Source organism: Thermobia domestica, chromosome 5 (genome assembly GCF_964235325.1).
Source record: "Thermobia domestica chromosome 5, izTheDome1.hap1.1, whole genome shotgun sequence".
In the NCBI taxonomy this organism is placed as follows: domain Eukaryota; kingdom Metazoa; phylum Arthropoda; class Insecta; order Zygentoma; family Lepismatidae; genus Thermobia; species Thermobia domestica.
In genome coordinates this window covers 130934624-131194709 of record NC_137458.1, presented here as the reverse complement: position 1 = coordinate 131194709, position 260086 = coordinate 130934624, and the positions used below count along the sequence as shown (strand labels likewise).

The 260086-nt window shown below is 35.4% G+C and overlaps 1 protein-coding gene across 1 annotated transcript; it reads right to left on the bottom strand.

Annotated features, from left to right (window-relative positions):
• Positions 1-19262: 19262 nt before the first annotated feature.
• LOC145685242 (uncharacterized) lies at positions 19263-207964 on the bottom strand. Its single transcript, XM_081757604.1, has 3 exons — positions 206764-207964; positions 21514-21664; positions 19263-19288 (listed from the first exon to the last, which is right to left on the bottom strand). The coding sequence occupies exons 1-3, from the start codon at positions 207310-207312 to the stop codon at positions 19263-19265; spliced, it is 726 nt and encodes a 241-aa protein (XP_081613730.1). The 5' UTR covers positions 207313-207964.
• Between the last annotated feature and the right edge of the window lie 52122 nt (positions 207965-260086).

Here is a 260086-nt window from a genome sequence, read left to right as displayed (position 1 = left end):
GCCCTAGCCCCCCCTTGACTACGGGCCTGACACGCCCGAGTTATCGCAATGTCTTGTGCGTCGTGGCCAGTGGACTAATATTAACGTCAACTCTTTTTTACGTTCTATTTGCATGTACATACAGGTGATTTAACCTGAGTGCTTTTAAGAATGAACTCCCAACATTGGCGAATGCACCAACGCAGTTCGTATCTCGAACCTCTTGGTTCGGGGAGTGTTTCTCCATGTTTCAGGGCAGCAACTACGCACGTCGCGTCGAGCTTCAAGTATAACATTGTGTTAAGGGGCATAAGCTATTAGCCGGTGAAGAACGTTTTCTTACGGCTAGCCCCAATCTATAAGTCCCAGGTTCATATACCTAGTGCGATAGTTATAAACGCGCCTTCCAACATTAGCATTCCACTTTGAAAACTATTTAATTTTGCTGAAGACTCATGTTGATCTTTAGGACTGTTTGGAGCAGCAACTAGATTACTACGTGAGATTACCCCGGCGACACTTCCCCCAGTGCTAATCCCCCAAGTGCGTCAATGGTGTGAGAAAAGTATTTATAGTGAAATCTTAATTTTATATTAAAGTGATAAGGGCTACAGTATAGTGAAAAGTAAAGTGTGATTTTAATAAAGCAAATAATTATACATAATCAGTGTTAAGTGTTGTGATCGTTTCTCTTCGTTATTTTTTTTAAATAGTATTGTAATAAATAAGTATAGAGTCACTTAACCCAGTGTGTTTTCGCTGTGTGTGTGCGTTATGGTCTGGATGACCGTCTGATCGTGCGTGAGGTTTTCGAGATGAGACCTCCGAACCTCTCGGCGCCTAATGCTCATCTCATCATCGAGACCGACGAGCAATTTGGGAACAGTTTTGTAATCCCTTCTTGGAGAGGTCCTTCAACGTCCTACCCAGGTAAGTCCAGGTCTCAGGAAAATACTCATTGGCAGGACCACGGAGAACAACGGAGGACGGACTACGACCCGATACCTGGGCGATTACAAATAAATGGTACCCGAACAGTGACCCGATACACTTGACGGTTACAACTTCGTTGAGTTGTCTGAACGATTCTCACAATTATCTTTCGCCTTCCCCTTAAAATGAATATACTGTCCTTGTGGGTTTTCGGTTTATATCCATAGTACTTTGGCAATCTGTAAAGAAATTCCTACTCACTAGCACCACTTGTACGTCTTTAGATCTCTTCCTGCCATCTGGTAGAGTTCGTTTAATTCGTAGATATGAAATAAGCTCGTTAAAGTTTGACGACTGCGAAGACGTACCTGCTTCAGGATCTTGGAAACAGTATTTTGTTGTTAACAGTTTGGTATTTACGTTTGTGTTTGTTCGTTTGTTTCCAATGCAGATAGTGCACCTTCTTGTAGACAAAACTCTGAAGAGATGGTACTTGGAGCGTACACTGTGTCCGGAATTACTGACGAATTGAATGGATATATTCCAGTTTCCTTGACAGCAGAAATAGCGTTCTGAGATGTTGCAGCTTCCATCTAAGCCTCATTGAATAACTGCGAAAAATGAAGTTTTCCTTCCGCTCTGGCAGAATATTGACGCTGGTAGCTGTCAACTGCTTCGGTCCAGTAAATCTCGAGAGCTTTAATCTTCAAATTACCTTTCCATTTAAAGTTCCTGGGCATTGAAACACCAGCCACTTTTACCCTAATTCGTGAAGGGGGATTTAAACAAGCATTGCTAGTCGTGTAATTACGTTATAACTAAGAAACAAATTTTATTCTCCTCCATAAATATCACATGTTCTGACAGTTTGTTGGCAATATCTTATACAAATCAATCAAGGAAAACAATAAATAAATAAATAAATAAATAAATAAAAATAAACAAAATAAATAATAAAATTTAAATTCTCATTACTCCACCTCCATAGTTGTTATTTGTATCTTGAAATATCTTGAAGTTCAATTAATAGGCATGCAAGACCTAATCAAAACGTTTTCGTGAAATTGTATTCTGTAAAGTGCAAACAATTTGCGTTTAGAATTTAACAACATTAATTTTTCTTTTGAGTTTTCCTGGTTTGCGTAAATAAATAATCTCTCAAAACGTTGCATATATTATATAGACCTACATAACAATGGGAAATAAAAATATTGTAGTCACTTCTGCCAATCAATCTCAAACGAAAGTGATCTTGTTTATCCCCGCACCACGGAAAAACGGCTGAATCGTCTGAAATTCTGCATATAATTAATATCTATCTCAAACTGGGTTTTTGTCATGTCACTTTGATTAAAATAGATATTTTAAGGGCGGAAGGGTTCAAAATTTGTATGCCAAAATAGAGAGAGCAACTCACGAGTACCTTACGTTAGGAAAACGAAATTCAGAATATAAACTCCTCATTAGAAATAGTTGGACACGAGTCCCTGCATTTCCAGATATTCCGCTTGTAAGAGAGCAAAGAGGAACAATTTATATAGTTTTTTTTTTTCCACATTCAAATCGACAATGTATGTCTCATTACCTCGGGAAAACGTACGAACCGCTTGAAATGAATTTTCAAACATACTTAGCAGTTATCTCAAATTTTTAAAACATTTTACTTTCACGACAATGCATATCATTAAAATACATATGCATTTATAAAATGTATGCCAAAAATAGAATATTTTACGAGCTCTTTATGTTAGGAAGATAAACTTGGCATATAAATTTATTGTTAAAAACAATTGGACACGTGCGTCAGCCTTTTTAGAGAATTCCAATTCTAAGGGGAAGAACGGACAATTGCTATAATATTTTGATTTGCCACTTTCTATTCATGAAACGACGAAAATGAGGAAGCGGTTAAACCGTTTAAAATGAAGTTTTGAACATAGCACTTTGGATTGAGTATTTAGAAAAAGAATCATTTTATATGCATCCTAAGGGGTGAAGAGGGTTCAAATGTGCCTCTCAAAACCTTCTCATAAACATATTCTTTCGGTACGAAAAACGGCATTTTAGCTGATCTAATATAAGAAAACTAAAGTAATCTTGTATGGGATCGAACCACGGGGAAACGGTCGAACCGCATAAAATTGAATTTTAGAATATAGCTATCAGCCATCTCAGAATTTATCGTACCGCTTCGATTACAGTGCGTATCCTAAGGAAACAAGGAGTGGTCAAAATTTATGCAAAGAAATTAGTACCTCACGAATCGCGAATGTCAAGTCACCTCGAGATAGGTACTAACTACTGTATGCTCCTAATTTTCATATCAAATTGTTCAGCTGTTTTCCCGTGATGTGATCACAAACAACAGACAGTGTTGCTTTCCAAGTAGCTAAAGATCCTCCCCTGAAAGAAAACTTTAGGAGGAAGAAAATACTATTTTATGGGATCTTGAATAAAGAGTTGAGAAAAAGACTCATAAAATGTTTCGTGTGGCGTATTGTGCTGTAGGGGTCACAAACATGGACATTATGCAAAAATTATGAAAAAATGACTGGGAGCTTTCGAAATATGGGTGTGGAGAAGAATGGAGAGAATTACCTGGGTCGAACAAAAAGCGAATGAGAGTCTGTTAGAAATGGTGGGAGAGAAAAGAACAATTTTAAATATTATTAGAAAGAGAAAGAGAAACTGGTTGGGACATTGGTTAAGATGGAACTGTATCATGAGGGAAGTGTTAGAATGTATGGTGGCAGTAAAGGGAGGGAGAGGGCGATGGAGACAACAATTAATACACAATATCAAAATAGAGAAATCGTACGTGAAGACAAAGAAGTTAACGGAGCTGGAGCATGAAAGCTTCTCAGTTCCGCAAGTGACCTGCCAATAATGGCAGAATACCATTTATGATTATTCCCTTAAAACGGATTTTTTAAAAAACGCTGCCCACTAATTTTTAATGTGGAATTTTATATGACGAGTTTCATCTTTCTAACATAACATCAGTGACTCGTGAGATATTTTATTTTTGCCACAAATTTTGAACCTTATCTCTTTCCCTTAGGATACCGTCATCTTAATCAAAGTGATATGATAGGAGTGAAAATCGACTTCGAGGTAAGTACTAATTCAGGTTAAAGACACCAAACCAGCCTATCACCACCAACCAGGGGGCGTGATTTGGGGTGGGCAAGTTTCAGACGCATATACATTTTAATCAGTAGTATAGATAATGATACACTAATGGAAAACGCAAAACTTCATATATATCAGAGAGTCCTGCCCCCGTAAAGAAAAACCTGAAATGACGCTTCTGCCACCAGGGATATAATGGCGCATATACTGGAGTATACGACCTATCTGTGCCATGGCGTGGAAAGTCAGCGCCCGGGGCGAGAGTATTACGACGACGCCCCCGTACATGAATGAGGTCGACAGACCAACCGCAAAGCGTAAAAAAATTTTCAAAGATAAACTCTGCTTTTCGTTGATTTTCAGCACTTTTTATTACTTTTTTCCTTCCATTTTATATATGTGCACATGCATTTTGGTTACATGAGTAACATTAGGTATATAGGAAATGACGCCGATCCTGGGGGGGCGAGGGGGCTCGGGTCCCCCAAAGCTCATGTGGGCCCCACGTATTTTTATGAATATATATTTTTATATGTATTTTTTATTGTTATATGTATTGTTATATATTTTTTTTATGAATGCCCCCCCCCCCCAAGTTACAGAGAAATCGGCGCCCTCGTATATAGGACCAGCTTTTAGTAAGTGTCTAGGAACGCAAAAAGTATAAATCAAACCCTAGTCAAATTAAATATTAGATTGAAAAATACCGTTGTTGATCTAAATATTTCAAGTAATTTTTCCTCTTTTCTCTTTCCTTCTTTTCATCCTTACTCTCCAATTTTGCGTCCCCTTATTTCGGCGCCCGAGGTCGCGCCCCGCTCGCTCTCCCCCAAGGCACGACACTGCGATCTATATCCAGCTAAAATTTGCATATTTTATTGCATACTAACCTTACACTAAAGAAAAAGTGTATACGATGGGCTATAAACATTTTAAGTACGCGCCCCCACTTGGTATATGTTTTATCTTTGGAAACAGTAGAGTGTATTCCTACCAAAATTCTAGCATTACATCCCTGATTCTCACCAATAGTGGTCTTAACGTATCTGCTTTCCAGTCTTTCCCCATGAAGCTTGCTAATATCACTGCGTAAGTTGTCTGTTATTCAAAGTGATTCCTAAATTACTTTCTATACGGACATCAAACGTTATGCACCAAAGTCATGAAAGCTAATTAAGAAGAAAAATATCATACCTGTAAACAAGGGCGCCGATCCTGGAGGGTCAGGGCCCCCAAACCTCATGTGGACCCCCTAGTGTATTTGAATGCAATTTGTCTTAACATCCTCATATAATATACATTCTGCGTGTAAGTGGGTCCCTCAAATTTACAGAGAAATCGGCGCCCTTACTTGTAAAATATTGCAATCTTAATTTTAAACAGTAATTGAAAATTAAATTTTGTATGCGAAAAAATATGTTCTACATAATTTGAACAATTTATAAATTACCAGATTTTTTTTTTAAATGTTTCTTATTTATATAATACCAATAATATGTAAATTAGAAATTGTGTTAAAATTAATTAAGTTTTCTTAGTACTCTACCTATAACAACATCGCACAAAAAAAAAAAAAACCTAAATGGAGAGTATTCTGCGTTAATTTAAGAAGAAAAGACTACAGTTCAGTTGTGATAATTACTGCTTTGGATTTCCCATAATGCTGAAGATTTACTTCTGTTGAAAAACAGACCAAAAGAAGCAAAACGACAAAATACTAATACTTAACCATGTAGGACCACCAACGACGACCATATCTTCATTTGCTATTCAGTTTGTTTTTCGATTAAGATGGCCATTTCTTCCCTTTGTGTTTGTAAATCCTACGGTTACCCACATTGATGATTATTTATTTGCAACCCAAGATCTTACCAACATGGTTGGGGTTGGTTAGTGATGAAGGCATAAATGATTGTATTTCTTGGTGGAGTAAGGAAAACACGGTTACGTATGCAGAATATTAAATAGGTGAGCGGAAATTCCTTATGAAAATGATTTCCAGCCATTCATTGCTTCTTCCCACATTCCCTTTCGTAAAGAAGTATTCAATAGTGAGTAATAATAACACAGAAAGGTATTATGGTGGGGGGACCGCGGTGGCTCAGTGGTAGACCGTTCACTTCTGATGCTGTGATCTGTGGTTCGATCCCAGCTTTCGCCAAGTGGACTTTGTGGAGGACAAACACTGTGTGTCTGAGTTTTCTCGAGATTTTCCCTTATTTCTATTTCCTCAATTTGTTTCATAACCATTCATTTTCATTAATCGTTCCTCATTAAACCTACGGGCATAATCGTGCAACGTAAAACTGAGACATTTCATTCACAGTTCAAGAAATATTATTTCAACTATTGTTTTATGTTTAAAAGGACCTTGAGTATTATTTAGTTTATAAAAAATACGTTATCATTATTATTGTATATTGTCCTAATTTTGTGTGATGAACATGTTCAATTTAAATAAACTTCCAAACGCGGAGCTTAATGGAGGCTATATGGTTAACGTACGCGTCTTCGACACGGAATATTTTAGTTCGGTTCTCAGTGGGAGCTCATGTGGTTCGGTTCCACGTTACGCTGTAGCTCTACGTTAAGCTGCTAATTAGTTGATTGGTTAAACTTTAAAGGGAACTCAGCACCGAGATATTTGTGTCGATCATGATAAGACCAATGTCCGACACAAGTTATACATCAAAAATTCACAATAAAACTTTAAAAAAAGGGTAAACTAAATATGAGAATAAAACAAATTAAGAGAATAAACCGCAAAAATAACAAAAATTAAAATGTAGATCGCGAAAAAGTAAATATATAAATAAAGTATAAAATATATAACAAGACAATGATTTTAAAAAATATCAATAGCAGAAACTCATAACAGGTAAAATCTTAAAAAGAAAATATCTCAGAGCGCGTTAACTATTACAATCATATGAATAACGATGAGAATACTGCCTCATTAATCCCCAAAATCTCATTAAGATTTTTAAGTGCACCTAAACGTTCTTTGAAATCTGAGTATACTGGACATTCTACAAGAACGTCCCGAATACTCAGTGGAACGATACATTCTGCACAATACAGGTAGTTAGTATGAGTGACATGAGAGTGTCCGATACGCAGGCACTTTCGCTGACCTGCTTCCAATTCACTTGATAGCAAGACTTTAAACGTTCGGTTGAAATAACTACGGAGATCTGAGCACGGGAGAAAGTGCTCCAGTGCAACATCTGAAAATGCGATGTTCTTAGTTACTGATAGAGACGCTAAACTCTAATCCAATCCAAATGAGTAACTTGATTATTTACGCCCATTGGTACCCACAATTTTGGAATATGTTACACCTTCGAAGAGGTTATCTAAATCTATTTTCAGATTAACCAAAATCCATTTTAAGTTGGAAAGCATTCCTGGTTAGATTGAACATTGAATTTCTTCATAGCTATACGGTTAGCTTACGTGCCTTTGACGGGAGAGATCATAGTTTGATTATTCGATGGGAGCTAATATGATTCGAATCCCTGTAGGTCCACATCTTATATAGCCTCGTTGCAGAAAAGGAGTCTAAACTCTAATTCGATCAACCAAGCAAAGACATATTTGTGATATTTTAGCTACATTTCTTAGGACTAAGCTAAAATTATGGGCAACAAATCATATATAATTTATTGATTAGTCGACAAAGATTTTTAATTATCTTGTTCACTTCCAAATATACTCTCGAATACACTTCGTTTCTCAAACTGTAATCTGCGAACCACAAATGGTTCTCGAGGTAGTCTTTCTGATATTGGACGAATATTTGTCCAGAACAGAAAAAAAATAAATTGCATACTACACACTACAGTTAAGAATCTCAAACAAGTATGGATTATACAATTTTATAAGGCAAATATTATGCAAATGGCATAGATTTTATATAAAATAGTCAACAATTATTCTTAATAGTCATCAATTATCATTAGACCACCAAACTATGCTACAGTATGCATAAGTATTGGAAATCTTATAGAACGGCTTTGTTCGTCAGTACGTCTGTTGACAGGCATCAGAGCAAAAATCGTAAAATATATCTTTTTGCAATCGATTCAGTGTCCCAGCTATAGATTTCATTTCCTCGTTAACCCTCTATTCAAAAAGGAAAGGTTCAAATTAGCCATTTCCGGTTTCAACATTTACAGCTATTGAAACGAAAACGGTAGTAGATAGCGGGAAGCGTTTTTTTTTTTGCAAACGATTTAGTGTCTCAAGATAACATATCATTACTATCTAGAACACTCTACCGGAAGTTGTTCAAATTTACATTCTACTATTACTTCCTCTTTCAATACTGATCTCCATACAGCAAAAACGGTAAGATATATTTAGATGCGTTTTTTTTTTTTTTTTTTTTTTTGCAATCGATTCAGCGTTCCAGGAATAGGTTCCATTTTCTCCCTTAACTCTCTACTCAAACCGGATGTGGCTAAAATCAACTATTTCCGGTTTCAACATTCACTGCTATAAAACAAAAAAAGTAACAGGTAGCCCGAAGCGATTTTTTGTAAACAATTTACTATCTCAAGACAACATAACATGACTATCTACAACACTCTACCAAAACCAGAAGTGGTTAAAAATTACTACTATTTCCGGTTTTAATACTGATTTTCGTAGAACAAGAACGGTAAGGGTATTCTGCAATCGATTGAGCTTCCATAATATAGGTTCCATCCTTCCTGTAAACCCACTATGCAAGACGAAAGTGATTCAAATCAACCATTTTCGGTTTCAACGTTTATCACCACAGAACAGAAACGATAATAGATAGCGACAAACAGTTTTCTGCAACCACCGACACAGTTTTACACTGTGAAACGAATCTCACTTGTTTTTGCTATTATTATTATTAGTAATAGATATGTTCTTCAATTACGGGAACAGTTCGAGAGGGAGAGGATTCTCAAACGTAAAATCGAAGGCACTTTAATGAACATTACTTTTAGAAGATACGTATATTGATGTACGCAAAAAACAGAAAAAAATGATAAATTTGCTTTCGAAGAGGACAACAATAGGGTGACCCGTATAATATTCTAACAAAAGTAGGATCCACTTAAAGTAAATTTGAGAAACGCTTCACTATACTCATCACTTTTGCTCCATCATAATCTAGACTTACAACTCAAGACCTATATTTGAAGACTTATTCCCCTCTCCTCCCACACTGGCGGCTGGATGCTATTCTTTTCTATACCTACAGTACCATACCAAGAGGAGTTTCTGGATTCAACCCTCCTCTTAAGAAAGATATTTTGAAAAAGTATTTACTACATTCAGATATGCACAAAAATCATGCTAGTGCTAAAAGAAAAGAAAATTGAGTGTTTGAACCCCTTTTGACGAAATTCTGCGTATGCCACTGCCACTGTATGTATTACATACAAGAATAAGTATATATAAAAACTGCAAATGTATCAGCTGATAATCTTTGCTGCATTGTTTATTCCGGACAAGTTTTTTGGGGGACACTGCCCCTCCCCCCGGAGCTCTGATAGTTCCCCCTGGAGGAGACCAAAATAATACGTTTATAATATAATAATAAATAGAATAGTTCCAGCAGTGCCTCCCCTGGAATACTAAGTGTGCCCCCTCGGAACATTCTTTCTGAAAGAACGACTGCTTCGCTGTATTCCTGTACGCACTTACTATTTTATAAAGAAGTTATATGTAGTATGTAATGACATAAAAGTACAAGAAAGATGCAATGATTTAGCTCCTTGCTTAATCGAATGAATTATTTATATACTTCACTAAAAAAAGTAGTGTTTACCTGTATATACTAAGAAAATATAAGCAAAATGTGTGTTTTGACACACTTCTAAGTTTCGGATATTTTAATGCATTGTCATATGCCTAACGTAACGTTTTATTGTATAAATTCTTGATTTTAGGCAACTAGTGTTTCAATGGAGTAAACAAAATGTGTTTTGCATGTGAAACGTCAGACCAATCACCAATTAATTCTTCATAAATTGTGATTGTTTTATTCCATTTGTATGTGCGGCTTAGATAATTACACAATTCGTATACAAGACATGTTGAGGGGAAAATAAAAAATCGGCGGAACAAATGGAAGAAGGAAGGGGAAACAATAGCTAATACAATGAGATGTCTTTTAATGAAGTAAAATGTGAAATGTTTAATGGAAAAGACGATGGACCACACAAGCGTTTATTGCTCACACGGTCGGCATCGAAAGAAATGACAAAACGAGCCAAACGATTGTACTGTGAATATTTCTTTATGCTTTCTTTCAAATAAATTCATTGCAGTATTTAAAAACATTCACACTCTGAAGGGAAGAAGTTTGGGACTAAAAAAAGCAAATGTTAGTTTTGTAGATTGTGAAACTATGATAGACCTCCAAACTTGAAGAATCTAATATTGGAACTTAGGGTTTCAATATAGGAGTAAGACTGTTATATATATATATATATATATATATATATATATATATATATATATATATATATATATATATATATATATATATATATATATCCAGTCTTACTCCTATATTGAAACCCTAAGTTCCAATATTAGATTCTTCAAGTTTGGAGGTCTACCACAGGATCGGATTTAGTGGGGTGCACTGGTGCACGTGCACCCCCTCAGTTGATAAAGCATTGGCTTTGCATTTGGAAAGTCGTGGAACTATATACTGACCATTTTCAAAGTAATTCCTATTCACAGCATAGATGCATATGTGTGTGTGTGTATAATGATGTTCTATTTTGATTTTCAACACATTTGGTTTCAGTCAGTGTTCGAAGTGGAAGAAAAGCAGAGGCAGTATGTTTTATTTCGATTTTGACTTGACATACCGGCTATCTAAATGATGAAATATAGTGAGGGTATGTTGGCTAAAAGATTGCATTTCTATTTACATAATGACTGAAAACCATTGGAGAGCTTCTCTATAATAACGGGGGTGTTGTATGGAGAGACTTTGAGTCCCCGTCAACAATTTTCTGAAAAAAAAATCCCCTTATGTTATATTATAAAGAATTATACACGAAAATGTTCGAAAACCAAATGAGAATATTAACAATTTCCTGCAGAAGAACTCCTGGTTTCTGCACTCGACTGTGAGTATTCCAAATCCCCGGAAGGTCTTCCTCCACAGCAGGCAACCCCTAAATCCGCCCATACTCAAAATACGGCATTTATATACATTAAGTCAAGATGACACACACACACACATAACAAAGAAACAATTCAATATGAAACATCAAAATATAAATTAGGTGAACTTCTTTGAAGACACCTCATTTTAAAAACAAAAGTTAAGGAAGAAGATAGGAAAAATGACAGTGTTGTCAACTTAGAAATTATTTCTACATAAGAAATAAAATCTATTCGTCAATTACTGGTATTCGCGCTAATCGTGGTATTTAGCATCTACTCTCCAGTGACGGTATGTTTTAATCATTGAAAAACCAGAGACAGTATGCCTTTATCACACACACACAAAAAAAAAGGAGGTATGGCATACCACCGCATATCGTTTCACTTCGACCACTGGTTTCAGTGGTTTGATAAGAAGGAGATAGAAACTTTGGATGATGAATTCACGTATACACAATGTTTTTACTTTGTATATAAAGAGAAATGTTATCATTATCTTTACCGTTTTCACTCTGACAGTCGTACGAACGACATAGTCGTTCTCTATAAGAATTCACATTTTCATATAGACCAACGCTCTTCCTAAAACCATGATCGTCTCAGGTTTCCAATTGAGGCCCAACTAGCAAGAAAGCTTTTGGCCAGTTTGCACGTGCTTGGCTTTTGGCTTTCTAAGCTTGCACTTGTAACGCATGTTTTCATACAATCTGTCTTTTGTTGTACTTGCAAGCGATGCTTGAGACCCTTCACAGAGCGTCATAGCATCACTGGCCGTTCCTTGTCTATTGACTTGACTTGACTTGTAAAACGCTTGCGTCAAGCTTGAATGGAACACTGAATGAAAGGTTGCCCCCATGTAACTTCGTTACTGGAATCCAGCTTGTGGCATGCTTGCACGTTTTCCAATCAAGCTGGATGCAAGCTTGTCGACTTGTAATTCAAGTTTACAGCAAGAGTTTGCAAATTGTTTCTGCTACTAGGGGGTACCCAATCTCTCATTTTGTCACCTCCGTGAAGTTGGCCTTCATAGGAGCACGAATGATCTCTTCTAGTGCGATCGTCAGTGCTTCTTAGAACACTAACTCCCAACATTAATGCTTCAATAGTTTGGACGCTAGAACGAAAAAAACTTTTGGGGATTAACTTCATGTTAGTCCCCCACGAAGAACTAACGACAAAAACCTAGTGCAGTCCATAGTGCATCACTACTGCTTCTAGAAAACACTAATAATTTCGTTAGTGCTTCACTATTAGCGTAGATATGGCCAACTATATGTCACGAAACTTCCATAAGATATGCTGTATATATGGGGATTTTTTACTGGATCAAATTAACGATAAATTCAAAAGTGCGCCGATAAATCCAAGGGCGCCGATTTCTCTGTAAATTTGGGAGGCATTCAGATGCAGAAGGTATATATATGAAGATTTTAAGACAAATTGCACTCAAATTATGCCAAATATTGCATATTTACAAATACAATATGGGGCCCACATGGGATTTGGGGGCCCCCTCCGCCCCCCAAGGACCCCACGCATAAGAAGTAAGCACCCTACCACTGTGACACTGTGCCCCGCACCAAACTGTTTACTGCTGCTTGTGGAAACCAAAAACATGATTTTTAAATTTAAAACATAAAAATAAACTAGAATTGAAGTATATACATTGGTACTTCAGAAAAGTGTGAATTCATTTTTCATTTTTAAACATTATAGTATTAAATTAAAGTTTCATATCATGATTTGTCTGCTGTTTATAGTAAGAAGATCTGGTGATTTTTTTCTCTCTCTTAGGAGAGATGGTAAACCTAGGGACATGAAGATCTAGTCGGAATATCTAAGAGAAAGGGACCTTTTGATAGACCTAGAAAAGGTATTAAAATACATATAAATATATAAAACGATAATCATGCCTATTGTTCTGTATGGTTGCGAAACATGGTCGCTTACTCTCAGGGAACAACATAGACTGAAAGTATTTGAGAACAAGATCCTGAGACGAATATTCGGACCCAAGAGAAACGGAATGGGGAATGGCGGAAACTTCACAACGAGGAACTACATAATTTACTCGTATACGGTTTACCCAACATTGTTAGGGTCATCAAGTCTAGGAGGCTCAGGTGGGCAGGTCATGTAGCCAGGATGGAAGAAAGAAGGAACACTTTCAAAATCTTAACTGGAAGACGAACCGGAAAACGATCATTAGGAAGGTCTAGGCGCAGATTGGAGGACAATATTAAGATGTATCTCGCAGAAATAGGAATACAAAGTAGAAACTGGATCCAACCGGCTAAAGATAGAAGTCAGTGGAGAGCTTTTCTGAACGCGGCATTGAATCTTTGGGTTCCATAGGCCATAGAGTTAGTTAGTTAATTAGAAGAATGTGTTAGGATGGTAGAAAGCAGTATCTAGAAGAATATTAATAATAATTCCCACTTAGCACAAAGATGTCCCTTAGACATCAAGAGTCTCATTTTTGTTAGTGAATATTCCGTGAACATCCTTTGGAAACAGGACTTCTGCAAAATTATTGTGGGACATTTCTGTGTTCGTTTGCGGAATAATTACAGAACGATTTTTGTACATTCAAATACTGTCTCATCGTAGGTGCATCCAAGTGAAATCCTGTAGACATATGTGTTATCCTTAAAGTTTCTACCGAGTACCTGAATCTCTCGAAACAGGTATGGAACCTGTGTGGAGATGCAGGTCTTTTTTCTAATAAAAACCTATTTTAAAAAAAGAATTTTCGTCTTTTTTGACTTTTTATGATTTTCTTATTCAAGAATGTCTTATTTGTTTTCCTCTAATGAAAATGAAATGAAATTTTTCGGTTTTACGTCCCACGGGTATGCCAGTTAGGCTAAAGGAGACGATGATGATGAGAAATGAATGAGGTGGAATGAAGAAAGTGGGAGGAAACGGGAGAACCCCAAGAAAACCCACGAGCACGGGGTTTGTCTACCACAAAGCCCACACGGCGCGAGCTGGGATGGAGCCAGGGACCTCAAGCACCGGAGGTGAACGCTCTACCACTGAGCCACCGCGCCCCCTTTTCCTCTAATGAATCTACAATTTACAAAAAAAAAAATGTTTAATAACGTTCACTAGTTATGAGTCATATTCAGCTTGGGGTTGGCTGTCCTTATTGGTTATTTGAACTGGCATTTCATTGATGGCCATAACGTGTAAGTTATGCAACCCAACATGTAATAAGTGTCATATTGGTTACCTAATCTCCTTATCAAGTTTCTGAAAGTTATACTTCTTTCCATACATGTTATACGGGTTTCCTAAATTCAAACTGACAGACAAGAAAAAAAGTATAATAATCCAGGAAACAGAGACGAACCTTCGTTCTCCATTCGGGAAACACTTTATTGTAAGCTTCACATATTCTATTAGAACATAATGTTCGTTCAATTTACAAAGTTAAACCAATAAACGTCAACTTTTTGGTATCGCCTTAGTTTAGCATAGTAAAAATTCATTGTTTACAGAATTTATTATTATTTTTTCTTTAAATCGTGTCAATATATTTGATATAGGAAACCTGAGTATAGGGTTTTCAACCTTCTGTCCTCAAAGTTTAATGAGTTCAGTAAATCCTGTGTATATAAAAAGATACACTTGTTCCTAGTAACCTTCTAAAAAAAAAAATGTGTTTAGCTTCAAAAGAAAGTTGAAGTTTCATCATATATTTTAGATGTTATTCTACTTGTTCTTCTCGGAAAAATGACTAGGTACAGTTCTGTTATTAGCAGTGTTATTCACGTCTACTTTAGTAAAGATGTGATTTTTTAATACTTACAGAGAATTGGAAAATTAATTGACTCAGTTACAAGAAAGTCGTTTGACATTGTAACTGAAACGAACATAAAATAAACTTATTTCGGTGTAATATCAAGTCATTTCACAACAAAATTTTATACAGTTTTCCATTAGTTCATCTCCATCATCCTAAGGCTCGCAGTACGTAAAAGATGCTACAGTTCACATCCTCAAGATATGTTTGGCCATATATTAAACAAACAATGCAAGAGGATGCATAATTCGGTATGTTTTCTTTTTCTAAAAAGAGCCTTTGTCTTCTACATCACAGCTCTTTTTCCGGCATCACCTCTATACATGATTAGGTGCTTTGTCCTCTATACATGATTCTGTACTACACGCAATATGTCGTACTTATATTGTCAAAAAAAGGGGGGCGCGATGGCTCAGCGGTAGAGCATTCACCTCTAGTGCATGGGGTCTATGGTTCGATCCCAGCTCTACCCAGGTGAGCTTTGTGGTGGTCAAACACCGTGTGCGTGGGTTTTCTCGGTGTTCTACCGTTTCCTCCCACTTTCCACTATTTCATTCATTTCTCATCATCACTGACTCCTTTAGTCTAGCCGGCATTATCGTGGGACGTAAAACATAAAGATTTAATTTCATTTCATATATACTGTCAATGTAAATACTAACAATACTAAATACCACATATCGTTAATATAGCCAATGCAATTTAAATACATATCTCATCATTTAAATACATATCTGTTCTAAATGTAAACAATATGCAACCACATCTATGTAAGCCACCAAGCCTATTACACGTGATTCCAGCCTTCTTCTGAATGATTTGATTTTCTGTTCAATTCACCTATATTTAAGCTTCGGTTCCTTCGGCTTCTATAGAAACTTCATGTTCTGAACGCTGATTTGCTAGTGGTGAACCCAGTAGGCAATCAATTTCAAAACGTGGAAACTGAAACAAAATCTTACTAATTCCTTTCCCTTCCCGATTATCTGACATTTTGATTTGATTGAAAGTCTACAAAAGCATACAAGTATTTCAATATGTGATAATGATATTTTGTATTGCTGCTATATACAGAATACAAATCAGCTGATAAGATGATGCCGAAAAAGGAGTTGTGATGTAGGGAACTAAGACTTTCTTAAAGGCCGCCTTATGGATCCTCTTACATTGTTTGCTTAAATATGACCAAACATATCTTGAGTATATAAACTGAAGTATATTTTAAATACAGTGAGTCTTAGGATGCTGGAAATAAGTTAGTGGAAATCTGAATAAATTTTTGCTGTGAAATGACTTGACATTAGACCAAGATAAGTTGTTGTGTTCGTTTCAGTTACAATGTCAAATCGTTTTCTTGCAAAGAGTCAATTTTCCATTTCCTTGCAGGTATTTAAAAAAAAAAAATCACACTCATCTTTTGTAAAGTAGATGCAAATAACACTGCTAATAACAAAATTGTATCTTAGTCATTTTTTCGAGAAGAATAAGTAGAATAACATCTAAATTTGTGATGTAATTAGAAGATATAGCTATTCATCTTACATAATCTGTTAGAGTTCCTAAACAGATTAATACGAATGCAGGAAAACATCTAATAAGACAAAACCAAGGAAAATTCTGACAGAACGGACAACATTCAAGGGACAGAATCATAGATAATTAATAAAAGAGATGATTATTTTTTCCTCAACTTTCATGCATGTAAAATGTTGTGTGATTCTTCACTTTAGTGAAATAACATTTTTTTTTTAATACTGAAAACCCAATAAAACACGTAACACTGTTTTAGTAAGTACCTATATATTTCACATTTTGAACTTTACTAAAAAAAAAAAAAAAAAAAAAAATATTGATCAATATTTCAGAATTAAAATAAGTAAATATTTATACAACACTCAAAAAACTCTATATGCTACCTAGCGTAAGGATGAAAGCCTTCAAAAAAAAAATCAAAACATCACAGTTACTTTTCGTAATGAAAATGAATAATCGTACAGTAATATGTTGAACGTATTTCAAATGTAATATATTTATAATAAATAGAAGTACCCAGAACTTTTTATATGGGTATGTGTGAAAGTAATTAAAGGAAATATACCTTTTTATTATATTGGTTTTATTGGGTTTTCATTATTTAAAAAAGTTATTTCAGCACATTGAAAAATTACAGATAACATTTTAAAATATACGACACTTGAAGGGAAAAATAATCATGCAGGGGGTGCACTGGTACATCCAATATATACTCCTATGATTCTGTTCCTTGTATTTTTTTTCCATCTCGTCAGAATTTTCCTTCGATTTTGTCTCCGCCTTCGTTATTAAGGCCATTATATACATCAGTTCCAATCTGCATAAAAAGAGCTACGAGTCAAGCATTTTGGTGCTGCATTTCCCTAAGAGATCCCTTCCCGCATAAAATTCCCTGTCTCCAAAGATTAAGCAGAACGGGAATTCCCGTTCTGCCTAAAGATAAGATCATTCAAAATATTTTCTATAAAGTGCTGGAGGGCCATTAGGCAGAACGGGAATGAATCGGGAAAAGAAATGTGGAACGTATTGTTATTTCTTCATTAAAGTTGAAATGCTCCTAGGTGGCCGCGGTGGCTCAGTGGTAGAGCATTCACCCCTGGTGCATGGGGTCCTTGGTTCGATCCCAGCTCGCTCCAAGTGAACTTAGTGGTGGATAAACACCGTGTGCGTGAGTTTTCTCGGAGTTCTCCAACTTCCTTCATTCCACCATTCAATTCATTTCTCATCATCATCGTCTCCTTTAGCTTAGCCGGCATAACCATATGACGTAAACTTATAGATTTCATTTCATTTCATTTTGAAATACTCCTAAAAGCCCAAAATGTTTCTTGCCAAAAAAAAGGTCCTGCCCAAAGACCTCGCCCCCCCCCCCTTCAAAAAGCTATTTTTTCGAACCCTTGCATCTTTAGATCTGTGAGATGATATACCGTGAACTTGTTCTGCTTTGAGGGAACTGACAGTGAGTGGGCTTGGATAGAGTTCAGTTGAAATGTTTTGTTTCTGTGGCGATGAACCTTAGAACTCCATAAGTTACAAAATTAGTGTTACGTAAACAATTACTCTATCTGTTCGATAAGGATTTGCGTGTATATATAGCAGAGGTCTGCACGGGTTCGGGCCTACAAAGCACATATCACTTCGGGCCCGGGCCGAGCTCGGGCCATACTTTGTAAATATACAATCATATTTCTCGGGCTTAACTTTGTAAATATACTATACAACAATATTTATTGGACGATTCTTTCTGGAGAACTTTTAAAGCACGACTGCAAAATTAAACCCCTAATTGCTATAAATAAAAATACAATTTTGCGTTAATTATTAAGTTTCTGTAATTAGAGCTTGTTTCGGGCTCAGTTGTTTATCACGCGAGCTCGGGCCGGACTCGGGCCTAAATGCTAAAACATATTTCGGTCTCAAGTTGGGCCTCACATTATAAACTCACAGATCGGGCCAGGCACGGGTAAAAAATTCCGGCCCGTGCAGACCTCTAATATACAGGAGAATCAGGATAATTATTAAGTTTTCGTACTTAAATTATTTTATTGTCTTTTAGATTTATTATGTTTCTTGAGAGCCTCTAAAAGCAGATTTGTTTAATCTTACGCGCTTAAATGTATCAAGTTTATATTAAACAACGCCAAAAAAAGAACAGAAAAAACGGAAAGAAGAACGTCTGCCGCAGAAATATACAAGCATCTACCACAAACACATCCGGCCATCCCCGGCATCTTCTTTTCTGTAGAGTGTTAACATTTTTCACACGTTGAATGCACTACTCTCTCTCTCTTTTCTTGATATCATTCAATGGAGGCTTCAATGTATCACCTCTCAACAGATATACATACAAAGTAAACAGTCACTTCAAACAAGAAAGGAAGATTCACGCAGATTAAAAAAAAAAAAAAAAAAGAAAAGAAAAGAAAGAAAAGGAAAGAAAAGAAATGATGAAAGAATTCCAACACCGGATTTGTTTGTTTTGAAAAAAGAAAACACAAAATTCAAAGTCGCCTGTGTTGTCACTACGTAATGGAAATGTAGTGCGATCACATTGAATATCTTTCATCAAATAAGCTATAGCGACAAAGCCACACACATACACACACACACAAACACCAGCATTCTAGTGAAAATTAATTTGTTTATTCTTGTTCAGATCTGTTTATTTTAAAATTTTAATTGTAAATATTTCTTTTTTTTTTTTATCTTTTTACTTATTCTTCTGAACACATACCGCTATGAAAACAAACAATATAAATATTAATTCATCTAATATTTTATGCAAGGTATCTACTTATACAGTACGTAATATGAATTAAGGTCATAGGATTGACTGGAATATGACTCACATCGAGACTGCACTTATGTCTTTTTTTTTTAAAAAAAAAAAAAGTTTTACGTCTTATGATTATCACCGCAACTAAGGGAGACGATGATGATGAGATGGACGATAATGATGTAATGACAAAATTAGGAGAAAACGGGAGAACCGCAAGAAACCCCATGCACACAATGTTTGTACACTTAAAAACAACACACACACTTGACGGGAGCTGGGATAAAATATAATTAGAAATTATAAGTATTACCTGACTATGTCTTCTTGGTCTATTTTAACCCTTTGACTACCAACGGGATACATGTGTCCCATGCGAATAATTCAAAAATACGTTTGGGAGTTTGTTTTTAAAAAATTCTAAAAAAAAATACGTGTTGTTCTCCCATCGGGTCAGATGTGACCAGGAAACTGTGTTTAGTTTCCAAAACTGTGTACAGATGTCAGGAATATCTCACATTAAAGGAAACATATAAAAGAATTTTCACATTTAAAAAATGGTAGTCAAAGGGTTAAAGAATTCTACTCGGACTAAAAATAATAGCTTACAGCTTTGTAGTGTATAAATGAGTAATTTTAATAATTTCAATGTGATTAATGATTTATTAATAATTTCAAATAAATTGCACTTTTAACACGTTGGCTACCAACGTCCCATATATGGGATACAGCAGATTTTACGAGGGACCGATTCATAGACATAAACCGCCACTATAGACCGGTCATAAGAAAATTACCTTACCCACAGACCATCTGCTAGAACGAGCCCGAGCGTCTCATATATGGGACGCTGGTCCTTGGTGAAAACCAATGCGTCCCAAATATATTTTTTGTGTCGGTAGCGAACGTGTTAAACTTGTCGGTTTTAGACGTCGTAATTATTAATGGAAAAAATAAATACTATATGTTTTTTTCTCAGGTTTTCTTTTCTCATTTATATAGTGCCAACAAATAGGCGTGTCCTCACTACTTCAAGGAGGCCATGTTTCTCGTGCAGATTGAGAATAAGACGATATTAACGTAGATAATAGAATAGAATTATAAAAATACAAACAAGTAAATGTTAACGCAAGTAAATGAATGAATATGTAATAAGACTGTAATGTAGTTCGCGACAGAGGAGCATTACAAATTTCCACTTTAGCTTTTAAAAGTGTCAAAAGTCAGACCCACCCAAATGGAATTTCTGACTACGAATCTGCTTCCCGTAAAATAATAAAGAAAAATATGTTTCGTACAAATGCTTTCTGTAAAACAGAACAACTCATTTAATTCAAAAGAAACGAATATGTTCTCTTACCGTCACTTAACAATAATGTAGTTTTTAAAGAAATCATCTTCTTCAAGTCAATATGATTAACATTATTTATTTTAAACTACCTGAATATATCCATTCTTCGCATGGGGGCTGTACTTGAAAGTCAACGCCTGTGGAAATATCACCATTCGTTTCAGCGACAGAGAAAAGTATGGATTTCACACTAATATCGGTCATTTTGGATTACTTTTATATTTGTCGCTATTCACCCCCCCCCCCCTGGTGACCCCCGGCCCGCAGCCGAATAGGGCAAATTAGGAAGTTAATGTGATCGGAGTTTCACCATTGATCTCAGCGACCGCGAAAACTATGAATTCGACACTAATACCGGTCATTTTCTACTACTTTTACATGTCCCGGTAAACGCCCCCTTTGTTCGAAATTACCAAAAAAAAAAAAAAAAAAACGTTTCGTCTTGATCTGGGGCCTGGACCAAGGTACCCGTGACCAAATTTTGGCAACTCTCGATCCACTCGTCTGGTCCCCAGGCCGCACATAGACAGACAAACACACAAAAAAACTCTATTTTATTTATATTAGATTAGATTATATCATTATTTCATTATTGTAAAAAATATTTACATTTCTTAATGCAATTTTTATACCAACAAAAATGTTAGGGAAACCAATAATTTTATACTCATTGAGTTCCTTAATAGTAAATGAACGAAGTTCTCCATTTTGTCCAAAAAGATATTTTTTAAAGAAAAGTTTTATGGTCTTAGTCGTTTGAAATGAACGAGTTTCAAGAAACTTGTGCTTTCTAAAGTGTCCGTAAATAAGTCTACTGCAAGAAGATTGACTTACCCGTCGGTGGGTGATGCCGTTGCGTTAAGTACTCCTTACGAGCTTTTTCAATGGCTTCGCGTGTTCCATACAACCTCCATTTTTGACTACTCACAGAGTAATCTCTCGTTGGCTGGGCACCCTGGTAACCGCCTTCACTTAACTGAAGATCCTAAATAAAGAAACGAAACAAAAGAATTTTAATACTATAATTGTAATACAGCAAAACTTGAATCATCCAGTTGCGTCTACAAAGGAGTACACGACCAATGTGTATCATCGATACTTGAGATGGTGTAAAAAAAAAAAAAAAGTTGTAACATTTAGAAAGGTTGTAAAATTTAGTAACTAAACACTCGTAAGTTTAAAAGTAATACTGTATAATTTGAGGGTAGAGAAGAAATATAAAAATTTACTAAGAACGGGAAAATGCTGCAGAACTATGAAGAATTCAGAAAACATGAACACTCATTATAAAAACAGTTCCTATGTAATTTAGTTTGTTCACGAGATGGGAAATTTCTCGTCTTGTCTAAATTTTAGTCTCGAAAACGAGACGAGAGTGGAAACGAAAAGAACATCTTTAAATTCGAGACGAGAAATTCCATCATTCTAATCCTGCGGGAAGTGATTAAACATTTCGAAGTGTAGAAAATGTTCCATATAAATAACATGGGAAAGAATTTTCAGTTCCCCATAAAACCACTCTAAAGTTGGAATTTTTATTTTCGGTGATTTACTTGGGTAACCCTAACGAAAACGTACAAGCATATCGAATTTCAAGTTTTTATTCCAATTCCAAGTATCAAAATTATGAGATTATAGGTCTTAAAAAAAAACGTCCATTTAAATAACATGGATAATTTCTTCATCTCCCTTTCAGACCCCTTAAAACTAAAAATATACACTTGTGGCAATTTTTTGTGGATTAGTCCCGAAAAGCTACAATCATGCCAATCTTCAACTTTCCACGCAAACCGCAAGTACCCCTTTATTTTATGTCAGTCAGTTCATGTAGTTTATATATTTAGGATGCTAATAGTGCTTCAGACGAATACTAAACATCTTTGTTGTCTATTGTCTCGGTTCGATTCCCGGTGACAGAATGGAATCTACTGGAAAGTTACTTGAATTAACAAACATGAACTCTGATCTAGAAAGCCTTGAACAACAGCGATGTTAGCCGATTTTGTGACCAGACAATATCCAACGAAATGACATCTGGCCGGCAATAGCCCTTCATGCTCTGCAATTCTAGAAACTTTGTAGTTGAAGTGAATATAAAATCTGGCCAAAGTAAACATTTATTATTACTAATCTTGTTATAGTTTCAGTTCATTGATTGATTGATTGATTTGGGGGTTAATGGGGACGTCAGCTGCGTGGCTATGTGTCCCCGTCACGATATACACGGCTGCAGTTATAGTTTCGGAAATTTATTATTACCTTCATCAGAGATAGTGTGTCTGATGAAGGCAATGGTATAATATATTACCGAAATAGCAACAAAGATTAGGGGCCGTGGTGGCTCAGTGGCAGAGCGTTCACCTCTTGTGCGCGGGGTCCTGGTTCGATCCCAGCTCGCACCAAATTGACTTTCTGGTGGGCAAACATCGTGTGCGTGGGTTTTCTCGGGGTTCTCCCGTTTCCTCCCATTTTATTCATTCCACCATTGCGTTCATTTCTCATCATTATCGTCTCCTTTAGCCTAGCCAGCATAACCGTGGGACGTAAAACTGAAATATTTCATTTCATTTTATTTTATTTTCAGTAACACAGATTAAATGTTTCTTTTGGCCAGTTATTTATGTTATGTGTAGTTCCGAAGCTATAGTAAGGAGTATTCAGAATGTTTATAGTTACCTTATCTCACTCAACACGTCATACACAGTAAACGCTTCCGATTCCGGCCATCGTATCAAAGTAAACGTCTGTCGTTTACCACAATAGACAAACGGAAGATCTTTCTAGTTCTACATGTTATTTACAAATAAAAAAAATCCACAGTTTGTCTTGGGTCAATGATGATGGTGGTGTTTGTTTGCAGTGAGCCTGACAAAGTCAAACACTTGAAGGAAGCCGAGAGACGCCGTGCAGTCTACTGTTTTCGTCCGTGATGGTCAGTAAATATTTAACTTCATTCACTTTTACAAACTAAGAAAAAAAGGACAAACTCTCTCTTTTTCTGTAGATACACCTGGCTGATTATCTCTACAATGCGATAGTTCACTTCCTGAAAGTGAGTTTTTTTCTTTTCATCATCTTGCCAAATAGTTGCTAATTAGCTGAGATCTCTTAATGAACTTCTGTTAGAGCACTGTTAGTAATGCTTATTTTTGAGGTCTCTTTAGAACGAAAAAGCTAGTAAAATATATGAATGTACATCTTTCGGTGATCTTTAGAAGTCATTAGTCCTAAACACTAGACAATAAACCTGCAAAATTGAATTATAAAGCACTGTATAGTTGCTGTACGTTCTTAATTCTAATTCTCAATCTCTACCTTCATCACAACTCGTAATTAGTTTTGGATGTTGCTTTTAAACTATTGGGAGAGAAACTGGCCACCCTGCTGTACTGGCTTAGTATTAGTATTATTGTCCACGAGGCAAGACGAGATAAGAAACAAAGTTCTCTGGTCTCGTCTCCTATTGATTCTCGAAAAAGCATTTCTCGTCTCCTCTTGGAAAATCTCTTTCTCTTTTTGTAAATTTTTGCTTAATAAGTATGCCTTATTTATTTTTCTTTCTTAATTTCATCTGGAAGTTATCAGAATTCTTCTGCGTAACGAGAGATTCATAAAGGGAGTGATATAACAACATTTAAATCACATTTTTTTTTATTGGAGTTGAGTTGAGTTGAATTTCAGTTTAGCGTCCCTTTCAGCAACAAGGCTATGTGAGACGTGGACCTACTGATTAACGTGGAATCCGAACCACATGAGCTCCCGCCGGGAATCGAACCCGGGTCTCCCGCGCCATTTTTTTATTGGAGTATATTGTATAATGACAATGCACATCTTTATACGTTGTTGACTGCTCTTCATCGTATTCGGACTAACACTTTATCATTATTTATAGTTTTATAGTTGTTTTTTTTAAATATACTTATACTGGTACACTGAGAAAAATCCGTTCTCCGGACAGCGGTATGTTGTACAAATATACGGAATCCTCTTGCTTACTACAGAAATCAGTATGGAGCATACGTTATCCATATGCTACATACGCACTGCTCTGAGATGGTACATCATGCCGTTGCAGGATGTCTGACATCTAACAGTTAAGCTGCAGATCCATATCTAATATACATCAATGATGTAAAGGGCATTCATATTTAAATCTACAACAACAACAATACATTGCACAGACACGTCCTGAGACAACCGAAATGGCCACGAGAGTCGTGTAATTGCTCGTGAATGTCTTGTGAACATTTTAGGAAACTCAGAGATGCTGCAATTGCCTGAGAAACGAGACTTCCAGCGGGATTTCTGTGATATGTTTCTAAGCTGTTTGGGGCATAATGACAGGACAACTTTTGGATGTCGAAATGTTGTCTCGTGATAGGCACATTCCATCGAGATCGAAGGAAAATCTTCAAAATATTTCCATTATCGTTAGAAAGTTTTTACTGCGTGGCGTAATGTCCCGTAATATGTATAGGGTCTGTGAAACTTTCCATGAACATGTGCTGTGTGCATAATAGTAATCTATTTCAGTCTGAATTAGTGCTGTTAAAATTACTTCTGTCAGTTTGAACATTCGAATTATTAATTCTTCGAATCAGGGGCGGTAATTAGAGGCAGGAGGGGCAGTTGTCCCCCACTTTTTGAAGTGACCCCCTTAAAGATATATATATATATATATATATATATATATATATATATATATATATATATATATATATATATATATATATATATATATATGAGAGAGAGAGAGTTTCATTTGGATATGTAAAGTTTTTATACGGTATGTATTACTGGTTCATAGACAAAAAATGAGACCATATAATATTTGTCGTTGCGTGAGTATGCATTGGTTATCTGTCTTCCCATGGAGTTAAGAAAGCATCAGGAATTTCGTTTTAATTGCCACGAAAAATAGCCCCAAAATTAACCTATTGGAGCGCAACAATTACAACGTACTTTCATTTCTTCTTACAAGGGTTCGATATCTTAATCAGCCGCTTTGAAACTAATTGAGAGAAAATTTCGCAAAAAAAAAGTCTTACAAGTTATTCTTTAAAATCGACACAAAAATCGACACTTTCTAAAGTGCCAATTCTTTTTTCTAATATTTTAAGGAATATTTATTAAAAAGAGAGTAATAAGGAACAACTTCTATCTTGCCATTGTTTGTCTACAGCATTTATCATATTCCGCAGTTACAAATTCGAAAGAAAAAAAGTTTCTTTTTTTACTAGCAAACACAACAATGCTACCCCTTTTCGTCCCCTTTTCTTTCTTTAACCAGAAAAGAAGAAAAAAAACATTATTGTCGGCACAGTTTAGGCCTATTTTAAATTCTGTATTTTGACTGAAAAAGATAGTATCCCATTAGTTCTACAAACTTTCGTCAAATGAAGTGTTAGAAACATCCCATTAGTTCTACAAACTTTCGTCAAACGAAGTGTTAGAAACAATCAGGAAAACTCAACATTGATATACAAATATTCAGATCATGTCTTGCCCCCCACTTCTAACGTCCAATCGCCGCCACTGCTTCGAGTATTCGTTATTCAACCAACAAATAATTATTCGAATATTGAAAATGAATTTTCGAATAACTGCAGAAATTCGAAACCATGAGAACTGCTATAGCACGGTTAAAATGATTGAGTGCATGTGAAAGACAACTATATTATAGATTATTTTCCGCCTATAGATAACTTCTGAACAGTGTAAAAAGCTGTATTTTATGTTCACAAGGATGGGTTACTAGTGAAGAATCGTTAGAAGTGCTATAGAAACTCGTATAACCACGAAAACCATATGTAGACGCTTATAAATACAACATACAAGCACAGAGTTAATCTAACCGAACCTAATCTACCCTACTAACCTAAGCTAATCTATCCTATTAACCTACAAGTAAGCTAATTTACCCTACTATCCTAGCCTAATCTAACTATACTAACCTAAATTTACCTACTCTTCTAAACCTAACCTAACCAAGCCTACTGAACCAACTCACCCTACTAACCTAAGCTAACGTAGTCTGCCATCGTAGTAAACTTACGTACGCTACTAGCCCAACCTAACCTAAACGTATACTATTGACATGACCTACTCTACTAATCTAACCTAATTATCCTATTACCCTAACCTAAGCTATTATACAATAGTCTATAACCCAATCTACTCTACTGTAGTACTAATGTAGTAACCCATTCTACTCTACTGTATCATACCATGCTGGTGCGTGATTTTTGCATCAATAACACTGCTTAACATGATTTTTACCTCCGGGAAAATAATAGGTGATTCTGAATGATTTTAGTGCCTAGAAAACGAAAATGATAACAATTTTTGCACATCACGTCACAGTTTTGAGATATTGCATGATATATATTTCGCTCATACATGTAATTTATTGAAATGAAGAACGTAAAGTAAACCCAGTTAACTGTCAAGAATCGAAGAGTGAAAGTTTAAAATACTTTGCCATAAGTTCATTAAGTCTTTCAGAGCCCTCTTATCTCTTCTTTCTTTCTTTCAGTCACCTCCCTTACGGGAGATTTATAAAGGAAGTCCCAGCCATTAGGACTTTGTGGACTACGTCACTATATTTGTTTTAATTATAAATTGTTTCAAATAAGTAAATGTACTAAAATGGCACGAGCCAAGATGGCCGAATTTGCCTGTTTTAAATAAAATTGTTTATCACATTATTAATGTAATAATACAGAAAGATAAGCGGCGCATGAACATATTGAAAATGCATATAATATATTAAAATTGTAACAAATAATAAAATTGTCCAAAGTAATGAATTGTAAATAGTAAAAATTGAATAAAAAAAGAGAGCAAAGCTCCCCAATACTTAGTGTTTACAGCGCCATCTCTTATCCTCTCTTATCTCTTTTTTCACATAGATAACAATTATAAGCAGTGTTGCCAATGTCATTAAACGTACTACAAAAAGTCGTTAGAAACTTTAATCATAGTGGAAATAATGCTAGTTTATTCGCTGTACATTTTAAAATTCGCTAAATCCCTAGTTTAACAGTGATAAGCGAAACAAACCTTGCCTCTAAGGTGTTATAAAATCGCTAGAATTAGCGACAAAATCCCTAAATTAGCAACACTAATTGGAAACCCTTTAGGTTATGAACATTTCATTTATTTGGTCACTCGCGCCGCATATCACTGTGTATTTTCGCCCCTATAGCCCGAAACTTCGACAGGGTGCTGAGTTAGCAGCTTGGCGGTCCTTTAAAAGCATCTTGGAAACAGAAAAGAAGAAAATTACGAAAGGTTGGCCAGAAATTTGTTAAAATTCTACAAAAACATGGGTTGCAGTATGTCCTTCAAGTTCACTTCCTCCTTTCACATCTTGACTTTTTATCTGACAATTTAGATGTTAGTGATGAACAAGGGGAAAGGTTTCACCAAGACATTTCCGTGATGGAGAAGAGATACCAAGATCGTAAGGATCCTACAATGGAGGGAGACTATTGTTAATTTCCTTTGCGCTAGAGTAAACAGGATTACAAGAGGCAGTACAAACGCAAGCGTTTGTAAGGAAGGTAAGAGGCAGGGACGTACGCAGGGAGTGGGTCCTGAGGGTCCAGATCCGCTGAAATTTCGACTTTTGTGTAAATTTAGCCTAATTTTAGAGGCAATTTTACGAATTTTAATATAAAATACCATGATATTGAGTTTGGAACCCCCCGAAATAAATGCCTGTGTACGCTACTAGTAAGAGGCATATTTCGTTACAATATAAAATGGTGTAGATATAGCCTGACAAAGAGGGACACTTAATAATGAAATTATCATTAAAAGTTTGAATAGATATTTTCAAGGCCTTCTATAAACATCTTGTCTCCGTGAACCTCAAAGATTTTCAATTCTTCTCTACGTCATTGTTACGAATGATTGCATGCATATCAATTTACATTAGTAAGCTGATTTAGAAAGAGAGTTACATGATTTTATGGGTGTTAAAACCATATAAGCGTGACCATGTAATAATCTGTATCGAAACTTTTTAATCTACGTATAATACAGTAGGCCCCCGATTATCCGACACAGTTTCCGAGCTATTTCTCAGCATCTGTTCAACCGATTTGCTTCAAATTTTGAGGAACATAACTAGATAGCAATATAAGCTTAGTCTCCAAATTTGCTGTGAATTGGTTGAATAGAAGCTGAGAAATATTCCGAAAACTGTTTCTGATAATCGAGGTTGTACTGTTTATAATGCGAATAATAAATCTGCTCATATCTTTTGAACCTGACGTGACAGAGCATTCTTATGGTGATTTTCGAAATCAGCATGACCGTTTCCGTATGAACAACCTATTTTGATCTCGGAGGTATAAAAAAATTTTTTTATTTGTTGAGCAGTGTAATCGTTTTCATGGTACATCAGTTTGCACCCATATTATCAATCTGTATGCAATTATTTGCGCATGCGCTTAAGAAGTAGCAGTACGAAATGTCTTAGAAAATCATTCAAAGCCATAAAAGTGTAAGAAAAAATATATTTTAATTTGGCAACCTGTTCTCAATCTGCACGGCTACTCCTACCCTAAGAAAGAATCTTTAAGGCACTATAAGTTAATTTCTTGATGAAATAATTGCATATAATAGGATAGTAGGTAATAGAAAAGTATGCAGACTAACATCTATTTGCACGTATATTAGCCTATCAATCTGCACGGAATTATTTGGACTTGCGCCAGAATAATGACAATCCAGAACGTCTTAGGGAATTGTTTAAAGCGAGAAAATTGAAAGAAAAATGCGTTCTTAATTTGGTGGGCTATTCTTAATCTGTATCTGATATTTATACATGATATTAGTAAATAAGAAGATGCAACGATTTTTAAGTATCATGAATAGATTTCACATAAAGTTTCATTCGTGAAGTTAAAACATTCTTTTTTTCGCGTCAAAAGTTTTTTTTTTTTTTTTTTTTTTTTTTAAACATGATTTATTGGTAACAGAAGACATTATAATTACGGAATAAAAACATCTTAATCCGTCTTCAAAAGCTGCTTTTCAGGTTGATTATTTACGTAGGAGAGTGTTTCTAATTAACAATTCTTTTAATGCCTACAGCACGTTCATAAAAAGAACAAAAGAACAATTACTCCTTTTTTAAAGGAACTGTCACTATTTACGTTTTTTTGTATACAGCATGAACAGATTACAAAGGATTTATCACCCTCCCGGTAAAGTTGGAACCAACCCTAACGTTTCAAAAGCAATGCTTTTCATGAAACAAATAAACAAATAAAACAGCATATAAAAGAGAGAAGAGCTTTTAATCGCTTGAATATTAATTAGTTGCTTTAATTGCTCATAGATGACTCTGTTGGAGGTTCATTTTCTTTTTTGATGTTATATATGAGTTCACTATCCAGACTCGTTTTTCTTGTTTCCTTTTTTTATTTATTTATTTTTTTTTTTTTAACAATTTGAATATAAGCTTCAGTCGCTCACGTGTCCTGTAGTAGAATCGTGATCTTATTCCTGTTCTTGTTATAACACATGATGAATTATTTTAAAATTATATAGGGTGTCTCATAAAGAGCGCAACTTTTGAATGCATAATAACATACAAATTTAGGGGATTTTAGGGATTTAGGATTTAGGTTAGGTTTCTGGGATCTCGGCATCTGAAGCCATTTAGCCCGTCACGTTTGACGGATGACGTCCCTTGACAAGCACACTATCCGGGGAAGGGGAGGAAGAAAGGATGGGGGAAGGAAGGAAGCTGCCTGGGACCTATAAGTTAGGTACCACCCGGCATTTGCTTGGTGTATACTAAACGCAATGTTAACTTGAGAGCCGAATCACAAGCGCATTAATACATGTTGCCGCGCGAACCTTTTCGCAGGAAAGCCTTTGTGTGTGTGTGTGTGTGTTTTGGTTGGGTTCTCATTCGCCAAGGTTTCAACTGGCGCTGCTCTGAGTCTCAGCTGATATGCGCGGAGCGGTGATTTCTCGTTCTTTTCCTGACGCTACGAAAAATGTTTCTTGGTTTATTTGTTTTTAATAATTCATGAAGACACGACAATAGTAATAAATGTATTGGAAATTCGCACGTGATGTATTTGCAATCCTCACAATTAAAACTCGAGAGCATGAAAACTATTTTGATTATTCATTTCAATTGATTAAGGTAAGAAAGGATAAGAAATGAAGTTACTCTCATATATCTACCTGGAAAAGGTCAATCATAAACAGAAACACACAAGCAGCCACCCTCCCACATAATAAATTAAAAATACGTTTTTTTTTTTTTTTTTTTTCCTCAATGCACAGCAACTCTACGTTCGCAATGAGTAAAGCAGCTGCGAACCGGCAACAATCATATCAACAATTTCTTCAACAGTTTTGTCTGCATATTTTTCTCTTAGTCGAGAGTACACATTGTTGACAATTTACTTTGCTTCACTTTAAAGAGGTTTTCCTTCCTCATGTTTGCGATAATACTGAGAAGATAATTCGGATTCATTCATGATTTCAATTTCGCGCTTAACACTCTCCATGGTTTCAGTTTCACTACATCCACGTACCCACACTAACGCAAGCGCGAAGACATTTGGCAGAGCAGTGTTACTCTCTGCACAAAAATTGCAGAAGTTACATGTGAGTCCCGTTCTTTCTTTTGTTTCATTTTTCAGCAGGCATAGAAGTTTCTTACGGGGTAACAACTCTAATTTATGTATCATATAAAAATATTAAGCCATTTCCTATCCATTGTGGACGATTTCTAACATTGAACAACTAACTAATTTTACTGGTCTTCTGTTTTTGATAAAAGATTTTTCAAGTTTATAATCTTGCAACACTTGCAAGAGACTCGCATCTTAGCTACCGGCTTTTCACTCTTTTCTTTCCTTCTCTCTTTCCGATTCTGAGTCGTGACGTCATTTTCATAACACGTTACTAATAAATCTAGGACCTTTTATTTTAAATATTGTTTCTATATTAACATTTTTATATACTTGAACTCAATTAGCTCTTTGAATTGATCTCCTAAGTAATGTTTTACGTGTGTAACGTGAAGAACTATATAACATGCGCGGAGTCGCCCGAATTGAAGTTGCGTATCTCGGCTATCAAGATAAGGTCGCGGCGAGTATAGATGAGGAAAACCCAGAAAAAACCTCACTCAGGATGGCTGGCCTGAAAAAGTTTTTACGACATTTTTAGTGGGTGTCCACATTGGGAATCGAACCCGGGACTGCTCTCACTAAGGCGAAAGCGTTAGTGACTACGCTACGCGGGGCCACAACATACAAATTTATTGATGAAATTAAGAAAATTTCATATTTACATATTTTTGCAGTGCATGAATTACGTATGAAATACGATATCACGATATGATGTCCTCCACGACTCTGCAGGCATACTTTCGTTCTTTTGATAAATTTTTTACACAACTTTTCAGTATACTTGCAACTCTAGTTCTGAAATTACTCTGAATCTCGGCCTTGTGCTCTGGAAGTTACCTTGGTTTGTTGGCGTACACACTACATTTCAAATACCTCTACAAGAAAGAAATCATATGATATCAACTCACAAGATCTGGGTGACCAATTCACGTGACTGTTGCAAAGATATCACCCGGCCAGAGAACCTCTCTTCATTCCCACCCTGCAGAAAACATGACGGCCATGTGCTATGCGGCGCTCCGTGAGTACTAATTACAGAGATAACAGTTGAAAATCACGTAACATTTAATGCTGCCAATTAGAGCAGAAATGGCGGGCATTTAAAAAGTTAGTTTTTTTTTTTTTTTTTTTTTTTTTTTATAGGACACCCTTTAGATACTTCTGTTGGTTTCCTTTTAAGTTCCATAATAGTTCGTTAATATAGCAATGTAGAATTACGACGGCGAATAATCTGACATTGTTGCATAACGTCTCACAATTATGCAACGAGACTGAGAGAGACGGTGATGACATGGCTCCCAGTATTGTACCAAGAGTGTACAAAATATATGTAAATGACCAGAGACCCGGGCCTCCACTGCGATCAAATTCTCAACTGATCGTCTAAAAAGAATCATACAAGATAAAATCAGGACTTTATTTCCAGAAGGAGATAGAGGACTTCGGTAGGATGAAAGCTAGGAAAACAAATTTTTGAGGTATTCATTTTTATTTATTCAAACTATATAATATGGTATTTTTTTTTTTTTTTGTTTTTTATGCATTTCGAAAGTTCCATTAAGTATAATATAATCTAATAAATGACATGGTTGGTGTCGTAGAACTACGTGTATTCCCGTAACTTTCCTACTGTACTTTCACAGAACTGTATTAGGTGAAGTCAGCAGGGTTCGCATATTATTTTCTAGCCCCGGACCTCCAGATGAGGTAATTCGGCCCTACAAATGGCTCGCAGTAATGGACTAAACGTGTATAAAATATACTCACATGGCGTTTAAAAGTGTTGCAGGAAACGGCATCTAGCTATCTTATTACTGCTTCTGGTCGATGGTGTTCGAAATTGGTTTATTTCTACCACTTCTATTTTGAATATCATTTCCACGAACGAGTCCGATTTCTAACTTTTGACCCTCTATAGGCCTATCTTAGCCAAAATTTATGCTGTTGTTGGGATTTTTTTTTTTTTTTTGGTCTTGGACGGACGGATACACGGACAGACAGGATAAATACGTAAAGGAAATTTGATTCGTAACCAAGTCACTTTAAAAATTATTTGAAATGGTCCAGCTGTTTTCGCATGACAAGGTGACATATAAACTCGAAGATATAAAAATTACTTCTCTTTTCCCTTTAGAAGCGGAATTTTCGAAAACGCTTCAACATGTTTTCAATTAATTTTAATGAAGAGTTCATGTGTCGAGTTTCATCTCCCTAACTCGATGGTCTCTTGAGATAATCTTTTTTTTTTTTTTAACCAAATAATTTGAACCTCATTTGCTCTTCTTAGGACACGCATCATAATGAAACTGGCATAATAAAAACCTGTTTGGACCGTTTTATTTCTAACGATTTAATACCTTTTTGTGATGAGGTAACAGAAAAGGCCGATTTCATTCTCATAAAAATATAGAAATTGCTTTCTTCTACTCTATAAAAGTGGAATTTTCATAAACGCTGGGATATATATTATCTTATATTTAATGGTGAAAAATTTGTGTATTGAGTTTCATCTCTCTAGCATGAGGAGTTCATGAGATACTGCTTTTGGCATAAATTTTGAACCTCTCCTTCCCCCTTAGCATACTATTTTAATCGAAATGACCTGATAAAAACCTAGTATTAGCCAAATATTACGTAATTCATTTCAAACGGTTCCATCGTTTTACCGTAATGATATAACAGACAATATTCATTTAATTTTTAATAGATGTAAACGGCGAACTTACATAGACTTCCTCTTAAAGAAATTTCGAACAGAACATAGCCACTTTATTCATTCATTACTTTAAATCCCATACATCTTAATTAAGCATGACTAATGTAATGACATCTTTAGTTACGCATAATATTGCGGTAGTAAAATTCGATAAATACTGATAGATCGCTTTCGGGTTCGGCATTTTGTTACATCACAGAAGCATGTTCAGTACAGGGACTCCACCTTTCAATATAACGTATGAGTCCACCACCCATATTTGCATAAATAATACACCTCTAATTCATTTAATCTTACAACGTACCGCCCTTTTTTCATACATAGAAAGAGGAAACCAGTTGGTATGTTCGCATTATAGCATCAAACATTATTTATTTGTTTATTTATTTAGGCAACCAATGTTTTACTTTGCAATTAGTTAGTGAATATTAATCGTCAATTGCGAAACTCAAGAATATAGTTTAAGACACGTGAGAAGTTTACCAAAAACAAATTATATTTGTCGTGTTTCGCTAAACGTACAGGTTGGTATTTGACAGCTTCCACAACAGGAAAAGGAAAAGCTACGGCCCATCGCACTAAATTTTCACGCCATTATTTCTTATATTGAATTTTCTCATTTTACAGTTCTTACGGAAACATTTATTTATGAGATGTGAACGTAATTGCTTATTTCTGGAAACGTCGTTGGAAGAAAATATCCCCAAGAGTAAATCAGATATTTTTCTAATTTATTAATGCATTATGCCATATTATGAGGTTATTAATGAAACATTTATGTATGAAATACATACAAAATCGCTTGAATCAGTTTTCAGAACAACATCTAAAAAGAACTCGGCCTGACGAGTAAATTCTTAATTTCTCCTCCCAAATGAAATATTATAGGATTGTTAATGAAATATTAAATTATGAAAAATTAGCAAATCCGCTGAAATCTCGAATTCGATTATCCTTTTCAACCAATTAAAAGAAACAAGAGGTTCTCAGTTTGATCTGTATATATATGTATATTTGCAATTATATCGGGAACCGTTGGTCATAATTTGATGACGTTTTCATGAATGAAAGAAGCTCTTCCCAACGAAGATTCTTATGTATAAAGTGTTAGGTTGCAACAGCTGATGAAAAATCTTATCCTAAAATATGCAGCAACCAAATAATCAATAAAGTAAGGTGGGTTGCATATCACCAAGGCGTTAAGAACAAATAATAGCCAGCTTTCTTCAATTGCTTTAACACTATTATGGATGTTTTAGATTATTGCGATGCCATGACTTCTTTCTCACATGCTGGTTTGCTAAACTTTTGTCACACTTTCATCTACTTTTTCTGTGATTGATCGCCTGCTGCGATAAGCATCTTACACATTGAAAGTGGAAAAATTAAGTAAATTTAAAAGAAACAACCGACTTGAAAAACACACTCAAAAACATAAAATACAAACTTCAAAAAATGAACCAACTTAAAAAAGCACTAACAAGCAGAAAAATAAAGTGCTTAAAAGCAAAAAATAATCAATTACAATTATCTATAAAGAGTTTATGAAGTCGTGCCAAATTAATCATATTAAAATTGGTTTGTTCCGCTTGACACAACTTCAAATTGTTTAAATAGATAACAGTAATACATTATTTTCCTTTTAAGAACATTATTATTATTGTTTTCTAACTTTTAGTGCTTTTGTTAAAACTTGGTCCATATTTTATTAAATTTATTTTATTATTTAATTTATTATATCTTATTTAAAAAGTTTTTATTTTCTACTTTGTAGCACGTTTTCGTTCTTTCCTACCATCACACAAAAGTTTTTTTTTTTAAAAAAAAGAGAAAGGACGACTTTCAAGTGCTAAAGATTGTTGCTTATTCCACGGAATTGTTAATTCGTGGACCAATGTTTGTTCGATTTCTGGTCTCGGTTAGTATGCATAGAAGTAGAGATAAATCATGTGATACCGGAAAATATAGTTGTTTGTTTACAATGAAGGTTGAGAGAGTATTCGTTGTAGTTAGTTAAGTATAGAGACGCAACGAAAGTGAACGAATTCATACCAAACGATATAATGAAAAAAAAAAAATATGCATTCGATTGGATAGGAACCATGTAGGATTAGATGCTTAAACTTCGTAGATTTTGGAGAGATGTCGTTCAAGTAATATTAACTGTTTATAAAATTTATCAAGAGTTGAAAAAATGAAATGAAATCTTTGAGTTTTATGTCCCACGCTTATGCCGGCTAGGCTAAAGGAGAGGGTGATTATGAGAAATGAATGAAATGTTGGAATGAAGAAATTGGGAGGAAACGGGAGAACCACGAGGAAACCCACACACACGGTGTTTGTCCACCATAAATTTCACTTGGCAGGAGCACGGTTTGAGCCCACGACCCCATGCACCAGAGGTGAACGCTCTACCACTGAGCCACCGCGATTGTCAAGAGTTGAGGTTAAGCTTGTGTCCATATGAGAAAATCGGAAATAACTTACATGTAGCTTACTGTATGTAGTACGGTGTCGGAGTGGAAACTCCAAGTTGTGCAATCAGTAGCAAAAATATCTCCTCTCCTGACTGTTATAACTCCATTAGGTCGGATGCAGTACTTTTACTGCTATCAGAAACGCCTAGACGGATGCAACCCATAACCAGCAGATGACATTCCGTAATCTTGCAGAGCACTGAAACAGGCTCTTGTTGTGGATTTTTTGCGTGAAGAATATTCTCCATTTTGAAATTAATCTCTTTTGTTTGGAACGTGTTGTCAATGAGTGTTATATATCAATGACGTTATAATCCATTGTGTGCATAATGTGCTCTTTCACTATATTTTGTGAAAAGAAGGAAGAAAAAACACTGATCACATGTAAGTTAGAAAAAGGTTTAAATTAACAGAAAATATCAAATCTGCAACGAATTGAAGGTAATAAATTTGTAAATGCATGTCTCGATGCATGTACCTATTCCAAAGTTCTCATTCTCATCACTCGAACATCTCTTTCCTTCTCCATAGGAGAACATCCCATCACACAGACTAAGGATTGAAACTGAAATTGAAGCAGTTAAAAATTTCAGACTTGTGAGGATTTGAACTCGGATCTTCCACTTACAAATTCGATATGTTTACCACCTACCCTAATCAATTCCTTGAGTTTTCACAAAAATAATCAAGTAGTTGGAAACCTTTTATGTAAGACTAGTAAAGATATTAAGGCGTGTATGAAGAGACAACTCAGAAACAGTCAAATAGACCTTTCTTAACGAGGAAAATGTCTTGGAACGTTTCTTACGTTGAAGCTGAGGTTTTAATGTTGACTTCTCAGCCTAAGAAGAAGAAAAGATGACAGAAGATATTTTGTAATTATTTAAATTGTATCAAGACTTGTAGAGGGTTTCGAGATATTTTAAAGTAAAATATGCTTAGCAAACATATTACCTTCGTAAATAGCACTTCAATTTGTCACCTTTACGCGAAGGACTTGTAGCCTAGTGGTGTCGTACGAAACTATCAAGAGGCAGATCCGGATTCGAATCCGATCACATTTTTCTTTATCAAATTTTGTTCTTTAGGTAATTGTTATTTTAATGCTATTATTATTATTATTATTATTATTATTATTATTATTATTATTATTATTATTATTATTATTATTATTATTATTATTATTATTATTATTATTATTATTAACGATCATTTCAAATCCCATCAGTTGACAGATTTTGTTTACATTATTTTTGTGACGTAAAATAAAATGTAATTTGTGCGAAAACTTCGTTTATAAGTTGCAAAAGCTATAATCCCCAATTATTCGCCCCAAAGTCAGTCATGTCTGACACAAAATCTATTGTGAAGTAGGAGAGAAGGAAGCAGGTGATCGTAAAACTCAAATTCGAAATTTCAATGGATTTACACATTTCATGGCCTCTACATACCGATAAAGGAATTTTGATTATCTGTTCGTCCGTCCCAATGTAACACGTTCACTCGCCTAAAAGCCATATCGATCAACGAATCAGAACGAAATTTTAAACTTAAGGTTCCCTAGGAGAGCTTCTCAAATTCTTTTCCTACCCCAAAAATAAAAGAAGTTTACCAAAGTATGGAACATTTAAAAAAATATATGATTTTCTCGAAAACGGCTTTAACAATTTTCTTTGCATTTCATATACCAATATTGCATTAACATCTCTATTTTATGGTATAAGTCATTTTTATGGAAGAAATCTGTGAGTGGTAGTTTATTCATAGCGGTGAGTACTTTTTGGACAATTTTCTCGATCAAGATAATTTTGTTTATCTCTCATAAATATATTTCATTAATAATCTGTCAATGTATAACTTATTAGTTCTGAACAAATCCACGAGAAACAAATATACACTGTCAACACAGACAGTGCATGTGAAAGATATTTGACCACACTAGAAGAGCAATGTGGTTCTTTTACAGGGAATTCACTGTAAAGATAGTTTCAGAAGTTCATCCTCGATTTCTTCAAAAGACAGGGTAGCTTTCCCCGTTGGCCCTGTGGAATCTAACCTGCTACCGGCGCTTTAAATGTGTCAAAGATGAGACTTACTGTATATCAAGCAATAGACGACTTCGTCCTATAAGGCTGCACTTTATGACTCTGGAAGGCCGCAGATAGATCTATATGTAAGGCTCCGCAGATCGACCTAAGTTTTAAGTGATACTCGTTTGAAGGTATTTATGGTAAACTAAAATCATTAATAGAGTGAAATCACACATAGAATCTTTACATGCTATGCTGAAGAAGGCACAACAGCAAAGTTTTAATCTTATTAATAACTGTCGTTTTATATTATATGAATGACATAGCATGCCTGGAGTTGGGATAGAAAAGAAACATTTTGTGGCTAGTAAATCCAAAGAAATATGAATTTATTTCTGGTTATTATAACACGTTAGAATTAAATTTTCTTTGATGTATTATTGCCGTGAATTAACGTGAATACATGTTAAAATTCATCACCCGTGTACCCTGTCTTGTACGCCATTCTTCTTATCAGCGATATGTTTTAAACAGTGAAAATTAGTGTTAAGCCCAGATGAAGGAATCTAGATTTGAACAAAAGATTATAGAAATAACCTTGGTCAGAAAAAGGTGAATATATTGCTACCAAGTTTTGTTTAAAATTCTTGTTGGTGGTTGGAAACTAATATACACTAGGATATATCTTCAGGATTCATCATAGAATTAATAGCCATTTTTATACGAGGGTTAAAACAGTGTGAGGGGAGAAGATGATTCTTATCTCTGTCACACACACACACATACACAAATACAAAAAAAAAAATGCTTGGGAGTCACTTAACAACATATTTCGTTGCCGTATTTTCTTTTTCGGTTCTCTTTGGACGGAGAAATATTAGGAACTCTTTATCTTTAGTCAGTGTTTATTTATATGGTTTCAGATATATTTCCTCATTCCATATACCTAGGTAGCTGCTAACACATTGCTTTTGTCCCAAGCTTATTTACATACAGATACGTATTTCTAATGAAAGGAATATGAGAAATAAGTGTGTTCAGCTGTTTGCAGCTCCACCTTCTACCGTCCCTCTGTTTCAAGAGGTAAGGCGAAAGAAAAGAAGAAAGAAGAGAATTGAAGAAAAGTAGATAGAAAGAATCACAAAGTAACCAAAAGAATTCACTTGGGTAGATAGCAATACATGTATCTTTACTGTATTGGTTATTATCAGCTTTGATCCATTATGCAATCGCTTGATATTAGCAGTTACTCAGTTCTCAGTGACTCGAGTACCAGTAGCTGATTGACATGTTATGATGTGGTTCGTGAACAATACATTGTAAGAGCTGACTTTATAAAGGATTTACTTGTTATATTTATAAGTAAATGTGTAAGTAATGAATAGAAAGTTGTTAAAGGATAAGCATATATTCATATTTCAAAACTAGTGGTTACATGAACACAAATTAACTAGACATTGAGTTATTTGTGCAGAGGTTTCCGAATACTGTACCTGCATCTGGAATTACATATCTTGAGCATTTAAAAGAGTGTATTACTTCTGAATTTGATAAATTATTATCCAACAATATTAGTGATGGAATTTGTCCTTTGTGATTGAAAGATGTAATGTGTGCATTGAAAATGGTGAAGAACACTTAGAAGAACACTAGATTTAGGTAACTAACTTCCCAAAGGCGCATCCACAGGGGTCCATCGGGTTCAGAACCCCCTCCTCCCCAAAACAAAACACTTCCTAACTCAACATACACTTTCTCAATAAAACTATACTTGTTCAACAGGGAAGTGATTGATGTAGCAGGAAAATGTTATTTTCCACTTCATCTCTACTCTTTCTGTTCTAAAAAAAAATGTAATTCTATTTTTTTCTGAAAATATAGGTGGAAGTATTTTACAATTACTTATCGCCTTATCGGATGCAGAATAATAGCCGTTCAATACTACATCGACATAGTGGCTTGTAGTATTAGGTCCCTCCCCCAAAGCTCAGATCCCTCCCAACAAAATTTTCTGAGTGCATGCCTGTAACTCCCTAATCTAACTTAAAGCTATGATACAACTTGTAATAATTTCATATTTTAGTAGTTCATAAATAATAATTGATTTCAAATACATTTTAGTCAAGTGACTTATGGCTCATCCTGTATGTTTAACTCCTACCATTCAACCTATGATGAGTTAAGATCGGTTATATTGTGGATGTGCGGTAAGCATATTAGCTTCCATTGTCATTGTTTCTGGCCTTCTAGACTGGAATTCACTGCGCCTTAAGTCAAGTAGCTCCTCTCGTGTCTCATGATCTTGAGTCAACACCAAGCACTATACCTTCGTCGATAATGTTGTACAGCATTGTGTGTGCATTAAAATCACACTTTCAAATATTCGACTGCAAGAAAGACTTCCATTATATGGGACGTTTAAAGCACTAGGGAAACAAGTACAATTTCCAAAGTTGTAAGAAAAAGGGACATAAGGTTTATAATACGCTTAACTACACGTCTTTTTTTTTTTTTTTTTTTTTTTTTTTTTTTTTTTACAATACTGGGCATCAGTGTTTTAAGATCTGAAAGAATTTCATGTAGAGATCTTAAATTTGAAATGTGATCAAAATGGACTTGATTCCCTTGCGTACTGAACGCGCCATAGTCTTAGGACAATATTTCAAAACAGTTCATAGAAGCTTACTTTGTTGTGAAACGATAATTACATTAAGGTAGTCGTCCATTGATAATTATTGTAATTTCAAAGCCCTCAAATTCTCTCTCTCACTCTCTAATCTATACAAACAAAAGTAAAATAGTATCTGTTCATCATAGACAAACCATTTTTTTTTTAAAGTCAGGACTGACCTCAGGCCGAAGCTACTTTTTATTATATCACTTTGGTGATATAATTAGTATAGCTGTGACAATTGCTCACTAAAATGCCCATTGATTTTCAATGGAAAGAGAGAGAGAGCACGCGCGCTCTGGTGATGCAATAACGAAAATTCTTCTCTATGGGAGTTCCTTTACTAATTGTTATTTATCACTTTTTATTTACATTTACTTTTATTTACATTTATTCACATATCTTTAATAATAATAGTAATGTCAGTCAGAAAACTATCAAATGTTGGACGTAATTCAAGAAAAGCTAATTAAATGAGAGCTTGATTAGACTTACAAAGACATATTCTAACCCAACGCTTTCACATAAATTAACATCAATGTGAAAAGCAAACCAAACTTAAACGGAGTTAAGTCCTGTCATGTTATATGGGTCAAACAACATACATTAAAGTTAAACAAACAAAAAGGAAAAAAAGTATTCAGAGAGAGAAAGAGAGAGACTGTCTGTACGGAGGAAGGGAGGAGTAAGAATAGAAAAATGAAATCTTTAAGTTTTATGTCCCACGATTATGCCGGTTAGGCAAAGGATACGGGGATGATGATAAATGACGGAAATGGTAGAATAAAACAAGTGAGAGGAAACGTGAGATCCCCGAGAAAACCCACGAATGCAGTGTTTGTCCACCACAAAGCTCAGTTGGCGCGAACTGAGATCGAACCATGGACCCCATGCACTAGATGTGAACGCTCTACCACTGTGCCACCGGGGCCCCGGAGTAAAAATAGTTACATTTAAAGTGCTTTGCAAAGCAGGTATTATCCATTGGAAAGAGAAAAATAAAAGTGATGAGAATTTGGAAATTTCGAGAAAAATAATACAATTCTCTCTGTAAGATTTCAATCTGGATGAGATTTCGGAGGGAGTACTGGCGAAGAAGAGCGCGGTAATACGTGAAGTAGGGAGAATTATATTTAGACTTAACAAATTATACGTATATAAGTCTCCAACAAACAGCAGGCCTTCTTCCAGAAAATTTTGTCCGAGAAACAAAATCAAAATGTGAGAGGGGCTTCACTGGAACATTATTTCGGTATAGAAATATTTATAACAGGAATTTAGTTTCTCTTAACTCCCGGGGGGGGGGGCGGTTGGCCAAAAGCACCATCAAAAGTATGCCTAAAAGATAAATAAGCGGATAGCGCTCTTGTTTCGTGATCGGGAAGTCTCGGGTTCGAATCGTACTCCAAAGTATCCTAATTACTATTTTGCAAATTTTTCATCAATCCTACTATGAATGGTAGGATAATACCTTTAAAAATAGTTCCTAGTCGATTATCTTCTACAATTCCTTCTCACGTGTCATTGTGAAGGCTCCTGTGAATTTAACGAATCAAGCAGTGCGGGATCTGATTAACTTAGATGGCTGACTGTTGGGGAAAAGTGGGTGGCATTAGAGTTGCCTGATTTCGACATCTTGATCGATTGATATTTTCAAATATCGAAAAATTAATATCAAAGAATATTATTGACCGATATAACGAAATTTTGATATTTTTCAATACTTGTTACTTTCATATTCGATATTTAGAATTTTTGATATATCGAAACTTTTAGATATTTAATATTTGGATGTATCGATCAAGTTTTCATATTTTATCAAAATCAAAATATTTTCAATATTTACGATTTCGAAATCCGGATAGTTTCCAGCCCTAGATGGCGTTGGTAGTATGGCGATCACCCAAAGTAGTGAGGACAATTGGAAATCAGTCATAAAGAAATAAAAGATTTAGGACAAGAAACTCAGCAAAAAACAACGATGAATTCTTATTGTGTTACATGTGACATGATAATGTGACACATCTCCAATTCAAAATCGCAGGCCTTTCACTGTTTGGTACCAAGCAGTTTAACTTATCGTTAATAAATAAGTGAATTGATTAATAAATAATGTTGCAGACGAAACTAAAATTCTCGTCTCGCCGAGAAAATGAGACAAAGAGTCGAGAGTTAGAAGTATCTTTTAAATTCGAGACGATACGAGAAACTTGACAATTCTCGTCTTATTTTCGACACGAGACAAGACATTTTACGAATCTCGTGGGCAACACTAATTCACTCAAGTCTTACGTTAGATATCAAAGCATCTTTTAGTGTTACATAATTCATAGTATAAAAATTATAAATTGATAAAGACAATGAAGAGCATTTATCAACGCTTAAGAGTCTTCATCCCGGCGAAATTAAAATACCGCTAATTTTACAGTAATTATGTGATATCTTCAAATAGATAAAAGATAATCGAAATGTGGAATAAGAGCGCCCTAGATAATATTATTTTACATGAGATACCGTTATCACGACTCACTTATCTGCTTTCGATTTCGAGCCATTTTGAAAATCGGTATTTATTTTCGCGTTTCTAAACAGCTGAAAACGGAAAGCCACTAGGTGACTTGTGATAACGGTACTTCACGCAAAATAATATTGTCTAAGGCGCTCTTATTCCATATTTCAATTATCTTTTATCTATTTGAAGATATCACATAATTACTGTAAAGTTAGCGGTATTTTAATTTCGCCGGGATGAAGACTCTTAAAGATGCGCAACTTATTACACAACTATAATAAGATGGTAAGTCAAAAATTATCCGCAATTTTGACATAACTCTTCTTACATTGTTCATACTGAAATATGTCCGCGTTTATTTTACTGTTATGCTATTGTGGCCATGCTATGAATGTTGGATCCTAATTCCGCCATTTGTCTTCTTCTTGCTGCAGATAGATCATGGCCGCTCCATTAGAAGTTTGCACCAAAGAAGAGCAACGACCAGTGATCTTTTTTTTTTTTTTTTTGGTTGAAAGGTGTATTAGGGACCGAATCCATCAAAGATTTTTGTCATAATACGGGAACAGTGTCTTCCCGCACTGGAGTGCCTACAAATGGATTGAAAAATTCAAAAATGACCTCACATGTGTTACGCACGAGGAAGGAGCCGGACGACCATCTATGGCCACAAATGATGACAACATTGAGCGTGCACGTAATAACATGGTTCTGTTAGACAGACGAATGACTATTGATGAAGTGGCGGCACATCAACTGAAAATTAGTCATGGCTCCTGACACACCTTCCAACCACAGAAACCCGATCACCAGTCGTTGTTCCTCTTTGGTGAAAATTTCTAATGGAGCGGCCATGATCTATCTGCAACAAAAAGTTCAATAGAGGAATTAGGATCAAATTTTCATAACATGACCACAATAGCATAACAATAAAATAAACGAGAACAGAGGTCAAAACAAACAATGTAATAAGAATTATGTCAAAATTGCGTATAGTTTTTGACTTACCCTCGTACATATTGCAATATTAAATGTGGTTTAAATGTTGTTATATCTCTTTTCGTGGACTATTCAAGATGCGGGAGGATTCTGGTAACTTCTAGACGAAACTAGATGGGGAAATCAGGTCATAAAATTTATACATTTATTTTATTTTTTAAAATTTGTATTTGATTTTGTGTCCCTTTTAGCAGTGAGGCTATAGGGGACGTGGACTTACAGCTTAACGTAGGATTCGAACCACATGAGCTCCAACAGGCAATTGAACTTCCACGCCAATGTACCAAACAAAATGACCTCTTCATCATCGCTTCAAAAACGCTTCAGGAACGCTTCAAAAAATATCGAGACGAGACAAGAAAATGTTATGTCTCGTCTCGTCTCGTCTCGTGGGGAATACTATTAGTAAACAATAAACGTTAATTTCAAATAATTCTATATTGACATCTAGGCTTTGAAAGAACCGAATAATACTGCATAATGTGTAACCTTCATTTAAAAACGGTTTTAAAGTTGACAAGCAATATTAAATTAAAAGTTATGATCTTGACTATTAAACAGGATCTGTAATTTATCATTTTAAGAATGTTCTTTGGTGATATATTAAGAGCATTAATACATCGTGTCAATTTACAATCTTAGTAATATTGTGTCATAATTCATGTTGTCAGTAGTGCCTTGCGAAAAAATCAATCTTTAACATTCCTTCACAGTTAATACCTTATAGTAAATGTAAAACATTAACAAATGACACATGTAGGTACATAAGTCTTACCAGATTCCTCTGATATAATTAATATTACAAACTTGCCGTCAATTCAAACATCATCTTATTTCTTTAAAGTAAAAAACAAACAAAATAAAAGGGATTAAAAACTTGTTTATTCTTACAACTAGTTTTGTAGGTTTACTATTTAAAAAAGAAACTAATACATGAACAAATCTGCAAAGGAAAGTCTATCTGCAGTCATGTGGAACTAACTTGTTGTCTGTGTACCAAGAGGCATATCTAATTGTAAAAGTGGTTGTATATATTTGTATATGTAGAGACTGGTAGATTCATTTTGAATATGTTGACAAGTGCGAAAAAAACAAATCTGCGACATGTATTAACGTAGATTGACTTGGTTTTGTTTGCCAACCTATTGCGAAATATTTCTATATTTCTAGTTGCCTATTCCGAAATAAAATGATTGAAATTTTATGTTGTTCTTCAGTTCTGAAGTTTAAAGTCCGTAACAAACCACTAGTTCCACACATTCAGTTCATTATCAAGAATCGAACCTAGAAACCTAGAAGAGAAAGCATACGTATTAGCCATTTGATATCGAAGGAGCACACTCTAAATCAATATAATCTCCAACTGAACCTTGGCACTAAACCGAATATAACTATATCAATCGATATTTAGAGCAGCATATTAATACCAAGTGTGTGCCAAAATCAGCACAATTACTACTGAAAAATTAGGAAGTTGTTGAAATTTTTTGATAGAAGTGGTCTGAAAAGAGTTTGGAGGACATAAGAAATTCAAAGATGGATGATAAAGTGCGAACGGCAGCTCTAGAAGTGGGTTTTTTAAAAAATAAAAGGTGTATATATAGATTTTGAAATGTCTGACAGATAGCAATTGTGCAATTATGGCTCATAACTTCAAAAGAATAGCAAAGCAGTCAGTCAAATTTTAATTGAAGACATTGAAAGTATTTTTGCAAAACTCGTGCCACGATGCTAAGGAATACTAAGCCCATTACGAGAAAATATCTATTCCCTCTCCAAAATATTCGATTAGCGGAGTCATTCTATTTCTTTCCCTTACTTAACCCTTTTTAATTTCTGGTTATTCTCAACATGAAAAACAATGCTAAAAGAACGATTTGTTTTACATTGCTTGTATTCAGCATAACCTCATAAAGAAATTTAAGAGTATTTTGAAGATAAAATTCCAGACTTATACCAGTGTATAGATGCACAAGGGGACTACTTCGAAAACGATTTTATAGCGATTACCGTAAAAGTTCCGAATAGCTTGTAACAGTTTGTAGATGTAAGGGGACTACTTCGAAAACAATAGTAGTGATTAGTGTAAAGTTCCGAATGGATTATTTTTATAGACTCCAGACCATTTAATGAGAAACATCTTTCAATTATGGTAGATTTTTCGTGGTCCTTCTATTTCCTTTCACCTCCTCATTTTAAAAATTCCTTTAATCATCATCCACTTGAATTTATCATACGTCTCATTCAACCACAAAATGTTACAAACAGTGAAGATTTTATTTCGAGTCATGCAAATATTATTCACTTATTCCATCCAATTGGTGTCAGTTTATGACCTTCAATTATTCGTATTTATACTGCAACAGTGTCACGCAGAACAAGAATCTGCCAAGTTTACGACCCGACCACAAACAAATGGATATGCAAAATTGCTGTAAAACTTCACACTAACACGTAAATTGAAACACACAGACACACACATAATATATAAATAAATTTATTACCCCTCTAGTAAATCATATAAATGGTTTAATAGGCTGCACTTAGCTTCAATGCCTCAAAGGCGTTAAGAACACAATTGTTTAAGTAACTGCGATTCACATTCACGCAAAAGAAATGTTTTGTGTCAACAAGGATGAAGATACCTAACGGATAGAATAACATTCTTGCAATAAGAATGCATTAATGTTTTTCCTGTTAAGTCGTGCATACCACCTGTTACCTGAGACATTTGTTTAAGTACAAAGAAAGATTGTTTTTCTGCTTTTATTTTTTAAGACTTTCAAACTATGTTAAACGTAAGAATAGGAAATCTTATATTAGAATTGCTATGTCTTTCTATCGATAGACATTATATAGCTAAAACAGAAAGAAATAGCTTGTTTAAAAAATATATGGGAATACTTATAATGCCCTAAGAAGAGGTTGTGTTACCTTCTTTAATCTTCTATTCAAACTGAAATTGATAGATATATTCTATTTATTATTATTATTATTATTATTATTATTATTATTATTATTATTATTATTATTATTATTATTATTATTATTATTATTATTATTATTATGGCAGTCTTTGTAATGTAAATACTAAACTTGAATTTGAGAATGTGTATAGTTAACATTCATTTGACCGATTTTTCCAATCAGATCTCGCGCTGGAGTGTAACACAAGAACACATAAATACGATTTTCGTCACAATCCCAGTGACTGTAGTATTTGGAAAAAGGAGTTTATCCAAGTTGAAAGTGATAACTTAGTTGAGATCATCAATTTAACAAGAACGTTCCAACAATTTGACAGTTTTGTCCATTGAATCTGAAATTAGTAGAAGTTGGAAGTTACACAAAATTCTAAAAGACTTTGCAGAGGGAAAAAAAATAGTCCTGCGCATACTCAGTTATCTGAAGATAACTTAAGAATCAAGAAATAAAACTGTTACCACACAGATTTGTAAAGTAATTATAACTTAAATTGTAAAGCTAGTTTTCTAATCATTACCTAATTAGTTTTGTTGCTTTTAATACAAATATACTGTATATATATTTTTTTAATTCCCAGGTCTGTAATTTCTATTTTTACAGCCAAGACGGTTTGGGACCTATTAACCCTATGGTGACATGTTGTTTACCACGATGTCATTTCCCACAACTTGATTTTGGTGTTGTTTGCCACGATTTTGTTAATAGTATAATCATTACAGTTTTATCAGATCTCATTATCGTGAAGATTCACAGACACCTTACGTAAAAGATAAGGATTGCCAACAAGGGCGCTGATTTTTCTGTAAATTTGGGGAGGGGGCATTCAGATGCAGAAGGTATATATATGAAGATTTTAAGACAAATTGCACTCAAATTATGGCAAATATTGTATATTCAAATATACAATAGGGGCCCTACATGAACTTTGGGGGGCAGGGCCCCCTCGGCCCCCCAGGATCGGCGCCCTTGATTGCCACTCATATTTTTTATCTCCTTTCTCTCCTTTGAGACGAGAGAAGTCTCATTAACCTTGCTACTGAAAAAAAGCTCAAATATACAATAGGGGCCCCACATGAACTTGGGGGGGGCAGGGCCCCTTCGGCCCCCAGGATCGGCGCCCTTGATTGCCAGGTATATTTTTGATCTCCTTTCTCTACTTTGAGACAAGAGAAGTCTCATTAACCTTGCTACTGAAAAAAAAGCTCCAAACAAACAAACACAAAACATTAATAATATCAGAATAGCTTTATTTTGATTGGTTTTGATTTGACTTTAGCGTCCCTTTCAGCAGCGAGACTATATGAGACATGCATCTATAGCTTAAAGTGGGATCCGAACCACATGAGCTCTCGTCGGGAATCAAACTGGGTTTTATGTACTTAAAAACTGAAATGAAATATTTCAGTTTTACGTCTCATGATTATGCCGTGTATGCTACGGTGATGAGAATCAATTAAAAATGGCGGAATGAAGAAAGTGGGAAGAAATAGGAGGAACCGAAGTACAGGGTATTTGTTCACTACAACGCAAATTTGCTAGATTTCTACTTAGATAGAAAATGGTCTAAAATGTTTAACATGAAATCATAGTCTAGCTTAAAAAAAAAGTACTAAAAAGTAAGGTGAAGGTCAGCATCGTAAGTTTTTGAAGGTTGGTTACAATAAGGTAGGGCAAAATTTCCAGACTAAAAAACCTTGACATCTTATGAAAATTTACAGAATATTCATAGTTATGCGATTGTTCTTTGTTGAAATAATATAATTATCTATTTATTTTAATTTTCTTGTCGGAAAGAAGTATAAAAATGGGAGAAGCATTTCTGGGAATGCATAAACAGTAGAAATCTAGTACACATTTCAGAGATGTTCATATGTAAATTTGGGACTGTTCTGGCTAAACCAGGACGCCTGGGAGTTCTACGTTAGGAATACGTATACTCAATGCATGACACATGATTACATAAATAATTTCCGTTAGGAATACGTATACTCAATGCATGACACATGATTACATAAATAATTTCCTTTTTTAAAAAAATGAAATAATTTGAGTAAATTTTCATGGAAATTTAACGAGATTTATGGAATATAAAACATTTGTGCCACTAGATTAACTACAGATCATGTGATAATCGGTTAGGATTTTTTTTTTTTTTTTTTTACTTTTCTTTAGTTGTTATCAATGTTCTATCATAGCCATATAGTTATTGTTTTAGTTACCAACATAACGGAAATATAAATTGTTCATGTTAAACTGAACTTCAAATTTCACTCCTGGAAAATCTGAATTTCAGAGTTAGGCCATTTGGCACCCAAGCAGTCCATATCATAAAGGGAGAGCTGCCGTTCAATGATAGAATTTGCACCTTTGGTAGCGAAGAGGCGGTATAATCACAGATATGCGTACGATGAACCCAGTTTTCTTCACTAGTTTCACTGATAAGCTTGTGATGCACCTACTTTTATTTCACTATTTCCACTGGTAAGCTTACGATCTGTCCAGTTTTCTTTCACTGTTATCACTGGTAAGCTTGTGGTGTACTCATTTTTCTTTCACTTTTGATATACCCACTTTTCTTTCACTATTTTCACTGGCATGTATATAATGCACTCATATTTATTTCATTATTTTCAGTGGTATACGTCTGATGTATCCACTTTTCTTTCACTATTTTCACTGGTAAGTTCGAGATGTACCCACTTTTCTTTCACTACTTTCACTGGTAAGTTTGAGATGTACCCACTTTTCTTTCACTATTTCCACTAGTAAATTTGCAATGTTATCACTCTTCTTTCACTATTTTCACTCGTAAACTTACGATGTGACCACTTTTCTTTCATTATTTTCACTGGTAAGCTTGTGATGTACCCACTCCACTTTCACTGTTTTCACTGGTAAGCTTATACTGTACCCAGATTTATCTCACTATTTCACTGGTCAGCTTGTAACGTGACCACTTTTCTTTCACTATTTTCACTGATAAGTTTATGATATGTCCAGTTTCCCCCCCTATTTTCACTGCTAAACTTATGTCTGTCACTATTTTCACTGCTAAGTATATGACGTACGCCAATTTTCTGTCACTATTTTCACTGCTAAGTATATGATGTACGCATCTCCCTCTAACTACCTTTACTAGTAAGTGTACTGGTTATGATGTACCCAGCCTTCTTTCAGTATTTTCAATCGAAAGCTTGTGATATACCCAGTCTTATTTCAGCAAGCTAATGATGTGGCAAGTTTTTGTTCAATGTTCTCTTTGATAAGTGTACGACGTACCCCGCCTTATACTATTTCCATTTGGCCAACCCTCTTCCTTATTCTTGGTCCTATAGAACATATACAGTATATAAGTCATTAAATTAAACAGTTAATTTAAGTACATTATTGTAAAATAAAATATTTTACAATAGTATTAAAATATTGTAAAGTCATGAAGAGAGAAAAGCATGCATATAAAAATTGCCGATGAAAACTGAAATGAAATGGGATTTTATATGTGAATTCGAGAAGATAAGAATAAGTACTGTTGAAAGTAATATGTCTATTACAATTAGAAGGAACTAAACGATCACATTTCAAGATAGCACTTTTAGGAAATGACCATGAGTGAATGAATGAATTAATATTGAACCTAAGGGGAAAATCACGCTGCTCTATGATGGAAATGACGATGATGACAAAAGTCGCACAGCAAATAATAAATATTGGGGAGAGAATGCAAGTCCTTAGGGGACTCCAAAAGAAGAAGAAGAAAAAAGAAACAAGAAACCCATAAACAATGTCATGATAGTGATGAACGTGACGACAAGAATCCACCATCTGTGCAGATCTATCCATCCATTCCATCCACAAGCGCTATAGAAGAAGGAATTTTAGGGAGGCTAATATAATCTTTTCTGGATTGCACCGGGAGACGGAAAGTAAGGAAGACGATAATAAGTGTGTTGAGGAACAGAGATGCTGTGGGACGCAAGAAATAGGGAGTACCATGTTGTAACTATGTATGGAAGACGATATTGGGATGTATGGTTTATTAGTTATATTTTTTTCTTATTCCTTTCTTCTTTTGCTTATGTGTTTCTGGTTTCCTCATATTCTTTTTTTAATGTTTAAAAATATCTAATATCCTCTAAAAAGATGCCATAAATACCTCTAATCTTTGCCATAGTCTGTAAAGTTCTTCTTCTAGGGGGTACTTTTCTGCTCTATCACATATGAGTCTACTAATCCCAGCATATAATAAGCACTTATTTTTATGGTGTGTACTTCTCGATACGTGAGGGTTCGTGTCTGCTTTCCCCTTATCTTGCTCTTCCCTGAGTTTCCAAACCTGCTCATGAAGGCCTAGAAGATTAAATTCACTTTGAAAGGTTCTGTACGGCTTGCGGGGAAAATAGATACGTATTAATTTTGTATATTTTCTAAATTGCTGCTTTGAATACATTTGCTTTGTAATTATTAAAACTACATATAGTAAAATTCCAGACATTATGAATAACACTGAATTATCATACTATTAAATCCCCATTATTGAATATAGTATATGTAGGCCTATATACAGAGTGGTACAAAATTAAAACGACAAATATTGGAAGGTGATGTCTGATATCAAAACAAGATAAAAAAAAAAAATGAAACCAACGTGAGATTATGCCTGACACGAAAACAAAACAATTAGTCCCAATCAATATGGGTCCAAATCTGCTTAGTTTAGGCCAGAGGGGAGCAAATCTGAGTTTAATAAAAGCCGGAAACCGATTTCAAGAAAAACAACTAAAAACCGGTATTTCAATTTTTCACCGAAACCGTTTTTCTTTCTCTACAAAAGACTTTTAAATTTATGTTGAAACTAGTGTTGCCCATTAGACAAGACGAAACTGAATATTACTGTCGAGAACAAAGACGAGACCGAAATCTTCCAATAGGAATAGATATTTATAAATTTTCGAGACGAGACTGCACTTTTAGGACACCATTTCCAGACAAGAAAATATCAAATCTTGTCTCGTGGTCGGCAACACTAACTGCAACCAGTGTGATTTCCCCCGAATCTGTTCTTGTTTGTTGTAGTACTCATTCTCAAACAACTTAACGAAGAAGTAAAAATTTTTTGACAGAATGCCCAAACCGTTTTTTCTTTATTATTTAAAAAAACGGTTTTTGAAAGTTTCCAAAAACAGGTTTCTGTGCCCATTACTAATTTAGACGCTAAAGACGCGCGAAAATCTCTCACTCGAGAAAGACAGAGAGAGAGAGAGATGTTTAGCGTGTAGAAACCAGTTGATTAATGGCGGAAAAATGTCAATTAGAGAAACGCAGAACGATATATCAAATTAATGTTAAAAGTGCGGACAGAGAGACACTGCAGAAAGAATTCCCCCAAATGTTGCCTTTCACAGATATGTAACACAAATGTCAATATACATTTATTATATATATATATATATATATAGGGTAAACGGCTCCTGAATGGGACATGTTATCATCTCCATGATCTTCAAATACACTCTCAATAATTAGTAAGGTTTCTAGCTCGGCAAGCCACTATCGCACTTCACATCTCTCAACAACTGTCGTTTCATGGTGAATGAACTTTATTTTTTTTTTCTGAAATCAGCATTGCAACCTTCTGTCTTAAGATAAAAAAAAAATTAAATCTAAATATTTAACAGAATAAGGAAATAAGTAATACGAAATACATCGCACATAATCTTATTACTAACTTGCTAGTAATGATAGGAGACAAGACTTGAAACTTAAGGCTTTTATAAGATTCAGTAGTGGTAGTTAACTCTTGCGAGTGACATTTTTCTGGACTATCTTCTCAAACATGAATCAGTTTTATCAAAAACGACTCAGGTGATTCTGCTTATATTTCATAAATAAATATTTAAATCCTATAACCCAAGAATAATGTGTAAAACAAATTCTTATATAAAAAATATGCAGGAAAGGCAATTTCCTGTTGGGGCTAGATCTTTATTATTATTATTTTCTCTAATACGGCATGAAATTTTATTGATACTTCCTTCATATATATCTTACAAGTCCTTTTGGAAATTTCAGGATAAGCAGTCTTAGACTTAAAACAAAATCCAGTAACAATTACGAAGGAAACACTTTGAACGTCGAATCACAAGACAGGTCGGTAAGTTATTCTTCTCGACAGAGGGAATTTTATATATTCAAGTCTAGAAAAAGAGTTTTCGTACAATAATTTTGTAAGGAAAAATAGGAAAATACAGATATAGATGAGACGCCAATTAACCTCATATCTTCAAGCATACTTTTTTTCAATGATATCAATAGAAAGGGGTTGTTGACTGAAATCAATGAAATCACTCAATGAGTGAGATAAATAATATTTTCCGTTTTCCAAAACAGTTGCATCACAAATTTAATTTCTTGATTGTTGTTTTACACAGAAAACAAGTCTAATCTTGCTACATATGTACCTTGAAGACTCAAGAAATTTCAAGACGATGATTGAGGAGACGAATTTAAATCTGTTGAGGGGAGACCTTTGTCCCTTGCTTCCCTTGTAATGTCATTGAAGAAAATAGAAAACAAAAATCAAACAAAAAAATTACCTAAAAATGCTTATTGGACATTACAAATATCCCGAGTGTGAGCAACATTATAAGTTCAAGTTTAATGAAAATAAAATTTCCGCGAACCTCTCTAATCAATAACTTCCCGTACCTACGACGACCCTTGATTAAAACATGTCGTTCTTGTATAAATGTAAACTTTTAATAAGTTCAAAATTTAAGTTACTAGTTATGGTAGAAAGTGAATTGAAATGAAATTTCTGGTTTTACGTCCCACGATTATGCCTCTTAGGGTGAAGGAAACGCATGATTAATGAAAGTGAATGATTATATAAAAATTGGTGAAACGAGAATGTGGGTGAAAACAGGTTCCCCTGGGGGGGGGCGACTCACGGACACGATGTTGTCTACTGCAAGTGGTCGAGGATAAGTTGCTTAATTGTCTCTGCATCACCCCCTAAAATTTCACTTTAATGATTTTTATTCTAAAATTCTAATTAGATTCCAAAATTTCAATACGCACTTTTGACTTAGCATGTTCTCTTTCCCTTTGGGCACCTGTGCGGGTAGGATTAACCGAGACGTGGTACTATCACAAGCAATCACTGTACATGAAATCTTTAAAAATAAATAAATAAATACATACATACATACTTACATACATAAAAATAAAATAATCAGAAATTTGTTTCTTCTTACACTGTAAACTTTAAGGCCATGGGGTGACTTAGTGGTAGAGCTTTCACCTCTGATACGAGGAGACCTTTGTTTGATTCCAAGCCATGAGTTTGTGATTGACAACAGTACTCGTGGGTTTTATTGAGACTTTTGCTTTTATCTCCCACATTCCCATTCCACTAATCGTTCATCTGTTTCGGCGGGAATTCTTTTCAGACGTTAGAAGAAGAACTCAGCAAATAACAGAAAAAAGGTAGACCTATATGAGAATTAATATAACCTAAAAATATTTATTATTATTATTTAAAGAAAGCTTACACCCCATATTCCTCTTCTTTTTTTTAGGTACTCTGATAGAAACAGTTTTTACACTTTGCCTAAAAACATTTCCTTATGTTACTGCAATGCAGAAGAACATTTTTTTATATGTGCCTTTAGTTGATAAAACATTTTATTTACTCCTGAAACAGAATAAAAGTCAACCAATGCACTTCACTTCGAGTCTACATAGAAGCATACACACACTTTTAACAACAGTAAATAGAAAGAAAGAAGAGCTATAAACCAAAACCATTATAAGAATGAAGAATGACATATTTCCAAAGTAAGACCACCCCTACCCCATTCTTAAACCGGTTCTTTAATTTAATATCTAAGAACTACCGTTGCACTTATGTATTGTATATAGGTGTATACCACATGGATGTTAATAATACGATATAATAATAACAGGTAAATAACATCCAACTTCCGTCTTCACACTAGGAACAAACACACGATAAATGAAAGTTTCGGACGACCCCACGCAGTTAGGTAGCTTACAAAAATACAAAACAATATATATACACAAAGCAATTTCTTTAATAAATATAAGCAAGGAAATACATTTTAAATGTTGATAGTGTTAGTTTATGCAACATAGTAAAACACCATATAGCAACAACGGCACCACCCTTAGCATACCGCCTTTGTATTCTCCCACTTACGTGGGTTAATATTATTCTGTCTTCTTCTCCATATACCTACATATTCTGGCGAGGGTGGTCAGGCTTTAAGATCACAATGTGCTAAAGGGCATATAAACGACAGAATAAAAAATACTTCAAAAGAGATAAGCGATGCATAATGGCCGGGCAAAGAGGCCCAAATAATATTACATACACTGTATATCCTCCCCTTAACGAAGACACGTGTTTCATTTTTACCACCAACAGCGGCTTGGCACGTGGAAAAGGTCACGATAAGTCAAGTTTTATTAGTCAAGTGAAAAAGAAATGGTTTTTAAGCACCGCTTAAAAATAGGAGAAAGAAACAGATATCTCAAATGTGATAGGATGATGATAGGATGAAAATATGATAGGATGAAAATTACATTCTCATTAATTTTTCTGAGATGTGATGATTAAGACTAACATTTCTTAACTTAGAAAACAATTCAACGCTTAACTCTTCTGTTTGTCGACAAAATAAATTAGTCCATTGTATTTGAAAAGAAAGTAAACATGGATATCAATCAGAAGTTCGCATGAATATTGCATGTTTACCGTTTATTTCCGAGAAGTGTGTTTCATTTAGTAGCTTCATCAAATCTAAGAGGCTCAGGTGGGCAGGTCATGCAGCCAGAATGGAGAAAATTAGAAACATTTTCAAAATTTTAACTGAAAACCCAATCGGAAAAAGACAATTAGGAAGACCTAGGCGCTGATGGGAGGACGATATTAAGATGGATCTCGCAGACATGGGAATACAAAGAAGGAATTGGATCCAGTTGGTTGAAGATGGAATCCAATGCAGTATTTTTGTAAATGTAGCAATGAGGCTTCGGATTATATTTGCATAGAGTGAGTTAATTTTTAGTTATTCTACGAGTTAGTTATTTTCATATTTTACTGAAATGAATTTGCGTGGTAGCACGTTCAATTTCTGCATACGGCATTTTTTTTTTTTTTTTTAAAAAAAAAGCAAAACAGCTACATTAATGTTTACAGCAAAACAGTTACATTAAAAGAATTTGCACTAATATAAATAGACTTCGTCAAGCGAAAAATTAACTAATAACAGCGAGTCACAATCATTTTTTTTCTGAATAGCTTCCAGTGGCGTGGCGTGGTTTTCTATACTTACGGTAAGTGGCTATTTAAATTCCATTATTCTTAATATTCTGCATTATTCTTAAATCATTATTGCATGGGAAGCAGCGCTTCCACAGTTTACATGTATAATTTCCTATCTGAAGGGTGGGACACAATTAATGGCTTTTGGTCTAGGCGATGAAATGAAGGCTGTGACGCGACGTTGCCATAAAGTAAAGGAATGTTGTTAAGTAGATGCATTACCATGCGAGTAGGTGACAGATTCATCTATCGTTCTCTCACAGCACCGCATTTGCGAAAGGCGTTTAAATGGAACTCAGAGCGCCGCCTTCCAAAGTTAAAAACGCTGTCTCTCAGTATAGAATAGTATTGCTTAAAGAGCTTTTTAGGTGCAGAAAGGAACGTTAAACCTTGCAAAAAGCATTAGAGACTATTAAGCGAGTTTGGTATCTTAGTCTAGTGGGACTCGTCATCTTCAGGGTCTCGGCAGAAGCACGAGGAGTTGTTGAATTGTCCCTCACGAATTGATTCCAGCTCAAAAATAGGTGTGTGCGTGTGTGTGTGTGTGTCCAAGAAGTTCCTGGAAAACCTGTAAGATCTGCATTTCATAGAGAAAACAATAACGCAAGGCGAATAATAGTTTTTTTTATTTTTTCAAAATCACGGTTACTCATGGGCTATCGTCAAACGGATAGGTGCTGATTGCCACGGGTGCTGACTGCCACAGCCAATTATTGGTGCTGACTGCCACGACTGTAGCTGATTGCAAATATGAAGGTGCTGACTGCCACGAGCCTGGGAGAAACTGTATTTGGAAAGAGAGGAATTAATCCCTCATACTAAACTTATGATTATTAATTAATTTAGTAGAGAATAATTAGGGATTAATTTAGTAATTATCATAGCAAATCTATGTGGCATCCTATAAGTTACAAAGTTACTCACTAAGTGGAACGGCATACGCTTGGATTTTTATAAAGGGATTGTCTTTTCTGTTATATGTACAATTTGCACATTTTATTGTTTATATTAATTGTTTCATTGCATTATTTAATGGATATGAGGGTCTGAAACCAGCTAACAAGGGAAGTTTGGGAAAAGCTCGCCTGCAGAGAAATAAGCATGTCATTTGAAGGACCAATTCATGCTGATTACAACAGGTAATAAAACCCCTGTACGTTGAGAACTGTTCGAGATATTCAGTTTGGAAATTTATATGAGAAAATGAGTGGATGCACGTTTCAATGCGTTAAGTATTCTCTCTCATGGCGAAGCCTAATGGTTTGAATTTGCTATTGCTTGATTACTGGGGTCCATTCACAGACAAATTGTCCATTACAAGTTGCATGACGGATGGCAAAGACCTAATGGTTGGAAAGATACCAAAGAATTGCACACGATTTGTGCAACCATTTGATGTGTTTTGATTCCGATCAATCAAAGATTATGGCAGGAGATTTGTACATAGTATGAAACTTCTTCATCTGGACGCTATATACCAACGAAACAATCAAATAAAGTTCGTGTCTATACGAATCACTTCCGATCACCGCAATACATTGGATTGTTTCAGTTTGCGTTCTACAAGGCAGGTTACGAACAAATTATAGGCCTATAACCTTTGAATCACTTGTCGAATTTGCTTTTTGCTTTGGTTCTGCGAACTGTTCTGTTGACAGATGCAACGCAATTGCACATATAAAATGTTCATGGTCCAAGGGAGTCTTTTGCCTGCGTCATTTCTTCATAAAACAGGAGAACAACAGTGATCAATTTTCATCTCTAACCTATGATTATTGTGAACAATATAATGACTAATTGTATCTATCAAAACCGGTAGTTATTGCGAAACACTTTTTTTTCTGTTACTTTCGATAGCTTTTAATTCGTATGTCAATATTCGTTACTAATTATGTTGTACTTAACGCGTATAAATGCATATATCCTCATTTTCTCATATAAACTTCCAAGTTGAATATCTCGAACCGTTCTCAACCGTACAGGAATTTTATTAGCTTGTTGTAATCAGCATGAATTGGGACTTTAAATGACATGCTTAGTATCTCTGCAGGCGAGTGCTTTATCCTGAACTTCCCTTGTGAGGGACAGCCAGCAGTGCTTTCTTGATGGAACTTTCAAGAGCTGCTCGAAACAATTTGCGCAGCTGTACACAGTTCATGATGACATAGGGAGTTCAAGTGAGAATACATAAATCGTACCAATTTTGTACGCACCGCTCCCTGACAAAACTGAAGTACACCCATGTCCAAAATTATTCTCGCATATCTATAACTGTCTTCTTGTAAGAATATAATTTGATAATTTTGCAGAGTACTTTTAATATTGATATGTGTATAATCAGGAAATGTATATTTGTGGTAAATTTCATACGGAAAGAATTATAAATGCGAAAATCATAATGAGTAAAATAAAATGTAACTAATGGACAAGAAAAATTTATTTTCGTTTTATTGTTCTTATTTACTGCTCTTTTGACATGAAATTTACCACATACTTGTCTTTGCCGATTATACACATACTAACATTATAAGAAATACCGGCCGAATTCGTTATCAAATTATATTACTAGAACAACATATTTATAGTCATGCGACAATAATTTTGGACATGAGTATACATACAGAGACCTGTTTACCTTTGTTAGGTGTTGGTCTGAACAACACGATCCTACGGTTCATCTAGTTTCTTTCATGCTTCTTGGCGTCCGGTAATGTTACGTCTAGCAACTTTCTCTCAGGCTCGTGGCAGTCAGCACGCCATCGTGGCAGTCAGCACCTTGATATTGGTAATCAGCGCCAGTTGTGGCAGTCAGCACCAATAATTGGCTGTGGCAGTCAGCACCCCACCCGTCAAACGCAGGCGTTTCGAACATAATGAGATGCTCTGTGTTTCATGAAATTATGAAGAAATAATTCACTACAAACTCGTTTCGAACAGTCTTACCATCAATGCTAACTTGTACTCCGAGCAGTTGATGTAGATACATCATTGTGTGCAAAAAAAAAAAAAAAAAAAAAAAAAAAAAAAAAAAAAAAAAAAAAGTCCTGTGCTGATGATTTAGAAAGCAACATTCCCCACTTCCTGCAGCAACACAACTCAAAACCTCGCTCCTATCCAATGATCTGGAGTAAACGTCAAGAATTTAAGGGAATTGAACTGATACCACACACACTACGTAGTCTGGGTCTCATGTGCTCACTTCCCACACTCAGAGACAAGAAAGGGTGGAAGCTGCAGTACAGTTCTTCGCCTCGAAGAACAAGCGATAGTGTCAAAGAACAAGCCGGAAAGTGGCTTCATATGGGGCAGTACAACGGCTACTGTTCTCGAGTGCTAAGTAACTTTTAATGTAACTTGATACAAAAGCAAGTAAATTATCGAAATATTATAGAACTTTTGATTGACCACTGTAAGTAATACAATAAAGTGAAATAACAAGAAACTGGGCTCTTCCGAAGAATTTAATTATTATCGTTAACCAAGAATGTGTAAAAATCATGAATATGTGAAAATGTAATGAAAAGAGCTGGATACTTTCTCGAATACCATGACATACTGTATATAGGTATTTACTCGAAGTAGTTTTTACAGTTAAGGAAGTTATTTAGGGTTCTTGGTCTTTAAAAGTGCTCAGATGTACTACGTATACACACATACGCATGTTATCAGTATGCGTAGTATGCTTCACAATATGAACTGAGTATTCTCGACATACAATTATCAATTAAAAGACTCTCTTCTTAAACGCACATGTTCACACAAAAAACACCTGCACAAGTAACGTTGGCAGATTGCTCTGTCATAACATAAGCACCTAGCTAAGCAAGACTCTCATATCCGTTTTGAAATGTAGGCATTTGTGAGATACCTCAACAAGACACACTAAAGAATCAATTGACCGTTTTCAAAGGGCCAAAATAATTTGTAAAAGATGTTGTCTTCTCAAAATAAGGTCAGCACAGGTCAAGGCTCATTGAAGAACGGGTGTGACCTTCACGCCGTTATATTACGTTCCACCTTCAACTAAGAATCCACGGGTGATAATTACTACAAGTGCTAATCTGAAAACAAAGAAGAGAAACGTCTTGTTCATCCTGACATGGAGCTCACACCATTAACATGTTATCACTTGTACTTTCTGTGTTTATATGCAAGTAAGAAGAGAATCTTCAAACGCATTAAAATCACGTAACATATAGAAAGCCAGGCAATAAAGTAGATTAGCTCTTGTTTACGACAGCCGCCTTTTATTTGTTCGTAATGGTTCAGCATTGCTTTGAAGAACAGATAGTGAAAGACTATTAAAAAGAGATTTATTTGGTAATTATTACTCTCTTAATAGCGAATTCAAAATGAGTTCTTCTTGATCGGTTTAGTTTGTCTCAGGAGGATGGTATTCGTAAAGGCTATTGGACTTTCAATGTTGTTAGGTACCCTCGACCTTACTTAATCATTATTCAAGGTATTGTATTTATAACGTCAAGTCGAACGGGATTTTTTTAAAAAAATGTTCACAACATAAAAAAAAACATAACTTAATTCTACTGACACGTTGACCTTGATTATTTAATCGGATTTAAAATGGGAAGAAATATTTAAGCATCCATTTGAACAAAACCCAATTTTGTAGTGAGCATAACATTAAATATAGATATTACAGGGGTATCCAAAAGAGGAGTCATAAGATAAGATGGGACCGCGGAATCTCAGTGGTACAGCGCCCACCTCTGGTGTGTGGAGTCCCTGTTTCTATCCGAACTCTGACCAGGTGGGTTTTATGGTGAACTAAACTCATGTACGTAGCTTGTCCCGTTTTCTCCCACTTTAATCATTCCACAATATTTCGTTCAATATCGTCATCATCGCGTTCCACATTCTCGGAGTATTGTGGGACATTAAACTCAAAAGAAAAAGAAAAGAAGGAAAGAAAGAAAGAAAAGAGAAGGAAAAGAGGTAAAGTGATGAATCATAAAAGTTTTAGGAAGGGAAAGGAAATGAGACGCCTAGCTGTTAACAACTAAACATTTGGGTAAGAGTGTTTAATATATACAAGAATAAAGTTCTTGAAAATGTGAGCTCCTTCGTGGCTAAGCGGTTAGCGTACGCACCTTTGGTGTGGGAGACACGGATTCGATTCCCTGAGGGAGCTTATGTTGTTTGAATTCCACGTTAAGCTGTACGTCCACGTCTCATATAGCCTAACTGCTTCAAGGGATGCTAAACTAAAAAATCAAAAAAATCAAATGAAATGAAATTAAATCAAGAATATATTTTTTTCATGAAGAGTGGATTACGGGGGGGGGGGGGAGACTTGGAGTACATTATGGTCCATGGAGAAATGAGTTCCTGCATACTATGTTATATTGTAATGTCTTATGGGAATGCATGATGTTATTGTATATTTTCAGCACGCAGATACTGGTGTCATGTGTTGAAATTGGGATAAATAGTTCGTAACTCGCTTGTAAGGTATGTTTTATTACTCAATACAAGATGCTCATTACTCTAATCGTCTGTATCTGATAAAGCAGAGAATTAGTATTCTACTTGTACTAGCATGATTTTAAAACCGAAAGAATTAGATTTACTATTTACGGTTTCGAAATTGAACACCCATATTTTTGTTGAAACTCTAGCATAGTCTCACAACGAGAAATTCAGTGGTTTAAAAAAATTTCAATTACCCCGAAAATTGTACCTATTTTCCATGGCAATACAGAAGTATTTTATAATATAAACAAATATGGATGCCTAATATAATTATAAGAAGAATTCGAGGAATCTTCAGCCTTTGCTATTATGTTATGTATTGCTTTGGATTGAGGATTACTAACTACTACCTTTAGGCACCGGTCGTTTCCAAATTAAGAAAATCGATTAAGAGATTTTTTTTATTATTATTATTCCAGACCCTTGTAACTATACTCTGCCATTATGTAAGCCTGCACAACCATGCGTAATGTGGGTTGCATATACGTCAAATGTTCTTAGAAACTGTCAGAAACGTGCATACGTTTTCGCATATATTTCAAGCCTCCCCAAATCCGACACCCCCGCAACCGAAAATTCGAAAAACGGTATCTTATAGAATTAGATCTAATAAAAATCTACCTGTGTACCAAATTTGATGGTTCTATAGGTCACTCCTTTCTATGCGAAAATCTGATAACAGATTACGCACATTACTTTATATATAAGTATAAATTCTACTTATCGGTAGGTCCTGAATAAAGATGCCCGAACTCATGAAATCGCCACTCATGAGTTCGGAAATCATGCTCACCCGACCTTAGCCTCACGAAGTGAGTGTGAAGTTCAGTGAGCGAAAGTTCCAAATCATGATGTGAGTGTAAGGTCAAGTTTATGGGATGTCGGAATGATCGAGTGAGCGTGAGGTCGAGTGAGATCAATCGGAGCGTGAGGTCGAGTGAGCGTAATGTCGAGATGATGCTCTGAGCGTGAGGTCAAGTGAGCGTAATGTCGGATTGACGATATGAGGGTGAGATCGAAATTATGTTGTGAGGTGAAGTTGGATGAGGTTAGTCCAAAGTGATTTTCGGTTTGAATAGAAGATTAAGGGGAATGGGACCTATTCTTGAGATCCTGAATCAATTTAAAAAACAGCTTCTGGTTATATCTTATTGTTTTTGCTTTCATATCTGTGGATAGACACACGGGCATAGCCATTCTATAAGGCTTCCATATAGCATTGTATAGTTAGGAAGTCTAATACGTCTATAGGAGCTATGACATTACGGCACAATAATATTACGAAAATTTCTATAGTCTACAGCTCGAAGTGATTTTGAGTTTAGCGTCCCGTTCTGTAGCGAAGCTATATGAGACGTGGACCTACAGTTTAGAATGGGATCCGAACCACATGAGCTCCCGCCGGGAATCAAACCCGGGTCTCCCATACCAAAGGCGCGTACGCTAACCGCTTAGCCACGAAGGAGCTCAGTCTATTGCTCGAATAACAGTTAATTTCATTTAAGGCTTACAGTGTAATTGGCGAGGAATCATTTGACAGTAGTCCCAGAAGTAATGCTGGATGATATTCTGTAACTGTTGATGGCAGAAAAATGTTTATTGTGTAAGATTAATGTTATCATATTCTTCTATTCCAGGACATGCAAAAATTTGGTAAAGCTGTCTCCTTTTAAATAAGCATCAATCATCGAAGACCTTGATTCCCATTGTGATGGATTTTTACATGGAACAAAAGGAAAACATTAACTTTAAATTAAAAAGAAATGTAGTTTTTTAGTTTTACATTCCACGGTTATAACCTGTAGGAGGTTAAAGGAGATTAAGGTTAATGAAAGTCAGTAAGAATGAACAAAATTGATGGAATGGAAACGGAAGAACCCCGAGAAAACTCACGGAAAAATATTGTTCAGGAAAAAATCACAAAAATAAACACACTGCTGAACAAGATTGCACTTATTTAATATAAAAAACATTTTATTCGCAAGACGTTGACTATGATTGTGTGTCAGAAAAAATCACATGGTCCAAGATCGAACGAGAAACTCCCCTCGCACTTAGAAGTAAACACTTTATCACTGAGCCAACGTGCTCCTATCCTTCAATAGTTGTTAATAACGTCATATCACAAGCTAATACTCACTCCGACTTATGCAATATTCCCATCTATATATGCGTGCATTCTGTTTACTCCTGTTATTATTATTATTATTATTATTATTATTATTATTATTATTATTATTATTATTATTATTATTATTATTATTATTATTATTATTATTATTATTTAATGATTGAATTGGTAAACCTGTTCGTAAATATGTCTAATAATAAAAGCAGCGTTCAAGTAAAAATTGTGTTAGGCAAGATATTGCTGTTCCCAGCCTAATCTTGAACGCACAAATTCATGTACTGGAAAACAGAACATGTCGAGATCGAGAGATAACCCGACCACAGGAAGAAGGATAATAAGAAGGAAACACCCTTTCTAATGTTTTGCCATCCTCTAATAATCATTTTATATTTAAGAACACACAAATTTGACCAAATATTCTATCTGGAAGACTCAGTTATAGATTGCACATTCTCTAATATATGGATATCTTCACACGATTATGATGAAGAGGGCCTTCCTGTAAGAGCTACTCAGTTCGCTGTCTTTGATATTTATAAATGAACATTCGCAAATAATAACACTGTAAGATGGATGTTGAAGTACCTCCCATATTTACATAACTTCAATTGTTGGTATATCTCAAAGGAAAACCTACTTACAGAAAAAAAGAAACAAAGAAAGAAGATATCATTGAACATATTATATTATAATATAGGCCTTGGCACTACACCTTCGAAACGCTATGGACAGCTGTCCCCATAAATCTCGGAAAGTGAACAAATAAGGATGGATGGGAGTCTATAAGAAAATGATAAGAAAAGCATTGTATGAAAATTTGCATGCAATGGAAAGAAGGGTTTCTCTCTCTTTTTATACTTTCTATCCGGCCTTACAGAATCTCTGAAGTAGCAGCATCCATCCACACAAAGAAAATAACTTACGACGACCACAGGCAGCTTGACAGACAGTAAAATGTATTAATCTTCGTTTCAAGACATTAATTCAAACACATATCTGCCAACGTTGAATATGATCGATGAGTTTTGATGGAGATATCTTCACATAAAAGAATCATGGCTATATAATTTTGTGGGCATGGTCGTAAAGATATATGTATGTAATCCTTAATGTGGGCGTAAATATTTTTTATAGAGCAGACATGAGAGAGGGAAAAATTAAAAAAAAAAAAATACTCAAGTGAATATTAAAATTGATATCACATATAGTTTCCTTATGATGAACGTTGATATAAATAATTATTTTCCAAAGATGAGACATACAGCAATCGATTGACCTAATCAAGTTGAACAAAATGGTACAGTCCGCAGCAAAAACCCTGCCACATGAGCATGTAAGTTTATTGTGAAACGACAAAGTCTTTCGCTCCAAAATAAGTGTGCAAGGGAAGACGCCGAGGTTTTTTCTGGCGTGATTCGTTCCACTTAGACGTCATATTGATTCCCTGTGCTTTTAGACATAGTTTCACAATGAACTTACATGCTCATGTTGCAGCTTTTCGACAGTGTAGCGTAACGCTAGGGATTTTGATACGTATACGCGGGACTGTTTTCAGAATATATATATATATATATATATATATATATATATATATATATATATATATATATATATATATATATATATATATATATATATATAGCTTAATACCTACTCCCATATACACTCGTTGTTATTTATATTAAAAAATAGTATACGCTGAACTAAAAGAAACATTACCTAGTTATACACCCCCATTACACCACTGGTTGAAACTGCTCTTGCGCTTTCATTAAGGCGGATTACTAGGTGCTCTCGGTGCTATGCTAAACACTGCTTGAATAGTGTGACGTTGCCAGGTAGTGTCGAGTGTTTACTGATGTCATAATTATAAAGGAAGTAATCATGGAATTCTGCTTGGATATCTACTGGAAAAATTAGCTTTCGACCCTTACCGCAATTCACAGCAAAGTACCGCTTCTCAAACTGCAACGCTAGAATCCAAGAATTTTCTTATTGTGACTACCACGATAAACGTACAAATTTGGCAACCACACATTATGGCGTTCTGCGTTAGTTTCTTCTCAAAATCTATTTCCTTAAACAGTGGTGCCCCCCTTATGTCCATGACGCACCCCCCAACTGTCTGACTTACTCACCTCCTAGCCTGATCGTATAATTATGACAATTCAAATTTAAATATTATGTACAAACACTTTCTCTTTGCCAAATCGCCTGTTTTACTACCCATAATTTTAAGTTCAAATACAAAATTCTTCCTGCGAACGACAAACATCTCTCACAAGTCAGCAAGCAAAATTCAAAGAATACTGGCTAAAATTCAGGCACACTTACAGTATGCCAAAAGTAAATAAAAAGAAAAAAAGAAGAAAAGAAAAGAAAGAAAAAGAAAGAAAGAAAAAAGAAATCCTGAAACAGTTTCAAAATAGCGGCCCAGGATAACGAATATCTTATTTGAGGCTATTGATACGTGGAAGTTGCTGTTACTATAAAACATTTAAAATGCTATTACATAAAAAAAAAACTACTATAACCGACTAATTCAAATATCAATCTGGTCTGATGCAACGAATTTTAACGCATATAAAATATAAATCTAAACAACGCTTTAATCAAAGAGGATTGATGACTTTGCCTCTGGTTAAACATGGACAATAGTAATGACTGGTCAAGGATCTGCAATCTAAACATCACTTTCCATATTCATAGTCCGAAACTGGACAAAACACAACTGAACTTCAAACTAAAGTTGGATGACTAGTTACTTAATAAACAGGGCTTTCGATATCAAAATTAAACTATCAGCTAATTTTAAAAATTTTCGTAAATATCCCCTAATGTAATAAAGTTCAGAAAAAGTGCAGATTGAAGTGGCGTAGACAAGATGATTTTCAGGTAAGGAATGTAGTTAGTAGTTAAGGCTCCTTTAAAATCTTCTGCTATATAAGAAAGCAGGAAAGAAAATTTGTTCGTACTAACACCTATTTTCCTCCGTTTTCCTTAACTTCGGTGCATAACTGTAGGACGTTATGCAAAATGGTCAGTATCGTGGTATAAAGAACAGAAGAAAAAATGCATTGTGTTATCCGTAGGTGTTCTTCCATGAAAATAAAATCTTCTTATCCATTAATTTTTACACCCTCCTCAAACATATTTAAATAGATTTTTAACCCCCCAAGTATTTCAATGACGCAGTTTGCGTCATAGTCCCCCCTTGTGGGCACCCCTGCCTTAAATGTAAATTAATATTTAAATAAAATGTGAAACATAACACGAAAAACGGTCAAACAATATATTTATTTCATAATAAGATCGTTACTTTAAAGTACTTTACACACAAATAAACATTACATAAAACAGCACTTCTAGTAAGATCTAACAGCAAGTGCCATCTTGTGTACTTATTTTAAAATGAATCAAATATTTTCTTTATTTGTTATCTTTTTCGATATCAGAAGATATAATCAAATGAATCAGTGTCTTGTATTGTAGCTGAAACATAAGTCTATCTTATAGTACAATAATTATAATATGTAACGTTTCATTGCGCAATAGTCAAGGGAATGAGCTAAAATATGTACTGATTTCCGGGTATTGATTCACCTTAACAGTTTGCACTACATAAAGACATGTTAATGGATGGAATTTATAAAATTGTCCCATCGATTTTAGCACAGTTATAGCTACATATTACATGAGGAATATTTAGAATTATAGAAGTATTTTCCACTTCTTTATTGTCTTCTTACTTCGAAGGAGAGAAACAAAGTGCCACCTGTATGTTCTCCGTAATTCTAGAAGTCACTAATGCAGTGGTTCCCAACCTTTCTCGACTGTCGAGACACGATAATGAACGCCTATGACATCACGACACAATTCAGTGTTGCTACAGTTCTAGCTTTGGAGTGGGCTGAAAAATAGTACCAAATTGAAACAAAAAAGGGCTGAATTCATTATTTTATATTAGTGTAATACATGGCTCTATAACACGAAACTAAAAGAGGTAAAGTTCTAGAACTCCCCCCTTTCAAGAGTCCAAATCAAGAAAGTGATTTTTTTTTTTTTTTAAGTAACCTTTTAAAAACATACAAATAGGAAAATAGGAGGACCCCGAACAAGCGTGGAAGAAGATGAAACTTATCTCGCACGTAGGATGTATAACAGAGGCCGCAAATTAAAATTTCCACCGTACTGCTTCTTTCTCGACTCCATGTGCGGCGCAGATGCGCTCATCTAGCGTCATTTGGTTCTTGATATAGTTCGAATTACGAATTTTCCACACAAAGTTCTTAGCGTGATGCGATGCAACGTCACAGAATGAATGTTCAACAGCATCTTTTAAGAGTCCAACACACAGTATGAGTAACGTGAGATGCAGGAAATGTCTTATTGACAGTTTTGGAAATGTGACAAGTATTTGTCAAATTGTGCTGAATTGGGTAGGATTGTATCAACTTTTTCACAAAAGGGGCTGAAAATGTCAGCGTGGTACCAACGGGCCGATGAATGACAATAAGGACTGAATTTGGTACAATTGCACCGAGTGTGGCAACACTGACACAATTGTTTGATTTTTGTTAATAATATCTAATTTAAATGATTGCAGTATATGACCATAATTTCCTAAAAAGTAGTGACTATGAACATGAGAGCATTGCTGATGCCGCTAGAGGCGTTGACTGGCTGAGTCTGTCTCAAAGTTGATTTTAACCAATTATTATGAAATGATTCTTGATTTTTAAATTCTAAAATTTCGCGACGCATCCTATGGAATTGAGCAAGACACCGGTCGGGAACCACTGTATTAATGAGAATGGACAATCGCAATGGAATACAAAGGAAAAGGTGACAATCGATTTTCAACAGTCAACTGTCACCGCATTTGTTTTTTCAAACGCAAAAATCCAAGTATGTTACATATATTATTCTTAGAGTATTTAGAGTAAGGTTCAAGGAATAGAATTAGATCAGTTATACCGAGATGACATTAAATCGAAAATGTGAGGTGGATCAAAAGAGCTGCTCCACTACTTCTTGTTTCAGAAGTCAGACTGTCCGATGATTTTATTTCTATTAGAAACACGCTGGACGTACGTATGGGGTGGGAAGCTTCAGACTTGCATGACTACATGCAGGGAAATACGCAGGGGGTGGGTCTTTGGAGGTCCAAATCCTCCCCTGAAATCCCGATTTTTCTGTAAATTTAGTCTAACGTTACATGTTATTTTACAAAGTTTAATATGATTTATCCTCATATTGATTTCGACCTCCTAAGAGTTTTTGACACCCCCTCCCTAAATAAGTCTCTAAGTACATCCCTGACTACATGATTGAGAACTGGATTTAAAGCACATTATAGTGGCACCGATTTCTCTAGACTTTGGATAGGGGCTATTTCGTTATGTTATGCTTTCATATATTGTCTACAAGAAATCAATGAGAATTTTAATACAAATATGGAAGCTCAATCAAATTTTGGGGAGCCCGGGCCCCCTTGGCCCTCCAGGAGAGGCGCTCGTGATTATTATCCTACGAAGTTTCTGAAGTTTACTGTAACTATTAATTTTCAGAAGTAAAAGACACTAACTTGCATCCGGGATTAAAAGCATGTCAATACGATTACAATGTACTTGTACAAATTCATACTGCTAAATCAGTCTCAACCAAACTTTGTTGAAATTTTCTTTTTCTTTTTTCTTTCTTGTAAATGGCAGATGTAGTCATTTCATTTAATGATTTTCGAGAATAGCGTATTTGTAAGTGTACAAACTATTTATTGAGTCATTGTGAAGAAATTATTAGACCCTACTGGTATTTCATTTCTCTCTTGTAGAAATTTGGAACTCAGTACGATAACAGGAAAGACAAGACGACCAATCGGGCTGAAAAGTATAGCGTTCTAAAATAAACAAGAAAGCAGGGAATTCACAGGGGAAAATATGCAGATTGATAGATCTTTAAAGCATGAGAAGAATGAAATTGCTGTATCGGGCGGGGGGCGTCCTAAATCATAGAAAGTGAAGTAGTGTTGCCTTAATTGACTAATTGTGGACCTCAAAATAGACTAGAAATAGATACACATAAAAACCACAAGCTTAATAAAATCACAAGAAATAGACATATGTGTAATACAGTACGTTGATGCAGTGTCCTAACTGAATTTCATTTAGATGTAATTTGTCATTTTTTTGTGACGTGTATTTTGATTTTATGATGTATGCCGACTTTATTTTACAATGTCTGTTATTTATTTTACGATTCTTGTTACCTTCATTGCAGCTTGGTGTCAATCTTCCGTTATTTGTATAGTTATCTGTATAATCGTACTTACACTGTTTTAATATGTACTTTTAAAATATATTCTTACTTTAACAAATACAAATTATTGTGCCATTCCCTATCAGCACTACCAACATAATTTTGCATTAAGCCTAACTTAACTCAAGATTTGCCTACATTTTCTCTGGGAGCTTACATATGAAAGTTCCATTGTCAGAGGTTATAAGGCGAAACTTAATATCACCATAGTTTCATCTGAGCTAAGTGAAGTCTTGTAGATCAGAAACATTAAGTTTAAAAGTTTCGTTTCGCCTTTTCCGTGGCAAAGACATGCGAAGAGAACTTAAGATGAGCGCATCATGATTCATGGAAAAATTGGGCGGCCGTCATCCCTGACAATGAACCGAAGATAACGAAATTGAGCTGTGATATCATAGAATCTACAAGAAAAGATTATTTTAGGACTTCATAGGAAAATTTGAGAGGTCAATGACCGCATTCATGTTTTCTCTCACAGTAGCACGAAAGTCGACGGAGATTCTCTACAGGTGAAGAAGAGTTATTAGTAGTAGTATTGGTGCCACACTATTTATGTTACAAGATATAGTTTCAATTAATAAATGTCAAGTTGAAATCTCATCAGGATGGCACTCCTGTGCCCAATTAGTAATGTAAAATCAAAGACCAAAGATGTTGACAGTATAGTGTCTTCTTCCATTCTGCATAAAAGTTTGTGTCTTTTATAGCTTGTTGTATGTAAACAAGAATAATTTGTTGCCCTATGTTTAGATAATTATCCATTTTGATTCCCTTATGCGTTAAAAAGAAAATAAAAAAGAAATCATGATGGGGGAAGAAGAAATTATCTGTCAGTCCCCATGTACGAGACAGGGCGTGACAGCAGACAGACAAACAGACAAGCAAATGCAGCGACAGGAAATTTTATTAATGGTCCTTTAACAACCCTGTGACTCGACATCTCCTCCTCGAAACTCATGGTAGATTGGAACTTAAAAAAGATGGCGTTTCAAATACGAGTTAGTTATCCTCCCCCTTAGGGTGACCACATTGTTCTGAGCAGCCACAAGTCTCCCTCATTTGACTCGCGGTGAAGACGTAAACATCCATTTAACTATATTCAGGCAGGGTTGAATCCATGCGGGTTGTAATACAGGTTGAGGAACTAATTTGAGAATGCAATTTTGGCATAATTCTGTACAATTAAGTCTGTAAGATTAGATATCTACTTAAGGGGCAGGTCACATGTTACGTAACGCTATTTTTTACCAATTTTTATCCTTCCTTCCCCTTGTCACACTTTGTAACGCAAGGTCGAACACCTACCCCCACGCAACACTTTTTAATTTTTGTTTTTTCACCAATTTTGTTTATCTTAGTTATTATAATAAAAAACTAGTTTACATGGTAGTACTTTTTATTACGAAGTGCTTGTATTCTGAATGTATTTTTAGTGTTCCCACCCTTCTCCAATAAATCAAAGTATTAGAAAATGGTAGTATCGTAATAATATTTTAACCCCATAAGATTGTTTAAATAACTAGTTTTAATTCTTCAAAATTGTATACTTTCGTTTCCCCAAAGAGATCGTACCAATTCTTTTAGGTCACCGATGATTGGCAAGGAGGAACTACTGCCCGAAGATGCATGTGAAACAGGATTTAAAGAACTCACATCAACCTCTTTTTCCGGGATCCAGGATGCTTTGTGAATTTGAGGTTCTCCTGTGTCGACGATGCAAAGAAGTTCTCTTCCTCGTCGACTACATATTCGAAGTGGCTTCACACGTGAAAGAGCAGAGACATATAGTTTATGAACAAGCTTCCAAGCATCTTCTTTGGACTTTGAAATTCAGTTTACCCCTTTTCAAATTCTTGTCCCAAATCAGTGCCAAACTGCGAATAAACTCGATTTTTTCAGAAATATACAAATTCAAAAATGAAAACATTCAGTACGAGATGAATATCCGACGAATTAAGTTTTTAATATCTTATTTTGTTCTGCAAATCGTGGATCGTTCCATTTCGGAAAATATTATTTCACGAAAAAGAGTTTCTCCTGTTTCAGGTTTCACATGCGAAACCCCTTAGAAGAATAGAGTGGGTAATGATTCAAATGAAACATTTTAAATAATATTCTCAGAAATAACGATATGAGTGACAACATGAGGGCATTTTCAAGTGATCGCAGGGATCGACGGGTACCAACTTAAATTTCATTGTATTTATTTCTATGTAAGCAAAAAGTAAATAGTGTATGCATCACCATCAACTTTAATAAAAAAAAATGGATTCAGCAACTATAAAAACATTTGAAGGATTGGTTTGGATAAGGGTTCATGTAGAACTTTGAAATTTTACAGAAGAGTTTTTGCTTTTAATTTTCAAACGACACGAACAGACAAACGTCCTTGGAGATACTAGGTGCTACTAATATTGTAATGTCTATCACACGTTGATATTTTTATGTAATTCTGTTTTATTATTATTATTATTATTATTATTATTATTATTATTATTATTATTATTATTATTATTATTATTTAATTTTTAAGTTACGTCATTAGTATACGACATTAATATTTTGCACCAAAATATTAACTACACAGAATCAAATATATGAAGAAGAAGAGTGTATAGAAGTCAGCTTTATAAAGGAATATTCTGAATTACTGAAGCAAATTAAGAAATGCTATACGTAGAAATGTAGTGCCATGTATACACACATCAAGGCGAAATATTATTTTGAATTCGATCTTTTTTTCATCTCCATTACAGGATTTCTTTTACTCTCATAAAGTGTGGCATCTTCCCATTTTATCGTTTGTTGATGTTTAGCGTCCCTTTTCAGAACCAAGACTATATGAAACACGAGCTTATAGTGTAAAGTGTAATTCAAACCACAGTAGGGAGGTACGGTGGCTCTATAGTAGAGCGCAAACCTTTGGCGAGAGAGGTCGCTGTTTTGATCTCAGACCATGTAAGTTTGTAATGGAAAATATTATGTCTGGGTTTTATCAGGGATTCTCCCGTTTTATTCCTCCCTTTTATTTCACAAATTCTTTTATAATCAGTCAGATTTATTCATAACTGTCTCCTTTAGCCTAGAAAGCATAACAGTGGAACTTAAAATTAGATTTTTTAAAAAACTTCTTCCAACGCACCGTAATTCGTTGAATGTTATCCTTCGGGAAATTCCGAACCCGGGTCTACATGCACTAAATACACGCTCCCTAGCCATTAGACCAGCTGGGAAGGCACTTTCTTATTCGTTTGAGTACATCTAACGCACCTGCATCACACTACAACGGGTGAAGTTGCACGATTAATGATTTTAATTATAAGTCTAGACTTGGTTTAGAACAAGCAATCAACTTCCATCTTACCTACATGTTGTATTGAATTTACAAGAAATACCAGTTCCTTCATAAAAATAAACCATGCGACGATAAAGTGGAAATTCAATTATCAAATGCTACATTAAACTTATCCAGCAGAAACGTTTTTTTTTTTTCGCCTCCTACTTCTCAGAGTCATTCACCGCTCTTACAAACATAATGATAATCCAGACACTTACACCATGGCTTTGTTGTAACCATCAAAAGCAGGAAATATTTGTTACTTACATGTTAAGAAGCCCTGGTGGCTAATTTTATAGCTTCTTATACACCATTTCCTATCATTTATTTTATTTTATTTTTTGTAAAAGTAAAAAAGTGTTGTACGTTTTGCTTCTCTGGCATTCCAGAGTTCAAATTATTGTGTCGTAAATGGTTCTGAATTGTCGTAAACGTCTAGCTGGACAATGTCAGAAGATTCACAGGGTAATGGTCATCTTCAAATTTATTGCTCTGGAGCTCAAGTTTTTTAATTTTTTTTTTTCATCCTGATCTCTTGTCCATTTTCTCATGGAAGGAACCATTTCGCTTCTCTAGATTTACAGATCAATGACACATGAACTTTGATTTCATTTTAAAAAAGTGTCTTTTTCTTTCCTTATTGTTTCTTAAAACGAAAGGAAAATATCGAAGAGTTTTTAATGTCTCTTGCTTTTCATTCCTATTGTTGTTCGTTTATCATTATTAGCGAACAGATTTAAACACACACACACACACACACACACACACACATACATACATACATACATACATACATATATATATACATATACATATACATATATATATATATATATATATATATATATATATATATATATATATATATATATATATATATATATATATATATATATAATATTCAGTTAACGTTCCACTTTTATACCCTTTAGGCTAAAGAAGACAATGATTAAAGCAAGTGAATGATGATGGAAGAATTGGCGAAATGAGATAGTGGAAGGAAACGGAAGTACCCCGAAAAAGCTCACGTACATGATGTATGCGCTCTACCACTGAGCCACAGTAGCCCCTTCCCTGCAAAATTAACTCCCGTTTTCAGAGACTTTAGTAATTTTTCACTTTGAAGGCATTCATTAAATTCTGATATGAGGTAAAAATATTACAGAAAAAAATAACAACGGATTTGACATTGCATAATCATATATTCAGTATGTGCCTTACATAACGAATTATTTAACTTAATTTTAAATATTTTACTCAGCACAAAGTGACGATTCGCCCTACATGTTGTAGTAATCCGTATGGACAAAGCGCATGCCACGTGGGAGCTACTTATCGAAGTGCATTGTTCAAACTGTGAAATTTGGCGCAATAAGAATCATGGTATGGAATTGTTTATCATGGTTTGAACTGGAATCCTTTGTGTTCGTGCTTGGGACAATGAATACCAACACCCATCAAGACCCTTGACAATTCTGAGTTACCTATCCTTTGGATGCTCTTCGGTAGTGTGCCATTTGTGTTTCAGCATGCCAATGCCAACATGTATAATGCTTACGCCATTACAAAGCGGTTTGTGGAGTACTCTACTGATCGGCTCGAAGCCCCGACCTCAATTTTATTTAACACCTTTGGGATTACCTGGAACATTGGTTGAGGACCCGACCACACCGATACAAAACGACAACCTCTTTGCCATTTTGCAGGAAAAATGGAAAACGGTAATTGACAAAATCTACCACAACTTATGTGGAAAGTTTTCGTAGAAGGGTCGAAGTTGTCCCCATGACAAGTGGCGGACACACGGCATATTAACCCCTTATCACCGCAAGATGAACAAATTTTTGTGGTAACCAGTCATTGATAGCAATGTAATGCATAGGGTAATAAAGAAGAGCTTATCTACAGAAGACAGAATTTCGGTAGAATGTAACACCATCTTTGCAGAAGCTGGAGAAGTTATTCAGAATCTGAATCGAAAATTAATAGGATGTTGAAGAACTTCAAGAAAATCTGTGAAGACTATGAAATGAAAGTAAGAAACTACGAAGAAATAAGGAATAGTAATTGATAAATGGGTAGCTGTGTGAAAGAGAGGGAGGTAGTACGATAACTAATACTGGTATTTGTTACTTTTTAATTAATTAAGTATCTATGTAATATTATTATTGAAGTTCTGAATGGCATGACCTGAATATGCGAACGTGAAATAATAATAATAATAATAATAATAATAATAATAATAATAATAATAATAATAATAATAATAATAATAATAATAATAATAATAATAATAATAATAAACTTTGACGGAAAAGATTGCATGCCAATAGTATAAATAATCACAAAATACTAATGATAAGTAAAAGTTTACACAGCAGCAAAAGAAGTAACTAGTAAATTACGCATGCCATTTTTGGGGCCAAAAGTTCAAGCATACATATTGAACAATGATTGTTACAGGCGTCAAAACAATCCTCCTGGAATTTCACAACTATCTTATCAGCATTATATTCTTCACTAATGGAGGTGTCAGCGAAACACTTCAACAGTCTGGCATGTAATAATAGTTGCACAGTATATTGTATACTCACTTAAGGACGCGTGAGTCAAAACAATGATAGCTCTGTATTATAGACATACTTACAGACAGTCAATAATACTTTTATGGTGTATATTGTCTATCACTCATATATGGAAACATCAGCACCACATTATTGTTGTGTTCTTTTTTAAGTTGATACTGAAGTACACAGTCAATGAACCTCCTGGCTAAGGACGCAGAACTTTTGACAACAGCCAAGAGTGGTTTTCTTACTCACTTGGTGGTTGCAATAAAGCCATAGCTAAAACAATTTTCATACTACCAGTAGTCAAACCATATCATCAACACCAAGTCAAAACAAAAAAGAGAAAAGAGCTTCACAAGTTGATTACAGTATGGGGTCAAGCACATTTAACGTAGTCGCCCATTAAACAGAGTTATGAAATAAAGCAAAAGCTTCACAGACCTTAAGTATAGAGTTAGTTTTCCTTAAACACAAGCCTGCCTTTTATTTTCATTCATCTCCTGAGTATCACGACTTTAGGTTTAACCATCATCCCTCGCTTTTTTTTTTTTCTTTCTTCGCAATTTCACTTCTGTCTAAAGAAAGGCGCCCAAGTCTTCATAGTGTTGTTTAAAATGGCCCAGGCGATGACTTGGCAAATATACCGCATCATTATTTACTTTGTTTCCTTTTTTTTCTCTCTTTTCTTCTCAGACATTTTATTTTGTTTAAAATCTTGTAGCTACTACTTTATACTACAAAGCTTGCTTGTAATATTTACAACCACGTTAACACTGATTTGTTATTGTTTGTTGTTTGCTTTTGTGGATATCCAAGTAATTCGGCAAAGCCTTGAAAGACCCCCAAAGTACTTCCTGCTGGCGCAACTTCCCGAATAGAAGAAACAATTCATAATTTTTGGACCTCGTGCCACATACCAAGTGGTTCTTTTACAAGATTCTTTTTTAAAGAATTTAAGAGTTCCTAATGAGGACGAAAACAGGAATTTCCGAACACAGAGTGACGAGCAGGGGCGTACCCACCGGAGTGATCCAGTGGATCCGGACCCCTTCCCCATAAAACTTCCTAACTCAACATACATTTGTACACTTTATCAATAAAGCTATTACTTGTTTAACAGGGAAACGATTGATTTAGAATTAAAATTTGATGTTACATTTCATCTATACTCTTTCTCTTATATCAGTGGTAGAGTGTTCACCTCTGGTGCTTGGGGTCCCGGGTTCGATCCCAGCCCCCGCAAAGTGAACTTTGTGGTGGACAAACACCGTGTGTGTGGGTTTTCTTGGGGTTCTCCCGTTTCCTCCCACTTTCTTCATTGCACCATTTCATTCATTTCTCATAATCACCGTCTCCTTTAGCCTAGCCGGCATAACCGTGGGACGTAAAACTCAAAGATGTCATTTCATTTCATTTCATTTTCTTTCTCTTATAGAAATAATCTAGTTCTATCATTTTTTTTTCTGAAAATGTAGGTGAAAGTACGTATTTTAGAATTACTTATCGTCTTTTCCAGTGTAGAATAATGCCCGTTCAATACTACACAAACATAGTGGTTTGTAATATTGGATCCCCCTTCCAAAGCCTGGACTTCCCCCTCAAAAAATTCTGGGTGCGCTCCTGGTAACAAGCAAAGGTATTCTACGACGTGCCACAACCTTGTACTCAACAACCATTTTGGTATAAATATGCTCTTTTAATGATATTTTTTTTTCTAGTAAAAGGAAGGTTTTGACTAAAATAATAATAGATGATTATCAGCCATCTTTTCATGAGCTTGATCTCAGATCATACGAACTTTGTGGTGGACAGAATATTGTGTTCATAATTTATTTATTTATTTATGTTCTGCCGCTTCTCCCATAATTATCTTTATTCAACCGATTCTTCCATAATCATTAATTTGATTTATCATTTGAATTTTTCAATTCCTTCAAGAAGTTAAGCAAATATTTTAATTTCACCAGTTGTTACCCGCTAGCCTTAGGCCCTCTGTACACTATAGATTAAAATTGTGCTTAGTTAACATCTCTAATACGGAACTTTATTTATTTATTCATTTATTTATTTATTGAGTTTTACCAACACTCTCGTATTTATGCATTTGTTCAAGGACTTCGCTATATAGGCAATCGATAGGACAGGTAGCGTCATCTGTTAGCATGACATTTTACTATTAAAGCTTAGAATGATGCACAAATTGAGTTGTATTCCGTTTATTAATAGGATTGTATTAATCTGCTAGGTGGATTCAAACTACCGTACATTAATCTTATAATATTGTAATTATTTACTTAGGATTTATTTCGTTTTACTGTTATCTAATGTTCTAAATAGTACGTAAATTTCACTTTAACGTTCCCTTAATTATGCCCTTTGGAGCAAGGGAGAAGATGATTAAGGCAAATGCAAGATTTGGTGGAATGACAAAGTAGGAGAAAACGAGAGCACCCCGAGAAACCCTAGGGACACGATGTTGTCCACCACAAACCTACTTTTCGAATCGAACCAGGGAACCCATGCACCAGAAGTATGTGCTCTACCACTAAGCCACCGTATCCCCCCCCCCCCAATAGTACATAAAAGTTAGACTGCAATTATCATGTTAGCTATCTGGAACAAACTAAGATTCTCGACTATTATTATTACTATTACTTAAGTCAAGCTTCAAAAAATTGATTCAAGATCAACCTCACATCAAACTCTCAAACTCGTTTTAACAAAATCATTTTCATGTTTTTTGTTTCTCATTTTTTTATTACTCGTACTTTATTTTCTTTCAAACTGACATAAAAGAAATAAAACATGGTGATCTTATAATGATTAATCTAAGCAATTACTAATAGGTTTAATTACGACTAGAGAAATACAAGAAGAAAAAGGTGTTAGTCATAACTTATGTGAAATATTTGAGACAGCAGATTGTTAGATAATACAAACTAGCCATTCTTAGTAGAATATATAAACCACGATTTGTGTTGCGCGGAAGATGAGACGATTAAATTTTCTCGTCTCGTCTCAATTTTCGAAAAAAAAAAAAACTTTTCTCGCCTTATCTCGAACAAGAATTCTCGCGTCGTTTTGAAAATTCATAAACTTGACTTTTGGAAGTAATCCAGATAGAATTTAGAACTTAGTAATAGCTCATTCAAATTCTAAGCTTATATAAAGATAACTGGTCAATAATTAGCATTAGTTATAAAATATTCAGTACATGTCATCCAGACTTCTATACCCATTGCGTTCCAGGTGTCATTTTCCTATGTGTGTATGCTGTAATACCAAATTTTCGTTCACTGTTAAAAGACTGTCTAGACCGTTATATAGGGCATAGTTATTGTGCACGCGCAAGAAGAGCATTCACATCACTGATTTAAAAAAGAAATGCGTTGTCCTCGAAAAGGGAAATTTTGATGTTCTGAAGGAATTTTATGCTGCTTAAGGTTGGCAACACTGACCGGAGATCAAAAACAAACTTTTTCTTTCTTTTTTTTTCAATCACGAAATACGATGTCGAAGTTGCCAATCGTTTATCGTCAAAACAAACACATCGCTCCCTTAGGTCTGTCACCTACTCAGACAAAACGTTTGTTTCTTCTTTTCTGTAAGTAAAATGCTGTCACCTCAGGAGAAATAATAGAAATAACCCATGTCTTCCATGGACTAAAAAATTTCATCATCTCCAGAATTAATGCGACAATTAATAAAGGACACGTTTTCATGACATCCTCATGGATGTCATTGGTATTTTGCAACGAGTATTTTATGATATCTACCTGGGTGTCACTGAAACGCAAGGAATTCATCAAAGTTTATACCCAAACGATAATAAAAATCCTTCACAGCACAGATTTTAACAAGACAAATTTCCGGAGTATATATGAAGTGCAAAGATACTGATTAAGCTTCTTACAATTATAAACAGTAGCGGTTATTGAGAAAAATCGTTAAAAATTAAAGTTTCACTGGCTGCAAACTATGATAAGAGAGTTCATCTAGCTTCAGAAAGCTCTATATAAGAAATCAGTATATTAAGTAAGCTTTTCCCTACTTAGCTTGTACCGACAAAATTCAAAATTTTATCGGTGTGACGTACCTCAAGAGCCGCCACTACTAGGTATGAGTAATGTAATAAAAATAATAGTAGTAAACAATTAATCAAACATTAGACAAAAAGCGTTAAAGTTAATTAATATAGAAAATAAGTTTTCTTCCTTTCTGATGATTTTCTTAAAAAAAAAAAATGGTTTAAGCAGTTCAATATCTGTATAGTATTGCATAAATAGTTTAAACATAAACCAATAAATCATTTAATGATATATGAAGATAAGGGTTTGACTTCGGACCTTTATTATTTGTTATCTAGTCTATTTACATCAATAAATTAAATATTCAGAGTGTACTATGTATTCAGATGATATTAAATTAATTATTGGCAGGAAATAGAGTTAGGAATTAGATTTCTGAGGGTTCCAGCATCTATGGCCATGTTAAGCCCCTCACGTATGAGGGATGACGTTCCTCTGTGATCACACTATCCGGGGAAAGGTAAGGAAGGAAGCGGCCTGGGATCTAAAAGTTAGGTACTACCCCGGCATTTGCCTGGTGTGAATGAGAAAAACCCAGAAAAAAATCATTCAGGATGGCTGGCCTAACAAAACTTTTTACCCTTTTTTTGGACAGGAAATAGAGTACGATCATAGTGTCTTAGGTTGAAAATTTTACATTTAAACCACATTTTAATTTTTTAAAAAATGAAATGAAATCTTTGAGTTTAACGTGAGACGATTATGCCTGGTAGGCTAAGGGAGACGATGATTAAAGTAAGTGGGTGATTATGGAAGAATTGGTGGAATGAGAAAGTGGGAGGAAACGGGAGTACCCGAGAAAACCAACGAGCACAATGTTGGCCACCACAAACTTACTTCACCGGGAATCGAACCAATGAACCCACGCATCGGCGGTAAACGCTCTACACTGAGCCACCGTGACCCCTATGCTTTAATTGGAATATATTGTGCAATGACTTGTATATCTTTAAAAATACATGTTAATAAATGCTCTTTCTTGGTATTTACGATCCCTTGTCAATTTATAATTTTATATACCACGAACCATGCAATGCTGAAACTGTTTAGAGACGTAAGACTTGGGTGAACCAGTGTTGCCCATGAGACTCGTGATTTTTTTTCCCTCTTATCTCGAATTTAATTAAACACAACCGTCGTCCTGGTACAGACCCTAAGATAATATTTGATGGATCATTAAATTCTTGTATCAAACTGAAATGTTTTATAAACAGTAATTTAAGTTTTTGTGGGGCTAGTCACTAGGCCATTGAGAAGGGAGTCAAATGGTATTAAAGCGCCTGTCAGGCGTTAGTATAAATGTGAGGAGTAATGAAAAACAACTATACTTGATTTTCCTGGAATAAATTGTTTTTGTCATGTTTGTTGATCAACCCTCGCAGTTTGCAAACTTTTTTTTTGTTTTTAAATTAAGCTTAATAAATAAACACAGAAAAGACAACGGGAGAAAAGAAAGAATCATTCGCATTACACAGATAATAAAAGCTTTAATACTCTGTGTAACTGACTTTGATTCGCCCTTGAGGGAGGTGAAGTGCATGAGGACTTTGGGTCTTCTCCAAGTATAATACTTGTTCACAGAAAAGAGCTTTTCGCAGAATATGAACTGATAACGCAGCCTCTGAGTAAGTGTAATTTACACAACTCATGCCAACAGAAAGCGAATGTTGGAAATGGTTAAAAATAAAAGAAAAAATAATAATTTCTAAATTCTTGTCTGTTAGGTGAATAACAATGACTTTTTGAAGGACGGAAATTCACCGCAGACGAGGTGGATTAAGATTTTTTTTTTTTTTTAATCTTGCCTGAATTGCAGTGAAGCCAATGTACTCTTTATAAAATGTTAAAAAGAATTTAAACATTTAGTACCAATGCTAATTGTTTAAATGAAGAGGATGGTTCTTTGATTTTTAATATCAAAAGCCTTGGATATATGAAATCAGTTTTACGCTTGAGTAAAGCAAGATTGTCTAATATATAGGTGTTGAGTTTCTGAAGTTGAACCAAACTTCCAGATAATTTTCACCGTTTACTCTTCCTTTTTAGACATCCAAACTATGCTACACATAAGTATGGGAAGTTTTAATGAACGGCTATGTCCGTCTGTCTACCTGTCCGTTCATCCGATTGTCCGTCGACAGGTGGCAGAGAAAGAACGGTAAGAGATAACGAGAGGCATTGGTCTTCTGCATTAAGAGTCTTCATCCCGGCGAAATTAAAATACAGCTAATTTTACAGAAATTATGTAATATCTTCAAATAGATAAAAGATAATTGAAATATGGAACAAGAGCGCCCTAGACAATATTATTTTGCGTGAGGTACTGTTATCACAAGTCACCTAGCAGCTTTCCGTTTTCAGCTGTTTAGAACGCGAAATAAATGCCGATTTTCAAAATGGATCGAAATCGAAAGCAGATAAGTGAGTCGTGATAACGGTTTCTCATGTAAAATAATATTGTCTTGGGCGCTCTTGTTCCACATTTCGATTATCTTTTATCTATTTGAAGATATCACATAATTACTGTAAAATTAGCGGTATTTTAATTTCGCCGGGATGAAGACTCTTAACTCTCTATTCAAAACGGAAGTTGTAGAAATAAACCATTTCCGGTCTCAACGTTGATTACCATAGAACAAAAACTAATATGTAGATGGCGAGAAGCAGTTTTCTGGAATCAAAATGAAATGAAATCTTTCATTTTGATGATTATACCTGTTAGTCTAAGGGAGACGATGATTAAACCAAGTGAATAATGATGGAAGAGTTGGTGGAATGAGAATATGGGAGGAAACGAGAGCACCCCGAGAAAACCCACGGACAGGATGTTGTCCACCACAAATTTATTTGGCCGGGAATTGAACCAGGGATCCCATGCACCAGAGGTAAGCGCTCCACCACTCAGCCATCGTGCTCCCTTTCTAGAATCGATTCAATGTCTAGATTCCATCTTCGCCCTTGTCTCTCCGCTAAAACCGGAAGTAGTAGAAATTTACGACCTCCAAAGAGCAAAAACTGAAAGAGTTGGTGAGTGATATTGCATTTTTATATGGATTTCTCGACTTTTATTTTCGAAGAAATTGTAAAATATTTCCACCTATATTTTCAGGGGAAAAATGATAGAAATATATATATATATATATATATATATATATATATATATATATATATATATATATATATATATATATATATATATAAGAGAGAGTTGAGTTGATTTTAACGTCTCTTTCAACAGCGAGGCTATATGAGACGGGACCTACCGATTAACATGGAATTCAAACCACATGAGTTCCCGCTTGTAAGAGAAAGAGCACAGATGAAGTGTAAGATCATTTTCATTCTACATCAATCATTTCCCTGCTAAACAAGTATAGTTTTATGGAGAACGTGTACAAATGTATGTTGAGTTAGGAATTTTTGGAGAGGTGCGCCCCGATGAGCCCCAGTGGATGCACGTCTGCACTGATTCAAGTCTGGAACTTTATCTTCAAAATACTCATAAATTTCTTTATGAGGCTATATGCTGAGTACAAGCAATCTTGAACAAGTTGTTCTTTTAGCGTTTTTTTTTTTCTTTTTTTTTTTTTTTTAATGTTGAGAACAGGCAGAATATGGGAACCGAAAGTAGTAATGTAATTCTTCCAATTCCGGTTGCAATAGAGGAATAAATCCAAAGAGGGAAACTTTTTCTTTTTCTTTTTTCTTTCTTCTTTTTCTTTTTTCTTTTCTTTTTTTCTTTTTTTCTTTTTCTTTTTTTTTTTTTTGCAGTACTGAATTCATATTTTTTTAAACCGATTTCTGATATCGATTACCGATTTCTTGACAGTGGCAATCAGTGTTGAACCTGGAAATCATAGGCTTTCACTACTTCTAGCTTAAATAAAGGAACAGAAGTCGAGATGAAAAAACTTATTCGTGGGACGTTGAACCCATATCAAAAACTAATTGTGGACTTGGTGCAACAGTGGTCTAACCAACAGTAATTTAACAACTGAGAAACACAGATTTAAAATTCTTTCATTTGCTTCTGAGAATTATTTTACAGAGCTTATATTTGTCAGCTAGTATAAGGAAACTCTCAGCTTGTTTGCTGCACTGTAGATAATGAAGTGAGGAGAAAATGGGAAAATTTTGTGAAGATATGTGAACTAAAGAAGAATTGAATGCGACTAATTATCTTCTTCTTCGGCACAAGATAGAAAACACCAATGTAAAGCCACTTTCTATCTAAAATAAGTTAAAGTTCATAACGCTTTATTTATATACGGACTTCCAGGTTACTCAGAAACACTAGCCTTCCAAAAATTTCTTATTTCCGTAATAGAGGAAAGAATATCTCTAATTACATAGCATTTGTTCCGGAAATTATTTAATTCAAGCCGAAAATTCAGTTCTTATTCAGTATAAATAAGAAGTTTTTAAACTAACGTATTGTCTAAAGAACTTTGAATTGCACCGGAAACAGCATAAGTTTCCACAGTTGATCAGAATTGTAGTTGTGCTAATGGGGAGTTGAAAATTAGTAGACACAATTCTGCTCATATCTTTCGTTTTCCTTCTCCTTTTCTGTTTTCTTCTTCTTTCTTTTCCCTAAAGAAGGCAACAACTTTCGTTTCATGTGAAGACAGAGATCCTACATATTGTCAGCTGTTTCATTTTCTCCTCTTTCCTTGGTCGATCTATCCTCGATCACTCGTTGAACGATACCAGGAAACACCCTAGTAAAGTGCAGTGCACAGGAGGAGTACGTACTCCACACCTCTGTGACGTTGGAACAGATACTATAACAAAACAGATTTATTCTACGTTGGTGGTCTACCTTCGTAGTGCAACTCTACACAACATTCTAATTATTAACAAAACTTACCAAGTAACTGAACTGACTCATTTTCTTTTAAGCTTCCACCTGGTCGATGTAATCCAGTTTTGATGACTCTCAGGAAACTTCTTCGGGTTTTTATCGATGAATCGTTAATGGCCGGTCGATCTTTCCTAGAAAGACTTTCCCAGATTCTTTTTATTTTTTTTATTACATTTCTACTCTACAAGTTGTCTTAACACTAAATTGATCCGTTATCTTTTAAAACTGTCACTGTCTCTAGTTCATTAGCGAGATAGAAATGACCACACACATTTAGAAGCGTGTCCGAGCATATAAGAAGATACATGATCTTTTTGAACAAAGCTTTGAGTTTTATAAACACTTCACTTCGAGATTTATACGTTGAAAGCTCTGAAATGACCATATGGACATTAATGTTTTGTATTCCTTCTGTTTTTTGACGCTTTAAAAAACTATACATAAGACAAAGAACTAAGTGGTTATATACATATAAATCCAGTGTATTTATAGAGAATAAAATGAGAACGCATTTTTATGAGGTGACAACTCTTTCTCAAGCCTGTCATCAACCCAAAATGAACTGTGTTAACACGGCTACATTTTAAGCTTTCTTCAGATTTTTTTTTAAAGAAAGGATGTAAAAGAAGTGTAGCCACTAAGAAAAATGTCTTACTAAACCAACCCTCAACACGATTGTATTATATAGTCTGTGTATTTCTCAGTTTCTCTCTCTTTTTCTTATGAGACTACTCACTTATGCTTATTACTAATGATTATAAAAGACAAAAGGCAAAGGGTTAAAAAAAATAAACCACACCCCATTTCTTTCTTGTATAACAGTCCCTGTTGTAGTATTAAATGAAGATGTTTTAGAATATTTTATGCAGAATAAATGGTTTCTCCACCACGTCACAATATACATACATTAACATTCTAAAAGAAAGAAATTCCCCCTTTTTCCATTCTCTTCTTCTTTTTTTAAAAAAGAAACAATGTCCATATTAACATTCTAAACATCAATCACATGATTCAAACCCATATAACAATAATAGTCATCTTTTAATAGCCCTACTTTGGTGGTTTTGTTTCTCCCTAAACCATTTAATACTATACTGACCACCCAATTAACAACCAACAACTCATTGGAGGTGGTCACGAAATGAAACCATCTTCTCTCCCTCCCCTCCTTATTTTACAGTTTCCTTTCGTGTTCTTTGGGGTTCCTTAATTCACAGAATGAGTGAGTTAGTTAAATATACGTACTTTCGTTGCTCGCTACGATGAACAACTAAACTTCCTGAGTAAAAATAAATACAATAAGCATAGATAATAATTATGGCCGATATTCCATTTTTTTTTTAAGCAAATTTAGGTTTCTATAACTATTAAATTCAGAAATCTAGTTATTAATGAATTTATTACTTAGTGTGCTCTGTGGTTGGTGGCATGATCTTGTAATATACCTCTAGCTCTCTTGGAAGCCAAAGAGTATGGTGAAGAAGATCCGTGCTTGATGGTCTATTCATCCGCCAACTACACCGGATTTAAGTTTTCGGAACCCAGATTAATACTAGATTTCCTATTTCATAACCTCGGTGTTCCATAAGGGGGTAAAATACAAAAACTAATTCAAATTATTAGTATTATTATACCTCTGTAAAATATAGATTTTTCCTGCTATGCAATGAATAGAAAGGTAGATCACAAACTGATATTATATACATTGACATGAGTAAGGCTTTTGATCCAGTTGATCATGGATTACTCTTAAATAACTGTCAAACATAGGCGAATTCCCTTGAATCTAAAATTTTCTGAAAGTTATTTGACTGGTAGAACATACCATATTAAAATTGGAAATGTCCTGTCAGATTCATCCACTATCACTAACGGATTTCATCAAGGTTCTCCTCTGGGTCCATTACTTTTCTCAATTTTTAATAACTTACCAATAGTTTTAAGTCATTCCAATATTTTACTTTATGCTGATGACATTAAGCTTTCTAGAGAAGTAAACAATATTGAGAACAACGTTAGACCATAAGAAGACTTAAGTAGAAGTATTATGTGGTGCAAAGATGACAGTTTGAATATCAATTGTGTAAAAACTAAGTGTATGACCTACAGTAACAAATAAGACAATACGAAATACAAGGTAATACAATACAGAAAGTTGACACAATGAAGGATTTAGGTGTAACATTTGACAGGTCATTTCGCTTTACTGATCATATACAGAATATATTCAATTAAGCAAGAAAATGATTGGTTACCTGTTTAATCAATGACCTGATATTTGTCTGTCAGATACTTATGTACTCCTATATGAATTACTGGTAAGATCAGAACTAGGCATGAGTGATTTGGAACAGTCTAACAAATAATCTCGTGAGCAAAATTGAAATGGTCCAAAAGTGTTTTCTTAGAATACTTTGTTTTAAGTTAGGACTGGATTATTACTGTAGCACGTATGAATAATGAAAAATATATTTTAAATTGAAACCACTGACTGACAGGAGAAATTTAATTGACTCTGTATTTGTAGAAAAGATACTTGACAACCCACGTAAGTCGGACTATATATATATATATATATATATATATATATATATATATATATATATATATATATATATATATATATATATATATATATATATATATATATATATATATATATTTAAATGTGGATTTTAAAGTTCCAATATGCGGTACAAGGGTAAAAATGTTATTGCAACCACATGATAGGAAATATATTTTAATCTCTAGACTTTTAACAAACTATAATACACGCGTGTCTTAAAATGTGACTTTATTTTAGAATGTTTGATGTAACTTAGTAGTTTTGTTTTTTACTTTTAATTTTTGACGTCTCATTGTTTTAGAAATTGACATAAATTGCACTGTGAGAGTTTATCTTATTATCAATTAAGATATCATAAATTGCACTGTGAGAGTTTATCTTATTATCAATTAATATGTTAAAAAGTTACTCATTATTTCTCTGGTTTACTATATTATAGTGAATGTTGAAGAATATGACAAAATGCTGCATTTCAGTTGTTCTCAGCAAGTAAAATAAAGTTGTTTATTATTATTATTATTATTATTATTATTATTATTATTATTATTATTATTATTATTATTATTATTATTATTATTATTATTATTATTAAAGTTGACTAAAAGCTCCTCTAGAACTCTAACTTGCAAAGTATTCCTGTTGTCGATAAGCTTTCAACAAATACTGTAGGATCTATTATAATTTTGCGTATTGGCGGCCTCAGTGGTTCAGTGTAGAGCACTCACTTCCGATGCGTGGGATCCCTGCCTTGATCCCAAATCTCGCCAAGTAGGCTTTATGGTAGACAAATCCCTATCTTGGCAAAAAAAAAAAAAAAAAAAAAAATCCCTAAACGGAACATGTTACTATCTCGTTTAATCTTCAGATATAATTAGGTAAATTTTCCTTTAAACATGTCACTATCGCAGTTCAGATCTCTCAACAACTAATTGTGACTTCAATGAACTTAATATCACTACTTATGTTCGCGGCCTGTCCGACCCACTAAAAATAATCGCAAACTACCCAGATCTACGAGTACAATGGCTATTTGGATAGCGAGATGCAGTTCTTAAGTATTTCGTAAAGTTGTCAGATAGATGACGCCATAAGCCAACTCCGTTAAAAGTAAAGTCCGAGGCCATAGGGCAACTCCGTTAATAGTAAAGTCCGAGGCCATAAGCCAACTCCGTTAATAGTAAAATCCGAGGCCGTAAGCCAACTCCGTTAATAGTAAAGTCCGAGGTCATAGGCCAACTCCCTTAATAGTAAAGTTCGAGGCCATAAGCCAACTCCGTTAATAGTAAAATCTGAGGTCGTAGGCCAACTCCGTTAATAGTAAAGTCGGGGACCACATGTCAACACCGTTATGAGTAAAAATACGAGAATGGAAAGAAAGGAGTCCAGTTGGAAATACTTGGTATTAAATGTAATATTGTTGATTTTTCAATTACACCAATCATTTGAGCTTCATACTGGGAAGTCACCCTATATTAAATAAGAAAGTAACAATCCAATTTCAGCAGGCCGCTTGAACGGAACCTAAGGATACGTAGAACTGACAGTTGAAATGTGTGCATTCTTATATGAGGGAATTTAGAACACCTTGTGCTGAATACAGTAATGCTGTATTGTTGGTATGATTAAAACCCAAGGGTTTACAACCTACTGAACTGACAACGTTACTTTTTCATTTAGAAAACAGTAGGACACCTTATTAGTGTGAAACCCAAACGACTTATGCAATTGAAAAAAAATCACCATTTTACATTGATAATAACCTTATTTCCAACAACTTTCCTCTCTTTTCATTTTCTTGCATTTTTACTCGTAATGGAGTTGGTCTATGGTTCCGGACTTTCGATATGTCTAGCATTTTTAATCATTGTTTGCATTTTAGGACTTCTTTTATGAGGACTATGGGTCGGTCATTGATCTTTTTGTGACGGGGCAAATACCCTCAGAGTAGACGTTTCCATTAAAGTCCTCAATCAACCAATGAAAATGAATCTGGATTGCCTGTGATGTAAAACAAACCTAATTTGTTTAAGATTGTCAAAGAAAATCTCTAGATGAGATCAGATTATTTTCATTATATAATAATATTAATAATAACACTACAAAATTAGAAGTCTCCATAGACACGTTATATTATTTTAAAAAATAAACGAAATCTTACATTTAATGTCTCATATATAAGAAAGTCCCTGAAATGTAAGCTAACATAAATGTGTATTCGTGACAGTGCTTATGTCTTTCGCCTCCATTTCGCCTCTTTTTACAAATTCCAATTAAACGTATTGTAAAATTTCATTTACTTCCTTTTAACTTACGTATGTCTAAAATTACGGGAATTCCATTTACAAAATACTGTTTGTTTTGTGAATCTAACCTGACATTGCTCCTGGTGTCAGCATGAAATAGAAGGAAAAGTGGAAGACATGTGGATTTTGTGACGAACATGGCGCCGATAAAGTATTTAGTTCTGGATTTTTGCAACAAAGCTGTTTAATCTAGCGTCACTTCACAGGATTTAGTTATGTTCACTCACATAGCTCTTTCCTTGAGTTCTTCCGGCTTGTCAAGCAGTATAATCTTGGTGTGCGTTTGTATACTACGAGATAAAAGCCCAAGAGAGCTGTATTGTCTAATGTATGAATGTGAGTGTGTGTGCGCACACATGCACGCGTGAATTACAACAGCCGAAGGATTCTTTGGATTCTTGCTCCCTTTTACACTCCCAATGGGTACAAAACGGTAGTCGTAGAAGACAGTTTTCTTCACTGATTTGTGTTCGACAGCCTATTGTCCCTCTCAAACAAACTTTTTTTTTTTTGCTTATAATATTCTTTCTTTTTTTTCAGTAGAGCGGTCCCTATTTGACGTGAAATAGGGAAGTTTTGTCCACATCTCTCCCGCCTGCTCTAACCCATATTTTTCTCTACTCTAATTTGTGTGCTTTCATTCAAAACAGGAAGGGACATATTCAACTTTTGTCTACTTGAATACAATAGTTTTTTGCACATCTGGCTGGCCCTCGTTCCCGTGGACAATTCGTGACGTAGCCTATGGGTCACGCAACAGCAGAGTATTGGCTATTCTTCGTGGTTATATTTGTATCGAGCTCGGAGATCAAGTAGTAAAACTACGTTCTATTTTTAAAAGAAAATTTAATTTATTATTATTATTATTATTATTATTATTATTATTATTATTATTATTATTATTATTATTATTATTATTATTATTATTATTATTATTATTACTGTAGTTTGGAACGTTGTGAAAGAAAACGCTATTTCTGGAGTGTGAAAATGAATTAAAAGAAAGGATAGGAATGATGAAAGAAGCATTGAGGAAGAAGAAAAGTATACTAATGTACTAACAAAACGTGTGAAACTCTTATGTCGATGTACAGCCTTGCCCCCCCCCCCCCCTTCTCTGGTAAAATTTGATGTAACGCTGCTGGTAGCAAATCAGTAGTTCTTAATGCGAGCCATCAAAGGCGGCGGCAATAGAGCGTCCGCCACAAAACAAATCAATAGTGCTAACTGTTTCAAAGCTTGACGTGGCACATCATATTTTATGTCATTTAAGAAAAATTAATCTCTACTATAGTTTCAGAAAACACTCGGAATATTTGCCCTCTACCAGAGCAACGACATTGGCGTTGCCCAGAGGAGGCTCGTAGGGGAAATCACACCAAAATAAAAGTTTTTTCGCTTGAAACTAGAAGAAAACTTTCTTAGTGCGCTAATTGTTGTATACAACATTAATACATTAGATAATCTTTATTCCATTCGTTTCAAGAGATAAAACTAACTTTTATCAGTGTTATTTCCCTCACAAGCCGCCTCTGTCCTCCCATACTCTAGCAACTTTATCTAGACCTCCCCCATAGCTATAGGTTAGTGTAACGGGAGACTGGAGGATTTTAGAAGAGCCATAGTTCGGAGTTTAAGGAGCCATAGCTCGGAAACCATAAGCTGTAGAGAGATGATCTTGATGTTGATCAACACCTAAGAGAATAGTAAATATTTTGGTTCCAAATATTAACTGGTGGCCATTGTCTAACTGGCCATTGGTTTGGCCAGTGGCTAGTTGGGTAGTGGCCATCAGTTAATATCGGTACGAAAATGTTTAACATTCTATTAGGGATTGATTGACACCAATATCATCTCTCTATGACTTACCGTTTCCATGATATCATCTCTCTATGATTGACGAAAAGATAGTTCCGATTTCAGAAGATTTAAGGAGCCAAATCTTGGGAACCGTATGTCACACAGAGATCATATTGGAGTTGATCAATATCTAAGAGAATGGTGAACATTTTGGTACCAAATAGTAACCGGTGGCCACTGGTTAACTGTCTATTGGCCAACTGGTCATCGTTCCCCAGATATTGGCAAAACTTTTCGAATATCTAGATATTTAAGAAACAATATCTCGAGAACTATAAGGCTTAGAGATATGATATTTTGTTAATTCTTGCGAGAAAGAGAAGGTGCGGATAAAAAAAAATACTTCTACATCTAGAAACAATGACAATTATTCTTCCTGCTTCATCTCTCCATTCTTTTTTAAGTTCGTTCTGACAATGCTCTTGGAGCATTTTCAACTGGTTTATTTTTCCATTCTTTCGTTACCCTAGTAGTTTACTTAGCCATATAAACTAAAGATAAGACACTAACTCTGTATAAAATGGGCCCCTCTACGAAACATGCGTGAAGAAATGGGTAAGAATAATTAATTACTGTTTTTTTTTTATTATTAAACATATGTAAGAAATTTTCTTGAAAATAGCTCAGATATATTAGTGAGAACCACTTCAAAATATAACGTAATCTAAAAATTAGTTAGAGTTCCGTGCACGAGATGGCGTTAGTGTTACAAATCAGTCGCAGTGGGTCAGCCTAACATCATTTGACAACTGACAGTTGAAACTAATAAATGTGCAAGAAGTGTTGGAATTCTTCGAATCAGACGTAAGGTGCTGCGCCGCAAAGATAACGAACTTTTTTTTTTTTTTTTTTTTTTTTTACAAATTTTGCTACATTTTACAATTTTATTTCAATAAAGACGCAAATGCTGTGCAGGTCGATGAAGAAATTTATACTGATTATGGACGAGATACCTTATTATCAAAAGCAACAGCCTAAAGATGGTTCATTCACTCTCGTACTGGAAATTTTGATGTCCAAAATGCTTCTTGTAGCGGGCGACAAATCACAAAAAAAAAAAAAAAAAAAAAAATGGATGATATTCTGGCAAAAAAAATGAGCAAGACTGACATGTAAAGAGTCACGACATCACCAATTACCTAAACATCCAGCACCAGTGTTAAATCATTCAGAGCAAGTTGGCTGAAAAGTTTTCTTAGCCCTTGGTTGCATGCAACCCACCTTACTTTGATGAATGTTTGGTTGCAGCATATTTTAGAATAATTTTTTCTAGTCGTTCCAGTATTATTAAGTTATGTTTTCAAAAATTTTATACGTAAAAATCATTGTTGGGAATACTTTATTCGATTAGTGAAAACAGTATTTAAATATGACCAACCGTTCTTGATATAATCGTGACCAAACCGACAAACATACCTATAAATCAAATTGAGAACCTCTTTTTTTTTAAGTCGGTTAAAAGGGAAATCTAACAACTAGAAGCCAGATATCCTTTAATCCTTTATTATGATTGAATTATTTACTGAATTTAACCTACGTACTGATTTATCGTCTCCTAATCTCTCCATTTTCAACGAGTGAACGACAGGTGCTCTATGTTGAAGCTTCAGTGAACTCTGTTTATTGAAAAGAAACAACTCTTGATAGTTGAAGAGAGAAAAGCTGCGAATGAAGAAAGTGGAAATTGGGAATCTCAGCAGTAGGCATAATCGTTGAAGAGAAGACAAACTACGAATGAGGAAAGTGGAAACCGAAAGTCTCAACAGTCTGAAAATAGTTAGGCCCAATCTCTTCTCGCATAAATTGTTTCTAAGTAGACTGACTACATAATTCAAAATTAAGGACATTTAAGAGAAATCAGGAAATAAACAAAAGCACTTTGATCTTTCGGGCTTATTAAGAGTTATTCTGGACAGCTAATACTGTTTTCATCCAAGAATGGAACATTTTTGTTCAATGTAAGCAGGGTGGAGGTGGCAGTAAATGTTTCCAGCCAATTATCTCTTGACATTACAAGATATCGTTTATGCTGTGTATGAAATCTTGTAGAAACTTTAAACTGGTAGTTCAAATGAATACACCGTTCTCTCATTTATGAAAATACTACAGAAAACCTCAGTAAACATAAGTAAAACAATAGCAAGTATCCCCCTCCCCCAAAAAAAACTATCGAACGTACCATTTACTTTACATATGCATTCCGTTTGGCTCTTTTAGAGCTTAACACACATTTCGAGTACCGAAGAGACTATGTGCGACGTGAATATACAGCTTAATGTAAAACCCAAACCACATGAGAACAGACCGAGAATAGAGCCCGGGTCTCTCACAACGGGGGCAGCAATGCTAACTATAAACTGAAAGAGCGTTATTATTTACAGTCGATTTCATAGAGCAAATTTCGATAATCATGTCTTTCTCTTGTGTTTACTGGTCTTAACTAAACACCAAAGTTTACTGAAGTTTACTGAACTCACCTGAATTACTTGTAAATTAACGTTACACAGAGTATACACTAGCAGAATGCACGTTCTTCGCGCGGGAAGAATAAGGTTCGTGGAAAATAATTGAATATATATCCGTGTGAAGAGGGATACGGCGGCTCAGTGGTACTGCGTTCACCTCTGGTGCGTGGGATCCCTGGTTCGATCCCAGTTCGCGCCAAATCGACTTCGTGGTATAGAAACACTGTTCTCTTGTTTCCTCATTAAAGTGACCATTCACTCCCTTTTCTCGTCATAAGAGTCACTTCTTGTATATACAATTCGCATCTCTTCGTCAGTCTAAGATACACAGGAATAATTCTACAAGATTATGCACCTAATAATTTCGGAAATTTGAAACAATAATTCAAACCTTTCTTATCCATCTTAAGTGTGCCATCTCTTATCATCTGCAGTGTTAGGTACAAAGAGATTATTAACAATTTTAAGGTTAAAGGAAATAATATTTTCAGAGATCTAGTGAATATCGACAGCAAACTTTCCCCTCTTAGGTGTTGCATTTTGCAGAATCCCCTCTTATCTCCACCCTACGGTATAAGAACAATACAAGTCTCTACACCTAATAGTTTCAAAGATGTAGTGATGAGTGAACGAGAGAGTGCGTAAAGTTTACTGTTATACATAGATTTAACAAGTAACAGTGCCACATGTACAGCACAAGAAGTAGATTGGTTTGTATGGAGTAATATTGAAACCGGAAGTTGTAGTATATTTCTATCACTTCTGGTTTTAGTAGAGATATTAGAGTGGTTACGTAATATATTCTTGGGACGCTTAATTGGTTGCAGAAAAAAATCTTCTCGGCATCTATTACCGTTTCCTCTTTATAGTGAACAATGTTAAAACCGGAAGTGGTTGATTTCTGCCATTACTGTTTTGAATAGAGAGTCAAGGGAGAATATGGTACCATTTCTTAGAATGCTAAATCGATTACAAAACCCCGTTTCCCTCCATTTCTTATTGTTTTTGTTCTGTGTAGACCAGCGGTCCTTAACCTAATTCCTATCACGACCCCCATCTTATAACATCCTCTTGCCAACGATCCTCTTATAATTTGTGGTTTGTAATAAGCTCATGTCGGATTTTTAATATACCTATTGCGAAGATCTCACGATATCCATCTATTTCTACAATAGTAGAATCCATTTCTTGTACATAGTGGATACAGTAACTTCCCTAAAACAGAATGGATTAAAACCAAATTTGGTCAGTTCATTCATATTACAAATGAAATGAAATCTTTGAGTTTTACGTTCCACGATTATGCCGGCTAGGTTAAAGGAGACGGTGATGATGAGAAATGAATGCAATGGTGGAATGTAGAAAGAGGGAGGAAACGGGAGAATCCCAAGAGGACCCATGAATACAGTGTTTGTTCACCACAAAGAGTTCACTCGGCGCGAGCTGGGATCGAACCAGGAACCCCACGTACCACGAACCACTGAGCCACCTTATATTACAATTATCGAATCCGATCCGTCATACTGTTTCAAAATGGACGCCGTTTGAAAATTTTAAAACTTAATAGCTCACTTAATTTTAGGTCATATGATAAAAAATAAAGAAATTTATAATTTTGGTCAAAAAACTTGGACAGTTGTTAAAAAAGTTACTGAGTATTTTTAAATGGCTTGATAATGTGCTTCACGAAGTCTAAGCCGGACACTACCGCACTACTAGTGAAATCACACTGTGCTTAGGTATCTCGTTAGCTTCCAATTTTAATTACATGTAGGTTTCGTTGCATTTGTACAAAGCGTGTCCAAAAAGTTTTGCACAGTGGTCTCTAATTTTTTTATTTGTTGCAGGAGGAGAATGAATTTTTTTGTGAACATACTTGGAACATTTAGCTATAAGTTGGTATATAAAAGTATTTTCATTTATTTACAGATAAGTCATAATAGACCGTGAAGTAGATGTCAGGTTGCGACAACGGTCGGTGATGGAGTTCCTCTTCAAGACCGGCGATGACTCTGCCACATCGATTCACAGGAAGTTGCTCCCTGTTTATGGGGATGACACATAGGATCGCAGCAGTATCCAGCGTTGATGGCAGAGGTTTAAAGAAGGTGATTTCTCTCTACTGGACAATCCACGATGCGGTAGACCATTGACGGTAGTGAGTGGTGTGAATAAGGAGACCATTAATCAAATCATCCAAACTGACAGATGTGTGACGACGCGACAGCTAGCTGAAATGACTGGTTTGTCATTGGGTAGTGTGGTATCAGTGGTACAGTCACTAGGGTATAGGAAAATCTGTGCACCTTGGGTGCCTAGATCATTGACAAGAGAAATTAAAAAGATGAGGAAGGATTTGTGCGAGGGTCTCATGACGACCTTTACTGAAGAGTGGAAACAGTGTTTTGACGGCGTCATTACCCAGGATGAAACATGGTTGTTTTTGTCCGAATCTGAGAGTAAAACACGTCTGAAGGCCCACCTGCGCGGTAAAACATTTGGTAGTGAGAAAGACCTTATTTCCTGTGTCAAGTGATGGTGTAAAAGTCAATCACCAGAATTTTACCAAAGTGCATTTACATCATGGAAAGAACGTTGGACCAGATGCGTCACAGCTGATGGAGGCTACATTGAGTAGGCTCAGTGTATAGCTAAATGTTCCAAGTGCGTTCACAAAAATTTCATTCTCCTCCTGCAACAAATAAAAAAATAGAGACCACTGTGCAAAACTTTTTGAACACCTTTTATATTTTTCTGGTATTTCAATATGCAGTTCTTATTAGTTTTATATCGTATCATCTTTCATTTAAATTGATTTTTAAACAACTCTGCACCAGTTGAAAATGTTTAATAGATCTAATTTTTGAGGTTCTTAACAGTATGTATAAAAATAAAAATATGCCTATCAGAACAAAATTCAAAATTATATTTAAAATATTTTCCGGTATTAGATTCTAACTATATATTTATCTCTTCCACTTATCTTCGCAACTCCCTGAAACCCTCTCGCGACTCCCCTAGGGGTTACGACCCCTAGGTTGAGAAACCCTGGTGTAGATCAATAATGAAACCGGAAGTTATAGTCCATTTCTATCATTTCTGGTTTTAGTGTATACATAATGATGACTTAGGGATGGACATGAAATGTATTCTTAGGGCATTTAATCGATCACAGGAAACCACTTCTCGCTATCTATTACAGTTTTTGCTATATAATGATCAACATTAAAACCGGAAATGGTTGAATTCTATCATTTCCGGTTTAAATATATTTTCCGTCAACAAACTGTATTCTTAAACGAACGAATTTCCTACATCCTGGCCAAAATTGATGATGATCCATCAAGTACTTCTTGATTTATTTATTTATTTATTTATTTTTGTCTCCCGGACTACTGACACACGAACAGACAGAGTAAATGAGAGTTTAGTAAAGGACGCTCCTTAAAAATTGAAAGTTGTTTATGAGTAGTCTGCATATTTTCAAATAACATTTCGTTGTAGGAGCATAACAACACACATATAATCCATACAAAAATAACCCTTCTCAGAAAATGCTCATTCATAAAGAGATGTTCCCGTCTGTTTATCATGCTCAGCATCGCCATATAGTAAGTAATTTATTTTCGCATTGCGTACGCATTCTACTTTTTAAGCCACAAAATACACGTCTTTAATAAAAAAGGAAAAAAAGAAAAAATACAGCTGTTATAATAATAAAGAAATGTTGTCCCAGGTGTTTCTTAATGTAAGGACAATAAACTGCAGAGGGCATGTGAGATAATTGTGAAAACATTGCACACATACTACTAATTTTAAAGTATATATTATGTACTGCTTTTAAAACTACAACTAAATAATATTATTCATAATAATGTAATTATACCTATAAGCTGTAGTGTCTTGTAAATACTTTTTAAAGTATGTTAAATCATCAACGTGTATTCAGCTATTAAGGTTGTGTATAATATCACAAAGGTGTACATATTATTTTGTCATTATTCATATATATATAGGGTGTGTTGTAAGTTGCTTGACATAAATGGAGTTGAAATGCATTATTTATCATGCATGCATGAAATTATTACAAGATGTACTCAAGCTGTATTCAATTTACGTTACTCAAAGAGTTTTCCACAAATTTCAATGCACAAATTACGCCTTTCAGCCACAGGCACTCCCTTTTCATTTAGGTATGCTAGGGATGTCTTGCCAACATGTATGCGTGAATGTCATCCGGAGTGTCACCAATCATCGCAACGACTCAAAAATTATGGATAACAATCACATTAATACTGGCCGTTTTCGATTATTTTTACATGTCTCCTCTTTTTCACTCCCCTAGAAGTGCTAGGTGTATCTTAACCCATACATATTTTTTTTTAAATTATAAGTTATATGTGTAAAAAGTTTGGTTTACATTGCTGCAGGTGTTCTGAGTTACACTGTAACATGCTCACATATGTACGTACCTTTTTATATAGACAAAAGGTCTCCTTTCTGCCTTTAATCAGAAATTCTCTGAACCGAAGGAACATGGATCCGTTTGTTTCTAATGAATTTATATACCATTTTTCATCTTCCTAACTGGATGAGTTCGTGATATACTCAACTTTTCGCATGAACTATGACTCCCTTTAGGATATGGATTTTAATATCATATGATCCTTGAGGATGGCTAAGGTCGATATTACTAATGTATAATATTATTTCAATTAGTTTAGCAGTTATTGAGTGGTGCTACCAGACAGAAACTTACATTCGCTTTTATATAATAGAAGATGTAATGTAGGTGAAAAATAGAAAAAATGCAGAGATCTTATTAAACGCTTGCAGGGACATGAGTTGGGAAGTAAATGCAGAGAATCTAAATACATAGAAGTTTGCCGGGATCGTAATACTGTAAACTATAGATACGTCAAAATATCAAATAATACTTTCGACAAAATAGATACTTTAAAACATTTAGGATCAAAGTTAACTGAACAAAACCATTCAAAGCAGGAAAATCGTGTTATTATTAAGTGCAAAATCTTTTGTCGTCGCGAATTCTGTCTAAGAATTTGAAGCCTAAATCGTATATAAAACGATAGTTATGCCTGTTATGCTGTATGGTTGTGAAACATGGTCACTTACTATCAGGGGTGTAGCCAGCAGGTTTAAGTAGGAGGGGCCCGTCATTTTTGAAGGGGGGCCAGCTACAATGTACAAAACCAAAAAATGAGTTGCATCTAGTGTTTTTGAGGCCTGAAAAACTGGAAAATTTTGGTTTCCTTCCGGAAAACTAAAAACACTGTTTTAGCTTAATAATAATAATAATAATAATAATAATAATAATAATAATAATAATAATAATAATAATAATAATTATTATTATTATTATTATTATTATTATTGTTATTATTATTATTATTATTATTATTATTGTTATTATTATTATTATTATTATTATTATTATTATTATTATTATTATTATTATTATTATTATTATTATTATTATTATTATTATTTAGTGCTTTTTCTCCATAAATTATATTCCAGGTATTTTTTATTGTTTAACCAAAAACTACTGTCCCGGACCAATCATTACACCTTTGTGCATAATTTTTCAATTTAAGCCCTTGTATACAGAACCTATCTATATAGATAAGAAAGTTATATCGCTTTTTCACCCACCACCTTCGAACATGATATCACCTGGGGCTAAGACTACCTGGAAGATCAAAAATAGTCCCCAATGGCATCGACGACCTTCTGCCAGCGTTCTGGGAGGCCATGGATTCCATCGCGGTAGAACTTCGTGGGCCGTGAAGCGAAGAAGGTATCAAGTGCATTTTGTATCTCTACTAGGGATTTGAACTGGCATCCTCTAAGGTGACTGTTCGAGGAATGGAACAGGTGATAATTGTACGGTGCAATGTCCGGGGAGTATGACAGATCCAATAGTGTTTCCTGTCCAAGGCGTAGACTGGTGTCCCGTGCCATCCTTGCCATCTGGAGCTTAGCGTTGTCCTGTAACAGGACATGGATGCTAACCAATGATGACTTCACCGTGGAGTTTCGCGCAGGACCCACTTCTCATCATATGTCAATACCCTGTCGAGAAATGGATCCTTCCTCAGACGAGACAGCAAAGAAACACAGGTGTCTGCTCGCGTTGTCTTCTGGCCGGAATCAAATCATGTGTGACCCATCGACCCAACTTGTTGTGCTTCTCAATTTGATGGAGGTGCTGCTGAATGGTTTCTCCACTCACACTGGATTGTAGTCCCAGTTCCTCACATGTCTGGCGACTGTTAGCCTCAATTGCTGACTGAAGATCATCATTTTGTACATGTGTTGGTCTTCCGGCACGTGGTGCGTCTAGGAGTGTTTCATCACCGTCCTTAAACTAGTTCAACTACCACTGCACTATCCGCGTAGTCACGACACCCTCACCAAAGGCTTGGCATATCTTTCGCCCCACTGCAGCGGCGTTTGACCCCAGTTTGAACTTGTACAGCATAAAGCATACACGCTCTGTGGAGTTCCCATGTTCACTCTGTCCTTATGCAAGTTCACGTTCTAACTGAACTGCCACAACCAGGTAGTATGTTAGATGTACTCACACCAACAACTGACCTTCGCCTTACCTCTATTCGCATTCAACTCACGGTGTGAGGGCCAATTGAATACAGAGTTCCACAAAAATCGACAGGATATTTTTTGTTAACTTTATACATAAGACTGATTTTCTTTGAAATTACACTTATTTCTTTAAGATTTCCTGACAAAAATATTTATTATTCGCGACTAAGAAACAATTATTTTATTAACAGCTATATCTCACTTCCTGTTTTACACCAAGTAGCATTAAAAAGAGCGAATAAAATACTAACTGAAAAACTGAATGAAAACGTTATTTTTCACCAAATTTTCCATGTGATAAAAATGTTTTTTTTTTTTAAAAAAAACACTAGTTATATATAAAAAATATAATGTACTTACTAATTAGTTTAGTGCCATTGTTTAATTGTAGTACCTTGTTAAAACGTTTGACTTCAACCTGTCAAATATGAATCGCAATAAACTGTGTAGTCTGCTGTCATAAGAAAGTATACCGTATAATTTTCCGATCGGTGTAAGGAAGAGATACCATACTATTTTTCGATAGGTATGGTAAAATAATATTTTTCCATACTATTTTACGGTAAATTATTAATTATATGTAAACTTTAAAGCTGGTCATTTGGGGGGGGGGCAGGAAGTCATTTGGGGGGCCTGGCTCCGTTGCCCCCCCCTCTGTGGCTACACCCCTGCTTACTAGTATGAGGGAAAAACATATATTGAAAGTATTTGAGAATTAAATCTTGAAACGAATATTCGGGCCCAAGAGGAACGAGAATAGGGATGGCCAGACGGATCCGGATCTCAGATATCCGGATCCTATAAGATCCGGATCCGGATACTATAAGATCCGGATCTTGGATCCGGATCCGGAATTTTGGATCTTGGATCCGGATCCGAAGTTTCGAATATTGGATCCAGATCCGGATATTCGGTTCCTGGATCCACACCCGAAATTTCGAAGTTCAGATTCGGACTCCTGTTTTGAATATTTTAGGCCTTAGATTGAGACCCAGAACTAAAATATCCATTACTAGGTGAATTTACTAGGTGAATTTTATCTAACTCAGTGGGAAGACAATTCATTTTAAATGACAAAAGATTACATGAAAATCTCATTTTCACATTTTTCGGGGTTAGACCACTGTTGCGCACACCCCATCATTTAGTCTTTAGTACCTGTATATCTTTAAACGTACTACAAGTATGCCATTTTCATCTGAAGTCAGTAGTTGTATAGATCTGCCTTTTGTTATATATTAATCGAGTTAGGATTAAAATTTGATTGTTTGTGAGACCTATGATAATATTTTCAGAATGAGTTATAACGTTGAAAAACTGCATAGTAATGCTGCATATTTTCCTTGTGCCACATTGGAATTTAATGTAGTCTATCTTATACAGTCGGCTCTTATGATTAATTCAATGATCTGAACTCCTGCAGCATTACGCTAAAATCATGGATGTCTTTGAATTTTCGTCATTATTTCTATTTTTTTTATTACGAGCAAAATAAATATCATAAGCGGCATTTTACATAATACATATAGACGCAGATCAGTCAGTTGATTGTTTAAAGTTTATAGCAAAGTTATTACATTTCTAAAACACTGGCGGCCTTAGGACAAAATCCATGGCTTTCCCATAAAATCTTAAATCTTTCTATATAAAAGGGCAAAGTCCTGAGTGAGTGAGTGAGTGACAGATCACCGTACAGGCCAAATCACTTAAGCTACAAACTTGAAATTTGGACAGTTTATAGGCTTTGTGACGTAGGATACCACTAAGGAAGGACTTTGGGAAATTCGACGAGGAAGGGGGGAAATGGGGTGGAAAATATTGATGATTCTTGACGTTAGGTACTTCAAATTTGGTATTTGGGTTTCTCATTGAAAATAATTTGATACTTGTTTAAGTGCTTTTTGATATTTAAATCAGAAGCGGCAGGGAAGATGTAGAAAGTAAAAGAACTGGTGGTAATTGCAATTATTGCAATTAGTATAATAATATACCTATATCTCGGAAACTTAAAGGGTTAGAAACATGGAATTTGGTATTTAGACTTCTCACTTAAAATAATTAGATACGTATTTCAACGTTTTTTTGATGTGTGGCCCAGAAGGGAAGAAAAGGGGAGAAGAAAATTAAGTGGGGATTACAATTATTGTATTAATATGTTCAATCCTTTAAGCTTAGAGACTTGAAATTTGGTATTTGCATTTCTCATTGAAAATAATTTGACATGTGTTTCAATGTTTTTTGATGTTTTAGTAAAAAGGAAAAGAAAAGAGATGGAAAGGAAAGAGGGTGGGGATTGTAATTATTATAATAACATGTCGATATCTGAAACCTCTGAAGGTTAGGAGCATAGAATTTGGTATTTAGACTTTACATTTGAAATAATTAGGTACGTACTTAAGCGTTTTTTGATGTATGTCTTAGAGGGGAAGAAAAGGGGCGGGGAGAAAAGACTTTTATATCTCGGAATCCTGGAATGTTAGAGAAATGAAACTTATTTGAACAAAAATTCGTTATGAAATGAAATCCTTGAGTTTTACGTCCCATGCTTATGCCGGTTAAGCTAAAGTAGACGGTGATTATGAGAAATAAATGAAATGAAGAAAGTGGGAGGAAACGGGAAAACCCCGAGAAAACCCACGAGCATGGTGTTTGTCCACCACAAAGTCCACACGGTGCGAGCTGGGATCGAACCAGGGACCCCAAGCACTGGAGGTGAACGCTCTACCACTGAGCCACCGCGCCCTCTTAGAAATTCGTTATGTTTGCAGGCATATGATATGCGAGGCCGTAGACCGAGAAAATGTGTGGGCTGGGGGGAAAGCCCCATGTACTCGCACTGAAATTCGGTGTCTCGGGATACCGGAATGTTATTACATACAATTTGATATTTGAACTGAGATTCGGTATGATTGTAGGTTTACGAGGTACGAGGTCATAGGCCGATCAAATGAGATATCAGAGGGTCTAAGGGCAAATCCCCAGACATTTCTTTTTAAATTGATTATGATTAGAGGCTTTTGTGCTGCGAGGCCCTAGTAACGGGGGTCTAGTGGCGAAGCTCCCAACTAGCCGAGGTCTATTAAGTATATAAATGTATTTGCGTATGACTGGAAATTGCATGTATGCCTGTGGACAAAATTGCATAAGTAGCCACGAGAAATGACAATCCTTTAGGATAAAAATTTTAAAAAGCTACCAAAATGTACTCTTGAATGAGTTGTATATTATGTTTGCGCAGGGGCGAATCCAGAACGGACTCCTGGAGGGGGCGGATGGATTCTTAGGGGGCGGTTGGGGATGCTAGCAATGAAAAATTACTTAGATGATCTGAAATTGCCACAAATTACTACTAAAGTACACTGTTAATGGTGGCGCTGGGCAGAGGCGAACGACTTTTCACCCTCCCCCTGCATCCGCCTATGTATTTTACATGAATGATATAGCTCCTTATACAACCTATGCAGAGTTAATAGTAGTGGATTACTAATTACAAAGATACGTGTTACTGCTCGAGGCTCCATATGGTATTTTGTATACACATACAGTACATTAATACATTGATTTTGATACATTAATTGCCATTCAGAACTTTATCTCTTCTACAATTCTTAATTCTAACTGGAGTGGTACGGTCACAGAGAAACGTATTTTTAAGCTCAGGCTGCTTAATTTTCTAATTCTTTCTGAGTTATTGTGGTCACTGAATGAGGCCATTTTCTAGTCGTGATGGGCTAGGCCATTGCTAATAGAACAGCCCATAAAATATAGATCAAATCAAATCAAGGAGCAACTTCTTTTTCTTGCTCTTGATGAGCTTTTTTTAAGCTTGGGCTTGAGACTAAGGTTTCATCCCAGCATTTGACTAGTGTTACAGAAAACAAAGGACAAATTTCCATCAGGACGACCGCTTTAAAAAAGATTTACTACCTTTTCGGTCAAGTATTTCCACTAGAATCGAATCTGACAATGAGATTGCTCTCACCTAAGTCGACAGTTTTACTCAATCAAATCTCGAGTAATTGTGATATGTTAAGGCACGAAAACCAAATATCAACAGAATGAAGAGAACGCAAGGCTGTCACACGATCAGATACCAGAAGTGTCTTAAAATCTTATTTTAAGCATAGGAATGAAAATCACTTTGTCAATAATTTAGAAAATTTTGCTGATTCGGAACACCCGAATTTTCTGACACGGAGGTTCGGATCCGGATCCAAGATCCGGTTTCTCGAATACGGATCCAAGATCCGAAATTTCGGATCCGGATCCAGTCTCCGGATCTGGCCATCCCTAAACGAGAATGGCGGAAACTTCATAACGAGGAACTGCATAGTTTATACCGTTTACCAAACATTGTTAGGGTCATGTTTAGGAGGCTCAGGTGGGCAGGGCATGTATCCAGAATGGAAGAGGGTAGGTAGCCAGAATGGAACGCTTTCGAAGTTTTTACCGGAAATCCAATCGGAAAATGTCCATTAGGAAGACAGGCGCAGATGGACAGAAGTCAATGAGAGTTTATGTGAACGCGGCATTGAACCTCCGGGTTGTGTGCGTCTGTCTGGGAGAAAGAGTTTAGAGATTTATTAAATTACCAAATTACCAGCTACATCCTTTTTTTCTCAAAATTTCGTTGGTTAAATAGCTTGTAGGAACGTAAAGAAAGGTAAAATTACCTAAGGGGTCTGAAATTCCGGTTGATTTTTTCTTTTTCTTTCCTTTTATCGCCCCATTAACAATATTTTTTATACATATCTTCGTCTTGTTTTTTTTCTAATAAAAAATAATTAAGCGTATTTTTATCTTTAGAATCTAAAAACATGAAGCAACGTAGACTGAGTAATATTAAATCATCTACGTTTCCGGGGATTCCTGTGGGGCAGGCCTTCTAGGAACTTGACGAATACCGCCATGGTTGTCGTGCGTTTAGTGACTGAAGGAATAACGTTTCATTGACTAAGCAATTCTCTAACCCCGCTTTTCATCATCCCTTCAAAGCTTGAAAAAAAAAAAAAATGCTGCTTGGGGCATGCACGCTCTGAAAAAAAACAAAAAAAAACGGGAGAAATAAGATGATGTCACTCTCTCACTCACTCACCCGTTTTAAATGACCCGCACAGTTTGCAATGAACCATGTGTGTTAAGAAATGAACCATAGAGGCCCTTGCTGTCACTTGTATGTAAAAATCTCAGCTATTTGTGTGAGAAGAAGAGGAAAAATTGTTCAAGTTGACATCTTTTCTTCCTGCTTTTATCCAAGACAAATTCTGTAGAGATTTTTACATAACTGCGCCTTTCATCAGAAATCAAGTTGGTCGCATCCAGAAGTGACGTATTGAATAAAATCTAATGTGCATATAATGAATTAGTAAGACGACGATATATTACTTTATTTTTTTTTATTCATGACGCACTTTTATGTGTCATTAAAGATAATAAATTTAGAATACAAAAGATGATCTTATTTTTCGAATCATCCATCGTTATGTAAAAGTACCACGAAGAAGTACCATATAAATAGTAACATTTACTTAGATATTCTTGCGGCGGTGTACAATTTTAAAGAGGACATTTATTTATTTAACAATCACCAGATATAGCTCAGAGGCCATTTTTTAATACTGGATATCTAACAACATTAACAAGGGATAGGATTTGGAAAAGGTATAGGCAAGGACCTGTTTAGTAGGTACCATCCCGGCATTTGCCTGGTAGGACTGAGGAAAACCCTGGAAAACCCCAGTCAAGATGATTGACAGCGAGAATCGAACCAACGACCTCCCAAATGCGAAACCAACGCTCTATCATTATATATATATATATATATATATATATATATTATAGGGTGATCCAAAATCAAATGCAAAAATCAAAAATCAACTTGTTCAATATAATCCTCCACATGGCTACTTTGTTCCTCTAGTCATAACCTACTTACCTACTAAATTTCAGCCATATTGCCCAATACTTACAGGTCGCTCCATTTTAAACCTTTTTGTTCATATAGTATTACGAATGATCTAATGCTAGAATATTTGGGAGGTATATGCTAGACCGTTTACAAAAATATAGCGTATCTTACCTCCATATATACTCGTTTATTCGTAAATTTAAGGTAAATGTATGCTGCACTATAAAAATATTAGGTGGGTAATGGGTATACTCCCCATTATACTCCTGTATACTACCTTATAGGTATCAATACTACAACGTAATTTAATACAGTCACTGAGCTAATAACTGGATAGATATAAGTTCGTAGCTTTCAATATGATCACCAGATGGCGACAGGAGTAATAATAGTTCATGAAGCTCCACTTGCCAACCGAGCCCCACTCAATGGTATTAATTTTTTTGTCAGTTCTAAAAACTTACCGAGACAAATCTACTTCCAGTAATACATATGCATCATTTTCAAGACATCTCCTGCTTTTTGTCCAAACATTTATCAGGATTAGCACTTTTTGATGACAGAGTATCAAAAGAAACAAAGGAAAAGATGGTTTAAAGCCTGCAGCGGCCAACGTTACCGAACATTCCACGACGAATGAAGCAGACAAAGAAACCCAAAGAACTCAATTTGGAGGATCTAGTAACAGAGTGAACACTGTCAATATGTGATATTCTAATGGAAAAAGGCAAAGAGAAGTCTCAGTCTATTCTCAAACTCCAAAACATTGGCGAGATAATTCTCTTTTCCAGAATTTTGCGAATTATCAAAACAAATGGCTGTGTTGAATGATGTAGCTGAAATATCTATAAGACTCATCCAAAAGTACAACAAAGCCTTGACAAAAGATGAGGAACAGAAGCATTTTATTCTTCGATTGGTTGGAAACCATCATACAAATTTTCCTGCTCCACTGGTGAAAGCGTTTTTGTAAATTGAGAATACAAATAGTGACACTTTTTCTAAAAATTTTGACAACTGAAAAAAATGACAAAATGGAGCGACCTGTAAATATGATTTAACTGTATTCAAATTTTGTTTGTTCATTGTATACATCAGAAGAAATCAAATAAGCCTTGTGGATGCCCGATCACCGTTAGTTTTGTTGGACCACCCTAATATATATATATATATATATATATATATATATATATATATATATATATATATATATATATATTGCTGAAGGGAGCATCTCCTTTGCATACGCCACTGTTTTCCTGTGTAGTTTTACATAATCACGGAAGTACTAAACAATAAATCATAGAACGACTTCTCCTGAAAGAAATCATTACATCATTGGATTTTTTCTTGTCCATATTTACCTATACTACATTCTTGCGTGTATAAATCCCCATGAAAGTTTATAATAAACTCATCAGATACCTATCACAGTCTCGGTTCTGGCTGCTCCCCAAGTTTTTACCTTCTAGATACGCTACTGTCCATCACCTGTATTATTTGTAATATTTATGAACGATCTTCCTGAATAAAAAGAAAAATCCGGTAAACTGTCAATACTGATGATAGCAGGGGCGGATCCAGGGGGGGGCGATCGGGGCGATCACCCCCTCCCAGAAGAGGAAAACTTTCTTATTTTATATATATAACTAAAACCCATTCCAAAGTTTGGTGCCCTTTAAAGTAGCAGTATGACAACCGATCCCCCCCCCCCAGAAGTCTATCCTGGATCCGCCCCTGGATGATAGACTTTTGTATCAAAGCTATAAATCATTGTAAAGAAATTGCAGCTTCAATAAGATATGAGTCAAGTAATGCCAAAATAACTTCCTAGATGTAAACATTAGTAAATATGAACTCAAGATTTACAAAACACTAAGAAGATAGCTATAAATAATTTAAATTAATATACGATTCGAATTTTACATTTGAAACCCAAATTGACATCATAATAAGTAGTATGAACAGAAATCTTTGAATCATTCTAAGAATTAGTAGAGAATTTGGTAAAATAGCTACAATGCAGAATTGTATAAGATCTACTTAGTTTCCTCCAAAACTGAATATGTGAGACGAAAAATAAATGTTTTCTTATCTCATCTTGTCTCTGATCCCGAAAAGCTTCTTCGCCACTCATTTCATCTCGTCTCGGATCCCTAAGAGCTTTTTCGCCACGTGTAGTTTCGTAAATCTATGTACAAAGTTTGTGTCCTGATTTTCCCCTTAATTCCATCGAGAAGTTATCAGAATTTTTCCGCGCAACGAAAAGTCCACGAAAGATGTGATAGAACATTTAAACCACATTTATTATTGAAATATATTGTGTAATGACTGTGTTTATTTAAACGTTGATAAATGTCTTTCATTATATTCGAAGACTAACTTTATTAATTTACAGTTTTACACTATGAATCATGTAATGGTACAATACGAATCAAAAAACCTGCAACATGAAAGTTTAAGTTCATTGTGAAACTACGCCTAACAACATAGGCAACCAACCTAACGTCTTTGTGGCACTCATCACGCCAGGATAACCTTCGGCTTCGTCCCCCTGCACACTTCGTTTGGAGCAAGAAATGCATAGACCACGTGACTACAAACCACAAATTTCTCACAAGATGGAGTAATAGATTGAGGCTCTTCTCATTTCTCTTCTCATTTTACATCCTCAGTTTTAAAGAGAGAGAAAGAGAAAAAGGTCAACGTGATAAAAACTAAATAAAGAGGAATATGCGAAATATAAAGGAAAAGAACACATACGCATATATTGACAAATGACACATGCACTTCAAAGAAGACCACCACAAATTTTGTTATGAACCATATATAATAACTGTGAGAATCAGCAAACCACAAATACATAATTACACACAGTAAGTGTTATATAACACATATTTATTTAAACAAATAAAAATGCTCGCAGAAAGCTGAAAATTTCTTTAAAATCTCAACCATAACTGAAAGAAGAGATTACTTCTCTATTGTTTTTCTTCGTAGCATCCATCTACATGGAGAAATGAGAAAGAGAGAACATCTTAAGAGATTCGCACTATACAACATCGGAAACTGCTAAATGGAAAAAATTACAGTCTTTGGATGGGATTCGAACGCAGAACCGTAGCATTAGAAATCCCACGCTCTACCGATGTAGCTAATCTGACACTAATACCCTGTTCCTCCATAATTACCTATGAAAGATGGAATGGAGTCTGAAGAAAACAGCGTCTAACATGTCCATGACAGACCGCCTATAACCTATGTCTAATTGGTACTTTAAAAAAACTAGCTATACACGTGCATAGAAAAGTAAAATCAAATGAGTAGTTAGTACACATCACTTTGTCTGTCTCACTCTATCTCTGACTACAGAAATCGAGGAAGAAGAAAAAATATAGAGGTGAGAACACAGGAAGAACAAGTAAAAATAAAAGTTGCAGAAAACTGAATATCAAGGAGAGAGAGAGAGAGAGACATAGAGACGGAGAAAAATAGAAGGAACGAACCAAATGATTTAATATACATCCGAAAAGAAGGTTCACAACTGTGCTATACATTTAATGTATTGAATACTCTGTTTCTTCTAAATTGCTTGCTAGATGACAAATATTAATTCGTAAAAACGTAACAAATGCCCGCGTTGTCTTGTTTTCTTACTGTTTCAGTAATAGTAGAAAATGTGGTTTATGCAACATAATAAATTACTAATTTTCCCACAACAACCATGTAGTTGTTGTTGATGATTTTGAGTTTAACGTCCGTTCTGCAGCGAGACTATATGAGACGTGGACCTACTTATTAACTTGAAATCCGAAGCATATGAGCTGCTGCCGGGAATCAAAGCAACCATGTAGTGTTGGTAAGAAATTTCTAAGCAAAAGAAAAAAACTGATCAGCAAAATACATAAAACAATAGTCGTGCAAACCAGGCCCGTAGCCAGCCCAAAAACGTAGGTGGGGCCCGGCGAAATTAGGGGGGCCCGATTCAATCATATGATAGTTCATCACCATATTATAGTTCTTTTGCAAGCCTACTGTAAAACCTTTAGGGGGCCAGCAAAAATTTAGGGGGGGCGGCCCCCTAGACCCCCCTGGATACGGGCCTGGTGCAAACTATTACTTGAAGAGAATTTATTGTAAAATCAATACATCCATGTTTCGGTATATAGTCGTAAAGTGATTAGAAAACTTAATATTAAACAGTCGATCACATCGTTTTACTTATTTGAATTCAATGTCGTATAGGTTCAGTTTTAGCTCTAGATTTCAGCGTTCTCACTTCGATTCTTAACTTATTGGAAATATGCATTAATCGAAATTATTAAAGTATACGAAATTTAACTAGCTAAAAGAAGAGAATAACATAAAAATCCGGATTAAACTATTACAATAAACATGTGTATTTTGTTTAGGGTTTGCAAGTCATAGCTTATAGGAATTATAGAAAAAACGTTCGTTGTGAAAGCACAAGAAAAAAAAAACAACAAACAAACAGAGAATAGACACAAATCTCAGGTGGGTATGAACACGAGGTGGGTATATCTTAATTCTCTAGTACGTTTTGATAAATATTGTCTAGAGTATTTGCACTTTACTTGTTTCTGTTTTGTTGTTTGTCATATAATGTATACGAGTCGCGAATAATAGAATAGAACTGTTTTAGACGAGTTTGAACAAATTTCCCGGACGAGTTATAATCTTATATGTATCTAAATTGCACAAATAAATCAGATTAAATCTTTAAGGTGCTTCGGGAGTTTTGATGGAGGTAAACTGTTGCATAGTTACGAGTTTGTGTTTATGCTCACCACTGGATGGAAGTTATGTTCTTGAAAGATAGTAACTTATACTATATTCTAATGTGTTGGATTTAAAAAAATTGGAAAATATTTTGTTACTAACAGTGAGTGAATATTTTTGCGTGTACCATCAGTTGATTACAGGCACATCTACTTCTTCTGCGCATGCCTTTCATAATACGACGTCATGTATAGCAATATTGTGCATTATCCTATAATTAAAGACGTTCTAGCACTTTTTCTTTGGTCTGTAAGAATGGCGCAATATTATCATTCTGTACGTGAGAGTGTTATCGCTCTTATTGAACATGCAGGATTGAGTGTTCCTGAAGAAGGCACTCGATTACGCGTGTATCGTGCAACAGCGTTCAGGTGGTGGAAAAAATATGAGGAAACTGGAAGTCTAACTCGAAAATCTGGAAGTGACCGGCCATGAGTGTCTTCACTGACACAAGACCAACGATTAGTTGATAAATGCTGTCGACAGCATTTCATGTGTGCCCGACAACTGCAGCAGTCTACCGCCTTTCCAGGTGATGTAACTACAGTCTGACAGCGACTTCAGGCCGCAGGCTTAAGGTCCTTCCAGGCTGCTGTTAAGGAGAGATTGACAGAAGATCACAAACTCGATAGACTGGCGTTTGCAGAGCTAAATATTGCTCGTCACTGGGACACTGTTGTCTTTACAGATGAGAAAATATTTTCCACTGGAAACTTTGGGCCGACAAGTGTGTATCGCCCATCTGTAAGACGGTTTGATCCACAATATATGTCCCGGTCAGCGCGAATGGGTTATGTGACGATTCACTGTTGGGGGTGGATATGCAAGGCTGCAGGTGGAGGTGGTATTAATCGAATTACAGGCCGACTTAATGGTAAAAAATATGTTGATCTTCTCGACTTTATGCTCCCTGAAATAAAAGCACATGTTGGTGACGACATACTCCAGCTACAACAGGACCATAGTTCCGTGCATGATTCAGCTGTGGTTCAATCATGGATCCAGAGGCAACCTGATCTCGAGCTAGTCGAATGGGTACCTTGAGGAGCTGATTTGAATCCCATTGAAAACATGTGGGCTGCTGTTGAAAGAATACTTCGTGAACGTTGGTCGGACAATCCACCGTGAACAGCTGAAACTTTACGGGAGCAAGTTGAAGAAGCTTGGGGACTTTGTTGCACTCCACGTTTCATCGCTAGCCTTGTTAATTCAATGGGTCGGCGATTAGAAGCCGTAAGGGAAGTCAATGGCGAATATACCCGATATTAAATATAATACCCTATACACCCTTCCCAGCCCTTTTCAGGGCTACTTAATTGCAACCAAATATATGAATATGTACTCGTACTTTCCAGGTCCACGTCTCATATAGTCTCGCTGCAGAATGGACGTTAAACTCAAAATCATCAACAACAACTACATGGTTGTTGTGGGAAAATTAGTAATTTATTATGTTGCATAAACCACATTTTTTACTATTACTGAAACAGTAAGAAAACAAGACAACGCGGGCATTTGTTACGTTTTTACAAATTAATATTTGTCATCTAGCAAGCAATTTAGAAGAAACAGAGTATTCAATACATTAAATGTATAGCACAGTTGTGAACCTTCTTTTCGGATGTATATTAAATCATTTGGTTCGTTCCTTCTATTTTTCTCCGTCTCTATGTCTCTCTCTCTCTCTCTCCTTGATATTCAGTTTTCTGCAACTTTTATTTTTACTTGTTCTTCCTGTGTTCTCACCTCTATATTTTTTCTTCTTCCTCGATTTCTGTAGTCAGAGATAGAGTGAGACAGACAAAGTGATGTGTACTAACTACTCATTTGATTTTACTTTTCTATGCACGTGTATAGCTAGTTTTTTTAAAGTACCAATTAGACATAGGTTATAGGCGGTCTGTCATGGACATGTTAGACGCTGTTTTCTTCAGACTCCATTCCATCTTTCATAGGTAATTATGGAGGAACAGGGTATTAGTGTCAGATTAGCTACATCGGTAGAGCGTGGGATTTCTAATGCTACGGTTCTGCGTTCGAATCCCATCCAAAGACTGTAATTTTTTCCATTTAGCAGTTTCCGATGTTGTATAGTGCGAATCTCTTAAGATGTTCTCTCTTTCTCATTTCTCCATGTAGATGGATGCTACGAAGAAAAACAATAGAGAAGTAATCTCTTCTTTCAGTTATGGTTGAGATTTTAAAGAAATTTTCAGCTTTCTGCGAGCATTTTTATTTGTTTAAATAAATATGTGTTATATAACACTTACTGTGTGTAATTATGTATTTGTGGTTTGCTGATTCTCACAGTTATTATATATGGTTCATAACAAAATTTGTGGTGGTCTTCTTTGAAGTGCATGTGTCATTTGTCAATATATGCGTATGTGTTCTTTTCCTTTATATTTCGCATATTCCTCTTTATTTAGTTTTTATCACGTTGACCTTTTTCTCTTTCTCTCTCTTTAAAACTGAGGATGTAAAATGAGAAGAGAAATGAGAAGAGCCTCAATCTATTACTCCATCTTGTGAGAAATTTGTGGTTTGTAGTCACGTGGTCTATGCATTTCTTGCTCCAAACGAAGTGTGCAGGGGGACGAAGCCGAAGGTTATCCTGGCGTGATGAGTGCCACAAAGACGTTAGGTTGGTTGCCTATGTTGTTAGGCGTAGTTTCACAATGAACTTAAACTTTCATGTTGCAGGTTTTTTGATTCGTATTGTACAATACAGAGTAAAAAATGGTTGTGTTAATTCAACACAAATTTGCACAGGGCAGTGGTTCCAGCGTGACTACCACTATCCGGCGTTAATTCTACACAGCCCCCGCGATGTTGGCGTTTAACGCAAGGTGTGTGTTACGTTTTTAACACACAATCGGTATTGAGCGGGTTAAATTCGAATCTGTGTTAGTGTTTTCGGTGTTGATTCGACACCATATCAGGGTAGGAAGTGTGGGAAAAGTGTTGAGTGTTACTTGTGGCGCTGTTGCACCAATACGAAGAAAGTAACAGAGTGTGTAGTGTGTTAATTATTTTGTGTTAATATTACACCATGTAAAGTATCAATATAACACAGTCCCTGTGTTATTTCAACATCATTTCCTTATTATTTCAACACAAAATCTGTGTCAGAATTCAAGGTCAAAGCCGTATAAGTAACACCGTTTTGGTATTACTTCAACACTCCCTGTGTTAAAATTCAAGGTCATACCACGAGATTAACACCGTTTTTGGTGTTAGTTCGACTCCAGTTCTGTGTTAGTACGACACCTATTTCCGTGTTGAAATAACTCCGTGTGTGGTGTTGATGGAACCACTATTCTGTGTAGGAAAAGCTTGTGGCGTGCATGATTACGATTACCGAAGATTCTACTTTTAAAATAAGAATAGTAAACTACAGAACACTTCATTTAGAAAATCTTCATAGACTTTTTGTCGACCTCCCCAACATTTATTGTGAAGTATTTCTTGATGGTTCGAAACACAACCTTCACCAATATCTTGTTCAAGAGTGATAGGAAACTCTTAAAGCGACAGAACTTTCTTGGTTACCTTTATATATCTCACAGGACATAATATGTTTCGTATAGAGAATATTGTGTTTTTTCATATAGATACATAGCGTCTATATTAAACTTTAAGTTTTAATATCTCAAGTTCCGGAAGTCGGAATGTCAAAATTCCTTCAGATTCGTGTTCCTCGTGGTCTAGTTTACAAAATATATAAAAATCAGGTGGGGTCCAGTTTGCTTCCGTGGTCACTTTATATTCGAATATCTCAAGTTCAGAAATTCGAAATGTCAAAATTCCTTCAGATTCGTGTTCCTTGTGGTCTAATTTACAAAATATATAAAAATCAGGTGGGGTCCAGTTTGCTTCCGTGGTCACTTTATATTCGAATATCTCAAGTTCAGAAATTCGAAATGTCGAAATTCCTTCAGATTCGTGTTCCTTGTGGTCTAATTTACAAAATATATAAAAATCAGGTGGGGTCCAGTTTGCTTCCCTGCAGCCTACTTTTCAAACGAAACTGAATTTTCCAGAGGGTACGTTTTGCTTCAAACTGAGTTCTGTCCTGGCTAACAAACTGAAATTTGCTTCTATAAGAGTCTTTAAAGTGATACTTGAAATTGTCGTTCGGCATTCTTGTAGCTTATGAAGGGATGAATAATTCAAGTATTTTCTATGTTTGTCACAACATCTACAAACGAATATTCATTCGTATAGAACCTCCAATGCATTACATTAAAAACACATGAACTGCACAAAGAAAACCATTGTGCATTAGAGCAGATCTCTTATTAGCAAATGGCCCTGCACATGCGCAATGTTCAGATAGCCCACAGCCTGAGCCTAAGCGCGAGCCCAAATTTAACTCAATCGCGATTGAGATTGTCAGAGGTATACGTTGAATATACCAACACTTTATCAAGTAAGTCGTCTTAGATTTTTCTCCAATCCCAAAAAGCGGGTAGTTTTTCGTGATTAAGATTTTTTAAGCGGGGTACGAATATAGAACCTGAAAATCGGATGGCACCCGCTAAAATCGGGTAATATGGCAACACTCAGCTAAACAGAAAATAAGGTATATCCCTATTTAAGATCACTACATATGCAACTCTTGAAATTCAATTTCAAATCTCATCCACTTAGACTGAAATCTTTTATATTATTATTACTCTTTCCCTTTGTTTTTAAAAATAGCACTGCCACTCTTTCTTTTGTTAACAAAAAAGCACCACCTCCCTTTCCTAAAAAAAATAAAAAAGAAAAAAGAAAAGAAAAGAAACGTAAAGAAAGAAAGAAAATCTAGATCGCAATACACAATTTTATTGTTGATTTGTTGCCACTCCGATAAATGTGAATGTTGTGGTTTTGCATGTGTTGACTATCGCAAGTCCCAGATACCTGCAATAGTTTATACGTGAAGGAAACACCGATTATGTTTTGTTTTGTATCTGTTTACTTCCCAATAACGATAGCCGTGCCTCTTTGCGAGAAACTGCAACTTATTTTTTTTTTTTTTTTTTTTATTTTGCCAATTGTAAAAGTATACTCAACAAGAATTTCCCTACACTTAAAGACATTTTAAGAAAAGTACCTTCTTTCCCCTCTGCAAATTTTGAGCATTTTTTCCCTACGCCGAGGGAAATTTCTCTCCATCTGGCAACTGTGAGCCGAAGTGGGGAAAGATTCTTTGCTCTTTTCTCGTTGTTACTTGATATTATTAGTGCTGTCGAATTTTTTTAACATTTGCGGTTTTAGGTTTTTGAGAAAACTAGCTTTCTGAAAACCGAAAACCGCAAATGCGGTTTTCGAAACCGAAACCGAAAAAGCCAAAACCGATTTCGACAGCACTAGTAGTCACGTTGGAATCACTGCCCTGTGTTAAATTTGAGTTGAATTAGCACAACCATTTTTTACTGTGTAAGAAGTCAAGAGTCAAATAATTATCATAACCACCACATGAATGTCAAAATAGTTGCAGACCGGATTATCATTAAGACTCTTCTCTTTACACTTCCACCGTCCATGTTCACCAAAATATTTGCAAAAGTCTACAGTTTTCATTATTATTATTATTATTATTATTATTATTATTATTATTATTATTATTATTATTATTATTATTATTATTATTATTATGCTTCCTCAGTACAATGTTATAGCATAATCAGGGATATAATGGGGGGTATACGGGAGTATACGGCGTATACCCACCTAAAATTTCTATAGTTCAGCGTATACTCACCTTAAATTTACGAAAGAATTGGGGGTGCGTACACGCCAAGTAGTCTTGTGTATACGCTATACTTTTAAAAATGATCAAGCGTATACCTACCATTAATTCTATCGTTACATCACTGAGCATAATATCATCTGCATAGATAGTAAATAACATTAAAATAACATTATCATTTGCGCTGAATAGCATATTATCGTCAGCGTATAGAATGGATTACTGACTAAATAGCTAAATATTTTATTCGGTCTTAGATGTCGGAGCTGAATTCTTGCACTTAATGAGGAACTAAATCCTGAAAGAGACAGGTAAAAACTAATATCTGTCCATTTTAAATAAAATATTCTCCTTACGAAGATGTTTATTATAGCCAATGTATTATTGTACACCTTAAATTCATTTTTATCGCTTAATATTTGCAAAATTATACTCTAACGACTGAATAATTGTTGAAGTTAGCTTCTATGCTGTTGTATGTAAGAGGATACATTAGCATATACAGTGTATATATCTTCTCACAATCAACATGTAAGGTATAAGGATGTGCCTACGTAGTTTATGACCGTACCGCAAAAATTTCATGAGTTAGTATAGCAAGTGGTTTCTCTGTAAGTTGTGTAATCTCTTTTGTTTGTCAGTCATGACGAGCGGCGTACTTTTCTAACCATGTAAAGTACACGTATATCTTCTCTTGTCATGAGTGAAATATGTTACTCACCATCTTTTGCTAAGATACTACGTTAAGGAGAGGGTTTATTGGTTTTATATTGTAAAAAGAGCTCTCTGTTTCAGCTTCCTGTGAAGCTGGAATACATAAACTCTACATAAATAGATCCATCACACCAACATGAATGATTTTCTCGTATAGAAATTTATTTACTGCAGGAATCTTGCGACCCTTCAAAATGCGCATCCTTGTTTAAAAATCGAAAGATTGCTTAGTTAAAAAAAAAATACATTTTTTAAAAAATATATTGCATTGATTATAGACTTGTATGATATTGAAAGCAAATCCAAACTTTTTTTTCAGATTTAAAGGTATCCGTAATGTTATTGTTGATTGCAGTCAAATTTAGATTAACAGATATAGACGTATTATCTTTCTGTAATACTACTGAGTAAGGCTATATAAATCCACTCACTTGCGGAGCTACCACCCACGCGGGAGTATCAAATCTAGTTAAGTTTTAGGCTATTTGAGAAAGCGTTACCCCCTGTAGCGAACGCGGCCAAAGTGGCTATTCAGTAATTTTACTTTCAGCAGATGTGTAAATCATACTGTGAGCCAGTCAGGGTTTCCAGGTCTTTTTGCCAGGTCCAGGTGTGTAATAGCAGAGTTCCAATACTCTGCACAAACCATCTTCCAAGCACCTGTTTCTTGCTGCAATCCCTTTGCCTGGCAACACGTCTTTCCGTTTTTTCCCCCTTCCTTTTGAAGTCTTTTAAACAGCAGGCGGTCTGTTGATCCGACCCGCACCAAATACGCTCGAGCTAACGTTTTCTCAGCGATTTTATTGCTTTCGCGTTTATGATTAGCCATCTACATTTAAATACCTGGCCATGGTCAGTGTATTCCAAGAGTACGCATGAGCAATAAATACGCTTTGTGATGGCCTCAAATAGCCGGGTACTAAATGCTTACAGGGGTAATGCTTTCTCAAATAGCCTAAGACTTATATAGCTGAAGTTTGGGTTTTGTGGCCACAAAAATGTAAGAAAAATGTTATTGATTCGCCAAAGAGGTAGTTGTCCGTACTAAATTAAATTGTAAGATTAAGGACGTCTAGGGAGATTCGTCTAGAACTTCTCATATACAGTATACCGTTACAACTGAACTGGTGTTTCTGTTTTCTTTTATTTTTTCTTTTTTATCTATTAGCCTACCTGGCATAGGACCTTTCGACGGAGAATGCAAATCAATTTTAATATTCTGCTTCTCATGTAGTTTTAAAATATTTGAAACTATTAGGAGTGCCCATGAGAAAAATAATATTTATGCAAAATCTTTAAAAGTAAAGAAATGCGTGAAATATATAATGACCAGTAATGCCTTCTGCCGATTCTCGGGCCAGTTGACATGCCCGATTGTCGCACGAGAAAGGTAAGGTTAATTCAAAAATACTAAGATGTGAAAGATATGCGACCTTGAGACAGGAAAGACGGTTGGGTTGCCTATCTCACATCCATTCGGCTTATTATTTCTAACTTTTGCGTAAATTTAAATCCCCTATGCCCCCTCGAGTCGAAAATCGAAAAGATAGTTTCTATATTACTAGATCTGGTGAAAACCTGTGTACATAGTTTGATGGCTCTAACTTGTAAGTGACTCTTTTCTATGCGAAAATCTGATTATATATACATCATACAAGCAGGCACACAGACACATACAAACACACACACACACACACAAACGCACACACACACAACGTGTATTGAGAGCCTTGTCTGGATTACTGTATTTCACCAACGCCTTCATTACTATACGTACAGTTTCCTACTTCCCTCCCTACTTTTCCTTCTACCATGCATTGTATCGTGTCCTTTCAAATACACTTTTATGCAAATAGTTTTCCCTGTGTTTTTAATTAAGTGCAGATCTTTTCTTTAATATTCCCATTCAGTAGATTTCTTTTTTCTTCTAAAAAAGTTATTTTTCGATTTCCTTAATACCAACATTCGATTAAGTCCCTTAGTTGTCTTTAGTCATTTATTTGAAATGATCAGGTATATATATATATTTATATAAAAGTTCTGAGTGAGTTGGTGAGTGACTCACTGACTGATCAACGCCTAAGTCAAACCGCTTAAGTTAGAAACTTAAAATTCGGACAGGGCATAGGATTTGTGATGTAAAGCCCTTAGGGAAAAGTTTTGGAAATTTGACGGGAAAAGGGAGGAAGAGGGGTGGTAAATATTATCTTAAAATGCCCATATCTTTAAATCTCTAAAGCTTAAAGGAATGAAATTTTGAATTTCTTTCTCATTTAAAATAATTAGACAAATCTTTCAGTGTTTATATATATATATATATATATATATATATATATATATATATATATAACCAAGAAGGGAAGAAAATGGGATAAGAAGGAAAAACGAGTAGGAATTACAATTATTAAATTATTATAGTTAGATGTTCGGAACCTCTCAAGATTAGAGATATAAAATTCGGTATTTAGACTTCCCATTTAAAATAATTAGACATGCATTTTACCATTTTTTAAAATATTTGTTCTAGAAAGGTGGGAAAAAGTGGAAAAAAGGGTGGCAGTTGCAATTCTTATAATAAGATGGGTGTATCTTGAAATCCTTCAAGATTAGAGACATATTAGGGATATGAAACTTGGTATATAAACTCCATATTCAAAGCAAGTAGACATATGGCACAGTATTTCCGGAAATTCTGCCACATTGCTTCTCGAGACTGCTTTTGACGAGAGAAAATAGGCAAATTTTATTTTTTCTCCATACATAAAAGTTACTTGGAGCTAATCAAAGGAAAAGGGAACGTATAAATGATTTGAATTTTTTTTTTTAACACAACACTCGAGTCGACATGGGTTGTTGTCATTTTACTTTCGTTGAAATTCGCATTTTAAGGGAGGATGTGTTTTAAATTTTTCGCAAAGCATAATGCCAAGAACGGAAGCAAAGACTGTAGGCAAAGCAAATTCAGGGATATAGGGGTTGTTTTTAATATGGACTAAACAAGTTTCTTGTAATACGATTTTTTAAATTTTTTTTTATTTATTTAATATACAACACAACAGGCTTAATACCCAATTACAGTGTTGTGTACATACAGCAAACGTTACATATATAAATTTCTTAACTATTACTACAGAAAATTTCTTGTTTCACATATGATCTGAACCTGTTTTGTGAAAGACTAAATACATCCACTTTATCAAGCTTATTTACAATATCATTGTATAATTTACACAGCCTCCACATAGGGAATTTATATAATATATTGCTCCTGGCTTTTGCACAATAAAATGTCCCTGTATTTTCTACTCTGGTTTTGCAAGTGGGAATCCGTAATGATATTTTCGAGACCAACTCCATACAGTCAATCTTATTGTTTAATAACTTGTATAAGAATAACAAGTCCAACATCCATCTTCTTTTTTCTAGAGTTTCAAAATTAAAGTTGTTTACTAGATCATTGTAGGAAAAATATTTGGGATAATAATTAGTTTTTTTGTATGTAAGCATTTTCAAGAATTTTGTTTGGATGTTTTCTATTTCTTGAGAGTATTTTTTATTATTGGGGGTCCATATTGTAGAACAATATTCTAATTTTGATCTAACATATGTAAAATAAAGTGTTGTAAACGTTGTCTCACTGGAGAAATCTTGCCCTATTCTGTAAATTAAACCTAAGTTTCTATATGCGCTGTTTGTTATCATATCTATGTGTTGATTAAAATTTAGTTCAGGATCAAAAATAACGCCTAAATCTTTGACAGTACTTGGTTTAGACAATTTAGTTTTTTTCAGTGTATAGTCAAAAGTGATAGGATTTCTTTTTCTCGTAAAAGACAGAGATTTACACTTGGATACATTTATTACTAATTTGTTGTCATCGCACCATGTTTGGACTCGCTGTAGGTCTTGTTGTAGTTGTGTGCAGTCTTCAGTTGAATTAATTCTAGAATATAATTTGAGATCATCAGCGAATAGGAGAATCTCAGAGTTTTCAATAAAAAGTGGAATTTCATTAATAAGTAGGAGAAATAGCAGAGGACCCAGATGAGATCCTTGAGGAACCCCAGACAGAGTAACAAACTTTTCGGTGACATGCCCCTTGTATAGAATAGATTGTTTCCGGTTACATAAATACGATACAATATATTCTATTGCCGACTTTGAAAAGTTTAGGCTTGTTAATTTCGCCATTAGAACATCATGATCCACGACATCGAATGCCTTACTGAAATCGGTATAAATAACGTCTACCTGGCCGCCTTTGTCTAACTCCGTTGCTATAAAATTTGTTACAACTGCTAGGTTTGTTGCAGTAGACCTATTGTGTAAGAAACCATGTTGATGTATAGATATAATTGGCTTAACGTGATTCAGAATTCGTGTATATAAAATACTCTCAAGAATTTTGGCAAAAGGAGATAATATAGCTATAGGTCTAAAGTTTTGTATTTCGCTTTTATTTCCAGACTTTGGCACTGGACACACTAAACTTTCTTTCCATAAGTCTGGAAAAGTGCCTGTTCTTATGGACATATTGAATATAGTATGGAGCGGATGCTTGAATATATCAATACAGCCTTTGACAACATACGGAGGAATACCATCCGGTCCACATGACGCTTTTGGTTTGAGTGCCTTTATAGCCACTTCAATTTCTCGCAGTTGAATTTCACCAAGTTGAAAGTTGTCCAATAGGCTAATGCATTCCGTCTTGTTAGATATAAAACTGTCTACGTCATATTTTGCTGATACATTGTTATAAACAGATTGAAAGTAATGCGCGAAGGCCTGAGCAATCTCACTGTCCTTATTTAGTTCTTTCCCATTGTAAGTAAAGGAGGCTGATGACATATGCTTGGTTTTGCTTTTGACAAAACTCCAAAGTTGGCCCGGATCATTATGAATAGAAAGTTCAGATTCTAGAATGAATGTTTTATACGCAATTGATATGTCGGTCTTTATCTGTTTACGTAACTCATGAAATTTTTCACGATGATATAGGCTTGCAGTTATTCCACTTTTCCATTTTTTATGATGATATGATTTGGATTTTATTTTTCTAATTATACTATAAGTGAACCAGCTCGGATAATTTCCATTAACATGTTTCTTACGGGGAATACACATACTAAATACATTATTAATCATGTTGTAAAAGTTGGATAGCACATTATTGATATCATTCATTTGCGAAAGACAGGCCCAGTTTATTTTGTGCAGTTCCACGTATAATTTTTTGAAATCAGCCTTCTTAAAGTTGAAACCAGATACTTTAGTTTCTCTGTTTTCTTTCTTTGTAACGTTTAATGGGATAGAGACACTTATTGCGGGATGGTGTCTGTCTTCCTTAGTAACAAGAGGACAGTCTCTTTCAACGAGAACCTTATCAATATTTGATAATACCAAATCTAAAGTTCGGCCGTTACTATTACGAATATTATTAAATGACGCTAAATCATATAAGGACATAAAGTTATATAATTTTTTACAATTTGTTGTTGATAAGAAATCAAAAGCACAACCTGTTATTTCAGGAATATTGAAATCCCCTATGCAGAGAATGTTGCTACCTATTGGGCAATTAGTCTCAATAAATTGATAGAATTGTTCATATATTACTAAACTTGATTCAGGAGGAATGTATACTGCACATATGAATAATTTAAAACCGTGAATTACAAGTTTGACAAGAACACATTCAAAATACAAGTCATACGAATTAACAAGATATATATTATGATTATAGTGTGTTGCTATTATTACACCCCCTCCCTTACATTGATTAAACAGTTCGAGATTTCTATCCTGGCGGAAGACTTTGTATCTATTGTCAAAGAACTCTGTATCGAAATGATTTTCGGTTAAGAAACTTTCAGTGATTATAATAACATCATAATTATTTGAGAGTACATTTGTATAAAATTCTTGAGCTTTGGAACGCAAACCAAAAGTATTTTCATAAAACACCGAAAACATACATATTTGCTTCAGAGACTTAACTTAAATTGAATTTAAAAGTAATATAAAAATATACTTTAAATTTTGTATTAGGCCTATAGTACATATGTCAGCACAAAGTTAAAAAATAAAATAAAATGAATGGTAAAGAACCCCAAAAATGTCAGCACTTGGATGAATTCAAAATAAATTTATCAGATAACTCGCATACAGACAAACAATTATATCCAAAATTGAAGTCCTATTTCAATCCATATCTTAATTATAAAATATCGTCTTTAAAAACCCACAATAAAATCGGTGACATTCTAATTTTTTTTATAAATTGTTACACAACAAACTTGACAGCCTAAGACCTGTTAATGAAATTAAAATTAACGACCTATCATCGAACACAAGAAATATATATATATTTTTCCTAGTGCAAGAAAGCGAGAATCTTCAATGTCCTCCAATAAGGAGAATTTGTTCTTCTTTCAGAATCGTTGTGAAACAAATAGACTCTTAGACTACTGTATTTAAGATAGGATGGGGATTCAAGAACTAAGTTATTATGTAAATGTTTGTAATGACTTAGGACCGTAATATGCCTTTCAGTATAAATAGACCCTACTAAGCCCAGTGAAAAGGATAACGCGAAGATTCTATTTCGTCCGGTAGATGTCAACTGTTGGAAAATGTTTACTGCCATCTAGCGGCGAGACAATTATACATCTTTGTTTCAATATAGGGAATGGGATATGCATGGTCACCATTAAAGTCACCGTTGCCCGTCAAGATGGTTGAAATAATCGCTCTAGCTGTTTATAGCATAATAATAATAATAATAATAATAATAATAATAATCAAAACTTTACATTCCCTCAAGAGTTATATTATGTGGAGTAACATATGAATGTTTGAACTAACTAATATCACAATCTTATGAGGCCCACTTGTATGACCTAATAAATAAATTCACAGTGAATAATGTAAGAAATCTTTTGATTTTTACTTCCGCTGTGTTTTAAAGATCTGACTCTGAATTCCTTTTATATTTACATTTTCAGTTATCTCATGACCGAAATGAAAATCTTACCTTTGTACAAGACCTCCATTATCTTCTTTAATTTTATTTCTAATTTATTCAATTAAGAGGTGATACGTTACTTGTTTTTTCCTCCTCATTAAGATCTCGGAGCCACTAGTCTTTCTCGCGGACTATCAAATTTCAATCCTTTTTGCCCTTTGTGCTATCTCAACACACAAAAACCTAAATTGTAAATGCGTTTTGTTCTGTTTTTTCATTTTTTTAAGAACTTTTTTCTATAGTATAATTAGGAAGATTCTGCATTTAAAGAAAGAAAAATCGAAAGAAAAACATTCTAGTAGGTACCCGCTTGACTATATCGACTAAAGCAACATCTCTGTTCTTATCTTAGAAACATGTCTCATCAGCCATGACCTTCCTTAATGTAACAAGAAATGGGTAACCACACATTTGATAATCAAGATGACAAGAAAGTCAAAGAAAAAGAAAACTTTAAAGGAAAGAGATAAATACGGTAAAATATGCAGAAGAAGATTCCGAGAACAAGCTTAGGACAATAGTAAATAGTAATGCAAATTAACTTTTTTTTTGGGGGGGGAGAGAGGGGTAGAAAAGAAAGAATGTGACATGTAAGTTTGTATCAACTAGTTTTTGTTTCATTTCGTCTGCCTAAACCCTTCTTCCCCTTTTTATTTATTTAATTCTTTTTTTATTGTATTTTTCTTTCTGAAGCCCCATGGCAAGGCTCAAGACAGATAGACGCACTATGGTTGGTGATGATCTGAGGGACGACTGCAGAAAAAAAAAAAAAAAAAAAAAGATGGGAATAACATTTACGACTGCACGTTATACCTGTTTAATTGGCACATAATTTTATGCTTGGTGTTTGAGCAGAAAGCGATATAAGAGCCTAGAGAAAGACCACCCGCAACCATTCAGTAGTTATCACAGGTAACAAGGATTATAAGCAGTTGTCGGTTTCTTTAATGTCTGTTAATTTAGATTTTCCGTTCTTTTTTTATTATTATTCTTTTGCCCTAGCTTCATAATCCTTACGCAAACTAACATGGAAATGTGATTACAGAATGCTTAGAAGTCGGCCGAAAGTGACCATTGATAAGATGAAAATTATTGTAGTGTAGCATGTTGTCATGATCATATAAAACTATTTTATATCTAATTTGACCATGGCCGTGTCCAGTTGCACCAATTCGTCTCGACTTCCCCTACAGGTCGTGGTTGTTCATAAGTGTGATAAATACCAGCGTTCATAAATACACAATAAAGGATGTTGTGTTCCACGATGCATCTTGATTCTGTATAGCTCAATAACCATGTACAGATAAATTAAGGGGCCAGACTACTAAAAATTTTTCAAAGGCTAACAATTTTTCTTTTGCCAGATTTTCGTAAATGAAAAGAGATGATGAAATGTAACTTACCTCAATAATAAATAATAATGTTATTCTGCACCCGAAAATACGAATCGGAAGAAATTTTAGTGTTGCCACCTAGCAATTACAGTGTGACCAGAATTTGAATTACCCAAAAATCTAGGTTATGGCAGCGACTAGAAAAATGAACTCAACGGCGACTGATGACTTATCATGCTGTCCGTTCTTATGCTTATCATGCTTCCTTGTTAACTACTTTTTAAATAATATTTGTATTTATTTTCTAATAAAGAGTACAAAATAAATAATTTTTAATAAACAGTTGAATTAAAATACAAATATTATTTAAAAAGTAATTAACAAGGAACACAGGCAGCATGATAAGTCATCAATTGCCGTTGAGTTAATTTTTCCAGTCGCTGCCATAACCTAGATTTTTGGGTAATTCAAATTCTGGTCACACTGTAATTTCTATGGATGGCAACACTGAAAATTCTTCCAATTCGTATTTTAGGGTGTAGAATAACATTATCTATTACTGAGGTAAGTTACATTTCATTATCTCTTTTCACTTACGAAAAACTGACAAAAGAAAAATTGTTAGCTTTGAAAAATATTTAGTAGTCTGCCCCTTTAAATTCTTCAGTAGTCAGCCATACTCCAATAGTAGGGCATTTAGCACTTAAAAATATATTAAGTAAGCAAATTGTGTCTTCTCAAAGGAATTTAAAAAAAATCTGAAACCACTGCCGGATCCAGAAGGATCATATGGAGGGGACAAATCGCTGTCTGGACTATCATTATATGTATATACACGCAAACTAAAAGGTGAGAGAACACTGATCCCTAAATTCGAGCGCTTAGCACATGAAGGTGATAGCAACTACCGTGTATAGGATACTTGAATGATAGAGAAAGGTCATATGCATATTAGTTTAAAATATTGCTATGACGTCAACTGTCCACCATTAGCATGGAACTCTATTCAACTAGTAGGGGAACATGTGGTCTATATCGTAACTGAACTTAAAAGAAGTAAGGTGGCCCTTTGGGGGGAGGGTTCTCTCCCACCCTTCATGGATCCGCCACTGTCTAAAACAGTGTTTCTGTGGTCAGCTTCAGGAGTTCTGCACTAATGGCAGACGGATTAGTTTTCGGATATGAGAATTGCCACGTACGTGTATGAAGTACATGTTATGTTTTGTTTTTGAAAAATTATTGAATAGTTTATTACTTTTATCTGTAATAAATTGCTTTATATTCAATGTATGAATGTGTAATGGGATACTGAAAATACTGTTTTAAATGTGCAAAGTAAAACGGTGGCCAACAACTGGATTTTTATTTGTAATGTCACACTATAGCTCCTCGAACTCTCATTCCTCTTAATTACGCTCTATGAAGACATAATAAAGTTAAAGGACTGAATACTGGTGCACTTATCGTATACAGAGTGTTTTAAAAAATATCCTCTGTGAAAGTTCTGGCTCCATGACACTACATAAACACAGAATAAAGTCATAATTACATAATTCTTGCATGTTCAATCTTAATTTTCAACTTGTTCCTTTACTCTAGCTCTTAATGTCCAGTTTACTACAAAAATAATCTAAACCAGAAAGGAAATGGCTGCCTACTGCCATAGTGGCCCCGTCTGGGTACCTTAAGGTACGTAGTCTAATACCTTGGAGCAGAACACTAAGGCATTCGCCACCCTCCCCCCCCCCACACGCAAATGAACCCATGGTTTTCCAAGTCACAACCACTGAACAATTTTTACTTTTTCAATAAATAACCATTGGCGAAGCGTAATCCCACAAGTAGGGTAGGTCCGATAAACTAATATTTCCATTTAGCTCCACTACAAATGTTTTGAAGTGCAGTTCATATTTTCTTCTGTCGGGAATTTGCAGGGGGTAATAGGGGAATTTTCTCCTTAATTGCTGTTTTCATTTCCCACAAATTTCAAAATGGAGGGAGAGGAAAAGGAAGTACATTCTTACTGTTAGCTGTCAAATTTCTTGGATGGATGTGGGATTTTCGATTTCTGTCTTTCGGCATCTGTAGCAAAGTTAGCCCGTCACGTTTGAGGGATGACGTCTCTCGGCGAGCACACTATCCGGGGAAAGGGAAGGAAGAAAGCGTCCTGGGACCTGTAGGTTAGGTACCACCCCGACATTTGCCTGGCATGAATGAGAAAAATCCAGAAAAACATCATTTTACATTTTTTCGACCGAGTGCCCCCATCGGGAATCGAACCCGGGACTGCTCGCACCGAAGGAGACAGCGTTAGCGACTGCACATTTCTTGGATAACCGTTTGTTACTTGCAAATCACGTTTTAAAATAAGTACAATACTGTATTTAATTAATGCATCACGTGGTAATGACTTCACTAGAAATGTTAATGCTCAGAAGGAACTTCGTGGCTTCAGGGCTTAAACACTCACCGAAATGTTATCACACTTTTTTTAAAAATCGTTTTACGTAAATATATTGCAGAATTTTCACATTTCCAGGAATAAAGTTAGCAAAGCCCCTCTCGAAACAAGCGAAGTCCACCGAAACAAAATCGTAAATACCTCACTGATTCTATGAAATGGAAAACTGAACTAAAATTACACACAAATATTATTATTTTATCCTGTACGGTAGAGAACAACTCCTGAGAATATATACTTAAATTAAGCAAGTTATCACTAATAGAAACACATAATTGTACACAGAAACTTCTTACTCTATGTTAAAGAAATCATTTAATAACATATTACCATTGAAAGATGCCTTCAACACTAAAACTAAACTCCCAGAGGCGAGCCTTTGCACCGTCCCAAGAATGCGTGCAATCCCCAGCAATAATAGCTTCGCTCCCTGAGCAGCATAGCCCGTAAGCCCGTTTAGAAAGCTGGTGAGGCTCAGACGGAAGGGTCTCCAAGTGTTTCCAACCTACTATTTTTTTACCGAAAGAACCGAAATGTTGAAGTATTGATTTTTTTCTAAGAAATCAAACATGAAGAAAATATAGGGTAGAAAACAGAGTAGGCCCGGGCTCAGAGCCTCATAGTACGCTTCGCCACTGTAAATAACATGCACTGTTGCTGTCAAATATAACTCCACATCTGGCTAACTCATCACTGCATCTTTTAATATAAGGAACACAGTCGATTATTTCAGGAAAATTTTCATAACTTACAAACATCTGGAAAATCTGAATGCCAAGCCTATGTGAATGTTAATGCTGCAATTATGATCAATCATCATGCTCCTGAAAATAGTATAAATCGAAACGATGGAAATTTCAGATGTTAAATTTATAAGTATTATATGTTTCCAAACTTTAAAAAAAAAGATAAAGGAAAAATGAAATTTTGAGTTTTACGTCCCACGGTTATGCCAGTTAGGCTAAAGGAGACGGTGATGATGAGTAATGAATGAAATGGTGGAATGAAGAAAGTGGGAGGAAACGGGAGAACCCCGAGAAAACCCACGCACACGGTGTTTGTCCACCACAAAGTTCACTTGGCGGGAGCAGGGTTTGAACCCGAGACCCCTAGCACCAGAGGTGAGCGCTCTACCACTGAGCCACCGCGGCCCCCAAAAGACAAAGGAATTGGTCGCCGGATTCTAATGGTCATGCCGTATAGATTGTTTGATTGATTGATCAGAGTTTAACATGTTCCTATGCAATAACAAGGCTATACGACAAGGATCCTACAGCTTCATATGTTATTTCTTAATACCTTCAACGGGAATTAATCCTATGCCTACAGATTGAGTTTTTTTTTGTTTTGTTTTGTTTTGTTTTTTGCCTTTTATGCATTACAATGAGTATGTATGCCTATGCAATTATGCATTACAGTGTTATGAAGAAGGAAACCTGCTGTTAACATGGGTTCAAAATCATGACAAGGACTTGAATCCAGTGTAGTTGGTGGGTGTATAAAATATCATACAAGATCAACCATTACAATATAGTCCTTCTCCAGCGTTAGACACTTGAAGATAAAGAGACACAATTGTGCCCTTGTAACGCTGGGGTTCCTGTATTGGAAGCCAAGTTTTGTAATGATAATGCTATTGTCTCGGGCGCTAAGTTTTGCAACGATTGAAAATTACTAATAATTAAAGGAAAGTTTCTGCTCGGGCTGCCAAATAGAATTACTGCGTGATATTACGAATAAGCAGATCTTACGTATTCGGGCGACGATGAATATGAAACGTATTGTTTTCGGAATTCGATTCCTTATCTCTAATTTGCATATTTAATCTGAACTAGAATGAATAATTAAGGCACTCACGGATGAGCCTAATATGCATCAGAAAAAAATGAATACCTGACCTTGTACTTGAAAAGTGAATGGTACAGATGAGCGACAACTCATCTGCCTATTACACAAATGAAATTAAAAAAAAATGAACGAGAGTTTGGAAAATTGAAGTTGACTCCACGGGGCTCGAACTTCAGTTCTCCAAGATAAAAAATACAGTTTTGCTAAGATGGTTTTGAATAAAAAAAATTGATATGTACAACGAAAGATGACCTAATGTCTAATCGATCCTGTTTTCCCCGTAACGATGTCTCCAAGGCGCTAGGAAAACAGGTGCGTAGTTAATAGTTAAGTGATTTAAACATGCGGAGCAAAAATCTCACAAGCTGCAAAGCTGAAAGAAAGATTTTTCGCTAATGGCTTGTTCAGTTGGCTAGACTGACTATCACCTTGTCACCGAAGTGTGTGGAGTTAGCAAAAGTAGTTTAAAAGCAACAAACAAGGAAAGTTTAATTTAAAGTTAAAAAAATGAGTTAATTTAGATAAAAAAAATTCTGATGGTCAATGTAACCGTGCTTCAACTTTTTCTGTTCAGGGTAATTTGAAATAACTTCTAGGTATGCTAATATCAGTTAAAGAAATAGGCATATCTTTGAAATGATAACCACATAAATGCTTTGGTTCTAACGTCAAATAGACTTTTAATAAATTTAACGAGAAATAAGGTGATATCTACAAAAATCAACAAGAAAGTTAATTTGGATTTACAGAAAAAAAATGAATTAATTGACTTTACTGAAAATGAATCAGACTTTTGACTGTTTTGACCAAATAATATGATTTCTCTTAACACATTCTTCACTTACAACATAATATTCAAGTTATTTAATCTTGACTGTAAAATTTAGCAACAATCTATTTCTACTCAACTAAACTGACAATATTCGATTCTTTATAATTACCATGACGTAGTTATACAAACAAAAATTTCTATTAAACTGAATATTAATTAACAAAATGATTTATTGTTCTCCCCCTAGACATAAACGACTATTAAGTAATTCGCCCACAGTTATTACCTCTTTTTATTAATAAAGGAAATGGAAATAAGTTTAAGAATTGAATTGCGGAATGAAAGAATTTATGGTTTAGGTTGCTTGCAAGACTTACTGGAGAAATAGTTTAGAAGCAATAGTATGCTTTTGAGAAAATTTAGTGCACTGTTTCTAATGAACTCTACTGAGTCTTTAATATTAAAAGATTTGCATAAACAAAACATAGCTTTGTACACATACTATATCAGTTGGAAAATAAATTCACAATGAAAATCGTTACACAACACTAATTATACAAATATTCCATATTCAAATACGCTACACAGAAATATATATATAGTACTACCATTATTATAGTTTGGCCAATTGATCAAAATAATTATATTGTCGACACTTTTTGATTTTCTCACTGATTCCTTATTTTGCGAATACACGTTTCTCCATAGCTATGGACCCTATCTGCGTTCGTTGCTCAGATAGGTACCTCCGAAGGGATTTACTCGAGTATCTTAAGTTGTTTACCTTATTTATGAGACTCTAACGATATTACAGGATAAGAATTTACACTTATTTGTCTGAAACTTACTCAACATAGCACGTCTTTGGAAGCTTTATATTGATCGTTTCTTTTAAGAATGAGTATAATAAAAATTGACAAGTTACAATAAAATGGTATTAAGCCTGTTTACCTCTCTGACACATGTTTCCCTAACAACCTATACAAATGTTAAAATTTGAAAAACTAGACTTTGACGCTAAATCATAGTTTACTCAAAGCAGAAATTACATTACATTCACACATCTTAAACGCGATTTATGTTTAAAAGAGAAATAATCCATACTTGATATAAATAAATATTGGATTGCATATAAATGATTATAATGACGGCTTCAAGGATCTAAATATTGACACATGACGATTACAAATAAATGCATGATTGAAGATCAAATCAATGTATACAAATTTCACTAGTAAAATAATCAAAAATTTTATGGTACTTATTCAAGAATGAAATTAATAGTTCCTATATCCGTGAATTAATTTTGGAAATGCAACCAAGGCATTAGGCTATTTGTTTACTTCTTTTAAAAAGAAAGAAAAAAATGCTCTAAATGTTTACGGACAGTTCCGTATGAATAAACAATGTCCCGAAGTTTCTAGGAAAAGGTGAGTATGGAGATCACGAATCACGGAAATATTGGCCACAGTCCTTCTTCAATAAAGAAAATAACAGAATACTTTGTCCTACCTTAATAAGTCCTTCCGCTTATATTTCCACACTTCAGAAGAAAACTGCACTGTACTTAACTGACCGTCACAATGCTTCTTAATGTCCCTTCTCAGACCCCGCTGTCTTCTGGATTCAACTCCCGGAGAAGAGGTCCTCGTTTGTCTGAAGCGTCTGGGTCTTCCAGTGGCAAGGCATCTGTCTCGAGTACCGGGGCTCGAACTCGTGTCTCTGTCCCTTTCAATCTCCATGTTGGAATGCAACGATGCGTCACTTATCAAATCCATCTGCACTTAAATTTCACTCGCACAGTTTATATATCCGCCATCCATCGCACTACTTTTCCTCTCTTTCCACTTAATGCAGGAAGTCAACGTATATAGATCGATCACAGACTCACTTCAAAATCACAAATTACGTAGCGTCACCGTAAGATGATTAGAATAATATCTATGTGTTAATGTTTTAAATATTTACATAAGTAATTTTGTAATGACTATGTTGCTGTGGATAACGCGTGGTCTGAGTAGCTGGCTGCTAGAGGGTCTTTAGCTAGCCATTCTTATGAATATAATCACTTAAGTATATATAGATATATATATAAGTTGACGTATCCTTATGAGTCGCGTGTTGGTGACGTTTTCACGGTGAAGAGTCGATTTAGAGTAACCTCTCTTCCGTGTAGGCGTTCTCCCAGCTTTCTTTCTTTTCTTTTTCTTTCTTTTCTTTCTTTTTTTTTTAAAATATACGCTTCATTCTTCTCTTTGTGAATTTTGAATTTCGGATTCTGATTCGCCGCTTGAAGTTCGTGACACCATTTCCCAAAAATCGGTTGATAGCTTGGTTTTGGGTTCCTAGCGTCTGTTCTGGGCTAGTACGTGATGTTAAAGAGTTTCATAAGCACTTGCGAAGATTGTAGATAAAAAATTTTGGTTCCTGTGTGTCTGTGACGTGATATTTGCGATATCGAGGTACTTAGGTAGTGCGACAATATGGCTGGAGTAACAATAGCGATTTCATTACCATCGACTGGCGAGGTAGAAAGGTGGGTGGTCTATTAGTGCGGTTGACGTCTTATGTTTTTTTTTTTTCTGAAAAGCAGAGAAACTTCTTTACCTGGGACAAATAAAAGAGCTTCGCTTGGCTGCTAAATGAAACAAAATAAAATTTTCCTTGACTTTTTAAAATAAATTGAATTTATATATAAATATGTTTTAATTTGAATATATGAACAATTAATTGAGTGTGTGAGCGTAATTGTCACACCCTCAAGAAAATTATAAGAATATCCAGTGCGCCTCCATTTGGCGTCGAACCTAGTATCACACGTTATCAAGGGATCACACGTATATTACTAATTATAGATGATAATATGGAGTTTGTAGGATTAACAAGGGGGTACCGTGTAGAAAAAGAATAGAGACCCTCTACAATAAAAGTCATATATTTTCTATTATCTACAAAACAACTGTGAAATTAGTTTGTAATCAAAAATGGAAAAATTATACTTCATTAGAAATAATATTTATAGTATTCTGTGGGATATTGCTATGAAAGGACAACTCATGTTTCTTTGAACTACACGTATATGTTAAAAGTTAAACCCTACTTCACTTATCGATTTCCCTCAACCTATACTAAGCGTGCTGAGCTCCAATATTGCAAAATTTCGGATTACTTTTCTGGATAAATTTCAAAAGAAAAAGGAAATTCAAAGTAGTAAGAGAACTATGTGGTTGGTAGTGTGGTTCTATAATCCAGCTCTCTTGGAGCCAAAATAGTGTGGTGAGAAACGACCTAAACTGTGAGCGCTTATTTGATATGATAATCTATGAACCTGACACGTGTACGGATGTAAGCACCAGTCATGGTTTGGGGTCCACATTAATAGTAGGTCCCGTTCTTCGTAAAATCAATGCATTAGAGGGAGAGAGAGAGAGAGAAACATAATACAGCTAAAAGTAGTAAGAATTCTAACTGAAATTAATTCTTATTGGATTCAGTTTATCTGTTCTGAGATCACCCCTAACAAACAGAACGTTACTGCTTTAGTTAATTAAACTACTTTAGCAATACAGAAAACTCAAAAAGGTGATATATTGCAATAAATTCTCATAATTTGTATGTACTCATATTCTATTTAAATAAAAGAAAGCTTTCTTCCTTAGCCCTGTGGTTAGCTGGTGTGTCTTTTTAGTGCACGAGGTTCAGAGTTCAATTCCCGGTGGGAGAGCATCGAACGCACTACTTTGCTTCATATTCCACTTTTGAATTGTAGATGTATTCTACAGCCTCGCCACCGAAAAAAAAATCGTAAATACAAATCAATTGGATAAAAGAAGCATTTTGTCAAAGGATAAATTAAAATTCATATTACTATACATATGCATCCTTACTAAAATGTATGAAAGGTCGTGTGTATAGTATGTGTCTCTGTCTGTCTGTGTATGTGGTTTGTCATTGGATTTTAACACAAAGAGGAGCTACCTAGAGCTACCAAATAGGTCTAATCGCTTACACAAATATATCTTCACCAGATCGAATCGCATACAAAGTCGTTTTTTAAATTTTCGATTCGAAGGGGGATTTGGGAGTAGTCACACGTTTTGGAGGTTCAACAAGTATAGAGTATTCAGAAAGCTCTAAAATTAGACAGCCCACACTACTCTACTGCGTTGTAGTCTGCAGACTGTTCACTGTTCAGTACATGCAAAAAAAAAAAAAAAAAAAAAAAAAAAAAACACTTCTGCAAGTAGAAACATGTTTTTAAAAAATCTTGATTGCATATGATAAAGTAAAGAAGGGTCATGTATCTTGACATGAACACAATAAATTCGCAAATTCTCTTTGTTCTACAGGTAGTTATCGATAGTTATCATTGCATGGTAATTCCTTTAAGAAGCAAGGAGAAAAGAGATTTTTAATGAGCTTTTAAATGAATATTTTGACGTGAGAATAACTTTGAAATTTCACACCCTCAAACAAGCAAATTATAGACCACTTTTTTCTTATCTTCTTCATATCCATACGTTAATTGGATAATCAAACGCAATTATGTAGTTTACTTCATGCACAAACGCCATTTATTGTATTACATGGACGATTAGAGGAAGGATATTTTGTACAGTTTTTTTTTAAAAAAAACACAAAGTATTTCCTTATTCGATTTCCATGGCTTACTTCTTTTTTAAGTCACGTTATGAGGTGTAAATGATAAGGTAATTACAGAACAAAAATGCAAGTGAATTTTAATAGTAAGCGTATTGATTAGGCGTATTTGTATTAGAAATACTTTCATTGGTCAAACAAAAAAAATGTAGTTGCTTCTTGATCAAGGTCAGATAATTTTGCGGTAGTTAACCGTATAGCCTTATTATAATTTACAACTGTTAATTGGGCCTGCAATTAGCTCATAATTATAAGCTTCAAACCTTGCCATTTCTTTTTCTTTTTCTTGACACTTTTCAAACTCGAAGGTATACATTGGAAGATCAAGTTCTAATTGTAAAAATCGTACTTGAAACCTGTTTTTTTCATTACCGAAAAGTTCATTTCGAAATAGTATTTCCGCACTTTTGAGGGGCGTACGATGAAAGATTTATTACTTAGTACTCTAATTGAAATGCAAGATGTGTCTGTTTCTAGTTTCAACTATTTTTAGATTTATTTATTTATTTCATATTTATTGTCTTTGTTAATGACGCACAATATTTCGCGACATAGTGAGACTTACCTTACAGCTTTAGTGATAAGAATGATTGCCCTTGATATCGGATACCAAAGTTCGATTCCCTACTCCGAATAGTGTGATCTAAAATGGAAGCTTTGCTCTTGAGAGATGGAAATTCTAACGTTAAGTCTTCTAACTTTCTTTAAATGAATTTATGGTATTCCTAATACTTCACTTACGTTTTCTAAGTATCTATAGTTATTTATTTATTTATTTATTTATTTATTTACAAGTAGTATTTGAGTCACTGATATAGAAATCAATCAACAACAGGTACACTCTGCTGGTTAACAGTGGGCATATTTTTAATATATCTATAATAGTAGTAATGGCGATACCTGGGCGAAATTTTGTGCCCCTGGGTCTCTGGTCCAGAGGTGCATAGGACAACCCCCTCTAAAGTTGGTGGTACATTGGCCCAGTCATTAAATTTTAGAAATTGCCAATTAAAAAAAATGATATAATAGTATAAGCCCCTAATAAATACCACTATAAATTAGGGTGGTCCAAGGTACCCTTGCCAAAATTAAGGGGGTAGGCCAAGGTATCTCTGCCAAAATTTAGAGGGATAGTCCTATGCACCCCTGGCCAATGGACCCTGGTTCCCTGGTTCAAGCGACCCTGGTTCCTAGACCAGGGACCCAGAGTACATTTCGCTCCAGGTATGGCCATTACTACTATAACCCAGATAGCAGAAACAGCTTGTCACAAGCATGATATAAGCTTGTCGTGACAAGGATATAAGGTTGTTCCAAGCTTGTTATGACAATTCTGTAAGCGTATATCAATGTTGTTTCAAGCGACGAAGTTGACAGGCGACAAGCATATTTTAGGCCTATACTGTAAGATTGTTTCAAGCTTGTCAGCTCAAGCTTATTTCAAACTTGTTACATAAAGCATCCTACAGGCTTGATCTCAAGTCTATTTCAAACTTGGTACTTAATGCTTGCTACAGGCTTGTTACCTCAAGTCTATTTCAAACTTGGTACATAATGCTTGCTACAGGCTTGTCACCTCAAGCTTATTTCAAGCTTTCCATTTCATGCTTGATATGTCTCGTTTATTGCAAGCTTCTCAGTAAAGCTTGATACAAATTTATTTCTGCACGTGAGAAAATGATTCAACTGGTTGGCGTCATGTATATGTTTGATGTGAAGGTTAGTATAATGTTCAATGTGTAAGTTACATAAATGATGGTGTGTATTCTTTTGCCATTTGAGGGTGTTTGGATATTGCCACCACTTTATTGGCATTCTTTTAAATATATAGGTCTATAAGGGAAACCATACCATACTTACTATTAATAGTACACATAGTAGTAAGCTATGGTTTCTGCAAGATTTTTAAATAAACGCCAAACGCTGTTGGTCCTCGTAGCCGAGCATGCTGGCACGACATGCTAGTAATGAGCATCGTCTTTGGCGTGGGTTCAAACCCGGCTTAAAAAAAGTTTTTTTTTTTACTTTTAAAACTTTTTATAACATTTCTTTCGTTAAAATAAGATTGAAAATAATACTCAAAAATGATTTAACGATTATTTTTTTAAATTTTCATAACACTTTTTTCATAAAATAAGTTTGCAGTTTTACTATACAGATCCATAGTAAAAGTAGTAGTAGTAGTAATAGTAATAGTAGTAGTAGTAGTAGGAACGGGTTAGAAGTCCCGCAGGGGTTGGTTGGGTTCTGTTCTTGGCATTAAATAGGCAAATTAAAGACTTGCCCAAATTTTTCTGTACACTTTAAATGACCAACTTAGAACAACTGGCTAGAGTAGGGCGCGAAAATAATACAGGGTAGCGCGCGAATACTAAAACTTTTGGGATCGGCAAAAATGCATGACGCAAGGACAACTCGTAACACCCATGATCATTTGCGTAACTAGAATATTTTGCTAAAAGCATCTTACCTCTTGTCCAATGGTATTCTAGGGGGACAACAATGTTTTATGACAAGGGGTCTGCTTCCTGGCAACCTTTAATTTTACCTATACCCATACTGTTAGTGGAGGTAATGTGATAGTCATTATAATGGCAGATGGCTATTGACAAACCAGTCTAATGACATATCTAGCAATATTAAGGTTAATGGACTAGAGTCTGTCCTTGAACAGCACAATTAAGGCATAGATATAGACTAGATTCAGGGTTTAAAATGGATATGGTGTAGTTTGAAAAGTTACTTCATAAAGGTGCAAGTTGAGGAGGAATAAATACACAAAATGTCCTGTTTTGACTTCTTAAAGAGTAGTGTGTTAGTGGTTTCACCTGTTCTTCTCCATAACCTCAAACGCATAGCATGTAACAGGCCACTACATAATTAAGTATAATGCTTCTCTCATAAAGCATTTACTCTTATCTTACCTTTAATAATAAAATAAATTGTCTTAATCCTCTTCTTCTCCTACAACCGAAGGTTTTAGCTGAAATCTAAGTTTTATCTATCAAACTAAGGTGGTAGGTTTTTGCTCTGAGACATATATATATAATATATAACACTTGTAGAATTGATATCAATTTATTTTTAGAATAAAAGTGCAAATATACATATGTACATATAATCAAAATTCTGTCATCGAAGTTCTTCAGCCTTAACTAATTAACCTTTGTATCTTTTGATTAGAAAAATATCTTAATCGATGCCCACAGATTCCCAAATTTACTCTACTCGGAACCCCGCTGTCCGCCACTTCGAACAAGCTTCGACCGATGTCCTACTACTATCAAGAAAGCCTGACTACAACTTTCCATCAGTAAAAAAAATAGATTAACCTTTCATCTATGACACCCACTTGTGAACATAGAAGGTTAACTTCCTTAAAGAGAACACCATCACTTTGGTCTCCTCTGGCCTAAATAAAAAAATATCTAATACTTCAATATATTAGCCATTTGAATCTCAGAACTCAGTTAAATCAACGCTTCTGTATAGACCATCACTCAGGCCTTCCCTACATGAATTTATTTCAACATATTCTACGGCCATCACTTAGGCCCAGAGAAAATTACTTCTCTCTGCAACTATCATCACTTAGATAGTTCCCTACATAAATTTATTTCAACATATTCTACGGCCATCACTTAGGCCCAGAGAAAATTACTTCTCTCTGCAACTATCATCACTTAGATAGTTCCCTACCAGAAGACAGAATTTCAAAAGGACATCACTTAGCCCTCCTGACCATCTTCTAAAAAATTACGACTGAGGGTCTTCTTTTATATGGTCGGTGGACGCGTTACTTTCTCTTTTTTTATTAGGTTTATATTTTCGCTAACGAAAAAGAACAGCTTGGGTAGGCAAACCCTCCGAGATTCTAGTAATTCCATTCTAAAATTTTCAGCCACCAAATATTTAAAAGCTAAAGGAAAAAAGTACGTTAGAAAGAAAAAAAAATAAGCACAAACTATGAACACAATTCTATACACAAGTTATCCTCTACAATTATATATGTATATATATATATATGTGTGTCTGGCCAGACCTAATAGATTATTAATATATAGTCTTACTAATTAAACATATAAATATGTATAAAATATATTTAATCTTTTTACCTTATTACAGCAAACCAGTAAGGGCGAAGATACGTCCTTACAAGTGGATGTAATTGCGAAAGACATATACTTTCTATTTATTTTCTCAGTTAATATTCCAACTAATGGTTTTAGTAGATTTCTAGCAATATCAACTTACTAGAGAGAATAGAGTGGACACGGACTATATTCTTGGGGCGCTTAACTAATTGCAGAATGCAGCTTTTCTCTCTATTACCTTTTGTAGCGATCAACGTTTAAACCGGAAATGGTTGATTTTCTACTACTTCCGGTTAGAATATTACCTCCTTCAATAAACTCGATTCCTAATTTTCGTCCCTCTACATCACAACCAAAATTGGTAAGAGATTCATCCAGTACTCCAGGTACACATATACATATACATACGTACAAACAAGGTAAATACGATATAGAGATGTTTTGGTTAATGAATTACACGTCTTAAAAATGAAGAATGATCTGCAAAGTCAAAATGGTGTTTTAGTGCGAGGCAGATGCATCCAAATAGGTAAGGAAACGATGGTAAATAAAACCATTTTGCTTAAACTGAACATTATGAGAGAGTTAAGTTGAACTTGGTTGTATTTGGAAGTTTTATCTGTTTGTTACGATGCATTTTAGATACAGTATTTTCATTAAAGAGATTGAATTATTTCTGGATTATTTAAATAAAATATTCGCACTTTACACAAGGAAATTCTTCCAGACTATCCCTGAACCCGTCCCTAAACTACACATTCAGGGTTTAGCAAGCTGTTGCCATCTGACAGAATAACTGACTTACCCCAAGATTGCTTAATGCCAAATCTTTCGAGTTTAATACACTTATGCTCTACATTTTAACTTTTTTTCCCCCTCTAATTCGGTTTTCATTTTCACGTACTGCTTCGTCAAATTCTTGAAACGTGACTTTTGAGTTGTACACTCATAATTCAGCATGAAACAAATTAGGCTTTTGATCATAAATTGTGTTTAGACTCAAATTAACAGGCGTGGCTCTAGCTAATATTTCAAATCACATATTGAGTATTAACGTTTAATTACACGTCGTATTGAACGTGGTAAGAATTCCTAAGTTAAAAAGAAAAGAAAAAAAAACTTTTCCGTTTTTGTTAATACACACATACATTGCATTTCTTTTCACATTCTCGCTTTGTAATTTTGTACAAGTCTCAGTTTACGTTGATTTATATTGTTTCGTTTATTTTTTTTTTTTAAATTGCAAACTCAAAGGTTCAATAACAAGTACATAAAAGAGTACTCAGTACATGAAAGAGTACAAGTACATGAAAGTGTCAGTTGCACTTTCTCTAAGCATTATGCAACTTAACCTCACACCACACCATGCTTTCACTAAAACTCAAATTCAACTCAAAGCCTTAGATCAATTGTCGCCAACAACCTATACTGAAATTGCCTCAAACTCAATTTCAATTAAAAGTCAAGTCTTCAATTTCACTCAACTTACTGACGTTTCAAATACCCTTACAATCTCGACCCTCATACAAGTGCTCATGTAGATTGAGGGAAATTTCCCGAAATCAAATAAATTTTATAGCAAAATTTAGCAAATAGGGAATTTTTAAGGTAAATAGATACTGAAATCTAGGAGCGGAATGCTTGATTGCGTTGCACACCGAATTTGATGGCCCATTTTCTTTCTATTCTACAAAGAAGAATCGATAAAGCCTGAATTCTCGTCAGTATCCTTTAAAGTCTTCCTTCTTTTGATATCTCGGCAAATGATCCCCCCTCTGTTTTATTGTATCCATTCTAAACGTGTTCATCTGAAGAGGAGACAAAAGTAGTTATTTTTCTAACTTACTGACAGGCATTTACTTAGAAGTATCGTTAAATTTCCTACTTTCACCAACAGCGGAATCGAGAGAAAACATATAAGTACTATTTATGTTTTATTGCATTGCCATATGTACGAAATAACTATTACGTATCATGTTACCAGGGTCAGGTACCTGCACAACAGGTAGTCCGAAAAAATACTACTTGTCCTATTTGCCAAGTTCCATTGAATTAGAATTAGTAGATATATTTGAACCAAGGACAATTTTTATAGCTAAAATGACTTAGAGGGAAGAGAGGAAGAGCGACAGAGAACTAATTCCTTTACGTTTAATTCTTTCGATCGTGTAACGATATTCTTAAAATTTAGTGCTTCGTCTTTGCAAGATCAAAAGCCATTTAGTTAGGACTAGTATTATTTAAAAAAAAAATGTGATTTTTTTTTTTCAATATAACACATGATATATTTTCACTATTTTAAATTTTGATTTCTTTTTAAAGTACAATAACTTCATTGCTTCTTTCATATTAACGAGTAGCGAAAATACAATTTGAAGGTTCTTTGGACAAGTAGAAATGTATTGTATCCTAACGATATCATTTACAGTACTTTTTATCATTACATACTATTAGAGTCAACAGTTGAATCCGTGCTCTTGGAATTCCTTGGCTACTTCTCCAACAGTGTGATATAAATTTGCTGCAACAGTTCTTTCAGGGCATCATTTATCCAGCTCCAGTTTCTGTCCGTCCAAGAGACAAAAGATCCCAAGAAATATCTGACGAATTACTATCAATTTTGGTCAAGGTGTAGAGCAACGTTTCCCAACCGGTGTGCCGCCAATGGTCCGCCGGTGTGCCGCGAGGAAATCGAAATAAAATTATTAATTCATGGCAATTAAATTGCAAAACATAGCGGAAAAAGTATATTTGTATTTCATATTACTATGGACCTCTACTATGAATCTACAATTTTAATTTTCATACTCGGTTACATCTCTGTACATTTTTAATATTGAAAAGTGTATTTATTATTATTGTTATGACCAGTATTGCTTCTTTATTGTTGCAGACTGTTTCGTAATATCAGTCAATCTTTTCGACAAAGCAAACATACATACAAATTATCTACATTTGTGTTTTAAAGGTAAAAGAGATTTGTTTGTTCGTTCGTTATTTAGTGATCTTCCTTCTTAGTGAAAGATTGGATACAGTTTTCGAAAAAGTTCGAAAAAGGAAATCTTGAGTAATATATCTCATTGCAGTGATTTTCTATTTTTAAATTAGAATGAAAAATAAGCATAATAGTTTACCGAAAACCAGTCATCGAGCTTTCTTCTCCGTGAGGAGATCAGTAATCACAGAAATAAATTACCATGGTATTTTATATTTACAAATATTAATAATGATAATATCTACATGAGTGTGCCGCGAGAATTCAAGTTACACCTGTAGTGTGCCGCAAGTTGAAAAAGGTTGGGAAACGCTGGTGTACAAGATCAAAAGCTAGGAATAGAATTCACTGATAAAGGTTATATTCAAACCGGAAGTGTTAGGAAAATAATTATTTATGTTTTTTTTTTTTTTTTTTTTTTTTTTTTTTAATGTTTTCTACAATAGATTAAGCATCTCAAGATTACATTTCTCCTTCATCTTTAACTTTCCACTATTCATTACAGCCTACATTTCAATATTGATCTGCATAGAGAGAAAAAAAGATAAGAAGTAATGCTTTCTTTGGGAGATCGATTTAGTGTTCTCAAAAACAAGGTACCTCTATCTTAATTCTTTATTCAAACCGGAAGAGGCAGAAACCAACAAGTTTCGGTTTTATCATTGATCGGTATAGAGTAAAGGTGCTAATATATTAGACAGCAAAAAGCTGTTTTCTGCAGTCAATTGAGCGTTCCAAGAATATATTTGGTTCCCACTCTAATCTGTCTACTAAAACTGGAAGTGGTAAAGATTTACTGTCATGATTTCAATATTAATTGAGATCATATCACGCTATACAAACCGAATTCTTTCACGTTTTGTACACGTAGCACTACTACTTGTTCATTCAATTGGTTTCATAAAGTATAGGCGGAATAGGTTAAAATTTCATTTCTGTTCTCTCTTTATTGTGTAAATCTAATCTCAGTACATCCTAAGCATCATTTTGTTTTTTTGATAGCTTTTACATTATTTCACATCTATCTGAAAATCTTATTTTAGAAATAACATCGCAACTCTTTCCCTTTAAAGTTGACTGCCATGAGCATCATATGTGGTACTCACCTTATTTCTCTGTGAGGCCATGAGCACCATATATGATGCTCATGCTTGATATCACAAATAACTAACTCAGTGGTAGATCGTTCACCTCTAGTGCTTGGAGTCCCGGGTTCGATCCCAGCCCCCGCCAAGTTAACTTTGTGGTGGACAAACACCGTCTGCGTGGGTTTTCTCGGGGTTCTCCCGTTTCCTCCCACTTTCTTCATTCCACCATTTTCATTCATTACTCATCATCACCATCTCCTTTAGCCTAACCGGCATAACCGTGGGACGTAAAACTCAAAGATTTCATTTCATTTTTACAAATAACTAACCTATCCAGGTTCTTGAGCATCATATATGATGCTCATTTTCACAAATTACTGTGAAAGACCATGAGCATCACATATGGTGCTCGGCTCCCATTGGTACGTTTTCGGGAGAAAAAAATATCGCGATAAAAATGTGATATAACTATCCATAATCGAGCCAAAGGCAAGAAAAAATGTTTGGCCTCCTGGGACCAGTACCCTCAAACCACCTTGGCAGTCAACCTGTAGTGTGTTTTTCCTTTATTTTATTTATTTTTTTTTTCACAACTCTGCTTAAGACTTGTCTTCGGGTAAAATGTTTAGTGTCAAATTCGAAAACACTCGCTTCGAGCGGAGAGGAAGTAGATCTAACAATATTCTTGAAACGAGTGAATCTTTCCATCTTTATGTGCGAGAGATCAATTTATTTTGAAGAAAATTATTAACTGGTGATTTTGCAAAATTTCATTTTATGTTTCATAATAACACCTTTTGATTTTATGGCCCTTCAAAATGTTTCTGCTTCAACAGCTGGTGGCAAATTGTCCGTTCTTACGAACTTCAGTGGCAATTTGTTCTTTCGAACTTTACTGGCATATCCTATGGTGGCAAATATTTCTAGATCCATTTGAAAAAGAGCGTGGAGTGAGAAAGGTTTCTAGAACCTGGGGGCACAGTGACACAGTGATAGAGCGTTTACCTCTGGTTCATGGGGTCACTGATTCGATCCCCGGCCAAGTAAGTTTGTGGTGGACAACATCGTGTCCATGTGTTTTCTTGCGGTAGTCCCATTTAATTTCAGCTTCTCATTCCAGCAATTCTTCCATGATTATTCATTTGCTTTAATCATCCGTCTTCCTTAGCCTAAAGGACATAATCGTACGACGTTAAACTGAAATATTTAGGTCTAAACTGTGGCACCTCTAATAATAATTATAGACAGGTTAATACTACCATCCTTCCTGATATCTTCCGGTTATTCCACTCCAGGCTTCCATTTTACTTTACAGCGGTACATTAGTTCACCCTGAGAGGCAAAAGAGAATTTCATCTTTCTCCGTCGCGATCAGAATTATTCTTCTTTCGTTTGTTTGTTTGTTTTTTTTTCTAAGTTTCTGTTACTTCTTACTGCACATGATACGTCTCTCGCTCTCTCGTTCCAGATCTTTTGAATTTTCCAAATTTTGAATGAATACAGAGCTACACTCCATTCTAGTGCTGTTAAAATTCAATTAACGTATAATTCGAATAATGAGTTCTACGAATATTAATCCATAACAATGAATTAATCCATAACAATATTAATTCAGGAAAAGAAAAAAATTCTGTGCAGCTGACCCCAGCGTGTGGATTCGATGTATTTTGTTACAGCAAATTCGAATTTCGGCGATTGCCCATGTCAATTTTGTTTTATCGGCAGGGACGACAATTTTTTGTCCAAAGGAACAAAATGTACACGGTCAAATCGTCCTGGGGTTTCGAAATTTGGATTATGTGAAAAAAAAAAAAAAAAAACATCAAATCTATACCATCGGGTCCGCTGCACATACTTTTTTTTTCGTACGGCTCTTTTACGTGTATGTTCCCTATCAAAATCGCTAATGTTTTTAGCCCGTAAAAAAAAAAAAGACACGATTGATCGTCCTGAGGTCTCGAAATTTGGATTCGGCGTAATAAAATACATCAAACCCATAGTCTGGAGTTCGGTGTACAGAAATTTTACTTTTTTGTAATCATTGCGTTTTGAATTATAACAGTTTTCCTTGTTTTACGCAAGGTTGTAATTTAACTATGATTTTATGAGAACATGTGTTTGCCTGTGATTGATTAATTTTACTAAAACCTTCGAACACACATAAAAACAGTGAGGGGCGCACGCAAACAATATTTCGGGATATTCACACTTTTTTGAGCAAGATATTATGGAAATATAGAGTTTACCATATTGATACATGTTGTACAGAACAACTGAAATTATATAAACTTGGGAGCTTGAACCACCTTGACAAACTTCTGTGTACGCCACTGCATAAAAATAATAATTGAAACTTTTTGAAACAATCTGGAAATACACAGTAAAATTAAACTCATAAGCCTTTACTTATATTTTTCTTGTTATTCTTTCGCCACAACATCTTCATTTCCTTTCTTTATCCCCTTCTTCCCCATCTTCGTATCTTTAATTTATCCTTTTCTTCCCCTACTAATTCATTTCTTCTTTCGCGACTTTGGTTTAAAAGGTTGACGAATGGCCTCAAAGACAACAAAGCCATCAGTCACCTTGCTTTAGATGAAATAAAAAAAAACAAAGAAAAAACAAACGAAGTTTTCAGTTGGACGTGGACAGCATGGCTGATACAGTGTAGAAAGAAAGATAGAAAAAATACTAAAAAGATAGATTTAAGAAGAACAGAAAAAAAGTTTCAAAAAAGATAAAAGCGGAGGGTGAAGTTACATAAAATATTGTCCAATAATCAAGCATTTCTGGATTGAGAAAAACTTCTGCTTTGTGTAGAAAAGAAGTGGCTTTTTTATGTGTGTTAGAGAAAAAAAATAATTCTTCAACTCTAGAATACGAAAGAAAAGTGCTGTTTTAGTACAAACATGAAGAAAAAAAATCCAAAAAAGACACAAAGGTACGAATAACTGATTGTGGTTTTGTAGATGGAATCGTCTTTGTTCGAAAGTTTTTCTTTTCAAAAAATCCCTAAAAAACTGTTTAAAAAAATCAACGAAAGAAGCCGTAAATAAGGACAAAGACTACTACTAGGAGAATTCAATATGGGTGAAACATTGGTACTGTCAATTCGTCTTGTACTGGTACCTCGAAAACACATTTATTACTTTTTTTCCCTTCGAAAAAAAAAAAGTTATTTTACGCTTTACTGCCGTCAAGACTAACCAAAAACTTTCAAAACGTTTCAAAAAAGAACGGCTCAGGAAAAAAAAAATCATCATCCTTCAAACTCTTCGTTTTCTTGAGTTTTTTCTTCGCCTTCCCCTTGTGTATGTGCAGATAAAAATCTCAAATCCTTCCACCACCAGAGACTGTTTTTTTAAAGAGAAGCTTTTTGACCAATTAGCCTTGTTGAAGACTGAACTTCCTTTTAAGTGGCCTCGATTAGGCATGGCACACGGCTTTTCTCGTACTACTGCATACGGTCTGGGATGCACGTGCTAGCTGTCAGAGCTGTCAAAAGTTTTCTTATTCTTAACTTTTTTTTTTTTTTTTTTCGAAATAATTATATATGCACAATTGGAGATGTAGTTGCATAGTTTATGAAGCATAACACGTGTCATAAATAACGAGAATACATAGATTACTTTGAGGAGTACTTAATAGAAGAAATATTAGTACTCAAGCCCAGTTTCAGTTATGAAATAAAGGTATGGCTGAAATAAAGGTTTCAGTTACACTTGTTTGTCCGTTTTTAATGGAATTGTCCCTTTTTTCAGAAAGTCGTCCGGTATCCCGTGAGAAATACAAACATGAAGCCAAATGTACTGTACATTTTTCTTTTTTTTTTTAAAAAAAAGTCCCGTTTTTGACATGTAGTATAATGTTTATGTGTTCTCAGTCTTTGTGTAAAAACCCACAATTAAGTCTTCGTTTCAAAAAAAAAAATCAAATTTTACAAAATATTTATACTTTTCGAAGAGATGGCTCCGTTGTAAACTCCATGTTTCGATTAACGATAACTTTTCGTGGATAAATAATCGAAGGTTATTTCTTTCTCACTGGCATGATCAACAACATAACGATGCCTATGCGTAGGTCGATTATCAAATTGCCCAGTTTGTCGAGTGTTCCGGTTTTTCTTCTTTTATTTTCTAAATCTAGTTATTCTAGCTTAATGTCTCTCCCAAAATGTCAGTCGCTAGAGCGATTCCTTGCGAGATAGTTCGTTAAGGAATTGGAAGACAATTGTATTCTTCACTGACAGCATCGTTCTTTGTCACCACGCCAGCTCTACGTAATTAGAGTTCAAGAAGACATCAATAAAATTACATAATTAAATTCTAGTTCATTTAAAATAAATTCCCCATGTAAATAAATGGGATAAAGTTAAGGTGGCGTACGTAGTCAACCTATTAAGAAAATACTGATGCTTCAGTATCTGAAAGGATAATATAGTTAACGATCAAGGACCGTTATGGTGTGTAGCAACTATAACTGAGTATATTAAGGCATAATTCAATGCGCAGGGTGTTGCTGAACTACACAGACAAACTATAAGAGATGATTCCTCATATCAAAATAAGAAAAAAAAATCTTATGGACCTATTGAAAAACTGAATAGCTTAAGGGGTAGTAGGGCCGTTAAAAAGTGTAAAGAAACATCGCAATACGTGTTATTTCGAACACAAGAAACCGTTAAGTGGCAGTCCATATCAGAGTAAAGTAAGTCACACACACCATCCAAAAAACAAAAATGCATATTTTGGGAAAGTTTAATCTGCAGTGGGTGCGTAAGGCATTCACAGACATATTTAGACTTAAAGTGGGTTCAAAATAAGCAAAAAGTAACCCTTGAAAGCAGTGAATACGAAATTCGTTAGCAGAAAGTCGAAAACGTTACGGATAGCCATCTTCATACTTTCTTGTGTTCGTAATTACCAGTGCCGCGATGAATTTTTTTTATTTTTATTTATTTTTTTACGGTTTAGCTCGAAATTTATGGTATGCAATTTTCCTCAAATGCTCATATCAACTTTTTTCCTCCCTTATTTTGTTGTCGGTAATCATTTTCTTACAGCTTGTCGATCTAGTTTATTAACTCCCTGTATAAGAAATTGGGAGTATTTTCATTTTGCTCTATACTGAGCCTTGATATTTGTTAATGAAGTATAAAAGCAGTTAGCTAGCACACATATCCACCACAACACATATGGTACCAAATACAAGAAAGGAGACCAGGGAAAGCAAGACTTTAACATTAACGAACTCGGGGTTCATGCACTATTGAAACAGCGTGCTTTCAGTTGCAGCTTATGACAGCTGTTATCGGCCGATCACATTTGACTTAGTAGTGCTGGTCATTTTACATCGATGAAGGTCAGGTGTTTCACCAGATGGAGTAGAAAAGGTCATAAAACCCGGAAATGTCAAGCCAACGCCAAACAATTCAACCATCACATACAGCTATATAGAGTAATAGTGAAACAATCACTCTGTATGTCAGAAGTTATGACATGTATGTTTGATAACGTATGACATACCACTTAACATTCTCTTACGAGTCCTCAACTTCTCTCTCTCTTTTTTAGCTGATTTTTTAGGTTGTTTTAATCGGTCATTTTGACATACACAGAATGTATAATATAATGGGCTTTATCTAGACTATTATATACTACAGCAAAACCTGCTAATTTGGCAGCCTCGATCCATGACCCTACTACATGGTTAAATGAAATGAGATGAAATATCTAGTTTAACGACCCACGATTAGAATAATCCCTGTAGAATAACGTTCCTACAGGATCTTTAATGAAAATGGATACTTATAAAAGTAATTAGTGGAATGATAGTGTAGAAGGACACAGGAGAACTTCCAGAAAACTCATATACATTATGTCCGTCACAAACTCACAACGTCTGGGATCGAACCAGGGACCTCCTGCTCTCAGAGGTAAGTACTGTAACATTTTTCTTTTTAAAAGTTAACTGATTAATAAAACTTTTCCACTAACTGTATTTACCTAATTACCCCACTTTGATTTATTTCACTTTTTAGCATTAACCTTAACGACAGGGACACGAGCACAGAAATATCGAGGACTGTCAAAAATCCGACCATGCTCTTTAGAGGAACTCGAACCGCCAACGGACTGCGCTCTGAAGCCTACTTCCATTTCTGAAATTTCTGGAACTTTGCCTGTGAAACTGATCATGCACACTGATACTGATACTTCATTGCTCATATATCATATATGGTATATAATAACAATATTAGATAAGCAAGTGTTAAAAAAAAAGAAAACTATCACCAAGTGAAGATCAATACTGTTTTTAAACACGTCCAAACAATTCTGCGTTAGGTCAGGGTACCGACTATTTTACCAGTCTCAGACTTGAAAAAAGTGCGAGAGAAATCAGTATTTAATCACTAACGTTCATATGTCTATATACTACTACTACTACTATAATTATAATAATAATAATTATTATTAGTAGTAGTAGTAGTAGCAATAGTAGTAGTAGTATAAGTAGTAGTAGTAGCAGTAGTAGTAATAGTTAGTAGTAGTAGTAGTAGTAGTAGTAGTAGTAGTAGTAGTAGTAGTAGTAGTAGTAGTAGTAGTTAGTAGTAGTAGTTGTTGTTGTATATTTCTAAAAATTATGGCATCTCAGTATTTTGATACTTTCAGTTGATCGCAATTGTCATTGGAGTCTTCAGATAGAGTATTTCCTTGTGGTTCCAACTGTCGCAAGACGCAATTGCGATCGACGTAAAACTGGGGGGGGGGGAGACATGATCTGAATATTTGTATACCAATGTTAGTTTCCCTGGTTGCTTCTATCTAACACTTTGTTCGACGAAAGGTTGTATAATTAAAAAATAACTACTATCTTTTTCAGTTAAAATACAGTATAATGTAGTTCCTATTTTATTCAGTAAATTGACAAGAGCAACGCAAGTAGGTACTAGTCCTTTATACTCTTAAACAACGAAGATGTAAGAAGATATTTGATTCCTTGCTCATGAACATCTTAAAATTCTGTGTGGAAAATGGTTTGATCAGATTATTTAATAACAAATTTGCAAAACAAATAAATAGAAAGGATATCATTAATCATAGTAATGAATAATGAGGCTTGTCTTGCAAGAGTTATATTGAAACGGGGGGTTAATGAACAACTTATATTTTTAATTCCATGCATGCTATTATATGTATGTTTTGCTCTTACCAGGGAACTGTACGAATGGGGCACTCGAGTTGCCGGACGAGGTGCATCACATGTGAAAGAGGATGTAAAAAGATGTCCATATGCAAAATTGTAGCGGCTGGGGTCAACATGGACGAGCGTGAGAGGCAGAAGAAGTGGGGCCTATAGTGGGACTTAATAACACAGAAATATGCAGAATCACACGTTTCGCTCCCGAATGGTGAAAGAAATGCATGTCAAATGTATAGGGAGTGGAACATGAAAAGAGGTGGTATATTGTGGGGGATATGGACATCATGGGCGCCATCTTGAAAGTAGCCATCTTGAATTTGAATTCAAAATGTTATATGAAAAGTGAGGCATGTGGTATATCAATTAAGACTGAAATTTTACCAGAAATGCATTGGTGTGAATAATTTTAAAGTTTCTTTATTGTGAGTTGAGAAATACGAACATGCAACAACGTCTGGAGGGAATATATGGACATAGGCAACATAACAAATGTTCATTTGAGTCCTGTTAAGGTACAAGTCAATTGTCCAGGAAAGAATACATGACAAAAAGATATACTGTACGCATATGACAGTGATCGTGTGGAAACCCATATTATCTAAACCATTCGCAGAATGTAGTCACTGGATGCATCTCTATAAGAAGAGTACAAAAAGTGTGTTCACATGCAATTCACTGGGAATGTTGCAGGGGATAAAGATTGCTGTCTGTGTGTCAACAATATACGTACTTGCCTAAAACACGTTTCATTTCACCGTGAGTCGTTTGAAATACAATAACATGAATCATAACATAGGCAATTACAAGAAAATATAGGCGCAAAAAGATACCGTACCAGTCTATGAAACACAGTTGATGTGGAGGGTATCGATAAGAATGTGCTGGAAGCAAAAGACATTTTCGCAGTGTGCACACCTGACGAAGCTGGGATTAGTACACTGATCTTCCTGACAATCTGCTGCTATGTCAGAATCAAAACAAAAGGTCATTGGAGTTTGGAATTTTCCCAGATGTTCTTCAAGATATCCAACTACGTAGAAGGCATGCTTAATGAAATTAATGAACCGGGAAGCACGAAATTGAAAATGAGTGAAAGCTTGGAGAAGGATGAAGTTGTCTCGATGCCAGATATGAAATCCATCAATGTTCAATGCGGCGTCAGTGATAAATCGCACATGCTGCTTGTAAGTGCGAAAGAATCCAACGTCTACAGGTTGAATAAGTTCAGTGCATTTGGGAGGTATGAGTTGTTTGTGAAGGACAACATTATCTGGAACAGTAGAATGTATCAATTGCGCATCTTTGCTACAAGACCACGAATCAACAAGCAGCAAAAGTCGATTTTCCGTCACAGTTGACCAAAATACGTCTTGGAGAAATAACTTCAGATCATTCTTGCTCATATTTGCAGTTTTTAGAGCTAATGCCTTGATATTCGAAGGAGTGTCTCGCATTTTCGCGGGGAATTTACCTGTAGGTTCAGCAGATATTAGAAATAATGGTGATAACAGTTTACCATCCATCGCTATAATCAGCATTACCATATAAGAGTGCGTAACTGCTGTCGGTGATCCAATGCTAGAATACACCCGTTTGTTGCCTTTAGTTGTCAATGTTCTGCCTGAATGCAGTTCCTTATCAAATCGATTTTGATCTATGTTAACCACTTGACCTAAATTGAGGTTTTCTTCCATGATTATAACCTTTGTTTCCTCGACAAACACGTCTGCAGTTCTCTGTAATTCTTGCTCACTTTTGGCAGATTTGGACACGGAGTGCGTAATTTTGGGTGACACAATATTGTTACGCTTTTTAAAGTTTGCCACCCAGGAAGACGATGCCTTGAAGTTAAGAGTGTCAGTTGGATAAATGCCTTTCTTTACATTCATCGCCCACATTCAAATTGTCCGATCGTGAATTATTTCACTGATGGCCCGCGTTCGTTTAAAACGTAATAGCACCTCGTCGTTTATTTTGCTGATGAACGCTTTGTTGAGGCTGCGTTCAAAAGTACGAAGGAGCTTCAGACTCCCCTGTGGAAATTTGTTCCGTGAAAATACAGACGATGCTTTTCTTCTTTTACCGGATGTTCTTTCTGTCTCAATCCAGTAATTATAGGCTTTCTCTAACTGTTTCTTCGTACATTTCGTAGGTTGTTTTGGTGGAGAAGGGGCGTATGACGAACTATTACTCTGCTCTCTTTTGGAGAATGAGTTGACGCATTCGCTACACAAGATTCTTCGCGATGGTCACTGTCACTACTCTCACTGTAAATCTCATTCTCATCTGCTAGACACTCGTCTATAACTAACGTTTGATATTCTTCGAGCACCGTATCGTTATTTACTAATAAGCGTCTGATGCGTTCAAAAGCATTACAATCTTCTGAACGGGGATTATCCTCGGACGTCCCAAACTCACGAACTAATAAAGCTACCACTACTTGGGGACTCATGTTCACGAACAGGACCCAAATACCTTCTACACTTCAAGCACTGCAACACAAAACGTCAATTTATAACACTTATTTACCAGGAAGTGAACGACCTAGGTCACAATAAACTTCGCACTAGTCACTCTCTTGTCTCTATATTTTCGTCTACTTGCTGCTAACGCAAGTCTGTTATTCATATCGCTCGCGCAGTCTCTCTCTGTTAGCACAGAATGTTGTCGATGGCTCTGTACTACCTGGTCCAACCTCTATCGTTTGTAACTTCTTTTTCTTACGCACAACTAGTTTGCATCTAGCCACAGAGTTTATAATGATCTACATTGAAATTGCAATTGAAATGTAATGCAACAAAAATCCACATTTACAATATTTTATATTACAATATGTTATAATAAGTCACAGCATTATAATATCAGTAACTTATTCTGACATTCTTTGTGTTGTCCAGTGTTCAAACCCCTACGTGCCAAAATTCCATCATTGTAGGCTTGTAATGCAACAAACAATACATAGGAATCAGAAACTGTCGTCAGCCTCAACCTAATTAGCTTTGGATTTTTTATTCTTAAGAGGGAGAAGGAGTGCGCCACAGCGGCCGGAAGATTGGTGTTCAATTTAACATGGGATCTCAACCATTTTTTAGGCAAATCATGGTTTCATTTCGTTCTTTCGCAAAAATGTCTCAATAGCTCACTCAATATGATGCATCTCATTTTAAAGGTGCAATTTGAACGCTGTGCGTGATATTTTCTTCTTATAAATACAGATAATTATAATCCAAATTCCCATAAGAAAATGATCAAAATTAGAGGAAAAGTCTTCTGTTTTTTTACAGTAAGGAAAAGAGCTAAAAACTTCGGACTTTTTTGAAAATGGAGTACTATCTTTGTATTTGTGCGCTACTGTACTATTTTTTCGCTGTTTCCAAAGACATTCATTACACAATCGACGAGAAATTATATCCTTCATTATTGAATCTACAGAAATCAGAAATCAGATTTTTGCGTGTTCACGTACTTGGCCGTCTAACTGCTAGATGGCACTATAGTCATTCCTCATCCCACTTTCCTTCTCAGCGGGAGCCAGTCCTTTTGAAAACCTACTTTGAACTTCTTAACAGGGGCGGGAGAAAGGAAATCATTGTGAAGAATGGGAACTTCAAACACGAGGAATGGCAAAATTTATGACCTCTTTAGTTGATGGTTTCTGTTTCAGCAGTACAGTGTATTTGTAGATGGTTTCTATGAGAAGAAGTAATTTGTGTTGGTAGCGATAAAGTCAACCTTTCGACAGAGATTTGTGAAGGAGAAGCCGAACCAAAGTCTTCGTTTATCTATTCCAAGAAAAAAATGAAAACTTCCTGCAGGACTGAGAATATACATACAAGAGAAAAAATAAAATACATTATTATAATCTTATTATAATAATCGAGTAGATTAATCCCCGAAATATTCTTTGTTTACCTGTCAAAAAATCAAGAATAATATAAAGCTCTTTCATCAGCTTCCATCGTACAACATACTAAACACAAACATTATATATATATATATATATATATATATATATATATATATATATATATATATATATATATATATATAGTGGCGGATCCAGGATATGATCAAGGGAGGAGATAGTTTGTCTCTTTATCCAGAGTAAACAGGATTGAAGCCCATTTTATCCAATGTATACCTGAACGTCAAGGGGGGGGGGCTATAGCCTCTATAGCCACCTTTGGATCCGCGCCTGTATGTGTATACTGTTTACAGTGCCGGATTTACGTATAAGCTAAACAAGCTATAGCTTAGGGCCCTGCTCTCTTGGGGACCAAAAATCTAAAGAAAAACTGGATATACATTTCTAAAATATAAGAAAATTAAAAAATAAAATAAAATGTATATATACGTAGCAACAATGCTTCCTGCTGTGTAGCCTACGTTCATGTAATTAATGGGGCTCCTTCTGCTAGTCTGCTTCCTAAATTATCTCTAGTTTGTTCATTTCTGTATGTAGGGTGCCTATGTTCATCTGGACACATAAAGGACCCCATTACCTTAAACACCTTGGGGCCCCACGAAACCTAAATCCGACTCTGACTATCTATTTATACATGTTTGCTCCCTCTTTAACATGGGATCTCAACCATTTTTTAGGCAAATTATGGTTTCATTTCGTTCTTTCGCAAAAATGTCTCAATAGCTCACTCAATATGATGCATCTCATTTTAAAGGTGCAATTTGAACGCTGTGCGTGATATTTTCTTCTTATAAATACAGATAATTATAATCCAAATGTTTGCTCCCTCTTTTTTCGAAGCAGTGTTTCTTTGATATTGCTTCAGATTCCGGCAGGTTTTACCAAGGAGGGAAGAGTCCTTACTCATTCCAGGCATTCAAACTAGGGACTGGACTACTTGCTTCCAACATTCTGTCCCCCATGTATCCCGGTCTGAATCAATTGCCTAAAGCCCATAAAACATTCAAATTCAAATGTAAATGTTGTTCATCAGTGTCGACACCGAAACATTTCTCAATCAATGGTAGGGGTGTTTGGTATCCTCAATCTGTCTCCCTCTTATTAGCGGAGAAATACTCTATATTCGGTAGTTTTTTTTTTTAAAGTGCTGTTTAATGTATCGCATAGGAAACTAAATTTTTATATACCCTAGTAGTATAGAAACGCACCATACGGTACCTTACCAAAATAAACATCCTATGCCAAGGATGCAAACATTAACAATAATAATAGAAAAACATACTAATAAACATTTTAAAGACATTCTTTCATTAATCAAGTCGCACTTAAAAGTAGAAAACAATTTTGGTTATGCATGACTTTTTTTTTAAAAAAAAAATGGGATGCGCTCTAATATAGGCTTACATACAGTTACTTTATAAATTCTTAAAATGACGCGCCCCATTCTTTTTATTTAGGCTTGCATAAATAAGATTATTTTTAACTTTTTAGTGCGAATTGATTAACAAAAGATTGTCTTTAAAAGGTGTTTTATCATTTTTTTTTTTTTTATTCGTTGGACACATTTTCCAAATCCTAAAGTGATATGCAACCAGGGAAATAAGGGCTGGTTAAAGGCTAGTATTTATTTTAGGATAAAATAGTTGAAAATAAAAACATTAAAATTTGCTTTTAAAATAAATAGATATATTGCAAAGTATGAAAGTAAAAATGAAATATTGTATTGTCGCCGGACTTACGTCGCTCTGTGACAGTTCTTAGTTCTATGACGTCAGGAAATAAGTTCAATGTATACGAACACTTATTCAATGTTTGAAACAAACACCTGTTACGTCCTTGTACACTCATCTCCAAAATGATTGTCGCATATCTATAACTGTCTTCATGTAATATAATGTAATTATTTTGCTGGGTACTTTTAATACTGATACTATGTGTATAATCGGGAAATGTGTGACGCCGGATTCAAAATATGGTTACATTGCTCTTTATTGAAGGAATTGAAAAAGGCTATTTTGGGTTAATGTGCAATTACAGGACGGTTTCTCTTTTAGCTTATCATGAGCTGGTAACAGAGAGCGGAACTACGCAAAACCTCGAAGTTGATTATGGTTGTTTTACTGCGCACAAAGGTCATAGGATGTTTACTTATGCTTGGTTACTAACAGGATGAAATATTACAAATTTGTTGACGTGACCCCGCATTTGCGGAAATTTTGGTTAATAGTTAAGAATCTCTGGACCAGTCATAGATAAATGTGGATAATTCTGGAAATCCTGTTATTGAAATCTTCCGGCGGTAACAGTCACGCCATCCACGTGTGTGCTGGATCACGCCATAATTTTTGGGTGCGGTTCCTTGCTAATAGCCAATCAGAATGCAGAGAGCAATAAGTTTCCATATTTGTGAATCTGACGACCAGGATGTGATGACTGATGTGCGGTTTGGGAGTGGCCCTTGCAAAAATAATAAAAAGGGACCTCAAGGTCTAGATAATATTCATTCGGGCGGCAACGACGTAGTGACGACGTGTATAAGAACTCAGACCTTCGGGACACCAAGTTGCAGGGTGTAACAAGACTTCTATTCAAGGTATGTACATGCACAATTGCTATTTTGAGCTCAAGTAATAATATGTCAGTCAGCACTGCAAAATGATTCATCAGTTGATAGTAAAACTCTCACGAATAAGAGTAAACGTCGCATACTCGTAATTCATTTTTTTTATCTTTGCTAACTCAAATAATTGAAAGTCTATTCAGTTCTTCAAATTATGATAATGTAATCAAAGATCACTGAAGAGGCAAACATCACTACTTTTACTAATTAATTTTGTAAAATACCTAAATTAAATGTGATGTATACTACCATTTTAGTTGTATAATAAACTAAATAATTTCAATTTATGTTGTCATTTTCCCCTAGGTTAATCCACTTTTCCCATGAAAGTCATGGTGTATTTTGTTTATAATACTTTTGTGACATCCACTAACTTATAGTGCGAACAGATCTCATCTTTGTGTGGAAATTACGAGCTAAATAATTAAAAATGGAGTCTGCAAATCGTCACAAATGTATATATGGTAAATTTCATAGGAAAATATTTATAAATACGAAAATTAGAATGAGTAAATCATAATGTTGCTAAATGGACACGAAAGTTTTATTTTCGTTTTATTGTTCTTATTTACTCCTCTTTTGACATGAAACTTGCATACGTGTCTCTGCCGATTGTACACATACTAACATTATAAGAAATACCGGGTGAATTCGTTATCAAATTATATTCCTACAACAACATATTTATGGACATGCGACAATAATTTTGGACATGAGTGTACCTTCCTGAAGAAGGTGACACATCTTTTAATTCTATTGTTATTGAAGTGGTCTATTTCCCCAAATAAACCCAATACCAAGCAGAGCATATGCTCCCTCCTGTCCTTCTAAGCCGGTACCCAAGGCTAAATGTAACATTGCGCCCCTTTCCTGTTGAATAGGAAAAATTCAGGATGGTCAGCTACTGGTATCGATCCCAGGACCATTCGAATGTGAAGGCGAGACAGAGGGTAAATCTGGTGATCATATTTTGAAAAGAAAATAAAGAAATGGATTCCACTAAAAAAGAGTCACATTGCCAATACATTTCAGATCTTTGTCTGGGTTTTCTGCCTTTCAATTCCAAGTTTTTTTTTTTTTTTTAACCACGAAGGCCCAAAATAAATTAGAATATCGACTCTCCCGTTTTTTTTTTTTGTTTTTTTTTTAAATATTTGCATGGTTCTTTATTTTATATCAGACTCTTCCTGCACTATTCCCGCGTTATTTACCATAGGTAGAATCCTTTGAGAAAGAGACAGGCGACAAGTACTTTAGTTCTCTATGGTATGTTTGTGACCGTTGTAGATATTTGAGTGGCTGACGGCTGATATCATGTTGGTCCCTCTTACAATATCTCTGTATTTATTTTTTCTTCAGTTCTGTTTCTCTTTTAGCCAAAAGAAAGGAATTTCACTCCTCTGTCCCATTTACATCCGTAACCACCCCCCTCCTGCGCTGTCCAACTTTGACCACATGCAGGGGAAAACGAAGGAAAAGGAGGGGTGCCATTTGCTTTGACGGCATTTCAGCAACAACCTCATCTGTTGCCAAAATAAGGAAACACTTTGCACTGCGATATCTTCGATTTGTCAAGGTCACTTGACTCCTTCCGACTCTTAAGGTTTATTTCATGGGTATGTGACATTTGTTTACCCATCTCTGTGCTCTTTCTTACCTGCTCGTTTTTTTCTAATTCACAAGACAGTTACAATAGCAGTTTTCACACCAATGCATTTCTGGTAAAATTTCAGTCTTAATTGATATACCACATGCCCCACTTTTCATTTAACATTTTGAATTCAAATTCAAGATGGCTACTTTCAAGATAGCGCCCATGATGTCCATATCCCCCACAATATACCACCTCTTCTCATGTTCCACTTCCTATGTATTTGACATGCATTTCTTTCACCATTCGGGAGCGAAACGTGTGATTCTGCATATTTCTGTGTTATTAAGTCCCACTGTAGGCCCCACTTCTTCCGCCTCTCACGCTCGTCCATGTTGACCTCAGCCGCTACAATTTTGCATATGGACATCTTTTTACATCCTCTCTCACATATGATGCACCTCGTCCGGCAACTCGAGTGCCCCATTCGTACGGTTCCCTGGTTAGAAAGACAGTAAATACTACAAGCATATGCTACGACAGTTAAAGAAATACTTTTGCAGCTTCCCGAAACATGTTTTCGTTACCATTAGGTACAGTTTTTACTTCCTTGGAACACATCAAAACATAAGAATACTTAAAATCACTCCACACTCCAGTTATACAAAATAATCCCAAAACCTAGAATTATGTTGAATTCACTAAAGTTAATTATATATACACTCGTACACCACTTACACACCACTTCACTCGTATATTACACTACAAACCAATGGAGAAGGTAGAAGTTATTTCTTATTATTCTCTTTTTAATTAATATTCTTTACTGAGCTCATTCGTGGCTAAGTGGTTAGTGTACTCACCTTTGGCGTGGGAAACCCAGGAGTTCATGTGGTTCGGATTTCATGTTCATCAGTATGTCCACGTCTCATATAACTTCGCTGCTTAACGGAATGTTAAACTTAAAAAAAAAAAAAAAAAATCAAATCAAATCAAAATATTCATTACTATTAGAAAGAAGAAGACATTTTTGTGCAATTTAAGAATTTGTAAGGTTTTTTTTTTTTTTTTTTTTTTCGAAATGTTATCTCAATTAGTTTCAAAGCGACTGAATAACATATGGAGCCCTTGTAAGAAGGAATGAAAGTACGCTCGAATTGTTGCGCTCCAATAGGTTAATTTTGGGGCCATTTTTCGTGGCAATTAAAACACAATTCCTGTAGCTTTCTTAACTCCACAGGAAGACAACCAATACGTACTCACGCAACGGTAAATATTATATAGCATCATTTTTTCTATGAACCATTAATACATACTAAAATGTTACATTTCCAAATCAAACTATATACATTAATGGGTAATTTCAAAAAAGTGGGGGGACGACTGCTCCCCTTTGCCCCTTTAATCGCCGCCCATGGCAACTTGTCATGATACCGGAAATTGTAGCTGCAAACGACCTTGCTAAACACGTGAATCATATGGTCCGTGAAAGGTATTGATAATGATTACTGAACTGTCAGGGAGGTCAGTAGACGCCTGGAGAAATAGAATTATTCACATAGTTCACACTTGGCGGGCGCATCGATTGCACACATTATGTTTCCACGCTAGCTACTCCACAATAATTGAATGACAAAGTATGTCTGTATGTGTGAGCGATGAGCAACGTCTATGAATATTTTGTCTTATCTCCGTCTAGTCTATTAATATTTTATATCTTATCTCCCTCTCGTCTATGAATATTTTATGTCTTATCCCTGTCTTGTCTATGAATATTTTATGTCTTATCTCCGCCTCGTCCATGAATATTTTGTCATCCCCGTCTCGTCTACGAATATTTTATGTCTTATTCCCGTCTCATGTATCAATATTTTATGTCTTATCCCCGTCTCGTCTATGAATATTTTATGTCTAATCCCCGTCTCGTCTATGAATATTTTATGTCTTATCCCCGTCTCATCTATCAATATTTTATGTCTTATCACCATCTCGTCTATGAATACAGGGTGAGCACAGAAACAGTACCTGATTTTAAAGTGCCATATAATTAATATTTAATTGAATATTTACATGAAATTTTGTACAGAGCTCAGTAAACTCAAAGTATTTTCCCATCTATCTTTTCAGAATCCTAGTTCTGACCAGGGCAGTTAGAGGGCAGTAACATCGAAAATGGCGTTCACCCCACAGGAACGAAGCTGGTGCGTTTTACAATTTGCAAAAACAAGCAGTTTTGTGAGAGTGCAGCGTGATTTCAAACGACAATTTAATGCATCCACCCACACACAAATCCATTGTGAAGTGCATTGAACGTTTATTGAGACGGGGTGCATTTGTGATCAAAGAAAAGGACATTCAGGGCGACGTCCAGTCTCCGAGGAAACTGTGGAGCGCATAAGAGCAGCCTTCGTACACAGCCCATAGCCCACGTAAAGCTAGCAGAGTTGCAGATGCCACAAACAACAGTAAGCAAGATCTTACGCAAGCGTTTGCGGTGTTACCCGTACCGACTGCAGTTGGTTCAGAAGTTATACCCACAAGACAAGGTAAAGCGCAGTGAGTTCCGTGAGACTATGCAAAATTTCATGGAGGACGACGAAAACTTTCTGACGAAGATCATTTTCAGCGATGAGGCGACATTTCACTTAAGTGGAAAGGTGAATAGACACAATGTAAGGATATGGGGAACCCAGAATCCTCATGCAACTGTAAATGTGGAACGTGACTCACCGTAAATCAATGTTTTTTGTGCAGTATCAGAGCGTCGGGTGCACGGTCCGTTCTTCTTTCAAGAACAAACAATTACAGGTGAAAGTTACTTAGTATTGCTACGTAACTGGTTGATTCCGCAACTTAGTAATGCAGAGATAGACGACTTCGTTCTACAACAAGATGGAGCGCCACCACACTGGCATCGTGCTGTACGCAGGTTTCTAAACGAGAACCTCCCAAACCGATGGATAGGGCGCTCTGGAGTCAATGATCAAGTTCTTTGCAAGTGGCCTCCAAGATCACCTGACCTCACTGTTTGTGACTTCTTTCTGTGGGAATTTGTGAAGGACAAAGTGTATGCACCTCCACTACCCGCAACTCTGAACGATCTCCAAGAACGCATCAGTGATGCTGTCAACTCCATCACACCGGATATGCTTCACAACGTGTGGTTGGAGCTAGATTACCGCCTCGATATTTCCTGCGTTACAGGTGGCGCGCACATCGAGTGTATGTGATTTCAATTATTGCTACAAAAACGTTTTGAGTTTATGTATCACTGTTCAAAATTTCAGCAAAATATTCCTTCGCATATTAAATTTACACTAATTTGAAACCTGGGACTCTTTCTGTGCTCACACTGTGCAGTATTTTATGTCTTATCCCCGTCTCGTCTATGAATATTTTATGTCTTATCCCCGTCTAGTCAACTTGCATCGTTCTTCTCTGGCGGCTTAACGGAGGTTGAAAAAAATAGCCCTCGTACTAAGATTGTTACCGTTTCTATCAAGGATAGCCATCATTTCCTGAACCAGTCAATTACATATTCTTATGCACAAAATCACATAAAGATTAGTTTCCATCTACTTTTTGCAGTCTTTCATCTATTTCTTTTTATAAGCTCACATTTTTTTTTTTCTCTTTCATTCATGCAATTTCAACATCCTGTATATAATAACTAAGGCCATGAATCTCTCTTTACATTTGCCCTGCTTCTTTTTTACCCTTATCCCGCTTCTGGTTGGACAGTGAGAATAAATGCTCGTAGCATTGTCCCTTGTAGATAGATATAAGTCAATTTCCTTAATAAAGGAAATGTAGCAATCATTCTCGGTGTGCAGGGATGAGGGGGAGGAGGAGACTTTAAAGAAGGAAGATACGAGTCATTGCACCATCCCTCCGTTTTTCGGTGTTTTTGTACTATTATTATTTAAGTATATGACATATGGCAGAAGGTCACAGGGCTAGATTGCACGCCATTACAGGTTTCCTGAAGGGTGGAAGCACCACTTGGCTTAAAGGGCAATTTACTTAAAGCCGTTCCTATCTTTCGTTTCAGAAAGCAGTTTTTATAAAGGAAGTAAGCACAGAAAAATTCATTCATCCTGTATGCTAGTACCATTGACATCGTTCACAATCCTACAGGTAAGAAATACCTTTAACCTCCTTCCTCCCTTCTCCAATAAAGGAAGTGTTGTCAAACAAGTATGGTCTGACTCCTATAACGTTAAGGGTTTACAAGTGTCAAAACCTAATCCGCAATATATCTCGTAAAACTTTCAGCTAACAAAGATGTGATGGTTAAGACACAAATTGTAAAAAGAAAAGAAAGGGAAAGAAAGTGTAATCCAGGCACGTACGCAGAATTTATTTCAGGGGAGGGGGAGCCAAATTCAATATGAAAATAAATTATACACTGTATTATAATTTGTAAAATCATTCCAAAATTAGACTAAATTTACAGAAAAAGTCGGGTTTCGTGAGGAGGGGAGTCTAGACGTACGTTCCTGGTGTAATCCCTGTACAAGATTCATGAAATCACTTTCAAAATTCTAACATGTTTGAATAGAATACATTAATAAAATTATATATATATATATATATATATATATATATATATATATATATATATTAGCAAAACAAATTTATGGATCAAGAAAAGAAACTTGTGAATGATTCATGCATAATTTTGTTAATTATATTATAGACCTATAAATACGCATAATTTTCAATGTAATGAACAGAGTTCGTAAGAAGATGGATTACATTATTGGATCCTAACATATCGTTTCACATTAATTTTGTTTTCGTTATTTTATTACTAATTTTTTAAAGATCATTATTAGTATTTTCAGAGATCATGTGTATGGTTTGAGGAAGAACCACCTACAGTTTTTGAGAACATTGAAAAGAAACACATTGTTACTAATTATTCGGATTCTCTCAAGAATTTTGTTTGACAGAAAACTATTTAATTTTCTTCAGATATTAGATGTATACATTTCACGGCTGTATGAATCGTAATGAAAAACTGTAAGAAGCTATATTTATCCAGTGAAAAAAAAAGTAAGAATATTCTTACCGGCATGACAGAAATACATGTGCAAATAAATGTAGAGTAAGATAAGATGTTGTGTATGAACAAGTCTAAATGCTGGTTATTGAACCAACTTTAATGAGACACCATCGATGTTTGTCCACCATAAAGCCCACTTGGCGAGAAGGCTGAAATCAAACCAGGGACCACACACAGCTGTGGTGACCGTTTTTACCACTGAGCCACTACGCTCAGAGAACCCCCTTAAACTTTTTCATAGAACAAATATTAATAAAATAGGTTAATGATCTAAATTTTAACTAATTTCCCACTTATCAGCATTAATCCAGGATCTCTTCATTGCGCCACCATACAACCATTCCATCATATCAGTATCTATTAAAAGCAGACGGTTCTATTTTATACCAGAAGGATTACCATATGAAAGACCTTCAAAAAAGAGGATATTTTTAGATTTCACAAAAAATATTTATATCACTAGACAAATCTCTTAGTGACATAGCGAGCAATGACGGCTCTTGAGGGAAGTCACATTGGTAAATATTAAATTTTATTGTGCAAACTAAGGGAAGAAAGCTTACTTATAGTGTATAAATTCATGTATACGGCTTTCCGAAGCTTATTTCCCTTAGCTTGAAGAATACTTTATTTTGATGTGGCTTTTCTCAAAAACCCGTACTGAGAGCGAGAAAATATATTTTGGGCAACTGAACTTTTACAGTATCTACTATGGAAATAAGTTTCTTTTCCTCATGCTTCCAGCCAGATGTGTTATGTTTCCTCGGAAACTGAACATTGCAACAATATTAATATCAACAAATAGGTACAAATGTATATTATAAATCTTCAAGTAGAAGCAGTTGTCTCTGTTCCCCCTCCCCCACTCAGGAAAGAGGATATTTCCATGTTTTGGTGATCCCCACCCGAACCATTTTTATTTCCCGTCGTGCTTATCCATCGCAAAGCCCAGCTGGCGGGAGCTAGGATCAAACCAAGGACCCCACGTGCCAGAGGAGGTTTGATAACTCTAAAAATAAGTTCAAGGAGCCATAGTGATTCAGTGGTATAACGTTCCTCTGGCACGTGGGGTCCTTGGTTCGATCCCAGCTCCCGCCAGCTGGGCTTTGCGATGAACAAGCACCGTGCGCGTAGGTTTTCTCGGGATTCTTCCATTTCTTCCCACTTTCCTTATTCCACCATTATCATCAATCATTATCAGCATTTTCCTTAGCCTTAGTGCATTAGCATGGGCTGTTGAACTAAAAAAATAAAAGCCCAACGTCATCTAAACCTAAAACAGCATTACTCTTTCAATTCCCAACAGTGTGAATATATATAATCTGACTGATAATCACATACAATTACATATAGCTACCGACTCCACATAGTTGACCGCACACGTATCACATGTAGTATGTACGAGAACAAAAAAGCTATTATTCAGAAAGATGGTAATATGGAAGATACCGGCAGTGTTTCTTTATGATAAGAATAAGTAATTCATAAATAGATATATGTGAATTAGGTTGTGTAATGTTAGACCTACGAAGAAATAATAGTGTAACTGAACTTCGAGATTACACTACAGTTGTATCTGTAATGCAGTGCACATTAGCAAGTTCAGTGAAATGCACAAGACAAATTTCCTTTTACCAATATTATTCTTTCCAACTGAATAGCCCCTGTTGCAACACATTCTAAAGAAAGGAACCAGACAAATAAATGTCTTACAACTGTGCAAGAAGTTTAAACAGCAACATTGCTATGCAAACAATGATGCGACTGCACTCTATGGGTGTTAACGAACAGCAAGTTAAATAAATTTTCACTCTATAAACATTGTCCATTTCCGCAATGCTCTCAGCCTCTGAGATGGTGCATCTGCTTTCTCACAACAAGCTTGGTTTCCTTGTTTGTTGCCAGTATTTAAAGGAATGGTAACGGCTTTCTTTTCTTTTCCTAAACTTATATAATATATTGATACCTGTTTTGCATTAAATAATACACGTAAGGTTTGATGAGCCATTAGATAGAACATTGATAATTTTCCACTTTCCGATTTGTTTAAATACTAACTTCGTGAAAATGAAATCTTTCAGTCTAACGTCCCATGTTTATGCCTTTTTTAGGTTAAGGGAGACGATGATTAAAGCAAGTGAATGATAATGGAAGAATTGGTGATAATGGAGTGAGTAAGTGGGAACCCCAGAAAAAACACGGACACGATGTTGTCCACCACAAATTTACTTGGCTGCGGATAGAACCAAGGAAAGATTCGATCAGGTCAAAATAAAACGAAAATATTATATACAGTAGAACATCCTCCGGGGCCTCCTTCAGTCATTAGAGAGAATCCAACGTTTCATTATGTGGCAACTTCGTATATTAACTTAGATCCATTAGCATTGCTCTACGAATCTATGAAACAGATATATTGATTGTTACGCTAAGAAGTAATGCTAGTGTCAACGTGTATCGACTTTAACTGTCATCTGGAAAAATCGATGTATCTATTTGATGGATTGGTAGCTCTACTCTATGGTTCTTTATTTGTGATATTGTCACATATGAAAATTCATGTCTATAGACGAGGACCCGAAATGCATACAATTATACACTTTTTTGCTTTATTTTGACTTGTAGAATAATGCTTTGTAGTCCGTGGGCGCCATTTATATGTATATACGATATATTACATATGGTTACTATCATTTTTAATTTTAAGGAAGAAAATGGTATCTTTCATTTTCTTATACATTATGTTCCAGTTGAGATCAAAATATGATTACTATATGCAAAGAACACCCCTGTGCTATGGCCGGATTTATAATACTCTAATATAAATTCATGAAGTTTGTTCGAACTACTTAGCAGGTGGTAATATAAGACATATTCTTTGGTAATTAAGGCTAATTCAAAATAGGATTGCTTATGAATCATTTTGAAATAACCTTGTAAAGTTGCCCTTTTATACACAAGATAATAGAATAGAAGAGTACTGTTTGATGGGCTATTTTCAATGTTGCTAGATTGGATTGGTTTGGTTACTTGGCGTGTTTAACACTTTTTATCTACGGACAGTCTGCTTACTCACGTTCTGCTTGCTTTTGCTGTCTATAATTGCTAGTTGTGTTGAAATGAAGGGGGCTAAAAAAAAAAAAAAAAAAAAAAAAAAAAGGAAATGGAGGATAAATAAGAAAGAAAGGAATAAGAGAAGAAATAGTGAACAAAAGATCTATGAATTGATGACAGACAATAGATAAGATTGGTGAGGGCGGAAGAGGGCAGTGCCACAGACACCCCAACAGGTACAGTACCTGCGATCGTGTGTTCTGGTAACTACCCTTTCAGTTAAGTTCCATTCGTTTTCTCTTCCCTTCTATTGAAAAAAAAAAAATCTTTATTTTTAAACCTTTTCAACGAAACGGAAGAGGTTTCCTTATAAAAGAAAGATAGCAACTCAGGTTGTTTTGAATCAAGAACTTAAAAAGAACGTGTATTACGCACCCTCATATATGATTCACCCATCTTCTTTGGTGTTATTCAATAGTTTTACGTTTCATTCATGGGAAGAATAGAAGAAAGAAACAAGAGAAAAAGAGAGATGAGGATACATGGCTCAGGACCACACGTACTACAAGGTAATGGCGCGATCAGAAGATATTTCTTGTCTTCAATATCGGTGAACAGCTATGACCGAAAGAAATGGTGAATTCTAAAGCATGTTTGCTAGTACTAGCAGAATCTTTTTTCATTTTTCTCTCCTAAATTTGTGTCAGAATGCAAATAAACTCCATTTCTCCAGGAAAATTCAAATCCAAAGAGCAAAGAAATCAGTGCGAGATGAATATCCGACGAATTTGATTTTTAATATCTTATTTTGCTCTGCAAATTGTGAATCGTTCCGACGCGGAAAATATTTCACGAAAAAGAGTTTCTTCTGTTTCACACACGAAACTCCTTAGAAGAATAGAGTGGATAGTGATTCAAGTCAAAAGTTTTGAATCATATTCTCAGAAATAGCGATACAGTGGGAACACGAGAACATTTTTAAGCAGTGGTTACGATCGCTAACAACCAACTCCAGAAAAGCTTCGTGTACCGTAAATGTAATGCGCCAATAACAACAAAGTGGAGTTCTATTATATTGTAATACACGGAGGATTCGTCATCAGTCATGCTGATGTCTTCGAATTCCTTCTGCATAATTCATTTTATATAGGCTATATGTTTACAATTTCCCAAAACAATAGAAATATTTATTTATTTATTTATAAAAGGAAAAGAACTGAATAAAGTTATTTGCTTAAACTATTGCATATAAACCCGAGAATAAAAATGAAAATTACAAAAAAAAAAAAAAAAAAAACATTACGCAACAAAGACGTAAAGCCCCTATTCCTCCTTTGTCCTACTTTGTAATGTAAGGCCGAATCCCTTCCCCTGCCTTCCCGCGTTACGTAATTATATAGACGACCTTCAATTGGGGAAACCTTCATCCAGTAATGGATTTTAAAAATTCATGATAATGACAGGTGTGCAGATTCCTGACAAACTTTTACAATGGGCCCAATCTTTTAGTTTCTATAAGTGACAATAAAGATCTTTACACATTTTACAATAGAATAATTATTATACCCTGCACGTTGGAAATATTTAACTCAAAATATTATTTAATGCAAAATATGTAGAACGTATTTGAAGGTTAATATTCATTTTTTAAAAAATTCGTTGTAATATTCTGTGATTTTTTTCCATATCTTAGAATCATTTCCTTCTTGCTTTGGCTTTAGCAAAGTTATCTTTGTACTTCTTAAAAGTCCAGTTCCCGACTCAATGATTACTCAATGGAAAGAAGTGCTAATCCTTTCGATCTTTCTTGACCTTGGATAAGTCGATTTGGTAGCGTTTCAATTTTATATTTAATTATTTTTAGTTAGCTTAAATCTCTAACTTTGTCTAAAATATATTATGGATCGAAGAGTTCAATCGATTTTAAACATTTAAAAAAGAATTGGTCACAGTTGACTTCTCCAAAGACACCCCGCAGACATTTGTTCTGTAGGATTACAATAAAATCGCAACTAACTTGGTTTATAACTGAGTATAGTATAACCAGCCATGAGTATACAGGCAGAATTAAACAGCGTACAGGCAAACAAATTATTTGTTACAATACAATTGATCAGTTATATATCAAGTTACATGTTTATCTAATAAAGTGATTTGTTTCTGTATTTTATCACTTGGACTCATTTCCTGTCTGTGCGATCATTTAACCAGGAAATTCCTTTCTTAACTGTCCTAGTGACATATTATATCACTCACGGCCGACCTTGTCCCAGGTCATTAAGATGGTTTGAATCACGTGACGTTCTTTCATCAAGAGCACTTCTAATTAAGAAAAACAAAGAAAAAGAAAGAAGATTGCATTAAGACTGCAGAAGAACACGCATGTACAGTTCATGTCATGTATTTCAAAGTGCTTACAAACAGAAGTTTCATATTGCTAAACAACGAAATCGAAGACAACTAAATATTTAATTGTAGTTCCCACTATTCTGCCCAGCCAACACCACCTAGATTTGGTTAGGTGGTGTTGGCCCAACAGGCTAAATGAAACAGGTGTATACTCAAACAAACGAACGAATAAGGAACTAATAAGTAGGAAGGAACGGGAGAGTCCCGAGAAAGACCACGAACCAACTTACGTCCATCTGTAAAATAACAGCAGCCAAGGATACATTTAATGACTGGGCAGAAGTGAGTGAGCTACTACTAGTCTGCTATGCTTTTAAATCTCTAAATGTTATTTTAGTTACTACGTACCTATAAAAGAATGCCTTTCTGTAGAGAATTCTTTTATAGATACGAAGAATTCTTTTACACACACACACACACACACACACACACACACACACACATATATATATATATATATATATATATATATATATATATATATATATATATATATATATATATATATATATATATATATATATATATATATATATAGGGTGTCAATGAACTATACCAACAAACTATAAGAGGTAATTCCTCAAAATAAGAGAAAAATTCAAATGGATCTGTGGAGATTAGTGCATAATTTCAGAGCTAGGGCTGTCCAAAATCGTCAAAAAACTAATATTATTTTCTCAGACCTAACTCATATTATTTACTACATGAACATCCAGTTCACAATTATATACAAAAATTACAGATTATAAAATGGTATATCTTCCGTATCGATAACCACATCAAACGTTCTAGTCCCACAATACATATTTATATGAACGCAACACTTTTTCTTATATTCCTCGAATCATTTCGTATTTGATACATAGTGTGCGTTGATAGGGTAAACACTCTTATTGGAAATTATGAACGCCAGTACAACCTATTATACAGTACATCGAATCTTCTTCAAGATCTCTTTTCTCTGTTATTTTCCTCCTGGTATACTCTTCCCCTCACAAGTGTAACTTCTTTGTTACCGAAACTTACGGTGTCACTGCTAATTTCTCCTATATCTGACCATATTTTGAGCAGCAAATCTAAAATTCGTCATCAACTGTCATAGATCTTCCTGAGCGAGAATGCCCAAAGTTTTAAAACAGATAAATTTTTGAAGAGTCTCCATCTTCTTATAACAATCATTTAATACAATATCTTCTTGAAACATAGGGTGTAACTTTGTACAGTAGCTAGCAATATATCCAAACATGGTAAATAAATCAATAAGAGTTCCCATCGCTAATTGTATCTTCCTCCGTCGTTTGTACTCCTATTATAACTTTGTTCTTTGGTTCATATACTTAAGTTTCTTATCAGCCCTCCATGCTACTGGTCTTTAAAGACCATGTGATGCAGGAGAGAGACCTGGGTGAGATTCCCTATCGTGATGCAGAACCCATTGGGAGTTCAAGTCCCTCTGAAGAGTATAGGGATCTTTTAAACTGTTCTGGACGTTTCTGTGTTCGAGTCCCTGTCATATTGGATTCACTAGAAAAATGAGTGCGATTACCTGAAAGAAAACAGAGATAAATGTCTCGGTTGGGGTGATTTTTCTTCTTAAGTGGCTCTCGTTAGCCATTGGTGCACCAAGGTTTGACTGCCGGTTGGAGAATAGGTGAAGTTTGAACACACTGCAGGGTTCATCCAAGTCTCCGTGCTGAAAAGCGACGCTAACCCTGTAGGTTTTAATTCAATCTAATAAATTTCTTATCGCTCCTAAGTTAAATGTAAGAACTTTTTTTACATTATGATAGGAATAAACATTTTCTCTAAGCGTAACTGTAGGCAAGGAATTGCAGACGAACCGAAGGCTTAGAGTACGAACAACTAATCTTCTTAAATTTACTTCAGACTTGTTGAAGAGTGGGCCGTTGAAAAAAAAAAAAAAAAAAAACGTACGTAAAGTATCACAGTATCTACATGTAGTTATCTGCAATTAGTAACTTTTCTATGAGAAAAAAATGCAACAAGAAAAAGAAACAGAAAGACACTAAACAAAAAGTAAACGACTAGAGTATCTACTCATTTGCCAATTTGTTTCTCTACCAATTAAACAATTTCTCTACTGTGTTATAGTAAAAGTAGGTTTCTGTATCTTTTAAGCACTGTCCTCCCACGATATATGAAACAGCTCAACGCTCAAGAACTAATTAACGTCTGTGTACGCACTTCTGTCTCAACCATTTTCTGCATGAACAGTTTCTTTTATAACCCATTTATTTGTATAAGTTGTTAATACAGTAAAACACATACAGTAGAAGAAAGGAAAAAAAGGGGGCTTTAACAGAAAATAACTGTGTACTGTCTTCACTTTTTTCATGTCGGCATAACGAAAAGGAAACAAGCAAAAGGTTTAATTAAAACGTCTTACACTCGGGACTCACGTTTTGACATCAGTCAGAGAAAGGAACCAAGGATGTGTAACATGCATATTCTATATACACCTACGTACATGGTAACTCACGCACCCATCCACCTACGCAAATATATAAAATACGGCCGTGTTCAGAAGATTTTGCCATCCAGTTTTCTTACTTTTTTTATTTTAATTTTGGCGTGTATGATAGCAGTAGCAGAGGCAGAGGTTCATTAAGGAGGAAGGGTTAAGTTCCCAAATTCATATCGTTTCAGGATTTTTGTGTACAAATCTTAATACATAAATGTTCATTTTTTTCATAATATCTTGTTCATTGGGGAGGTTAAAACCCTGATACTTCTTCCTTGCGTACACCAGTGCATGAGTGTAGGAATAGTCCAAAACAAGGTTGTGAACACTTGTTTTCTTTCTAAGATCTTCCTGTGAATATAGGCCTACATATCAAAGTATCCTTGTACAAGTGTGGAAGTCAATCTCTTGCAGAGCTAGTGGTACAAATTCGAGAAACTATATGAGCTTAGGAGCTTGAACTTCCCCTTCCCCTTGAATAGAATTCTGAGTACGCCACTGTGGATAACGACATTAAAGAAAGCAATCTCCTTGCTCCTCAAACCAACCCTTCTGATTTGTACGTTAAGTTCTGTTTTTGTGCCAGTGTGTTCCTTTTATTTTCATATTTTGAAGATTGTGTTTGAACAGGATATTACACAGGACTACATACCTGCTGTTTCAGCCGGGACAGTCTCATCGTCAGTTTGAAAACTCTTGTCCTAGTGTCCCGCCGGATTACATCTTAACCATGTTTAAGTCCTGACAATATTTTAATTTGTGTGTACGTGTGCCCTATCTTTATTCTAAAATATTACTTTTGGTATTACATAGCTTTGTGTTAAGAGCTGCATATGTAATCTTAATGTCTAGAAGAGTCTACACTTGAATGTTGGTAAAGCGCGCCACGTCGCGATATACAGTTCATGTATATTATTTGGGTTTAAAAAGAAGATGCATCCATCATCACTGATATATTCAATACGTATGAAATCAAAATGACTCTTATGCTAGGTGCTTTATAGCGACAAAAGGAGTGAAAGTAAAAATTACCACCAAAGTATCAAGGTACAACAGTAGAAAAACGATAACCACAACGTGACACACAAATGAAAGAATATTGGTCGTTGCGGATCTTTTCTTTCCCTTAGCTTGGAGTCGCTGTACATCACTCGCATCTATCGAATTCCTTCTCTATACACACGAAATCCTGGCATGCTCTTGTATTTACGAATTCATGTCATTTAGATCATTGATTGAATGTGTGATCCAGGAATCTTCCAGAGATGAGCAACCCCAACTGTTGTGACCCACAACCGCAGTTAAACTTCGTAGTCCAGTAGCTATAGATATTTTTTTACTGCATTAGTCCCCCTTGTATGTACACTATTTTAGAAACAACCTGCAAATCAATTGCATTTACATAGAAAGAACATTTAAAAAGTCAATCTTATTCTCTTTAGACAGATCTCGCTAAATGAAGGGTAGATACGAACATTCATTCCCTTAGACAATTAAACCTACCCTTTCCATCAAGTTTCCATTACCTAGTCTTGTGAAACTGTTCTGTGAAGGGTCATTTGTTTAAAACAAAAACCTTTGAATATACTTAAAACAAAAGAGCTGAAAACGTCTTCACATGACAGCCACGCCAATGTTAACAATACTTGTGCCAAGTGGTTTCAAGTGTGTATACGTATATGTAAATTGTTAATTTCTCGTCTTCGTTTACATGAAACACGCACAAAGATATTCATTTGGACACGTAAGAAGGGCGGCGTATTTCCGAAAGCAAGACCTACAATATTTAGCATAAAACCTAAGAGAAGACATGGTGGCTCACTGTTCAAGCACTCATTTCTGGTGCTCGTTCGAACCCAGACAATAGCATTGTCTTCGTATGTTTTTTCGGGATTCTCCCGTTTTCTTCCACATTCTCACTTCACCAATTCATCATACATTTTCATTATCTGTCCCCTTTAGCCTAAACCATATTAAAATGAGATATGATGAGGTATCAGGTACGTACGCAGGAATTTAGCTATTTGGGGGGGGGGGGATAACTTCAATGTAAGGATAAATTATATTAAAATTTGTAAAAATCACTAAAATTAGACTAAGTTTACAGAAAAGTCGAGATGTCGGAAAGGGGATCTGGGTCCCTAGGATGCAATTCCTGTGTATGTCCCTGATGATTTTGGTCAATGGAATAAACAATAATGATATTTTGCTTTATAGAACACACACACACACACACACACACACATACACACGCGCATATATATATATATATATATATATATATATATATATATATATATATATATATATATATATATTATATGAACTTATGCACAGTTCAAATTGATAAAAAAAAAAAAAAAGAGTTAAAACTGGCCTCCTCGGAATACCTACTTACGTCTCATTTAATTAGTAAGTCCGATAATAAGTTTTTTCTTCGTGCAATTGTAAAGAATTTCCTGCTTCAAGAAAGAAGCACCAAGCTGATTAGAGAAATAAACAATTGATAATCTCTAGAGGTCAGTTGTAAATCTTCCATATATAACGTCACGCGATTATTATACAACAGCAAAGATTCTCCAATATAGAATACGTACAGTAGAAAAAAGCAATATCACTGGATTTAATTGAAGAAGTACCAAGAAGTGATGTGCATGTAAGTATAAAAATGGATTCACTATTATGTCTAAATGTATTTATACCACATAGAGTACTAAAATATATAGATTATGCAAAAGTCGAAAAAAAAGCCCTGCTATAGGGGTTTGTGTCGAATTTATGGATCAATGATAATTTTAGAATATTTCCCCCGGGAGAGACTTTCTCAATAAGGTTAGGTGGAGGAAGTGGTACTGCGAAAATACTAGGAATCCATATTGAATACGATCGGAGATATCCCCCAGGGGAAAATTTCGTAGCTGTGGGAAGAGAATTTCTGTCCAGGGCCATTCCCTGAAATTATCATCATTATTCACAAAAACCTCTTTGAATTTTGTAAATCTGTTAGCTTATTAAACCCAATAATTAAATTCATAACATTACAAAATAGAAATGCAGTGTAGCAGTGTCGTTGCCAATCGTAAAGGATGACAGAAAAAGTTTGATGCAAAAATCAGGTTTAGAGACGTTCCTAAGTGAGACTAACATATTAAAGTAAATACACTTCTACAAACTATTTTAAATGACAAAATAAATTAATAAAATTGTTTCCGCAAGTAACAGGCGTAACCTTCTTTGAAAATGGAATGAAATGAAATCTTTAAGTTTAACGTCCCACGGTTATGCCGGTTAGGCTAAAGGAGACGGTGATAATGAGAAATGAGTGAAATGAAGAAAGTGGGAGGAAACGGGAGAACCCCGAGAAAACCCACGAGCACGGTGTTTGTCCAGCACAAGGTCACACGGCGCGAGCTGGGATCGAACCAGGGACCCCAAGCACCGGAGGTGAACGCTCTACCACTGAGCCACCGCGCCCCCCAACCTTCTTTTGATTACTAGCAGTAGTTAGCATGGTTTTAAAAGATCATACGCGTTTTCAATCTGCAAACCTCTTTGGAAATTACCATCCATACTTAGTCTATCGAAAGATCCTTATTTCCTAGCTACCAAATATTACTATTATTGCAAGTCACTAAGAACTAAGAATAGTGACTTTTTCTCTTCAATTTCTGATAGTAAATATGATATAATTGCGGTAACAGAAACTTCGCATTCGTAAAGACTACGATTATTTCTCAGATACATATATCTATTTTAGAGCCGACAGATTATATAATGAAGAGGCGTGTCAAAGAGGTGCTGTATCTGACAGTAACAAGAAGAAATTTTATCGTGAATCGCGAGTCTGATCTCGAACTTATAAACGAATGTGTACGGATTGAACTAAAATGCAATTTTGTGAAGAATCTTTTAATATCGTGTGTTTATTTTCACTCAACCTTTCCCTCCCTGAGATCTTTGAAAATTACCTGAATCACATTTCCAGCAGGTTGAATCCTCTTGAGAATGATATGCTGATATTTGTAGACTTTAATATATTCTAAATTGAATGCTTAAAGTAATGAATAGTTTCTAGGTATATATTATTACTCAGAGCTTAAGTTTCAATTATTATCCCTTTTTTCTTTTGGATAGTTCTAACCTGTGTGTTTAACCTGCTGTCTGCGCTCTTGATCTTGTTATCACTAATGCTACCTATCACCAATGCTACCTAAGTGTCAGGAGAAACTAGTCAGTATATAACGCATCCTGATTCTTTTTATTATCTAATTGAAACTATTGTATTTAGAGTTGTAAAGGTAATACGTGTAAGTTCCCTGAACGTTTTGATTATTATTATACATTATGTTGACAATTAGCTAATACTGACTGGCACAATATTTTGCTAAGGAGAGATATAAATGAAGCGATTTTGGATCTTGAAAATGTAATTGTAACAGCTATGGTAAATAGTATTCCGAAATTGGGTCCTAGAATATTAACACATCCTTATTGGTATTCTATGGTGGTCTTCACATCCTTATTGCTATTAATAGCTAAGAATTTTAACTCATAAAAGTTTAAAAATTGCATCCAATCATGAAGACTATCTATTATTTGTCAATTATCGTAAACCCTTCAAGAATCAACTTAAAGACGATAAACATATTTACCGCAGTAAAATAGAAAACCAGTCAAATAGTAATCGCCAGAAATTTTGGAGATAATATGTAATGGTAACCACAAAGTTTCGACCGGAATTATTAAATATAATTCCTTGATTACTGAATGTGGGTTGTTGGCAAATTTGTTTGCCGAATGAGTACTTTACATTAATTTATCAGTAATTTCTTACTATTGATAATATAAATAATTACAGTATTTAACATTATCCAAAACCTTCTATGAAAAAAACCATCTCTGATTACATCTAAACATGAAAGAGATGCTATAAAATCCTTAAAGATCAATTTAGCATTTAGTACAGATGAGATACAAGTTTTTATTATAAAAGAAGTAGACAAAGTAATTTAACCAGTGTGAGCACAGTTGCTTAATTGGAGTTAAAATGCAAATATTTATCCTGAAGCTTGGAAGGTAGTAGCCATAACACCAATATCCGAGACTAAAGGTGATTACATCAATGATTATAGGTCTATTTCTACAAGGAATGTTATTCCTAAAATTTTTGAAAATAATAATAATAATAATAATAATAATAAATAAATAAATAACTTGTATAGCACTATCTGCGATCAGTTGGACAATAATCAACATGATTACAACATAACATCTGGAGTACTTCAGTGTTATAACCTGGGTCCTTGCTGTTTTTTTTTTTTTTTTTTTACTTTATATAAATGATTTACCTAATAAGTTAACCTGTAAATATTTTATATATGCTGATGACATTAAAATCTTACGAAAGTAATACTTTCTATGACCAAATTATGTTGCAAGAAAATATTGATTGATATATACAGTATATATATATATATATATATATATATATATATATATATATATATATATATATATATATATATATATATATATATATATATATTAGTTAAATGGGCAATATCTTACCTTTGAATATTGTCAAAACTCAAACTATAACTTTTTCCAGGAAAACTGATCAGGAAATTGAATTTGGAATTTATGTTCAAGATCTCGGAATAATATTAGATGATTTCAAAGACATTTACAGGTAATCACATCTAAGGCCAGAAAAATTGGCTTTGTCGTAATATTTCCTATATTATTACTTGCAAAATTGTCTACATATATAATGTACGTTTTCATTTTTTGGAATATGGTACGGTGATTTAGAACAATGAAACCAAAGACTGTAAACATCATTCAGTTCATTCAGAATAAATTCCCAACCTAATTACGATTGAAGTCCAAAGATTTCAAAGATATGAGTTTGCCTAGTATACTCAAAGAATTAAATTTCTTGTCTTTAGCCGATAGGCGATATATTTTTGATCTTATATTTTATTATACCATTCTTCATGCAGGTTTCTTTATTGATAGTTTTGTTTCGATAATAATTCCTTATTGTAACACTGGAAACTTTGTTCCTTTTGCCTCTAAAGCTTGATGCTGGAAATAAACTTTATTCTATTCTAGTTAATTTCCAAACGAAATGTATTAATATTCGTTCAGAACTTATTCATTTATTAAAAAAAAACCTTTAGTGTTATCTGTTTAACTTAAGAGTGGTGTCATTTGAGTTTTTTTCTTTGTAATGGTTGTTAGTTCTGAATTTTAACAATCTCTTTCTCCTTTTTTTTCCCTCTTAGGTTTAAGATTTGGTATTTTTTAGTCGCATTATCATATACTATATATTCTTCTTTTATCTTAGTTAATATGAGTTTTGTTTAATTATAAGAATTGACTCTTCTTGTAATCTTCACTTTTTTAATGATATATTTTATTTTATCTATGAGATGAATGGTGGCTCAGTGGTAGAGCGTTTACCTCTGGTACGTGTGGTTTCTGGTTCGATTCCAAGCTAAGTAAGCTTGTGGTGGATAACATCGTAGCCATTGTTTCCACGGGGTACTTCCGTTTCCTCCCAAAATTCTTATTCCACCAATTCTTCCATCATCATTCATTTTCTTTAATCATCATGTCCCTTAGCCTACAAGGCATAATTGTGGGACGTTAAATTGAAAGATTTCATTTCATTTGAAAGATATTTTGTCAATTTAAAAAAATCATTTATTAAATTTATATGTTAAAATTTTGTAATTTCGACTGTACGTGCTGTACTGAATGTATAATTTATTTATTACCAGATATATTTCATGTAATTATTGCATGAGTTTGATTGAAGGTACTGAATATGTATTACTTGTATCATATACCTATTACCCAGCCGCACTGGTGACTGTAAATGTTGTTTGCAGGTTAATAAATAAATAATACTTGTTATTATCATTAAGATTATACTTCATCTACGGTAAAATATAGCAAATGGGTGTCCTTCGCTCCCATTAAATACAGAGAGAGAGAGAGAGAAAGAGAGAAACGAGAAAATCGTGGAAGGTAACAGCTAATTATCTGTGAAGAATGAAGAAAAAGACTCATCATTGTTTTTTCTGGCCTTCTGCCATGGCTGCGTCACATAAGTATATGAAAAAGCGTTGATGATTATTTTTAGTCCTTCTTCTGGCCCTATTCACTTACCTTCCAATACTGACACACATTTCCCTCATTTCCATATCATATTTACTCTGCGTACGTACGTACATACGAAGAATTTTCTAATAAGGTAAAACAAGACTTTCGACTTACAGTAACAGTTTTGCATGTTACGTACAATATTGTTTGAGTATGGGAGTGTTAATTAAGACTTTCTTCCGGGGCGAACTTTCACAGTGGCTCAACGGTATTGCACACCCTCCTGTGGTGCGAAAGATTTTGGTTCGATTCCAGATCTTATGAGTAGGTACGTGTACAACATTATATCCGTGGAGATTCTCCGAGTTCTTTTATTTTCTCTATCTCTAGTCATTCTAGCGCAATTCTATAACGTTGTACTGGAGGGCATAACGAAATAAAGTGAAATTAAATTACTAGCTTTACGTCCCATACGCCTGCACGCTAAAGAAAATGAGTGATTAATGAACAATATTGATGGAATGAGAACGTGGAAGAAACGTAAATAGGGTACTAAAATACGTAGACTATGTAAAAGAGGCTGGATTCACATGAACTGGGATATAACCAAGGACCCCTCGCACTAGAGATGGGCCCTCTTCCACTGAGCCATCGTGCTCCTGCAGGGCATAATCGTAGATTTTAAATTTTATTTTCATTTTAAGAATAAATAGTTAAATAAGTCACTGGAAATGACGGCAATAAAGGAAATTGCAAAGAGAATAGACAGCAAATTATTCTAAAGGGGGAACATATTTCATCAGGAAAAATGGATTTTTTTTTAACAAATCCCTCTACTGCGAGTGGTCACAAAACGGTATACACTGGAATGGGAACCTCAAAACAGAACCTGCATGGTCAAACTGAGATTTATAATTCATTTTAATTATGATCCCAGTATGAAATGGTACTCTTATTATAAATTTTAACAATTACATATATCAACAAAACAGGTAGGTTAGACTGTAGTTTATCGTCTCTTTCAGCACCAAGGCTGTATAAGACGTGCATCTGCAGCTTAACGTGAGATCTACACCACATGAGTTCCCACTGGGAATTGAGCCCTGAACTCCTGCGCCAAAGGCACTTACATCAATCATACTATTTTCTTGGTTGTACTTTTTTTATTCACCCCAATTAGGACATTTGTCTTCATATGGTCTTTTCATTAATCTTACTCAATATGCTACTTAATTTAGTACGATAAGGACATGAACACAGACACTTCGAGGACAGTTAACCTGTTAACTGGGGAGTTTCCGAATCAGAAAGTTGCATCCTTCCATCGAAATTTACCCTTCAAATATACCATACTTCCCCAACTTATCATATTTCTACCCAAATTCAGCATTCTCCCCCCAAAATTTACTCTGATTCCCAATTGTACCTTTCTTCTCCCAAATTTACCACTCATCAGTTTGATTGTGCCATTTTCAATAATAAAAAAATATGTCTCCTCAATTACTCTCATGGGCACAACTTACGCGTTAAAGCCTAGCTGTGGATACCCTTGATAGATGATATTGGTTCACTATGAATGACATAGTTTTCAGCACAGTAAAAAATATTTTTTGTCGATTTCGTTCGAAAACAACGCATGAGGATTTACAACATGCATGTAATGTTATTCAGTTCGATTAGATCTGTTGATTAATATAATCTTATCTATACATATTTTCTTCATTACACGCTAATACATACTATTTTTCAGAATTTCGCAAAAGTTCTTAGATAGGTTCATGAGGGACATAGAGCTAAATCGGGAGTCCAACATCTAAACGCCCTCCCATAGCTATATCACATATTCCAAATAGGAAACAAATAACATTGCAGATAAATGCTTAGCACAAATGCTCGATTTGTGTATATGTATCAGTCTGGAAGAGAGAGAGAGAGAGAGAGGTATACGCAGATAGACAGACACAGGAAGAAAGAGTTACATCCAACGTGACAAGCGTGTGGATCGTATGTTCTTGCAGGTTAGCTTACGTCAAATACATACATAGCGTATACTATATACGTAAAGAAAGAATGGTTCCAGTCTTTTTCAACTAAAAAGGCTAGCCGATGTCAAGCCATATATAGTGATTAATAAAAAGGAATAAAAACGATATTCTTTTTTGTGTAAACCTAAGACAGTAGAAATTTACCTTTTCCCTTGAAGAATGGAAAGAAACGGGGCAAAACTAAATCTGAAAAGGATGACTTAAAAAAGAAAATCAGAATCTTACACACAAATACGTGATTTGACTTTAGGTAGGAATTGAAAACAAAAGGTCATCTTCACCCCATCCTCTACCATCTGGACCATCTATTATGTGTCTGTGTTGATTCGACAACAGAAACATATGACAAGAATCTTCCCCCTTATAATATATGTAAAACCCCAGTTCATGTATTCTGTATCTTCTTGAATTCAGCTTCCACAAGCACTTCAATCAACAAATCCTTTCCTTCTTTCTGCCTGAAGGTTTAAAACAAAATAAAAAGAAAAAAAGGAAACAAAAGACAATAAAAAAGAAATTAGGGTTATTTAGAGAAAGGGAGAAGTGAGAGGATTTTCTTTTCTTTATAAAAAAAATACGAAAAAAGTCCTTCTTTCTATCTTAGCACTCTTGTTTTACAACTTCCCTTCGGCACCAATACAAGGAGCACTCGCGCCTTCTCTTGTGAAGTAACGGAGAGAGCAATTCTCTCTTGTATGGGTTTTAATGCTCGCCTATACGATAAGCACTTACCTACAACTATAACATACGACGTACTTTACCTACATTATGTACACATTGCTTCTTTTTAAAACAATGTTACTTTTGAAGTTGGTGTCAAAATTAAGGGTACAGTGTTACAAATAAGGGTACTTGAAGGTTTTCCCTCAACAGTTTTAGCCTATTTAAAATCACTAGAAAAAAAAGTAATTCGGAACTTGGATTGTTCCGACAAATCGAAATGACGGACCGGATTTCAGAAATATGTATTCTGTGAAATCTAATAAACATGTGTTACTGTGAGACAGTATTGTATTTTTGAACAATTATTATTTCGTCTGGATTTTCTAAGAATTCCTTCTCGCCGTCGTCTCGATTCTCGGAAAGGATTTCTCGTTTTGGCTTGAATTTTTCTTGTCTCGTTTTGTAAATTATGTACCTACAAAATTTAAGCCCTCACTGTTTTCGTAATTTCATCTAGAAATTATTAGATTTCTTTAGTGTTATGAGAAGACCACGGAAGGTGGCATATAACATTTCAACTGTATTTATTATTGGAGTTTATTGTGTAATGACTTGTGTAACTTTTAAACGTTGATAAATGCTCTGTTCATTGTGTTCGTATATTTACTTTATCAATTTACAATAACTTTTTGTACGATCAAACTAAGAAATGAAGACTCGAGAAATTTCTCGTCTTCTCTCGAATTTGAGAAAGCACTTCTCGTTTCGTTTCCGAAACGAGAATCGAAATGAAACGAGAAATTTTCTGTCTCGTCTCGAATTAAAAACGTTACTAATTTTGTTTTCGAGACGGGAATCAAATGAGACGAGAAATTTCTTGTCTCGATTTTTTAAACCTCTTGGTTTCGAGACAAGAATCAAAATGGTACGAGAAATTTCCTGTCCCGTCTCGAATTTAAAAACCCTATTCGTCTTGTTTTCGAGACGAGAATCGAAATGAGAAGAGAAATTTTCTCTCGTCTCAGATTTTTTAAAAAATTGTTTTCGAGAGGAGAATCAAAATGAGAAGAGGAAATTCTCGTCTTGTCTCATATTTGAAAAAAAAAAAACACTTCTCGCCTCGTTTAAGAGACGAGAATCGAAATGAGACGAGAAATTTCTCGAGTATCGTGAGAAACATTGTTCACACCCTGTGTATTGACAGTCTCTTTTTCTCCGCAGGGGAGATATGCTCATACTGTATTACCACTGACTTGCCCCGTCTTTTCGATAGAAAGCAGTTAGGTAACAAGATTTTTTTAAATGATCGTAAGTGGACGCTGACATCCGAAAATATTTTCATGATGGCACGTACAATCTATTAAGAAAAACGGACAATCTATTTTTAAAAAAGAAACTTTACCTCTAACACCAATTATTGCTTCAAATTTTATTTCTTCTTTCCTCTTCCCAGTTAGGAAGGGAAAGAATAGATTCATCATTCTATTTAATTTAAGTAAAGAATTAAATTAAGTTTATCGAATAAAACAGGCGAACGCTGTCAGTGACATCTATCATGTTCCATCAAGTTAATCAATTGAATGGGTCGACGGCCGTTCTTTCCGAGTCTTGTCGAACAAAAAATTAAAATCTTGTCGATATAAATAACGTTTATTAATTTTAAAAAAGAAGAGAGAGAGAGTTGTTGCGGTGCTTTTAACAGGCGTCAAATCATGACTGGCATTATGATAAACTCTTTTAAACTTATGAGTCAGACATAGAGAGAAAAAAAAAGAAAGAAACGGGCACCAACGTCAGATAACTAGAATATGAAAACGCCAAAGAAATGTGAATATTACGTAAGTATCTCATATACAAATGTTTTACAAAAGTAGAAATTAGCAACCAACTGAAAAACAGAGCTCAGTTAATATTCAGATAGTATGATTTATCCAAATACCATATATGCGTATTTAGTTGATCTGTCCGTCCATTCGGCAGTGTTCGTAGTTTAAGGGAAATTTCATGGGTAAATTTAGCAAAAAGGGAAAAAGGGGATTTTTGATAAAGCTTGAAAATCCAGGGAAATTCTCGTGTTGGCTGATTGATCAATATAAATACTTAAATTTTTCTTTGATCTTCACAAATAAACCGATACAATAGAAATATTGTGTATGTGTGTGTTCAAAATAGCATAATTTGCACCCATTGTTAGCTGAGTGTATTTGTTTTGTTTGTATTTTTATTTTAAAAAATAGAAGCAAAAACCAATTAATAAAACCAATTGGTTATTATTTCCTTTAGTATTGCTAAATGAATCTTATCATATAACTTCTGTCATAGAAATTAGATACTGAGTAAGCTAGGGAAAATTTGATAAGAATAGGGAAAATTTTGTGTCAGTCGAGAGAAATGTTGTTAAGGAAATCTACGAACACTGCCATTCGGGAGAAAAGAAATCTGATGAACTACTTCTTGAATCACTATCAATTTTGGCCAGGATGTGGACATGATATGTAAACCGAAATTGGTAGAAACAAACCATTTCCGGTTTCAACGTTGGTCACTATACAGCAACAATGGTAACAGATAATTAGAGACAGTTTCCTGCAATTGATTAAGAGCCCCAAGAATACATTTCACCTTCATTCTTAAGTGTTGATTAATTTTGAGTTTACCGTCCCTTTCAGCAGCAAGGCTATATGAGACGTGGACCTACTAATTAAGTGGAATCCGAACCACATGAGCTCCTACCGGGAATCGAACCCGGGTCTCCCACGACAAAGGCGCGTACGCTAACCGCTTAGCCACGAAATAACTCTCTTTATCCTAAAGTCTCTTCTAAAACGGAACTCTCTTCATCCTAAAGTCTCATCTAAAACGGAACTGATAGAAATCCTACTATAGCTTCCGGTACCAATATTGTTCTGCATACATAGGGGGAAAAAATATAAAAGAGATAATCAGAAGCTTTTTTTTAAAAAAAAATCGTTTCAGCGTTCTAAGAATTGGAAATATTTTCTTTCTTAACCCTCTATTCAAACCGGAAATGCCAGAAACCAACTATTTCCGTTTGTAACGATGACTACTATAGGGTCTAGAGTGAAAACTGTAATAGATAGCGAGAAGCGGTTTCCTGCGACCACTTCAGCGTTAAAAGAATGTATTCTATCTTCACTCCAATCTATCTACTAAAGCTGGAGGTGGTAGATTCATATGACCACTTCCGATTTCTATATTAATAGAGAAAATATCACGCCATACAAACCAAACTTCTTCATGTGGTGTACACGTGGTAGTGTTACTTGCTTTTTTTTTTACGATAGTACAAGCAAGGAGTTAAAGTAATTAGCAAGTAAGTTTCAGTTTTGATTGTCTGTGATGTGTGTTTTGTGTCCTTATGCAACACCGAGGTTATAGACGACAAAGGTCCTACCATTCATGTGGACATGTGGGCTCCGAAAATCGATTGTAGTTTGAATCCTATGCAGCTGACAGGCACAAACTATTCCCCACTACATTATCTCGCCCTGAAGAGAGCTGGGTTACAAAACACCGCATCAACCTCGGCTAACACTACACATTGTGACACTACAGTAGAATATCCAAAGTATAAGTGTCCAGTATTAAAATCAAACATGACAGTGAAACCTCATCCGGTTTGAATAAAGAGATAAGGTAGAACTTATTATTGTGACTCTGAAGTCATATAAAGAAACTATTCTTACTATGTCTTCTTACAGTTCTGGCTCTACGAAGATCCTTTAATGAAACCGGAAGTAGTCAAATTTACTTATTCCGGTTTCAACAGAAAATAAATATCACGGTGGAATCTATTCTTGAGAAGGATTCTTTACAAAAGATAAAAACAAGCAAGTTTCGTATGATTTTTCGGTAGAGTTTCAAACTATGAGAATTCAGTACTCAAACTTGAAGTACTACGTCTATAGCTCCTGGTTCCAATATATTAATATGATCAAAGATTAAACATGTCACGATATCTCCCACCGTTTCTGCTGTACGAAAATTAGTATTGAAACACGAAGTAGTAGTAAATTTCAACAACTTCTGGTTTTGGTAGAGTGTTACGGGTTATTATGGTATGTAATCTTGATACCCTTAATCGATTGCAGAAAACTAGGTATTACGATATATATTCCCATTTTTATTCTATGGCAATAAACATAGAAACCGGAAATGACATTTCCAGATTCAATAGAGGATTAAGGGAGACGATAGAACCTATTCTTGGGAAGCTACATCGATTGCTAAAGAGCTTCATCTCGATATCTCTTACCGCTATTGCCCTACGGAAATCAGTATGGAAACCAGAAGTAGTAGCAAATTTAAACCACTTTCGATTTTGATACAGTGTTACGGGTTGAGATGGTATGTTCTCTTGACGCCCTGAATCAATTATAGAAAACTGTTTGTAGTTAAATATAATTATTTATGTTCTATGGCAATAAATGTTGAACCCGGAAATGTTTAATTTCAACCACTTCCGGTTTGAATACAGGGCCAACGAAGACGGCGGAACCTATTATTGGGAACCTGAATCTGTTGCAAAAAAAACGCATTTGAGCGTTTTTATTCTATGGAAATCAGTATTAAAACCGGAAATTGCTAATTTGAACCACATGTGGTTTGAATAGAGGGTTAATTAAGAAGATTGATCCAATTCTTGAGACAAATTGATTGCAGAAAACTGCATTCGATCTGATATCTCTTACTGTTCTTCCTCTGTGAAAATCAATATTGAAACCGGACGTAATATTAAATTTGAACCACTTCTAGTTTTAGTAGCGTGTTCGGGATAGTCATGGTATGTTGCCTTGAGAGGCTGATTCGTTTGCAAAAAAAAAAAAAAAAAAAAAAAAAAAAAAAAAAAATGGAGGAGTTCTGTTACTTAGGGAGTATAATAACGAGCGATAACGGGTGCAAACAAGATGTGAGAACCAGAATAGCTTAGGTGTAGAAGACATTCGAAGAAAAACAGAAGCTGAAGTATCGGCAGAGAACTGAAGAAAAGGCGGGTGTGAGACATGGACAGTAGAAGAGGAGAAAAAAAAAAGGGGGGAATGGAAGGTTTTGCAAGCTGGTGCTATAGAAGAATGATGAAAATTAGATGGACGAACAAGGTATCAAATGAGAGGGTATTGGAAATGGTAAGAGAGAGAAAAAAAGGAGTATTCTGAAGAATATTTCAAAAAGACGAGATAGGATGATTGGACACATTATGAGACATGGAGGAATTACATTATTGACTACAGTGTGAATTGCAGAAGGAAAAAAAATATCTAGAGAAAGGCCGAAATTGAAATATACAGTATATGGACCAAATAATTCAAGATATAGGGGAAAAAGCTACATACAGGATATAAGGAAGAAAAGTTCTGGTCCAGATTGGCATCAAACCAATCGAAAGACTGCTGACCTGGGATCGATATACTGTGCACAATTGAAAAGTCTTTGGGAGGGCGGTTGCCCCTACCTCTCTCCCCGTGAATTCGCCACTATGTACAAGAACTATTAAGTGCACGCGTGCATCAAAGTAAGGGTGGATTCGCGATTACGTTTGATCTCGGTCTCTCCTCATCCCCCGCAATCCTTGGAAAACAATCCTGCGGACGTCCCTGATAGATGGGCATCCATGTGACCTAATGGAGACAGAGACTATTAACTTAACCAGAAAGCTAAATTTATTAGAAGCAGACATTAACCTATCAAGAAGTTTCCGTATGTGAACATGAACATACACATACACACCAAGTTAGGAACAAATGCTTGCCGCGATATTTCTTTCTACGTCACATAATAATATAAATTTTTCTTTAAGATCTATTTAGATATTATACTTATCAATCCCATATTTTAAATTTTACACACAAGAAGGATGTTCACCACAGACATGCATATGAATGATAGTACAATCGCACTTAATACTTACTATCTTTTGGCATACTTCTTTATAAAACAAAAAGAGTAAGAAGAACCTTTGCACCGGTTGACCTTGAATAAAACATGTTAACAAACGTCTAGATGTGGACAATTGAATAATGTGCATTAAGAAGTATTGTATACCTACCAGAAACCAATAGTATTTGCAGTTGTCCGTGTATGTCTTAATGAATATGCAATTACATTCAATTCTGCATGCATGTCTCATACAAATTTAATACACCATTACTAAAATGGTTACAAAATATAATGGATAGATTTCTCTCACACTGAGCTCATACGAAAAGTGCACATAAATGTTAAAAATAGTAATGACGAGCAAGTATTATTATAATAAATATATTATTTTTAAGGAAAGGTTGCACAATAGTAAATATATATAGAAAAGTATATTTTTCTGTATTTTTATAAACATCGTATTCGAAGATGCGCTCGAATATAAATTTTTAAAATACTTTAATGAACTTCAGAATAGTATTTTAAAACATCCGTTTCGGTGTATCAACTCGGTAACCTGATTCATTATAGGGTTTCCTTCACATGAATCGTTTTAAAATTCTGAATTTCTTCCGTGCAGTTACGTATTACTATCTATCTAACTAACTAACTAACTCTATGGCCTATGGAACCCGGAGGTTCAGTGCCGCGTTCACAAAAGCTCTCCACTGACTTCTATCCTTAGCTAATTGGATCCAGTTTCTACTTTGTATTCCTATCTCTGCGAGATCCATCTTAATATTATCCTCCCATCTGCGCCTAGGTCTTCCTAATGGTCGTTTTCCTATGGGTCTACCAGTCAAGACTTTGAAAGCGTTTCTACTTTCTTCCATTCTAGCTACATGACCTGCCCACCTAAGCCTCCTAGACTTGACGACCCTAACAATGTTGGGTAAACCGTATAAACTATGTAGTTCCTCGTTATGAAGCTTCCGCCATTCCCCATTCTCGTTCCTCTTGGGTCCGAATATTCTTCTCAGGATCCTGTTCTCAAATATTTTCAGTCTATGTTCTTCCCTCAGAGTAAGCGACCATGTTTCGCAACCATACAGAACAACAGGCATGATTATCGTTTTATATATTTTAAGCTTCAAATTCCTCGACAGAATTCGCGACGACAAGAGATTTTGAACCGAATAGTAACACGAATTCCCTGCTTTTAGTCGATATTTAATTTCTTCGTGAATATGATTTTCGTCTGTTAATATTGATCCTAAATATCTGAAAGTATCCACTTTATCAAAAGTATTATTTAATATTTTAACGCCTCCACAATTTGCCGTATTACGGTCCCGACGCACTTCCATGTATTTAGTTTTCTCTGCATTTACTTCTAAACCCATGTCCCTGCAAGCGTTTAATAAGATCTCTGCATTTATTTCTACTGTTCTCCTATCATCCCCTATTAAATTTACATCATCAGCATATGCCATAACCTGGTGAATGCCGTTCAACTCTAGGCCCTGGTTGCTATCTTTGATTTTCCTTATGGCGTATTCCAGCACAAAGTTAAATAATAATGGCGACAACGCATCTCCTTGTTTCAGGCCATTTTCGACGTGGAAGCTCGTGGACAAAAATTTTCCTACCCGGACTTTACTTTGGGATTCTTTAAACACATCTTAATTAATCTAATTAGCTTTCTCGGTATTCCAAGCTCTGTAAGGACGTTGTACAATGTTTCTCTCCTAACCGAGTCGTAAGCCTTTCTAAAATCAATAAATAGTTAATGTACCGGGGTATTGTATGAACACGTCTTTTCGAGTAATTGGCGAATGGTAAATATTTGGTCGATAGTTGATCGATTTCGTCTAAATCCGCACTGATAATCTCCAATAATTTCATCTGCGTATGGGGTCAATCTTGCTAACGAATATTTGAAAGGATTTTATAGGATGTTGACAGAAGAGAAATGCCTCGATAATTTTTACAGTCAGTTTTGTCGCCTTTCTTGTGAATTGGAACAATGATTGACTCTTTCCACTCTTGTGGCAATTCCTCCTTGTTCCAGATACGGAGAATGAGTTTGTGTATCTTGCTCCACAATTTTTCGCCTCCAGCTAAAATTAACTCAGCCGGTATTTCTATCAGGCTACCGGCTATCAGGCAAATTAATTAGCAATGATTCGATTATATGAATGGTTTGAGTCTTTGCTATTGTTCTGAGCGAAAATCTTAATGATTGTTTGCTATGGAGCTCAATGTAATATAAACACTTAAACTCTAACATTGTAAGCATTCTTAAGAGGCAGACTACTAAAAATGATACAAAAGCTAACCATTTCTTTCTTTTGCCCGTTTTTCGTAAGTGAAAAGAGATAATGAACTACAGTTTACTACAATAATAGATAATAGATAATGTTATTCTGTCTGAAAATACGAATCGGAAAAATGTTCAATGTTGCCATCCATAGAAATTACAGTGTGGTCAGAATATAAATTATCGAAAAATCTAGGTTAAGGCAGCGACTAGAAAAATGAACTCAACGGTAATTATATCTAATGACTTATCATATTGTAGTGGTTCCTTGTCAACTACTTTTTTCAATAATATTTGCATTTATTTTGTAATAAAAGAAAAAGTGTAATTTTAATAACTTTCTAATTGGGAGGAAACGAGAGTTCCCGTGTAAACCTATGGACAAAATGTTGTCCACCACAAACTTACTTGGCTGGGATCGAACTAGGGACCCCATGCACCAGAGGTAATCACTCTACCACCGAGCCACCGTGCCCTCAAGAAAGATATTTAAACATTAAAGCTTAATAGTTAATGATAATTTCAGGCAAGCAGATGGGTCCTGGGGTGCTGAATCCCTCCGAAATTCCAACCTTTCTGTAAATTTAATTTAAATTTAGCAGTGATTTGACAAAATTTTAATATAATTTATTCTGACATTGAATTTGGGCGTCCCAAAAGCATTGAACACCTCCCGAAACACATGCATACGTATGTGCCTGATTTCATCATGTATTTCAATTGTCATAATATAATACTGTCATAATGAATGGTTTGATAGCGGTATGTATTAACGGCGTGACAAATATCTTGGCATTTGAAGGCGGCGCTCCACGTTCCCTTTAAATGCTGCTAGCAAATGAGAGGCCAGCGGTATTGCCACGTTTATTTTGCACACATCCACGTCTATCCCCTGTCACCTGATAGCACTGTAGTTTGTCTCATTCACCTATAGCCACACCCCTTTACCACTTAGCAACGTCACGCCAGAGCTTGCTTGCATTTTATTCGTTTAGCTGAAATGCCAAGATGTTTGTCACAGGCCTTAGTATCAATTTTATCTTAAATATGTGGCGTGTTTTCGAACCTGCTTTTGTTAGCCATGAATGACCTACTTTTTTTAGGGTCATAAAATTAGTTTTTTTTTGTCCTTTTTTCCTCGAAAACTACGAATGAGAATGTACCCTCCAGCATACCATTTTCTTAAGCTCGATTAGATATATCAATTGATATAGGCCTATTTGTGTTGCTTACAATATGAGAAATTTCTCGTCTCATCGATTCTCAACTCGTTTTTCGAGACGGAAAAGTATGGTACCTTTTAGAATTCAAACATGATTATTTTCGTCTCGCTTTATAAACAAGATGAGAAATTTCTCAAGTCTCGTGAGCAACACTAGTTCATAATAATAATATTAGATCTCAAGCACTGTTTTAATGTTACATAATGCACAGTATAACAACTGTAAATTGATAAAGTGATTGTAGCAACAAAATGAATAGCATTTATCAACGACTAACGATACACAAGTCATTACACAGTGTCCTCTAATAATAAATATGAAGTAATATTGTTATATAAAGTAATATAAATATAATGTGATATTGTTATATACACAGTCTTCGTGGACACCTCGTCATACAGAAGAATTCTGAACACTTCTAGATAAAATTAACAAAAAAAATAAAGGATAAATTTTGTACATACATTTATAAAACGAGAAGTGACCGGAAAAGCTTCTCGAGAACCGAGATGAGATGGTACTTGTACAATTATGGACAAAAGTTTTTTTTTTCGTTTGGTAAAATTTATTTTTGGGAATAACGGCCTTAAGGCTGGAATGTATAACGGTAGTATGGTTGGAACGTACACAAAATTACATTCTTTTTAATTTATTGAAAACTGTACTCAAATTGTCCTTCCATTCTGAAATTATTTACGAAACTAATTTCATCAAACAAAAAAAAAAAAACTTTTGTCGCTGACTGTACCAAATTTACAAATCGAGACGAGAAATAAAGTCTTCTATCACTAATTGATTTATCTCATCTTTGGATATTCTTTTCAGCAGATGCTAATATAGTATTGTTTTTTTTTTCGATGTAAGTATTGATTACCGAAGTAAATGACTTTCAGACATTATATAGATGCATACATTTTTTATAGTATAGCTTACCCGAAAATTTATTCAATTCATTTTATGAAATACAAACGACATCGAAAAATAACCGTCTTTAGTTCAACCACCTGAATGACATAGTATCTTAAATATAGACATTTTTCTCGTCATTCTTGTTGACAGTTAATTATTATTTTCTGGTATTAATCAGCCTCGCAGATTTTTTTTTTTAAATGACAATCATGATCTATCAAAAACGCAAAATACTCTTCTTGTACAGCTACTTATTCGAAAAAGCACATGCGGACGGAACACTTATAAAAATGCCACCAGATCTGAAAGCCGGGAACAAGGACTAAAGATCGTACAACAGAAAGCAGGGGGTCGAAAATGACTGACTGTAAGACTATAGTGCTACTTAAGTTGATATTTTTGTTTTGTAGCTAACTCTTCTTGAAGCACTCCACCAACCCAGCCAACAATCGTTCTTCAAAAAGTAAACGGGGCATGGAGAATCCAGACCACTTAATAGAGCATTTAGGAAGAACACCATACTTGCAGAAGGATGGGGTTGAGGAAAAGGTGCATAAACGTAGACCTTACACAGATTAAGTTAAAAATAGTAAAGAGAAGTAGGAACTTTGTTGTGGAAGATTTTCTTTAAGAAGCAAAATAGCTATCAGTGTAGCTTCCTTTGTAGAAATGTCCCATCGTGGAAATCTAAGCATTTATTTATTTATTTATTTATTTATTTATTTATTTATTTATTTATTTACTATCTACATATTTCTGAGCATGACCAGCACCTGTGATTTGTCACGTACAGGAAATTACGTTCCTCGGCCAGCACAGTATCCGGAGCAGAGGGAAGGAAGAAATAAACCGCGGGAAGAGAGAAATCGGCCTGGGACCTGTATTTGCCTGGTGTGAATGAAGCAAACCTAGGGAAAAGCTAACTCAGAATGGCTGGTCTGAAAAAAGTGTGACACCTTTTCGACTGAGTGACATCACCGGGAATTAAACCTGGGACTGTTCACACCAAAAGTGAGAGAGTTAGCGACTACGCTATGGGAGGCCACAATCTAAGCATTCAATGTGAAAAAAAAAAAAAATATATATATTGAGTAAATTGTTTGCTCTAAACTATATACGTATTTAAAAGATCGTATCCTATATTAATCTGAACTAGAAATACATATTACTGCTATTATTACTATCATTTCTCTTTGGTACAAATTCTGAATTATATTTTAATGAACTAGATCGCACATATTGGCTTCTGTTTACAGTAAACTAGAAACAAAAATGTTGTAGTTTTTCGTTCCTTTCCTCAGTGCAGCATCCCAGCAATATTTGTGTTATATTCCAAAGGTAGACTAAAGTGAGAGTAGAGGAAGGCCATGAAATGGTAATATTTAACGACCCACGGTTATGTTCTTTACGCTACAAATAGGCGGATGATTAATATACAAGTATGATTATGGAAGAATTGTATGAATACGAATGTGGGAAGAAACAGAACGATCCCGACAACAAACTATGACCACAATGATGCCCATCACAAACTAATGTGTCCAGGAATCAATCCAGGGACCCTTTGAACCAAAGGTGAAAGCTTTGCCGCTTTTAAAAATTACTAAACTCCTTTTCGCACTTTTAGTTTCTACTTAAGTCTTTCTATGCGGAATTCCTACCAGACTTGATAGCAACATGAACACAAGAAATCGAAGACAGTTGAAACTCCCATAACCTTAAGTGGGACTGGAACCCACAATAAGTTTTACCTGATGACTATTAGTCTAACGTCTCACCCGTTTGACTACACCACTACATCGGATTAATGGATGTGTATACTCTCCGTCAGCAACGAGGGTATATACCTGGACTACCGTGGATTCGTTCGACTATATCCCATCGAGAATCGAACCTGAAACCTCTTGCATCAAAGGTAATATCGCTAGCCATTAGACCAGAGACAACTTCCACCAAAGGAAATATGAAGTTTACAAACAAAGTGACAGCTGAAAAAGATTAGGAACAGTCACACTCTTTTGTGGTAAACTATCTTAGGCGTAGCTTTTAAATTTCACTATATATAGCAAGCAATCCTTCCCACACAGAAGTGTCTGTGTAAAATTAATGCCTTATTCACAAAGAAAATGTTGTTTGATTTTAATAAAATACACAAATTATTTTAGAAGATGATCATAAACACGCTCACTCTCTCACACAGAGTTAACCGAGAAAGAGCTTGAAGAGCGTGAAGGAAAAGGAACATTCGCACATAGCTTTGTAATGTTTATATGACTTCATGACATGCAAGAGCTACTGTGTCTTTTAATAGCAATTCATTACATTTATTACAAACACACGCTTAAACATAACGATTATGTCATTTACATTTTCAATAACAACACAGTTTTTTATTAACGAAAGAGCAACGTTTCTTTTTTCAAAAGTATGGAACATCATAATATGACCTTTTGCTTAAACATAACGCTAATCCACTTAACTTTCTTTTTGTTTCTTCTTGTTTTTCATAAAGATTATTATTAGCTCTTAAAATAAGACTCAATTACTTTCCTTGTGACGTAAAAATTCTTGTACATAAGGGGAGGGGAAAAAGTTATGTTAAAATGTTGCACTTATTATAAACAAACAAAGATGCGTTTATGGATGAATGAGATGTTAGTTTATCTCTTAAGCAGAAATAACTAGGTTAACGGCGAAAGGACTTTGATTCTGCATTTCTAGCTGGGTCAAGCGATATCGATTGAAAGGTCAGTCATAATCTGCCATAAAATTATTTTTCCAAAGAAAAAGAGTATGGTAAATAACGTAATTTAGATTCTAAGAAGGAAAAACAAAAAACTCCAGTATTATCACTTGCAACGCTTTGATAATGGTAGAAAAATTGTAGGTGTTGTCTATGTGAAAGGAATTTCATTAGACAAGGTGCTAACGGAACTCAATAAACTTCACACTCACAAGACCCCGGATCTGTATTTGCTCTCATTCAAACCTCAAATTCGTCAATCTCAATGGAAAGCACTTTTAGTCAAGTTTCGAAATTCGGTGGCGTTAAATAATCTCGCGCTCAACTCGACTAGTAGCGTCATTTCAAGTTTTGCTTTCTGGATCAAAGAACGGTAAGGAACAGTGGCGGATCTTGCCTCGGGCCGGAGGACTTATCCCCCCCCATTTTTCAGTGACAATAATATTTTTAAGTTATTGTTGATATATTTAAGTAAACTCATGATATCATACTCTGGCTGGCCCCCTTGTTTTTATCTTCTAAATCCGCCCCTGGTAAGGAAGGCAGAAGACTCTACGGTAGATGTAGAGTTTATATATATATATATATATATATATATATATATATATATATATATATATATATATATATATATATATATATATATGTAAGTGTGTGTGTGTGTGTGTGTATGTGTATGTTTGTAGGGAGGGAGCAATTTCACCCCCTAGAGTTTAATGATGCCTTCCAACTCGTCCTTACCTTCCCCTTCCTAGCTAACGGCTTAAGTAATTCCTGATATCCATGTTAATATTATTCTCCAATCATTATGTTTCACCTATCAAAACATCTTATTGTTCTTGAGCCATCCCTAAAAGAACTGTATTCACTTAACGATTCTTTCATGCGAGCGAGCGATAGTCATATAGCTCATATTATTATTATTATTATTATTATTATTATTATTATTATTATTAATAATAATAATAATAATAATAATATTAGACCGTAGTGGCTAAGTAGTAGAACACTCAACTCTGATACATGGGATTCGTGGTCTAATCTCAGCTTTCGACAAGTGAGTTTTATGGTGGAAGAACTTTGTGTGCATGAGTTACCACTTTTTTCATTACGTCATTTCGTTCAGCAGCATCATTATCGTCTCCCTTAGCCTAGGTATACAATTGTGAAACGTTAACCTAATAAATATATTATTATTATTATATTACGTGATTCTAAAAGCTCTTTTTTTTTTAGTTTAACGTCCCATATTATTACCCGAGGCTAAGGAATACCGTGATAATGATCATGAACGAACAATTGGAATGAAGAAAGTGGGAGGACACGGGAGAATCACGAGAAAAAACTTCCTCTTGTTTACCAGACACTTCTGGTGCGAGCTGGGATCGAACATGTGACCCCACGCACAAGAAGTGAGCACTCTGCTGCAGAACCCACGGTGACTGACTACGCTGTGATTCTGAAGTTCAGTTGTGTAACTCATGCGCGTCGACTACGTGGGTGCTCCGGGACTCCGGTACCCACAAGATTTTTAGTTTGAGAGACACAAAATAAGATAATACTTCTTACTTGCTATTATCAGAAAATAACAAGCAATTAAAACATTGAGATGGAAGTTAAAATTTCTAACGTCTAAAACATAAATTGTTTCAAATGTGTCTCTGCAAAGGCAAGTAAGCAACATATTCCTCCTTCCTTGCCTGTCTCAGGCATAGTCAAAGACAGTCCTCCTCAATAATAAATGGAACTATATTACGAGGGTCATTCGGAAAGTAAAGAACGTTTTTGTATAAACACTTTAATAACTGATATAAAAAAGGCGAAATTTGTGTTACATACTATGTGATACTTAAGTTACTTTTCGACATAGTCGCGGTGTAAATTTAAACACTTGTCATACCGTGGTACAAGTTTTTCTATGCCTTCGGCATACACAGTTGCCGCCAAACTGTTGAACCAATCACTAACAGCTTCCATAAGTTCATCATCACTGCCGTAGTGGCTTCCACCCAAAAAGTCTTTCAACTTTGGGAATAGGGGGAAGTCACTGGGGGCTAAGTCTGGACTATAGGGTGGATGCTCCCAAACTTCCCACTTAAACTGCTGAAGCAAGTCCCTCGTCAATGCCGCGGAGTGAGTACGGGCATTGTCGTGGAGGAGGATGACGCCGCTGGTCAGCATCCGCGCCTTTTGTTTTGAATCGCGCGGCGAAGTCGACGTAACGTCTGACAGTAGGCAGCTGCATTTATGATCTCACCTCTCTGCATGTAGTCAACGAGCAAAGCACCCTTACGATCCCAAAAGACCGTAGCCATAACCTTTCTGGTGCTTAAAATTTGTTTGGCTTTTTTCGGCTTTTTCGGAGAATTTGAATGGTGCCATTCCATGGATTGGCGCTTTGTTTCTGGAGTGATGTGACGTCTCATCTCCAGTAACAATACGATTTAAAAGTTCATCGCCATCCTTATGGTAACGGCTGAGAAAAGTCAATGCGGCTCCCACTCGCTTGGTTTTGTGTTCCTCCGATAACAGTCGAGGCACCCACCTTGCACTAATTTTTTTGTGACCAAGTTCACCACTGACAATTTCGTAGAACAAAGTTCTTGAAATTTCAGGAAAGAATTCGTGCAGCCCATCAATAGTGAATCGCCTATCCTCTTGAATTTTCCGCTCAATTCTTCCTTTGAGTTCGTCAGTCACAACAGAAGGCCGGCTCGAGCGTTCCTCATCGTGCACATTCGTCCGTCCGTCATTAAACATAATGCACCACTTACGAACTGATGCTTCATTCATTACATTTCCATACACCTCACTGATTTGTCTATAAATTTCTATCGGACGCACTTTTCATTCAAAAATCTTATCACACTACGAACCTCACACTTGGCGGGATCAGTAATTGTATCGCACATTTTACAGTCGCACAGCGAAGCAATAACGGACCGTAGCGGATCGCAGCTGGTGCCAGAATGAGGCTAAAGCATGCCCAGGTCAATAACACAGCGGCAGCGGGGGTGGAGGGACACGCGCACGCGCTAGCGCAAAACGTTCTTTACTTTTCGAATGACCCTCGTATAAATAGAATTGAGCACAGCCATTTATGACAGTGTTCATAAAAATCATTTAACTAGAGGCCGCGGTGGCTCAGTGGTAGAGCATTCACCTCTGGTGCATGTAGTGCTTGGTTCGATCCCAGCTCGCGCCAATTAAACTTTGTGGTGGACAAACACCGTGTGCGGGAGCGCTTCCGTTTCCTCCCACTTTCTTCGTTCAACCATTTCATTCATTTCTCATCATCACCGTCTCCTTTCGCCTTGCCGGCATAATCGTGGGACGTAAAACTGAAGATTTCAATTCAATTCATTTTAAAAGATTTTAACTAAAAGGAAATTAGTCAATAAATATCGAGAAACCCCTGAACACGACCCTCCACTAATATGCACCCACATGAATTTTGGAAAGTTGGCGCCGTTGGTGTGTAACTCATTCATTTTTTTTTTTTTTCACCAGACAATATATAGGTTCGGAAAACTAGTTTTGAGTTCAAAGAAAGTAGCAGTTATTCATAAGCTTACTTTGTTTTCGCCTTTAGTACCCAGGTTTAATTCCCGGTGGGAGCTCTCTAGTTCATTTATTGGTCCATGTCTCCATTAGCCTTAGAGCTGACACATGTTCACTTGACATCGCGCTCGCTGACCTCTCTTGACCTCGCACTACAACACTAAATATCCCGTTCGAAACAATGTGAAATTCTAGTCTCACAACCACGAAATTGCACTTCTTTGAAGCAAACACAAAAGATGGCAGGAACTCATATTCCATAAGATACAACAGTAAGATTTAGGATTGCAAGAGTTTTAGTTAGTGAAAAGACACTTAAATTTTAATACACAATGTAATTATTTTACACATTTGAATTAAAGCTAGATTACTATTTGACTATGAATTTTGCTGAATGTTTGTTAGACTACTCCCCGTCGCAGAATTTGATTTATTCTTCTAATGCAAATTTGATAGCGTATTCTATAAGTTTAGTTAATTTAGTAGGTAACTGAATGCTGCAATGTGTTGAGTGCAACGGAAGTTAGATCCTTTTCACGAATGAACAAAAGATTACACGTATCAACTGAAACATATGTTTCCTGTAAACAATATTACCCGTGAAACGAGAAACTTCTCGTCTCGTCTCGAAAACGAAACGAGAAGTGGATTTACAAATTCGAGACAGAATGAGAAATTTCTCAAATCTCGTAGATTATACTAGTTCACTCAAATCTTAACTCTCAAACGCTGTTTTTGTGTTACATGATCCATAATTTAAAAAAAAAAAAAATCTCTAAAGTGATAATACAACAAACTATGAATTCAAAAAATAAAAATTCAAGTTCTTATCTTTTGTACAGAAGCAATACAAGTTCAAGTTCTCATTTCTTATAAGGAAAAAAAAAATCAATTCTCATCTTTTATACGGAAAAAGTAAAAATTCAAGTTCTTATCTCTTATACGACAGTAATAAATATTCAAGTTCCCATTTATTATATGGAAAAATAAAAGTTCAAGTTCTCATCTCTTATACCGAAAAAATAAATATTTAAATTCTCATCTCTTATACTGATAAATAAAAATTTAAGTTCTTATCTCTTATACAGAAGTAACTAAAATTCAAGTTTCAATCTCTTATACAGAAGTAATAAAAACTCAAGTTTTCATCTCTTATACGGAAAATATAAAATTTGAGTTTTCATTTCTTATACGAGGAAAACAAAAATTCAAGTTCTCTCCTCTTATACGGAAGTAATACTACAAAGATTTCAACTTGTCTGCTTTATTTGACGGGGGAATTGGGGAGGGGAGTTGCTGCAGATAGTGGTGTAGCGTAAACATACAGACACAATTTGAAAGGCATGCATACTAAACAGGGAAAAGAAATGGAAAAAAAAAAAAATAGAACGCACATGAACAAACAAACACAACCTCGGCTGAAGAGGCAACAGAAGAAGACAGAGAGCAAATATGGGCTTTTAATTAGGCTTACAGTATCTGCAAGGTCGATGTCTTTGAACTCACAATAAAAAAGTATTTTATTCCTTGTGCTCGTATGGAAGACACAAGGCATGCAGGCGCATAAGATGCAGGATTGATGAAAATAACGAGCCGCTATGGCTATATAACTTTCAAAGTAAGCAACAAAAGACTGACAGCAGCACCAAAGACGGAAACCAGACGAAGCTATTTTCTAATTGAGAGTACACATCTTAGCAATAGAGTTAATCAACCATCACTTCATCTTACTGAAATAAACTTGCAAAATTTGGTATGTTTATTTTAAATGAAAAGATGACAAAAGTGATTTTTTTTTTTTTTTTTTTTAAGAAGCTAGCTGCTCCTAATTTTAAAAGTAGACGTGAAGAAATACCAAGGGAAGATACTAATCTAAATTTCTTATAAGAGTAGTATAAACAATACCATTAGTATTCGTTGAATAGACAACTATCAAAATTTGCTATATCTGTAACATTTTCGTACGGTTACGAGTCTCTGTAGACTCTTAACTCCACAGACGTACGTAACTCATAATTCCAATTTTTGCACTCATAGACTCTTTGTACTCTTTGGAGTATAAGAAAACGTTCACCCTACACATTCAACTGCAACACATTGTATTTGCTATTAAGAGTTCGTCAGTCCTATATCAAAGCAGACCTCTTTTTTAATATCAAAGAATCCCATGTAGAAACTACCAGTAAGACAGAAAAATATCACTATCAAGAACTCCGGGCTTGAGATATGTATACATCTTAATCAATAATGTAGGATTTGGGATTAAGATTTTTGGGCTTTCGGCATCTATGACCATGTTATCCCGGCTCGTTTGAGGGATGACGTCCGGGGAAAGGGAAGGAAGGAAGTGGTCTGGGACCTATATGTTTTCATACGGCCCTATATGTTTTCTACATTTGCCTGGTGTGAATGAAAAAATCCCAGAAAAACCTCATTCAGCATGGTTGTATTGTAAAAGCATTTTACACTTTTTCGACCGAGTGGCCTCACCGGGAATTGAACCCGGGACTGCTCTTGATCAATAATATGCTAATGAAAAACATGAAAATATCTACTTATACCGGAGAAACTTGCCCCCTCCCTCAAAGCAAAATCTGAAACCCTTTGAAATGAAAATGAAATGTTTCAGTTTAACGTCCCACGATTATGCCCTTTAGACTAAGGGATACGATGATTAAGGCAAGTGAATCATGGTGGAAGAATTAATGGAATAACAATGTGGAAGGAAATGGGAGTACCCCGAGAAAACCCACGGACACGATGTTGTCCTCCACGAACTTACTTGGCAGGAAATCGATGCAGCGACTTAATGCACCAGAGATAAGCGCTCTACCGCTGAGCCACTGTGGCCCCAAAGCAATATCTGAAATGACGCCACTGGTAGGAATGGAAATGAAAAATCAATTCCAAATTTTAAAAAATATATCTATATTCTTTATCTCTACGGACATTTTGCCTAATGAATGTACACTAATAGTTAGCCTTATTGGTTACGAGGGTTTTACCTCAGCTCCAGAAGTAAAAGTGACCGGGAACGCGAGGGAAGTCGTTCCCCCACTTCCAAAAATATCTACGGCGTCCCTCGATTCCTAAAAAAATACAATGGTCAATGATAGGCACGGGGGGTGGCGTGACGTCCCCTTACTTTTTCAGATCCACTTTTACCCCCTTCTCAGCTCCATCAGGCGGATTTCAAGATGATACCTGATCGACTTCTTCAAGATTCTTTTTCATTGTAGTTGTTGCATCCATGATTGAATTGTTAATTGTTAATTATTCCAGTGTAAATTGGTCGCGTAATCGTATTTGGGTATTTGTCAATAAATAAAGCTTGATCTCAATATTTATGCTAATTTCCACATCATTGATCAAAAAGTAAACATAACTTTATGCGAGAGAACCATCTTATTTATTTATTTAAGCTTACTTCAACACAACAGGCATGATGCCCAATTACATCCATATTTCAAAAAAGATTTTAGGACTTACAGAGAGGAAATCCTCAACCCTTTACGAGATCGGCGTTCATTTAAGGCTGTTGTCTGAAGTGTCAGCAGAAAACACGAAGCACGTGAGCAAATATAAGCCAGGCTTTAGTTACGCTCACTGGATTTCCAAAATCACTGTATTTGAATTCACAATAAAAATATAGGGGCTATTTGTTAATAGCGCTTGTGTGAAAGGCGCTGTAGTTATATAATTATCTTTCTTTCCTGAAGAAACAAGGAAACTAACTGCCTATAGAGTGTAGAACAACAGTTAATAATAAAATGCTAGTGCAATTGTTCCTAGATCCAAAAGAAATAGACACGTCTTCATTTCTTCTATCGTCAGTAATCTATCAAGGTCAGTCTATTCCAACTGGATACTCTGTAGAGTCACAGTTGGGTGCTCATATTCTCAGGAAACCATACAGAGAGAGCAAGGAGAACTCAGCAAGCGACGATGACTGGTAAGCAAAGCGTAGTCGATGGTTTTGAAGATACAATACTTGTCAATTCATGACTAATCGCAGACTAAAAACACTCGCTCGCTCATCTGTTTTGCTCAATCTGTTCTTTGCTCTGACTCTGATCATAAAACCCCGCTCTTACGTCATACATCGGACTGGGCTATTAGGTTAGTGCGAATGAAATGTCAATTTTGATATTTGGTAAGAAACTTACGTCAGCAACACAACATAGGGATGGACTACGATCATGCGTTTAACGTCACAAATTCTGTACACGTCCATCAAACAGGTGGGGTACCCATGCAGTTAGCAGGCCCTGCGTTGTTGAACCGCGTCGTACGAAACTCAGCTTCGGAGAGTGATTTTTCTTTGCGATTCAAACTGGGACTGCATAACAGTCCGAAAAAAAATAATGCATTTGAGTCAGCAATGGTGAATAAAGGCACTATTCGCCGTTGGATTGTTATATTTCGTTCCAATGATACAGTATTGTAAAATGAATTCAGTGGATATTGACCAACATGTTCGAATGAGCTGCAGGAAGTGGTTCCTAGAAAAAAAAATGTTCTGCTATTACAGACAAGTTAGACGCATACCATACTAATATTTGCCTATTAATTGATTAACGATATATTGTATTTTTCATTTTTTTTTTTGACATTTGGAAATAACGCACTTGGGACGGACATTTCATTCGCACCAACCTAATAGACATCCAACGATACTCTATAAACTTCTTATTGTGCTGCCAAAATGTCTTGAGCCGTGGCAAAAATGCGAACTAAAGCTCACACCCTCACACACCCTCGTTTTGAGCCAATACGGGTTCAGCTGTTGCTAAACGAGAGAAAGTGAGTGGAGTTCCTTCAGCCGATAGCAGCGCTTACAACGGAAGACTAGGGATCAAGTCTATGTGGTATATGTATAGTTGCTTTCCTATGGTCTTATTTTCATAAAAGAGAGAAAGTATAGTTCTCTAACAAGTTGATAGTTTTCGAGTTATCTTTTTCTTAACGTTACAAGAAAGTGACTGACTATCTCCCTTCTTAAAACTAAATAATAAAAAGAAAGCCCACTGTGCCGATGTGCTGACTATACATCAGGCCAGTAGCGAGAACAGGGGGGACTAGATCATCCTTAGGGAGTGTAACTAGACTAGGGCCACCTAACGTTCATACATATATCCAAAGCAACAAACAACTGAAAGTTTCAGTAGGGCTGAAGTTGGTCGCAGGTGGATTCAAACCCCCTGGCTACCCCGTAGCTAAGGGAGTGCCAGAGTGCCACACACAATGCAACAAACAAGCAGCAAAGATTGTCGTGAGTTGTAGCGCCAAAGAACATTAAAAAGGAAATCCTTAGTCCCTCAAGTCTGAATGGTTAGCATTATCGCTTTCACTATTCAGTTAGTATTATCACGTTTCTCCAAATCCCTAATCGGCTGCCGTGGTGGCTCAGTGGTAGAGCGTTTACTGCTGTCGCGGTGTCTCTGGTTCGATCCCAGCTCGCGCCAAATGGACTTTGTGGTGAACAAACACTGTGTACGTGTTTTTTTTGGGGGGGGTTCTTCCGTTTCCTACTACTTTCATCTCCTAGGCTAAAGGAGACAGTGATGATGAGAAATGAATGCAATAGTGGAATGAGTAAAGTAGGAGGAAACGGAAGAACCCCGAGATAACCCACGCATTCGGTGTTTGTCCACTGCAAGGTCCACTTGGCGCGAGCTGGGATCGAACCTAGGACCAATGCATCAGATGTGAACGCTTTACCGCTGAGCCACCGCGGCCTCCAGCCTGGAATCGAAAAAAACTAACACCAGAGGGAGTGCCAAGGTTCCAGAATAACCCAGTATGTTCCCAATTAAAGAGAAAAGATTTAGTTATGCTCCTGTATTTTTGTATATTTGTATCCTCATAAAATAAATAAATAAATAAATAAATAAATAAATAAAAATAAAAATAGTTTTAAGATCTGGAAACTATATGCTTGTATATTGCACTTGACGATGAGATGAAATACGGGTAAACGGTTTCTGAGTTAACCAAGCATGACCTTTGATAATATGATTTATGTAAAAGTAAGAGAAAGTGATCACGGGACAACCATCTATGAGACCAGAAGCCGGGATATCCTTTATGAGATCAGTCATGCTATTGTCAAGTCACTTCGTGTGCAAATCGCAAATAGTTTTAGCCACTCTAAAACTTAAGACTAGATGACTTAACTCCAGTGACACTTCTTCGATTCTAAGTGTCACATGACACCTTATTTTCTTTGCAAGTACAGTGTTTCATTACAATTTCTCGCACTATGGAATGTTCTAGGTAGTCAAGTGATTACTACATGCATTTCCTGTCTCCAATTCAATCACAAATTTGGGAAGTCATGGGTCCAGTGTTTCTTCCAGACATGTTTTTTTGGGGGGGCACTGCCACCCCGGAGCTCTGAGTGTACCCCCGGAGGAGACCAAAATAATACGTTTATAATATAAAAATAAATAGAACAGTACCAGCAATGCCCCCCGGAATACTAAGTGTGCCCACGCGGAACATTTTTTCTGAAAGAATGAGTTCATGGGTCGAAGCTGATTCACGCGATCAGCCATCACATAAATTGAAATTTAAAGTACGTTTGTTAAAAAAAAAAAAAAAAAAAAAAAAGTCAAAGACATGAGACTTTGTTACGATATCACTAACCCGCTATTTACCATCCGTGAGAGTGCACTCACAACTGACGAATGAAACTTCCTCTACGGGAGTCGAATCAATTCTAATTGTCCAAGTCATAGGTACCACCGAACAGTACCAATGGGCAAGCGCATGAAATGAAAGAAAAACATCGAAACATGCATTAGTACTTACCCATTCAACTTTCGAGTCACCACCTTCTATAGACTGATTATCTTCTTCGCTGTCAACATCTTCATCATAGAAAGAATCGTCCTTCGTAGTAGAGGACGAATCCTGTTGCTGTTGGTATGACAATGAAGACCGATACGGTGACAGATTGCCGTTCCTCCACTGTGACGACGAAGATGATGATGACAATGACGTTGACAACAAAGTTTCCGATTTGGAAGATGACAATGATCCACTTACATTGTTGTTACTTGTTGTTGCACTCGCCAAGGCAGCATTGTCTAATTTATTTAGCAGTCTGTCAAAATTAGGGTATTTTTGATGAGTCCTGCTAGTACTACTACCTTGATGATGATTGTTATGATTATGATGATTGCGATGATGATGATTGTTCACATTACGATGATGATTAGAGTGATGATAACTATTGTATCCAGCATTGGAATATCCCTGAACATTCAAATCTGTTACAAGCAAGCCAAACACTAAAAGAAACACTGTCATAACACTTATATCACTATTTGTTACACCACCACTAAACATAGGCGCCATAATAACGCACACACTATAAAACAATTTGCAATAATATCAATTATATATTTATTCGTTAATACCAGGGCGTGTTCACAATACAAAATTACTATGTAATAGTTCACGAGATCATTCCGCGTTAAAAATCACACCGTTTAAGTTTAAAATGAAACGCAAGAAAGCACCTCCAGTTTGAAAAAAAAATAGACTCAATCCGAAATCTAATTATAATGTCACTTTTTTTTTTTATTTATTCAAATCATCTCGAAGCACTTAATTTAATCGGGTAAAAATAATACACAGAATCGTCACGTTGACTTTGTATCTAAGCTTATACCGAAATACTTTTTCACATCAAATTCACTTTATCTTTATGTAATTATGTATTTTATTGTTTAAAAATAAATGAACGCGTAATGTGAGACTTTTCTGCCTTTTATTGTGACAACAAATACATAATTTTACACATAATGGTCACCACAACTTTCCGAACCACGAGACAAATTTAATTTTTTTTTCTTTTGGAAAAAGCGCGTGAAAACACTCGATCGGAAACGAACTCGTGTTTGCGCGTGTTTCTGACCGCCTTGTGTAACGAGACTTTTCTACCAGCTACACATGAATGCTAGCAACAGACTTATCAGTTGCACGGTGAGCCATGCTTTTCTGCTTCTCTCCGTGAGCGAGAGAAGGTCGTCATTGCGCACGTGTTCTACGCTCCCTACCTCTATTGGTCCATATCTGTCTGCCGGCCGGTCAGCTCCAACGTTGCCAGTACATACTTATTTTAGTTTTCTTAGTTACTGTCACTCCCAATAATTTATTTTTTAAAATCTTTTATTACAGAAAAAGTTACTACATTCTATAAAAAAAAATTACTAATAAATCGAATTTGTTTTTGTGACTCTTGAATAACCAAGTGACCTAAATGAACAGTTTGTGCTCTAGCTTCTTAAAGGCAGGTCTTGGTTCGAATCCCCAGCACAACATTCTGAGGTATTTCCTCTCTCTATAAACAAGTTGAATGCAGAAATGGTACTTTCAATATCTGATCAACTTCATTCCAAAATATTTCAGTGTTCATTGACTCAAAGATAAAATGGTTGCATACCTGTAGCTGGACATCTTCTTCTTCTTCTTCTTCTTCTTCTTCTTCTTCTTATTATTATTATTATTATTATTATTATTATTATTATTATTATTATTATTATTATTATTATTATTATTATTATTATTATAGCTTTAGTTACATTACTGTATATTTGAACTTCAATAAAATTGACAGAGTATCATCAGTAATAATATTGTCGACTAAATACTATGACGCTCGGTAACTAACAGGCTAGCATGTTGGGTTCCCCACGAGATGAGAAATTCAATCGCAAATTTCGAGTAGTTAGAAAATGAAATCTTTAAGGTTTACGTCCCTCGGTTATGCCGGTTAGGCTAAAGGATACGGTGAAGATGAGAAATGAATGAAATGGTGGAATGAAGAAAGTGGGAGAAAACGGGAGAACCCCGAGAAAACCCACAAGCACGGTGTTTGTCCACCACAAAGTCCACACGGCGCGAGCTGGGATCGAACCAGGGACCCCAAGCACCGGAGGTGAACGCTCTACCACTGAGCCACCGCGCCTCCTTCGACTAGTTAGAATCAAAGCATCAACGAAAGGAAGTATTTTCCGGAATCAGCTAACTCTGAAATATTTCATAGCACAATAATAAAAAAAAAAAATGAAAAAATCAGTGGAAATATCCATTGAAGTAACATCTTCGAAAGCTTTAATTCTCATGCATTATACATGATAGAAGTTATTTCTGTCAATGAGTTGAGTTGAGTTGATTTTTAGTTTAGCGTCCCTTTCAGCAGCGAGGCTATATGAGACGTGGACCTACTGATTAACGTGGAATCCGAACCACATGAGCTCCCGCCGGGAATCGAACCCGGGTCTCCCACGCCAAAGGCGCGTACGCTAACCGCTTAGCCACGAGGAAATTCCTTCTGTCAATGAGTATTATTGATGAATGTCATTGGCATGGTTAGTTGCCAGCGAGCAAATTTATCGGTAAATATGAGCTGTAATACAAATCTAACGTATGTGAATGTTTGGGATGAAAGTGTCGTGTACCATGGGATCATTTCTCTTTATAATTAACAACCGTTAATTATATATATTACATTATAGTTATTTAAAAGTATTGAGAACATATGCTATCTTGCATTTTCTTTAGCCTATTGGTCTATATATGGAAGTATCATTTTATCTTCTGTGAAATGAACTTGAAATTTTAAGATTTTTAAGAAGTGATTTCTTCTCTAATTTTATTTAAATGTTTCTTGATTTGTAGTAATTAAATTGCAGTCTGTATGTAAGGAACTCAAGCCATAATCAAATATATTTAAATTATCTTTAAACTTTTTCCCAGAAGCTTCCAAATAGGTTCTTCCAACATATAACTTCTGAATCACGAAAATACGAGTATTGAACTCGTACATATCGAAAACATAGTTTCTCGAGTATCAGTAATTACGTTAATAGATTTAAATGTTTATAAACGTTAATAAATTTAATTTGCATAAATCAATATTAAAATTCACACATAATGCAAACTCATTTTGGCAAAGCAAGGGATATTTTACCTCAAATTAAAGAAGAAATCAATAGAATCATTGTTCATTCAAAGAAAAGGGAGCATTTTTCCCTATAAATCAATGGACAAGTGAACAAAATCGCAGTGATGTTGAAGACCCTTAGAAAGAAACTGTCCTTTGTCGTTGGTTTCCTTGAAGTTATGTATTCCAGCAGAAGGTAGACGTGAACCGGGTTGTATATGTTTCAGGCAAACTTTCACTATCACATCGTGCACCCATTTTGATTATTCCAAATCCGAACAACTGTGATATCAAAATCGGTTTAGTGGTTGTTCCTTTATTGATTGTGTATATGCCACCAAGAAACACCATTTGCAGTGAACAATTTTTTAAAATAATAATTCAAGTCTTGAAATAATAGGTCAATAGTATTTTTACAGTGTTTCGATGTTTTAAATATAAAATTAAATACACATCACAAGAAATACTGAGAAATTGAATGTTTTGAAACGCGATTGTAAGTAAGATTTGAGCTTTTATAATATTCTCCAATGTTTTGAAATGATTTGTATAGATTTTCTTCGGAGTGGAACAGAACAGAGCATTTGATGTGTTTCACATTCTTTACCAGAAGATTCTATCTCTATTAAGAAAATTCGAAAGTTTTCTGATTTAGAATGTTTTGAAGATAAGTAATTAGCTGTCAGTAGATTACGTTTTGTGTTAAACTAGGGTAAAATAATAAAAAAAAAACATCCTTTATCCTCAGCGTCAGATTTTCGACTAGGCAAATAAGGTAGGCTAACTAGAGCCGCAAAATTTAGAGATGGAATTGTTATTGTAATGTTTTAGGTTTCGCTTTGTTTCGCACTATTTGAACCCATATAGTTTCTTCTAATATAGGTATAAATAAAATACAGAGTTTGTTTGTGTGCTTGTCTGTGTGCGGCTTGAGAACCAGACGAGTGGACCGACAGTTACCAAAATTTGGTCACGGATACCTTGATCCAGGCCCCAGATCAAGACGAAGAGTTTTTTTTAAGTTTTTTAACCAGGGAGTCTCAAGGGGGGCGTTTACCGGGACCGGCCTGGGGACCAGACAAGTTGACCGAGAGTTACCAAATTTTGGTCACGGATACCTTGGTCCAAGCCCCAGACCAAGGGAAAGAGCTTTTTCAAAATTCGAACCAGGGGAGTCTCAGGGGGACGTTTGCCGGGACATGTAAAAGTAGTAGAAAATGACCGGTATTAATGTCGAATTCATAGTTTTCGCGGCCGGTGAGATCAATCGTGAAACTCTGATCGCACTAACTTCCAAATTGACCCTATTCGGCTGCGGGCCGGGTTCACTGGTGGGATACCGAGACATGTAAAAATAATCCACAATGACCGATATTAGTGTCAAATCCATAGTTTTCGTGGTCGCTGAGATCAATGGTGACACTTCCATTAGCGATGACTTGCAAATTCAGCTACCATGCGAAGAATGGTTATACTCAGCTAGTTATATAATAAAAAAGTAAATGTACTATAGAACAGTCCGTGATTAAAGCAAATTTGTCAAAAATTTGCTGGGAGATTTCATTAGTAGACATCTTATCACGGGGTATGTGTAGTAGTGGGTGAGGGGCCTATAGCCATTAATTGCTTAGGGCCTCAAGGTGCTCAAGTCCGCTACTCTTTATTCTTTCTTCAGTGTGAAGTCTGCTGCTTATGACCGACTGGCAGTGACACTAACGCCAAACAAGGGTTTAACTTATGATTATGATCACACAATATTAGGAATTACGTTAATAAATTTAAATGTAAATAATTAGGCTTTACAATATGGACTAGAGTCGCAGTGGCGTACTCAGTAAGGCATCTGCCTATTAATGGAACAGCACAGGTTTGATTTTCCGTGAAGACGGATTTATTAGGAAGTTCGTGCTCACAATGAAACAAAATTTAAATTACCGTGCAATAGCTCACGAGATTATTCCTCGTTAAAAATGACATTGCTTAAGTTTTAAAGGAGTTGAGTTGATTTTAAGTTTAACGTCCCTTTCAGCAGCGAGGCTATATGAGACGGGACTTACTGATTAACATGGAATCCGAACCACATAAGCTCCCGCTGGGAATCGAACCTGGGTCTCCCACGCCAAAGGCGCGTAACGCTAACCGCTTAGCCACGAAGGAGCTCAAAGTTTTAAAGGAAATACAAAAATATAACCCATCTCTAGTTGGAAAATAAGAGACTTAATCGAAAATTGAATTATAATGTCATTTTAATTCCTTAAAATTATCCTGAATTATATTAAATTGGATAAAAATCATACATTTAAACGTATACCTCGTATACAAGCGTACATAACAGTAATGTATTGGATGACAAATTTCGTAACCCATGATCCGTAAGACTCAGAGGCAATCAGACCCTTGACCCACCTGACCCGATCCAGACTGACTTGATCTCACCCGGATACTCATGGGGATTATGAGTAAGTTTACTAATGCAACTCTAACAAATATATTCTCCCCTCTCTCATTGGATTTTCGCCAAATACTGAAAGCACTGCAGTGAAAGATAAGTACAAGATTTATCAAACTACAGATGCGTCTGAATCACACAAAACTAAGCCACACGTTTCTCTTATGAGAAATCGTCAAAGTTGTGTAAAATTTCCCGTTTAGAATATATAAAAGATACTGCTGAGCCCAAACAGTGTTTTGTTAATTCTTTTTGTATAAGCTATGTTCCAAAACCACATGTGGAAAGAGGAATAAATATGAAATTGTGTTTGAAATATTCAAATCATGATATCCTGATTAAGAAATGTCACACCAACAATCAAACAAATGAATGTTCACGCTCGAGTAGTGAACACGTTTAATCAATTACGAAATTCTGCAGTAATGCCGCAGAGATTATACTGTACATTTCGGCTGTTTGGGTCATGAGTTCTGTCGGAGTCACCATGTCTAACTGGGTCACACAGTCCGATTCTCCGAGTCTATCTTGGTCACTGATTCTGTCCGGGTCATCGATTCTGGCTGGATTACCGAGTGTCTGGGTCTCCGATTCTGTCCGAGTCATCAGATCTGATTGGGTTACAGAGTTTGTCTAGGTCTCCGAGTCTATCTTGGTCTCCGAATCTATCTGGGTCTCCAATTCTGTCCGGGGCACCGGGTCAGACTGGATCTGAGACAGAAAACCAGACCCAGATGACACGGACAACAGTCGTGACCCAAATGACCCGACTATGGCTCGGTGGTAGAGCACTTACCTCTGGTGCGTGGGATACCTTGTTCGATCCCCGGCCGAGTAAGTTTGTGGTGAACAATATCATGTCCGTGGGTTTTTTCGGGACACTTCCGTTTCCTCCCACATTCTCATTCCACCATCATTCACTCGCCTAAATCATCGCCTTCCTTACCCTAAAGAACATAATCGTGCGACGTTAAACTGAAAGATTTCATTTCTCCCTTCCAAGTGAACCGGTGACACATGATCTATTCTATTTCATCATTGATATATAAGTAATTTTTTAAAATCGAATCCACTTTCATTTTATACATTTATTTACAAGTAGTATATATATATCTGTGACTGTTAGAAAAAGATAAACAATAATTGACACAGTGTGTTTATTCGTATATATACAGAAATAAATAAACGATCTATTGCAGCACAGTAAAAACTATTGTATCTATTACTATTGGCAGCAGGGCCGGATTTAGGGGATAGTGCACCGGTGCACGTGTACCCCCCTTCGTTGTAAATATATACTCTATCTAAAGTGAGAAGCTAGCAGTGAAAATAGGAACATTTTCCTAAACTTTCTGCCGTCATGTTTCCGTCCACTTAAAAGAAAGAGGAGTTTTGCAAAAACAACGGTTTAAGTCGATTTTCTGAAGGTTGAATGAAAAGGATTCACCAAGCAAAGCAATATAACATTTGCCAAGTAAGGAAGAAAACAGAAGCCAGGAAGAGAGAAGAACGATTTTTCCTGCACATCATTTGCAACCCTCTTTAAAATACCCCTCGTTTTATTTATCAGCGGTGTTAGGTGTAAAGTATACTGTCATATGTCACTTTGAAGAGTTTCAGTGTGATTTGTTATTTTGATAGTTTTGGTGCACCCCTCTCACACAATCCTGGATCCGGCCCTGATTGGCAGCGAATGACATATTTTCAGTCCAAGTCCTAATTTGAATTTTTAAAATATAGATTCCTCTCTGAAGTATTGATAGCTCTTAATTGCTTTGTTTTCTCTCTCTCTCTCTCTTTCTTAGCTTCTTATATAATCTTACTTTTGGAAAGGTTTAGTCATTTAAATACCAGTACAAGCCTCGTAAGAAATTTAACTTAGATTATTACCAGAGCCGGATTTTTAATGTTTTGCCGCCTCTCATCCCGACGTACAAAATTTCAACATAGCAGAATTTTTTAAAATTACAGCTCACAGATAACGAGAAGAACCCTAGCAGAAGTAGTGTGACGTAGGTATGGGCTCGCCCACTCTTCGCACGGGGGTTTCAAATGACACCACGGAATAGCACACAAATAACTACCCGTAGTGGCAGACGACATCTGAGTATAGACCACACCTCAAAAACCGAAAATGGACTTGACCGTGTCGTTGACCTTTCCCCGCTTCCCTTATTTTAGGGTTCTTCTCGTCATCTGTGAGCTGTATGTATAACTTTGTTTCAACGTTTTTATATTCATTTTAATAAATTTTCACTTTAAATCTGCTGCAAAGACAGATTTGAATTGTTACAAATTTCTGTTTTCAAAAAATAAATTTACAGAGAATGCTTAGTTTCACTTTAACAATACTTACACTAGTGCAATAATGAAAGAAATTGTTATTTTTGCACGTATTGATTTTTTTTCGTTCTTAATAGTATGAATATTTAAACATTGGAAATATCACTAAAATTAATAGAAAAGTGTATTATTGAAATTTATGTTTGTACTGTAATAGAACATGATTATATTGCTTATAAGAAATAAAACCAGTTTTTTTTTTTTTTTAATATTAGCTTTCTTTATATTCGCACTAAAAGGTTAAAAGTGAACGACAAAAGAGGAAAGGAGCTTATGAGACAGCAGGTGTGCATCCACGGGGGGGGGGGGGTATCCCGGGTCCAGACTTTCCCCACCAAAATAATTCCTAACTTAACACACATTTGACCAAATAAAACTATACTCAATGAAGCTATACTTGTTTAACAGGAAAATGATTGACGTAGCACAAAATTTTGATCTTACACTTCATGTGTACTCTTTTACTTATGAAAACAATATAGTTTTATCATTATTTTTTTCTGAAAGTATAGGTGGAAGTATTTTGTAATTACTTATCGTCTTTTCAGTTGCAGAAAAATACTCCTTCAATACTACATTGACACATTGGAGTCTCTGGCGTATAATATTTGGGAGCGACATCAAAGAAAGTGATATAAATGGTATTACCTAACCCAACCTGTTTATTATTTTCGATTCCATTTGTTATCTTTCTGCTTGCCTTCACTGACTCCCCGAGGTATATCAAGAACTCTAATTGTTTCACAGCCTAAATATATTCCAAATTAAATATAACTATTATTATTTATATGTTATTTTGTCGTTAGTAAATAAATTAAATTAGAATACAATACATAATATTTTGTACTTCAAAATATTGGGGGACGCGTCCCCCTCGTTCCCTTGCCAGAGATGCCCTTGCATAGACGTAATGGCTTGTAGTATTGGACCCACTCGCAAAAACAGGCACGTGCATGTCTGTGAGACAATGTTGAAAAGAATGTTATCATTGCCCAAAAACAGATTTTATGAAGTATTTATCTTCAAAGTAAATTAAAGTTGAATTTTTAATTTTTCGTCCAACAACGTGCGATTCTAAGCCTAGGTCTACTGGAGTTAGTGGTTAATCTAATCCTGATTATTGGTAAATTTGCAACTCTGATTTTGAAAGTGAAGGATTCAGTAAATGTTATTAAACTCTTTATTTCGTTCGAAGAACTGCTAAATATTTCTTTGAAGTATTCACCTTATATAGTATTTTATAAAAAGCGTAAATAAAATTACTTTCTTTTTTGCTACACATAAACCGGAAGTAGAAATGCTGACAGAGCAAAGCACATGCCAAACTCCATTTTTCTTTCAAGCTATTACTAGCGCCGCCTAGTGTTCAGTCAATTGACCACGAGAGTCAATATAATATAGTACTTTACTTTCTTTTACATTCAATTTCCAACAGCAGGTGCTCTGGTCTTAAATCACCAGAATTAGTTCATCCCTCAAGGGCATGTCGCTTAGTCTATAATATGGACAGCAATTGACTTGTATTCTGGTCGTGTTTCAAACCAATAATAACGTGTAGCGCTATGTTCATTATCAAGGGCATGACTTTACATATATATGTGTGATGCATTGATTCTAAAGGACTTCTTTTATGTATAGGAGATACAATACTTGTGTCTTTGAATGAAAAAATCGTTTCTAAAAAACACACCTTGATTATTAATATAACAGAAGTCTGAAGATGTATACAGTGCTACTTTTTTTTTTTCATTACTAGTTAAACTAAACACGTTCTTTTTGTATGTCTAACTAAAGGGGAAAAGGCGTTTCCTATTGTCGCCCCTGTCCTGTTCAAATTCAAATCTTCCAGTTCATCAAAGGTCGCCTCAGCAACACCTTGACAAGTCACGTATAGCACATATACGTATCTTAATTTGGATGACATGTTACTATATCAGCAAACGGGTTATGTTTTATAACGTACTCGTGTCTTGTTTCTCTAAACAAGGGGTTCTCAACCTTCTCTGCTGACGTACCACCACATTTAATATAGAGAATATTAATGTACCCGTAGTCAAAGTTATTTTGGAGAAGTATGATTTCTTTGTCCCAGGGGGCAAAATTACACAAATACTATGCAACTAAATTTTAATTTTTATTTATTTATTTATTTATTTATTTATTTATTTATTTATTTATTTATTTATTTATTGTCAACACAACAGGCTATAGCCCAATTACAGTGTTGTAAATTACGCAATTACATGTTCGTAACTCTTGATAACATAACTTGAGTTCACAACTCTAGATAACTCATGATAATGGCATTCCGAAATTTCTTAGGCGACATATCACATATATCAAATTCATTGTTATTTGAACATATTCTATTATACAAAGCTGTTGTCCTCCAGATTGGTGATTTCATCATTATATTAGTTCTTGATTTTCTGCAGTAATAAAGACCGGTGTTTCTACGTACTTTTAATGTGGGGACATGAAAATTCAATAAAGAAACTAAATCAGGACAATCCAAAATATTTTGCGTTACTTTTTGAATGAATAATAAGTCCATCATATGTCGCCTTTGTTCTAGTGTAGGAAGATTAAAGTTAGCAAGTATGGTTTTACAGCTGTCAAATGTAGGATAAATGTGAGTTTCTTTATATGTTAGAAATTTAAAAAATTTTGTTTGTATTCTTTCTAATTGCTTGCGATGTTTTATGTGAGTCGGATTCCAAATAGTAGAGGCATACTCTAACTTTGAGCGAACATTTTCTTTCTTTAATGCACATACAATATATATATTCTTTGAACCTACTTATGAAATACCAGATCTGGTATTAAAATATACCAGATTTTAAGATTGAAATGAAGTGAAATGAAATATTTCAGTTTAACGTCCCACGTTTACAAGGGCGCCGATTTATCCGTAAATTTGGGGGGCCCATTCAAATGAAGAAAGTATATATATGTGAGGATTTTAAGACAAATTGCATTCAAATTATGTCATATATTGTATATTCATAAATAGAATAGGAGGGGCCCACATGAGATTTGGGGGGTCTCGGGCCCTCCGCCCCCCAGGATCGGCACCCTTGTACGTTTATGCCATTTAGGCTAAGGGGGACGATGATTAGGGCAGATTAATGATGTTGGAAGAATTGGTGGAATGAGAATATGGGAGGAAATGGGAGTACCCAAAAAACCACAGACACGATGTTGTTCACCACAAAATTCCTCGTCGAAAATCGAACCAGGAACCCCGCGCACCAGAGGTAAGCATTCTACCACTGAGCCACCGTGCCACCCAGATTTTAAAATTAAATTAACGTAATCAGGCACGTTACACATAGGAATTTATTTTGAGAGGGTCCAAAGCTTTTGGATCGATTCAGATTCAATATGAGAATAAACTATTAATATTTGTAAAAATCACCCCTAAAATTAGGTTAAATTTACAACAAAGTCGAGATTTCGAAAGGTCCCTCAGAACTTACCTCCGGTGTATATCTCTGAACATAATACACATAAATTTCTGACTTCACTGTTTCAGTTCTCAAATAACCTTTATCAGGATAAGCAATGAAGAAAAAAGAGGAAGAAGAAAAGAAAAAGAAAGGAAAGAAATATTCTAAAATCACATTTTGCCTTCAACGTGAAAGTTGTGCTTGTTTAGCTAAATAGAGGTTCTTAATGTCTGGTTTCAATTAACTTAACTTTAGTCGTAAATAGACTTCAAATATTCTACTTATGCTATACATGAAAGAAGGAAATACACATTCACGAAGGTGAGTGCTAGCAAAACAATAGAAATTTTACAGCTTTATGTGAGATCATTGTATATTCATTTCCCCTTGCTAACGAGAAGTTCGTTAAATCAATCCTCCTGAACATTTAGAAGTTCTATTTTAAAGCAACAGACTGTGGTTCATTCTACACATATGCATATCCCGATATAATTCCAAAAACATTATGATTTGCAGCTATTATGATAAGGCTATAAGAATATGTCAAGCATACTACTCTCAGATTATTTCGCAATCAAATACTAATTAGTTTGGTGTTTTATCTTGTACTAAAAATTAAATTATGTGCTGAATTTTGAAATCAAACTTTACCACTTGAAGAAAATATGGAATAGGAGAATTGCTGTGTGAAGCCAGCATCAGGTGTAATCGAAGAGCGTTTTGGGTTGGTTGGTCAGGACGAGCGGGGGAGGAGAAGGAGGAAACTAAGGCTAGTTCGTTGTCCCGGGAGACAATTAGCCAAGTTGCGTCACTTGGCGCTATATATACCTAAGGAGATATATAGGTTGTCAATGTTATATCGCTCAATCCTCGATGCTCCGTATACCTAAGGAGGCTAAAAGTCATATTGATAAATAATTATTCAACATATAAGCATCCGCTCATGAAATCAAACTTGCGGTGACATGCACTAAGTCTTTGTCAATGTCATGAAAATGTTATTTCGATATTAGTTTTATGAGCACACATTAAAAATTTCCAACGGATACTTGAACCTCGGAGCTAAGGCCATACCCATGCAGTCGGCACCTATCGTGTACGGAATTTTCGATATTCAATACTATTCTGTTTAGTTTTGAAAGAAGAACATCACTAATATGTTTTGAAATGAAATGAAATATGTAGTTTAACTTCATACGTTATGCACCGAGGCTAATGTACACGGTGATGATGAGAAATGAATGAAATGGTGGAATGAAGAAAGTACGAGGAAACGGTAAAACCCCGGGAAAACCCATGCAGACAGTGTTTGTCCGCCGAAAAAGCTCACATGGCGAAAGCTGGGATCGAACCAAGGACCAGAAATGAACTATCTACCTCTGAGCCACCGCCCCCATAACATGTTTTAGTTTACTTTTCGCTTATCTGCTTCTTATGGACCCAACTATTCTTCGTATGATTTCCCAAAATCCATTCATCAGCTGTCGTAAGTGAATCAAATGATGACCAAAGTAAATCAGACACTGAAGTTCTTATTCATAGAATTATGTTCTGGGTCGTCTCGCGAACAACCGATTCAGAAAATGACATACTGTAGTTATATGTTACAGGGATTGCATAAACTACCGGGAACACATTCACTCCAGCGTCATTTTTACTGAAGTCAAGAAATTCAAGTGAAAGATGTAATGATTTTTCCTCTTCCTTTTTACATTCTATAAAAACAATTCAAGTATTACCGGTACTTGTGCAAGACTCTTGCGCAAGAGTCTTGGTCTTGGTCTTAGTCTTGCAGGTATAGTTTTGGTCTTGCACCCCTTGGTTTTGGTCTTGGTCTTGTATTGGGATTCCTGGTCTTGGTCTTGCATGCAATACTCTTGCACAAACTGCAAGACAAAGACTCTTGCGCCCATCACTACTCCTTAGTTACATTACTAATAGCACCTGGGAAATTCCCAAAGTATTACCCAGTAATTAGAGTTGAGTATACAGCTCAGTCTATCCTGGTCTAGGGTCTAGCATGCGGACCTTTAGGGCACGGAGTTCTGGATTTGATTCCCGGTGGGAGAGCCTTGAAATTTTCGTTAGTATTTGAGATTCTATCTTAAACTGTAGATTCACGTCTCATGTAGGCTCGATGCTGAAAGGGAAGCTAAACTTCAACAAACAACGACTTAAGCATGCCATATATGTGTGTGTGTATTTCAGGTTCCTATGCAACATTTAGGTTATGATGAATGGGTCTTACTGACGTTTATGTGTTCAAGCCTCACAGTATAAGCCGTTCCTCAATACACATACCACCTCCAAGACAACTGGATTAAGAGGACCACGCCAGTGTTTCCGAATGAGCATACCTTGTATTTGTATTTGAATTGGCATAATGTTCAGGAAATGACAAAATCTTTGTTCTTAAGATCGTGGAGTAGGTGAAACAGTTTGACTCGATATGGCACATTTTCACCATATTTTTTCTTCCTTCCAATGTTCAACAAAAATTTACAAACATAAAGATGAGATTGACTACTACTTGGAATAGGCCGTAAACGGCGCACAGATTGAAGTGAAAGTAAAATTCTACACTTCCAGGAGGTGACACACTCAATACCATACTCCAGCCCTTCAATTTTTTTTCAGATATCTATTTTAGAGAGGCTGGGTGAACCATTGAGCATGATTGAAACGAGGGTACAAATAAAAAATCCTGTTCCAGTTCTAACTACTACACTTTTCATATATACATATATATATATATATATATATATATATATATATATATATATATATATATATATATATATATATATGTGTGTGTGTGTGTGTGTGTGTGTGTGTGTGTATAATAGGTATATAGTTCCTTACTGATCGGTCATGAAATTTTATATAATTTACTTATTGTTATCATATAGGTATAGGTATTTATTTTCACTTATGCCTTAAACTCGGAACAAACCAAAGCAAATAAATTCATTATCTTAATAAATTAAAATGTTATACTTGATATATGCTGGTCTGTATACCTACTTTTGGGTCACCCTGTATATATAAAAGTAATTTTGATTTCTTTTGCTTCCGTCTGTAGTTATTATAGAATGTGTAAAGTAATTTTGTAACTAACCTAATGCATTTAACAGTGGCGGATCTAGCCCAGGGTCGGGGGGCCTAGGCTTCCGAACTACTATTTATATGTTTTTCAAAGTTTATAGTGTTTTTAGTTTTATTCTTTATTGGAATTTTTTTTGAAACATTAAATATAGTTTCAGTTCCAGTTTTTCTCTAACGCAATGTGTAAAACAATACGTGAGGTCCACAGTGCCAACGTCCAACCTAGCCATAATATTTATCGTGAAAGAGTTAAGTTGGAAACTTCTGCAGGACCCATGAAAAATTGAGGAGCGTTTTTTTAAATCTTGATAGAGCAAATTTTGAGAAACGGATATATATATATATATATATATATATATATATATATATATATATATATATATATATATATATATGTGTGTGTGTGTGTGTGTGTGTGTGTGTGTGTGTGAAATCAGAATTGGCAAATCTCGAAATATGCAGTGTGTATACAATACTAAATCATGAGCGTTTTGTCAGAACTCGATAGAAGTTATGTATAATAATAACAAAAATGCAACTCCTATATATAAAAAAAAGATGTTTTGTGCTCTATCGAGTTTTGAAATAGCGCTCCTCAATTGTAAACTCATGATATACTTATAATTGTCTGGGCGCTGGCTGCCTCTCCTAGCTTTTACCTTGTCGATCCGCCACTGGTATCTAATCCCCTCAACTGTGCTGTCATTACTTGATATCATAACTTGAGAAATTAAATATTAGATAGAGTACGAAATTTCTTAACAATTTTATTTCAAAATATTTACAGCAAGTAGCTATAGTTTCTCGTAGTATTTTGTAAGCAACTTGTATTTCGTGGCAGAGAATCCTTCCCATCGAAAATGAAATGAAATCTTTGAGTTTTACGTCCCACCGTTATGCCGGTTAGGCTAAAGGAGACGGTGATGATGAGTAATAAATGAAATGGTGGAATGAAGAAAGTGGGAGGAAACGGGAGAACCCCGAGAAAACCCACGCACACGGTGTTTGTCCACCACAAAGTTCACTTGACGGGGCCTGGGATCGAACCCGGGCCCCAAGCACCAGAGGTGAACGCTCTACAACTGAGCCACCGCGGCCCCTATCCTTCCCATCGAGTCTTTCATATGCTATTGAAATGTACAGGCTTTCAGTTTTCTTAAATCTCGAAACTGCAAAAATCTCTGTGTGGAGAAGGGATAATTTTTACGTATGATATTATATCACTTCCAAATGTTTAGAAAATGTAAATGTATACTTTTCTAGGTAGGGGAAGGAGATGGCCTTTTTCTTTCTTTTTTTTTTAATTGAAATCAGAGATAGTCGTCGATTTAAGTGTTCATCTACTCGTGCAATGCTAAGAGAACTTGAAAAAAAAAAAAAACGATTGCTTGAAGCACTGTACCATGTTAGCATTGAACGGGAGTCTTGGTTGAGATCACCGATTTGCAATATTTCCAAAGTTTTTCAGAGAAAGATATTGTTCCGCGCATTACGCTAGAAGATCTTCTAAGTTTGTGTGTGTGTGTGGGGGGGGGGGAGGAAGCGTAAATGTATAAGAGCTTCATTGTTTTTAAGTAAAGATGGGAAACTACAATCAAACTGACAATTTCCAGTGGAATGGACAAGTTAAGAGGAGACAGAACACGGAGATTTTGTATTTGGAAACTAAATAAGAAGAAGTCGGGAGAGAAATGTTTATGTGGAGAGGGACAGTATCAGATAATGAAGTGAATCATGTGCTCTACCATAAACAATAGGAAGACGATAATAGTAATAATAATATTTCTGAGTTGTAGCATATCCCTTCCCATTGAATGTTTCTGACTACGATTATGAAACGTGAAATATTTGTTCAATTAAAGCAGATTCGAAGTCAGTACAAATTGTGCTAACTCTAACAACAATAATACCATTATTAATTTACCACTACTTTACTACTACTACTACTACTACTACTACTACAGATTGTGTATATAATATAAATGTCGTGTGTAATTAGTAGCAATCTAGCTACGAATGTAATATGTTAATATTAGATAGCAGAAGATACCCTATTTCTATATATAATGAATGGGTCAAACATGGTATCCTGTCAGTACTTCCAGCATCGTTTGTTTCCTGTGGATTAAAAAACAATTGTGCCAGATATGGAATGATTATTATTTTTATGCCCACGTATGAATATTATACGAGTAGTTATGGTTGAAAAGAGAAGTGAAATTTTTGTTGAAATTTCTGAAAAGAAAGTAATATTTATCATTACATGGACCATGGAGCATTTTTTGCGGATTCTGTAAGCAGCGGCACACCAAAAGCAGATAGGTGACTCGTGGTAAAGTTATCGCATACAAAATCGTATTGTCTAGTTCACTACGTTTTTGCTTTTCGAAAGTTTTTGTTTTGAAGATATTACATAAAAATTTTAAATTAGCAGTAGTTTAATTTCGCTGTAGTGAAGACCCGCCATTTTCTTTGGAGCCGAATACGAACCTTTGAAAACTTGCACTTTTGTTGTCTCCGGAAATGACCAAATTATTTGATTCACGACGACTTTCCAAGTAGGAAGGATGCTACACAGTTTTTCACCTTTAAATTTTCTTCGGGAATTATCACCACTATTGCCTAGCTCTGGAGTGGGCTGAAAAATAGTACCAAATTGAAACAAAACGGGCTGAATTCATTATTCTATACCACTATAATACATGGCTCTTTAACACGAAGCTAAAAGAGGTTAAGTTTTAGAACTCTCCCCCCCCCCCCACACACACACACTCCTACAAGAGTCTAAATCAAGAAAGTGCTCTTTGTAAAAATTACTTTTTAAAAACACCCAAATTAAAAGGGAAAATAGTTATCATCTACGGTATGTATTGTATCGTCTCTATTTCAAAGTGACCAAAAAACCAAAACGGTATTATTGCCATATATGAAAAAATATATAAAACGAGGAACAAATCAATCATCTCCGAGTTCGTGTGTAAACAGTACGTTATAATAAAATATTAAAATATAAATTATTCCACGTTATTCCCGCTTATTCCATAACCGAAGGAGGATATATATAACCGGTCCATGGTCCTAGAACCTTCCCTGAAACACATCACAACATATTGTTACACTGAGAAAAATCCGTTCTCCAGACAGCGGTATATTGTACGATTATACGGTATCCTCTTGTTTACTACAGAAATGAGTATGGAGCATACATTATCCGTATGCTACATAGGCATTGCCTTTATATGTTACATTATGCCGTTGCAGGATGTCTGACATCTAACAGTTTTCTGTATATCACAAGCATATACTGGTACTTATGTTACCTTCGTCAGCTATATGTTATATACGTCAATTTATATGTGAGATCCTGCCCGTCTACATTGTTTCATACAGAAAGTACGGTACATATAGATGGAACACTTATACAGAAAGTATTATAAAACATGCGTTTTCAGTTATAGGGGAGACCGGGGCATATTGTCACAGTAGCAATTCTGAAAAAAGCGAAAACGTTAGCGCGCCGGTGTTACTTTCTTGTTTACCTACTAGATGTCACTACTAACGGTACTTGTTCGGAGGTACACGGGAAAAACGATGCTGCGTCAGTTGAGCTTTGTCTGTTTTCAGTGCTGGAGTGTAAATTTTCTGAGTCCTGGAATTGCTGTTTTGTGTGTTCGTGAAAGCGAAAGAAGCAAGTATTTTTGTGTGTGTTATGTAGGTTAGAAATAGAGCTTCATAATGTGCTTCTCTGAATGCGCCTAATCTTGTCGTTTGGTACAGATATTTTGTAAAAAGAGGAATGGCGACGCGTGGGGCAAATTGTCACAAATAAGACGGGGCATGTTGTCACTGCGACAGTGTGCCCCACTGTGTGTTATGTTTGATACAAGCGATGTATTTCTCGTTTAGTAAAGGGGTATCTCTGTTTCGCAGATGGTGAGTATATACAAAAGGAAGACGGAAAGGAAAACACCACCAATGGATGGAAGACCTACCGGCTGTAGCAAAAACCATGAAAACAAACGACAATCCCATATCAATACGTAAAGCTGCTAAAGAACATCATGTCCACTACAGAACATTGGCAAGATTTTGTGTATGTGTTATAGATGGCGAACTACAGTCCGGCGAATGTTCATTTACAGTTGGTTACTCACCATGTAACAATATTTTCGTAACACTAGAAAGAGTTACTAGTGTCATACCTAAAACAAGCTTCGGACATATACTCTGATACTCTGGAAAAGGTTCGCGATTCGGCTTACAACTATGCAAAAGTGCTAAGAACGAAGTGCCCGGAGTCATGGAACGGAAAGGCCATTGGTGGCCCAGACTGGTTTCCGGAACTTCTGAAAAGACATGATCTTGCTATAAGAACTCCCCAAGCAACCAGCCTTACACCTAAAAAACAATGTCGATGTAGGTCCAAAGAAGATTACGATTCTTCCTCACAGGACAACGATACACCGTGTTTAGTTTCTGGCGATCAATACACTGGGGCGTCATTTCAGACTTCGCTTGAGGGGCAGGGGGGAGAGCACCACCAACATAAGACTTTCACGTTTTGTACTAGTATATTAGTAGACAATCGATTAAAATGTATGTATCCCTTAAAATCTTGGGGGAGTTATTGCCCCCTCTTGCACCCCCTAAATGCAAGTACATGTAGGAAGAAGTAGATTCAGTGCATTCGATGTAAGGAACCGGCCTACGAAAAGTGAGGGACGCAGAACTTGTTTTACGTGTGTATTAACTGTGACTCTGCCGATGACCTCCAGGTACGGTACTTTGTAGAAGCAAAAGGATAAATGTATTCAAACTAGTTTGCAGTGCGTATTGATAGGAATGCAACAAAACTTGTAATAATAATTATTCCTCTTCTAGCTATACAGTAGTCCTATCATAGGAATTCGTTTCCAATTCATAAACTACAATCAGAAGCTAATTAAATGCAATTGGCTAATTTTGTGAAAATGAAATTAAATGAAATGTTTGAGTTTTACGTCCCACCGTTATGCAGCCTAAGCTAAAGGAGACGATGCTGATGAATAATGAATGAAATGGTGGAATGAAGAAAGTGGGAGGAAACGGGAGAACCCCGAGAAATCCCACGCACATGGTGTTTGTCCACCACAAAGTTCACTTGGCTGGGGTTGGGATCGAGCCCGGGACCCCAAGCACCAGAGGTGAACGCTCTACCACTGAGCCACTACGGCCCCCCTGGCTAATTTTGTGTATGCCTATCGGAGATATAGGCTATCATTTGATAATTTCGTTCATTTTGTTATATAAGCTTTCAGTTTGTAGTTTTGATTCCTTAGCTATGAGTTAGTTCTGTATTTATGGCAGGTTTAATTTTCCCACAAAAGTTGATGTAACAATAAATCTTTTATGTTGAGAAAATATAGGCTACAGGTCCTCTTACTTTCGTTTCTGTTTAACTAGTATAGTTTCCCCTTTCATGTAATTATGTTTTCGTCCTCTTTCAGACACTAAGTATTTAATGCTGGTAACATTTACAGTCTTTTTTGCATTAGTAATAGTTGCATTAATAACATCTACCTATATCTGGAAACTGCCATTAGAATAACATATGACAAATTGTCCTATATAGTGTGACAACTTACCCCTCATATGGGGTACATTGTCACAACTGTATTGATCATAAAACAAGTCTAGTTTAGGACGAGTTACACTGGACATAGTAATATATGTTATGCACAAGATAATCAAGTATGTGTATACTAAAAATTATACATTTCAGCCTTAAGTGAGCGTTACAATAATAATAATAATAATAATAATAATAATAATAATAATAATAATAATAATAATAATAATAATAATAAAATGTGAAAATTGTGACAATGTGGCCCGGTCTCCTCTACGTCTGCTGTACGTTAAGTCCAAAAACTACCGGAATTACGCATGTAACCTACCTTTTTAAGTTTGCCACCTACAATTTTTTTCTTGATAATTATAAGTCACAATGGTATCTATTATTTCTAACTAATGAAACACACATATATAAACAGTATTTGTTAAATGATGCTGAATTGGGCAGAATTGTACCAATTTTTTTCACAAAAGGGGCTGAAAATGCCAGCGTGGTACCAACGGGCCGATGCATGACAAAAAGGGCTGAATTTGGTACAATTGTACCAAGTGTGGCAACATTGATTATCACTGAAGACAAGAGCTGAAGCTTGCCTCGTCTCAAAAATATGTCGTGAAAATCGGAAAGTGTGACTGCTTCTATTGGAAGAATATTGTGTCTCACCTTGTATTTCGTCACTGAAATTCTGCCTCGTTTCGTCTCATGGGTAATCTTATGCAGAAGTGTGTTAGGTACTTCACTACAGAAGTCACCAAAAAACAAGTATTTAGTTTTCTAATTACAAACTGCTCTAACAACGACTTCTTTTCAAGAATATAAGAATTGCCCCTCATTTCTGTGTAACTAGCGCCATGGTTACTCCAGCCATCTAGCGTTCTTACCTTGAAGCTATGCTGTTGCTTTTAATGGTTTCATCTGTAACATCCAGTATGTCTCAATTTTCTTTTCCATGCAACAGTAGCGTACCCTGAAAATCTGAACGTGATTACTGCAGCTTATGTAAGAGAAATAGAGTTGGGTCAATCCATACGAAGTGGTCCAGAGGTGGTTGCTCGACCATCTCTGAAAATCATAAAAATTTGAGTGTGATGAACCTTGTGTATGAGAAATTCAATACCATCATTCACGTTGTCGTATGTACAAGTGTTCCTGAATGGCGGCCATCTTGGTTGTCAGTGGAGTGCCAATTTTTACATTTGCAAGCGTTTACGAGAACTACAGTTGCTCAGGACGTACGAATCAGACGAACACCAAACAAAAACGAATGTTTACAGGAGAGACTGAGGTACATGGAGAATATAAACTTTAGTGTCTAAATAAATATGCAGGGTTGCAGACCAATACATGAAATCGATTACTCTCTTTGACGTTAGAACTATAGCATGCTGCAATTATCTCTGTCACCTGTTTGACGATGTCCGATATGTCTGACATTAGGTTACCCAAAGATGTAGTGTACCCCTGCTTCAATTTCTGAATTATTTTCTTCTTCCTGATTCCATACAAGCTCTCAACAGTGTCACATCCAGATAAAGCGTGTGCTGCAAGGAGGTTAGTACAAATATCAGCGTGCTTCGACGATGTTGCTTCAAAATCAATGGGCGTTCTCCTCGGGCTGGTTGGTTCCATAGTGATCTTGTTTGTTGTTCCCCTCTCAGCATAATAATGAAGCACAACTGAAACATCAGTGTCATCGGATATCACCTTAATGTTAGCGCTTACATTCTCCGATGCCAACCGTAATGCCTATTCTACGATGATAACATCTGATTCCTTGTGTTCGATATATAAGTCTGTTTTTGGCTTTGATGCTCCGTCTGATACTTCAATGGACACATATTCTCTGCTGGACAGAACGAGTTTTTTGGCCTCTCTGGTACAAAGACACCAATCAACCAGATGTTTGCATAGCATGTCAATCACTTGCGTTTTGTTGTGGGTCATAGTTAGTACTACTTGATGTGGTGGGAGAGGTGTATGAAGAGTGAGTTGATGTTTCCTCGTTACATGTGAACCCACGCGTATTCATCTTGTTTGACTTTTGATACTGTATAGGTTGTATTGAAAATAAGGTATACGTCAAAATCTTTGAGCTTACATACCACGAAATGAGTAACCTTTTGCACAAAGTCAAAGACTGTCCCAATTGTAGACCAAGCGACTGTCCACAGTACAGCACACTTACCAATGACAACTGCATTTGGAGACGATTGAAATCTCTTGTACAGTACATTTCAATGATCAGCAGTTATTTTAGTTTATATTTGGGAGTAAGTTTCATCTGGCCATCATCTCTGAAGAGGGAGGAAACGAATGGTGCCAATTCATGCTTCAACACGTCTGTTACGTCAATTGATCTTGACAACATCAGTCCAATCGTCCTAGCATAAATCAACGATGTATCAAATAAAAACTCTGTACCGATCTTCACTTTCTTCTTCATGACTGATAGTGTTACAATCTCTATCGAGATGGAGTAGAACCCTCCAGCCGTTCTGTATGTCCATGTCGGCCATGTCCATGTCCATCCGGACCATGTCTTTTCGAACGCCCGCATCTGCTACCTTCCGATGGTCACTGCTTTGTTCACGTTAACTGTAGAAGATGCAACACGATCACTTATTATGTTTATTATTTTAGCAGAATGTTGCTGAGGATCTAGGAGATCGATGCGTTGAGATAACACCTTACATATCTTTTCCCGATTAGAACGGTCAGATTTTGTCCTGGCTGCAGATTCTTCCTAGTGGTGCGTGACGGATCTGGTTGCATGATCATTCTCACGCATATCGTCAAATGTATTTGACTATCTGACTGCAGATTCCAAACTGTGGGCTCATGTCTTCACGATACGCGGATTAAGCGTTTGCCCCACAGCCACTTTGACTCTTCCCATATCGCATGAATCTAGTTTCGATGAACATATGCTCCAAATTAAAACACTACTCCTACTATACTCTACTAGCTAGGGGCTCCACGCATTTGCTCGACCTATGGCCTTGCATCTCTTATGTATCATCATTTAGATCAACAGTGAATTTAGTGCATTATTTTCCTCTTCATATTTTTTGAATTCGCCCCACACCCACGTTTTTGCACAGCCTACGGCCTCGCACTTCTTAAACCCATAATTCTACCTAATTACAAGTTTCTTTTTCTATTTCAACTATCTAAAAGACAAGATTTTGTACCCCAAAAAACGCCTATTTAAATAATATAGGAATTTCTTCATCTCCCTTTAGACCCCTTTAAAATTAAAAATATTCACTTTTGACAATTTTCCTGTCCGTTAGCCCCAGAAGGTTACAATCATGCCAAATTTCATCATTCTAATCCTGCCGGAAATGCCTAAACATTTTGGGGTGTAGAAGGCGCCCCAAATAAATAGCATGGAAAAGATTTTTCAGTTTCCCATAAAAACACTCTAAAGTTGGAAATTTTTATTTTTACTGATTTACTTAGGTAACGCTAACGAAAATGTACAAGCATATTGGATTTCAAACCTAAAATATGAGATTATAGGTTAAAAAAAAAAAAAAAAAACAATATAAAAGACCTATTTAAATAACATGTGGAAATTCTTCATAACCCCTTTAGACTCCCTAAAAATTAAAAATATTCACTTTTGGCATTTTTCAGTGTCGACTAGTCCCGAAAAGCTACAATCATGCCGCATTTTAACTTTCCATGTCAACCAGAAGTGCCCCTTTAATTTATATCAGTTCATGTAGTTTTACATATAACTTTAGTTAGGGTTAGGATACTTACGATTGCCCAACAGTGCCAAGTTGCACTCCCCAGATTCTGTTTTGTTGCTTACTCCCTGAGCGAATTCTATAATAAAACTTGCTGTGTAACTAATTTCCACGTCCAGTGACTCGGCCACCGGATTAGAGTTATAGGCTGAGGTAAACAGGAAAAACTGAACTTTAAAGGTCCATTGCTCCAAATTATGGGGTCTACTGTAGTCGTTTCAAGACTTCACTTAGGAACTAGTATGTGCCCTATCCAAATATCCAAGTTTCAGAATCCTGCAGTACTTTCGAAAAAAAAAAAAAAAAAAAAAAAAAGAGGTAGTTGGTGAGTAATTTAAATTTATGTCCATGGCCAAACTCTCTTTATAAAAATTGTTGCTTGAGTGTCTTAGGATTCTGAAACATGTATTTTTTGATAGCACATATCTTAGTTCCTAAGTGAAGTCTTGACCCGATTACCGTAGGTCCCATAGTTTTGAAGCTATGGACCTTTAAAGTTCATTTTTTTTCATGTTCTCGGCAGCCTATAACTCCGAAAGGAAGCATTTGTGCACCCAGGTTGGTCTATATATATATTTGTCTTATCTTAGTGTCAGGAATCACCTCCGAAACGTTGTCGGTGTTGTTTTGAAACACCCTGTATGTAGCATATTTGCTCGCCTACTGTAGTGATAACTTTGAATATATATATAATCCATTACAAGGTGCTGGTGCTGTCTATATTGGATTGAAGCGCAGAAGACATCGTGAAAGCAATAGGGATATTTCAAAGTTGTACTCGTATTTTGAGAAATTTCAGTAATGAATTATGCTTTAATTATATGTTTATCTATGTGAAAGGAGATAGTACAGAGAAATCGCTACTGCTGTATAGTACTAAGTGTGTTTTCTTTCTTTCATAAAGAAGAGGGAAGCATAAAGCCTATGATGTAAGTTTTACGCTTTTGAGTGATAATAAACCCTTAAAAAAAAAAAAAAAAAAAAAAAAAAAAAAAAAAAAAAAAAACAGCGAAAGCAACATTTTCAGCCTAGAATTTCCACAATTATAACTACAAAATACTGAAAAATCCCTAGCATCCTATATTAAACGAGACGACAAAAGCATAGAAGGGATAATATTTGTTACCGTGAGTATTTGAAAAATTCTAGCTGCAGGAGGTGAGAAGTTACAAGAGGAAGATTTTGTGGGTAAATGACGATGAAAAGTACGAAAGAAAAAAAAAAGAGGAAGAGAAAAAAATTTCCTATGAATGAAATCGCCCTCCAGGATAAAAATGGTCGGTCTTTCTCAACATGCTATGGCAGACATTATAATTGTCGTTAAACCCAATTATACAAGGAAACAGTACAAGATTGCGAATATTGGTTTGGAGGACTTTACAGAAAGATATAAGTGGGAATGGGGAAAACCTGTCAAATATGAAAAACCTCAAAGATATTCTTCTGCTCAAACACCCACCATTTCCTACCATTCCAATTGTGAACATTGAAGCGTTTGATTTGGCGGAATTTTTACACGGAAGATGATTTTTGTTTGTCTTCTTTTATTTTTGTGTCTAATCCAGGCTTCTGCTCCTTAGGTGGTCCTGTCTTTTATTGCGTATCAAAAGATCCGTCCAGGAGGGGGTGAGATAGAGTAAAAGAGCAGAGTAGAGAGAAACAGAATTTAAAAGAAGAAGAAAAAAGGTCTAGACAGAACGAGACTAGTGCGAGAGGAACACTTGCCAACTTGCCAACATATAACACCGAAAACCGTAACAGAAGGGAAAACACAGCTTACTCTTCAAATAATTGCTTGTCTTTCTTCAAGCTGTTTAGGGCAAATACTAGTACAACCGCAAATATCTGCAGGAAACACGTGTAAGCTGTAAATCTTTAAAGCACGTTCTTTACAATCGGACTGATTGACTATTTAAAAAAAAAAATAAAAAAATATAGGATTGTATAACCGGCGTGGCTGATTCTAGCATTATAGTATTGAATGGCAGCGCGTGTGAGTGGTCGCCACTTCGGTTCCCGCTGAAGGCATATAATTTTATTGGCCCAGCACCGTCAGCGAGGTAATTGGTAATAACACCTATTTAAATTAAGAGATAGCCAACTCTGCTCTAGAAAGCCATAAATAAATCCAATAAGAGTCATTGTGTTGACTACACATTGCTCAATTAAAGGTCTTCTTGTCAATCATAACCCTTCTATTATGATGGTATTGCGTATCAATATGAATAAATAACAAAACATAAAAAATACTATAAATAGTAGTAATAACTGTTCTGATATTTATTTTGGAGGAGTACTTGATACAGTACAGATATACTTGTATGATCGAAAGTATGATCATGTCTAAACGGCTATGCTAAAATCCCTGTAATACATGTATATGTATATATACGCTTGGAATACTCTCGCGACACCTTTGATTTGGAATCCCACACTGACATTTAATTTTTGTATTGGAATAAGATGGTGGTTAGCAGCGACATATTAAAATTTACATGAGTCATACACCCAGTGTAACAAATCTATTCAAAATATCTCCCTCCATACACATACAAATACACATGGAAAACATCTTTCATTTAGGTTACCCACAATCTTGAATAGAGAGAGAGAGAAAAAAAAATAGGATCTGCAATTCAAAATTCGAGGTAGACTGTTTCAGGACTTCAGAAGTTTAATCGATGATAGGTCTAGCAGAACAGAAAGTGCCAGAATGTTGAAAGGAAGTAAAGCTGGGAACTCTAACATGTGGAATGTCAGGAAGTCACTGTTCTTTCTTTTTAAACTTAATATACTTTTTCGAAACTCAGTTCTGTGCTTTAGCGATAAAGTTTTCTTTAGTTAAAACTTGAGTTTGAGGTCTTCCTTTCCGTTACTTACACCAGTAGCTTGCATGAATAAGAGAAATAGCCGAACTCAATGTACAATGTGATAGTTTTAAGAACATTTCTGATCTATAGAACTGCTAAAATAGACGAGCTGTTCTAGTTTTTTTCTTTTTTGTATAGCAATACACCAGTATTTAGCTCATAATTAACATTTGCCCGTGAAAATACCCTATGAATAACAATAAATAATTGCTCTTTTGGTAGCATCACAGTAGTAGAACTTATTCAAAGGGAAACTTTCCTTTTTTTTCAAAGTGAATGCAAAAATTGCCATTGCAAATTCTGATTTGCATTACGTGTTTGTTCCTTTGACAATATCCTTCAGAAGTCACGATGCTTATCGTTGAAGTAGTGAATAATTTTGTCGAGCGCGTTCCCTACCAGTGATTGCTTCACTAGCGCCATCGAAGGGACGATTTGGTGAGTTACTAGAATTTCCCAGGAATACCCTCATGTCTCTTCGTAGTCAACTGGATAACGCGTGTGTTGCTCAGTTCAATACTGTTGGGGTGCTTTTTTTCTTGGATAAAACTTTCGATCTTTATCAGATATGCCCCTATTTTTTTCACCTTAAAAGATATCGAGAAAAGTAAAGAATGAACTTATTCTTCAATATTAAAAAAAAAAAAAAATACTACTTAACCCTTTAGAGATGGGTATTGCATATCTGATAAGGTGAGTCATAATAACCTTTTATCTCTAAAGATAACCCTTTAGAAGTGAGCTTATATACCACATAGCCAATCAATCCATTAAGGGTGAGTGTGGTATATAAATACATCTAAACAAAGAAGACTGGTGTAGTTTATAAGCTTCATTTGTATTTAGATTTTTAAATAAGTTATTCAATACCCAATCATAGGATTGGATGGTTCATTTTTTGCGTATCTGAAGAGAGATTTTTGATAGTTGTCTCTGAATGCACCCTTAAGATACGGATGTAGTGTATAAATACTCAACCGAAAGTTTTCTTGAGGACGGCTATGGTATATAAACACATCTGAACAAAGAAGACTGGTGTGGTATATAAGCCTCATTTGCTTTTAATTTTTAAATTCAATATCCATTATTTATCCAATTTAAGTTATTCAATATCCAATCATAGAATTGGATGACTTTTGTCCATTTTTTGCGTCTCTGAAGATATATTTTTGATAGTTGTCTCTAAAAGTACCCTTTAAATACGGACGTGGTATATAAACACACATCCGGAGTTTTGTTTGAGAACGAGTGTGGTATATAAACACAATTAAACAAAGGAGACCGGTGTGGTATATAAGACTCATTTGCGTTTATTTTGTCAAATAAATCATTCAATATCCAATCATAGGTTTGGATGTTTTTTTATAAGACGTCCATCTTTTTGTGTTTCTAAAGGATAATGATGTATCATTTACATTATTGATTAGCTCCGTATTGACAAAAAAATACATCATATGAATGCTAGAATAGCTAGAGTAGCTTTTTTTCTTTTTTTCTTGAAATTTCTACTTTTTAAAAATATATTTATTATAAGAAAAGGGCAGAATACAGCACAATTCACAATAGTATATTGAATTTCCAAATGTCAAAACAATATAAATACACAAAATTAGACAAGCAGAAATGAAATCTTTTAAGTTTTATGTCCCATGATTATGCCGGCTATTCTAAAGGAGACGGTGATGATGAGAAATGAAGGAAATGATGAAATGAAGAAAGTGGGAGGAAACGGGTGAACCCCGAGAAAACACACGCACACAGTGTCCGTCCACCACAAACTCATTTGGCATGAGCTGGGATCGAACCTAAAAATTAAACAGAGTATAGCTAATTAGACACACCGTATAGTTAATAATTTCAATCAGGACCAATACAAATCAAAATTATTACAAAGAAAATTGGTGAAGTCCAAATTTCTCTCAGTTTACATGAATTTTATCTAAGAAAATCATACACTCGGTATTTAAAGTGCAACATCAAGAAGGAGACATCATCGGAAGTCCAAATTTCTAGAATATGTAGAGCATGGAAGGATAAGCAATTGATTAACACGGCAACACTGCGAAGCAGGAGAAGCTCCGGGTATGCCATCTAGTAACAACAAGCGGAGGCTGGCCAGTGAGTCACTGTTCAGTGGTAAATGAAGTGCATTCTTACGGTTCCAAGATGCCTTGTCAAATACGGTAATCTTTAAGCAGGTTTCTGTCTTTGAGAGCGGCGAATAGTGGAGCTTCGCGAATTCAATTTATCCTTCCAAGACATTGATGCCCATATTAGACGGAATGCGGTCATAGTGCAGCACATATGCACTCGATGTCTCCACGAAGCCATTACGCAGAGACATGCCGGATCCCAACGCATGGTTTATGCGTACGGCTCTGGGGTGTTCGGATAGCCACATCTCGCACACTGGCGTAAGCACTGGAGGCTCGTCCAATGTTCCCACGAATATTTCTTTGTCGTCTGGTAGAACCGGCCATGCTTTCACAACTCCCTTTGCTGCTGCTTTCGCTGACTGCACTGTACAATTATAGGGGACTAGAATGGTATCACAAACATGGCTCACGGAAAGACAACTGGCAAGACGTCCTCTTTTTAGATAAATCCAAGTTCTGTTTGCAGTATCATGATGGCCACACTCATATCTGGCACCTCTGTGGCACTAAGCTAAGCGACGTCTGTATTTTTCATCACCATGTCTGCTCAGCACTAGATGTTATACTGTGGGGTACCGTTGGATTCCATGACGTCTACGCATTGACAGGTATTTGACTAGCCAACGGTACATTGACAAGGCATTAGACGCGATTGTAGTCCCTTTAGTTCAGGTCCTGCCGGAAAGTACATTCTAGCAGGATAACTCACGTCCTCATATTGCGCATACTACCCTACACTGCGCATACTACATGAACACAATGTTTCTCTGTTTCTTTGGCCGGGGATTCCTCCCATCTCTCACCGATTTAACACGTGTGGTCGATGGTTGCACAACGCCTCTCACACCTGCAAGCTCCGCCAACTATAGTTGATGATCTGTGGACTATAGTTGGGTCTTCGCCTGCTTACTTTGACGCTGCTTTCTTGTCTCTTTATTCGTCGTGTGTTTTTAATAGTGAACGGTGTGTTTGCAGATTCCGTAAACTGCGTACTTTTAGTGTCTAATATGCGGTATACCAAGGTGAGATGTCAGGCACTACAACTCGTGGATTTTCTGTATGGATTTTTAAATAAAAATTCACCCAAGTAAGTAAATAAGCGTAGTTGCATTCAAATAGCATTAAAAGATCAGAGGCAAATAATAAAAAAGAGGCAAATAATAAGATATATTACTTTATTGCTAGACAAAATAACGGGAATATTCATATAAGGCAATTTAATTAGTTAACTTCACAATATTCTTCTTGTTAGTACATTTCCCTGATAGAGTTGGGGATGATCAACGAGGGAAGTATTAATTGAATTAGAGGGATGGCCTTCTTTGCCATAAGGTGTATTTTTATTTTATTTTATTTTATTTATTTATTTTATGTATGGCAGAATTACTGCCTTAAGGTTTCATGATATTATAAAAGATAAGATTCAAGACCTTTTTGTTAAAAGAAAAAACCTCTTGGATACAATTTGTTATAACAACAAGCAATATTAAGACCCAAATAGAAACTAAAGTTACAACTCAGGTAGACTGATTGATCCTTCCCCAATTATTACCTCCGGTCCAGTGCCACGGGCCTGTAACTCAGAAATAGAGCAATAAATTATGAATTACATTAAATACACTTCTTCTTACATATTAACCGTAATTTATTAAAATATGCACTCTATTTCTTCCTGTAATCTAGATATGGATATGATGAGCCTCGGGTGAAATGCTGTTACTATTATTATAATTCTCCGTTTATAAATCTCCCATACATATGCGAGTTTATCTTCCTTCAATCACTGTAATTGTGCTGCCTGGGATCAATTTATAAATTGGACAGGAAGGTCCAGGAAGTGACTCATCACTTTGTAATATAAATGATACTCGGCCTGCTTTTTCAAATTAGTGACTGATTCACGGTTAATGAATACCAACGAACTTCATCAGCAGTTTTAAAAATGCATGTCGTGAGTTGCCAGTGGACATTCAAATGGGCAAATCTGCCTCTCAGACTTATTGGTTTTTTTTTTTCAAATTTCCAAACATACATTCTCTAAAGTGGTATACAAGTATGTAAATGAATATTTCTTTCCAAGAATTTATTATGATTCAGTTGTTTCTGCTCATAACAGAAAAAATAAAAGTTGCAGATATTTTGTCATGGTCAGGAAAAAAAAAATAATAAATGAAAGCTGCCTTTATAAAGAGAAAGGTAAGAGTTTTTGAGAGCGTACGAGAAAGGTGGAGGAACGATAATTCTAAATTATTATTGGAAAGTAGATATAAACTTGACTATATCAAGTTCATTTGTAGTAATACACGAAGTGTTTCTTTTATATAGCTATTATTATTATTATTATTATTATTATTATTATTATTATTATTATTATTATTATTATTATTATTGTTGTTGTTGTTGTTGTACTGGATAATTTATATTGTTTACCAAACATTGTTAGGGTCATCAGATCTAGGAGGCTCAGGAAGGCAGGTCATGTAGCCAGAACGGAAGAAAGTAGGAACGCTTTCAAAGTTTAAACTGGAAATCCAATCGGAAAAACGACCATTAGGAAGACCTAGGCGCAGATGGGAGGACAATATTGAGATGGATCTCGCAGAAATAGGGATACAAAGTAGAAACTGGATTCAGTTGGCTAAAGATAGAAGTCAATGGAGAGCTTTAGTGCACGCGGCATTGAATCTCCGGATTCCATAGGCCATAGAGTTTGTTAGTTACTATACTTGATTATTTGTGGTTTACGTCTTTAATCAATACCGAAATTATGAAGGGCAGGACCTACTGTTAAAGTGGGAAAAATGAACTGAAATTTAATCTTTCAGTTTAACGTCCCATGATTATGCCTTTTTGAATGATTATGGAAGAATTGGTGTAATGAGAAAGTGGGAGGAAACGGGAGTACCCCGAGAAAACCCACAGACACGGTGTTGCCTACCACAAACTTGTAATGGACCTGTTTGATCCATTGCAGCATTTTGTATGACTTTGTGTGCTCCCATTTTCCTCATATTAACCAAATTTAAATATTATTAAATAATGTTAATGTTGAATTTGAGTCATTATATCAATCTAATCTCCAAAGTAAAAGACGACATGAAATTTATCAGCACCATTGAAATGTTGGCAAAATTGATAGTGAAATTAATGCCTGTTTTTATTCTTCTTCTTTGACAGTTGAAGTTTGATCTTTTTATGTTAAAAAAAAATAGTTTCGGTATATAGAGAAATAGGTGGTTGATGTGTTCCCTTCTAAAGTGGCAATTTTTATATATTGTTTCTGGACGTAATACAGCTTAAATAATGTCCAGCTAAATTTAAAGTCCGGATTCCGTAAGGATTCCGTGAATCGAATAGGATATAGTATACGTAAGACCGTCTGAGTTCCAGAAGAAGCTGGACGCTCATACTTTTAGGGATTATTCATTGAGTATCTACGAACTTAGAAAGGGGGTAACAAACCCACTTTCATTTACTTATCCACTGATACGAAAATAAAAAAAGAACGTACATATTTGCCCTTGTGCTTTATATGCTATAGCGCATTACATTATATGCAACAAGGATTTTGGTCTGCATCATGATATAAATTTAAAAATATTTAACATTTTTCGAATCGAAATCAACAAAATTTATTCTAGAAAGTAAAAATAGAATGTTAAGCACATATAATGAAGACAACGCAGTGATTTAATTTGGTAACGTATCAATATATAATATGAAGTATCCTCGCGCACGGAAGACAGGGGGTTCTCATGTATACTATTACCATTGAATATATTCCTTCCCTCTTATAATCACGTTTGATGCATGTCATATCAGGAAATTGATACCAAATTCTGAACTAGCTGAAACGTTTGGTGGTAGCAGTCTGTAATGTCGATTCTCAAGTGCGGATTCTATTGTACGAGTATAATGCGGAGGCTTTAAATTGATATCTGATGTGCTTTATGTTGTCAACGGAGATCATCTATGAGATATTCTGCGACGAAGATTATTAATTATAATTGATATAAATATTTGATGAAGTGAATAATTGAATAAAGATATGAAATAATATTGTTAGATAATTATATATTGAATAAATGATGATTCTCCTTTAGGCAATTGATAGCCAATGGCGAATATAAATATGATTTGTATGTCACGCATTTTCTTAAGTGTATCTTAAACGCCTCACCTGTTATTATTTAATCATAATTCGTATTAGAAACTGCATACGCCCTTTAACCTAATTGGAGCTAAATAAAAAGTGATCCGTTGTGTCAAAAGTTGGTTGAAGTATTTTATTTTCATCTTTAGTAGATTTGCAACCATAAGTATTCCTGATATGTTATAATGCTTTGTGTTTTCTTCTTCTGGTGTGGCTTTCCTGCGTGGTGCAACGTATCTGCAGTCTAGAGTCCGATGCTTGCAGCTGATGAAAGTAATCACTTTGTGATCTGACATATCATCAGCCAACAAATATAAGCAGTCCACAGAAAGAGAGGACATTACAAAGTTACTTAGCCGGGGATCAAACCAGGGACTTCACACACCAGAGGTAAAAGCTCTACCACTGAGACATCGTCTCCCCCCTCTATTAAAGTGGGGGCCAAGTCAATGAGTTTTTATTCGAGACGTTATATCCCAGCAAGATTTGAACTTGTTAATCCGATTTTGTTTTTATTTTCGAGTTTTTTTATTTTTTTTATTTTTAATATATGTCCATCTGTTCTTCCAGATGTGTATGCTCTCACCTTCAAACCATACTTTTCAACATATGTGTACCGTAATTTAAACTTACGTTTTTACTAATCTTCTCTAGGAAGGTCTTCGAATTTTCTTCTTGCACTCCCAAAAAAGGGTAGTTTATGAAGGGTGAAAATTAAGAAACACAACTTACTCAAAGATAAGTCTAACCATTTTGTTTACATTTCACATCTCAATGTATCATTAAGAACCTGATAATGTAGCATAATGCATTTGTATTGAAAAATATTAAGAGGATTAGTTTATTATTGGAAGTGTTTTTTTTTTTTTTTTTCGAATTTCTCAAAAACGACTCAGGCCATAGTGTTTATATTTCATAAATAAATATTTCATTAAGAACCTGACAATATGGAATAACTTTTTCATTGTGAAAAAGTCCACAAGATGTAGTTTACTCTTCTGGTGAGTTTCTTTTCAGACGATTTACATCGAAACCAATCAGGCGATTTTCTTCGTATTGTATAAATATCATAATATTTTGCTAATAAACTCTATAATGTTACGGAAGTTACTTCCGTGCTAATAGCCACAAGGTTCTTTGGGATGAGTTTCTTCCCACTGTTTGTTTATTCCTTGCCTACTTTTTTTAATTTTCTAAGTGCGACTCATGCGATGTTGTTGATCTTTTTTATTTAATGTTTCATTACTAACATTACTATATAGTATAAATCACTTCTTTTGAAAATAAATCCATAAAGGTTAGTTTACTTTTGGAGATGAGTTTTCTACGGGTGAACTTTCCAAAAACGCTTTGTAGATTCGTTTTCGTATTTCACAAGAAAATGTTTCATTAATAAGTGCAGCATAACATGATTTAGTTTAAGCAAGGAAGTTTACTGGGAGGACCCCGCCATTTCATTGCTATTATTATACAAAAATACGTAAACATAGTTTCTTGATGGTAGTAAATTTTTTGAGTGAATTGTCATTATTAGTAATAGACTATCTATATTTATTCATGATTTGTAGTGCGTATCCTGAAAAAATAAATTTGGCCTCTATCGGAAATTATACATATTTAATGATGCATATGATATCCTCACTCTGCAGAATTAATATTTATCATCACTCTTTATTCAGATTTATCATTGTATTTTTTGTCTACACTGAGAAACCTTGGATATAAAATCATTATAAATAAGTAAATACTGTGGAATTAGCCTAGATACGTGGATATAAGTTACCCCTACCTAAGTAGATTCTAGATAATAGTCTCAAAACATCTTCAGAAGTTTTTCAGTTCATATACGATATAAGAAACTGTAACTTTGCAAAGTTTTACCGAGAAGTTAGAGTCTCATTCACTAGATGGGAATTCTCGACTTCGAATCCCACTGTCAATCTCCTGATTGAGATTTTCCCAGAGTTTTATCTAATTCTATCAGGAGATTGTCTTGATACTGCTTTTAACATACAGGTATACACTCCAGTCGAATTCTCCCCGCAAACATTTCTCTCCTTCAATTGTTCATGCACTGAGAAAAATGATTGGGTTGAAATTGACCCTATTGGTGCATATTTTAACCCAACCAGGTGGCTAAAGCTGCTCCGACCCAAATAGGGTCAAAGCGTTTAGTTAAATTGGGTTGAAATAAATTCAACCCAACGTATAGTTAAGTGTAGGAGTCCTACTAAACGACGGAATTGGTGTAAAATCGCATAACAGATTGATACGTTTAACACAACTTGGTGTACAATATGACCCAACAAAGTATAGATTCCACTAACCCGGTTATGCGTTTGACCAAACGTGTAGTTAAATGTGAACAAGCGTGGGGTAAGAAATGACCACATCGTGGGGTCGCTTGGAGAAGGGAGGGAGTGCAAATAACCCAACAATGAGGTAAAATTTACCACGGTGGAGTTAGCACATTACGAAATAATGGGTTAAAAGAATAAAGGTCACATTAACCATTACGGAATTTAACACAACATGTGGTTAATGTTAAACCATAAGTGGGTTACAAAGGTGACCCAACACTTCACAACACAAAATGATTACCACTTTAGCGTGTCACTTGGAATTTTATTCAACACCAAGGCTATCGACTTCTGAGCATATCAGAAATAATTTACTGGCTGTGAATATTTTCATTTCTCACAGTCAGTAAGTAGTTATTTCAGAGCTTTTCGCAGTATATTTGGCATTTGTGCAAAGCAACAAATAACCTTCTATGTTTCCGTAATTGGCCACAATAATAGTTTTTAAATTTGTGAATAGTCTGACAACAGTTACACGAGTAACAGTTGCGCTGCCATCTGTTATTCTAATGTGCTAGGACATACAAATAAGAATAACAGATAAGGAAAAAAGATTACAGCACCGCTATTCATGCATTGTGGCTTCGATGCAATGTATTTTTATTCTTTTTGGCGATATTTTCTTCCTCTGTAGCCTTCTGCTTGAGCCGGAGCTAACGTTGCTATTGCAATCGTGCTCTGTCAAGATATATCTCTGTATAATTTCGACTGAATACATAATAAATAACAAACATGTGTTGCAATTTTTGTAGTACTAAATTGTCCACGTAAATCAGCTTTGTTTAGAGTATATGTTTTACGCATCATGACAGTTTCCGTTAACCAGGTATGACCCAAGTATTGGTTAAAAATACTCTACAGTGACATATAGTCATTTTGTTGACCAACGGTTAAGGCAGTTGGGTTGCAAGTGTCCACCCATCGTTCCCAAACAACCCAATTTGGTTTGAGACTTTTTAACCACACCGCGTGGTCACATTTCAACCCAATCATTTTTCTCAGTGTGTTTCCAGTGTAAATTAGCCTTCTAACTATACCTGAGAGAATCCTGCCCATAAGTAAATATACTCTTGGTATTTGAATCTCGCATGTTCAATATCAGTCAGTAGACACAACGCAATTTATTAGTACTTAAACTTAACTTTGCCTGGCCGCTTGCTCTCTTTAAAACCTTAACCTAATTGAGCAAAAAGTCAATGAGCTATGATATCGTGAGCTGTGAAATGTTGATTGACTCAACACAAAAGCATTTAATAGTTATCTAAGGGAAACAAGGTTTCGGAAACGTCGTACTACTGCATGACGAATGTTCTATGGTGTTCATATCTGGAGACTGACTAACTCCTGGATGCTTTTGTAAGGCTATTTGCTTCTTACCATCCAGTTTTCGGTGTTGTTAGTAATATGACATTGAGTACTATCTTCCATGAATAGAGATGATTTGTTAAGGATCTAACTAAGAATATTAGAAAAAGACCCTTCTCCAATTTTGAGATTTTTTCCCGTTAATATTGTCCACACGTTTAAGGTACCTGATCGTTTTCTATGCTAAATGAGATCCATGCTGTAACGGAAAATGAGACATGCTTGGCGATTGGATGTAGTGGATTCATGGTGCATTTTTGGCAAGACTTTCTTCAGATTAACATGCGATCGCTATACGAAAAGTGAACAAACAACAACTTATCTGAGAAAGTGATATGATGCCAAAATGCAAAAGATGTCCTATCAACTACGTTGCATACTATATCTGTTCACCAATAGTTGCTGCTATTGGAAGTGGTTTCCACCTCGCAGCTCTCCCATTGATAGCCTATCTACTCAAAATATCTGACAGTTGTGCTACAACTCAGTTGAATGTATTGGACCACTTTTTTAATTTCCTTCTATCGCCTATTCTGTAGTTTTAATTATTGTGCTACTGTTCGTCCAGATTGGCATTAACGTGGTTTAACAATTTCCATTTCCTATGAGCGAATAGAAAAATCTTCAGCGTTTGGAAACAGTTCGAATCTGTCTTGTCCCACTTCTGAAGATTCTGTCCCACCACTATCAACTCGTTGCAAATCGCACAACCCCGCGGCACCAGGCATTTGAAGCGTACGTTTACTAGACTTCGAGAATATATCATTTCACACAAATTTACATAGACGTTCAAATATCCCCATTCGATATCTCGAAGCATAATAAAAATCCTTAAGATTTAAGATATATATTGTATGTTTGTATTTACTGCATTTATGAGGTTGGTTATTTGGTAATTATTGCAACTCTAATGATAAAGACAGTCAGTCAATTTCCTTTGAAATGTCAGTTGAAATAAAATAAAACACAATAGAATATCAAAAACTATATTTATTTAATTACTAGTAGAACTGCCCATTCTTCACCCAGTGAACAATATGCAATCTGAAACATAGTAGAGTAGTTTCGGATGTCTAACTTGAAGGACTTCTGAGATATTACTGTATATACTTGCTGAACCTACAATGTTTGACTCTCTCAATCCCACCTCGAGTCGAAAAAGGTTTCGTACGCGATTAGATCTGGTGAAGATCTATCTGTGTATAGAATTTGGTGGCTTCATGAGACTTTTTTTCTATGCGAAAATCTGATGACACACACACACACACACACATGCGCGCGCGCGCGTTCTTTTATATATTAATAAGGATAATGATCTTGAAACTTCCCTAGTAGCAAGAAAGCTTTCTGCCAGTCATAGCATCACTAGTCATGCGTTGGCTAATGACTTGACTTAACTTGTAAAACGCTTGCGTCAAGCTTGGATGAAACACTGAATGCAAGGTTGCCCCCATATAACTTCGCTACTGGAATCCAGTTTGCGGTATGCTTGCACGTTTTCCAATCAAGCTAGATGCAAGCTTGACCGACTTGCAATTCAAGCTTACAGCAAATGATTTACAAGTTGTCTAAGCTACTAGGGTTATATGAAACATATAAACAATTATTTGTTACAGAAAATATTCACATAAGAAAAGGAAAATTATTTAAATTGTTTTAACAGCGCTTTTAGAACGTCCTTTCGATCCAGTTACTTTGAATAACTGTCTATTTTAAACACGTTTCTTTCATTCTTGATAATAATAATAATAATAATTGTGTTCACATCAGTATCTTCTTCCCAGCAAAGGGAGAACAGATTATTTTTTCCTAATCATTAATGCGGGCTGCAAATCAGTTGGCACGTTCAACGAGTTAGTTGCTTACCACTGTTGAATATAGATACTACTGAACAAGATTCGCAAGTCATCTTCATGGAACGAGTTATAACATGCCATGAGAAAGAGATGGGGAAAATGATAAAAGAGGAGAATAAAATGACAGAAGATAAAAATTCCTGACGGAATGAATGAATGGAGCTGCACACTATATAAACAATTCAAGACAATTGACTCATAAGTATGTACGTATTTATTTCGTGAAATAAAATGATTTAAAAAAAAAAAAAGACGTAGATCAAATCTTCTTCGGTGACCCATGAGTATGTACTGAAGGAGTAAGCATTATGTATAGGCTGAATGCTCATAAGTGCTTACCTTTGTGTAATGTGCCTTGCATGTCTGATAGACATTATGTAGTAGAATCTCTACCCACCTGCAAGACAAGTTCTTTCTTTAAATGACTTCCAGGAAAAAAGACATTTACTTCAACGCGACCAATCACAGAAGATAAAAAAAAAAAAAAAAAACAGCAACGAACAGACAAGGCATATTGTAATTATTATTTCATTTGAAATCATTGTATGTAATGGGTAGACCAAGAATCATTACTCTAGTTTCTTTCTTTCTTTCTTCCTTTTTCAATATGGTACCAACCATTACCTCAGCAAACACTGTTAATTGTAATTCCACGGGATTAAAATCTAATTATTTAGATCTTTCTCTTTTTTAAGCAGTAGATTTATAACAAAAATCTACTCTAACAAATCTACAACTACACAATTTACGTAATCAGAGGTGCAGAAAAGCTGCAAATTTCAGGTGAAGGGTGGGGAAATGAGGTAATTAGTTTAGCAGAAATTGAAAGGGTACTCACCGACAGCCTATGAGATTTAATGCCTGTGCCATGTTACACTCTGTTTTAGACATAGATTATTATTATCCCAATCCGAAGCACTTCTTGTCGAAAAGAAGCCAAACTCCGAACGAGTACAAAAAAAAGTAAACTTATCAATACAGCCAAATTCTTCAGCCAAAGTAAGTTATGATATCTATTCTGCCAAGTTCTTGAAATAAATATCATTCTGAAAGCATTTGAATAAGTTGGTCAATTAGTTACGTTATCAATACAGCCAAATTCTTCAACTAAGATAAGTTATGAATTGTTGTGACCAGTTAGTCAAGTTTCTTCAAACACATCCATAATTAGGATATATTTCAAGGACTTGGCAGAATCGATATCAGAACTTACTTTGGCTGTATTGATAACGTAACTAGTTGCCCAAGTTCTTCCAATACTTTCAGAATGAGATAATTTATTTTAAGAACTTGGTAGGATCGATATTATATCTTATCTTGGCTGAAGAATTTGGCTATATTGATAACTTTTCATTTTTGTACTCGTTCGCAACTTGGGTTCTTTTTGACAGGAAGTGTTTTTGATTGGGATACCATAATTTTCTGTAGATGTAACTTGACTGGTTTCTGTGCTCCATATGGCCTATTTCAGTATACTTTTTCAGTAAATAGTTTAAGAAAAGATTCATAAAAAAACACCATATTCAGAATTAAATTCCCTGTAATTTGATACCCCTATATGATTTACTGTTTTTTTTTTTAATTTGTGTGCTATTTCTTTAAGATAGCAACCGAAAAACATGTTTCACGTGACTATTTATAAATATTTTTAATATGTTGATTGGGAGAGTATTGGCTTTACTTTAAGACAGACATATTTTTTTTATGGGAATTAGTTGTACTTTTTTCTATTTTTGAGTTGAGTTGATTTTGAGTTTAACACCCCTTTCAGCAGCGAGGCTATATGAGACGGGACCTACTGATTAACGTGGAATCCGAACATGAGCTCCGCCGGGAATTGAACCCGGGTCTCCCACGCCAAAGGCACACGCTAACCGCTTAGCCACGAAGGAGGCTAATCGCACTCTCCCCTCCCTAGCAGTGTTACCCAACATGTTGGGATTTTCTGGATATGTAAATGATACCTACATCAATCTGCAAACTTTCGTATTTCTAGTTAGTCGCAAACGTAATTCCTTTCAGTAAAGAGTCGGGGAAAAAGTAAAGTAAAGATATTCAACACTTGTTCAACTTTTTCATGAGTCAACAGTAATATCTTGAAAATAATCACTTCGATCTCGTCCACAGCTTACATAAAAAATGCAATTTCAATGGATTAAAACCTCAACCTTCATAAATCCTCGCACTTAAGGTTTAATAGTTTTGTAGAATATTTAATTAATAATAAGAAGAGGGGAGACGGGGACTCACTCATAAAGCGCTCACCTAGTGCGTGAGGTCCCTCCTTCAATCCTTGCTCATACCATGTGGGGTTTACAGTAGACAAACACTGTGTGTATTTATTTGTTTTTCGGAGTTTAAAAATATGTTTTGAGTGGTTTCTAAAAAAATCTTTGAGCTCACTTTATTGTGAGGCCCAAGTGTGGTTGCTCCGCCCTTTAATACAAGCTGATAACTTCTGTAATTTGGCGTTGCTGACATTATTGCAGTTATAGTTAGCAGTCATATCTCGTTGAAAATGATCATTGCGATTCATACAAGGGGTAGTCGGAGGGCAGTGGCGTATTTAGGGGGTGCTTCTGGGCTTAAGCCACCCCCCGAAATCTTACGTATCAGAGATAGAGTGGGTCAGTGGGTCGGTGGGTCAAGTGGGTCAAGTTTCCTGAGTGGGTCAGTGGGTCGTGGGTCAACAGCATGTGACTCACTGTGACCCACTACCCACCGTGACCCACTGCGACCCACCACCCACCATGACCCACTGCGACCCACCACCCACTATGACCCACCGCGACCCACCGACTCCGTATGATCTACCGACCCTCTCTGCTCACTGCATGGTAGACAGTATCTTCTGAAGACTGGTAAATTTGTCTTCGTTTTACTTTTAAGATCTTCATTTCCCCTCCTTTTCCACTTGTTTCTGTCCACTTACCTGAGGTGAGTATATCTAACCAAGTAAAAAAAGAACTTCAGGCACTTTTGGATATTGATATTTTTAATTGTAATAATAGAAATAGGACTTATACTACTACTTGGCTTTCGAGATCTGTGAGTTTTTAGAGGAGCTAACTACTGGAAAAAACACATTTTTGAATCACTGTAATATATAAATTATTATATAAAAAATTGAATGTAACTATGTGTGCCTGATCACCATGGTCAAATTGCAAAGTCAAATGAAATTACTTTTGGTATATAGTTAGGTCTTAATCCAAACTGGGATGTTATATTGCTTTCATATAATACATAATATCCTAAGGAGGTAGTGAGGATCTGAATTCTTGCGAAAAAATGAGTATCTCGCAAGCCGTCACGCCCGTTAAACTTGCGGAGCTGAAATTCAGTGTATTAACTCTTTATTGAAAATAAACAGAATGTGTCCTAGCATTTTTTAAAATTCTCCTTTATGTGGGTGAGGAGCACTTTCTATATATGAAAAATTGGTAGTGAGTTGGTTTGTAAAAATGATCGAAAACGATCGATGTTATTTAAGAAAAAAATCAGAAACAAAAAATACAGTGCTTGGCTTCATATATCCATTGCTTTCTACTATAATAATTGCTGAAGCTTATGTTTATTATATGGAGCGCTTATAGCACAGGACAATCAACCGAAAAACTTGTGACTAAAATAGGCATAAAATTTCTATTGTAAGCTTAATTACACGGAAATTTGAAGTTTGAATTGTACGCATAATTATATGGAAAATTTTACACTTTTTTCCCTTTTACGTTGGTCTACTTACCTTGATTTGTAACTTTCAAATTTCATCCATTTTTCCACTGAAAAGTATTGATAATTCAACAAGGAAATAATTATACTATGATAATTTAAATTCATCGTAATTTGGCACATGGCAAACAGCAGTGTGGTAATTGAAGAGGAAGAAGGAGGGAAATTCCCATTCACCTCTGAACACTTTCCAGGAACCTCGTTCCCGTTCGCTTTCTAGACGGGGGAGGGAACTTGGTAATGGCATCAAATCTTCACGTGTAATTACAAAAATTAAATTTATAAACAAATAAGAAATCATCAGTTTATCAGGCTTTAATTGATAATTTATTCACAAGATTCCCTATCGAAGGCGTGGTAGATGAAGTTTCTGTTCTCCATGAGTCGACATTGCCAACTGACATGGTCGATATGGATAAGATGTTGTATGGTGATAGAGAGATGATACTTCTTATTGAGTATTTCAAAACTGACCAAGAAAAATCGTTATCAGACTTAAGTCTAACAAGCAGATTGTCGATGAGGAGTTGCAGAAATCGGGTAGAAATATTGTCAATTTCCATGACAGAGTGCGAACAGGGATTTCCCCTTATGAATTTACAGATGACTGGTGAACAACAAGTTAGACAATGTTTGAGCACTTAGTCTATTTCTAATATCAATGTTAATGGCCCACCGCTAGACAAGCTCAAAGTAGACGAGCTAGTTATTTCTTGGCTGAATGATGGACATCATTCCGCTGCGGATGGTTTACCACGTAAAAGTTACCAACAGGAAATAAACCCGATCTCAGGTTTGTTTTAAGGTGGAAAATTACGAGTTATAGAAAATGTATACTTTTATTACTAATGGCTTATTTGTGTTATTCAACTTTGTACCTCTTTTTAGTAAGTCTCTTCTTTGCTTTAGATAAACTACTTTGAATAAATATTCATAATAATTGCAATTATGCAGATTAGTAACTTAAATTTAACGTGGTGTTTTAGTGATTACACAAACTACAATTATGAGCATACTTTATGAAGTTGCTCTCACATAGGGTACCCGAGCACCTTTATACACTATGAAAAACTTATTTTTCAAGTCTTTTGTGAGAAAAATACTGTGAACTGAGAAATCATAACCTTTTCCATATTGTACAGAGGTATTTTCCTGCGAATAGAAGTTTCTTTTGGAATGCGTTCAGAAAGTAACACTTGCAAGAATACTCTCTTAGTATAAGTATATTTTAGGCACACACTAATTTCCCCCCATCTCGAACTGTTTCAATTTCCTCACTGACAAACACTTTACCATTTTATATCATAAAGGTCAGATCCACCGTTATTCTAACAGAGTGGTGCTTGAGCGATTGACTAGAAATTCAAACTCCGATTAGTGACAATTTCACAGTCTTGTTTTATTACAAGTGTAAACTCTTTAGTCAGTACAGAAGAGGCCGTGGATCGTGTTCAGAGTTGATGACGATGGATTTTGGTGAGTCAGAATAGGTCACAGTGGATGAGAGTGATTCATGGTGGGTGGTGGGTCACGGTGGGTCAGAGTGGGTCACCGTGGGTGGTGGGTCACGGTGGGTGGTGGGTCATGGTGGGTCAGTGGGTCGTGGGTCACAGTGAGTCGTGGGTCAAGTTTTCATTGACCCACGCCAGCTCTGTACGTACTATAGTAAAGTATATGAAATATCTTGCAGAATTTTCACATTTTCAGGCAAAGCCCCCCGAAAATTAGCAAAGCCTCCCGAAACAAAATCGTAAATACGCCACTGCTGGCGCTGTTTGGCTCTCTTAGCTATGATATCCAAAATGTTGGAGTTTTCTAACTAATCGGGAACACACCAAACATTTATGTCAGTGAGTCAGCTAGAAACCACAAAAAATGCAGTTTGAGATGGTTCATATAATAATCACTGATAATTCCCCACATATTAAGATTTGGTACTTTAGTATACGTTTTTACTAGTAATGAGTAATTTGGCGTTGCACACATTATCATGGTTATTCAACAGTGATGTTTTGAAAATGATCATGTAGCCCCGCGTAGCGTAGTCGCTAACTCTCTCGACTTCAGTACAAGCGGTCCCTGATTCGATTCCCGGTGAGGATACTCAGTTCAAAGGACGTAACTGCTTTTTCAGACAAACCATTCTGAATAAGATTTTTTCTGGGATTTCCTGATTCAAGTAAGCAAATGCCGGGATTGTACTTAACATACGGATCCCAGGCCACTTCCTTCCTTCCACTATTTTTCGGATACTGTGCTCAGCAAGGGATGGTATCCCTCTTACGTGAGGAGCTTAAGGTTATAGATGCCGAGAAATATGTATTTAAAAACATCGTTGGAAATGACCCTTTTGGTTTATCTGGGGGAGGGAGGGTGTTTGATGGTGCTGTTTGGTTCCTCTAGCAATGGTTTGATCCGGAACGTTGGAACTTTCTGGAGATGTACATGTTACCCTCTACCAATATGCGAAATTTCGTATTTCTAGCTCGTCAGAAACATACCAAACATTTATGTCAATCAGTGAATGATTGGGTCAACCACAAAAAACGCAGTTTGTGGGGATTCATATCTCAACCCTTTCATTGTTCACCACACATGTGTGCAATTTAGCGTTGATAACGTTGTTAGTTACTCAAATGTGATATCTTGAAAACAACCATTTTGGTGTATGTAGTCGTTCGTGTAGAGCTAGTTTTCTGCTGGAATTAGGCTGCATGTGCTGCTGCTGTGCACACTGATTACTATTATTATTGCAGGATTGAAAAATAAATAATTTGAACAGTAAACCAGCAGTACGGTCTACGTATACCTATATTGAAACGCAAACACTGAAACTATTTTTTTTTTCAAAAAACTATAAATTCTTTCACTAATTGTTCAACATTGATACTATCCACATGATTAGGATCTATTTTAAATAGCCTCGGAAACCCAATTGAACGAAAATTTAAGGTGCACTGTAATAATAAAAAGTTTAAATTGTGTTAGACAAAGTACTCAACCATGCATTAGTTGGTCGATTAGTTATTTCGGAGCATAGTGTCCTTTTTCAGCACCCAGGTTGTATAAGACTTGGAACCACAACTTAACGTGGAAACTCAACCACGTGACCTCCTACAAAATATCGAACCCATGTCTCTCGTGTCAAAAGCAGTAACGCTAACCATTTAATCACGAGAGAGCTATATTATACATTATGACAATGTTTTCCAATCTTTGTTGGTTGACGACACATTTTACTAAACGCCTGCGATATCACAACATGGTTAGGTTAAGCTAGGCGCATTGTTGCTGCCGTTACAATGTTGACTGACACAGTTTGTCTCACAATTGATTTTAGCTTACTTAAGTCTTCATTGTAAGAATAAAGAGTACTGTATAAAGTATAGACTTAAAGGCCTTCTTAATGAAATAAAATATATTTTTAAATTATAAAAGTTTGTGACACACTCTATGAAACTGTGCGACACTCAATATTTAGCAGAAAAATCAGAGCAAATTAGTTACCAGGTATCCAAAAAAGTTTCGTGCCGTATTTTTTAGTGAGAAATAACGACATGGAAATTTTATGCAAGTGCATTTTATTCAGCAATATAATCTTCAGCTTCAATTATATGTTCCCAATTAGATACAAACTTATAAATCCCGCGTTTGTAAAAGCTCTTGTCGTTAGAACAACCAGAATTTTGTCCTATGCCCTGCGTGACATCCAGTGACGACGCCAGAGGGGGGCAAGGGGGGCGAGCGCCCCCCTAGTAGCTACTTCTGCCCCCCTGACTGTCACCTAGACTGCCCCCCCAGACTCCTACAGTCTTTAAACATTCTACATGTAGTACTTTATATCAGTATCAATCTCATTACGTCTGTGAAGTTGTCCCGCCCATCTAACGAATTTTTCATTTTTTATCTACATCGTTAGTTTATCGTTAGTTTACGTTAGTTTTGCTAAAATTATCGTTAGTTTTGCAAAAATAACGATTTTATTCGAGAAATAAATGGGCAGGCCAACTTCACGGTTCCCCGCCCACAAACGAATTTCAAAAGTTTTTCATATCACATCGTTAGTTTATCGTTAGTTTACGTTAGTTTTGCTAAAACTATCGTTAGTTTCGCAAAAATAACGATTTTATTCGAGAAATAAAGTTTCCCGCCAACTGTGAATTAGCCCGCCCATATTGAATTCTCATAAAATTCCAACTCATATCGTTAGTTTATCGTTAGTTTACGTTAGTTTTGCTAAAACTATCGTTAGTTTCGCAAAAATAACGATTTTATTCAAGAAATAAAGTTTCCCGCCAAATGTGAATTAGCCCGCCCATATTGAATTCTCATAAAATTCCAAGTCACATCGTTAGTTTATCGTTAGTTTACGTTAGTTTTACTAAAACTTTCGTTAGTTTCGCAAAAATAACGATTTTATTCGAGAAATAAATGGGCAGGCCAACTTCACGGTTCCCCGCCCACAAACGAATTTCAAAATTTTTTTCATATCACATCGTTAGCTTATCGTAAGTTTACGTTAGTTTTGCTAAAACTATCGTTAGTTTCGCAAAAATAACGATTTTATTCGAGAAATAAAGTTTCCCGCCAACTGTGAATTAGCCCGCCCATATTGAATTCTCATAAAATTCCAAGTCACATCGTTAGATTATCGTTAGTTTACATTAGTTTTACTAAAACTATCGTAAACTAACGTAAACTAACGATAAACTAACGATGTGATTTGAAAAACTTTTGAATTTCGTTTGTGGGCGGGGAATCGTGAAGTTGGCCTGCCCATTTATTTCTCGAATAAAATCGTTATTTTTGCAAAAGTAACGATAGTTTTAGTAAAACTTACTTAAACTAACGATAAAATAACGATGTGAGTTGGAATTTTATGAGAATTCAATATGGGCGGGCTAATTCACAGTTGGCGGGAATCTTTATTTCTCGAATAAAATCGTTATTTTTGCGAAACTAACGATAGTTTTAGCAAAACTAACGTAAACTAACGATAAACTAACGATGTGACTTGGAATTTTATGAGAATTCAATATGGGCGGGCTAATTCACAGTTGGCGGGAAACTTTATTTCTCGAATAAAATCGTTATTTTTGCGAAACTAACGATAGTTTTAGCAAAACTAACGTAAACTAACGATAAGCTAACGATGTGATATGAAAAACTTTTGAAATTCGTTTGTGGGCGGGGAACCGTGAAGTTGGCCTGCCCATTTATTTCTCGAATAAAATCGTTATTTTTGCGAAACTAACGATAATTTTAGTAAAACTAACGTAAACTAACGATGTGAGTTAGAATTTTATGAGAATTCAATATGGGCGGGCTAATTCACATTTGGCGGGAAACTTTATTTCTTGAATAAAATCGTTATTTTTGCGAAACTAACGATAGTTTTATCAAAACTAACGTAAACTAACGATAAACTAACGATATGAGTTGGAATTTTATGAGAATTCAATATGGGCGGGCTAATTCACATTTGGCGGGAAACTTTATTTCTTGAATAAAATCGTTATTTTTGCGAAACTAACGATAGTTTTAGCAAAACTAACGTAAACTAACGATAAACTAACGATGTGATATGAAAAACTTTTGAAATTCGTTTGTGGGCGGGGAACCGTGAAGTTGGCCTGCCCATTTATTTCTCGAATAAAATCGTTATTTTTGCGAAACTAACGATAGTTTTAGTAAAACTAACGTAAACTAACGATAAACTAACGATGTGACTTGGAATTTTATGAGAATTCAATATGGGCGGGCTAATTCACATTTGGCGGGAAACTTTATTTCTTGAATAAAATCGTTATTTTTGCGAAACTAACGATAGTTTTAGCAAAACTAACGTAAACTAACGATAAACTAACGATATGAGTTGGAATTTTATGAGAATTCAATATGGGCGGGCTAATTCACAGTTGGCAGGAAACTTTATTTCTCGAATAAAATCGTTATTTTTGCGAAACTAACGATAGTTTTAGCAAAACTAACGTAAACTAACGATAAACTAACGATGTGATATGAAAAACTTTTGAAATTCGTTTGTGGGCGGGGAACCGTGAAGTTGGCCTGCCCATTTATTTCTCGAATAAAATCGTTATTTTTGCAAAACTAACGATAATTTTAGCAAAACTAACGTAAACTAACGATAAACTAACGATGTAGATAAGAAAAAGAAAAATTCATTAGGTGGGCGGGACAACTTCACAGACGTAATCTCATTGACAAATTGTGGTCTACTTTCCATGCATTTACTATGTGGCAGATTAGTCCTCAAGCTTTCTTCTTTGAGCGTCTCGGTATGCTCGCATATTTCTGTTTTCTAATTTAGCGCCTTGTGAGGTAAATTTTAGTTATACTTCTTTCTTATAATTTTTAATTATTGTGCCTAGCGAACAATAGTAGATTTGGTCGACTTGTTTTCTTTTCATTGGATCAACTTCAATTGGAAACAAAAGAAAGGTAAAACCAGTTACGTAACTGTTTGCATTTATCCAGGTTTGAAGTTTTCAGTTTCATATTTCGTTTTATTTAAAACTTCTTTTTTCTAAAACATTATTCTCGGCTTTCAATATTCAAAGGATGTGCTTATAACAGCTTAATTTGCAACTACCAGGGCTTAATTTTTTGAAGAGGATAAAAAGAGCTGTGTTTTCCCTTCCTGCAAATGATAATAATAAATTTATGGAATTAAATTGATTCCCAATAAAACGTACTGTCAGAGTGCTGATCTTTAGTTAGTAATTGGTTTATACTAGTGCTCCCTTACTTATTTTGTTTGAAAGTACTGACGTGACGTCTACCATATTGACTAGGAACTGCTGAAAAATTCGTAGCCCAACCCAGAAGGAGTGAACGTGGAATGGTGAAGTTTTACTTCTTCTACACTTCCCCCGAGAGTCAATATACACCTTGTGCAGTGCTCCAGTTTTTGCAGAAAAGTTTAAAAATCTGAAGATTTCCTCGCACCACTGTTCGTAGCACTATCTCTATCAGATCTAAAATGGCATTCTTTGACGTGTTATTTAAGTTTGGGAAATAAGTACACGTAATAGTTAGACGGAGCTAAATCTGCTGAATAATAATGATGATCTAGACCAGCGTTTCCCAACAGGTGTGCCGTGAATAGGCCACTGGTGTGCCGCGAGGGATCGAAACAAAATTATTAATTTTATAGCAATCAAATTGCAAAACGTAGGGAAAAATGTATATTTGTATTTCACATTACTATGGAACTCTACTATGAATCTACAATTTTGTTTCATACCGGGTTACTATTCTGTACATTTCTAATGTTGAAAAAAGTATTTGTTATCATTGTTATGACCATTATTGCTTCTTTATTGTTGCAGACTATTTTATAACTTGAAAATTTAAAATAACATTCAATCCTTTCGACAAATTACCTACATTTGTGTTTTAAAAGTAAAAGAGATTTGTTTGTTCGTTCGTTATTTAGTGATCTTCCTTCTTAGTAAAAGGTTGGTTACAGTTTTTAAAACGAAAGCGTATTTTTAAAAACCTGAATCCAATATTTCATTGCAATTGTTTTCTATTTTTAAATTAGAATGAAAAATAAGCATAATGATTTACCACGGGGAAAAACCAGTGATAGAGCTTTCTTCTCTGTGAGAAGATCAGTGATCACACACACAAAAAAAATACCACTGTGTTTTATATTTACAAATAATAATATCTATAAGTGTGCCGCGAAAATCCAACTAACACCCGTAGTGTGCCGCAAGTTGAAAAAGGTTGGGAATCGCTGATCTAGACATTGAAATCCTAGATTATGCAATGTCAGTTGTGTTCGCAGGGGCTTGATGGACAGGTGTATTCTTCTGAAGGAACAGAATTCCTTTCTTTTCACTTTCCGCGGCGTTGAACTTTGAATTTTTCTTTCAGTTTTGTAAGTAATGTAGAGATTCTGGATTAAATATCTGACCATTGCGGAGGTAGTCTATGAGTAAGACTCCATACTTATCCCAGAAGAATGTTGCAAACAGTTTCTTAACCTACTTTTGTGTCTTGAACTTCTTGGGGCGATGGAGAAATAAGTGCTACTACTCCATTGACTGTTGTTTCGATTCAGGATCATAGTGGTACAACCACATTTCATCTATGGTTACTATTCGTAAGCGAAATTGATCAGCATTACGGTCAAATTGGAAGAAGACTTCTCTTAATGTCGTCACTCTTTCATTCTCCTGACAGAGATTTTGGGAACCCATTATGCCGAGAACTTACGCATACCCAAGCCATTCTGAATTATGCTACCGACGAGTTCCAAAGAAATGCCCAGAATCTCTGACACATGTTTTGCTGAGAAGGTAAAAACTGAGAAAGCGGGGTGAAGCCAGACCTCAGACTATAATAAGTATATCGTGAGTTTACTATACACTTTAAAAACTATACAAATAATAGCTTAAATTATTTTTGTCACTCAAAAACTGGGATAGCCTACGCCCTCCGGCCCCGGGCTATATCCACCACTGGCTGAAATAATGCAAGTTTCAAGAATAATGTCACAAATTGCATCCATGATTTCGGGAAGAGTCATTGCTTTTAATCATCCTCGATGTAAAGCATAATTTGTTGAGAAATCGCCACGTTTATACTAAGCCACTTACTTCTTCACCACTGTATAATGGAGGAAAGTCCCGTGGTGTTTCACTGATTTCCTAATTAATTTACTTCGATGACTTTCCTTGGTGGAACAAAAATGTTATAACAGTAAGGATCTGGATGTTTGTGAAATTATCTGTTTGGGCACAAATAATCACTTCAGAGGCCTGAGAAACAATAAGAATTTCATTATTAATATGAAAATTTGTATTTGTACATACAGAGATATGTTTTTCTAAACTACGGTTTCATTTTTCTACCTAGTACCTACACTTCTTCTGTATTGAACTACGACATTTTCAGCAGCTTCTCGTAAATTCTCTCTCTCTCTCTTCTCTTTATATATATATATATATATATATATATATATATATATATATATATATATATATATATATATATATATATATATATATATATATATATATATATATATAGAGAGAGAGAGAGAGAGAGAGAGACGTAGCATATGGTACTAGACGAATGTGTTACTTGTAGCATACGCGAAAGTAATTCAATTTATGTTTAGGTTTCAAAAGTTTCATTAAAAATATTCCATTTTCAGACGTTACTTATTTGTTAGCTACAAATTTTACTTGAAATAAGTTTAATTTATAACCATATAGGTCTAATATGAAAACAGCAACGAAATACGCAATGTAATGTAAAATAAGTCAAACGTAATAAATATGTCATTTTTGGTATGGCAAATAGCTGCCCCCCCGAAAATGTATCTGCCCCTCCTTTGCCCCCCTAAGAACTTAAAGCTGGCGTCGTCACTGGTGACATCATTTCTGTTTCGGAACTGTTGCTCATGCAATTGATTTTATCTATAACCAAAAACTGGTGATGGGGGATGGAAAAATGTCCGGAAGTAAGAAGAATGAGGTAAAACTTCTAACCAAGTGTGTTGATCACCTTGTTCGCTTTCGCCGAATGAGGACTGGCGTTGTCTTGAGGAAGAATCACTCCTTTCTATTGATTAGTGCTGGCTTCTTCTGATGTATTGCTGCTGCAACCTTTTGCAACTGGGATGAGTACACCTCTAATAATTCAAAATGTACAATACAAGCGCTGGTCCACTACATACAGAGTAGTACCTTCTGTTGATGAATGTTTTGTTTGAGAGCAAATGACACAGAACCAGGGAACGATCAATGACATTTTTTTTGTGCGTGTAGTTACTGAATAACTCAATTTCTCGTCACAGATCAATATCTGGTCCCGGAATATTCTTTCTTGTGGGTGATGGTAATGAAGAGCAAATGGTGACCCACTGGAGTTTGGCTACCTCGGTCAACACGTGATGAACCCACTTACTGAACTTTCAAATCTTCCCAAGATTGTGCAATGCAATCTAATAGTTTCCTCCGACACTCCAAACCCTTGTGTAAGTTCCTTGGACGTTTTATGTGGTTCACGCTAATGTTCTCCTTCAGCAGAGCTTCGACGATAGTACATCGACGTCCAGCTTGAGGCTTGTCCTGGAGGGTCTCATCTCCTGATGGAAATCGACGGAACTACTTTCGCGCTGTAAGCTCACTTGCTGATATTTCTCCAAACGCGGAGCATATCTTTCGAGCAGCTTCTGTAGCATTGCTGCCCAATTTGAACTTAACAAGTAAAGACGGCCGTAAAACATACTAACATGTTCATTTCAGGATTGTAGTTTCTACAAAAGTGCTTTCGACACGACCGACACGCCCCATAACTCTGCACTGACTGACAGTTGATGGGAATGTCAACATCTGACGTCATCCACACAAGGTTGCCGACAGTAGCGTAGCCAGGATGTCTGTTGGGGGTAGCAAGTGCTGTTATAGGTACATATAGAAAAATTACAAACAAAAAATACATAAACATAAAAATATATAAAAAATTACAAACATTAAAGTACATTGTCGGACCTCTTTGGGGAAGACGACCCCTCTGCCCCCTCTTCCCTACGCCACTGGTTGCCGACGCCTGCCGTTTGAATTTCACTTTTCGTCCCAGCAGCACGAACTTTTGTGGATATCTGGTACTTTTTAACATGAAGAAGAAGCTCCTTCTTCTTCTTCTTTTTGATGTTTTTCTTTCATTTACAACGGTTCAACAGTGTTCTCAAATCTTGCAACCTTAATTTAAATCATTTTTCGACGTCATACAATGATCAAATTTTGCACAGTGACATAAGTCGTATGCCAATACAATATGCCGTTTTTAATTCTGTATATTTATTGCACTCTATAACTATATATCCTATTTTGTTATGCAACCAGAAATGCTCTCAAATTGGCATGTACAGTATAACACGCAGGCAAGCTATAAAAAAGTTAACAATTAGAACTTGCATTAAGCACGATTTTA

Excerpts from the sequence above, each read along its gene's own strand:
- LOC145685242 (XM_081757604.1), bottom strand. The coding sequence starts at position 207,312 with ATGGCGCCTATGTTTAGTGGTGGTGTAACAAATAGTGATATAAGTGTT. Across the intron at positions 21,665-206,763 it reads GTGACTCGAAAGTTGAATGG|GATCTTCAGTTAAGTGAAGG; the intron begins GTAAGTACTAAT and ends TTCTTTATTTAG. Across the intron at positions 19,289-21,513 it reads ACGGCATCACCCACCGACGG|CGGTATGTGTTCAGAAGAAT; the intron begins GTAAGTCAATCT and ends TTGTTTTCATAG.